Source organism: Bos indicus, chromosome 3 (genome assembly GCF_029378745.1).
Source record: "Bos indicus isolate NIAB-ARS_2022 breed Sahiwal x Tharparkar chromosome 3, NIAB-ARS_B.indTharparkar_mat_pri_1.0, whole genome shotgun sequence".
NCBI lineage: Eukaryota > Metazoa > Chordata > Mammalia > Artiodactyla > Bovidae > Bos > Bos indicus.
The window spans coordinates 102,972,963-103,259,654 of NC_091762.1; the positions used below are offsets into that span (position 1 = coordinate 102,972,963).

Consider the following 286,692-nt stretch of genomic DNA (forward strand, 5'->3'; position numbering starts at 1 on the left):
TTTCATGAAATGTTCCCTTGGTGTCTCTAATTTTCTTGAAGAGATCTCTAGTCTTTCCCATTCTATTATTTTCCTCTATTTCTTTGCACTGATTACTGAGGAAGGCGTTCTTATCTCTCCTTGCTATTCTTTGGAACTCTGCATTGAAATGGGTATACTTTTCCTTTTCTCCTTTGCTTTTTGCTTCTCTTCTTTTCACAGCTATTTGTAAGGCCTCCTCAGACAGCCATTTTGCTTTTTTGCATTTCTTTTTCTTGGGGATGGTCTTGATCCCTGTTTCCTGTACAATGTCCATAGTTCATCAGGCACTCTGTCTATCAGATCTAATCCTTTGAATCTATTTGTCACTTCCACTGTATAATCATAAGGGATTTGATTTACGTCATACCTGAATGGTCTAGTGGTTTTCCCTACTTTCTTCAATTTAAGTCTGAATTTGGCAATAAGGAGTTCACGATGCTTTTGAACTGTGGTGTTGGAGAAGACTCTTCAGAGTCCCTTGGACTGCAAGGAGACCCAACCAATCCATCCTAAAGAAGATCAGTCCTGAGTGTTCATTGGAAGGACTGATGTTGAAGCTGAAACTCCAATACTTTGGCCACCTGATGCGAAGAGCTGATTCATTGGAAAAGAGCCTGATGCTGGGAAAGACTGAAGGCAGGAGGAGAAGGGGATGACAGAGGATGAGATGGTTGGATGGCATCACCGACTCAATGGACATGAGTCTGGGTAAACTCTGGTAGTTGGTGATGGACAGGGAGGCCTGGCGCGCCGCAGTCCATGGGGTCACAAAGAGTTGGTCATTGCTGAGCTACTGAACTACTATTTTCACCCAATATTTGGCAAGAAATCCACAAATTTTACAAGACACATTCTTGATGGAATTGTGGGGAAACAGGTATGCTCACATATAATGCATGTTAGTCTAACTCCCATGAAGGGCAATTTGGGAATATTTTCAAATTCACAAATGCATTTATTCTTTGACTCACATTCTTGGGAATTTATCCTGTAGATATACCTGAACAGCATAAAATGTTTCATTGCAGCGCTGTATCTTATGGTAGAAGATTGGAAATCGCCCAAGTGTCAATCAACACAGGACTGGTTACATAAATTTTGATGTAACCACATAAGGGAATACTGTGCAGCCGTAAAAATGATTGGAGAAAATCTCTAAGTCTATATATTGATTTTAAAAAGCTCTTTGCTGCTGCTAAGTTGCTTCAGTCGTGTCTGACTCTGTGCGACCCCATAGATGGCAGCCAACCAGGCTCCCCTGTCCCTGGGATTCTCCAGGCAAGAACACTGGAGTGGGTTGCCATTTCCTTCAATGCATGAAAGTGAAAAGTGAAAGTGAAGTCACTCAGTCACGTCTGACTGTTTGCGACCCCATGGACTGCAGCCTACCAGGCCCCTCCATCCATGGGATTTTCCAGGCAAGAGTACTGGAGTGGGGTGCCATTGCTTTCTCTGAAAAAGCTCTTTAAGACACACTAATTAATAAGTGAAAGAACGATGATGCAGAACAGTACGTTGGCTTTTGCTTAAGAAAGGAGAAAATAAGAATATATATTGATAGCACTTGTATTTGTATAAGGAAAGTAAAAAGATACAACAGGAATTCGTGCAAGTATGTTATTACTTGGGGTGAGAAGAATAAGGTAGATAGGAATGGGGCAGTGAGAGTGAGAACTTTCACTGTATATCTTTTTTCTGTTCTCTGACTCATACTATCTTTTTGAGAATAAAATAAAATAAGTTTGAAATAATGGTAATTCAGCTCTTCATATTTATGTCCTTGGTTTAAAAAAGGCAAGTGAGGACTTCCCTGGTGGCCCAGTGGATAAGAATCCACCTGCCAATGCAGGGGACACAGGTTCAATCCCTGGTCCAGGAAGATTCCACAAGCCATGGAGCAACTAAGGCCGTGGGCCACAACTACTGATCCAGCCCTCTAGGGCCCATGTGCTGCAACTACAGGAGCCCATTTGCACAGAGCCTGTACTCCGCAACGAGAGAGGCTACTGCAGTGAGAAGCCTGTGCACTGCAATGAAGCGTAGGACCCCACTTGCCACAACTAGAGAAAGCCCTCACAAAGCAAGGCAGACCCAGTGCAGCCAAAAATAAAGAAATAATTTTTTTTTAAAGGCAAGGGACTTCCCAGTGGCTCAGAATCTGCCTTCCAATGCAGGGGACGCAGGTTTGTTCCCTGGTTGGGGAACTAAGATCCCAAGTGCCACTGGGAGGTGAGGCCATGCGTAGCAATGCTGAGCCTGAGCAACACCGAAACAAGAGCAACACCCCCCGCCTTCCGCCCGCCCCTGCACTGCAACAAAGCCCCAGCACAGTCAAAAAGAAAAAAAGGCAAAAAACATTCCACTACCCTTCAGAGAGGGCTTCCCAGGTTGCTCAGTGGTAAAGAATTCGCCTGCCAATACAGGAGATGCAAGAGACTTGGGTTCAATCCCTGAGTCAGGAAGATCCCTTGGAATAAGAAATGGCAACCCATCCCAGTACTCTTGACTGGAGAATTCCATGGACAGAGGAGCCAGGCGGACTACAGTCCATGGGGTCACCAAAAGTCAGACATGACTGAGCATACACACATCGGTGAGAGAACTCAGGAGCATGAATGGTTGTGGTATTAAGTACCGCTTTGGAGGGAGTACTCAGCTGCAAATCAGCCAAAACACTGTTTTCTTGATTATTCTTTTGTTTTATGAAAGTAAAATCCCATTGTCTGTGGTCACCCTACTGGGTCCGGGTTCACCTTTATCCAAGTGATCCTCACATTTAAGAGGAACAGAAAAACTAGACTGTCCAAGCTGCATCAGTCTTCCTTGAGAAGTGGCTCAGAGACTGAACTGAGTTATACCCCTTCCATGGTCTTCCATGATCTTAGCTTGCAGGTAAATATTTGTGGAAACACTTGACAGGCTCTTTTGAAAATGCCCATGGATTTGATTTAATGTTTTATGTAGACAAGTTCCACTGTCTTCTTGCAGAAATGGTGGCAGAGTTGAGACCCATCTGGGTGAAATTGTTATGTAAATTATGTGCACACACACACACAATTGCTTGAGAAATTTAGGGATGGATCAACAGAGAGGGAAGAAAATGAATCTCTTCAGTTTGCCTCTCAAAATTGATTCTTTGCCATCTAAGCTACCAGGGAAACCCTTGTCAAAATTGATACCAAGGTCATCTAAATAAGGGTGCTAAATTGGTACTTTTCTAAGTAACAGAGACAGACTTCTCCCAAGGAAACCTGTCAGACAAGGGGGGATAACCTGAGTGTCCATGCAATTATTTTTCAAAATAAACAGAGCGCTCCATCTTTGCTTCTTGGATTAAAGTCAAACCATTATATATAAACTGTGTCAAGTCAGTATGCAAGGCTGAATGCTGCTTTGTTTTCCTCATTGATTTGAAAGGAAACGGGTAGCTCCAATATGCGCTGCCGCCCCCCCTCCCCCCGCCACATTCCTATGTGCTCTTAAAGCGTGTCCTTGTGTCTTGGCTTCTAGACTATTTTGAAAAATATTTCAGATGTTTCTTTGTTGGGTGCAACCCCAAATGCTGGTGTCTATCTATTCCATAAACGCTTTAACTCTCTCTACTATTCATCACAATTGCTCTTTGAAGGAGCAAGCAAACTGGTGTCCAACCAACATTATGAAATTTCCTTTTTTTGAAATAACACATTAACCCAATTCCTAAGTCCTTGTCTTTGCTTGAAAATGACTTACCAGTAAATCATTCTTCATGTTGATCAGTAAAGAAAAAAAAAAGAAAGTAATTCTTGAAAGTTTTTTTTTTTAGGTAAATAATTGGTAACAATGGTAATTTCACTTAGCTTCTGCAGCAACTAAAGCCATACTGTTAATTCAAAACCAGTTTTTACTATTCTTCCAGGAAATAACTTTAGTGAGCGGAAGTTTGTCAGCAAATGCTTTGGGGACAGGCTGGGGCTAGGTTCCTGAAGTTAGCAAGTGAGGGAGCTGCCTGTTTGCACTCTGGGCTGAAAAGATGTTCCAGGTGTCTGTGACAAGCTGTGATGAGGTCTGTAGATTACTTGGAACCCATTGTGTTCTTTTCCTTGTTAGAAAAAAGAAAACTTCTGAAAAGAAGCCCTTATTTAAAGGAAGCCCCAGTTAATCCAACAAGGCTTGAATGAAGTCCCTTTTATACAAACTGCTTGACAAAGGCCATTTGGCCCTGAGGAGCCCTGGGAGAACAGAAGCTGGAATCAACACCGCATACAGGGTTCAGATAGTTCAAAGCTCAGGACCCTCTTAAAGCATATCTGACCTTGGTTAGAACAAAATTTATCTAGTACTGCAAGTAGAGGTCTTACGTAGAACAGCAACAAACCTCCATTAGAGTGACAAATGGTTATTGAACATTTACGAGTGCCAGGAAAATACACTGACACCTCCCCATTAGCTCCTTATCTCTTGAATCAGGTTTAATTATAATTACCCCATTTAACAGATGAAGAAACTGAGGCTTCCTAAGAGTGTCATGTGGTGGAGCTCAGCTCTGATCCCAGACAATTTGATCTAGAACCAGAGAGCTTAACTCTGGATCAGGTCTGCTAAATGGTCCCATCCAGATGGCAAGCAGGGTAAAAGTAAGTCTCTGCCAGCATTTACAGGGAGGTGGCTACCATCTGCATGCATCATCTCCAAAGTCTTTAAAATGATTTTAAAAAGTCAACCCTTGATGTATGGCAAAACCAATATAATATTGTAAAGTAACTAACCTCCAATTAAAATAAATAAATTTATATTAAAAAAATAAAAATAAAACAGAAAAAAAAAAGTCAACCCTTAAGCACTCAGAAGGGCCTCTTAGGTGGCGCTAGTGGTAAAGAACCTGAGTGCACCGCAGGAGACACAAGAGATGCAGGTTTGATCCTCAGTCAGGAAGATCCTCTGGAGGAAGGCATGGCAACCCACTCCAGTATTCTTGCCTGGAGAATCCCATGGACAGAGGAGCCTGGCAGGCTATAGTCCATAGGGTCGCAAAGTCGGACACAATTGAAATGACTTGGCACTCACACATGCATGTACTCAGAAAGCATTAGATGTTTTACTCCAGAAAAATAATTTGTCTTCTCTGTGCTGTGTCACAATTGAGTAGGGGCCCTTTAAAAGGCAAGCGTGACTGGTAGAGCTGGGCAGGCACGAATTTTCAGAGCATCTTGCCTTTAAGGTACACCAGGTCCTTACTTCATCTCCACTCTGAAATCCTAGAACCACTGGCTCGGGACACAAATGACTCATTGTCCTTGGCCTCAAACAACAGCAAGGCTACTTAGAATACAAAGCACATTTCATGGGAGAAAGCTGCCACCACCGGCCACAGTCACAATTTCCTGCGAGATCCACAGCCTGGCTGAAGCATGGGGATAGCTTCCCGGCTGTTCAATCTCACTTCGAATGTTATTTGAGAATAAGGAGTAGTGACGACACAGCCCATTCATTCACTATGTCACAGGGACATCCCCTGCTTTTTTAAATCCTTTTCCCCTGAAGACATGTTGGTGCTCAATCCTTGCCCCCACCCTGAGGAAGGGACGTTTATTCTGCTGTGAGTGCAACAGCAGGCAGGAGTGGGCTTCATGCCATTGTGGGAAGAGTTGCCTTTCCCCAGGCATGAGTGGTGTTGACTACCAGAGGATTTCCACTTGGGAATGACCCAACACTCCCAGGAGCTCAGATAGGACCAACTCTCCTCCTTTCCAGCCCCCAGGAGAAAGCGAGAATGTGGAAAAGATGACTATTCCTATTGCAAGGAGCCCACGGAGGTGGGGCTGGGAGGCACAGCCTGTGGGGCCACTCTGTCCAGCTGTCCTGTCACCTCTTGCCACTTGCCTGGGTGTAACATCCCTCAGGAGAGGGAATGGTTATCCTCTGGCAGGTCCGCTGAGTTTTATTCTTCCCAATCCAGTTACTAGAGAGAGCTGATGACAGGGGATCCCAGACTGCTGCTTCATTGTTCTGGACACCTGTGATGTCTAATTATAAATCCAGCCTGGCAAGGTGGAGCTGGTAGCTTGGGAAGAAGCTGTCCTGTGAACCTGGATGTTGGCTGTGGCAACCATCCGAGGCAACTACACTGGAGTTTCATGGTGGTGTGGTTGGGATAGAGGAGGTTTAGTAGGTTCTTGCTCAGGGCTTTGCGGAACACCATGGCCCCAGACAGGCTGGTCTGCCTTGAGGAAGTGGGGAAAGCCAAGAAGCTGTGCTCTCCGAGTGTTGCTGGGATGCACCACTTTGATCTTACTTCACTGATGACCAGGTCAGAGAGCTCAATCCCTGCTGGGACCACATCAGGGATGCTCTGAATGTTGGGGCATGTCCAGGAAGTCAGCCCTGGCTGAGCAGGAATAAGGAGGGGCCAGCCTCCAGGGAAGATGGGGGTTGAATGAGGGCGGAAGGGTGCAGGGTGGGGCCTCCACCTCCTCTGGGATGCTGGGTGTGACTGGGAGCAGGAAATGGGCAGTCACCCTCCAGAGGCTCACAAGGAAAAAGATGTCCTCTGCCTAGTCAAAGGCGGTACCTGTTTATAATAGAATAGAGGTTCCTGCACACTCTGTTAATTCCAGGCTTTCACCCCAAGAGAGCAAGTGAGCTCCCCAAATTCTGACCATTCAGTCATTTGACAAACTTTTATTGAGCAGCTCTTACCTGTCAGGCCTGTGAGCATATTTGTGACTGAGTGTGCACGTGCATTTTCTGGCTTTCATCAACCTCATCACCTTTTTATTTGTTAAAGAGACAGCTTTTAGTTTAAGGATTTTTATATTGAAGAATTCAAAAAGTGGTAGGTTTTTGGAACTTAGTGATTTGTATTTAAAAGGAACTATTGGTTGTTAATCGGCTATACCCCAATGCAAAATAAAAAGTTTAAAATTTGGGAAACAAATAAAAGGAACTGTTGACAAAGATTCACTGGAAAGAATCTGAACAAGTGGGAAAATACAGTTAGTACTACTGAAACCTACTAAAATAATTCCAGGATGTGTGGTTTATCTGACATAATGATACCTCTCAGAGCTGTCACTGGTCTGAAACTGACTGCTTCTTACTTTTCTAAACACAGTGGTGCCGATGGACAATGTTCTATCACTTCTGTTCTTTCCCGAATGTGTAAAAGTTAAAATACCAATTCAAAAATGAATAAATTCTTTTCTTTAAATGTTTCTTACAGATACAACTTCAATATTTTCATTCAATAGTGGTACAGTTTAAGAGATTTTTTTATTCATGAGTCAAACAACAATTTACCCAAAGGGAAATGATAGTTTACAGGCTCATAGTGCAAATAAAGAGTTCAGGAATGCAGTAACTAATATTTCTAAAATACAAAATAGATACAATCCTTAGAAGACACATGCAATAATAAACTCTACTAAGCAGCTGGTCACAGAACTAGAACATTTGATGATTTTACTGGTGATATCAATGGGACACTAGCTGTTTCCAAATTCAACTGGAACTCTCATCTTAGGCTTTGTATTTTGCTTTTCCAGTTTCACTAATGACACAAACATGATTCAAATCCCTGAAGTGTTCATTGTAGTCAAGGGCATATCCCACAACAAACTTGTCTGGAATTTCAAATCCAACAAAGTCCGGTCTATAGCTAACACTTCGAGGGGTCCTTTTCACAAGCAAGCTGGCAACCTTGACCATCTTTGGATTATGCCGCTTAACCAGGGAAAGCAAGGCTTGCATCGTTTTGCCAGTGTCAATGATATCTTCCACAATCAAGACATTCTTTCCAGTCAGAGTTGAGAGATCATCTCCACCAATCACTTTTATGTCGCCTGTTGACTGGTCATTATAGTAGCTCTTCAGTCGGATGAAATCTACAGTCATAGGAATGGACCTGTCACTATTTCTGTTCAGTACTTTGATGTAGTCCAGTAGGTCTGCAAAGAACTTATAGCCCCCCTTCAGCACACAGAGGGCCACGATGTGATGGCCTCCCATCACATGCATCACGTCTCGAGCGAGCCGTTCGGTTCTGTCCATAATCAGTCCATGAGGGATAAACACCTTTTCCAAATCCTCTGCATAATGATTAGGTATACAGAATAAATCCAGGTCATAACCTGGTTCATCATCACTAATCACGATGCTGGAGCTGCAGGTCGCCATAATGGAGCTGGCTGGAAATATGTTGGACCTAGAGGCAAAAGACCTAGGTTCAATCCTGCCTCTGCCATTTACTTATTGAACTATAGTACATAATCATTTGACCTCTGTTTCAGGAGTTAATATGCCGCAGGCAATAGTAAAACCACTATCAGTCTGTAGATCCTACCTCAGGACCACTCCATGGTTCATGTCCTAGGACTTCCCTGTATCAAGAACGGCACCCCCTGGGTAACCTCCACTTCTATATGCTGTCATCTGCCCACTACTTGTATTTTTTCACCTTACTACTCTAGCCAGTAATCACTGCTAAAATCCATCAATTCTGCCACTTTTTGAGTCCCTCCCACCTCCTCAACTCTGTCCACACTTCCCTTTTTACCTGGCCCCATCTCAGGCCTTGTCTACAGCTCAGTCCCCTTTATCAGACTTGCCTGGTGTGTCTCCCAACCCTGATTAAGTTGCAGGCTCCATCTTCTTTCCACCTGCACTTGGAGGGGCTAGAAAACAAAACACTCGGCCATCCTGACTGACCTCACTATAAACTCATGCTGCTCACTTCAAGGGGGTCCTGATGCTGCCTGGCAAGCCTGCCACATGCAGTTCTCTCTCCAAAGCCCCAGGATGATAAACTCACGTCTTCTCTCCTCAAACCTCAGCACCCCTTCCCCACTCTCAGCTGAGGACACTGCTTCTTATCTCTCTGGAAAAGCAGAAGCCATGGGAAGAAAACCCCCTGACTCCCATCACTCACCTGACACTCTGCCTTCCTTTGCTCCTGCCCAAGGCCAGCCCTTCACCTGCCACTCAACTCCCACACCCCTTGATTCTAGAAGGATGCCCCCCCTCCACTGTCTCTTCTCTCTTCCTTCTGCATCATCACTTTCCTCCCTCTCCTGGATTATTCTGACCAGTATATGCACATGGTCTAAAAGCTCCTAGCCATGAAAAAAGTCTTGAAAAAATCCTTCCACACCTGCTCCCATGTCTGCCCCATTTCTCTGCTCCTTTTATAGAAAATTCCTTGAAGGAGTTGTCCCTACCTCCTCTGCTCCCATGCCCAGGCATGGATCCAGTTGGGCATTTGTCTCTGATTTAGCAGTGAAACTGTGCTTGTCAAGGTCACCAGTGCCTCCACATGGCCAAGTTCAATGTCAATTTTCAGTTCACATTCATCTTAGCGGACCTATCCTCAGCATTTGATGTAGCTGGTCAAGCTCTTGCCTTTGAAACACTTTCTTCTCTGACCTCCAGGACACCTCTCTCCCATCATGCTGGTCACTCCCCAGTCCCTTTGCCTGCTTCTCCTCTGCTCCTTCACCTCTGCTCCCTGAGGGCTCCAGGGCTCAGCCCTCAGCCCTCTTTTCTCTCTGCATTTCTCTATGGGGTCTCATCTAGATGACCAGCTTTTTAAAAAAAGTCTGTCTTTTGCTGGTTCCCCAGTTTATATATCTAGCCTCTACCTTCTGCTGCCTTTAGGCTAGTTTATCTGCTGCCTACTTAGTATGTTACTTGGATGAATCATGGGTATCTCACAAGTCACATGTTGAAAACTGAGGTCCAGATTGCCCTCCCAAATCTGTCCCCTCCAGAGTCTCCCCACAGCTACATCCTTCTAATTGCTCAGGTCAACGGTTTGGAGCTATCCTTGCTCCCTTTCTTTTTCTCAACTCCCATATCCAATCAGCAAATTGTGTTGGCTTCACCCTCAAATTACATCCAGAATGGAGCACTTTTCTCCATTTCTACCTAACTACCCTAATGCCACATCCCTTCTCCTGGGTGATAGCCATGGCTCTCTAACTGGCCTACCTACCTCTTCCTTGGCATCCTCTCATCCATTCCTCACATAGAAGCTGAAGAAGGTCAGTCCCTGGGTGCCCAACTCTGATCACCAATGGCTCCCCATCTCACAGGAAGGACCTGGCACGGCATCGCCAGGTCTTCTCCCATCTCCCCTGACTTAATGGACTCCATTAGCCCGCCTCCATCTGTTTCTTGAACAAGCCAGTCCTGCTTTTGCTTTGTCCTGGCTGTTCCCTTTTTCTGGAATGTTCTTCACCCAGATATAGGCATGACTGCTGTCTCTCTCTTATACAGATCTCAGCTCAAATACCTCCCCTTCAGTCAACCTCCCTTTTCCGACCATCTCATATAAAATAGGAGCCCCTTCCACAGCTCCATGACTCGAAGCTATTTTACTTTCTTCATAGCACTAACCATTATCTGAAATGATCACATTCATGTCTTTACTTGTGTATTGTCTATCTTCACCACCAGAATGAAAGCTGTATGGCAGCAGGAACTCTCCGCAGTAGCTAGCACAGAGCTGACCATACGGCTGCCAGGGCTGCCACGGAAGGTTGGAAAGGTTGTTCCCTGCACCAAAGCTTCTGGCTGAGAGGCTGGTAGGTGCTAATATCCAGCCAGCTCTCTGCTCTCCGTGCTGTGGGGGCATTTAGCAGGTTGCCTTCTGCTATTTTACAATGCTTGCCTATGGGCTGGCTGTGGCTCTGTGGTGGGCATTTAGGAAATATTCATTGAATAAATGGCTGACTGATGGATGGGCAGACTTTTACTTGTTTTCTTCTGTGGGACTTCATGGAAATTACCTTCTTAAGGCCTCATTTTATTCATCTGTTAAGAGGGTAATTAACATAAATTTCATAGTACAGTTAGGAGGATTAAATAAAGCAGTTCATTAAAAAGCTGACACAAATATGATTACACTTGTAGGACATATCCAGGATAGGCAGATCCATAGAGACAAGAGAAGATTAGAGGTTGCTGGAAGCTAGGGATCAGGAAACGAAGTGTGATTATTTAACAAGCAGGGGGAATTCTCTTGGTGTGATGAAAAGGTTTTAGAACTACACTGCATGATGGTTGCCCAACATTCTGAATGTACTAAAAGCCACTGAATTGTGTGCTGAAATGGATGAATAGAGTGATATTTGTTGTAGATGTTATGTGAACTAAGTTACGCTATGTGAATACCTCAATGAAAACAACAACATCAAAACCATATGTACCATGTGCTGGCACAGTGTCCAGCATATGGTAGGTGTTCAATGAATATCTTTTGAATCCTGTGAAATTTCCCTGCTTCAAAATCAACCAAAACTTCTAAACCTTCCTTGGATCTTCACTGCCTCATCCAGGATAATATTCACTTTCCTCTCATTTGTTTATTTCAGGGGTGCGGATTGTTGTCATTCTAGATGTTAGGGATTTGAAGGGGAACAAGACAGACACAGACCCTATCCTCAGAGTTTATAGACTCATAGGGGACTCTGCCAAGTAAAGAGAAAATCACAATACTGTGTGGTCAGGGCCATGAGGGAGAAGGGCCAGGGTCTTCTAGGGGCACAGAGTGGGGAGGAGGGACCTAGGCTAGGGTACATTTAGATCAAGAGGACCTCACCTAGGACCTACATGATGGGAGGCCTGGGAGGAACAGTCAGCCAGGTGGGAGGTGGATATGTTGGGGGAGAGGATTAAGGTTGGAGGAAAGCAGGGGTCCCAGGAACAGCACATGCAAAGCCGGGGAGATGAGCACATGGTGAATTCTAGGAATGGAAAATCGTTTGGCATGACTGCAGCAGAGAACATGAGGTGTGGGTGGGAGACTGAGGAATGGGCCACTGGCAGCAGGAGTTCAGACTCCGTGCCAAGATCTTCAACGTCCTGCATGAACTGGTCATCCGCTTTCCACCCGCGTTTCTAATCGTGCCCCATTCACAAGCCCAGACCGCAGCCGTTGCTCCCTCTCTGCCCTGTGGGTCCCTGTGAACTGCTATGCCTGCATGACTTAGTTCATGGAACCCTTCCTCCCTTAGTTATTTCCTGAGAGCCTGCCCTGTGTCAGGTGCTGGGAACCTAGAGACTGTCAAACTTGTTTCCACCCTGGGAGAGCTCCCCAACTAGTCTAGCTGGGGAGAGAGCTGAGGAAGAAATGATTACAAAATAATGACGGAAATGCTCTGATAGGCGGAGCTCTGGGCATAGAGGAGGCGGGGCTTTCCGGGTGGAGGCGGGGCCTGTCAAGGTAGGGGCGGGGCTTGCTAGGGTAGACTGGGGACTCGGGGAAGGTGACTCCCTGAGGGTCTGAAAGGACAAGGAGGTACACTAAGCCTGGGGAGCCTAGCTTTGTGGGGGTCACAGAACCCTTGAGATCCAGATAGAGGCTTGTACTCTCTGTTCAGGTAAACACACAAACACAGAATAAACCCCCAGGCCACATCACATTCCCAAAAGGCCTCTAAACTCACACTGTCCATCGACTTCCACATCCGCACACACACACACACACCCACACACACACACACACACGCTTACATCCACTTTTGCAGGCAGTTTTGATTGTGCTTGGTCCCTCTGGATTTGCCTGGAGAATGCCCACCCCTCTCCCCTTTGGTTCTGGCTCACCGCCTTCACAGGCCTGCAGAGCACCCTCTTCAACTCTGGACTTTGTACCTGTCACCGGAAATTCACTTGTTTATCAGGCCGCCAGCTTGAGCAGCCGCCCGCTGAAGACTGTCCCCTCTCTGGATCCCAGCTGCACCAACCCCCCACCCGCTCAGCACTGGGGGTGGGGGTGAGACCTGTGCCTGAAGGTTCTCTGCAAAAGCTTGGGAAGATGTAGAATTAGTCGTCCCTGTTGGCGGCGCTGCCCTCCTCTCACCCGCGCCTCCGGCCCCGCCTGCCCTCAGCGTCTCCAGGTGAGTCATGGGACAGCTCGGGCCCGCCCACCTGGCCCGGTCCTGCTGTCTGTAACCGGAAGCTCCTCTGCGGACTGGGCACAGTTCCTACAGGTGGGGTGCAAATGGGAAGGCATTGGGGGGCCTGGGCGGGGAAGTCACAGATCCCTGAAGGTTCCTGGGAGCAGGAAAGGAGCTACAAATTGGGGTGGAGTGTGTGTTTGTCGTTGGAAGAAATTTAACCAGAAGGGGTGGGGTGATAGCCTGAGGGTGTGTGTGTGTGTGTGTGTGTGTGTGTGTGTGTGTGTGTGTGTGTGTGTGTCCCTGGGGATAGGGCAGGAAGGAAAGGAATAGGAGTAAAATCTTAGAAACATCAGGTTGAATTGAACTCATTTCAGTTTTTTTTTTTTAATTGCAGGCAAATTCCTTTACAATTTTGTGCTGGTTTCTGCCATAATCAACATGAATTAGCCATATTTGTGCATATGTTCCTTCCCTCTTGAACAACTCATTTCAACTGAACAAAACATGTTTTTTTGAGAACCCAAGACTTAGTATGGGGCCCAGATAGGCACGCAGTGGACTTTTGCTGCTGAATGGATGAGTGAAGGATTTACTTCTCCTTTCTAATGACTCCCCCACTCCACCCCCTATATCACTCATCTCACAAACATGCACTGAACCGCTGACTGCCAAGCTCTCTCTCTGCCTACAGCAGGGTGCACATTTGTCAGCCTAGTCCCTGCCTAGGGAGCTGCACATTTAGTAACTGGCGAATTCTGACTGGTGGCCGAGTGGGCAGGGCAGTGAAGGGGATGATGAGGGGGGTCTTGGGACAGCCTCACAGGCAGGTATGGTCAGATTTGGCCTTGAGGGATGAGGGACTCGAAAAACTGAGGAGGGAGTGCCTGAGAAACAAGAGTGCAAGGCAGGACGTGTGTGTGTGTGTGTGTGTGTGTGTGTGTGTGTAGCATGGGGAGGGAATTGAGGGCCGTGTGCTGAATTGCAAAGCCTTGAAGCATCTGCACAAAGCTGTAGGGGCCTAGGGAGCTTGTGCAGGACTTTTAAGCTGGAGGGTAATGGGGTCAGATTTGGTCCATAGGCCCATCACTGACATGGATGAGAGGTAAGGAGAGATCTCAGGAGGTTATTGCGAGTTGAGGAACCAGATGAAGGTGGCTCGAACTGGGGCAGAGGAGGGATGTCAGCATTCTAGGGCTACTGAGAGGAAGAACTCATGGGGCCTGGTGGCAGTGCGGTGGTGTTGAGGAGGGAAGGCGTCGTTAAGGTATGGATACTAAAGACGATGGCCGAGTGCTCCCTAAACCAGGTGCTTCTCTCCTAGGTGCTTTTCTGCCTGGACACTCCTCCCAGGGCCTCTTCTGATTCAGATACCTCCAGCCCCAGCTCCTGTTCCTCCAGGTACTTCTCTAACCCAGATGCTCTTCCCTTAGCTCCTCCCCTAGCTGCCCCCTGACCCCAGACATTCCTTTGGCCCAGATGCTCTCTCTACAGGTATCCTGAGCCTAGCTGATCTTGCTCCAGATAGTCCCTTACTTCAGATGCTCTTACTCCTCTAGACCCTTCCCAGCCCTAGGGTCTCAGCCAGGTAATTTCCTGATCCAGTTGATTTACATTCGGCTACTCCCCCAAAACAGCTCCCCGCCCCCTGAGGCAGAGGTGAATGAACAAGGAATGTGCCTGAAGGGCTGAGGGTAGAGGACACAGGGTAGGGACACAGTGCTCCTGACTCCAGAGCTGAGGGCCAGGGCTGTTCTGGCAGTATCTGGGGCCTCCGATCCTGGATGGGGACCAGCACCATCCTCCATCGTGGTCTCTGCTTTGCCCATTAGCTTCAAGGAATTGCTGTTGTCCATCCTCTGGAAGGTGAGACTGCTTCTGCCCCACTTCCCACCCTCAGCTTACGGAGCAGGGGAGCAGCCTGGGCTCTGGGCCCTGGCATCTGAGACCTGGGTTCAAGTCCTGGGTCTTTGGCTGAGTTAGTTCACCTTTCTGGGCTGTAATGTCCTCACCTGAAGAGTGGGGATAATGCTTATGCTCACATTATGGGTGAATCATAAGTTGTGCTCAGTAAATTACATCACTGAGTTATGTTTCCAGCTACTTCCTGGTGTTCCCTTATAAACAGCCCATGTCCATGGCTCAGCTTGTTTTGCTCCTGTGGATAGCTAGTTATGGCCAGTTGTCCAGTCTCCAGAGTTCACGCAGTGCCCTCCTGTGGCTGTGAGTGTGGCCCGGAACGAGTGTCTGTGGCTGTCCCTGACCCCCATCTGCGTGTGTATATTCCAGGACTCTGTCCCAGGGCTGCCTGGCATCCGGGGGTCTCCTTAGAACCAGGGCTCTTCTGGCAGAGGCTGAGGCTACCAGTGTCTTCTGGCCCCTCCATGAGTGAGGCGAACCAAAGTGAGTGACAGTGGGAGGGAGACTGAGGAGGGGGTTGGGTTCCCCTTGGATTGTGGGGAGGACCTTGCACTCATGTCTCTCAGTTTCCCCTGGGAGCCGATCCTGGGCCCCATCCATAACACTGTCCCTTTCTCTGCAGCCATCGTGGGGTCCTCCGAGGTCCCCACAACATCTACCGTATCCTCTGGACCAGGCAGCGGGATCCAGACATGGCTTGTGCTGGTAGGGGTCGTCCTGGGGGCTGTGGTCCTCTCTATCCTCATCGCGGTTGCTGCCAAATGCCATCTCTGCCGAAAACACCGTGCCAGCTACCAGCACCACCCACTGCCTGAAACAGGGAAGGGAGGTCGCCCCGAGGTGGTTGAAGATGAGGACGATGATGGCTTCATTGAGGACAATTACATTCAGCCTGGGTTTGGTGGGCTGGAGACAGGGGCAAGCAGGGACCACTTCTCCCTTTGAGTCTTCATCTTTGGACTGCCCCACCCCCCATCCCTATGCTTGACAGCTTAAGGAGAGCAGATATTTCATGGGAACCACAAGCCTCAGGGACTTGGTAGTTAGGGCTTAAGGGCTGACCAGGGGTGGAGCAATCCTCCCTTACTCGACTCTAGTCACCAAAGTGATTATGACCCTCTTTTACTCAATGACTCTCAATGACTCCCTCCTGTTCTCAGAATAAAGTTTATCAAGGGCCTGACTTTGAAATCATGCCTCTGTTGGCCTTTGGTTTCCCTTCTTGACTGTCCCTTCTTTACTTCCTGCTTAGCTAATTCTTTGTTATTCCTCCCTCTCCTACCGTGCTGTTTCTCCCTGGACCTTTGCTCACACTCCTCTTTTGCCTCGATGCCTTTCTCTTCTCCCAAGTCCTGTCTGACAGTGATGAAAATCACCAGCCAGGAGACTCCAGGTGGTCTGCCTACCTGCCAGCATTTCAGATGTGACCTGATGATAACATTTTAGCAGGGGAAATGCAATGTGCCAAATTTCTTACTGAGATTTTTTTCCTGTCAATAAAGTGGAAATCTAAATAGTTCTATTATGTTTTTCACAGATATTAATACGTCTGTTTTCATTTTAATTAAAACTAAAGTCTCTCATTTTTTATTTTCCTGAACTGAGGCTTGTGCATAAAAATGTCCCTTGTCACTGAATGCTATTACAGTGCTCAGACATCCCCTCCTTTGGACACCTGAGAGCTGCTGCCTCCTATAAGACCTGTGAGTTTCTCTAGTGGTCTCTTACCATGTTTGGTTTTCATCTTTGTTACAGTTTGCACGTACCCTTACTGGGCCAGACTGTGTATTCTCTGAGGCCACAGTCTGCACTTCGTTCTGTGTACTCAGAGTCTCGTACATAGCAGATGCTCAATAAATATTTATTGACTTCGTTGAATTATCATGGGCCTAGGGGTGAGTGGATGAGAGATGATGGAGTGGAGTTGACTGTGGAACCTTGATGGAGAGGAGAAAGACAGGGTCATGACTGCTAGTGGTGAGTCTGGGGAAAGGGAGACAGTTTCAAGATAGCAGAGGCTTGAGTTAAGCTTTTTGGTTGCAAGCAATGGAAAGGAGTTTGGGGGGTGAATTAAAGGGGGATAGCTAATTCAGAAGGGCAGGAAGCAGGTGGTCCCAGCTGCCTGAGGTCGAGCATGGGACCTCTAGTGCTCTGTCATTTATGGGCACTTATGAGGTTCCATGCCTGGGACTCCCAAACTCTTGATTCTGGGTTTCAAGTACCCAGTTGATAGAATCTGATTGGTCCAGCTTGGGTCAAGTATCTACTACTGGTCTGATTAGCTCCGGCCAGTGGGGGCAGGCTCCTGTAGTCCTCTTGTGATTTGAGAAGCCCACCCATTTGCTCCAGTTCAGCCCCAGCCAAGCAGGGGGAAGTTGGGAACCAGGCAGCTGCCAAGATGTATCCACCACATGCAGTGTTAGCCTTTGAGGAAAGAGCCAGGGGAGAAAGGTGAGTGCTGACTAATGTGAGGGCTGACTAATGTGTGACTAATGTGCCTAATGAGAAAAGGCCAGAGGTCAAGGATGGCTGGGTTGAGGGTGCCCATGCCAGGGATGAAGCTGAAGAGGGGATGCTGTGCAGGGATGGACGGAAGGGGAGAGACCAAGATGTGACTAAAGTGTGGCACAGGGAACAGAGATCCCAGGGGTGTGATAGAACGGGGGTGAGGTGGGGGGAATGGGGAGATGGTTGACAGGACTTTTGGCCACTGGACATGCGGAGTAGGGAGTCAGGCCCTGGTTTCTGACTGACTGGCTGGGCACTTGAGGAAGAGCAGGTTTTCGGGGAGCAAGGATTCAATGCTGGACATGGGGTTTCCAGCGGGTAGATGCCTGGGGCAGCTGCATTCACAGAGTGAAGTCCGGTTGGTCTGTAGATGTGGCCTTGGGAGTCCTTGACAATAGGGTCTCTGAGGCCCTCCGGAGTGAATCAGCTCACCAGGGCCGGGGTGGCATAGAGGAGGCACTGAGGACAGAGCAGGGAAACACTGACCTCTAAGGGTTTGTCTGTGGAGGAGGAGGAGACAGGAGAGACTGGGGACGAGCCAGGGAGGAGGGGAGCCAACCCTATTCATTGTTCCTCAGCCCCCAGACCCTCGAAGGCGGGGAAGGCCCTGTGTGGGAGGCAGCAACGCTGGCTGCCCCAGCCTGAGACCCCGGAGAGGATGCTGAGTAGCTGAGCGTGTCCTGGCCTCTGGGGGAGGAGCCGGTTGGTCTTTCCTCTGCCCCTCATACATCCCCAGGGCCCACCCAGAGGGGCTGCCCTGTCTTGCACTTCTGGGCCAGGAAGCATCTCAGCTTCTCAGGGCCTTGATTGAACCTCTGAGAAATGTGGGCAGAGGTGAGCACCCAACCCCAGATTAGAACTTTGGAGAAGGAAATGGCAACCCATTCCAGTATTGTTGCCTGGAGAACCCCATGGACAGAGGAACCTGGCTGCTATAGTCCATGGTGTCACAAAGAGTTGGACATGACTGAAGTGACCTAACACCCACATTTCTGAGCCCAGCACCGAGAAGGGTTGGTAGGGGAGGCTTCCCCTCAGAACCTGCTGTTCAGTTCAGTTCAGTTCAGTTCAGTCGCTCAGTCGTGTCCGACTCTTTGCGACCCCATGGACTGCAGCACAACAGGCTTCCCTGTTCATCACCAGCTCCCGGAGTTTACTCAAATTCATGTCCATGGAGTCGGTGATGCCATCCAACCATCTCATCCTCTGTTGTCCCCTTATCCTCCTGCCTTCAGTCTTTCCCAGCATCAGGGGCTTTTCCAGTGAGTCAGCTCTTCACCTCAGGTGGCCAAAGTATTGGAGTTTCAGCTTCAGCATCAGTCCTTCCAATGAATACTCAGGACTGATTTCCTTTAGGATGGTCTGGTTGGATCTCCTTGCAGTCCAAGGGACTCTCAAGAGTCTTCTCCAACACCACAGTTCAAAAGCATTAATTCTTTTGTTCTCAGCTTTCTTTATAGTCCAACTCTCACATCCATACATGACTACTGGAAAAACTAGAAACTATCGCACAATTGCACTCATCTCACACGCTAGTAAAGTAATGCTCAAAACTCTCCAAGCCAGGCTTCAACAGCACGTGAACCATGAACTTCCAGATGTTCAAGCTGGATTTAGAAAAGGCAGAGGAACCAGAGATCAAATTGCCAACATCTGTTGGATCATCGAAAAAGCAAGAGAGTTCCAGAACCTGCTGTGGGTGGTGGGAAATCTGGACCTAGAGAGCGGCCCTGCTGGATTTCCCAGAGAGATGGTTCCCAGCAGGCTCGCATGCCTGGCCCCAGGCACGAAGAGGAAACACCATTCGGGTCCACAGGTTCAAGGGCACGGGGATGCGGGAACTGCTGGGAGGCCGGGGACTCAGCCAGGCTTCTCTCTGGTCTGCCCTCCTGTGGCTTCAGACCACGATCCCAGCCCACCTCTGCCCCTCGCGTGCAACCTGTCCTCATCCCTCAGTAGCTGTCACTACCTTCTCTCCCCTGTGAGCGCCAACCCAGACTGCAAAGGATAGCCCAGTTTCTTGGCAGCCTCATCCTTCTGACCCCAGAGCAAGGCCACAACCCTTGTCCTTGTGTGGAGGCCAAAAACAGGGGTCACACAAGTCAGGGATGTGAAGTTGAAGAAGGCTGGCAGAACAACAAACTGAGTTGAGAGTACAGATGTGAAAGTGAAAGTGTGAGTCACTCAGTCGTGTCGGACTCTTTACCACCCCAGGTTTGTAGCCCGTCAGGCTTCTCTGTCCATGGAATTCTCCAGGCAAGAATACTGGAGTGGATTGCCATTCCCTTCTCCAGGGGATCTTCCTGACCCAGGGATTGAACCCCGGTCTCCTACATCGCAGGCAGATTCTTTGCCATCTGAGCCACCAGGAAGACCTGGATTCAAATCCCAGCTCTGCCATTTATCTGCTGTGTGACCTTGGGGAAGTTACTTACCCCCTCAGTGCTCCAATTTCTTCTCAGTAGAATAACGATCATAGTAGCACTTGCCTCACATGGTTTTAGAAGGCTTAAATGAGTGACATGTGTAAAATGGAATAGAGCAAGCATCTGCAAGTATTAGCCATATCTGTAGGGGCACCACCAGGGCAATCTCTCCCCACGACAGATCATCCTGAAGAAGGAGCTTGCCATGCCTCCTTCCTCCTCATTCTCTCTAGACTGGGATTTGAACATGTTTGTTTCCCAGGACTTAGGTCAGAAGATCTAGTTCAAAGCTGCAAAAGACTAGAATTAGATGTTCTGATGCTCTCTCTTGGTAAATGTTACATTGCACTTAAAAATACGTGGGTTGTTTTCAAATACCTTTTGCTATTGATTTCTAACATAATTCCACAGTGATAAAGAGAACTGACTCAGTACGATTTCAGTACCTTTAGGCCATGAAGTATTTGTGACTTGTGGTAAAGCGTCTGCCTGCAATGCGGGAGACCTGGGTTCGATCCCTGGGTCGGGAAGATCCCCTGGAGGAGGAAAAGGCAACCCACTCTGGTACTCTTGCCTGGAAAATTCCATGGACACAGAAGCCTGGTAAGCTACAGTCCATAGGGTCACAAAGAGTCAGACACAACTGAGCGACTTCACTTTTACTTTCACTTTACATTCCTGGATATATTCCAATGTCTCTTGGTTTATAGTCTATGGAAACTTGAATCTGTATCCTGCTGTTTTAATTGTGTTGAATTGGTTCACAGTGCTTTTCATGTCTACTATATCCTTCTTGGAGAAGGCAATGGCACCCCACTCCAGTACTCTTGCCTGGCAAATCCCATGGACAGAGGAGCCTGGTGGGCTGCAGTCCATGGGGTCACTAGGAGTCGAACACGACTGATCGGCTTCACTTTCACTTTTCACTTTCATGCATTGGAGAAGGAAATGGCAACCCACTCCAGTGTTCTTGCCTGGAGGATCCCAGGGACGGAGGAGCCTGGTGGGCTGCTGTCCATGGGGTCGCTGAAGTCAGACACGACTGAAGCGACTTAGCAGCAGCAGCAGCAGCATATCCTTCTACTTTTCTGTCCATTCATTCTATTAATTTTTGAGAGTTTGATATTGAAACTGCAACTAAACATCTTAATTTATACACTTAAAAATAATTCTAATATATAGTAGAACTATATGTAATTTTGTTCTGTATTTTCTGTTTCCTGTAAATGTGTTATCATACTGTCATAATTAAAGGAGAAGGCAATGGCAACCCACTCCAGTACTCTTGCCTGGAAAGTCCCATGGATGGAGGAGCCTGGTGGGCCGCTATCTATGGGGTTGCACAGAGTCGAACACGACTGAAGTGACTTGGCAGCAGCAGCATAATTAAAAGGAAAAAAAGGGGGTGAAAAGTTCTGATGCTGTAGGATATAATGATAGCAACAATAATAACACTGATGTGCTGGACAGGCAGCCCATTTGATAGACTGAGAAGTTGAGGCTCAAACAGGTTAACTACAACTTGCCTGCTTCACTCAGCAATAACACTATTATCTTACCTCTAAGTCATGATCAAACAGACCCAGAGAAAGAATCTCCTGGTAGTTGAATTCACCCCCATCCTTCCTTGGTTGGCACCCCTTGCCCGTGAATCAGGGCCAAGAAGTTCCAGGTTTGGGAGAGCAGGCTGGGAGGGTAGAAGTGGTGTGTCCCATCCCTGACTGGGGAGGGGACCAGAGCAGGCTGTTCTCTGCTGTGCCCAGGGCAGGTCCTGGGCAACAGTCCAGGAGGCAGACTGGTCAGTGTGCACACACTGAGGCCCGACTGGTCCCCTGGTCCCTTGAGGAAGCTCCTCAAGGGGAGCCTGAGGACTCCTGTGGGGTGTGACTGGATATGATGGAAGGACCACCTGAACTAGAACAGAGTTGGAGATTTCTGGAACATATTCTTCTAGGATCCAGGCATCCAGGAGACCCAGAAGGAACATGGGGCAAGTCTCTCTCTCTCTTCATCTTGCCTGCTGCCAGTGGGAGCTTTTAGGAGGTCCTGACCACTCTATGCTGTCTTTATCAGCTCCCCTTGTCCCTGACACTTGTTTAGATTACAGGACCTTTATGTTAACCTCTCTCTTGCCACTACCTGCCCCATCATGTCACCATTGTACACTCCAGGTGACACTCCAACCTGAGGCCTGCATCTTAACCTCTGCATGCTGTTGAAGAACCCTCTTTCCCACCCTTTCACTGCTACCTGCATCGCCCAATCCATGCTTCTGTTCCTGCCCATTCTCCAGCTTCCCATGGGCTCTCAAAGCCTCCGTTTTCTAGCCTCCTTTGGGCTTTCAAAGTCTCCACTCTCCAACATTCTCCAGGCTCTCAAAGCCTCTGGCAACCTTGCTGTTTCCTTGTTCATTTTCCCTAAAAGTTCTTTAAAATGGTCTCAATCTGCCTGCGATGCAGGAGACCTGGGTTTGATTCCTGGGTTGGGAAGATCCCCTGGAGAAGGAAATGGCAACCCACTCCAGTATTCTTGCCTGGAGAATCCCAAGGGCAGAGGAGCGTGGCAAAGTACAGTCCATGGGATCACAAGAGTTGGACATGACTTAGCGACTAAACCACCATCACCACTGCCTCACAGAAAGAATGGGTGTTGGCCAGTTTCCTGTTATAAAATTCACAAACTTACCTGTGTCCACATTCTTCCTTCTCTCCTATCAAAATAGCATCGTGAGCCCAATCACTCCACTGTGGGCTCCAGTCACTCCATTGTGGGCTCTGATCCACTCTCCCTACCTTCCTGCTCAGGGACTTAAAGACCTACTTCTTCTCTATCAATGTGGACCCATCACACCTGTCTGGTCCTAAAGAAGCTCCTCCAGGTAGATAGTCAAAGACCTGTGAGTCCTACCTTCTGAGCATCCATAGAACCTAACCTATAAGACTGTCCCAGCAGACACCTCCATGTCCAAGCCCCGTCATCTGGTTGCTGCTAAGTCACTTCAGTCGTGTCCGACTCTGTGCGACCCCATAGACAGCAGCCACCAGGCTCCCCGTCCCTGGGATTCTCCAGGCAAGAACACTGGAGTGGGTTGCCATTTCCTTCTCCAATGAATGAAAGTGAAAAGTGAAAGTGAAGTCGCTCAGTCGTGTCCGACTCCCAGCGACCCCATGGACTGCAGCCTACCAGGCTCCTCCGTCCATGCGATTTTCCAGGCAAGAGTACTGGAGTGGGGTGCCATTGCCTTCTCCACCGTCATCTGGAGATGGCATCAATCTACCACTGGCGTCTCCGCCTCCACCCAGCTGATACCATCCTTCCCATGTTATAGTCGGGTGTATGGAAGATGACTTCTGCTCCCTTTGGAACAAGTCCTCTGTGAGCAGAGGCAGAGGCTTTCCCTGCCTACATTTTTGCCTCTTCCAATGAATTCTAAATTACAATTTCAGCCAGGCCATTGTTTTCCTTACAGTCCATCACTGGGTTCCTCTTGACCTCAAGAAACTGTGCTACCTGCTAAGGAGACTCTGAAGCCCGGGAGGGGCCCAGGGCTCCACTCAGGTATGCCCTGGCCTCTTGTCCGCTAATGCTCCATGTTTCCATCACGCACAATCTCTGTGGTTCCTCAGAGGGCCAGTTCTCTCATCTCTGGGTACTTTTGCTCTTTCTTCTTTCTGGGATTCTCTTCCCAACCTCCCTATCTTGGCCAACTGCTTCCCATCCCTCAGGAGCTAGTTGAGATGGCACTTCTGGGGCTGTTTAGTAATTTTTTCTTACTCTTTTTCTCCTTAGACCAGTCTGGGCTTCAGAGGGCAGCCAGGTGAGTCCCCAGTCCCATTCTGGTCAGGGTACCACCCTAATTAAAACCTTCCCAGGTTTCTCAGTGTCCTGAGGACAAAAGCCAAATTCCTCAGCTTGGCTGACAAGACCATCTGATGGGCAGGAGTTAAGAAGGAGCAATTTCATGGGAGCAGGGTGAAGGTTTCCTGCCCCATGACTCTCATTTTATCATAATAAGGGAGGCCAAGTTGTCTGCAGAGAGCAGTGCTGGGGGCTGCGAGCGGAATGATGCTGGGGTGTGAAGGGAGTGGAGGGACCTTGAGGGCTGTGTGGGAGCAGGAGCTGGCCTGGGAAACAGGGTAACTTGTGAGCTGAGTTTAAGACCAGGCTGGGATTAGTGATGGGGAATCCCAGTGACACCAGGCTGCCTGGCTCTTCAGATTTCTCTAGTAGCCACTTGCTGTGAGTGTTCATCCACAGAGGGGATTTTTTCTGGGAGGGAGGGACCAAGGGTCAGGCAGCTAAGTTGTTGAGGAGTCTGTCAAGGAGTGAGTGAGAGGATGAGTCACAGAATCTTAACCAGATGGAATGAGAAGACAGAATGGACTGCTTTAAGAGAGGGAGAGAGCAGAGGTGGTCAGTGGATAACTAGTGGTGATGGAGACCAAGATGGGGTTTAGTGAGATGCTTTGAGCACACGAGCTGGAAGTGGGAGGTTGTGGGGCTGCTTTAGTGAATAAGGAAGGATCAGCATTTTCACCGCGCCTGGGCCTCCGCCCAGCTGTTACTGTCCTTCCTGTGTTATAGTTGGGTGTATAGATGATGACTTACACTGCCCTTTGAAATAGGTCCTCTGTGGGCAGGAACCATGCTCCTCGTGTAGCGTCCTTCCCAGGAGAGTCTGACACGGCCTGACCTACGGTAACTGCTCATCCAGACATTTTCATACATAACTCTTCCCCCTCCCAATTTTCTGTGTTTCTGTTTTCCTTTAGTTTCTTGAAAGAAATTTTGTGAAAGTATCTAATCTCGTCTCAGCTGGAAAAAACCCAGGATGTAACCCCCGTTTTACAGGATGGGGAGGCATTCGGTGGGTCATACATAACTCTTCCCCCTCCCAATTTTCTGTGTTTCTGTTTTCCTTTAGTTTCTTGAAAGAAATTTTGTGAAAGTATCTAATCTCGTCTCAGCTGAAAAAAACCCAGGATGTAACCCCCGTTTTACAGGATGGGGAGGCATTCGGTGGGTCTCTGATGGGCCAGGAATTGGGTGAGAGTGAGAGCTCCCTCTTGTGAGCCCTGGAAGAATGAGTTACTGGGGCAGATGGTGTGGGGCCTCAGGAGGGAAAGATTCAGGGCCAACAGCAGACAGTGGTATAACCTCCCACCCTTCCCAGTTCTAGGAGGGTCTCAATGAGCTGAATCTTTAGTCCACACATCCATACCCTACTACATGCTGGGCCAGTGTGGGGGGCTAGGAACACATGGATGAGCAGGACACAGACCCTGCCAGAAGGAGATCACTGTCTGGTTAAGGGAATAGATTCACAGAAAGAACTGCAGGCTGGTGTCTACAATGGAGGGTTTGGCCATAGCAAAGGGGTAATTTGCTAGTGTAGGGGGAGAGGGTCAGGAAAGACTCCCCAAGAACGTGGCTTCTTAGGGCCCAGGAAAAGTGCCACGGCAGGGGAAGGGAGCCATGAAGCCTGGGAGAAGGGAGAGAACATGTTGGACTCACGCTGATGCTGCACCATGGCTGGCTCATGGGTACGTTGAGGAGAGGGAGGCCAGTCCTGTCGGGGAGTCTGCACGTTAGCCTGCAAAAGCGGGGGGCACCTTGGCACCTGAGGTCTTTAACCTGGATGCTGGGTGAAGGGTGAGACCAGAAGCTAGTTCAAGGTAGAGAGGAGAGGGGCTCACATTTGAATATGTGGAGTCTGAGATGCCCATGGAATTCCTGGTGCTCCTCAACTTGCCTATTCTCTGCTCACGTTGCTCCCTGCCATGGCTGGCAACACCCTTCCCCTCATCCATCAGCTCAGCGTTTTCTCCAGGAAACTGCCTTGATCTTGGCAGCTGAAAGTGATTTTCCTGTCAGAGCCTCAGTAGTTCCACATTTAACACCTCTTAGGCAGCACGTCTGCCCGGCTTCCCCGCCGCTCCTGGTTTCCTCAGTGGGGTATCCCACGGTCTTCACCTTGTGAAGCAGGAAGTGATGAAACAATAGCTCACGCAACGAGTGTCCCTGCACCCGCAGAGGGAGAGCCCTTTCAGGGCTGACCTTAAGCAGGAAGAGACTCTTATGCCCCAGCGGGCATCCAACACTCCTCCCATGCCTGGGAACCCAGAGGCAGGCCAGCCGGTGCTGCGATTACACAGACCAGGATGTTCTGGTTTCAGAGGTGGGGTTGGGAGCTGCAGCCTCTGGAGAAACCAGCCAATAAAACCTAAATACTCAGGCTTCATGTGGAACCAGCACCTAAGCAGATGAGGACTCATCAGCCTCCCCACCCACGCTGCCTTCTCCCTGGGACCAGACGCCCACCACCTTCCTGAGGGTGAGCAGCCCCTCACCCATCCCCTCTCCAGCTTCCTAGTACTTATGAGGAGAAGCCACAGGCCCGGCTGAGGACACCTTCAAGGTACCTCTGTCAGCCTGAGAGAGGCACAAAGTGTCCCTTTTGGGAGGGATGGCTGTGCGGGAAGGGGCAGGGCCAGGGGAAGGGATGGTCTCTAAGGGAGATGCTTAAAGACAATACTAGTGACAGCGGCCAACACTTTTATTGCACACCTGCCACGGGCCCGGCCCTTCCACACATCATGTCATTGGATCCTAACAATCGATGACCATGACTGTTTCTCTTCAGAGACTGGGACTCAGAGAGGTTAAGCCACTTGCCCAAGGCCCTCGGCTGGTGAGTGGTGGAGGGGGCACTGCCCCCCCGGCCTGTCATGCCAGAGCCCGTGTTCTGTCCACTTTGCCGCCACAGTCTCCTCGATGAAGAGGGCTCACTTTGCAGTCTCTGGGGATGGGCAGCGTCCTCTCCTGGGCAAACAGGTGATGGGTGTTACAGGCAGAGCTGGCTCTCAGAGGTGTTAGGAACAGGGGTCAAGAATCTTCAGAGATCCCAGACCCTACTCTGCCGAGAGGCTCGGGACACCAACAGGCAGACCGTGACAGCTCCATGAGCTCCAAGGAGAAGCAGCCCTCTCCTTGGGATGTGACCTGTGGGCGCATGCTGGCTCCTCGTCACAGGTTAGCCACACAGTCCTGAGGGCTGGGCAGTCCTGGGGATACATGTGCTGTCACTATCCCCTTGGTACGTGTATGCACACACGCTTGCACACACACTCACTCACGCTCGGGCACGGTTCTGTGGAGGCTGAGGGCAGGTCGGGGGAAGGAGGGCCCGGGCTCGGTCAGATGAGGCTGGCGATGCTGGACGTGGTCTCGTGACGCTGACCGGCCGACAGCTGTCCTGAGATGCTGAAGACGCTGCCGTTGCCGCTGCGGTCACTGCGGGTGGTGGGGGCGGCCATGCGGGCTGGGGGGCAGTGTCCACTCACAGCCACCTGATAGAGCAGCAGGCCCAGCAGCAAGAGCGCCCCAGAGGCAGCCAGGGTGATGCCCACGGACAGCATGGCAGCCAGCGGCCGGGCTGGGGCGGGGGCGGCAGCCAGCCCGGCCAGCGTCAGGCCGGTGACCAGCAGCACCAGGCCGCTGAGCAGCACCACCAGGGCGTCCGCACCTCCTCCGCTGCGCAGCAGGGCCACGTGGTGAGGCTGGCGGATGCAGTTCATGTCCTGCACGGCCGAGCTCATCAGCTGCTTAACCAGGACCAGTAGGGCCAGCAGGCAGAGCGCCGTGCCCACTGCCAGGCGCCACTCCCCCGAGCGGCTGCTGGTGGAGGACAGCAGGGCCACGCCGCCCGCCCCACAGCCGGCCACGAGGCCCACGGCCACGGCGAAGCAGAGCGCCGAGCGCCGCGGCTGCTGGGACCACCACAGCTCCACCTGCTCCGCCAGCACATCAGGGGGCAGCCCCCGGCCCCGCGGGGCTTGAGCCTCTCCTTCAGACATGGCTGATCTGGCACGAGTGAGGGCGGAGGGCAGCGTCAGGGGGCAGAGGTGCAGGTCATGGCCTGGAGCCCCCACCACCTGCGTGGCAGCTAGAGGCCCAGAGTCTCATTCCTCGCACAGTCCAGGATCTGGTCACCATCACCTGCCAGGGAAGAATCACACTTGCTATCTCCCCAGCCCACCTTCCCCTCATGGTCTCTCCTGGGAGGCTTGGGGATGCTCCCGTGTCCCCTGGGAATCCTCCCGTGCGTGTCCCCTGCAATCCTCCCGGGCACCCAAGTCCCTCCCTAGCACTTTCCTTTGGGAATGCCTCTCCAGAGACCCTAGGAGAGCTCCTCCACCCAAAACACCCCCAGCCCTCTAGGGAACCCCCTGTCCAACCCCTGACCTCTCTGGCTCTCGCTGTCTCAGTTGCCTGTCCCATTCCGGCTGGCCGATGGAGCTGGTGTCACGGTGGATGATGGGACTGGATGAAGACTCTCAGATAAAGCCTCATTCAGGATCTGACTCACATGGCCTCAGCTGTCACCGCTGGCTCCTGGGGGGAGGGTTATGGGGAGGGAGGGGGCTTATGATTTAACCCTTCTGGAACCAGCAGCCCGACCCTGCATCTTCTCTCTTGGGGCTGCGGCTCCTTCTCTGTGAGTGAGGATCTGACCCCGTAATACCCTCCTTCCCCTTGAGGTCCCATCCAATCTCATAGCCACAGCTACTGGCTCCCAAATCCCACTCTCTGCCAAACCCAGATCTCCCTCCCAAGCTCCAGACCTGTAAGATGGTAGTCACTTTGACGTCCCATAGGCACCTTTGACACAACAGGTCCCAACCCAAGCTTGTCATCTCACCCGAACCTGCTCCTCCCTTGTGCTCCTCCCGTGGGCACGTCCTGGGGATGCCACCTCTGAACATTTTTCCATCTCAGCCCTGCCCTCATCCCCCTGCTCCTGCACTTCAGCTTCTGTCCTCCCACAACTCCATCACTGCTCTTCCTGCCTCCCCCATGCTTCTCCTCTCACCGCCCCCCATGCCACAATTTCTCTAACATGGTACAAAGGGAAGGAGGGCTCTGGACTGGTCCCCCAACTGCATCCCTCCACCGTGGGTATGTGGGCGAGGGATCCTGCAGTGGTTCCTCATTGAACACGTCCTCCAGAGGCCAGTCAGAGTGACTCCCACAGGGCAAAGTACAGCATTCCAGGCCCTGCCACAGGAGCCCCAGTTTACAGCATGGGTGCTGCTGTGATGAGTGCTGGGCTGCGAGTTAGTCAGAGAGGGAGGTCTGACCCCCTCTGCAGGAGGTCAGAAAAGCCCCCATGAGTTCACCTCTTGGACCTCAGGCTCCTAATCTGAAAAGTGAGGCCAATAACCTTTATCTGGGGGGAGGGGGCATTAAAAATCAGGTCGGAATTTCAGTGGGAATTCTAGGGCCTGCAAAGATGCCCAGAGTGTGCTTTCTGAATAAAAGAACCCAGAATTCTTTCATCCAATTCAGGACGAAGACTACTGCTTTATATGGAGGACGCAGGCCCTAGGTCATTCTGGGAACGTGACTTCATGACTGTATGTGCGTTACACCCCTGATGAGGTATCTGTTGTCCCAATCCCTCAGCAGGGGCTGCCTGGCACATGAGGTAGGAGGGGGAGCTGCAGGTGTCCCCAAGGGAGGTGGGGGAGGGGCCGAGGAGGGGGCCCTGGAATCAGTCCCAGCTTCCCCAGGACTGTGACTTCACTGGTCTGAAAGTGCTGCACAGGTGTGCTGGGACCGCAGACGCGAGGTTGGGGGTTCTCAAGGGAAGAGCCAGTGGGAGAAGGTGGGCTGGCAGGGGTAGGGGATCATGGGGCACTCACAAGAAGCCTGGAGTGGTTGGATCCGATCCCGAGCAGTCAGGGCAGGCAGGTGGGGCATTCCAGCTCCGTTTCCGGGGAGGCGCTTCACCTGCCTAACCTGCGCCTAGGTGAGCTGAGGTGGGGGAGGGGGAGGAGGATCAACAGGTGTTTCCAAGGCAGAGCCTGAGCCAATTGGCTGACGTGGCACTGCTCCTTCTGCTGGGCTGAGGCATTCCAGGGAAGGGAGGGGCTTCTGTTTGCTGCTGTTAGGGCTCAAACACAATTCCTAGACCTGGACAGCAGGAGGAATGTTGTCCATCTGCCCCAGAGCTTGGGCCTGAGCCCATCCCCCAGCTCCAACCTCTGTTTAGCTTTAACTCCAGCCTGTAACCCAGCCCCAAAACCCAGCTGCAGTTTTAAACCCTACCTAGAACTCCTGGATCTAACTGAGGCCCCTACCTCACATCTCAGCCCCAACTCAATCTCAAATCCCAATCCTAACCCCAGCCTCATTTCCAAATCCAATTCCAGTCCCAGCCCCAGATTCCAACCCCAAATCTGGCTTGAAACCTCAGTCCCAAATTCTGGAATTAGGTCTTGGACTGCAACCTCATCCTTGGCCCCAAACTTGACCCGTTTCTGAATGTAGCCCCCAAATTCTAACTCCAAACTCAAATCCTGCCTCTGCCCCAAATTCCAAAACCAGCTGTCCCACAAACCCAGCCCCACCACTTCCTTGTCACTTTCCCCTAGGCAGGAGCCCTCCCAAGACCCTTGCCCACTTTCCTTCTAAGCCTCAAGGGCCTGACCAAGGTAGCTTTGCCCCACGTCTTGGTCCCGCTGAGGAGGCAGGGTTTGAGTGGACAGGGAGAAGTGGGTAATGGCTCTTCAGGTAGAAATCAAGGGTTCCCTTGCTTAAAACACTTGCAGAATAAACACTTGGGGATAAATGCCTTTCTCCTTCACAGGCTCACAAAACCCATCAGCACCGGCCAGTCATTTTCCTCTGGCCCCTGCCTTGCAGCCAGAATGCCTTTCTTTCAGTTATGCATGCTCTGCATTGCTCTGCCCTTTTGCTTGGTTTTTGAACTCAGAGTTCCTTCTCCCTGGGATATTTACAACACCCTCGACTTCAGTCTGACCAACTAGAATTCTTCAGCTGAGATGTCACCTCCTCCAGGAAGCTCTCCTTGACCTCCAGGCTGTTTCAGGTGCCTCCCTGGGGTGCCCATGGTTCTGGGGCTTCCCCTGCCACTGCTCTCACTATATGTACTAAGAGTGCCCTTATTTACTAGCCTGTCACCACTCACTAGAAAAGACCCTGATGCTGGGAAAGACGGAAGGCAGGAGGAGAAGGGGATGACAGAGGGAGAGATGGTTGGATGGCATCACTGACGCAATGGACATGAGTTTGAGCAAGCCCTGAGAAATGGTGAAGGACAGGGAAGCCTGGCATGCTGTAGTTCATGGGGTCACAAGGAGTCAGACACGACTGAGTGACTGAACAACAGCAATACCCCTCAATACACGTTCCCAGTGCATACAGGTTTAGTGCCTGTTTTGCTAACCGTGGTGACCTCAGCAGCCAGCACTGTGCCTGGCACCTGGGAAGTAATCAGTAAACACTTGCTGAATGAATGAATGTGCGAACTGCCGGATGTGGAGTTTTTACGCAGGGAGCTTGTAAGATGAAGCTGGAAAGACAAGTTTGGCTCAGGGGCACAAAGCCTTGAATGCCCTGGCGAGGCATTTGGACTTACTCGAGGTACTCACAGAGGGTTCTGAAGTATAACAAGAACTTTGGCAGGGCTCTGCTTCTGATGGGCGAATCTGGCACCACACACCACATAATGGGTGAGGGGGGCTGGTTGGAAGTGGCTTTAGACTGGATTGAACCCCCTGTAATACCTCCCGCTCTCTCTTCCTTCTGGTGTGTATGAAACACACAAGAAAGACAAAATCAACATTTTCTTTCCATCATCAGCTCACAAAGTCATTATGCTGGACCCGTCCATTGCTTTGTCTGTAGAGATCATTGGGGCCTGGTCATAACTATACAGCAGCATCGTCCAGTAGAAATATAACACAAGCCACATACGTAATTTAAAATTATCTAGTAACCACGTGAAAAAATTAAAAAGAAACAGGTGAAATGAACACATTAAAATTTTTATTGAAGCCCCAGATATTTTCATTTTACTACACAAGTGATTGAGCTATTTTAATCTTTTGTCTGTGTATTTTATACTTATAGTGCACCTCAGCTCAGACTAGCCATCTGTCTAAAGCTTTCCAGGTATGGCTTGCAGATATTTTACTGGATGACTTCCCTTCAAGGAAAAAGGGGAAGGGGCAGGCTGGACCTTGGGACAAATATGTGGTTTTACTACTTCGCAAAACATTACAGAGTTTCCTGCCCTGGGGCGGGCATGCAGCAAGGGCCTGGCAGGACTCAGTGGCTGTGTATTCCTCTAGTTCCTCTGACATTCCTTTTCTTCCTGGTTCCAGGGAGGGGCCAGTTCCAGCCAGACCCATGGTCTAGCTGTCCTGAATAGAGCTAGACAGGGTAAGTCATGAGATTCGCCCCCTGCCCAACACCCTCCCCCCTGCCCCTGCCCCACTTCCTCTGGGGATTTGAAGGGAATTTTTCTGGGCGGAGGGAGCAAAGCCTAAAAGCTTCTTCAGTTTAAACATTGGTCAAGTGACACTCTGTTCTCATTATGGGTCTATCGAATAACTTGGAGTTAAGGTGGATAGGCAGGCTCCTCGCAGGGCTGTTGAACTCTGTCCCCAAAGCAGAGGCCGCTGGGACAGCTCAGATGGGTGGTAACTGAAGGCAGGGGAAGGAGGTGACAGTGGGCAGAGAGTGCAGGTGTAGATCCTAACTGATCCCTTAGCCAGTGGGAGGACCCAGGAGAAGGCAGAGGCCCTGCAGCCCAGCCTCCCTGCTTGGGCCAAGCTCCCACCTCAGACTATTCTTCACCAGTAAGCTGCAGTGATACTGTTATGGTTCGAGCAGATAATGTCACTGGTGTGCCTCCAATGTCACCCCTCCAATGGCCTATCTTACCCAGAGAAATAGCCAGAGTGATGACTTCCCTTCAAGGAAAAAGGGGAGAGGCAGGCTGGACCTTGGGACCATCTCTAACACCTTCTCTGACTTCACCATCTCTAACACCTTCTCTGACTTCATCCCCTGCTGTCTCTCTTCTGCCTGTGCTTGCTCAGAGCCTTTGCACTGACTGTTCCCTCTGCCTGGAACACTTTCCTCCTTTGGGCTCCCTCCCTCACCTTTCTTCAGGAAGGTGCTCAAATGCTCCTTCTCAGGGAGCTTTCCCCCCATACTATCCTGTCTAACAGCAGAGCCTTCCCACCTGGGGACTGTTGTACTGAGGGAAGTAAGACAGAGAAGGAGAAATATTGTATGACACCCCTTAAATGGGGAATCTAAAAAGTGATACAAATAACTTATTTACAAAACAGATACAGACTCACAGACTTAGAGGAGGAACTTATGGTTGCCAGGGGAAAAAGATGGAGGGAAGGGATAGTGAGGGAGTTATGCACCTTATGAACAGTTATATTTAAAGTGGATGATCAACAAGGACCTACTATATAGCACAGGGACCTCTGTTCAATGTCAGGTGGCAGCCAGGATGGGAGGGGAGTTTGGGGGAGAATGGACACATGTACATGTTTGGTTGAGTCCCTTTGCTGTCCACTTGAAATGATCACAATATTGTTAATTGGCTATATTCCAATACAAAATTAAAAAGTAAAAAAAAAAAGAAATCACAGCCTTTCACATACTTCCTATCTCCCTGCCCTTAGTTCTCTGATTTCCTTTATTCTCTCATGTTTCTCCTTAGCTTTTTGCTGTCTAATATGCCATATATTCTTCTTATCTGTCTGGAATATTGTCTGTCTACCCCACTAGAAGATAAGTTTCATGAAGAGAGAGATTTGTGTAGAGAGATCCTAGCCCCTAGAACAGGCCTGGCAAATATAGGTGTTTAGAAAACACATGGACAGTAGAGAAAATTCTGGTTTCAAAATTAGATTGACCTTGAAGGTCCCAGTCCCAGCTCTAGTTGTGCAACCTTAGAAAAATGGCTTAACCTCCGTGTGTCCCAATCTCTTCATTTACAAGACTGCAAAAAGCGGACAATAGTACTTAGTCTAAACAGCTGCGGGTGAGAATGAAGAATATAATTCATCCAGCAAACATTTACTGTTTCCCTTCTCTGGATCAGGGATTGTGTAGGTGCTGGAGCCAGCAGTGAGCAAAAGCAGTCCTGTCCCTGTTACCCTGAAAGGCGGTGGGAGGACGAGGGGCTCAAAGCACAGGTCCAACAGTAGGTCTTTGATGGCTCCATCCCCTCTGCCCTTACTCCAGATGCCATGACTGACAGTTGCCCCAGATAGACATTTTTTGGAGTATGTACCCTGCTCACAACAACCAACTTCACTCTGGGAATGAACCCCGGTAACCAGGATTCCATTCTGTGACCCAGCACTATGGGTACAGTTGATTGGATAGAAGTGAACTCCAGACTCAAGCTGTGTGTGTGTGCGCTAAGTCGCTTCAGTTGGGTCCAATTCTTTGCGACCCTATGGACATTTGCAACCCCATGGACTGTATCCTGCCAGGCTCCTCTGTCCATGGGATTCTCCAGGCAAGAATACTGGAGTGGGTTGCCAGTCCTCCTCCAGGGGATCTTCCCGGCCCAGGGATCAAACACTAGTCTCTTGCGTCTCCTGCACTGGCAGGTGGGCTCTTTACCACTAGTGCCACCTGGGAAGCCAAACAGTCTCCTTTGGCAATTTGAAGTCAGAGTAGAGACTCCATGTCAGCTTTATGGCGTGTACTCACAGGATGCTAAGGGTTCCCTTCTCCCAGCTGAACTGGCAATACGAGGCTGGTCTGCAGAGAGCCGAGAATAAGAGAGGGGGTGATTTTAGCTATGTCCCAGGTCTTAGTTCAAGTCCTTCTCGAGACCTGGTTGTATTTCAGCCCTGAGATTCCATGACACACCCCCAGGGCTAGACAATGAACTCTCCTTTTTGCTTAAACTGGCTAGAGTTGGTTTCTGTTTTTTGTGAACAAAGAAGTGCACCCATAAGTTCTCTGTTCAGAACTATAATCTCATGGTCCCAATTTTACTACGTTTAATACATTAGGGCATACATTTTAATACATTAGCAATACTAGTCTACACATGCTGCCCCACCAAATCCCACCATGTGACGTATACTAGATGAGCAATAAATACAGATTCTTTTACGTGACTGGTCATCATAGGTGATCAAGAATGCTAGCCCTTCCTGCTGCCTGGCACACAGCACATTTCCTTCCTTGAGAATCTGCTCCCCAGTTTTGCTCAGCTGTGGGGAGTTTGATGGCATCTCAAACATGCCCTGAGCATAAGCAGGCCCCAGAACCTCCAAGGCCTAAGGAAGCTCACCCCAACAGAGCTCAGGGAGAATGAGCCCTAGAACCCTTGGGGTTCATTCATGTTCAACCCTGAAATGCCTCCTCTCTCATCTCTCACTCCAGATCCTGAACAGTGAATGTTGGGGGTCCAAGCTGAACATGCAGATATTCCCAGGCTCCCCAGTCCCCCTTCCACACTTGCTGGGACCTGCTGGTTGGTAATGGCTTGTTACACTTTGTAAGAAGCAATGGAGAGTCTGTGCCTCCTCTCTTTGGATCTGAGTGGGTCTTTGGCCACTTTGACCACTTTGATCAACAACATGGAAGAAGTTATAATAATGCCAGTTTCCAAGCCCAGGACTAAAAAGAAATAAAATGTACATTTCTTAGGTGTTGAAACCAGCTTCCATTATGAGAAGGTCCACACATTTCAGCGTAGAGGTCCTTGAGTTTCCCAAATGAGCTTGGGGCTGACAGACAACATTGTAAGTCCTCTACATGCCAACGTCAAGTTGCAAACTTTCAAAGATGCAAACGTGCATTTGGTTTCAGCAAGGAACCAGAACCTGTGCCATCAACGTCACCCGTGAGTGAAAGTGCGGTTTGCCCTCTGTCTCCCATTGCTGACCATCCTTCAGCTTTACTATCGCCCACCGCCTCTCCCTCCTCCAGTCAGTAACTCTTCTTGCCTATTGACTCAATGCCAGCCTCTGTATGCCAGCTGTTATACTGTACTACTGTACTTTTCAAGGTATTGTAGATTCAGTTCAGTTCAGTCGCTCAGTCATGTCTGACTCTTCGCAACCCCATGGACCGCAGCACGCCAGGCCTCCCTGTCCATCACCCTCCCAGAGTTTACCCAAACTCATGTCCACTGAGTCAGTGATGCCATCCAACCATCTCATCCTCTGTCATCCCCTTCTCCTCCCACCTCCAATCTTTCCTAGCATCGGGGTCTTTTCAAGTAAGTCAGCTCTTCGCATCAGGTGGCCAAAGTATTGGAGTTTCAGCTTCAACATCAGTTCTTCCAATGAACACTCAGGACTGATGTCTTTTAGGATGGACTGATTGGATCTCCTTGCAGTCCAAGGGACTCTCAAGAGTCTTCTCCAACACCACAGTTCAAGAGCATCAATTCTTTGGCACTCAGCTTTCTTCACAGTCCAACTCTCACATCCATACATGACTACTAGAAAAGCCATAGCCTTGACTAGATAGGCCTTTGTTGGCAAAGTAATGTCTCTGCTTTTCAATATGCTATCTAGGTAGGTCATAGCTTTTCTTCCAAGGACCAAACGTCTTTTAATTTCATGGCTGCAGTCACCATCTCCAGTGATTTTCGAGCTCCCCAAAATGAAGTCAGCCACTGTTTCCCCATCTATTTGCCATGAAGTGATGGGACCAGATGCCATGATCTTCGTTTTCTGAATGTTGAGCTTTAAGCCAACTTTTTCACTCTCCTCTTTCACTTTCATCAAGAGGGTCTTTCTTCTTCATTTTCTGCCATAAGGGTGGTGTCATCTGCATATCTGAGGTTATTGATATTTCTCCCAGCAATCTTGATTCTAGCTTGTGCTTCATTTAGCCTAGTGTTTCTCATGATGTACTCTGCATAGAAGTTAAATAAGCAGGGTGACAATATACAGCCTTGACGTACTCCTTTCCCGATTTGGAACCAGTCTGTTGTTCCATGTCCAGTTCTAACTGTTGCTTCCTGACCTGCATACAGATTTCTCAAGAGGCAAGTCAGGTGGTCTGGTATTCTCATCTCTTTCAGAATTTTCCACAGTTTATTGTGATCCACACAGTCAAAGGCTTTGGCATAGTCAATAAAGCAGAAATAGATGTTTTTCTGGAACTCTCTTGCTTTTTCCATGATCCAGCTGATGTTGGCAGTTTGATCTCTGGTTCCTCTGCCTTTTCTAAAACCAGCTTGAACATCTGAAATTTCACAGTCCATGTATTGTTGAAGCCTGGCTTGGAGAATTTTGAGCATTACTTTGCTAGCATGTGAGATGACTGCAATTGTGGGGTAGTTTGTGCATTCTTTGGCATTGTCTTTCTTAGGGATTGGAATGAAAACTGACCTTTTCCAGTCCTGTGGCCACTGGTGAGTTTTCCACATTTGTTGGCATATTGAGTGCAGCACTTTCACAGCATCATCTTTCAGGATTTGAAATAGTTCAACTGGAATTCCATCACCTCCACTATTGTAGATTAAAAATGTTTATTTTTAATTTTTTCTGTATTATTTGTGTGAAAACTATTATAAACCTATTAAAGTACAGTACTGGATAGTTGATTGTGTTAGTTGGATACCTAGGCTAACTTTGTAGGACTTACAAACAAATCGGACTTATGAACCTGCTCTCAGAATTGAACTTGTCTATATGAAGGGGACTTACTGTACAAACAGTTGCCAGCCATGTCAGTGAGCCATATTCCAGCCTCAGTCACCTTTCCTAGGTGATACCACTTAGAGCAGAGATAAGATATCAAGAGAAGTCCTTCTTGAACTTCTGACCCATAAAGTGATAAACAAAATAAAGCTGTTGCTTTAAGCTGCAAAGTTTTGGTGTAGCTTTAGATATAACAATAAATAACCAAAACAATTGATGATCCACAATTTTCTAAATAAGGTGAGGGGATTTCATTCTCGCAAAGGAAGGGACTGTTGAAAACAGGAAAAAAAAATCAGACTAGAAAACTATTCTAGGCTTAAAACCAGTCACACTACTCTCAAACACCTGCAAATATTTTCATAGCATAGTACTTGCTGTGAAATATTGATATTTATTAATAATTGATAAGCAATAATGACTATAAATATCTAATATAATGCAACTTTTATGATTTTGGGAGTAATAATTTTAGAATATTTAATTCTACATTATAAGAGACAAATACAAGTAATTTAAATCTCATTCTTGTAAATCGGTTAAAAATTTTAACATGGCAAGTAGTAAACGGAAGCAATAACCTATGACTATTTGCATCGCTGAGATGAATTTTAATAGAAGAGCAAAATAATAAATATTATCTTTGAGGGAAAGTGGGAGGTTAAATTCAGCAAATCCTCATATTTTCCTACAGAAAAACCTTTTAGAAAACAGGTTTTTAATCACCAAAAATAAATGTATTCCTTGAGTGGGCAATATGTAGGAGGTCAGCTATTCCTTAATCACACTGGTTTTTTTAATTTTGAGAATAACAACAGGGATTCTGAGAAGCCCATCCTTTCCCTTTGTTCTGAAGCAACATTTGGTTTCTGTGATGACTCCATCCCTAATGGCAATCTTCCTCTCTCTGACTCTGCAAGAGCGACCCTCAGGTTTTTCCATTTTTCTCAAATGTGTTTTTCTAGCAACTCCATGTTACTGAAATATTTTATGCCTCTAGGGTTGCATTTCCATTAATTGCCATGTTTGTGTGTCTTCTCCCAAGACCAGGTTCAGTGAATATAGAAGTGCCTATGAATGCTGCAGTGTATCTCTTGCCCCATCCCCGCGCTGCCTGAGACTCTAATAAAGCCTAATGTTAATTTGTAAAACAAGCAAATGAAGCAGTAGGGAGAGGTAGACACCGATGTATGAGCTCCTACAGGGCAGTGTCTTCAGTGTTGGGAGAAGAGGATGGCAGAGGTGTCTCAGCTGAGCAGCTCACCCTGTCTGGCCACCACTGATGCTAAGACTCCAGATGAAGGGGAAGAGAGCCAAAGGATGTCTGGGATCCAGAAAGAGGGTAGCCCCCAAAGGCACAGCTGTCACACCAGCATTGAGTGGATCCCCAGTAGACTGTAACCAGAAGAACAAAAGCAGAGTCCATATGCTAATGCCTAGGCGCTTGGGTGACCAGCAGAGGTGACTGCCAGGCCCATTCCATCAGTGAGAGCTCAACTGGCTCAAGGGAGCCTGTGAAGGAGAAGGTGGCACCAGTGGGGTGGGAACCTCCCCATGGAGTCAGCTTAGGCAAAGTGAAGGGAAGTCTCAGCAGCAGCAGCAGCCACTCAGCAATGCCACCTAACCAATGCCACCCAACAGTCTCGTATAGAAACATGGAAGACAGAACAGAGAGACGTTGGAAACAACGTCTGCCAACAGACGAAAGGATAAAGAAGATGTAGTATGTGTATATACACAATAGAATACTACTTAATCATAAAAAAGAATGAAATAATGCAGTTTGCAGCCACATGGATGGAGCTAGAGGTTATCATACTAAGTGAAGTATTTCAGGAAGAGAAAGAAGTATGTGATATCATTTATAGGTGGAATATAAAATATGACACAGATGAACTTATTTACAAAATAGAAGTAGACTCACAGGCATAGAAAACAAACTTATGGTTTCCAAAGGGGAAAGAGGCTGGGGGAGGAATAAATTAGGAGTTTGAGACTGGTTGATATGAACTGTTATATATAAAACAGATAAACAATGAGGTCCTACTGTATAGCACTGGAAATTATATTTAATATCCCGTAATAAACTATAATGGAAAAGAATAAGAAGAATATGTATATATATGGCTTCCCAGGTGGTACTAGTGGTAAAGAACATAACTGCCAATGCAGGAGACTTAAGAGACGTGGGTTTGATCCCTGGGTCGGGAATATCCCCTGAAGGAGGGCATGGCAACCCACTCCAGTATTCTTGCCTGGAGAATCCTGTGGACAGAGGAGCCTGGCGGGCTATGGTCCATGGGGTCGCAAAGAGTCGGACACGACTCAAGTGGCTTGGCAGGCACACACACATGTATAACTAAATCATTATGTTATACAGTGGAAACCAGCGCAACACTTTAAATCCACTATACATCGATCAGAGAACAACATGGAGACATAAACAAGATTGTCCTTTTGGTCCCAAATTTGCCAGCAGGAAGCTGTGCTCACCCCTGTGCAGCTGAGAAAGTGCCCTGCTGACTTGGTGGCCGAGGTGCCAGGCTCTGCGTGTGGGTGGGGCTCTCCCTCGGCCTGGGATTTCCCCACCTCTTCCTTCCCCAGTGGACCACAGCCAGCCACGGGCTTAGGTGAGTTTAGCGTCAGAGTCGTCTGCTCCTTTGACTTCCGCGTTAGACGCTATGGGCCTCAAACTCTGTAACCTCCACCGCTTGGCCCAGTGTTCTGTTTGGGCACCTCTTCAGTCCCAGGTTAAGAGCATGGGATGTGGATGCCTCTGGACAAACCAGGCTGTAATCCTGACCCCGTGCCAGCTACTTCATCAGTAACATAAGACCCATCTTGTAGGTGAAATGTGACATCTTCATCCTAAGCCATTTTTAAGGTGAAAAAATTGTCACCTGAACGTTGGGACACTCTAGCCAGTGACTTTCCTTCTGGCCCTCAGAAGAGCCCCAGTTACCCCTGCAGGGTCCTTCTCCCTCCTGCTTTGCCTGGATAACTCCCTTTAGTCCTCAAGTCAAAAGAACTCTCTTCTCTGAATGTCCATGGTCACCATCTTGGTCCCAGCAGCTGTCCTCTCGGTTGGTCATGGAGCCCACCTAATGGTCCCTGCCACCACAGTTGGGTCCCTTAGCCAAAGCTCTGCTCTGGAGTGAACTTTGAAAACAGACAGCCCCTGCCCCATGAAATGGAGAGCCTGGGGAGGCAGCATCACACTGAAGGGATATGTCATAGGGAGGGCTAGGGGGCCTTCCCTAGCGGCTCAGATGATCAAGAGTCTGTCTGCAATGCAAGAGACTGGGGTTGGATCCCTGGGTCAGGAGGATCCCCTGGAGGAGGGCATGGCAATGCACTGCAGTATTCTTGCCTGAAGAATCCCATGGACAGAGGAGCCTGGTGAGCTACAGTCCACGGGGTCACAAAGAGGGCACATTGGAAGAGGACACAACTGAGCAACTAACACTTTTCTCACTTTCACTAGGAGGGAAGACAATGGAGTGGGGGAGGAAGGGATCAGGGAAGGTCTTTCTCAGGTGGTGACATTTCAGCTATGACCTGATAGATGAGGAGAGGCTCACTGAGCGAGGGGTGGAGGTGGCAAGATATCAGGCAGAGCAAACAGTATGTGGAAAGACCCAGAGGCAAGAAAGAATTTGGCAGGGACTGAAAGGAGGCCTATTTGGCAAAGCTTGGGAAGCAGTGGGGAGTGACTCTCAGTGGCTCAGCGGTGGCCTCTGGATGGTCCCCGACCTGTAAGGTGCCTTCATGATCCCCACCATCTGGCCCTACTGACCTCCCCAACCTCATTCCGAGTCAGTTTCTTTGGAAGAGGGTAAAGCTAGTTTGGGATGGAGAAGTCTGAGTTCCCAGAAGAGCCCATCTACTCGGCATGATAATGTTCTGGGCCTGGTCTCCCTGTGGGCAGGGGACATTGCTGGGTGAACCCTGGTCTGGAGGGAATAAGCTGGCCCCTGCAAAACGGTGTGGGCTAGGGGTGGGGGTGGGGAGTCGCTCAGGAGAGAGAGAGATCCATGCAGACTTTGCTTTGGGGCCTCTGCTCTGCATCTCCTTTTGTTGTTCTCAACCTTCGGGAGAGCCTCGGCAAGCTTCACAGTCTGTCTCAGCTCTTACTTAGGAAACTAACTCAAGAGCAGTGCCCAGAGTTGGGGTAAAGCAGATTGGGAAAGATGGGAAGATGCCTTGGAGATGCCAGATTTAAGACAACCAGTGGGGCAGCAGAGACTGGGGGCTTAATATTTTTTATTTGGGTATTAGAAGGGTGTCTTCTCCAGGTGGGAGAAGACATATGGGTTCTTAGTGCACAAAAACCCACCTTTCCTGGTGCGTGCGGCTGGACCAGCCAGTGTAGGGTTGTGGGGAAAAGGCATCCCCCAGAAATGGAGGAGCGGGGCAGGGCCCTGCAGACTGAGGATGACAAGTGCAGAGAGGCATGGGGGGTAAGAGAAGGAAGGGCAGAGCTCTGCGTATGGTCCTACCACCGGGGTCTGCAGGTGATGGAAGACGTCGGGGAACGCTACCAACGGCGCCGTGCTCCTAATGCTACTCTTTCACACAGATGTGAAAATCCTCAGAAAACCTCGCTAAGTTTCATAAGTGAGAAGAAAACATAGGAAGGTTTGTCTGACCCTGATGCATCTGGCAGAGGAAAAAGCAGGTCAGAAGTAACAGATAGCCCTGCCCTTGAGGCGTGGTGCGGGGAGGGGCATGGGATCTCTGCAGGGGTGGGCAGCCAGGTGCCTGGACAGGGGTTGGCAGCGGCAGCTTTGGGTGAGCAGAAGCCCCCTGGGCCTCAGGGTCCCTCTTTCCCTTCCCCCCTCCCCGGCTCCGTGGCTAAGCGGAGAGTTGGACGTGCTTGTGGGCCAACACCTTTATTCTGCCTGTGTCCCAGATTCCCCAGGGCCTGGGGGAGAGGCTCGTGTGGTCTGGGTTGCAGCCCAGAGTCAGTCCAGGACAGGCACATGGAACACCTTCTGGAGAGGCTGGAGACGTCTCACCAGAGGGTGTCACTTGGTCTGGGCCTTTAAATCTTCTCCACTGAGGGACGGCAGCTGCATCCCGGCCAAGGGGTGGAAGCCGGGGACCTGCTCTTGCTCTTGGATCTGGTCTCTCAGGCGCTGGATCTCCAGGCGCTGCATCTCAATGATTCTCCCAGTTTCTTCCTGCACATTCAACCTCATGGTGGGAGGGACACTGGGCAAGTCCTCGCTGGACACTGCAGGGGACAGGGCAGGGTTAAGGTTGGGAGGTCTGTCCCCAGACTGCTGTAAAGGTTTTCAGACACAGCTTATCCTTCCTTCCCCCACCAGCCCCGACCCCCACCCCTGTACATGTTCATGGAGCACCTATTATGGGGTAGACACACCATCCCAGACACTAGGAATAAAGAGAGGAGCCATTTCACCCTCTAGCAGTGGAGAAGTGAAGAGACATGCTTTGGAGTGATACGGCAAATGCGGAGCCTGACCTCAGCCCGGCCCCTCTTCTGATCCCCCCAGTCTGCCTGCTCTGAGGTCCCTCCATGTGCGCTGCTCATCCCCCACACCCCCACAGAGAGAGGGTGCTGCTCTCCTTGTTGACGCAGCTTGGCCTCGAAGCTGCCCGTCCTCATGTAAACCTGCTCCTGGAGATGCCTCCTGCTGTGGTCACCCACGCATGTTCCCTGAGGACATCCCCGGAGACCCTCAGCCCTCCTCCTGCCTCTGTGCTGCCATCCTCCTGAGCAATGCCGGTGTCCATGGCTCATCCTACTGCCGGGCCTCACAAGGTCCAACTCTCACCATTAACGTGCTTGGCCTGCCCGCCAGCTCTGTGCCTTCCCTTCCCTCGCCACGTCCAGGGTGTTTCAGTCCAGTGCTCCATTCACCTCTTCTTTGGCTGAATTTAGAGCTCATCTTCTTGGACAGCTCCATGTTTTACCCACCAAATGGGATCCTCTTAGATTCACTCCCTTTTCTGTCCAGTTAGACCCACGGTGAGTTTCTTCTGTCATCATGACAGCAACTTTGGTATTCTAGATGCCTTGTTGCTCTGCTCCCAGGTACCCTGCCTAGCACAAACCCAAGATAACCCGACCATCCAGGGTCTCCACTTTCACATCTGGCCTGCTGCACACTACCAGTAAAAGTAACATGTGAGATTCGAATTCTTGGTTTCCAAAAGACGGACTTTATGTACATCAGCAAACTCTCATATCCTACAGTGGCACTCAGGAACTTCAATCCCTACTCCAACTCCTTTCTCCCACTTAGAAAGAAAATTGTGATAAAGTCTATATGACATCACATTTACTCTCTTAACCATTCCTAAATGTACTGTTTAGTAGTGTTAAGTACATCCACACTGTTGTGCAACAAGTCTCTAAAACTCTTCTCATCTTGAAAAACTCAAACCTCATACCCATTATATAGCTCCGCGACTTCCTTGCTTGCAGCCTCAGCAGCTACCATGCTGCTTCCTGTCTTTCTGAATCTGACGACCCTAGGTACCTCCGATCAGTGGAATCATGTGGTACTTGTTCTTTAGGGTCTGGCTTAGCATAATGTCCTCAGCTTCATCTATATTACATGTCAGAATTTCCTTCCTTCTTAAGGCTGAATAATATTTCATTGCATTCTATACCACATTTTGGGAGAAGGCAATGGCACCCCACTCCAGTACTCTTGCCTGGAAAATCCCATAGACGGAGGAGCCTCGTAGGCTGTAGTCCATGGGGTCACTAAGAGTTGGACACAACTGAGCGACTTCACTTTCACTTTTCACTTTCATGCATTGGAGAAGGAAATGGCAACCCACTCCAGTGTTCTTGCCTGGAGAATCCCAGGGACGGGGGAGCCTGGTGGGCTGCCGTCTATGGGGTCACACAGAGTCGGACACGACTGAAGCGACTTAGCAGCAGCAGCAGCAGCAGTATACCACATTTTAGGGCTTCCCCAATGGATTAGCAGTAAAGAATCTGCCTGCAGTGTAGGAGCCATAGGAGACTCGGGTTCGATTCCTGGGTTGGGAAGATCCCCTGGAGGAGGGCATGGCAACCCACTCCAGTATTCTTGCCTGGAGAATCCCATGGACAGAGGAGCCTGGTGGGCTACAGTCAAAAGGGTTGCACTGAGTCGGACACGACTGAAGCGACTTAGCATGCACGCACCATATTTATTTATCCATTCCATCTATGATGGAAATTTGGGCCGCTTCCACCTTTTGGCAGTGAATAACACCACTGTGAACTTGAGTTTACAAATATCTCTTTGAGACCCTGCTTTCACTTCTTTTGGGTATAAACCCAGAAGTGCAATTTCTGGTTCAGATGGTAGTTCTATTTTTAATTTTCTGAGGAAAACACCTTACTGTTTCCTATGGTGGCTGTACTACTTTACGTTCAGATCAACAGTACACCAGTGTTTCGGGTTCTCTAGACCCTTGTTAGCACTTAGTCTTTTCCAGATTTTTTTGTTTGTTTGTTTGGTTCTTTCTTTTTGGTTTGGTTTGGTTGACAGTAGCCATCCAAGTGAATGTGAGGCAGTATCTCACTGTGGCTTTGATTTCATTTCCCTGATTGTTAATGATACGGAGCATTTTTCATGTGCTTGTTGGCCATCTGTGTATCTTCTTTGGGGAAAAAAGTGTCTGTTTAAGTCCTTTGCCCATTTTTCAGTCAGGTGTTTTTTTTTTTTTTTGAGTTGTAGGAGTTCTTTATATATCCTGGACATTGACCCCTTATTAGACTTATGATTTGTAATGTTTTCTCTCATGCCATAGGTTGCCTATTCACTCTGTTGATTGTGTCCTTTGATGCCCAGAAGTTTTAAATTTTGACAGTCTCGTTTATTATATTTTTCTCTTTTGTTGCCTGTGCTTTTGGCATCATATCCAAGAAATTATTGTCAAATCCACCCTCTCCTCTGCCCTTAACGAATGGCTTTGCCACCTTCTTAACTGAGAAATGATGTCTCCAGCTCCCGTACCACAGTCAAGCTTCTCCCTCTCAGTGGGAGAGGGGTCTCCTTCCTATCCACTGCCGACCCCTTCCCTGGAGGAAAAACTAGAAATGAACAGATGATGATGGCCAAGGAAGACAGAGATTGCTAACCAAAGAGGAAGTGGTTGGCAATGGCCAGTGGGCAGCCTCGCCTTGGACCTCTAATTGGTCTGATGGGGCCAGCATTCGGCATTCATCCTTTCCAGGTGAAGTCTGGCTGCTTCTCTTTCTGCCTCTGCTCCTTCTGTCTTCTCTTTGCTGCAGTTCTTAGGTTCTTGATCTTTCTAGGCTCTCTATTTCTTCTAGAGTCTTGACCTTTTATCCTCCCTGTGTTACTCAGCGTTCCTGGTAACCATTTCCTCAGTCAAGCCCTGGAGCCCTGGGGAGAGTAGCAACCCTGCGAAGGTACCGCACACAAAGGCCTATCAGCCTATCCACCTTCTTGGGCCTGCACCGCTTGCCTTTGCCTAGTTTAAAACTATTAATAAATGAACTGGTTAATTTTAAACAACTTGGGAATGTGTATTTGGGGCTAACTTGTTTTGCTGGCCTCATGTTCAAAATCAGAAGCCAGCCTTCTTCATTTCAAGGCAGACAATTGGTAATACCTGTCTTCAACTAGGAGAGATGAAATCTCCCTTGAGTAAAGCTCTATGAAACAAGTGACATGATGTTTGATTTGCTCCAGAAAAACCTACTGTGGAAAAGGCAGGAAATAAGTGGGTTGGGGCTGGAGAGACCAAGGAAGCAAGAGTGACAGGAGCTGACCCTTGTTTGAGTTGGGGAATGGATTTGTGGAAATCCATTAGACTTTTCTCTCAATGTCTGTCTATGTCTGACAGTTTCTACTGTATTGGGTTCGCCAAAATTTTGTTAAGAGTTTTCTGAAGCGCTTATGGAAAAACCCCCAAAAAACTTTTTGGCCAACCCAGCAGCAATAAGAAGAACCTGGCTGTATCATACAGCATCCTGAGGAGGTCTCAAGTGGTTATTTGCTAGACTGCTCGGGCATATTTGAAATATTTTTTAAAAGAGAAGTTTTGCAATTATTAACAGACGCATCTATGCATCACTTCTAACTGAAGATGGGTTCACCTCCAAGAAGTCAGGTTCTCAGCCATGTTGACACATGTGGTACGCTCATGTCAGTTCTTTACAGTTGATACTGTTCTTCCGGTACTACTCACAGAGTTGACCCTCTCAACTTCTCTCCAACTCGAACAAAAATGGCATGTGAGACAAGTCTATATATATGATCATATATATGGGCTTCCCTGGTGGCTCAATGGTAGAGAATCTGCCTGCAATGCAGGAGCTGTGGGAGACGTAGGTTCGATCCCTGGGTAGGGAAGATTCCCCAGAGGAGGGCATGGCAATCCACTCCAGTATTTTTGCCTGGAGAATCCCATGGACAGAGGAGCCTGGCAGGCTATACAGTCCATAGGCTCACAAAGAGTCAGTCATGACTGAAGTGACTTAGCATGCACACACAATTTTATATCTATTATAAGGCTTATGTATTATATATAAGGCTTATGTATTATATAAAATACATAAGGCTCCATGTATTAAGTTTCTCATAGAATTTTGTACCAGAGAAAGGTTTGCTTCTCCAGAAAAAATGTCCTTTCTCCATACAAGAGGTATATAAACTATTATATTTTTCCCCTTTTTGTCTTGGCTATCAGAAATTCAGAGGAACTTTATAACTGCAATAACTAACTTGTTTAACATTTCTAGGGTCATTCTTCCTGCTCTACCTTTAAATAGTTTCTGGTCCTTCTTTTTGCCTTTATTTTCTTTGTACAGGTCCACAATCCCTTACCCACAATTGTAAAATGCTAAAAACTTTAAAAATGGAAAGCATTAAAGATTCATGAACTTGAATGTGAATATTCATATGTTTCTCTACAGAAAGACTAATATGTTTGATTTCAGGGCACTGCCCCAGACTCCTCTAGGGATGTTATATAATGTATAGTATACTCACGTATAGTATATATAGTACGTTCTTCCTAAGATCTCAAAGATCCTGAATTCTGAAACCTTATCTAACCCCAAGGATTTTGGGTTTGTGAGTGTTTGAATGCAGTAGGGTCCTCACAAAGCCTTTGGGGAGCAGGCACGTGGCAGAGGTGCCCAGAAGGCCGTGGGGTGGGTGTGGCCTGATGCAGGAGGAAGCTTGGGAGAGGCAGCTTTGGAAGCCAAGAGGAGACCTGTTTGTGGCTGCCTCTGTCCCCTGGATCCCAGTGCCTGTCTTTCTTGGCCACTGATGATATTACCTGTCTCTGAAACCTCTGGTCGAATTTTCTTGGTCAGTTTCAGAGCTGCTTCAAGGTCATAGACTTGGGAGCGGGTGAACTTCAGCTCTCTGCGGAGCTCATTAATCTCCTTGATCAGGGAGACATTTTCCTATTGAAAAGGAGGAGGAGAGAGTGAGTATAGATGGATAAGTGATCAGTGGGCACAGGAGCTCCCCTGGCCTGGGGCTGAGGGTGTAGGGGAAGGTCAGGGTTGGTCCTGGCTCTAGATTACATCTCTGGTTCCTCTGGTGGCATGAGTCTTTATTCTGGCTCGTGGATTGGTCTCTTGAGTTTATCAGTTGACTCACCTTCAGGTGGACTCTGGCAGTGTAAGATACAGACAGTATGCACCATTCCCATCCATCCAGGCTCTTCCCATCAGTAGAGACAACAATGCTTTTCATGGGTTCGATGCACTGAAGTTTCATAATAACCCAATGCGTAGATTCTGTTATGACCACAGAATGCCGAGAAAACCAAGGCACAGGGAGGTGCTATAATTTACCCAAACTATATAGATAATATGTGGCAGAGCCAGGATTCTGACCCAGTTTGGCCCCAGAGCTCAGAGCTCTTCAGTGCTGTACTACACTTTGCTTTTTTCCATTCATTACTTGAAGACCTTAGGGTCTGGTGAGGGGTCTGGGCACACTTTAGTGAGATGGCCACCTTACTGGGATGGAGGAGCGGGACGCAGCAAAGGCACTTAGCCCTGCCTGAGTGACCAGGATGGATTCCTAGGATCTGAACTGAACTGACGCAGCAAACACTGGCCAAATCTACCTAGGATGGACCAGTTCTGGAAATGCTCTGTGCTTCAGCTGGGGAGTCCATCTTCAGAGTGGCGAGTGGGGAGTCCGAGCCCAGAGGACAGGGTGATCCTGAGCCAGTGGGATAAGCCTTCTCTGTTAGGAGGATGTGAACGGCAGACACCCTGGCAGGCCCTCCCTCCAGCGCCTCTTCATCTAAGCAGGTCAGATCTGCCTTCAGAGTTATAGTATATCACTTAATTTCACTATTCCTCATTTAAAAAAAAAATGTTCTTTCTCTTGGATGAAATGCCCAATTATTGCCACTTCTTTGTTCTCTCAGGCTCAGCTTTGTGCCTATTTTTTGATAAAGTCAGCAGGTTTTCTCCTCATTTTTAACCCCTTTAAACAGCCCAAACCTTGGAGATGCACAGCCCACATTTTCTTTCAGATGCTCTGTTTCTTCCCTGCTGACTTTATATCATGACATAATGAATTAAATATGTATTCATTGGATTCTAAGACCTTGGACTCTGCCTGACCCATAAGGGGTTCTTAATAAATATTTGTGGAAGGGATAAGCAAATGAATAACTAATGCAAGATGCCAAGTTGAATAAGATGAATGTTCCTAATGAGGAAATTACAAATCAAGGGGTAAAGTCAGGGGAGACCAGGTAGAAAGGAGTCTTCAGAGAGCCCCAGGGAACCCCTGGGGACACCAGCCTGCTCAGGGGCTCTCTCCACACCTCCTCTTAGTTGAGGTCACTTAGTTTCACGTCCTCTGCCTCATTCAATAAAGTAATAGTTATCAGAATAAAGATCAGAGACTAAAAGTGCCATTTCCACAGTTCTCTTCAGAAACATTTTAAGGTACTTCTTCCCAGGCAATCTCTATTCATTATGTCACTCAATCCTGATGACTTTGTGTTTGAACTGAATTTCGTGTTCATTCATCACCAGCTCTCAGCATGTCTCCTCTGCCACTGTGGTGGCCCCACATGGAGCCCCTGCCAATTCCTCCACCCCGACAACCTTGTGGCCATGACTGGGACCTCTGGCTGCAACCTTTTGATATACGCATTTCTGACCCCACTGCCATCCCTGGACAGCTCTATGGCCTCCTAGACGGGTCTCCAGAACATGGCTCAGTCCTCACTAGAGCATCACTGAGGCCCAGGACTCAGCGCAACCTGATTCCTCTGCTCTGTTCATCCATTCACAAAAATGGGAAGCCTATTAGGTGCTTATTATGCCAGACGCGGGGGTCCAGTGTGGACCAATGTAGAGAAGTGAGGGGGGGGGTCACCAGTGTAAGGAAGCCTCCTTGTGGAGGCAGGGGATAGGGAAGAGTATTTCAGGCCCAGAGCTAAGAGGGAGCAAGCACTGAGCCACCCAATTCTTTACCAGCTGAGCCACGAGGGAAGCCCAAGAATACTGGAGTGGGTAGCACATGCCTTCTCCAGCAGATCCTCCCGACCCAGGAATTGAACTTGGGTCTCCTGCATTGAAGGTGGATTCTTTGCCAACTGAGTTATCAGAGAAGCCCTTGATGATGATAACAACAAGATAATAACTTCAGGGCTGACTAGATTCCTGCACCATATCAGATACTTTGCATACATGACATCATTTGATCTATCTAACCACCTTAAGAGAAAGTTGTAATGAGATTCAGTTTCAGAAGAGGAATCCAAGGCTGTGCATGGAGGGCAGAGCTGGGATTCAGATTTGGTTGTGTCTGCCCACAGGCGCCTCCCAGGCTCTGCTGCTCTCACCACTGATGTACATCACCTCCAGCCACACCTCACACAGGATGATGGCCAAGGAAGCTCACAAAAGTACAAGTGGGGCTGTCTTAGTATAAAAGTACCAGAGGGCTTTCTGGTGTGGCCCATGTTCTGAGGAGTCCAGAGGTCACACTGAGGTCAACTGTATATACCTTGAGTAGTTTTGTGAAATTACAATGTGAATGCAACAGATTTCCTGAGCCTTCTGTTCCAGATCCCTCCTTGGTCAGGATGGTCTATAAAAACTCCTATAATCCTTCAGAGCTTCCACCCTCCCCCACCTCCCACAGCTCCTCTGGCAGGGAAAATCTAACCCTGATCCCCTGAGCACCAGGATTTGGGCTATGTGAAAGAGACACACTCAGGGATGCCAAGGTCTGTTTAGATAGAAAGCCTTCTGAATGAAGAAGCTATGCCAAGCTGTCCAGGACTGCCTTTGGTTGAGGACAACGCCAGAAAGCTCCAGATGGGAATGACATTGAACTCCAGACTCCCAGGAAGAAGGGCATGGAGAGGAAATACCTAGAGCACCCCCTACTGGCCTACCTTGGGTTGACATCTTTAAGAATACAGCAGCGTCTGGTTAGCGTGCAAAAAGTAGGCAACAGATTTATTCCAGAAACTTGGGAGCCCCGCATCCAGTGGTGTCCTTCCTGAGCCCACAAACTGGTGGGGTCACCACTTGCCTAAATGCACAAGTGAACCATTTCTTTGTTTCTCTTTCAGCCTTCCTCTCACATCCAACCTGACATTTCTACGCATCATCTCTACTCTGAAATGTCTTCTGACATCACAACCTTCCCTCCCAAGGCCTGGCATCTCTCTTTAACATGAGAGTCATCTTCTTAAGGGTTTTCCTGCCACCTGCCTTTCCCTACCGGTATTTCCCTTCTGCCCATAGAGGTAACATTTCCAGAACAGATAACACCCCTACCTACTTAATAAAACTTGGGTGGCACCAGCTTATAAGATAAACTGCGTGCTTCTTGGTGTGACACAAAAAGCCCCTTCAACGCGACCCTAAGCTACCTACCATTCCAGCAGGCCCCCATGCTCTAGTATAAAGTTAGGTCAGAGGATTCCAGGGTCCCCAAACACCCCAAAGGTCTCACTCTTCTCTGACTGTTCTCAGGTTGTATCCTTGGCCTGCAAGGTTCTTCCTCCATTGCTCCCTGACTTCCTCTACTCACCATTCAAGGCCTAGCTCAAATGCCACACCCCCTAGCTGAAGCCCGCTTCTCCAGTGCGCTGGCCAGACTACATGCCTGGTGTGGAGCAGTGATTGCTTGTGTCGGGCTCCACTCCCCTAGGTGAGCCCCATGAGAGTAGGCAAGTCTTCACATTCATCTGGGAATCCTCCATGGTCAGCTTGTAGCTTGGCATGTGAGAAGCTCGCAAAACATGTGCCCTGAATGAATAAAGTATGTTTCCTAGATATTTGTTTTCTATTGCAAATCCTATTTTCATATCTGCAAGCATGCATGAGAATAAGTGACAAGTGCTCCTGTCTGAACATACAGATGAAACAGCGACTTCATTCTCCGTGTCTTCTAACAAGTTTCTCTCAGATGCCATATCTGCCCCAGCCTTCCTCGGCCCTTTGAGACTTCAGTGTCAGGGCCTTGGTTCCTGTAGATGCAGTTCCTTACAAACATGTATCAAGGCAGCGGGTGCCCCAGGCCACCAGCTGGGAGATCTGGAATTGGCTGCACCATCCTATCTCCATGCCCCCAGCTCACGGGTACCCCCAGTCCATGCTGTGATGGACTCCTAGGCTCTCCTACTGGATTTTGCCTTGGTTTTTGAGTAAGTCTTTTGCTCAGGAGAAGGGAAGGAAAACTGCCTTTTTAGAACCCCTGTTCTGTACAGGGCCAGTGCCTGATGCTTTACGTTAGTTAGCTCATTCAATCCTCGCAGTCACTGGCTGAGGTTGGCATCTTCTCCTCTTTGTACAGATAGAAAGGTGGTTCCTGGAGAATTTGAAGTCATCTCCCCTCCCCCGAACCTGCCAGCAAGAGTGGCTAGCAGGAGGATAAACGGGCTCTGAACTCAGGCAAGGCTATGCTTCGCCGCCCCAACACCTTGCCTGGCCCTTAAGATCAAAGAAGGAAACAATTTTTATCATCTAGAATAGAGGTTTTCAAAGTTTCTTTTATGTCCTCCAAACAAAATCCTACACAGAGCCCACTGAAATAAGCAAGGCGTCTTCCTGGTTGAGGGGATGGTGGGGCCCCAGAGCCTTGTATCCTGACCCCTCTCTTGCCCCCTGTGGTTGTCTGCAGCACTTCTATGCATCTGCAGGGCTCTGCAGCACACAGGTTTACGATGCCGCTGCAGCAAACACTCTCCAAGGAGCTCCTTGTTGACGGCTTCTTCTGCCTGCTGTCAGAGTCCCCTGCTTGGGTCAACTCTGCTTCTGCTCCCCTGACTCTCACCCTGGCTCAGCAGGAGTGGGCAGGCAGTCCCTGGGGGATGGGGGAGCCAAAGGGGGACCTTCTGCCAGCCCTGAGCAGCCTCCTGCTGATACTCTTACTCTTATCTATCCTGTAGTCTCCGCCCTCTTTCCTTTTCCTTCTTCTCCTGGGATTGATACTTGCTTTGGGGGCCTGGTTGGCACAGAGAGAGGAACACAGCCCCTGGAGGACCCCTTAGGCCTGTGCTCTGGTGGTAAATCACAGATGAGAGTTCAGCAGTGTCTCTAGCTGACAACCTCTCCTGTAGTCACCTGGTCCCCCTGCCCTGCATGCTGCATTGCAGCATCCACGGGGCCTCTCCACGCTAGGGAATACTCAAGACCCCTAGCAATGGCTCCTACCCCTGGCAATGGCTCAATACCCCTAGTGTATCAGCTGCTGTGAAGAGTCCCAGCTGTTGGATCCGCTTCCATCTCTGGGCCTCTGGCTGCTTTCAGGACTCAGGAGCTGGGCCATGAGCAGGGGCATGGTGGCATGAGGCCCACCATGCCTGGGTCTGGCCTAGATGGCACCGTGCTCTTCCCAGCTGTGTTCGGAACTGATTTGTTATAGTCCAACTGCAGTTCATTTCCATTCTGGTATTTAAATTATAGCATTAAGGAAATACAAATGTTAAAAGATATGTGCCTTATAAATGTAATTCTGATGTTTTCTCTTACTATTAATTCACATTAACTGCCTCAGATGATACTGATACCCAGATAGAAATTGGCAGCAGAATCCTGCCTGGCAGTCCTGATAGTGTACTTGAGTGGAAGCGGTAGTAATGGGGTTAGGCTCTCTGAATAGCCAGAGGAAGGGTCCTGGGAGGCCTCATTAAATCAGGGGGAGGACAACCCTTAGGGTTGGTGTAGTTGGCTCCGGACCCAAGAGAAGAGTTGGGACCTGAGGCATCAGAAAAGCCAGAGGAGATGGGAGGCGACAGGCATGCTCCCGGGAGAGGACAAAAGACTTGGCCATGCTCCCGGGAGAGGACTTGGCCAGCAGGGATCATATGATACAGGTAGCAGACTAAAAACAGCAAGGCAAAGTAAGGTGAAACAAGAGTTGGAAACAGAAAAGAGGAGATGGAAGGGAGTGACTTGGAGAGCTAAAGTCATGTGGATGCAGGTCCAGAGGAAACGGGGTCAAGGAGAGGCCTGAGGCAGGGTGCAGGAGTGCTCTGCATGAAGATGAGGGGGTTGAAAAAGGAAACAGGTGCCTGGTGAAGAGAGATGGGGCAGAAACGAATGGGCCTTGGAAGTGCAGGAGTAGGCATGAAAATGCTGAGAAAACCTCCTTGGGCGGGGTTCTGGGCCATGGTCACCGCCAGGATGAGCTCCGGGAGGTTCGAGGAGATGAGTCAAAAAAGGAACTTTGGAGAAAGCTAGTGGCTCCCTCGGATGCTGGGGGAGCCCTGAGGACAGTGGTCTCGGAGGGGCCCTTGGCAGACTTTCTCATCTCTGATGGCTTGGTCTCCAAGGGCGCGTGTGGGTACCTGCATGATGCGGACATAATCTGTGCGGTGCAGCTCACTCTCCTTGACCACCTTCTTCTTGAGAGTGGCCAGGTTCCTCTCCAGGTGTTCCCGCTGACGGGCGTACTCCTGCTGCAGGTCTGAGTTCAGCCCTGCGATCTCCACCTGACAGGGCAGAAGGGGTTAGCCACGAGGGAGGGGAGAGCCCAGAGGACAGGGGAGGGCAGGGGTGGGAGGCAGAGCTCACCATATCTGCCCGCTGCACGTACTTCTCAAAGAGAGCGCGGACCTTCTCCTTCAGCTGCCGCGGTTCCTGGATGTAGGCCACGCAGTTGTGGAGGTCCGTCTTGAACCGTTTGACCAGCGCCTCCAAGTCCCACTCCTGCGAGCAGAGGCATTTACTTCTGGCCCTGCAGGGACTCTCCAGGGACAGGGGCTGCAGCCTCGTGGCTGCTTAAAGGGACAAGAAACAGCTCATCTGGGACTCATCACTGACTGCCAGGGGCCACATGGGGCCCAGAGATCAGGAGGGGCACACGAGCCCGCGGGGAGGCACTGAACTCCCATGCCCCTGGCCTGAATAGTTTCGCATCTTTAAGAGGCTGCACACATGGATTTCTTTATTGGCTCTGGATTTCTTCCAGGACCACAGGCCTTAAAAGACTAAAGGAGGTACCACTGGTCACCTACTCCTTTCAGAGCCAGGATGGCGAGCACTGATTCCCTCATGCGGATCCCAGGCCAGGGCTTCCCTGCCCCCTAGTTAGCTCATCCAGTGCTTCTCCTTCCTAAGGGTTGCTATGAATGAGTGGGTAGGGAAGAGAATGACAAAATTGGGCAGAATGGTTCATCTGTAAATTTGGGCTCTTCCACCATACTGTCTCAGGTACCCATCTTCCCCTACCCATGACCTAGAGAGCCTCTTTTCTCTCTTTGCTCCTACAGCCCATTTAATCATGCTCCATAATTTTCTACCTTGCACAGTTAATTATTATGCACACATCATAAATCACCTGTTAACCTCTTCAGTTTGGAAAGGGCAGGATCTGTGTCAGTTCACGGTGATAGCTCTGCAGCTTCTAGTATTATCAAGTCCAGAGTCAAGGCTTGATGTGGGAGATGGAAAAGTTCCATCTGATTCTACCAACACTATGAGGTGCTCTATGCCGGGGGTGAAAGTGAAGTGAAAGTGAAGTCGCTCAGTTAGGTCCGACTCTTTGCGACCCTATGGACTGTAGCCTACCAGGTTCCACCGTCCATGGGATTTTCCAGGCAAGAATACTGGAGTGGGTTGCCATTTCCTTCTCCAGGAGATCTTCCCAACCCAGGGATTGAACCCAGGTCTCCCTCATTGTAAGCAGACGCTTTACCGTCTGAACCACCAGGGGGTAGGGGTGCAGCCAAGTCCTGGCCTAGGACCAGAAGACTGGGTTTCCAGCACTGGCCTCTATGTGCTAAATAGCTATGAGTTCTGGGTGAAGTTTCTAATCTCATAATCTCTCTGACCTTGCTTTCCTTGTTTATTACAGAGAGACCAGAATAGGTGATCTCTGAGGTCCCTTGAACTCACACTGTTTTGGTAGTCAAGCCTTTAAAAACCTACTACAGAGGACCTCTCTGAGCATGCTCCTTCCCAGGATGCACAAGCCAGTGTTGTAAGCATCCTTATAACCCTGCCTTCCACCTCCTTGATTGCTCTACCCAAAGCTATTTTATAGTCTCAGATGGATTCAGTCACGTAAATTTACATGAGCCTCAAATAGGCCAGGGTTGTGAGCAAGTAAAGAATGCAAGTTAAAATGGGAATGTATCTTAGCGATGGGCTGGCTCTGTCTCTTGGAAGCCAGCTGCCCATTGCAGACAGGTGCCAGCTCTTGCATCCAAGAGCTGCCAGACTCTGAAAATCCTCATACCTTCTGTCTCTCTCTGCGCATCTCCTGATCAGTGGCTCTTAATTTCTGCCACAGTTCTGTGATGTTCAGCTCTAGTTGTGTGTTCTGTTTATGGAAACGCTCCAGTTCAGCTTCCATCTATAGAAAGCAGTGGGGAAAGAGTCAAGAATAAGAAAGTAAGCCACAGAAGACATACAGATGGCCAATGAGCATGGTAAAAGATGTTCAACACCACTAATTGTTCAGTTCAATTCAGTTCAGTTCAGTCGCTCAGTCGTGTCCAACTCTTTGCGACCCCATGAATTGCAGCACGCCAGGCCTCCCTGTCCACCACCAACTCCCGGAGTTCACCCAAACTCTTGTCCATCGAGTCAGTGATGCCATCCAGCCATCTCATCCTCTGTCGTCCCCTTCTCCTCCTGCCCCCAATCCCTCCCAGCATCAGAGTCTTTTCCAATGAGCCAACTCTTCGCATGAAGTGGCCAAAGTATTGGAGTTTCAGCTTTAGCATCATTCCTTCCAAAGAACACCCAGGACTGATCACTAATTGTTAGGGAAATGCAAATCAAAACCACAATGAGATATCACCTCATGCCTGTTAGAATGCTTATTATCAAAAAGGCAAGAAACTATAAGGATTAACAAAGATGTGGAGAAAAGGAACTTCTTGCGCAGTATTCATTGGAATGTAAATTGGTACAGCCGCTATGCAACACGGTATGGAGATCCCTCAAAAAATTAAGAATAGAAGTATTAAAAGAGGGCCCAGCTATCCTACTTCTGGGTACTCATCCAAAAAATACCAAAACAGTAATTAGAAAAGATATGCATCCCTATGTTTACTGTAGCATTATTTATAATAGCCAAGATATGGAAGCAATTTAAGTGTTCATCAACAGATGAATGGATAAAGAAGATATATATATTATATATATATATATATACACACATATACACACACACACACACACATATATACACAGACACACACACAATGGAATACTATTCAGCCATAAAAAGAATGAAAATTTGCCATTTGCAATAACATGGATTGACCTTTAGGGTATTATGCTAAGTGAAACAAGTCTGACAGAGGAAGACAAATACTGTATGATTTCACTCGTCTTTGGAATATAAAAGACATGGACGCAACTTAAATGTCTATTGACAGATGAATGGATAAGGAAGATGTGGTGCATATGTAAAATGGAATATTAGCCATAAAAAAGAATGAAGTAATGTCATTTGTAGCAACATGGATGGACACAGAGATTATCATGTTACGTGAAGCAAGTCAAACACAAATACCGTATGATATTGCTTATATGTGGGATCTAAAAAGAATGATACAAATGAACTTACTTATAAAACAGAAATAGACTCACAGACATAAAAAACTTACGGTTACCAGAGGGGATATTAAGGGTTGGGGGGGGGGATAAATTAGGAGTTTGGGCTTAACACATAAACACCACTATGTATAAAATAGGTAAACAAGTATGTATTGTGTAGCACGAGCAATTATACTCAGTATCTTATACTGTGCTGTGCTCAGTCGTGTCCAATTCTTTATGATGCTATGGACTGTAGCCCACCAGGCTTCACTGTCCATGGGATTTTCCAGGCAAGAATACTGGAGTGGGTAGCCTATCCCTTCTCCAGAGGATCTTCCCAACCCAGGGACTGAACCCAGGTCTTCCACATGGCAGGCAGATTCTTTACCATCTGAGCCACCAGGGAAGCCCAAGAATACTGGAGTGGGTAGCCTATCCCTTCTCCAGAGGATTTTCCTGACCCAGGAATTGAACCAGGGTTTCCTGCATTGCAGGTAGATTCTTTACCAGCTGAGCTACCAGGGAAACCCATGCATGTGTGTGTGTGTACACACACACACACACACACACAATCACAATCACTGAATGACTTAAAGTATACACTTGAAACTAATAGAACATTGTAAATGAACTATTCTTCAACTGAAAAAAAGCAAAAAACAAAGTAAATGGACAAACCAAGCACAGGATACAGAAAGCAGAGGAGTGGTTACCAGAGGGGGAAGGACAGGGGAGGGCAACATGAATAAAGGGGAGCAGCTGTGTGCTGATGGGTGGAAACCAAGTCTACATGCTGTAGTGCACGCAGAGGTAGAGATACAGTGTGGTAACATGAAACTTACATGACGTTACAAACCAACGGTGCCTCCACGAAGAAAGTAAGGGAATGAAAACTATATTTGAGAACTGAAGTCTTTCAGTGGGAGTACTTCCCCCACTACCAGGGCACCTCCCTTCTAGGTCCCTCTTTGGAACGAACCTTTCCTTTTATTCCTGGCCATCCTCGAAGCCCCCGACCCCCTTGGCTGATACGGTAGCCCAGATCATGTGTTTCTATAGCCAGGCTATGAATTTTTTTTTTTTTTTTTTTTAGATTCGAGTTTTATTTACAAGTAAATGAAGACTGTCCCCTGTAGCCGCTCATTTGGGGTGAAAAGAGCAATGTAAAGAAGTAGCTGTTGGCTCCACAGTGATGAGTGAGAAGAGTCCATGCCACTATTTCTTTAAATGATGATTTTGTAATTAAAATGAAAAAAAAACAAAAACAAAAACAGAACACATGATTTCTTCATGTTGCATCTGTGAAAGAATTAAAAATAAAAATGACTTTTCAAAACTCTATAGAGTTTCTCATCACATGTGTGAGGTGACCAGGCTGTCACTTCGTTTAGTGACAGCCCTGCTCCCCAAGAGCGACAGTCTCTGCGCAGAAGACTTAATACTCCTCGAGAGTTTCTGCCCGAGGGATGGACAGGCCTCGATCCTTCAGGGCCTGGACTTTCAGCTTCTCGGCTTCCAGCTTGGTCTGCTGTTCCACCCTCTGTTCTTCTAAGATTTCTTCAATAGACACTTGCTGGAGAGGTGTGTCACTCTCCTTTTCTAAGTCTATTTCTCCTAGCAGGACCACATTTTCTCCTCTGACCACAAAAATCCCTCGAGGAATATCACCGTATTTTTTGCCCACATGAATACGCTCCACAGTCTGATGTAGCACTAAGTGAGCAAATTGATCAATGCTTCTCAAAAAGCCTGTAAGTGTCCTTCCATCTCGAAGCAGGACCAAGTGCTTTTTCACTGTCGATGTCCTCGATGAGGCTGGCAGTGCCAGGCATATAGTTCATTTTGAGTCGAGATGGAGCTGCAGTGTATAGCGGCGGTGGGCCAGCGCGTCCCACACCTCCTTCCTCCCACCGCGGTCGCCGCCTCTGCGGGACCGGGACAGGAACCCGGACCCGGACCAACGCCGCCCCCTCGGCTTTCAGCAGCCGGGGCCTCTGGGCTATGAATTTTTTTCCCCTTAGTTTCTCTGTTCCTTCAACCTTCTTTTCTTGAGTTCCTTATAAATTGATGACTCCTGACTACTGGAACCTGGAGCCTGAGGCAAGGTTCTGCAGACAAGCCCCTTCCTTGTCTACTCTGTGAAGTCGCGTGAGTGAATCTTGACTCTTTGCGGCCACAAGTCAGCAGGGCCGACTGTAAGGCAGAAAGTTTTGACGGGACCAGCAGGCAGGCATCCCCAGTCTAAAGCATCAAACAGGAAAGAGGAGGCTGAGAAGGCACCTTTCCCTCATCCTTCTGTTGAAAAGTTCTTGAAAAGTACAACTCAAGAGTGTCTTATTTTCAAAAGAAAAAGAAGCTATCCGCATGCTTCTGAAAGACTATTCACTGTTGCGTTGCTATTAACCAAAGACCTGTGAGTGACGATCAGACCTTCTAATTAGGAGGAGACCAGCTGTAGGTGAGCGCTTCACGGATTTAATTCCTGCCAAAAGCAATGGAGTGCAGTCTGATTGACAGGCCAAATCTGATGGACACCAGCATTCCTGTCAGAGAAGGAAATGGCAACCCACTCCAGTATTCTTGCCTGGAGAATCCTGTGGACAGAGGAGCCTGGAGGGCTGCTGTCCATAGCGTCGCACAGAGTCGGACACGACTGAAGTTACTTAGCAGCAGCAGCAGCATTCCTGTTATTAGAGAGGTTTGCTGACTATTATTTTTGGAGGGGGGAGGTTGGGGTTTTTTCATGACTGAATGGAGTAGCCCCTTTCCTCTAACCCAGGCCCTTTGGTCAGATTTCAAGGCTCCCCAGTCATGTTCTAGAGTACCAGCAAGCCCTAAGGAACCACATCCTGGACAGGGAGGGGCAACGTTTAGAAGAATGTCAGCCTAATTACTGGAAGCATTTTGTATGGACAGAGGAGCCCTTTGACCCAATGCCTGGCATAAAGGTGGTACTCGGTAAATATTCATGTGAATGAATGAATGCATCGCAGATGTAGAAGGGCAAAGGGGAGCGAAAGAGGGGGAAGGGAGGGGGGCCTGAAACAACCTGCCTCTGGAAGAAGAATGATAAGATAAACATTCAATGTTTGCAGAGCTCTGTGGAGCTGCCTCATGGAGGACACAGAGCAAGTGTGGTTATTTGCACAGCTAACCAAAGAATGTATCTGTTAGAAAGGACTGGCTGGCTGTCAAGGGCATAGGGGATACGGACCTGATTGAGAGGCAGTTTCTGTCTTCAAGAAGCCCTGGGTCTAGGGGGATTAGTGGGAAGTCAATGAGAAGTTCAGGTGGAGCAGGATAAACATCGTCTGCAGTCAGGATAGAAAGAGCCCTGTGTGTGCACAGTGGAGAGTGGGGGTGGCCCCCAGGGAAGGGATGCTCAGTCGGGCTTTCTAGGAGGAATAGGGTTTAGAGGGCAAGTTGGGAAGGAGAATGTCAGGCAAGGAGAACAGCCGTGCACAGAAAGGACCTAAAGCATGGGAGTCTGGTCCATCTCTGCAGGCTGCGAGTGGTTCAGACACCCTTGGACCTTGGAGGGGTGCATGTGAGGAAAGGGGAGAGGGGGCTGGACAGGTCAGCTGAGCTGGGTCATCCAGGGCTCTAGGGCTCAGGCTCGAATGGCGAGAAGCTCAGACTCTATCCTGGCCGGAAGTTTAAACTGGTCAGAAGCATGGCCTCTATCCTGAGAGTTCAGGGAGCTGCTGACAGGTCTCACCCAAGGTGTGGCATGGCCTGATGTGTACCTTAGAAGGTTTGATGGCGAGAGCTAGACTGGAACCAGGCAGCCAGTCAGGAGGCTGCCACTGTGGCCCAGGTGGGAGGCTGCTGCCCCAGACCAAGGAGATGGCCGCTGCGGGAGTGAAAGGGGACGCTTCCCTGGTGGGCCAGTGGTTAAGAGTCTGCCCTGCCATGCAAGGGACACGAGTTCAATCCCTAGTCAAGGAACTAAGATCCCACATGCCTCAGGGCAACTAAGCCCATATGCCCCGACTACTGAGCCTACACCCTGCACCTGAGACCCGACATAGCTAAATAAATAATACTTTTTAAAAAGAGAGAGAGAAAGGGGCTTCTCCAAGGTCTATCTGAGTGCCTGTAGCTGGCTGTGCCTCTTTCTCTACAATCTTAAAGTCAGCAATGGCAGATTAGGTTAGAAAGGAAGTGATATGAGCAAAGCCTCAAACCACGCTGAGAAAAAAAATACAGCGCATGGAAAAATTGTGAAATATGTTAAATTTGAGTCACTGGCTGGACAGCCAGAAGACTAGCTGGTATAGCGGAGCAAGCATCCTGTTCCTGGTGGGGAAATTCCATCTCCTTGTCATGTGTTACTCATCCAGTTCAGAGATTCTCAATGGGGTGGGGCGCTGGGGAGAGGCAGCTTGCCTCCTCAGGGGACATGTGGCAAAACATCTAGAGACATTTTTGGTGTCACATCTTGGGGGGGGTGGCGTGCGGGCTGCTACTGGTATCTAGCTGCTAAATATCCTACAAGGCACAGGATAGCCCCCTTCCCCCCCAACAAAGACTTATCCACCCCAGAGTGTAATTAGTGCCGAGGAGAAAAAACCCTGCACTAGATGAAGAAACAAATATATGAAGGAAAATAAGGTTCTGGAAACTCCTGCCCTAGGAAGGAGATAGTCATGACTCATCAAAGAGAAGCTGGAAAAGCATTTGGGGTGGAGGAGGGGTAGTATTCTCCTTCCATGCACAGGTCTCAGCTCTACAAAGGCACCAAGGACTTGCAGCTTCCTTCTTGCAGGGAAAGGAACTTCCAGGCAGGGCTGCAGCAGGTGGGCCAGAGGTATCTGACCCCTGGATGGAAGCCCCTGGGTCATGGGGCCCTGGGGAAGGAACTGGGCCCAGATATCAGCCGTGGCAGAGACTGGCACCTGTGGTGGGGCTGAAGGGGTCCTGTTTGACTCATTCCCAAAGTAAGGGGGGCATATTCCCTGCTGAGGATCAAAGTCACGGTTGGTCCAGGTACTGAAGGGAAAGTGAATAATCTTTCAGGTGTGTGGCAGTGCAAGACAACTGACCCAACCTGAAATGCACTTAACAAATGTCAGATGAAGTGGGGGGAGAAGGGAGGCAGTGATGGTCTGGGGCCTGCGGCACATCGACCTTCCAGGCAGGTGGGGCCCCTGCTCTGTCTTATCTGCTCAGGCTGCCATTCTTGGGGCCTGAGGTCATTCAAGAATGGCAGGAGGGCACTAGGAAGCCGCTCTGTGGCCAGCTGGGAACACTCTTCCTTATCCCGGAGGCCAGGGAGAAAGTCACCGTCACAAGGACAAGTCCTCTCTGGATGCACCAGCCCTGGACCTGTCACACCATCTGGCCTCTTTTCTGGGCCTCCTGGAGAAGAGGCTTTGCTTTGCTCCACCACAGCTATTGTGGAGCCAGTCCTAATGGGGCTGTCGGTACATCCTATACCTTTTACGTTTAGCTTTGCTCAGCACAGTTAGAGAAGACGGAGGGGGAGCAGGAGGCTGTTTTGGATAGGATGGTCAGGGAAGGCCTCCTTGAGGAGGTGACACAGGAGCCGAGATGTGAACAACTCAAAGCGGCCAGTTAGGTGATGGTCATCCTGAGAGCCTTCCGGGCAGGGGGAACAGATCTGCAAAGGTTCTGGATGGGGAAAGCGTGGCTCGTCCATGGAACCGCCAGAAAGCCTGCAGGCTGGAGCTGGAGAAGGAGCCTGGAGATACAGCTGGAGGGGCAGGTAGAGAGGGGATCACGTGGGGCCTCAGGGGCCTCGGCAGAGTCTGAATTTTATTCTAGGTGGGATGGGATACCACTGGGAGTTTGCTGTGGTGTCGTTGCAGGGACCAGACTGGAGGCTGGGGTCAAGTCCGGAAGAGAGGAGGGAGGTGTGGACTGGAGTGGTGGGTGGCAGCAGAGGGCAAGGAGGGTTGGATCTGAAATATCATTTGGAGATCAATCAGACAGGCATCAGTGATTTGGATATGGGGGTTAACAAGGGAAGACCTTAGAAAGTGCCCAGAGTTCTACCTTAAGCACCTTGGTGTGGGTCTTGGTGCCACTGACTGAGAAATGGGGGAACTGGACTAGGGGGATGTTGCTGCTGCTGCTGCTGCTGCTGCTAAGTCGCTTCAGTCGTGTCCGACTCTGTGCGACCCCATAGACGGCAGCCCACCAGGCTCCCCCGCCCCTGGGATTCTCCAGGCAAGAACACTGGAGTGGGTTGCCATTTCCTTCTCCAGTGCATGAAAGTGGGAAATCAAAGTGAAGTCGTTCATTTGTGTCCGACTCTTCGCGACCCCATGGACTGCAGCCCACCAGGCTCCTCCATCCATGGGATTTTCCAGGCAAAAGTACTGGAGTGGGGTGCCATCACCTTCTCCTAGGGGGATGTTAGGAGTTCAGTTTCAGATCAGCCATGGACCCCAGGCAGCTGTTCTCTGCCCAGCATGGGCAGGCTTCCGGGTAAACACTGCCATAAGGAAAGGCAGAGGGGCTGAAGGGGAACACTTGTACCGCACTGGACTCTCAGAAGCCCTCTCTTTTCTCTGCCTTCATCCTGTTTGTTTCCCAGAACACACACTTCATTTTGCCATTCTCTTGCTCAAGAGCCTCTGAGGATTTCCTGCTCCTTATCAGATGAAGTCCAAACACCGCCGCCTCCCGTAGGGCCCCCACCAACATGTTTAGTCCAAGAAAAAAATGTTGAATCCAGAGGGATGTACTTTCTGGTGGACAAGCTGGTTGCTGAGTTGACATCGCCCCCTGGTGGCTGAAGCCTAAAAGGCTGCGGTTTCCCTTTGAGGGCTCAGAACATGGGCACAGAAGGGAGTCGGGGGAGGAGCAGGGTTAAATCCCACCCAAGGGCCCAGGGAAGCCAAATCTCAAAGCATTTTGCTTCTGCACCACTGGACCCCTCCTCAGGCCTTCCCTTTGACTTCCTGTGCGGAGTGGAGGCTGGTGTGGACCTTGGGAGCAGAGAGAGGCTGTGAGGAGAGCTTGCTTTCACCTTCGCAACACCAACCCCAGCCAGGAATGGTCGGGACAAAGGCCAGGGTGTCCAGATGGCCTCTCACCTCTTGAATCTGTTCCTTCATCACCTTGATCTCATTCTCTCGAGGTTCTATTTGCTTCTTCAGCTCCTTTATCTTGTAGTCGAGCACAAACTTGAATTTCTCTAGTTCCTGATTTTTCTTTTTCAGATCATAGATTCGCTTCTCCTGTGGGTGAGAGCAGGGAAGCGTGAAACAGCTATCCGGAGGCCCTGGTATGGAATCCCTTTAGGCACAGAACACAAATCCTGTGACCTCCTGAGGGGACACAAACAGGGGCTCCCCCACCAGGGGCACCACTGACTCCCCAGCTTCTGTGCCAGACTTCAGTCATTTACTCACTCATCCGGACAGGTTGTGGTCGATTGCGTGGAAGAAAGCTCACCTGGACAGCACCTCTCATCCTAAGCGTTCTTTTACAATATGACCTTATGCTTCTCCATCAGGAGGCAGGGTCTAATCCCTTCCCTTTGCATCTGGCTGGATTTATGGTCTCCTTGTAACCCAAAGAACGCAGCTCAAGTGATGCCGAGTGGCTTCCCAGGCTATCTCGGAAAAGACCGAGCGGCTTCCACCTGGTTCTCTTGGAACACGTGCTCTGGGGGAGGACACCTGTTATGTCAAAAGTCCCACCACTCTGAGACCTGTAGGCTGGACAGCTGCTCTGTCAACAGTCCCAGCTAAGCCCAGCATTCCAGTCATGCTGGCCAAGGGGCTGGATAGGGGGCTAAAGAAGCCACACTGGCTGTTGGTCTTCAAGCCCACCGCTGCTGGAGTCACCCAACTGAGGGCCCACTAGGACCCAGACATCAAGGACAAGGACAAGCCATCCCATTGTACCCTGTGCGGATTCTAGACCTACACAACCTGCAAGCATAATAAAACGGTTGTTTTTCACCACTAAGTCTTGGGGCGATGTGTTGCAAGGCAATGACAACTGGAGTGTAGATCTATCTGTTATTGCTAAACAGAGATCTTTTGCCAAGGTTACAAATTCCAAATAGAAATATGCACAGTCCCTACCCTTAAGAGAAAACATACTAGCTGGGAGAGCAGATGTGCCAACAAGTGTAAAGCTACACTGTGACAGGTGTCATAGAAGAGGTTGGCACACAGAAGGCATGGTGTGTACTGAGGGTGCTGGGAAGAACTCACATGAGTTAGGGTGGTGGTAGATGGAGGCAGTGAGAAATAGGGCTGGAGGGGAAGCGGGGAGGAAGGCAAGGGTCTAAATAGTTGAGAATTTATCCAGGAGGCCAGGAGCTGGTTAGCTATAGCCCTCAGGTCAAATCTGACCTTCTGCCTATTTTCATAAAGTTTTATTGGAACATAGCCAAGCCCATTCATTGATGTCTTGTCTATGACTGATTTTATGCTACTGGAGCGGAACTGAGCAACTGTGGCAGAGAGACCACACTGCCAGCAAAGACAAAAATACTTACTACCTTGCCCTTCACAGAAAAAAAGGTTGCTGACCCTTGCCACATGCAGTTGAGAGTTGTGAAAGAATTTAAAGTGGGAGACTGAAATGATTACAGAGTGTGGAGGCAGGGAGCCTGGATGGGAAGTGGGATGGAAGGCTGTTAGACCCGTTAGGCTGGTGCAATTTTCTAGAGGTCTTAACCTCTTTCTTGTCAAACCCCCCTTTAAGTAGTGGGGGGGGGGGACAAAAAATCAGTAGATTGGGGTTAATATATATACACCACTCTATGTAAAAATAGCTAACTAGTAAGGACCTACTTATGGCACAGGGAATTTTACTCAATACTCTGTAATGACCTATATGTGAAAAGGATCTAAAAAAGAGTGGATACATGCATATGGATAACTGATTCACTTTGCTGCACACATGAAACTAACACAACATTGTAAATCAACTATACACCAATAAAAATTAATTAAAAAAACACTTTAAGAATCTGCAGAGAGCTTTGGCTCCTACCTAAAAAAATGCCCAGATATAAATGCAAATGCTCACCTGCAGAAATGACATGCAGGCACGGTCTCATTTTGTCTTTGTCAGACCTCCTGAGCGCCCCATTCACAGGTGAGAAAACAAGGCTTGGATCAGTTGCCGGAGGCTGCCATGTGGCCAGCGGAAGAGGCTGCCCGGGAACCTAGCTCACTAGGCGGAAACCCAGGTCCTCAACCACCCGGGAGTTGCATCCAGCTAAGGCAACAAGGGCAGAGGGGACGAGAGGAGGGCGAGGAGCCTGGATTTGCTCAGGAGGAGGACATGCGATGTCGGATACGGAGGTGGTGTACCTCACAACAGGTGATGTGTCTCTTACTGTTGTGTGAGAAAGCTATCCAGAAAAGTGATTTCACTTTCTGCGGTCCCCAGTGGTTACAGGGCTCACCGCAGGGGAGTTCCTCTCTGATCGGGGGACCACACGGGCGATGCGCTGGGCGAGCTGCCCCCAGTCCATGAGATGGTCACCCTGGGATGCCTGGCACAGAGGCGAGCTGGGGCCTGGCAGTCAGCACTCAGGTTCTTACCACAAGTCTGTCACCTATAAACTGTTACGACCCTGGGTGAGACACTTCACCCTGGGAACCAGCTTCCTGAGCTATATAACTGGGTTGCTCACGGTCCCTGGCGTTTTGAGGGGAATTGAATGGGATGAATTGACAGCACTTAGCCCCGTGCCACCCACACAGTAGGCACTTCACTGACAGCTCATCCCCCATTGAGGTCAAAAGGCAGGGAGTCTGCCTAGAGCTTTGTCCTCATGGCCTGTGTCCAGCTGGGCTGGAGTTGAGGAGGGACAGAGGATGTGCCTTTACCTTATCTTGAATCGTCTCGTCTCTCTCCTGGATCTCCCGCTTGAGGCCCATGATGTCCTTCTCCAGGGACTTGATGACCCCTTGCAGCTTCACCTGCTCCCCCTTCAGGAGCTCAATGTCATTGGTTCGCTCTTCAATCTCCTTCTGCAGGCTGCTGAACTAGGGGAACAAACAGCAACAGCAGAGAACCCCAGAGCCTGTGAACGCACCTCCATTCCTCCCCACTGCCTGAGGATTTTAGGAGCACCTCATCGGAATTTGGGACTATCAGGAATTTCCCAGGCCAAATGGGCGATGTGGGCTTCTGGGCAAGAAGATCCAGTCCCATCCCTTATGTGAGGAAGGACCAGCTGCCGTGAGAGCCTCCAGAGACCAGTTCCCCTGGCGGATCCAGAGTTTTCCATGACTGCACAGACTTCGAAAGGTTGGGCTCCATGCTCCATCAAGGTCACAGATGAGTGACCTAAGTGATGAGCCATCTTAGTCATGTCCAAGAAGGGAAGGCATGACTGCCCCTGGATTGGGTAGTAGTGTGATTTCTAATAGGAAAGAATGTGAACTGGCTTTGCATTTGGCTTCTTTCGAACTGTGGTGCTGGACAAGACTTTTGAGAGTCCCTTGGACTGTGAGGAGATCAAAGAAGTCAATCCTAAAGAAAGTCAACCCTGAATATTCATTGGAAGGATTGATGCTGAAGCTGAAGCTCCAATACTTTGGCCACCTGATGCAAAGAACTGACTCACTGGAAAAGACCCTGATGCTGGGAAAGACTGAGGGCAGAAGAAAGGGATGACAGAGGATGAGATGGTTGGATGGCATCACCAACTCAATGGACATGAGTTTGAGCAAACTCTGGGAGATAGTGAAGGACAGGGAAGCCTGGCATGCTGCAGTCCCTGGGGTCGAAAAGAGTCAGACATGATTGAGCAACTGAACGACAACAAAGGCTAAATGTTTGGGGGGGAATTGACTACAAACATTTGTAAACTAAGTACTCTCTACTCCCAATCCTTCTCCCACCCCCAGTGTGCGACCAGGAACACCCCTGACTCCCTACACTGAGAGCCTGAGGACACCTCCAGGAGCAGACTTTATCTATCTCACGTCCAAAGACCTCATTTCCACTTTAAGGTTTAACTCTGAAAACTCTAAATCCCACTTGCCAATAAAGGAAAGCCCAAAGGGTTCACCAGGGCCATGGTGAACCTCCCTGTCTCCTGTAAACAGGAGAGAGGAGGACGAGCCCCAGTGGTTACCCCATCAGAGGGTGTGGTAAGGATCTGTCTGCCTGTCTGTGCAGGGGGAACCTTCACACTGGCTGGCGTTGCTTTCCAAACCCACTTGCTGGAGATGAAGACATTCAGGTGGGAATTCTGCCAGTCGCCCCACTCCCCACCGGCCCCTACCCTGGGCAGAGCCACTGTTCGCTGACTCCACGTCCGTCCACCCACCCCATGCTTTCTCTGCAGTGCGGTCCAGGCCTGCCCCCCACGCCTCTCAGAGACCAGCCCGGTACCTTCTTCCTCATGATGCCTGTTTCTCCTTTGAGTCTCAGGTTTGATTCCTTTTCATCCCGAAGCTTCTTCTCATATTTAGTCTTGATGTCTTGGATCTCACGGTCTTCATCTTCTTCAATCTGCTTCTTGGTCTCTTCAAACTCCCGTAGCTGCTGCCTGACATCCTCCTGTGCCTGGCATGGAAAGAAGAGAAGAGTGTGAGCCTGGGGAGGTGGGGACAGATGGCACTTTGGAGCTCAGAGAGCCCAGGGCAAGGTGAGCATCGAAGGCCATCACGGGGATGAAAGACTGAGTGTTAGCACAGAAATGGAAAACAAGGCCATGGGTCCCTTGGCCCTTCCACTTTCTTCCTGTCCTGTCTGTCCCTCTCTCCCTACCAGATCAGGCCTCATGCTCCACTGCTTTGATCACTGTCCCATCAGAACACTGGCCATTCCACCTCTGGCTTTCTTCACACTGACACCAGCAACCCCCTCTATCTTCCTTTCACTAAACTTGTGATACTTACAACTTTATATTTATTTCTAGAATTACTTGATTGTCTCTCCCATTAGATGTTAAGTTCCCTGAGGGTAAAAACCTAGCCTATCATGCCCACCATGAGTTCCCAGTGTACAATGCACACTGGCCCACAGCAGGTACTCAAATACTGAATGAATGAGTGGCTCTTTAATTTCTCCCCCTTCCCTAATCCCATCAGTACCACCCTTTCCACCTCTTGAATCCAGCCACTTCTCTATGCCTCTGCCTCTGCCCAGGCCATTATCTCTTGCCTGGACTGTTCTCAGCCTCCTAGCTGGCCTCCTGCCTCTGGTCATGCTTCCCTCCAGTCTGATCTCATCCTCTAGTCTAGGGGAGCTTTCGAAACCACACACCTGGTCATGCCGCCCCTAACTTGAGAGCCTTCTCTGCCTCACCCTTGTCCTCAGGGTAGAGCCTGGACTCTTGAACCCGGTCCACAGACCCTCAGGAGGCAGGCCTGGCTCACCTCTCCAGCCTCAGCCATCACTCCCGCCCTGAGCTCTTGCCAGGGTGAACTAACTGCAGTTCCCCCAATGGGCCTGGTCCTCAGCTACAGGTGGTACTCACTGTACCTCTGGTTCTAGCCTCTTCCCGTGGCTTTCTCTGACATTTCCTCCAGCTCTTGGTTGAGGTATCATTTCCTGTGTGAAGCCTGTATATCCCCCATCACATAATAAATGCCTGTTTGACATGGAGGCTCCATGATGGCAGGGCCACATCTCTCTACCGCAGTGAATACCCAGCACAGTATATGGTATAGAGTTGGTGCTGAATGAGTAAAAGCCTAGAGCTCAGATGCTGGGAGAACAAGCTCTGCCTGGTGGAGCATGGGGTAGGACCCCTCCTTGCTCACTGCTGCCTGGGGGTGGACACTGTAGATCTCAGCAGAATCAGTGGCTTTCTTCCGATTCTGACCCTGGCATTCTCCCAGGTTGCATATACCATCCCTTGACCGAGTGTTTTGGAGATTGAGAGAGGCAGGTGTTTTAAAACTGAGCTCAATGACTTCCTGACAAAGGCTTCTCTTTGCCAGACTCTTGCTGGATGGAAGTCTGGCCAGTGGACTCCGTCTGTAACCTAGAGGGGCCCACAAGGCCCTGCTCTTGATCTAAGAGATGTTGCTAAAAAGTAGAAGAATCCCAGTCAGCTTAGTAAGATGACATTTGGGAGGCATCTCTCTAGCAAAGTTCTGAGTTGAAATCCTGCTGACTCAAAAGAAAAAAAGTCTTGTCATCACTATGAGAGGTCTGGGGAGGAAGGCTGGCCTTTCACTACTCTGGGAGGATCCATTCACCCCAAAAGCAGAGCCCGGCAGACTGAGATGTTGTTGTATAAGCCACAAGGACAAAAGGGGTCTGGGGGCCTTGAGAACACAGAGGGATGCTTAGCCCTGTAAAAGGGGGAGGACGGTGAGTGGTTGGGGAAAAATTGTCAAGGAGTTGGCTCTTGTCCTGAGTCCCTGAGGGTGCACACCAGCAGCCAAGTGAAGAAGCATCGTCCTGAGCAGGGGCTCAGAGGTTGGTATAGAAGAATTCCAGAGGCTCCACATCACTGGATGTGGGAAGCTGGATGGGGCAACCGGAAATGGGGCTGGGCAGGTAGGCAGGGCAGCTGTCGAACTGGAATCAGGTGGGCTTGGGTCGGGGTGGAATTCTCTTGGCTCTCTGCTCTCTGAGCTCAGCCTCTGCCGAGTAGACGGCCTCCACCCTCTACTTCCCACTGAGTCCACCCCCACCACCTGGGCAGTGTCCCAGTTCACCAAGGACTTCTGGATGCCGACTCAGCAGCTTCCCTGCCATCATCAGGGTGGTTACAGAGGACCCTAGGATGTCTCCTGGTGCTGTGACCCTTATCTTCCTGCATCTACTCTCAGGCCCACCCCCCTGGAATGGTGCCACCTCTGAGTCTTAAAATACAGGCCCTGTTCCCTGAGCACAGGTGACTTTTCTGTTGGATCCCAGGTATGCCACCCTGGCTCTCAACCTCACCACGTTCCCTGGCCCAGTCTTGATTCATCCACTGTCTTTTGGTTCCTTACTGACTTTCTCTGGCCTGGACCCAGTGGCTGGTTCCCAGCCGACCATTATTTTCACCAGTTGGTAAAGCCCTGGCTCTGGGTCAGGGCTGCCCTGTGCCTTCCTTGCTCACACATTTTCTTGCAGAGCCCTGCTGTGGAAAAGCACACAGCCTGGTGGGTCACTGCCGCCAGAATTAGCCTCAGGCAGCTAGGCCTTCAGCTACAGACCTGCCCATCCTCTTCTTGGTCATTCCCTTCAAAAATCACTCCATATGGGACTTCCCTGGTGGTCCAGTGGTTAAGAATGGGCCTTCCAAAGTGGGATCGATCCCTGGTTGGTGAACTAAGATCCCATATGCTATGAGGCAACTAAGACCAGGCACCATAATGAAGATCCAGAGCAGCCAAAAAAACACAAAAAACAAAAACTAAGATCACTCCACACCTTCATGACTCTCCTGCCCCGTCACTCTCAGAACACCATCTGCCAGAATTTTGTGCCAAAAAGGAGACCATCTGGCCTCTCTCAATTTTCTCTTCATCTCAGGAAATGAGATATTGCGGCAACCCCATCTGCTGGAACATTCTATGACTTTGCTCTGCCTGGATGCTCTCTCTTAACCTCCTGCATTTCCCTGTCTCCTGGTTAATTCCAGCTTCCATGCCTCCAGGATCTCTGTAGCTCCTACCAGTCTTTCCCGACCTTGCAGGCCAGTGGCAGGGGATGTGGGGGGCGGGTGGTGGGTTAGCAGGTGGAGGGGGCAGGTGCTCTGCGTCTGTGTCCCCCACTGTCCCGTCTACATTTTGATGAACATTAGTCTGTGTGACCGCCTGTCTCACCCAACCGAGAACCTGGCCCCACATTCACTTTGCTTGACCACCCAGCACTTATGCTGGTAAACCTGTAAGGCAGGTCTGCTTGTTCAGTCCGTGAAGGAATGATTTCATCTTGTGAGACATGAGAAGCTACGAAGGGTTTCAGGCAACCACCTTCCCCATGGCTCAGGTACCTTGTTCGTCTCCAGGTTCTACAGGCTTCTGCTAGAAAGCTCTCCCCAGAGAAGATACAGTTAGAAGAGAACAGTGGGGATGAACTTAGTCAAGCCAAGGAACTTCGGTCTGAAAAGCTGAGCACCTCCCCCCTCAGGGAGGCCCCTAGCTGCCAGGGACACAAACACAGAAACAGCACAAAACAAGGCCACGAAACACACTCAGGAAGGAAGGTGGGGAAGGAAAAGGAGGCCAAGCGGGGCTCCCCACAGCTCTCAGCGCTGTTCCCAGGCCAGGGGTGCAGGATGGCACTGTCAACAGGAGGCACAGCTCGGCTTCCTGTGAGTACCTCTTCCAGGAGGGTGGTTTTCTCCTGCAGTTTGGCCTCGTAAAACTCAGTCAGCTCCTCCAGGGCCTGGCTCTTGGTCTCATCGTTATCCCGAAGCTGCTTCTCGTACTCCTCTTGCATCCTCTGGGACTTGAGCTGCAACTCCTGGTACTTCTCATATTCCAGAAGCAACTTTTGGTTGTTGCAACATTCTGGAGAGAAGCAAGAAAGGTTACTTCAGGAGAGACAGTAGCACCAGCCCCGGGGACACTCAGGAGCCTTGGCTGCTTTTCCGTTCCCTTTCAGCACCAGCTAGAGCCTCTGCTTCGACAGGCCAGATTCAAATGCACACCCATCTTCCTTACAGGACCCCACGCTACCGTCTTATAAGGCAACCTGATTCCCTCCCTTCGATGTTAGGCAGAAAGGTTTCCAGGAAAGTGCAGAGGGATGTTTGGAGGTTCAGGGCCAAGAAGAATGTCCTGAGTATGCAAAACAGGCGCCAGTACCCCCATCTTATGGAAGAGTAAAGTAAGGCTGGGGGAGGTTTGGTGACTCCCTAGCGCACCCAGCAAGTCAGGGTGAGTCTGGAACCCAATGCAGTCTGTTAGGTTCCAGACCCACACTTTTTTGTATCTCCTACTGGCATGCAGTAGGTATTTAACCTGTGTTTAAAGAATGAGTAAATACACAGGAATAAAAACCACAGTGAGCTCCAGGGGATAAAGGCAGGCTGTTTATAGACGGGGTTGAATCCAGAGGGCTGTCGGACTTTGCCCCCAACCAACGGCCCTCTGCCCAGGGCCCTGCACGGGTGGCCTCACCTAGGTCCTGCAGTTCCCGGCTCTGTTTGTCCAGGAGGTCGTCCATGCGTTCGCGATGGAGTACATCCTGCTTTTCTTTTTCCGTTTTTAAAACCTAAGACACAGAGTCAAATATTCGCATTTCTACACGTCTGCTGAAAGCATCACTGTGAGAGCACCCATTGTATAAGTAATAGCCTCCTTCACTCACAAACATTTCCCAAGCCCTTACTTTGCACTCTTACTTTGTTCTATGAACAACATTCAAGCTATCATTTTTATTTGTATGATAGTCTGCTCTGAGAGTTCTACATTATCTCTATACAGATCCCTTCTGTGAAATGGATCTTGTCAATCATGAGTTCAGTTTCGGACAGGCACCAAATGGATTTTTGGGTGGAAAAGGTAAGGATTGATTTGAATCCTCTGTTGTTAGCACGTTGCTCTCAAAGGAAATCCTTGGATATGTTAATGTGTCAGCTTCCGAGAAAGTGTTTTCTTTAATGAAGCAGCAAAGCTCTTTGCAGACAGGGGAGGGACCTAACTTTGTACTCTGTGTACAGAGGGCACCGATGTTTGTTGATTAAATGAATGAAATACTAAAATTAACTGCCAGGGTGTTTTTAGACCCATAGAGATAACATAAAAGAACCGAATATCACTTGAGCAAAAAATTGGCAGCATTGAAAGAAGGGCCAGGCAGGTTTGTACGGAATAGAGGAATCATTCCAGGAGAATCTTGGACCGATGTTAATGACAGAGAGGTCATTTAGACTAATTTTACTTAACTTACTGACAATCTGGAGATCAATATTCTGTACGCTTTCTCTTTACATACTTTATTTTTCTTGTTACTTTTCATTTTGCTATTAAGTAAGTTTCTCTTGATCAGAAAGGTAATATATTCTCCTCGTGGAGAATCTGGAAATTATAGAAAAGCCTAAAGAACTAAATTCAAACTATCCACAATTTCAACTTCCAGAGATGGTCATATCATTATCTATTTTCTTAAAAATTGTTCTAGGTGTGTCTGTTTTACCTCATTAGTAGCATTCACCATAAAGAGTTTTTTATATTCTGCTTTTTTCTCTTTTTTCACTTAGCACTTTGCTGTAAGCATTTATGGTGTTATCAACATGATCATATGTCTTATTGTTTGAGCGAGTGCTGGTTGTTTTGAGTGAATAGGAAATTTCTTATTTGCGGCTGTTGATTCAACAGACCTGGTTTTTTGTTTTCAAGGACTCCATTTCCTGGAGGAACTTGTCTGTTAGCTCCTTAATCTTCTCAGAATAGTTCATATCCTTTAGTCGAAGCTGATACTCATTCTCCATTTTTAATTCTTCCACACGAGTCTTCAGCTCCAACATAACCTGAGCCTTTGAAAGGAGGACACAGAATCAAGAACATTCACAGTGCGGCTGAATCGGACTATTTAAACCCCGTGGCCTTGAGCTGTCTGGGGCCTGCAGCTCTGCTCAGAGCATGCGTCATCTTTCCACATAAGACACAGATCAGACACTTGGAGACACATGAGCTTCTTCCTCTATCTCCAAAACACCTATTCAGTGTGGCGCTCCACTGAGCGACAGGCATTATGCTGATAACTCACATCTCTCCCGCAGATACGCCTAAATGTCACCTGCTCAGTCAGGTCTACATGGACCTGATTTTCCTTCCCCTTGCTATTCCCATTCCCAGCACTGTGACTCCCCACCTCTTACCCTGCTCTATTTTTCATTATCCCCTTAGATCTTGGCACTTTTAAATGTTATGTATTATTTTGTTTATTGCCTTTTGGCTTCATCCCCGCCCCAGAATTCAATCTCCAAGAAGGCTGAGATCTTTGTTGGTCTTGTACACTGATGTATTTCAGGTACCTAGAATGGTGCTGAACACACAGTAGGCACTCGAAAAGTATTTGTTGAATCAGGATTCCTGCCTCCATGGAACTTACAGCCTACTGAATCAGCCAGGTAGACACATCATTACCAATTGTGAGAAGTGCCTAAAGACAGGCAGTGTGCACCCAGGCTGGGTCAGAGAAGGACTGAGGGCAGATGCATTGGTTGAGGGGCCCTGCATGGTCCTGCTGCGGGATGGTAAGAGCCTGGCCAGAGGTCGGGGAGCAGAGCAGAGTGGAAAGATGTCGGAGAGGTTTTAGGGAATGGTACCTGATGTGGTGAAGATGAGTGAGAGGACTATGGGTGAAGCTCACCTCCCCTGACCAGACCTTCCCTGAGGGTTGCCCTGGCCTGGCTTGCTTCCCTGCATGATCCTGGGAGCCCAGCACAGGACCAGCAACAGAGTCAGCACCAAATAAACACTTATCAGATGAACACGTGGCCCTGGCGGTCTGCCGGGGACGAGTGGGATATGTTTATTGGCCGGAACCCCCGGTTCTGACACGCTGCACTGGAAGCATTTGCTCATCCTCCTGCCTCTGTCCTACTCCACGTGGCTGCTGCAGAGAAGTCTCTCCAGATGCAAGTCTACCAAGTCACTGCCTAACTCAGATCATCAATGGGGCCTTAGGAACCGTCTCCAAAGTCTGAAACCTGCTATAGAAGCCCCCTCAGCACCTCTCTCTGCTTCACCTCCAAACTTTCTCTCCAGCACCCCCTCCACTCCAGCCCCACTAGCTAGGGGCATCCTCCTCAGAGCACCTTCCCTCACCCATCTGCACACACTCATGTTCTGGAGGCTCTGTTCAAGGCTCACTTCCTCAGACACCAGTCTGCCTGGGTCAGGGTCCCTTCCCTGGGCTCCCACAGCACCGTTTCCTTCATAACACTCACTACACATTTGATTCCCTTTAAGATTTTACCTAGGGAATCCCCTGGCTGTCTAGTGACTAGGACTCCATGCTTTCACTGCCAAGGGTGTGGGTGCAATTGCTGGCTGGAGAACTAAGTTCCTGCAAGCCATGTGGCAGGGCCAAATAAATAAATAAAATTTTAACCACACCTTCTCCTGTGATATAGACTCCAGGACTGTCTATGTCCTTCATTTCTGTAATCCCAGATCTAGCACAGTGTCGGCACGTGGCAGATCCCTCTGCAAGTACTAGTTGGATGCATGAATAAATGAATGACTAAGTGGCTGGGTGAATCACAGAGTTACATACAATGTCATAAAGAGTATAAAGACAAAGAAAGAGTTGGGAATTCTGGGCAATGTGACTTTTAAGGCCGGGTGAAGGAAGGGCCAGGAAGGTTGCTGGGGAGGAACAGTCAGTGGCTTACAGGCAATGATAAGAGTGTGGGCGCATGGAGCCCGAGAAACAAGGGAATTTCAAGAAGCGAGGGGAACACACACTGGTCACTTCCGGTTGGCAGCAGCGCTGTCAGGCCTAGCTGGGGGCGGGGTCAGGAGGCAGCCCAGACACCTCAGGCTTCGGTGCAGCCTGGTGTATTCTGCTCGGGGAAGAAGAGAGAAGAGGGAGGAGGAGGAGACACAGGTGCCTGCCTGCAGGAGGTTAGACCCCAACTGTCACAGGTTCTCCCTCAGCCTTTCCTCCCACTTCCCTTTCCTGCAGGAAGTTCCAGGGAGCTCGCGGAGTGATCTCCGGGAATCCCCTGGGGACTATCATCCTACTATGGGGCCCTTCTGGCATTGCGGTCCCGCTGCTTTCACTTGTCGCTGTTCCTTGCGTGACCGTGAGTTTCCTGATCACAGGGCCCCGCCTGTCTTTCCACACATGCAGCCCCAGTGACCAGCAAACAGCAGGTACTCAGCGAATGCACAGTAAACTCTGCATGAACGGCAGTGAGTGCATAGCTGTGCACGCTCTGTACGCCCTGAGAGAATACCGCCCACTGGGCTTCTTCCTCGGGGAGCACAGGGCTCAGAGCTCTCCAAACACATGTGATTGGACTCTTGGCTGCCTCAACAGGAGGAAAGGTGCTCTGAGGTCATGATGATGGAGTGGGCTGTGGACGAAGTCTGGATTGGTGCTCTGGGCCTTCTCCTAACTAATACTCTATGTGTAGTAGCACTATGGACATGCCACTGGACCTCTCCAAAAGTACTTCCTGAAACATGGGGGAAAACAATAGTATCTTCTCCAGTTGTGAGATTCAAATGAGAAAATACTTATAAAGTAATTAGCACAGTGTTTGATTTGTGGCAAACCTAAAAAAAAGGTTTGCTGTTGTTTAGTCGTGAAGTCGTGTCCACCTCTTTTGCAATGCCATGGACTGTAGCCCACAAGGCTCCTCTGTCCATTGAATTTCTCCAAGGCAAAAATATTGGAGTGGGTGCCATTTCCTCCTCCAGGGGATCTTCCCAACCCACGGACCAAACCTGTATCTCCTGTATTGGTAATTAGCACAGTGTTTGGTTTGTGGCAAACCTAAATAAAAGGTTTGTTGTTGTTTAGTCACTCAGTTGTATCCAACTCTTTTGTGACCCCAAGGACTGTAGCTACCAGGCTCCTCTGTTCATGGGATTCTCCCAGCAAGAATACTGGAGTAGGTTGCCATTTCCTCCTCCAGGGGATCTTCCTGATCCAGGGATCGAACTTATGATTCCTGCATTGGTAGGCCACTTCTTTACCACTGAGCCACCAGGGAAGTCCACCCCCCCCCCCCCAAAAAAAAAAAAACGGTTGGTTACTGGATATTATTACTTTTATTGTTTTATTATTGAAAGCAGTGAATTTCAGGACTGTTTTATAAATATCTTTAAAAAAAAAAAAAAAAAAAAGGTTCCAGATACCAGCTGTTATTTAAGTTTCACAGATACAACTGGAATACTCAGTGTGTCACATTAATTTTGTAAGTATTTACTGACTGTCTCCCGCATGCCTGGCATGTGCTGGAAACTGCTGGTCATTAATTATGTCACAATAATTATGCGAATTATTTCACAGTCCCTGCTTTTAAGGAGAAGGCAATGGCACCCCACTCCAGTACTCTTGCCTGGAAACTCCCATGGATGGAGGAGCCTGGTGGGCTACAGTCCATGGGGTCTCAAAGAGTTGGACACAACTGAGTGACTTCACTTTCACTTTTCACTTTCATGCACTGGAGAAGGAAATGGCAACCCACTCCAATGTTCTTGCCTGGAGAATCCCAAGGACGGGGGAGCCTGGTGGGCTGCCGTCTATGAGGTTGCACAGAGTTGGACACGACTGAAGCGACTTAGCAGCAGCCGCACCTGCTTGCAAAGAGTAGGAGAGGAGAACTAGGTCACAGGCTGAGAGCACAGCTCAGTGTAAGTCAGAATGACTACATGGCAGAAGCGCAGGCAGGTGGGAAGGACACAGGATGCAGTGGAGGTGGGGGGTGGTCTGCACTGGGCACAGGTGAAACCAGGCTGGGGAGGGGCTTTATGCCGGTCCCAGGACACTGGACGTGGCCTGACAGGCAATTTCCCTGTTGCTCTTCATCAGGTCCAATTCTTACCTTCTCTTCCATGTCTGTCTTGGTAACGAGCACCTCTTCAGCAAAGCCCACCTCCCTCTCTCGCTTGATTCCCCGACCATCCTTATCAAAGACCTTCCAGGTGAACAGGCAGCCATCCTCGGCAACGCTCAGCAGGAACTGGTCGTCAAAGGTGAGTGACATCTAAGGAGACCGAGCATGGTGAGGAGGCTTTCATTTTCAGGCCGTGCAGACCAGGACTGAGTCAGTGGTTGTGCAAGATCCCCACCCCACGCAAGCCCGGGCACAGCCTCCCTGGGAGGAAAATTTGATCTTAGAAAACAGTGAGACAGAAACCCTCATGGGCTTCTGGGAATGAATGAAAAGACAAGGCTATATATATGTTCTCTGTGGATTTGGAATATTTAGAGTCAATTATTAGGTACACAAAAGTATCAACAGTTAAAAAAAAAAACAAACCAATAATCCAGTTACGAAGTGGGCAAAAGATACAGAGACATCTCATTGGAGAAGTAATACAGATGGCAAATAAGCACATGAAAAGATATTCAACATTATTAGTCATTCAGTTCAGTTCAGTTCAGTTCAGTAGCTCAGTCATATCCAACTCTTTGTGACCCCATGAACTGCCGCACGCCAGGCCTCCCTGTCCATCACCAACTCCCGGAGTTCACTCAGACTCACGTCCATCGAGTCAGTGATGCCATCCAGCCATCTCATCCTCTGTCGTCCCCTTCTCCTCCTGCCCCCAATCCCTCCCAGCATCAGAGTCTTTTCCAATGAGTCAACTCTTCGCACGAGGTGGCCAAAGTATTGGAGTTTCAGCCTTAGCATCATTCCTTCCAAAGAACACCCGGGACTGATCTCCTTTAGAATGGACTGGTTGGATCTCCTTGCAGTCCAAGGGATGCTCAAGAGTCTTCTCCAGCACCACAGTTCAAAAGCATCAATTCTTTGGCGCTCAGCTTTCTTCACAGTCCAACTCTCACATCCATACATGACTACTGGAAAAACCATAGCCTTGACTAGATGGACCTTTGTTGGCAAAGTAATGTCTCTGTTTTTTAATATACTGTCTAGGTTGGTCGTAACTTTCCTTCAAGGAAATGCAAATGAAGACTATGATGAGATGTCACTATATACCTATTAGAACAGCTAAAATAAAAAAAATAGTGATAATACTAAATGCTGGCAATGATGCAGAGAAACTGGATCTTTTGTGTATTGCTGAAAGGAATAGAAAAGAACCTGGCAGTTTCTTGAAAAACTAAATAAATATACTTGCAGTATATGATTCAGCAACAGTATTCCTGGGCATTTACCCCAGAGAAATGAACTTATGTTAACATAAAAGCCAGTATGGAATTGTTCATAGCAGTTTTATTTGTAGCAGCCCAAAACCTATGGGGAAAAATCAAATATCTTACAAGGGGTAGACAGTTAAACAAATCACGGCACACCCTTACCGTGGAATTCTACTCAGAGAAAACAGAATAAAGTATTGATATATGAAATAACTGACATGGAGATCAAAGGTATTACACTGAGTGAAAAAAAGCTCCTCTCAAATGGTCATATACTGTATGACTGTGTGTTAGTCACTTAGTCGTGTCTGACTCTTTGTGACCCCATGGACTGTAGCCCGCCACGCTCCTCTGTCCATGGAATTCTCCAGGCAAGAATACTGGAGTGGGTCGCCATTTCCTTCTCCAGGTACTGTATGATTATTTTCCACTTCTATAACTTTGACATTTTGATAATTTCATATTCATACTGTTAGGATTATTTACATAAAATGATCAAGATGTCAAAGTTATAGAAAAGGAAGATAAATTAGCGGTTGCCGAGGACTAGGCATGGTGGTGGGACTGTGATGGGGGCAGGAGGGAGCTCTTTGTGGTGCTGGACTGGTTCTGCGCCTTGCGTGCAGTGGTGGCCACACACATCTGCGCATGAGAAACAGTGACGTAGGGCCCCCCTCGTGTGCCACTGTCAGTGTTCTGGTTTGACGCTGTGCATCAGATGTAACTACTGGGGGAAGCTGAGTGAGGAGCACCAGGACCTTGCTGCTATCTTTTAGATTTCTTGTGAATCTATAGTTACTTCAAAGTAAAAAATGAAAACTGAAGTATCAACTATGGAAACTCTCTTCTCACAATCACCAAAATGTGTCAAGAACTTTAAAAATGGCCATTCTCTTTCCCTCAGGATTCACTCTCTGTCTAGACATTTAGTCTTAGGAAATAATCAGAGATGCTCATAGCAATCTACAGACTAGGATATTCATGAGCTCATGGGATAATTTAAATGCCCAGTTGTAAGAGATAAGTTAAATAAGTTATGATCCATCATTATCATAGGATATTTGAATAGCTGCTAAAATCATGCTTTTGAGGAATATTTAATTGTACAAAAAATGCCTACAATAGCACAAATTAAAAAAACCAACAAAAGAGTACATATAGTATGATCTTAATTTATATAAAGCATATGCACAAAAATGTAGAAGAAAATGCATCAGCATATTAATGATGCATAGTCAAGGCTATGGTTTTTCCAGTGGTCATGTATGGATTTGAGAGTTGGACTGTGAAGAAAGCTGAGCGCCGAAGAATTGATGCTTTTGAACTGTGGTGTTGGAGAAGACTGTTGAGAGTCCCTTGGACTGCAAGGAGATTCACCAGTCCATTCTGAAGGAGATCAGCCCGGGGATTTCTTTGGAAGGAATGATGCTAAAGCTGAAACTCCAGTACTTTGGCCACCTCATGCGAAGAGTTGACTCATTGGAAAAGACCCTGATGCTGGGAGGGATTGGGGGCAGGAGGAGAAGGGGACGACAGAGGATGAGATGGCTGGATGGCATCACCGACTCGATGGACGTAAGTTTGAGTGAACTCCGGGAGTTGGTGATGGACAGGGAGGCCTGGTGTGCTGCGATTCATGGGGTCGCAAAGAGTCGGACACAACTGAGCGACTGAACTTAACTGAACTGAACTGATTAGGATTTTTATTCCTAAAATAAACATGTCCTGCTTTTATAATCAGAAAAGTAAACATACACAAAATTTAGTGGTTCTAAAGCAAAGCGGGGAGATATGTGATAGTAATTTACTTTGGACCCAAGACTCAGGTTCAGTACAGGAATGTTCTGGTTTATAATGAAAAAATCCTTTCCTAATAAGGATGTGTCTGCAGGCAAGCCAATTTAAAGTTTGGGACTTAATGAGAAACCTCAGGGGCTGGTATTGTTCAGTTGGAGTTGAGAGAGGGAGGAGGGAGAGAGAACACATTTCCCAGAGGCTGTTCTTCAGGATCCCATTGTAAACAGGGACACTGCTTTTTTAGAAGGGGGGATGGAAGGACAGTTTACAAAAGTGTGCTCAGGTTATTGCCCCTGGGGAGGGATGGGGGCTCATCTCCCAGGCTGTCTCCTTTTAGTCCAGAACAACCCTGTGGAGAAGGACAGCTGTGAGCCATTAGCAGCTGGGACAGGAGGGTGCTGGCCTGTAGAGAACAGCTGAGCAGGGCCCTTCAGCATCTCTCAAATGGCCCATGTTATTATGCAAAATAATATGATGAACAACCTTGTACATACATCTTCAGGAGCACCTCTGACCACTTCCTAGGACAAATTCCTGGGAGTAGTTCAAACAAAGAGCATTAAGAGCCAGCGAGTGTTTACTGAATGCTTGGCTGGATTAATAAATAAGGGGAGAGACAAGGTGCTGGGAGGGGGAAGGGATGAACCAGGTATGCCACAGGCAGGACCAGGTGGATCGCTCAAGACCTGAATCTGGGACTGAACCCCAGGGAAAGTCCCCCTCACCTTGGTGACAGGACCTGCGTGGGCCTGGTACTCATTGAATTCTTTCTGCAGAGGGAGCGGGTACTTCATCGCACGGATGGTCCCCACCGAGGTGCCCACAAACATCATGCGCCCGGAGTGGGAGATGACGACGGCCGTGTAGGTGACGTCAAATGCTGACATCTCTCGAATTACCTGAAACACAGCCAGCTCTGTTCAGGGCGAGGGGCTGAAGCGCGTCCCCAGTGTCCCCAGGTCACTCTCCTTGCTTTTAATAGCAACATTAGGGCAACTTCTGGATTTTAAAATGTGTGTTTTCCATCCCTTTTAGCATCTGGCTTAGTGTCTAGCACATAAAAGGGCACAAACTAAATATTTCTTGGCGGCTTGACTGGTGAGCAAACAGTTCTAGGAGTTAGGAGTAACACTAGGGAAAGTTTCCTAAGATACCCAGAAGCGCTCTCCCGCTTTTACAGGTTGTGACTCATTTAACCCTCACAAAACCCCTTAAGGTAGTTATTGCCATCCTTATTTTAAAGATGATGAAACACAGGCACAGAGACACAGGGAGGCTAGGTCAGTTACCTCAACTCACCCACTGCACTCAGGCTCCCGAGAGTATGCTCTCAACTGCTACTCTTATCGTGTATCTCAAACTAATAATGGGATGTGGATCATAAATCTATCCAGCAAATAGTTATTAATGTCCATTATAGGAACAAAACTACACTCTCAGGGAATTACTTCATTCCTTCACTCTTTAATTCACTCATCCACCCACCCATCCACCTAGCCACCAATTATTACTGGGTGTTTTCTGTGGGCCATGTGTTGTGCCACCTAGTAGGGATACCATGAGATGTGAACCATGGCCCTCCCCTTAAGAAGCTTTGTTCTGGTGCAGCACCGTGGAAACCACCACGCTGGGGGCTACCTGGGGGTATACTGGAGAGATACCCTCCTCTTGGTTGGACTCGTGGAGGAGGACACTGCTCCTTTTCCAGGAAGTGTCCTTGCCAAGCTCTTCTTTCCTCCCTTAACTATCTGGGAGCCAAGGTGCATAATTTTAAAATTTCAGAGTTTGGGGATTTCCAAACAATTATGGAGGCAAGCTTAGGTGATAGCAATAACTACGGTTCTGTTTTTAGCCCACGGAAGTACATGCAAATCACGGGTTAGAGCGCCATTTAGAGATGCTGCTGACCTCCTTCCCTCCAGGGTGAGAGACAAGTTACAGTCAGCAAGCAAAGGAGGAATAGAAAAGAGCCCCACAACTTAAGCGAGTCAGGTGGGCACTGGGCAGGAAATTCCAGAAGTAACAACTACTGAGCTGATCCTCTAGGGATGAGGAGGCAGGTGTTCTCCCAAGAAGAAGGGCCCTGTTCTCAGAGAAGCCCTTTCTGCTGTAAACACAGGAAGCTGTCTTCTGCAGATCGAGGCAGCAGCCCAGAGGAGGGACAGGGGCAGACTCACTGAGGAATCTGCAATCTCCTTGAGAGTCTGGTCTGACCCAACAGCAAAGATGATTTTGCCGTCAGGGGAGATGGTGACGCAGTTGTAGCTGCAGGACTTGAGCACGCACTCGGTCTCTCTCTTTCCTGTGGACAGACTCCATTCGTACACAGCACCGTCTGTGCCACAGGAAATCAGCTTGCTGTCATCGGTATTCCACGCAACTGAACGAATCTACGGGGGATGAAGATGCGCCCAGTTGGGAGTGCGCATGTACACTCACACTCACACACACACACACACACACACACACCTTTTAAGGAGAGGAGGAGAACCCCTTATGTGATTCACTATGCTGAGGCAGAGTGTCCTTTCCTGGAACATACCCTTCAGTAAACACAAATCATAGCTTTGTAGGAAAGTTAGCATTCTATTTCCTCACACGTTTGCAAAATACTGAAGATTAAATATTCTCATTTCTGTCTCGCTTTATGAATGTAAAGACTGAATCATAATAATTCCTATAATGCTGCAATCGATCACTGCTATGTTTTACAAAAGTTTTTTATTTTGAAATAATTATACATATATATATATATATATATATATATATATATTCAAAGGGAGTTGCAAAAATTACATAGAGAGAGTACTTCCAAATGGCAGAGTAAGAACTTCAGCTGGCCTATCCCTTACATAATAGGTAACTTAAAAATCATAAAAACAGTTATTTAGGGACTTCCCTGGTAGTCCTGAGAATCCACGCTTTCACTGCAGGGGGTGCAGGTTTGATCGTTGGTTGGGGAACTAAGATCCTGCACGCCTCGTGGTGTGGCCAAAAAGTTTATAAAAACAGTTATTTAAAGTCTCTGGCAATTGTCTTAAGGGCATAGAGAAAATGCAGAAACATTCACTCAAGAAAATCTACTCAATCTCAGGAGGAACAGAGACTGGGGGAGATAAGCACTGATCTGCTGCTTTACCCTCCTCATCCTCAAACACTTTATTCCAGTGTACTCTGGGCAGCTGTAGCCAAAAGGTGGGGCTCCCTCTCTCCCCCAGAGCTTAGTCATTGGCTATGGTTTCATCCTGGGAAACCTGCTGGCATTTCTTATCCCCACCCAGAAGCTCTATTCCAGGCAAGTGTGGCCAAGAGGGCCTCATCTCCCTTCCCCTAGCCGGTTCCCACCTGCTGGGGAAGCTCTACTCCAAGTGCAGAAGCCTGAGAATACTGGTACCCCAGTTGCCCCTGCCCCAGTTAACTCAGTGGGTGGGGGTTCTACACCATGAGGGGAGAGCTGAAGAGACGAGGGATCCCACCCCCTTTCCACGCACAGAGTAGGGAGGTCACTCTTGGGAAAGAAAGTCGATACCCCTCACCCTCCACTCGGTGCAGTGGAGCAGAACTTCTTCCCAGGGGGATGTTGGTCATAAGACAATGAGCTCCACAGCTCTGCTGGAGGAGACTGACTTATTTGGAACAGAGCATGGAGAATTTCATCCTATGGACATCATCTAAATTGGTGGAGATCTAGGTGGAGGGCAGTTAAGAGAAGGCTGGAAACTCCCTGACAGAAGCAAAATGGCAGAGCAGTAACAGAATTAGAACAGGAAGAAGAAGGGAAGGGGACAGTTGAGAGAGCCCTTCCGGGATGAGAGGCAACTGTGGGGATCGGGAAGGCTGATGTGTGTGCTGTGCTGCACACACTCAGGAGAAATCAGAGCAGGATGTGGGGACACTTGAAAGCATCTCCTGTGCTGTACAAAACCCCACTGACACAGGGTGGAAGCTTCACAGGCACGAAGGGTTTAAACACAACATCTGACCAACACCAACTGAATAATAAGCTTCTGACCCAGGGGCATTTCCCAGGAAGTCAGGCTTAGAAATAACATCATGCTTATGCCTGGCAGCCTGGAAGGTGGGATGCATGGCTGAGGCTGCACCCTCTCAGGTATAGTCAGAAAGGGAACCTCAAAACTACTAGTTTCTGGCTAAACATGGAGCAAAAGCATAAACTCCATGAACTGTGACAGGAAAATCACAGTTTTCTGTTTTCTAAACAAAAATCCAACAGTGAAGGGTGAAAATATAACTGGGGAAGGGGGCTTAAGCATAATCTATGACTAATTAAGTGGCTTAGGTCAACCCAGGGACAAGCCCTAGGTAACCAGGCTAAAAGATCAAGAAAGAAAAACATCCGAGCAGCGACATCTGAGGCTGCCCACTGCAGGAGAAAAAAAGACTTCTCAGAATTAGGTTACCAAGTCACTGAACAAAACTGCCAAATAAAAACAACATTCTAACTTTTTCCCTTTTCCATATTTGTAACTCCGTTCTCCAGTAGAGCGACTGGCTCCCATAATCTCCAATACATTAATATCTCCGACACATTTTCTCAATCTCATCCTACGTAGCCAACCTCCTGACCAACTGGACACCTTTTTGGGTGTTCCCATGACTCCAGTTCTGCCAGCCACATCCTTAGCCATGTCTTAGCCCGAGCTCTACCTTTTAAATGACATTTTTTGATCGTTTGTCACTATTATGTAAAAAGGGACTTAAATATAATAATTTCCAACAATATTCCCAGATTCACGAATTTTAATAGTTTATCTGCAAATTCTCTAAATTTTCTACAAACTCAGTTATGCTGTCCGTGGCAATAGCTTTATTTCTTCCTTTCCAACCCTCATGCCTCTTATTTTGCTATGGTCTGAATGTTTCTGTCTCTCATCAGCCCCACCTCAATTCATGTTGAAATCCTGACATCCCAAGGTGATGGTATTAGGAAGTGGTGCCTTTGGGAAGTGATTAGGTCCTGAGTTCTCCCCTCATGAATGGGATGAGTGCTCTTAGGAAAGGCCCCTGAGTGCTAGCTCGCCCCTTCCACCATGGGAGGCTACAGGAAGTCTGAAACCAGGAAGAGGGCCCTCTTCTAATCGTGCTGGCACTTTGATCTTGGACTCCCCACCCTCTGAACTGTGAGGAAAAATTTCTGCTCTTCATAAGCCATCCAGTCTGGGCTATTTTGTTATGGCAGCCCCATGGACCAATGTTGGGCTTCCCTGGTGTCTCAGATGGTAAAGAATCTGCCGGTAATGTGGGAGACCTGGGTTCGATCCCTGGGTTGGGAAGATCCTTTGGAGGAGGGCATGGCAACCCACTCCAGTATTCTTGCCTGGAGAATTCCCATGGGCAGATGAGCCTGGCAGGCTACAGTCAATGAGGTCGCAAAGAGCTGGACATGACTGAGGAGCCAACTAAGCATGGACTAATGTATATTTCCATTTCGTACCTTATTGCACTGGATAGAACTCAGTACAAGGCTAACAGAAGGCATCATGTTTTGCTCTCTTTCACAATTTCATAATCAAGTGTGCTGATTGTTGTAGGTTTTTAAAATAAATGTCTTATATAAGATTTTTTTATAATGTACATTCCCCATTATTTTAAGTGCTTTTTAAATCTGTTATGTTATTGATACACTATCAATGTTATTGATTATTATATTTGGATTTATAGAGATAAGCATATGCTTTTTAGTCCTTACTATATTAATGTTGTATACACTAATGATTTCAAAATCTAAAACAATGTTGTATCTATGGGGTCGTACAGAGTCGGACACGACTGAAGTGACTTAGCAGTAGCAGCAGCAGAATGAATCAACATGGTCATGTTGTATTATCCTTTTAACATATTGCTGGATTGGTTTGATGACAATTTATTTAGGACATCTTTATGTTCACACACAAGACTGGCTTGCCATTTTCCTTTCTTGTGATGTCTTTGATAGGTTTTGGTATCACAACTATGCTGGCCTCCTAGAACAATGTTGGAAGTATTTACTTTTTAAAAAAAATTCTCTAGAAGAGTTTCCCCCCCGCCCCAAGATTAGTGTCATGCTTTCCTTAAAATTCGATCTACTTCTCCAGTGATAGTTTTCCTTGTCAGGTTTTAAATTACAGATTCAATTTTTCTAGGAATTTGTCAGTTCATGTATGGGAATACCAGACTACCTGATCTGCCTCTTGAGAAATTTGTGTGCTGGTCAGGAAGCAACAGTTAGAACTGGACATGGAACAACAGACTGGTTACAAATAGGAAAAGGAGTTCGTCAAGGCTGTATATTGTCACCCTGTTTATTTAACTTCTATGCAGAGTACATCATGAGAAACGCTGGACTGGAAGAAACACAAGCTGGAATCAAGATTGCTGGGAGAAATATCAGTAACCTCAGATATGCAGATGACACCACCTTATGGCAGAAAGTGAAGAGGAACTAAAAAGCCTCTTGATTAAAGTGAAAGTGGAGAGTGAGAAAGTTGGCTTAAAGCTCAACATTCAGAAAACGAAGATCATGGCATCCAGTCCCATTGCTTCATGGGAAATAGATGGAGAAACAGTGGAAACAGTGTCAGACTTTATTTTTCTGGGCTCCAAAATCACTACAGATGGTGACTGCAGCCATGAAATGAAAAGACGCTTACTCCTTGGAAGGAAAGTTATGACCAACCTAGATAGCATATTCAAAAGCAGAGACATTACTCTGCCAACAAAGGTTCGTCTAGTCAAGGCTATGGTTTTTCCTGTGGTCATGTATGGATGTGAGAGTTGGACTGTGAAGAAGGCTGAGCGCCAAAGAATTGATGCTTTTGAACTGTGGTGTTGGAGAAGACTCTTTGAGAGTCCCTTGGACTGCAAGGAGATCCAATCAGTCCATTCTGAAGATCGGCCCTGGGATTTCTTTGGAAGGAATGATGCTAAAGCTGAAACTCCAGAACTTTGGCCACCTCATGTGACGAGCTGACTCATTGGAAAAGCCTCTGATGCTGGGAGGGATTAGGGGCAGGAGGAGAAGGGGACGACAGAGGATGAGATGGCTGGATGGCATCACTGACTCGATGGACGTGAGTCTGAGTGAACTCCGGAAGTTGGCGATGGACAGGGAGGCCTAGCATGCTTCGATTCATGGGGTCGAAAAGAGTCGGACACAACTGAGCGACTGATCTGATCTGATATTTATTCAAATTTATTTACATAAAGTTGTTCATAATACTCTCTTATAATCTTTTAAAATGTCTATCAGACCTGTAGTAATAACCCCTTTTTGTTACTCATGTTGGTTACTTGTATCTTCTCTCTCTCTTTTTTCCCTTAAACAATTGTGCTAAAGGTTTGTCCATTTTGGGCTTTCAAAAAACAAAGTTTGGGTTTGATGATCTTCTATCGTGTAAATGTTCTCTGTTCCATCCTGCTCTTATCCTTATGATGTCTTTCAATTTGTTTTCTTCGAATTAATTTGCTGTTCTACTTCTTATCTTTTTCAATGGATGGTTGTATCACTGATTTTCATCTTTATCATTTTTCCAATACATGTTTAATGTTAAAAATTTCCCTATATGCATGGTTTTGGCTGCATGCTCCATCTATATTTTTTGTTTGTTTTTGTATTTTCTTTTAATAGCACACCTGTAAACCTAACATATATCCCTGATTAGAGACAAGTGTTATAGATTCTGGTAAAGTGATGGAACAAACGGCTGCTCCCCGGGTTGGTGAGGTGGGGCTTCCTATGGGGATGTGCACGGGTCTAGAAAGAGCATCACATTCACCTGGTATGCTTTCCTCTAAATTTCTGCAACACACTGCTGGAGTGGAGGACGCTCATTAGCTCTCAATACACTTGTTCTTAATAGCACTTACACTTATGACCTGTTAGTTGCTGAAGTCAATGGTCACTGACTTCTTTATCTGTCTGGAAACTAGTTCCCTGGCGGCTTTGATACAATTCCTTGATTCCAGGTTCTCTCTGCACCTTCATTTGCAGTCTCTCTCTTCTTACCAGTCCCTTACATGTTGCTCACCTGTCTCCTGACCATGATCTCAGATTCTGCACGAGTGCTTAGTGATCTAATCTACGCCTCTGACTTCCACTAACTACCACCTAATTCCCTGAATTGAAATTTTTAGCCCAGACTTCTTTCTGACGTCTACTCTCACATACCACACTCCTGGACACAGCAAACATAACAAGTCCAAAATAGAGCATAATAGGTTTCTTCTCTTTGTCCCTACTATGAAAGCCATGGTTTAGTTCCTAGTTCCTCGCTCACCCTCACTTTCTAGCTGACCTCTTTCATTCCAGCTTCCCTTCCCTCTAAACCATTTTCAGTACTGTCTGGAAAATTCTCTTTCTGATCCCATTACTTGTTTTCTTAAATCCTTTCAGTTATTTCTCATCCCCTACAGACTAATGTCCAATTCCTTGGCACGGCACACACACACTCCATGATGCAACAAACTTCTCCAGCTCCTCTTTGTATCACTTCTCAGATGTGCTCAGTGTTCCAGCCTATAAACCACAGACCACCGTCCTGTTCCATACTCCCATCCCCTTACCTGTAACATGTCCTGCTGCCTAGAATGCCTTTCTTTTCCCACTGCTTTTTCTATCTAAATTCATCTGCTGACTTCTTACCCTTTCAGTCTTTGGTGTCTCCCTTTTCTTCATGCTCCATATCCACTTTACCTTCAGGTGCTACTGGTTTAATTTCCTAAATATCTTTTGAATGCATACATTTCTTCCTATTGGTACCAGCCCCATCCTGCTCCAAAATACTATCATTACGTAGACAACAATCTCCTTACCACTTCTACCCTCATCCCTTTCAATACAGTCTTTACTCTGAAGCCAAAGTAATCTTGTAAAATGCAAATATGGTCATATCATTTCTTGGTCTGAGAGTCTTCAGTGATTTCAAGGAAAAAGGAGGATAAAGTATATGCTGTGCTTAGTCGCTCAGTGGTGTCTGACTCTTTGTGATCCCACTGATTGTAACCCTCCAGGCTCCTCAGTCCATGGGGATTCTCCAGGCAAGAATACTGGAATGGGTTGCCATGCCCTCCTCCAGGGGATCTTCCCAATCCAGGGATCCTGCATTACAGGTGGATTCTTTACTGACTTAGCCACTGGGGAAGCCCAAGAATACTGGAGGTAGGTAGCCTATCTCTTCTCCAGGGGATCTTCCCGACCCAGGAATGGAACCAGGGTCTCCTGCATTGCAGGTGGATTCTTTACCAGCTGAGCTACCAGGGCCTATAAGGTTCCATGAACAAGATTTCAAGAACTCAGGCCCTGCTAACCTCACCAATCTTAGCTTACGCCAAGTTTCATTCTTGATACCTATGTTTCAGTACCACAGATAGTTCCTCCTCTACCCCTAGCCATCTCCATCTCAGGGTCTTTGGATCCCTGTCGGCAATTACTTGACCTATTAGGTCTGTCTGGTTAATTCTGACTCACTCCTTAGGACCATGCCTTTGTGAACATCCCAATCTCCATCATGTCAACTCCTCATCACTTCCTCTTCTAACAACCCATATTTTTCTTTCATTGAGTTTTCTGCAGTTAGTACTTAAATCTGTATGTGCATTTGTTTTATTGTCTTTTCCCTCAACTAGACAGGGACCTCCGAGAAGAAAAGAATCACCTCTCTTTGGTTCTCTTTTATCCCATTGGCCAGCAGGATGTTTGACTCTGTGCCCTTGTTTCCCTGGACACTGCTCACTCACTCACCTTCCCTGTGTGTCCTTTAAGGTTTGAGATATTCTCTAGGCTTGTGGTGGAAAAAATGTGAATCACGTTCCCATTGACTGCAGCAAACAGGTGACCTCCATTGCTAAAGGAACACTGCAAAGAAATATAGGGAGAGCCCAATAGTGAAAGAAAGAGCGGTTTACCTGGAGGTTGTAGTTGAGAGCTTCTTTTCCCAAAGAGTTCATGCTGATACCACGTGCAGGACTGGGAATTGGGGGAAGGTGTAAATAGGACTCAGAATTGGCCTATTTGATGTCACTATTCCTATAGCTCATACTGGCCAAGATGCTGACACTACCATGCGCATGAATCATGAAGCTGTTTGGATCAGAGAATAGAATATTCATTTTGCCTGTAGAAGTTTCAGAGTGGGACAGTGATCTTTAAAACTCTGTCTTGTTTCTGTAAGTCATCTTCGGGATGGGGATGGGGGAAATCAGATAGGCTGCTACTGTCTTTTTGGAGAAGGCAATGGCACCCCACTCCAGTACTCTTGCCTGGAAAATTCCATGGACGGAGGAGCCTGGAAGGCTACAGTCCATGGGGTCGCTGAGGGTCAGACACGACTGAGCTACTTCACTTCCATGCATTGGAGAAGGAAATGGCAACCCACTCCAGTGTTCTTGCCTGGAGAATCCCAGGGATGGGGGAGCCTGGTGAGCTGCCGTCTATGGGGTCACACAGAGTCGGACATGACTGAAGCGACTTAGCAGCAGCAGCAGCTACTGTCTTTCACTGTTGCTCATTTTCCCTGATCCCTCCCAATTGCCAACCCTGTCCTCCCAACTGTGACTCTGAATATGTGATAACTTTCTTTTCAATGCTTAAAAAAAATTACTCCACAGTCACAGAGAGGACAGATTGCAGGTGGGATCTCACACGGTTTGGTTCAAAGGTGAGCGAAAAAGAAAAGGGACAGGACCAATACACTCAGTAACTTTGGTGGAAAAATTGGATTTTTTTAAGCCACTAAAATTCTCTAAGACATTCTCTGGTCTACCTCTTCAGCTGTGTTAGTTCATGATATTTCAACTCTGACTTTCCAAGATACTTACCTCCAGAAGCTCTTACCTCTTTGCACCCTCTGACGGAGTATTCCTTGAAAGAACGTATATCATCAATAAGTAGGTTCATAATGCGTAGTTTGTCAGCAAACCCTACTACAATGTAGTGTCCAGATGGGTGAAGGCTGATTGTATAAGCTTCTTCTTGGTATTCCTTAAATAGTTCCAAAGAACTGTGAAAAAGATACATTACTGAATAAAAGTCTAGCCCACTAAGTCCCTTGAGCATTCCATTGTATCTGGTATGTATTTTTATAACGGCATTTGAGATACTTTATTACTTGTAATTACTGGTACCTCTTTTTCTAGATTTTTGTTATTTGAGGATAGTGTTCAGCAATGAGTATGGCATGTGAAGGGACTGATCAAGGGGTGTTTAGGGATGTGGAAGATACAGCTCCATTCAGATCTCCAACTCAGAAGTATTGCACAGTTTTTTCCCTAGCAGCCCCAGCAGCTATATGTAAAAGCAAAGAAGTTATGTTCTGGGGCCAATTGAAGCTGGAGATTCTCAGGGATTCTGTGCCCGGAGGATAAAATCGCTGGAAGTTGAGGGTTGTTGGGGAAGTGATCAGGATTGAAAGGAGGAAACAGTGATCTGGACAGCTCCATGAGACAAAGAACTGATCCAGTGGTGGGGCAGTGGTGGTGAGGGGACAGGAAAGGCCGAAGGACACAGGAGGGTATGGAAGGAGGTGAGATATTGGTTCCTTTCTGTCCCCAGGGCCAAGCATATGTATGGCACATGGTAAACACTTAATAAAGTACAAAGTGATTTTCTAGCTCATGCAAGAGTGAAAAGAGAAAAAGGAAGTCTGACGGACTTGATTTTTTTATAAACGGTTTCCAGCTGAAAGCTTCTAAGTAATTAAAATTGAAAACTCTCTAAAATAATTTGCATGGAAAAATTTAACAACCAGAATCTTGCATACCGCAGTAGCAAAGCCTTTCATTTCTTACTTTGATTCGTAATTCCAGATGCGGACGGACCGATCCACAGAGCAGGTGGCAATGAGGGGTTTGCGGATGCAAGTATCTAGACCAGTGATAGACGCCGAGTGTAACGGGTACATCAGATACTCAAAGTGGGCAGGCTCCCCCTAGAGAAGTCACACAGAATCAGACTGATCAGAGGAAGCAAAAGACTGGCCAGGCACGCCAGCTCTCATTACTGCTTATGGATGTTAATTAGCCCAGATGCACAGAAATCAGGCTGTGGGCAAGTTGTTTTAACATAATGCATATTTTCCCATGCTATTATTATTTTAAAACATTTTAATGGCAATAAAATATTTTATTCTATAAATATACCAGGATTTACTTTATCCATTCTTCTACTGTGGGAACATTTAGGTGGTCTCCAATTTTTTTCTTTTTCTTTTTTTTCCAATTTTTTTCTATCAAGGCGTTAACATGGACTAAATATTCTTGCAAGTATATCTGTGTACCTCTTTGATTACTTCTTTAGATATTGTAGAGTAAGTGCCTGACAGTAAGTTTTTGAATCTCAAGGCATCTATCTCAAAGGACCTCCAGCTTGAATAAATATATTGCAGTTGTATGACGCAGTTACCAGCAAAACAATCAGCTAAAGAATTGTTGCTCCCACCCTTGAAGATCCCTTTCGTAGAAAGTCCCGGATACTTAAATAACTGACTTCTTGAATGATCCCACTCTTCCTGTACCCTAATTCCCACACTCATGGCTAAATGAGCATTAAACAAATAGTGAACTCTCGAAACCCTGACACCCCATCCTCAAACACTGATAAAGGCAGAGCCCCCAGTCCACCTCTCTCTTTACGCACGGCCTTACTGCATATGGCCCTTGGGCAGCTATGTGCCCTCCAGGACCTGTGAGTAAGAAATCTTGTTCCTCAAAGTTCCCTCATGGATTTTGCTCAAGTGCATCCTTCAATTGTAATAAGAACCAAAAGGGCCTATCTGGCCCCAGCACTGGCCCTGGTCGGGGAAAGTGTGTGTGGGGCTTGCTGGGAGAGACGCAGCCGTGGGTAAGTGCCTCCAGCATTCCTAGCTGATGGCTTCACTACCAATAGTTTGGGCCCCACACAACAGATACATTTCTAGAAATAGAATACAGGGCAAAATGATCTGAATGGTGTTAAGGATCTTAATGAGTACTCCCAAATTTCTCTGCAGAGAGACTGTATGACTCTGTCAGCTGCAGCTAGGAGAACTGGGTGAATGATTTAAGTTAAAATGTATCCTATTGCACTGGTCTGCATGTTATGTGTAGATTTCAGGTGTTTGTCATCAGAAGCATTATACCTGGGACTTCTGCATGAGAAGTGATGATTGGGAAACTCAATGAGGTGTATATACTTTGCTCACAAGCCAAGACAAAGGCTGAACTGTCAACTCCCTCAAATTCAGACCCTTCCCCACTTAGAAACTACCTGCATATTCTACCCGCCTCTGCTATATCAGAAAGAGGTGCTGGGCTGTCAGAAAGAGGGGGTGAAAAGTGAAAGTGAAAGTCACTCAGTTGTGTCCAACTCTGCGATCCCCATGGACTGTAGCCTGACAGGCTCCTCTGTCCATGGGATTTCCCAGGCAAGAATACTGGAGTGGGTAGCCATTTCCTTCTCCAGAGGAATCTTCTCGACCCAGGGATGGAACCGAGGTCTCCCGCATAGCAGGCAGATTCTTTACCGTCTGAGCCAACAGGGAGTAGGCACAGATTATTCCCATTCTCCGCTTGCTTCCCATACTTTCTCTAATATCTTCAACGACCCTGTCTCTACTAGCACATTCCTGGTAGCTTTCTTCCCCCTTGAAGGCTGAGCAAGAACTAACAAGAACTAATGTTGGGGAGAGGAGGGTACGAGTGTCCCAGGCAGAGGCAGGAGCGCTGATGCCTTTTGGCAGAAGGAACATGCAGACTCCCAGTGATCAAAGGGCCCATTCTATCGGATGGAGTGATGGGACGGAGCTGCAGAGAGCAGCCCGGGCCAGACATCACCCAGCCCCGTGCTCCTAGCTCAGTTCTTCTCAGAGCACCAGAGGGTCACCGAGGGGTTGAGGCTGTGACAATGGTGGAGGTGGTGGAACATGTGAATTTTGTGACAACCACATCTGGGTTTTGAAAAGATCACTCTGGCAGTCGAACCGAGTATAATTCGGGGGCCTAAGGGCAGAGTGTACATGTGGAGACAGGCAGGGGACTTACACATCCTGGAAGTGAGAGTGAAAACACCCCACTCTACGGAAGATCCTGCTCTCTGGTCTGGTTCTCTCCTTTCCAGGCAACCTTCCCTCTGAGAGGCACGCCTAACAGCAGGGAGAGAAGCTCTATGCAGTGAACTCACCCCTCTCCATGGAGAAAGAGGACAGACTGGAGATCCAGCCATCAAATAAGTCCTTTCTGAGTCCTTGTGAATGAGGTCCCCCCACGTGAAATGATAAAAATGTCTTAGTCTGGGGTATATGACAGAATGATTTACATATTAGCCTACAAGCTTTTAAATACACTCAAATCTCCCTTGTGTTGAAACAAAAGCAACTCTCTCTTTTCCACCTTATCTCTTCACCTCATTCTGTGAGGTCAGTATTACCCCAATACCAAATGCATCACAAGAAAACTACAGACCAACCGCTGTTATGAATGTAAATTTAAAATCAGATAAGAATAAGTGCTGACAAAAATACGGAGAGATTCGAACACTCGTACACAGCTGATGGGAATATAAAACAGTTCAGCACTTTGGGAAAGCTATCTGGCTGTTCCTTAAGTGGTTAAATATGGAGTTCCTACTTGACTCAGAAATTCCACTCCTAGATACATACCCAAGAAGAATAAAAACATATTTCCACACAAAAACTTGTACATAGATGTTTATAGCAGCAGTATTTATAATATTCAAAAGGTGGAAGCAACCCAAATGTTCATTAACTGATAATTAGACCAACAAAAATGGTATATCCATGCAATGGACTATTATTTGGTTATAAAAAGGAATAGAGTACTGATACAAGCTCGAACATGAATGAAACTTGAAAACATTGTGCTAAGTGAGGGAAGCCAGTCACAAGAGTCTACATATTGCTATGAAACATTCAGAAAAGGCAAATCTATAGAGACACAGACATTAGTGACTGGCTAGAGCTGGGGGGTGGAAAAGGCAATGGCACCCCACTCCAGTACTCTTGCCTGGAGAATCCCATGGATGGAGGAACCTGGTAGGCTGCAGTCTTTGGGGTTGCTAAAAGTCGGACACAACTGAGAGACTTCACTTTCACTTTTCACTTTCATGCATTGGAGGAGGAAATGGCAACCCACTCCAGTGTTCTTGCCTGGAGAATCCCAGGGATGGGGGAGCCTGGTGGGCTGCCGTCTATGGGGTCACACAGACTCGGACACAACTGAAGCGACTTAGCAGCAGCAGCAGCAGAGCTGGGGGGAGGCAGATGGGATGATGGGAGCATAATAGCAGGTTTTTTTTTTTTGAGTGAAGAAATGCTCTAAAATTGATGGTGGTAATGGCTGCATAACTCTATGAATATACTAAAAACCATTGAATTGTACACCTTAAGTAGGTGAATTGTATAGTGTATGAATAACTCAATAGTGTTATTATTTTAAAAACCATCATTGCTGAGAAAGATATATTAAAACCTCCTGTGATTGTAGGTGGTTTATTTTCCTTGTTGTTCTGCCAAAGTTTGCAGGCTATATTTTGAGTCCATGCTATTATATGCATACAAATTTAAAACTGTAATGTCTGCTTGATAAAATGAACCTTTTCTAAGTACAAAGTGCTTTTTTTTTATCCTTTTTGCTGCAATATCTACAGTGTATTCATACTGGCTTTATTATTTAAAAACAAAAGCAATGATAAATCTTTACACATAAACATCTTTGTGCACAGGAGCAGGTACTGCAGTACATTAAATACCTGAAGTACACTTGCTTGCTGAGGAAAAGATAGGTACAATTTAAATCTGAGAGAGACCTTCAAGGTGTTCTTCAAAGAGGCTCAGTTCAGTCATTCAGTCGTGTCTGATTCTGCGACCCCATGGACTGTAGCACGCCAGGCTTCCCTGTCCATCACCAACTTCTGGAGCTTGCTCAAACTCATGTCCATTGAGTCGGTGATGCCATCCAAAGAAGCTACAACAATCAGATTCTGGTGTCCCCCACCCCGGCCCCCTGCAGGTGTTGGAGTGCTCCTACAAGGACACCTTGAAATCAGAGTTTCTTTTGCTTTATTATGAAGGGGTGCATGGGCCTATTCTCAGGAATTGGATTAAAATTTGCCCAGTGGTGACCCGTCCCCAGGCTGGCAGGAAGCGCTGCTGGCGAGACTCACCTTGCTGATCTCCGTCAGGGACATGGTGATGCTGTAGAGCTGGTTCTTGCTGGTGCTGGCGATCAGCGTCTCCTCGGAGGGGCTGAAGCACATGCAGAGCACGTCCTGTTTGTCCGACTGACTTGGGTCATTGCTCTGTGGATCCACAGGAATCTGCCCGAGACACAGGACAGCGGTCAGCAGGCCTCTGCATTGTCAGGTGTCCTTGGGCTTTAAGATGCTCTTGGATACTTGCAGCTTCCAGACTCCTGATCAGCCTGCGTCCTGGATCTCCTCAGATGCAGAGAAGGGAGGGCTTGAGGTGTCTCAGTTTCTGTGGGTTTCCTACGCACCTTTAAGTGACTAGCGGCTGAATAATAAGCAGCGGCACAGGTGAAACTGATCCATCTGTACATCTGCTTGAGATCCCCCCTCAGAACAAGCGTTAGTCTAGCCCCACGCTCGCCCAGCGGGTGGGAGCTCAGTGCAGGCGCCTATCTGCACCAGGTACACAGCGCTTCAGGGCAGCGGAGGGGAAGGTTGAGGTCTTTCTATCACGTGGGGTGGGTGACAGGGCAGAGAGAAGAGAAGGGGTCCCGCAGCTCCTGCAGCAGTCTCAGGGGCCTGGAGTTCCCAGTGGACGGTATTAAATGAGGTTTCCTCCTCCCTGTTTTTCCTCTCCTTCCACGAACAACCAAACTTACTGAAATCTGGTCTGCATATACCACCTTTGCATCCTCACTACCCACTCAGTTCTTAATTCCTTATAACGTGGCTTCCACTGCCTCATTTACTGAAACTGTCCTCCTGAACATCAGAACTTCCCTTATCACCAAAGCCCGACGCCCTGCTCAGCCTCATCTTCTGGGCTTTCCTAGAGCCTTCAGCCATGACCTGGGCACCTTCCTCCTCTGAACATCCTGGAATCTTGTGCTGCCCTCCCACTGCGTGGAGTTGTCTTCCTCGGCACCTTCTAGCCCGTCCTCATGAAGTCTACTCCCTCTGCTCTCTCTGGGCAGCGAGGGCTCTGGGAAGCCTTCCCTGACTGCCCTGGGCTGAGTGGGCCCTGACAGTCCCTCAATGTGCCCACAGTACCCAGGACTTCCCTCTGTTGTCCCAGGTGTCACACTGCATAAAGGGGAACAGGAGCCTGCGGACTGGGGACCTTGTCTGTGTCCCCTGGTGCTTGGAGCAGGGCCTGGCACATGGCAGGTGCTCAGTGACTGCGTGGTGTGGCCTCACACCCTCCCCCAGGCAGTGAGGTCCGTGGGGGAAGTGCCACATCCGATGTGCCCACCGCAGGTCCCACCCTGGAGCCTGGCCCCTGACAGGTGACCGACAGACATTGGTTGACTGAATGAGTGAACGACCTCGCCTTCTCAGTGTCCTGCTGGGCTGTCATCCTGTCTCAGTCTTGAAATTGGGAAACACTAAGTAGTCATGTATGGATGTGAGAGTTGGACCATAAAGAAAGCTGAGCGCTGAAGAATTGATGCTTTTGAACTGTGGTGTTGGAGAAGACTCTTCAGAGTCCTTTGGACTGTAAGGAGATCCAACCAGTCAATCCTAAAGGAAATCAGTCCTGACTATTCATTGGAAGGACTGATACTGAAACTGAAGCTCCAATCCTTTGGCCACCTGATGTGAAGAGCTGACTCATTGGAAAAGACCCTGATGCTGGGAAAGATTGAAGGTGGGAGGAAAAGGGGACAACAGAGGATGAGATGGTTGGATGCCATCACCAACGTGATAGAACATGAGTTTGAGTAAACTCCAGGAGTTGGTGATGGACAGGGAAGCCTGGCATGCTGCAATCCATGGGGTAGCAAAGAGTTGGACACAACTGAGCAACTGAACTGAACTGAACTGAACCGCATCCAGTGATCACACAGATGTTTAATCTTTTCGATAACCACCAGGGTGAGCTGTTTCCTTAATGAAGAGACACAGGTTTGTTACATTCAGCAACTCATGTGAAGTCACTCAGCCAGGAAACCTTAAGAGTCAAGTCTCATTTAATGTGTGTTTACCACTCCATATCCAATGACTTCAAATTGCCCACACTGTGTATTAATATCACAGGCAGATCACTTTTCTGAAGCATAGTGCTTCTCCACTGAAAACAGGATGCCTTGCCCGTTTACATACTCACTCTTCAGGCTGGCGTTTGCCATCTTTTCACCAGCCTTAGTCTTCTCGTTCCCTTCAAGTGACTTAAGGCCCCTCCACTGGGGAACAGATATCTCCCCAAAACACCACTGCTCCCTGTCAGCGGTACCTTTGCTTAATTTCCTCCCTTCACCTGGACTTCCTGATCTGTTTCTTCCTGTCTAATGTTATCCATCCTCTATAACCCTTCTTCAGTGATGACCTTCAAACACTTTGAAACCTTCCTGGTTATTCCCCAACCAGGTGAAATCTCTCTCCACTAAAGTCTGTATCATTTCTTCCCCAAATATTTACTGAATGCCTGCTGCATACCAGGTGAAAGTGAAAGTGAAGTTGCTCAGTTGTGTCTGACTCTTTGCAACCCCATGGACTGTAGCCTACCAGACTTCTCTGTCCATAGGATTTTCCAAGCAAGAGTACTGGAGTGGGTTGCCTTTTCCTTCTCCAGGGGATCTTCCTGACCCAAGGATCGAACCCAGGTCTCCCGAATTGCAGGCAGACGCTTTAACCTCTGAGCCACCAGGGAAGCCCAGGTAGTTTTCTTTCCTTTTTTTAAAAAAAGATGTTTATTTACCTATTTGGCTGTGCCGGGTCTTAGTTGTGGCCCACGAGATCTTGGCTGTAGCATGCAAACTCTTAGCTGTGGCAAGTGGGATCTAGTTCCCTGACAAAGGATCTAGAAGCCAGGTCCCCTGTATTGGAAGTGCTGCTGCTGCTGCTGTGTCGCTTCAGTCGGGGGCCAACTCTGTGTGACCCTATAGACGGCAGCCCACCAGGCTCCCCTGTCCCTGGGATTCTCCAGGCAAGAACAATGGAGTGGGTTGCCATTTCCTTCTTCAATGCATGAAAGTGAAGTCGCTCAGTTGTGTCTAACTCTTAGTGACCCCATGGACTGCAGCCCACCAGGCTCCTCCGTCCATGGGATTCTCCAGGCAAGAGTACTGGAGTGGGGTGCCACTGCCTTCTCCATTGGAAGTGCAGAGGCTAGCAACTGGGCCACCTGAGAAGTCCCATATCAGGTGGTGTTCTTGATGTTAAAATATCCATATACATTATGGGAACACTGAACTTGAAGAGAAAACAATTTGCCCAAGTTCTCCCCCAGGATTCAGATCCTGAGCTCCCTATTTCTATACCACAACTCTGTCCAATCCATCCTAAAACTGCCCTCAGGACAAATGGCTCGAGTCCCTTTGTGCTCTGCGCTCAGCCCCCTTCCCTGGTCGAACATTGCGTCAGTGCTCTGCTCCTGGAGGATAGTTGCCAGTTGGACCCCAGCATTGCTGCTTCCTCCCCTCCTTACCCGGATCTCCCTGCTCTCACGGTAAAACTCCTTGTCTTCCATCTTCTCAAACAGCAGAACTCTCCCTGGCCCAGCAGAACAGGCAAATCCCTTTGAATAGGCTGCGATGGCAAACACCTGGGGCAGCGACAGCTGGCTGTGGCTGCTGGTCATCATGACCTGCTCGTAGGAAGGGACTGGGGAAGTGACTGCTGGAAATTCGATCAGGCTGGAAAAGAAAATAGCACATACAGATAACAGAGATGATTCCAAGGAGATGAACTGTGCCAGGGATGAGAAAGAAGGACTGTCCTTGGGCGTGGGAGTGTGGCTCAGATGGTAAAGAACCTGCCTGCAATTCGGGAGACCCAGGTTCCATCCCTGGGTCAGGAAGATCCCCTGGAGAAGGGCATGGCAACCCACTCCTGTATTCTTGCCCGAGAATCCCATGGACAGAGGAGCCTGGCAGGCTATAGTCAATGGTGTCACAAAGAGTTGGACACAACCAAAGTGACTTAGCATGCATGCACATGGGAGAAACCACTCAGTGTGAGCCCCTTCCCATGGCCTAAATGTGCCCCTTTGGCTGGGAGTGCTACTGGGGCTCCATGGGAGATGGAAGGTTATACACTTATATGGAAATCTGTAATCCTCTGTGGTCACTGTTTTTATTATCATACTCATTTTGTTGTTTAGAAAAAAGTGGCTCAGAGGGGTTGTTTCCAAGATCACACAATTAGTAAGGGGAAGAGCTGAGATTTAAATCCAGGTTTCTGCTTCCTTCCCTCTCTTCCATCCCTTTCCCTTTCTTTCCTTCCTTCCTTCTCTTCTTCTTCCCCTTCCCCCTCCCTTCCTTTCTTTCTCTTTCATTCATTTATGCATATTTGCATTCACTCATTCATTTATACAACATTTACCAGAGTTATGTTAACGACTCTGTGAAACAATGATAAATAAGTTGACCCAGTTCCTAAGCTGATGGTCTAGGGGGCGTGTGATAAGGACTATCAGGGACTGCTGAGTAGGATGGCAGTGGCCAGTTATCAACTAACAAGAAAACCTAAGGACAGATATAGAAGAACACCTGTCTGAGATGAGCAGAGCCTGGGGGCTCCCAGCTGAGACCCGAAGGACAAAGAGGGATGTGGCAGTGTCCAGAGGAGTGGGGTCAGTGTAGGGGCAGACTGAGCCCAGAAGTAGGAGAGTGCATGAGGGATATGCGGTAGACAGAGGCAAGAGCTGCTGCTGCAGATATAGAGAAGTGTCAGAGTAGCAAGGACATGTGGGCCAAGTTCGAGAGTCTGAGCTTTATCCTTGGAGTCCTGGACTCACTCAAAGATGGTGAACACAGCAAACTGGAGGGAAATGGCCTTATTAGGAAGTTCTCAACATAATCATGACAAAAAGGAAATGCCATTGGCATGGGGGTGGTACAAAGGGGTGAATCCAAGGACATTGAAGAAGAGGAATCTACAGGGTGCTGTTTTGATTGCAGGCTCGGGTATTGGGATCAGACATCTGGCTTTGAATCCTGGCCCGTTACTTAACAGTGCTGTGATCCTGGGTGAGGCATTTAACCTCTTAGAGTCTACGATATGGGTGTGATAATAATATGTACTATGTAGGGTGGGTAAGGCTCAAACGAGGTTATACACAGAGTGTTTAAGGCAGTGTCTAGACCACACAATGGTACTGTCCAATATGAGTGAGATGACTATGATTGGCTGCAATAGAGGTAAAATCGGCAGCTTCACCCTGAGCCCCTTCTCCGGTCCATACACTTCTGTCACCCTGACTGACATTTCCTTGTATTTCCTTATTAGTCTGCTGCTTCCTATCGAATTATAAGGTCCTGAGGATGGTGTCCCCAGCATTTAGCAAGATGCCTTGCACACTGCAAAGGCTTGGTGGACATTTATTTAATTGATTTAGTAAACTGGGAAGCCATATTTTCGAAAATAGGTAGTTTTGAAGACTAAGTCATACCAGTCTGTGAAACTGTTAGTTGTTCAATTGTGTCTGACTTTTTGTGACCCTCATGGACTCTAGCCCACCAGGATCCTCTGTCCATGGAATTCTCCAAGCAAGGATACTGGAGTGGGTAGTCATTCCCTTCTCCAGGGGATCTTCCTGGAAATTGAACCTGGGTCTCCTGCATTGCAGATGGATTCTTTACTGTCTGAGCCACCAGGGAAACACTTATAAAATGAGGTTAGGTATAAAAATAAAAATAGTTGTACCTAGGTTATGGTTATAAACATCAAATTTGACCCTGCATATGGATGAACACTAGAAAAGATAAAGGAATGATTTTTAAAGAGTGCTGTTTTCGGGGTGTTGCTATTGGTAAGATGAGTGTGTTTGTCTAAGAACTCCAGCCCAGATGGCATTGTTACCTCTCTGATTCCTGGATCACCCCCAGGTTCTTTGTCTCGCTGGTGGGCTCCTTGACCACGATACTTGTCTCCCAGCGTTGATCTCCAGATTCAAAGAGGAAGAGTCTGCCTGTATCAGTGCCAGCAATAATCTTGTCATCGGACACCCAGGTGTGGGCGAGATAGTTTTGGGGTTCTCCCCTCTGAAAATTAGTTTGCTTCAGGGTTCCCTCAGCAAAACGGAGCAGCTTAAACATCCCATTTCCAGTGATACAAATCTGAGTGTTATCCTGGGGATTGAAGCTCACCTGTAAAATATGAAAGAATGAAAGAAAAAGAGACATAAAACTAAACTTGATGGAATTATTTCCCATTTAACTAATTATTAGTTAGTCCAAGTAGTTCACAGGATCCTTTAAACATCACTAAATCATATAATTTTAAGACATATTTGATAAGAGGACAGATCTATGTCCATTATATTTGTAGGGTCCATGAGTCAAATTAGGAAACCTTCAAAAGTCATCTGATGAAGACCAAAAAGCAGGATGAGCAGGTCTTGACAATCACCAAACTCTGTGTTAGCAAAACAGAATGAAAGCTCAGCTAAAAACAGACAAACGAGGGTCAGGCAGGTTTATGTGGCCTGTCCAGGGAGAAGGAGCCACATGTCAGGGACTAGCCTCCGTTACCTTTACCCTCATCCCCATTTGCAGTCACAGTCAATCTGGCACCCACACTGGATGGTGGGCACCTGGAGGGGCTGCGGCTTTATCTCTGTATCCCCAGGGGCAGGTTCAGAGCAGGCATCCGGTGAACGCTTCCTGAATCTGTTTGAGACAAGGTGCTCCCTGCTCCGAATAGGATGCTGTAGCATGCCTTACTATGACCTGGATGAAATAATCCTCAGGCTCTACTTGTCTTGGCTCTGATTCTGTAATCACCAAGCAACCTGTTGATTAACAATTTCACTTCTCAAGGGAGGAAACACACTGGATAGATGATGTGTGTTCTGGTTGTGACATGCTGGTTCACACACCAGCCTCTTGTGAGAATAACAGAGTCTGTGCCCAAGATGCTGATTAGCCAGTATCTCTGAACCTGAACAGAATTGTGCGTGGACCTGTAAAACTGAGCATTAGATCTCAGACCAGGTTGACTGCTCCAAGCAAAGTCTCCTTGGGACCCGACCAGCCTCCTGACACGGCCTCTGCATTTTACCCTCAAAGCACAATAGAAACTTCTGCTCCTCACATAACGGCAATTTCATGGATAGCTTCCTAAACATTTACGACCTCACACCACTTTCCTGAAGTCTTCCCACTGCCCAGAAACGCTTCCCAGTAGAGGCCAGGTCTGGGGAGAGAGCAAATTGATCAAACTGCCTCTGAACCTGACTTGTGACCAGCAAGCAGTTCTGGGCCAAAATAAAGAACATAAGCCCTGGGGTCAGGGAGTCCTGGTTCTGCTAAATTGTTGGAGCCTCAGTTCCTTCATCTTTAAAACAGAGACAATAATTATGTATACTTTATATAGTGTTGTGTGGCAAATTTCCAAATGCATTTTAAGAAATCAGCACTATTCCTGGCATATAGAAAGTATTCAATGAGGGACAGCTTGTACTATTTTTTAATAATTTGCATAATATTTGTTATTCCGGCAGTACCTGGAAGACAGCATTGTTCTGAGTGTCGATTCTAACAATGGCCATGACTTTCTGTTTTTCCCACAGCCAATAGACAAGGTTTGATTCTGGAGGTGAAGTCTGAGTCAAGAGGTATTTGGAGTCTGGAGAAAAAGCCATGCAAATAAACTTCTGAACTGGGAAGTCAAAATTATTAAGGATTTTGCGCTTCCGGCAGGGGATGGCTGACAGTTCATAAATGGTGATGACAGGTTTATCTTGCACAGTCTCCGAGACAGCGAGGTAGCGCCGGTTGGGACTGATGGCCAAGGCCAACATGCCCTGACTCTTGTCTGAGCCTGCAAACAGAGGAGAGGGGCTGATGAGGGGTGACCATGCATTCACCAAGATTCAGCACAAACCAGGCACCGTGGTGGGTGCTGCCAAGGCAACAGGAGAAAAGTGCAGAAACAGATAACCGCTGATCCTTGTATCCTTCAGTACAACTGTGCCTTGGCTATTTTGAAAATAACTAGGATGGGCCCCTCACTGAGGTCGTGGTGGGAGAAGTCAGGGAAGGATTCCTAAATGAGGACAAAGTGAGAACAGGATGGGGGTGGGGCAGGTCAGGAAGGGCAAAGGTGTGGACGTGAGAAAGGGTGTAGATGGTGGGGGAACTACACACAGTAGGCAATGGCTGAGCATCCTCTGTGAGCCAGGGATGACCTAGATGGGTCTGGAAGGTGCAGCAGGGTCAGATAACAGGCCATTATGCCCTAAACAGCCAGCACTCCATACTCTTCCTCCACTTTTCGCTCAGTCGTGTCCGACTCTTTGCGACCCTATGGACTGTAGCCTCCCAGGCTTCTCTGTCCATGGGATTTTCCAGGCAAGAATACTGGAGTGGGTTGCCATGAGTTTGGGTAAACTGCAGGAGTTGGTGATGGACAGGGAGGCCTGGTGTGCTGCGGTTCATGGGGTCGCAAAGAGTCAGATACGACTGAGCGACTGAACTGAACTGAAACTCATTTATGTATTTCTTTATCCCCTGTATTTATTTATTTGTGTATTATTGGGTTTCTGAGATATTTATACTAGGACTAGCTTATTTTTGTAATCATATCTTCATCATGTGTTTGAATACCTTGCAAAGTAGAGTCTCAAGGAAAGAGGGAGAAAAAAGGAAATGATAAATTCCATTCTGGATATATTGTGTGTGAGATACGTACTGTGGAACTTTCAAGTAAAGAGGTCTTAGCAGGCAGCTTGATATGATGAAAGCTAGAGGAGATGTTTGGACTGAAATACAGATTGGAGGTAAAAGTCATGGTGGGGCGTTGAAAGTGTGAGTGTAGACAAGACTGCCAGGAGAAGGCAAAGGACAACAGGTGACTCCCCTCCTCTGTGCTTCTGTACCAGGGCTGTGCCTGGCCTAGCAGGTGTCCTGCTCGTTTACACAGTCCCAGTGCTCATTTGAATACACACCTGTCCCCATTACAATGCTCAGAGCTCCTGGAGGCCAGGGGCCCTGGCTTTCTGGCTTATTCATTCTTTTAATCACTAGTGCCTGACTCCCAGTGGGTGCTTAACATGTGCTGACTGATCGCAGTTTGTAAATACTTTCCTGTTGTTTTAACCTAGTTGATGACTGACTTCTCCTTGAAATATGTTCACCTCCTATATGGATTTCCTCTTTTTGGCTACTCCTCCAAAGACTCTTTTCCAGGTTCTTCCTCATTTCCTGGCACTAAATGTAGGAAGGCCCCGTAGCCCAATCTTTATCCTTCTTTTCTTTCACAAACACATTTACTCCCTGGGTGATCTAATCCATTCAAAGGATTTTTTTTTTTTTAATTATTTTTTGGCCATGCTGCAAGCATGTAGGATCTTAAGTTCCCTGACCGGGGGTTGAACCCATGTCCCCAGCATTGAACGTGCAGAATTAACCACTAGACCACCAGGGAAGTCCTCATACTAAGGACTTTGTATTTCACCTCTATGCTGCTGCTGCTAAGTCACTTCAGTCGTGTCCGACTCTGTGTGACCCCATAGATGGCAACCCACCAGGCTCCCCCGTCCCTCGGATTAAGAACACTGGAGTGGATTGCCATTTCCTTCTCCAATGCATGAAAGTGAAAAGTGAAAGTGAATTCGCTCAGTCGTGTCCGATTCTTCGTGACCCCATGGACTGCAGCCTACCAGGCTCCTCCATCCATGGGATTTTCCAGGCAAGAGTACTGGAGTGGGGTGCCATTGCCTTCTCCCACCTCTATGCTAACAACCTTCAAATTTTTGTCACCAGCCAGGGCCTCTTTCTCTTGAATCCACAATCGACATCAATTGAAATTGAAAAAGTGCTAGTTGCTGAGTCGAGTCTGACTCTTTGCTACCCCGTGGACTGTAGCCTGCCAGGCTCCTCTGTCCATGGAACTCTCCAGGCAAGAATTGGCATCAAAGTGCTCACTTAAGATCCTATTTGCATCTCTAGCAGGCATCTCAGTCTTCCCATGTCAAACACTAACATTCCACACAAAACCTGCTCCTTCTGCAGTCTTTCCTGTCTCTATTAGCAGCAACTCCATCCTTTCAGTTGCTCAGGCCAGAACCCTTGCTTCTTCCTTTTCTCTCCCAACTACATCAGGTCGATGAGGAAACCTGTCACCCTCACCTTCAAAATAGAGCCAGGCTTTGATCTCTTTTCACCATCCCTGTTACCTGCTACCTGCTCCATGCCACTATGTTCTCCCAGCTGGATTACAGCAATAGTCCTTCAGCTGGTCTCCTATTTCTTCTCTTGTCCCTCCTTAAATCTATTCTCTGAACAGTAGCCAGAAAGAACCTTTTGAAATATAAGTCAGATCATGTCACTCTGCTCAGAATCCTCCATCCCAGCTTCTCATTTTCCTCAGAGTAGGAGCCCTTGATCTCAAAGCCCATGTAATGTTGCTCTGCTTACTTCTCTGCTTCACCTTTCGCTCCTGCTCCTCTATTCACTCTGCTCCAGGCATACTGGATTCCTCACTATTCCCCTAACACACTCAGCACCCTCCTAACCCAGAGCCTAAAAGACGAAAGGTAAATGTGGAGCGCATCAAAGAGATAATATAGGAGAATATATTAATAAGCTTGAGTAAGGTTGATAAATTTGACTTCATTAAAACCAAGAATTTCTGTCCATCAAGATACCATAAGGAGGAAGAAAACACAAGCCCCAAACCGGGAGAAATTATTTGTAGTATGTATACGTCTGACAGAGGATTAGCATACAGAAAATATAAGAAAGAAAGAAAGTGAAGTCGCTCAGTCGTGTCCGACTCTTTGCGACCCCATGGACTGTAGCCTACCAGGCTTCTCTGTCCATGGGATTTTCCAGGTAAGAATACTGGAGCGGGTTGCCATTTCCTTCTCCAGGGGATTGTCCCAACTCAGGGATCGAACCTGGGTCTCCCACATTGCAGGCAGACGCTTTACCATCTGAGCCACCAGGGAAGCTGGCTTCCCTGGCTGACAGAAAATATAGTGTGACCATAAATCAGTAAGAAAATTACCCCCCAAAACATAGAAAATGGATAAAAGATTTAAACAAGACATTTCACAGAAAATTAAACAGGAGTAGCCCCTTAATCATGTGAAAAGATATTCATCCTCATTGTGAAGTGAAGTCGCTCAGTTGTATCCGACTCTTTGTGACCCCATGGACAGTAGCCTGCACCAGGCTCCTCCGTCCACGGGATTTTCTGGGCAAGAGTACTGGAGTGTGTTGCCATTTCTTTCTCTAGGGAATCTTTCCGACCCAGGGATCGAACCCAGGTCTCCCACATTGTAGACAGACGCTTTACCATCTGAGCCACCAGGGAAGTCATCCTCATTAGTAGTAGGTAAATGCACAAAACATTAGAAGTAGAACAATAGCAAGGGGTGGTGAGGTTGTTGGGTAACAGCAGTGTGAACTAGTACTGCCACACTACTGTTTTGGTGTGTGCCCTGGAGAATCTCTGCACAAGTAGATGAGAACACTTGAATGCAAGAATGCTTATAGCAGCATGGTTTGAAATAGCAAAAAAAAAAAAAAAAAAGAAAGTGAAAGTCACTCGGTTGTGTTCAACTCTTTGCAACCCCATGGACTGTAGCCTGCCAGGCTCCTCTGTCCATGGAATTCTCCAGGCCAGAACACTGGATTGGGTAGTTGTTCCCTTCTCCACGGGATCTTCCCAACCCAGGGGTCAAACCCAAGTCGAACCCAATGTGATCGAACCCTCATTGCAGGCGGATCCTTTACCATTTGAGCCAACAGAGAAGCAAAAAAAAAATGTTGGTTCTCAAATATCCATCAACACTAGAATGGATAAATATATTTGAGACATTAGAGTCATATGAGGGAATACTGCATAGTAATAAAAAGAACTCAGTTAACATGTACAAAATGCATGAATCTCAGAGTATGTTGTTAAACAAGAGAAGCACGTCACAGAATATATACACTACCATTACATTTATACGAAGTTGGAAAGCAGCACAAACAAAAACAATATCTTACATAAGGCCACACAGATAAATATGTGGTAAAACTATACAGAGAAATAAGGGAATAATTACAAATTCCAGGATGGAGTGAGAGTGGGCACATGTGAGATGAATGAAGTCAGGGAGAAACACTGGAACTGGTAATGTACTATTTGCTCTCCTTTTGGCAGACTTTCAAAGCTTCATTTTACTATAGTTCTTTAAATACTACACATATGTAGTATACAGTCTTTTGTATGCATGTCACAATAAAACAAGTTGAGCGTAGAAAACAGTGGGAAAGAGTGGCTAAGGTGTGAAAATCATGTATATCATTAGCAGGACCAATGTGAACAAAACCAAATGTTACAGTATACAAATGGTTATTTCTGACCTGGGGTAAAATCTCTAGTGTCTTCATCATAAATGGATTCAAAAGGTCTGTACTGAAAGTGGTGTACTCTAGAAAACTGTTAGAGAAGTCAAAAAGCAGCCCTGGTGATGACAAAGAGAGTGATACTGAAGATGCATGAAACTCTTCAAAAGAATTTTTTTCCATTAGATCACAGTGAAAATAAGTACCTTTGAATTAACAGGATTTACATGTGACTTTATGTATGATTCATTAATCTATACATTAAAATAAGGCAAGTAGACATGTATTTCTTCTACATTTATAAAACTATACGTATATTCAAGTTGTCCAAAAAAGTTTTCTTTCAATCGTCGTATTGGGATTATGGTGTTATATTTGGTTCACATGGTTACCTAGGTGTCAGACTGGAAACAGTTTTACCTGGAATGAATTTTTGCCATTTCTGATCCACATTGTACTTCACACAGTGATTTCCTGAAGGAAACATAATGATCTGTTCATCGAAGAAGAAGACATTGTTGGACACGTGGGATCGAAGACCAAAAACATGCAGCGACTGAGCTACCACAGTGGACATGGTCCCGGTAGTTCCGCTAAAGATGCAACGCAGCTGGTGAGCACCGAGAAGCGCGAAACCCCGCCCACTCTGCCGCACCCGCCCCGCGACACGCCCGTGGCTCCGCCTCCGAACTGCTCCTTAGCCCCCTCTCCTTAGCAATCTCCTCCGGTGCCCCAGACCCAGCTCCTGCGTCTGCTCGTTCCTTTCGCCCTTGCGGCTTCCTGCTCCTCTGGACGACCCCCAGGGATCTCTCCCACCTGTAAGCTTCTGCTCTCTGGATCACCAGACCACGCGTGTGTCCAGGGTACTACCCCTACGAATCCGAAGCAACCCGGCACTCACCGACGCCGGAGCGGTTCCTATAGCAACGGCAAACCGGAAGTATGTCAGCACCCGGAAGCGGAAGTCCTTTGCTCAGAGAGCTGAGCAGCAGCTGTTTGCTTCAGTGCGGTTCGAGTCCACGTGGGTCCGCTGCAGGAGGGCAGGGGGCTGCAAACCGGCAGCGGCGAGGGGCGCCCTTTTCCAGGCGCTGGGGGTCTCGGGCTACTCCGCTTCCTCCGGTAGGTGTGGACTCGCGCGCGGTGAGATGGACACCCCCCCGCTCTCAGGTTCGGACTCCGATTCTGATGACTCTCTTGTCACAGACAGAGAGGTAGGTATCATCCGAGCTCGCGGGGCTGCGCGAGGGAGAGGGTTCCTCACTCTCCTGTTCTTACCGCGGAACGTGCCCTGTAGTTGCAGGAGGCGTTTTCCCGAGGGCTTCTGAAGCCAGGCCTCAACGTGGTGCTAGAGGGGCCGAAGAAGGCCGTGAACGACGTGGTGAGTTCGGGCGCCCGGTCGGAGGATGCTAGACTTGGGATGCGCGCGAGGCACTGTTGTGCTCCAGAGACTGCATTCTAGTTCTAGGAAAGACACAACCCGAGCATTGCCAAGAGTGTCAACTACCTGTCGGGGTTTTGGAGGCTGGCTCTTCGTTTGTTGGTCTGTTACCTTTTTGTGAGCTTGGTGTCTGAATTTCCTAGAATGGCCTGAAGCAGTGTTTGGCTGAATTCAAGCGGGATCTGGAATGGGTTGAAAGGCTTGATGTGACCCTGGGTCCGGTACCAGAAATCAGTGGACCTCAGTCAACATCTCAGAACCAGGATCCGAAAGCTGTTGATCCAGAAGATGACTTTAAGCGTGAGATGAGCTTGTATGTATGTTTTTAAGTGTGGGAAAAGTTGTAGGTCCCTGTGCTAGAGAGTGGGGAGAGGGTGGAAGCCGTGAGCCTGCGTTCCTCCGAGGTGTCCTGAGCCTGGGAGTAGGGAGGAAAGCTTCTTTGGACTAAAGAGTAGGAGATGCTCCGTGGTTGAGAGAAAGGCCCCGTGGTCCAGCAGTCACAATTTAAAGTCCAGTTTATTTTCAAATATTAAGTTTTAAATTTTTTTGTGCAGTTGATTATGAGAACAAAAAGTTGCTTATGTGGGATCCTTATATGGACTTTTTTTAGTGACTAAGTAAGAATGTGTAATTCACATTTGTAAGCTAGTGAGCACTTCTAAAGTGGTCATTCTATTAAACTACTAATTCATTTTAAGCAATACTCCCCACCCCTTTTAAAAGCGTGTACATCTAAATTTCTCCTGAGTTAATGAGGTTTTATTACCATTTTGTTTGTGTGTGTGTTCTTGCTGGTGGAGGTCAGGTGTTGCGGGCTCTTCCGACCTTGGATACCTTATGAGAGGCAATCAGAAGGATGTAATAAGACCTCTCTGCCTTAGCTTATTTCACACTTTGTCCTACTTCCGCAGCTACCGTCAAGCCCAGGCAGCAGTGCTTGCAGTATTGCCCCGCCTCCATCAGCTCAAAGTGCCTACCAAGCGGCCTACGGATTATTTTGCAGAGATGGCCAAGTCTGATCAGCAGATGCAGAAGGTAAGAAATGGAAAAGGTTTTCTATGGAAGACTGAAGCTTTGGACTTAAGTCTATACAGCTGGCTTGTCTCCCTTAATGTTCAAACAAACAAAGGCATAAGCACATTAAAAGGGAGCCAGTTGTCAGAGGAAAATTATTATCTCAGTTATCTATGTCAGATTCATGCTAATCAACACCAGGTGGACAAATGTAAGGTTGACTTTTTCCTAATATAAACAGTTAAGGGAGGAAGATAATGTAAGAAGTGTGGTCCCTAAGGTAAAGATGATCTTTATGCATCTTCTAGCCGGCATGGTCATGGCATGGTGTGTGGAAGAGAGAACAGTTCTTTACTGCCATTGCCTGGGCAGCATTATAACTTGTAGACAGTTACCTTTCTCTGAGCCTCAGTTTTTCTCTGCTGTAAAATGAAGGATTAATATATGGCTCAGATTTGGCATAATTTACAGTTAGGTAAGTTAAGGCTAGTCAAGGCTATGATTTTTCCAGTGGTCATGTATGGATGTGAGAGTTGGACTACAAAGAAAACAGAGCACTGAAGAATTGATGCTTTTGAACTGTGGTGTTGGAGAAGACTCTTGAGAGTCCCTCGGACTGCAGGAAGATCCAACCAGTCCATCCTAAAGGAAATCAGTCCTGAATATTCATTGGAAGGACTGATGCTGAAGCTGAAACTCCAATCCTTTGGCCACCTGATGTGAAGAGCTGACTCATTGGAAAAGACCCTTATGCTGGGAAAGATTGAAGGCGGGAGGAGAAGGGGATGACAGAGGATGAGATGGTTGGATGGCATCACCGACTCAATGGACATGAATTTGAGTAAACTCCAGGAGTTGGTGATGGACAGGGAGGCCTGGCGTGCTGCAGTCCATGGGGTCACAAAGAGTTGGACACGACTGAGTGATTGAACTGAACTGAACTGAACAGTTAGGTAGAATTTGGTCCTTATTCAACTTTGGGAGGCAGAGAATTACTAATGTCTAATGCAAGATATACCTAAATAGTTCCCTTGGGTCTCAAGCTGGATTTTCTCGTCTCAGTGGTACTCAAGGAAGCTAATCTAGAGATGAACCCAGACCCATTTCTGCACATTCAAATTCATAACTGTTCATTCTTTAACGGAAATGTATATGTTTAATGCCAACGGCTAGGTACCTGATATCTGTTTGAGTTTTTATAGTGCAGATGGTATACTGGAGAAGGAGGCTAAAGCTGCATACTGGTTTCACCACAGTCTGCAGATGGTATGGATGGAGAGAAGTTAGTCTTTTCTCCTGATTCAGTGGCAAGCAAGCTGTTTTGTTTATCAGAGCAAATAGCACACTGGGAATAAGGTCACCCTGATGTTGTGGTTCCAAGGCTGAGACTTTTGGTGTCTTGGATAAAGGTGTTAGCCTTTGGGCCTTATTATCCTTGTGTGTGAAACACAGGGCTTGGAGTAGATGATTCACAAGGTTCCTCTGAGCTCCAGAGTATGTCCGCTCCCTGCTGCAGTGCACCCTAAGCAGCTTCCATGCCATTTTCAATTAACGTAAGCTGACAACATTTTGTGTTTTAGATTCGACAGAAACTGCAGGCTAAACAGGCCGCCATGGAGAAGTCGGAAAAGGCTAAGCAGCTGCGAGCACTTAGAAAATATGGAAAGAAGGTGGGAAGGACAACAGACAGGGATGGGGCCAAGGGTGTTTGTCCATAGATTGCCTGGTCTGGGTTGGTTCTGTGCCTGGTGTGTGTTCCATTGTGTGTTTACTATCTCATAGCAGTGTGGGTTGCTAGTGTCCACAAACACAGTCCCTTCTGGACACCTCTGTGTCACCAGAAGTAGTATGGTCACTACAAGCGAGTCAGGCACTTCTCTGGGCTGTACTTTACACACCTGTACAGTGAAGCGCTGGGTCCAGATCAGTGGTTTCCAAACCCGACCTCCCAGCACAGTCTGATGGGGGGTAATTTTGTTTGACCAGGGAACATTTGGCAATGTCTGGAGGCATTTTTGGTTGTCACACCTTGGTGGGGAGTGTGCAGTTGGCAGCTTGTGGGTGGAGAGCAGGGAGGCTTCTAAACATCCTGCAGTGCGTAGGACAGGCCATGCTCCCCCCTGACAAAGGATGATCCTGTCCAAACTGTCATAGTGCTGGGATGCAGAAACCCTGCCTTAGAGTTAAAGCATCTCTTGTTATCCTTAAAGGTTGTTTTGGTTTGTTTTTTGGGGAGATTGTTTTCTCTGTTGGTATTTTCATGCCTAGCAACAGTGGTTTAGGTATTTAATCTGCCCAGATATAATCAGGGAGAGAATTGGATGTTGACATAAACATGATTTGTGCAGTTTTGTAGCAGGTTGTGTCTTAGGTAAGAATGCAGACTGCTTGGGTGTGAATCTCAGGTCCATGCTTGCTGTGTGACATCGGCAAATTATAGCGTCTCTCTGTGCTTCGTTTTGGGGTCATAAGAATTTCTGCTTCACTGGGTTGTTGGGATGAGAAATTGAGAATATACTTAGGGCCTTAACGTGGTTGTGGCACACAGTCAGTGTTCAAGGATGGTCACAGCCTGGTCACTGAGAGACACTTAGACATTTGGAGTGCTGGTTTGGAGTAGGTGTAACAGTCCTGTGTCCACATCCAGGTGCAAACAGAGGTTCTTCAGAAGCGGCAGAAGGAGAAGTCACACATGATGAGTGCCATTAAGAAATATCAGAAAGGTGAGTGTGTTCTCTCATAAGGCTGCAGGGAGCAGGGGCACCTGCTGCTTCCATCAAACACATCTGAAGGCTTGATTGATTTGGAACTGTTGGACCTCACATTTGGGAATGGCACGGGGAGCAAGATGTGCCTCTTAATGCCAATTCCATAAGTAACATCCTTCTTTTGAAGTTGAATCTTTTTTTTAAAGCACTGTGGTGCTGATCAAAGTGCTTCACTCCCAGGTTTCTCTGATAAACTGGACTTCCTCGAGGGAGATCAGAAGCCTGCTGCACGGAGCACAAAAGAAGGAGCCAAAGGCCAGCAAATGAGGAAGGGGTGAGTGCTGCATTCGTTTTGGTGGTGGTGCATGCAGGGCCGCAGTTCCTGGTGTGGCCTCGGTGCATGGAGTGCGGCTGTGCTGCGGCCAGAACTGTGGGCCACGTGATGGGCCTGTTCAACCACATCGGTCTTTGAAGGTTCAAGTGAGGTGATTTCAGTGAATACGCAGTAGAAGTTGATTCCTCGCGTGTGAGGGTTGTGTGCAGACCTAGGGTTCTGGTTTGGTTTCTGTCTCATTAGGAGGGTAGTTTTGAGCAAGTTACTTCACCTTCCTAAATGTTAATTTCCTCGTCTGTGAAAATGAAAAAAAAATTGTAAGTACCTTTTATATTAGAAAGATTAAAAGGGATAATGTTGGATATTATTATTGGTTCTTTTTGTTCATCTTTATGCATTCCTGGACACCCATCCTGAGGAGAATGATCATATCTGTATAATATAGTCCATGCTGTGATAGAGGCATTGAGGGAGAAGTCTGGAAGCCCATGTTAGAAATATGTGACATGATCCAGGGGTCAGAGTCTGGGGATGGCTTCCTGGAGAAGCGTTCACCAGAGCTTAGTCTGAAAGATGAGTAGGAATTAACCAGGAGAACAGGAGAGACATGGATTTGGGGAAGATGGAAGAACATGAATGAGCAGAAGTGTAGAGATGAGAACAGCAGGTTTGTGTGTGAGGAACAGCCAGCATTTGGTGTCATGGGGGTTACCATGAGGCAAGGAGTGGTGAGGTGTAGCTGGGAGGACGTGGGCTGATTGCAGGGCAGTGTTGTGAGGAGCCTGGGCTATTTCCAGTAGTCAGTAGGGAGGTGCTCATGGGCTTTACTCAAAGTGGTGAGCAGGTCATGTTCATGTTTTCAATATTACAGTGGTACTTGTGTAAGTGAGGGAGACAGGGGAATTGATCAGGGGACCGTTAAAGTCCAGAGAACAAGGATAATGACCTGAAAGTGGTAATAGGGGTAAAGAAGAGAAAATTGGTTGAAGAAATACTCAAGAGGTCAAATTAGCAGGACTCAGTAATTGAGCTGGGTGCAGAAAATGAAAGAAGGAATTATAATCCACTCTAGGTTCATAGCGTGGACAGCTGAGTATATGGTAGGACCACCAACCTCAAGTTAGGCTGTAGATACAGGAGGTGAAACCAGTCTAGGAGGGAGGTGACTATGACTTCGGATATGGTGAACTGAGATTCCTGTGGGATGATCAGTTTTAACATGTATTACACTCAAACATTAACTGCGTTTAATATCCTTGAGAGGACTAGGAAGAACTGAGGGTGATTTAATAAGATTTAGTTTAAAAATGGGGCTTCCCAGGTGGCTCAAATGGTAAAGAGTCTGCCTGAAATGCAGAAGACCTGGGTTTGATCCCTGAGTGCAGAAGATCCCTTGGAGAAGGGAATGGCAACCCACTCCAGTATTCTTGCCTGGAAAATTCCATGGACAGAGGAGCCTGGTGGGCTACAGTCCATGGGCTCTGAAGATAAATGATGAGCCACATTGATAGATCTTTTCCTGATTCTCACTTTGTTTTCCTGCTTTGGTGGTTAAGGCTGTAGGTAGATGATCTTGTCTGGGGAGTTTATAGAGTAGAAATATTGGGTCAAGGATGAGATTTTGGGTACAGTAGTATCTACAGGCTTCGTTTACAGAGAGGAAACAGGGTATGGTTGGATCGTAACATTCGTCAGGATTTGCAGTGTTGAAGGTAACCTGTAAGACTGCTTTTTTCCAGGCCTAATGCCAAGCGACGCTATAAAAACCAGAAGTTTGGTTATGGTGGGAAGAAGAAAGGCTCCAAGTGGAACACTCGTGAGAGCTATGATGATGTATCCAGCTTCCGGGCCAAGACAGCTCATGGCAGGGGCCTCAAGAGGCCTGGAAAGAAAGGATCGAATGTGAGTATGGAGTGAGGGGGCTGGAGCAGCCTCCACTGCCACCCCTCCCTTCTCCCTCCCTTTCTTTCCTTGTGTCCGGATCCTGGGGCAGAAGGCCAACTGCTGTGTGAACACATGTCATATTTCCTTTTCTGCAGAAAAGACCTGGAAAACGGACAAGAGAGAAAATGAAGAGCAGAAGACACTAAACAAGCCACATCTTTGTATACAAACACCAGGAAAAAGAGATGGAGACTTGGGATTTCACAAGGCAGTTGGATCCCTTCTGTTAGCTTCTTTTTGTAAAAATTCTTTCAATAAACTAAAGAAAAAATTTCAGAGAAATATATATTCTTGGTTAAAAACTCAGGACTAAAAGATTTAGAAGTTACTTTTACATATTAAATAATATTGCCATTTATTGATAATAAATAAACGAGCCCTGTGGAGGTTAAAAGCATGGACTCGAGGGCCAGACTGCCAGGTTTGACACCTGGCTCTGCTGTGTGCTTGCTGTTTGACCCTGGGCACGTTGATTTTTCTGTGCTCTGTCATCTCTATATAGACATGATAATAGAATCTACCAAAGACGGTTCCTGTCAGCAGTGAGTTAATATGTGCAAAACGCTTAGCACACTCCTGCCGTATAATGAAGCGTACATGCCTTGGTGGGATGATTTTGCTGGGTGAGGTGGTTCTCCATAATGTGTGCTGAGCCGTGTGGTGTGTGTGTATTTGAAGTTCTCCCGTGCCGGCTTGGAGCTGCGTGCAGGTTGAACATTGTGAGCAGGCCATGTTTCGTGTTGGGATTTTCTCTGTCTTGAGAGGTAGGAAGGGAAGACAGCTTCCCCCACCACACCACACCCACCCCCGCCCCCATTCCAGTTTAGAAATTTTGAGTCTACAAATATCTGAGAACTCTAGATGCTTAAGCAGAAAAAACAACTCACTTTTGCATGGTTTTCTTATAGCATCATTGGTACCTAAAAGATCTCTCTGGTTTCCTATGATACTGTTTCTAGAACAAAAAGAATGAATTTAGTTTGTGTGAACTAATTTCAATGAACAAAAGTCTAAGCACATGGGTCATATTCTCAGAAGACCACAATGTTTTACCCCAGCCTATTTTGACAATTTGTACAATAGTAGTGAATAGGGTAACAAATAGTAATTCCAGTTAGGAGCCTTAGCTTAAGAAACTTTGAATTATGAGTGGAACATAGGAGAGTTTTAAGATTGATAGAGTTTACCCTAGTAGGGACAAAAGTAACTTACTGACTTGAATACTTCTGTAGGGTTTGGATGATGTACCTTCTTTCCTTTTTTTTTCTTTTTATAGCAAACAGAATCACTTAATTTCAGAGATATACTTTATAGAGCTTATTTATATCACTTTATCATCCCACTCTTAAAGTATAATTGGGCTACATTCAGTATTAGCTCTCACATTGCTTTAAAATGTAATTCCGTGCATTGAAGGATGGGTAGGATGCTAGTAGTTGCCATGACCAAGTCCAGGCTGTTCTTGCTTTGTACCGATATGTGTGGACTTCAGCTGTCAAGGTGCCTGGACAACACTGTTCACCTTTCAGTTACCAAAGTATTGTTAACCGAGTAACTGTGGAAAGTAGAGATTTTGCTGCTGGCTCTTCAGTCCATAAAACCACTGCCTAAAAGATACATAATGGTTACTGACCCCAAATTGCTTCTTTCAAAGTCTGTGGGTGATTGGTCACTGCACGTGTTACTTAGTTCACGCGCAGGTGGCAAAGAGTGCAGTTGTGTTGCCTCCTCATCTTCAGCAATAAGCCCACATGGCATTTTATGAAAGTAAATAACTGAAAGAGGGAATTGACCAAAGAAATGGAAAGTGATAAAATTGGAAGTAAAGTTGAATAGGATGCAAATGGAGTTACGGGAGGAATATGTTGCCAGGGAATGGAGGCATGGCTGCTGTTCTAGGACTAAAAAGAGATGCAGCTAGAGAGCTAGTGAACGTGAACTGAAACAGAATGAGGAAAATGGTGGAGAGGATGGTGTCCCAGAGGAAGTCACCCTGGCAGAAAACTTCACAGTAAAGGGACTCTTGGAGGTATTTTGTGACATTGAAAGTACAAATGATACAATGTTGAAAGCGAATCTGATAGGCATAGCGTAGGATAATTAGTTTAGAAATCCCACTAGATATTAAAAATAGGTAATTTTAAAGGAGTTTGGGAGATTTGTAAGTTAATGACCACTGAAGAAAATCCAGGGATCTAGCAACAATCTGTCCTTTATTGTGCCTATCTTTGCATGAAATGCAATAAAGGACAGAACTGGTGTGGACCTAACAGAAGCAGAAGATGCTAAGAAGAGGTGGGAAAAATACACAGAAGAACTGTACAGAAAAGATCTTCATGACCCAGATAACCATGATGGTGTGATCACTCACCTAGAGTCAGACATCCTGGAATGCCTTAGTCAAGTGGGCCTTATGAAGCATCACTAAGAACAAAGCTAGTGGAGGTGATGGAATTCCAGTTGAGCTATTTCAAACCCTAAAAGATAATGCTGTTAAAGTGCCGCACTCAATATGCCAGCAAATTTGGAAAACTCAGCAGTGGCCACAGAACTGGAAAATGTCAGTTTTCATTGCAATCCCAAAGAAGGGCAATGCCAAAGAATGTTCAAACTTGTGCTTATTTCAGATGCTAGCAAGAAAATGCTCAAAATTCTCCAAGCCAGGCTTCAATAGTACGTGAACCGTGAACTTCCAGATGTTCAAGCTGGATTTAGAAAAGGCAGAGGAACCAGAGATCAAATTGCCAGCATCTGTTGGAGTATCGAAAAAGCAAGAGAATTCCATAAAAACGTCTACTTCTGCTTTATTGATTATGCCAAAGCCTTTGAATGTGTAGATCACAACAAACTGTGAAAAATTTTTCAAAAGATGGGAATACCAGACCACCTTACCTGCCTCCTGAGAAATCTGTATGCAGGTCAAGAAGCAACAGTTAGAACCAGACATAGAACGAAAGACTGGTTCCAAATAGGGAAAGGAGTACATTAAGGCTGTATATTGTCACCCTGCTTATTTAACTTCTATGCACAGTACATCATGTGAAATGCTGGGCTGGATGAAGCACAAGCTGGAATCAAGATTGCTGGGAGAAATATCAATAACCTCAGATATGCAGATGATACCACCCTTATGGCAGAAAGTGAAGAGGAACTAAAAGCCTCTTAACGAAAGTGAAAGAGGAAAGTGAAAAAGTTGGCTTAAAACTCAACATACAGAAAACTAAGATCATGGCATCTAGTCCCATCACTTCATGGCAACTAGAAGGGGAAACAATGGAAACAGTGACAGACTATTTTCTCGGGCTCCAGAATCACTGCAGATGGTGACTGCAGCCATGAAATTGAAAGATGCTTGCTTCTAGGAAGAAAAGCTATGACCAACCTAGATAGCATATTAAAAAGCAGAAATATTACTTTGCCGACAAAGGCCCGTCTAGTCAAGGCTATGGTTTTTCCAGTAGTCATGTATGGATGTGAGAGTTGGACTACAGAGAAAGCTGAGCATTGAAGAATTGATTCTTTTGAACTGTGATGTTAAAGAAGACTCTTGAGAGTCCCTTGGACTTCAAGGAGATCAAACCAGTCAATCCTAAAGGAAATCAGTCCTGAATATTCATTGGAAGGGCTGATGCTGAAGCTGAAACTCCAGTCTTTTGGCCACCTGATGCAAAGAACTGACTCATTTGAAAAGACCCTGATGTTGGGAAAGATTGAAGGCTGGAGAAGTAGGTGACAGAGGATGAGATGGTTGGATGGCATCAGCAACTTGATGGACATGAGTTTGAGCAAGCTCTGGGAATTGGTGATGAACAGGAAAGCCTGGCATGCTGCAGTCCATGAGGTCACAAAGAATCGGACATGACTGAGTGACTGAAAGGAACTGAGCAACAATCTACACTACCTTGAAGGAAGACCAGGTGCATCCAAGTGCCAGGCACACTCAAGCCACAAGTCCTGATAGTTAAATCTCTGCCCCTTTCCCCCACCAGTGCCTTAATGTGTACCTACCTGGAGGCTCCCTAAACCTTATGGCCAACCTAGATAGCATATTAAAAAGCAGAGACGTTACTTTGCCAACAGAGGTCTGTCTAGTCAAGGCTATGGTTTTTCCAGTGGTCATGTATGGATGTGAGAGTTGGGCTGTGAAGAAAGCTGAGCACTGAAGAATTGATACTTTTGAACTGTGGTGTTGGAGAAGACTCTTGAGAGTCCCTTGGACTGCAAGGAGATCCAACCAGTCCATTCTAAAGGAGATCAGTCCTGGGTTTTCATTGGAAGGACTGATGCCGAAGCTGAAACTCCAATACTTTGGCCACCTCATGCGAAGAGTTGACTCATTGGAAAAGACCCTGATGCTGGGAGGCATTGGGGGCAGGAGGAGAAGGGTATGACAGAGGATGAGATGGCTGGATGGCACCACCAACTCGATAGACATGAGTTTGAGTAAACTCCGGGAGTTGGTGATGGACAGGGAGGCCTGGCGTGCTGCGATTCATGGGGTCACAAAGAGTCGGACACGACTATGTGACTGAATTGAACTGAACCTGGAAGCTCCCTGAACCCTGCAGTCTAGGGGCTTTATGGAGATTTCACCATGTGGGCATTATTGATGAAATCATGGGCCATCAGTAATTAGTTCAATCTTGAGCTCCTCCTCCCTCCCCAGATTTTGGGTGGTGGGGCTGGAAGTTTTAAGTTTCTAACCAAGGTTTGGTGTTCCTGGGGAGCAGCCCCCATCCTGAAACTATTAAGAAGCTGCCAAGACTCACTTCATTAGAACAAAAGACCCTTCTACCACCTCTATCACTTAAATTTCAAAGGATTTAGGAGTTCTGTGTTAGGAACCATGACAAAGACCAAATCTCTTTCTATGATATCACAAGTCACCCCCTGGTCATTGACCATGGATTCCTTACAGCAGATGCACTGTAACAGTCATGAGATACTGGCACACTTCTAGATCCCCATGTAGTCACTAATAATTTATCTGGGCCATCCTTGGATGAAAATGTCCATCAGGGTGGGGCCACTCAGGACTGCAGCTTCCATTCAGTCTTGGCAATTTCAAAAACAGGAGTGACCTCAGCAGTATATGGCTTCACTCTTCAAGGTATAAGTCAGGAACAGCCAGATGGAAGATACACAGAGAGCAAGGTATCGGGCAGGTGTGGGGGAAGTGATGAGGTGTGGTGCACAGAATGTCCGTGCACTCCTTGGGTGAGTGACTCTCCCAGCACTTCTGTGTGTTCAGCTGCCTGGATGGTCCCTAGTTCTTTCTTCCCAGAACCTTCAAATGGTACCATGTGGGGGTCTTTGGGGGGCAGTTCTTTAGAGCTGGCTCATTTTCCCAAAAAGAAGCCCTCTAGCTTCAAACCCAGGGTAAAAATGCAGCCTGGTGGGCGAGGGGTTCATCCCTCCTTTCACAGATGTTCATTGATTGTTTTCAGGCTCACACCTACTCCTAGCCCACGTCTTAGTGTCTCCAAGCCCTGGCCTTTGCCCATTCCCGCAAGAGTAAACCTCCAGTGTGGGAGCTGTTAAGCATCTGGCGCTGGGGTGTGCGACGGGACTCCCAGCAGACTCCCTCCCTCCTTCAGTTCCCTGCCTCACACCCATTCTGTCCAGAATCCTGACCCCTCTCCAGAGACCTGGGGGGACCGGGCTCTGTGCTCAGAGGTGTCCCACCCAGCTCACATTTTGTGGTTTCCTCCACCCTCTTCCACCAGCTTTCCATCTTCTAAGCACTGGCTTCAGTTTTCTTGGTTGCTAATGTTTCTCATTTATCTTTTAAAAAATCAATTTATTGTCTTTTAGCGGGGTCTAGAAGGCAGAGGAGATATTGTATACATTTAGTTTGCCATCTTTAACTGGAATTCTCTCTCTGGTTTATAAGATTAAGGATGTGGACTGGTGCACTTGGGCAGAAGGGAGAAACGTGAGACTCTGGACACAGAAATAGTCAGATCAAGGCTTAAAAGTGTCTTTATTTACCCAGGCAGCACACGCTTTGGGCATTAATGACAAGGATTGCCAGGGCTGAGAGATTACTACTTGTGGCGATCGTCTTCTCCCAAGCTCCACATTTTAGCCTTGTACAGAGTGATGTCTTTGTAGACCCTGAAGTGGTTCAGCCTGCGGTCGTCACGTTGCGGGTTGACCTAGAGAGGAGCAGGCAGATGTCAGAAAGAAGCCTGTGGGGAAGGGGGAAGACCTTGTCTTGTAGGGACCTGGACTTGACTCAGGTCCCAGTCTCCTGATGTGTGGCCCCTGGTGCTTTTTCTTGCTAAACCCTGTTTGTGAAATGAAGATGACATAATCAGAATTAAAAGACAAGTGCGACAGGAAGTTCTTCAAGTCTATTCAAAATCCTGTGATCCTGTGTTTCTTTCTTAGGAACAGAAGCCCTATATCATTTAGGGAGATCATACTTTGCCAACAAAGGTCTGTCTAATCAAGGCTATGGTTTTTCCAGTGGTCATGTATGGATGTAAGAGTTGGACTATAAAGAAAGCTGAGCACCAAAGAATTGATGCTTTTGAACTGTGGTGTTGGAGAAGACTCTTGAGAGTCCCTTGGACTGCAAGGAGATCCAACCAGTCCATCCTAAAGGAAATCAGTCCTGGGTGTTCATTGGAAGGACTGATGTTGAAGCTGAAACTCCAGTACTTTGGCCACCTTATGTGAAGAGCTGACTCATTTGAAAAGACCCTGATGCTGGGAAAGGTTGAGGGCAGGAGGAGAAGGGGATGACAGAGGATGAGATGGTTGGATGGCATCACCAACTTGATGGACATGAATTTAAGTGAACTCCGGGAGTTGGTGATGGACAGGGAGGCCTGGCGTGCTGCGATTCATGGGGTCGCAAAGATTCGGACACGACTGAGTGACTGAACTGAACTGAACCGATGCTAAAGACTGCATTTCCCAGGCTCCTTGCACTTAGTGGTGCTTTTCCAATCAATGACACAAATATGTTACTAGCATTCACATTTTCCAGAGAAGGGGACAGAACTTGGAGATGTAGGTGACATGCCCAAGACCACTCTACTAACAGCTGGGAGAGCAAACTCAGGCCATCTGTCCTCAGCAAGCTTTGTTTAATCCACACTTGGCGGTATTCACTTTGTACCAGGCACTGTGTTCTAAGCACTGTCTTATCTAATCCTTGGAACAATTTTATGAGAGACATACTGGATTATCTCCATTGTACTAGGAGGAATCTTAGTCACAAAAGAGCTTAGTCACTTCCCAGGGTCACACAGCTAGTACATGGTAGCCAGAAAAGTCCAGGCATCTGGCTCCAAACTCTGTTTCCTTAACCACCGCTGGATTACCCCTGATCTTCCAAGTAAAGGAGACCCACTTACCAAAGGCTCAGAATCCCATCCAATCTCTTGACCTTCAGTCTGTGTCTCTGGGTATTTCTTTCTTGGTCCCTGGGCAGCGTGGTGGATAAGATTTAGAAACCTGGCTGGGAGATGAGGCAGGGGTTACAAAGGAGTCAGGTTTGGGGACCAACGAGAGATGCTGTGCCCTTGACTCTGGCACATCCTCCTGGCAGGCAGAGCACCAGCCTCAGAGGCTTGCCTAGACAAGACACAGGCATCTGGTTCTTCCACGCATCTCTCAACAAACATCTGTTGAGAACAAACTCTGTGCCAGGCACTGTTTGGGCCCTGGAGGCAGAGCAGAGTGAGATAGACATGGTTCCTGGTCTCCTGGTAATGTAGACTGGGTGAGGGGGTCAGGGGATGCAATATACAAGTATAAAAATAAACCCGACATGTACTCACTGCTGTATTTAAAGTGGGTAACCAACAAGGACCTACTGTATAGCACAGGGAACTCTGCTCAATGTCAGGTGACAGCCTGGGTGGGAGGGGAGTTTGGGGGATAATGGATACATGTATATGTGTGGCTGAGTTGCTCTGCTGTGCACCTGAAATACCACATTATTAATTGGTTATACTCCAATATAAAATGGAAAGTTAGAAATAAAAAGAAAAACAAACCGCGTAGAGGCAGGCAGTGATGGACACTGTGAAGACGGGAGTAGGCTGGGGGCAGGGGGAGGCAGGGCTGGCTACTTAGGATGACAAGGGGAGGCCTCTCTGGATGGCTTGCCGGTGCCAGCCCTGAGAGAGGCAGAGGAGGAGCACATCACAGGCAGAAAGAACAAAGGCCGTGGGGCATGAGCAAGTTTGGGCAATGAAGCTGCAGAAGAGACAGTGAGGAGCTGGACTATAAGAAGTGAGGTCAGATCCTTCTGGATTGAAATCAGCATGGCTGTCAACACCAGGTATATTTCTAACTCTACACCTTAAGGACTTAAGTAGATTTCATTTTCTACCTTATCCAGTCTCTGTTTGAGGGAGGTAGTCTGACAAGGGGAGGAAGCTGGCTTTAGTCAGACATTCATGGCCCTTCTACTACTAGCTTGACAGGTGGTTTAACTTCTCTGGGCCTCACTTTGCTCATCTGTAAAATGGGAGGAAGATATCTACCTCAGCAAGATGTTCGAGAATGGAATTAAAAAATAAAGGACTGGGCACTGGGCCGATCTAATCCTGAATACAAGGCGGCTTGTAATGAAGTCCTTACCACCTGCTTTTTTCCTTATTGCTACAAGTCCCCAGCTGGTATACTTTGCTCTAGCCAGGCTGGTGTCTCCACTACAGATGGAAATCTCACTTCCTTGTTCTCTATCAGTCTATTTCCTTGTCTGTCTCCACGATGCTATGAAATCCTCACTCCTTCTGCCCACCCCCATTTCCCAACCCTTCCTCCATCAAACTCCACCCTAAGAAGGTAGAGGGGAAGGAGAAAAGCTTGTCAGCAGAGTTAGGCTTCCTATCAAGTATCTTCTTCCCCTATTCTTAAATGTGGCCCCACTTACCTGTATTATCACAGCCATGCCAAATACTCCCAGTTCTTGGCCATGCTGGTGTCTCATTTCTGTGCTTTCTCGTGTAACCAGAATGTCCTTCCACATTCTTCTGCACCTAACATACTCCACCTCACCTTCTCCAGGAGTACTTTCCAGAACTTTACTGTCTGAGGTGGGCACCTATTCCCACGCTGCTGCCATCCCAATCTAGCTCTCTGTTTACCTGGGTATTTACATGTCTGTCTCTTTGCCTATGGTATGACGTTCCCAGCCCCATTCTAGTGACTATCACCGGGTAATAATGAAAATAATATTAATAACATGTCCCGATCACTATGTACTAGATACTTTTTTTTTAACGTAATACTATTTAACTTCAAAAACATTTCAGCATTCTAAACATACAAAAAAACAAACAAAAAACAGAACGTTGCAGATTGTGTTTAGTATAGAAGGTTCTTGAACTTTCACTGGTGCTGTGGCTTTTGGCTTTGCTGACAAGAGTTCTACGGTTTTTTTTTTTTTTTTTAAAACAGTTTAAAACTACCGCACTTCAACTAAAAAGGATCCAAAACACTTCTCATGCCAGCTGACCCCCGCCCCCTTTTCCACAGCTAAGAATGGCAGCAGGATGCTATGTCACTATATACAAAAACAAGCCAACCTGAAGCTAAACGGATGCCCACTGCGGTGTTCACAGGTCCAGCCCCACAGTGCACGCCCTGAGCCTGCCCCTCCAGAAGGCATCACCCCCACAGCCTCCACACCAAGCAAGGAGCTTGACGTCAAGAGTGTGCCTTGGTTGCTTCTTTTTACAAACTATAGATATGTACAGTTGAGAACTCGGGATTTCTAGCCAATGACCATAGAATTAACACACCACCTTACAGATTAAAAAAAAAAAAAGTGCGAGAAACATCTTTAAGCCTTGTCACACCAACAGCAAAGTGCACAGAGTGAGGAGAACATGAGAGCCTTTTCGTTTTAAAAATGTTTGGAAATATGTACAACTTTGATACAGTTTCCAGGTGCTCCAGATACCCACGGCCACTTCCTGTAAACTGCTGGCAATTACTAGAGCCCTTGGAGAGACTACGATACGATCATGATCCAATCGGGTAGTTAAACCTAACAAGGGCAACAGACACGTCTTGGATGAGAGGTGTGTCAATCACAGCGCTCCCTGCTCTAAGGTATTCACAAGGAGACAGATCAACAGCTTTTAAAATTTATCCTCCTCCTCCCCTTCTTCCTTCTCCTCCTCTTTGTCTTCCTTTTCCACTTTTTTCCAGGCAACTTTATCAGGACCTTTGGCGCCATCAACTTCCATTTAGACCTAGTCTGCGACATCCTTCTCATACTTCTCCTCCAGTTTTGCTGCCTGGTTGATGTATGGCTGCTTCTCCCTGACACTTAAGTTATTCCACATCTCGCCTAGGTTCCTTGCCACGTCTCTAATAGAGATGCCAGGGTTTATAGACTTGATCTTGGGGCAGAATTCAGAGCAGAATAGGAAAAATCCAGATGGTGGTCTCTTGGAGGCATTAGGGTCCCTCTTCTTCTTGCCTCCCTTAGCTGGTCCGTAATCCTTCATTTATCGATCATAGCACATTTTATCCACCTCTGCCATTTCATTGAATTTAGACTTCTCTTACCTCTCGGAGCATTTCTTGGAAAACACAGCAAATTTGACAGGGACCTCAAAACAGGGACAGGGTTTTTCTTATGTTCCTCTCTGCACGTCTGCACAAAGAAGACATAAGCAGTCATCTTGCCCTTTGATTTCTTGGGATCACCTTTAGCCATCTTGACTGTATTGTTTGCTAGTCTGGGCAGCGTGGGGCCCTAGATACTGTTTTAAACACTTGCAATATATTGTTTAATTCTCACAACATCTCTAAGAAATAGGTTCAGAAATGTTAAAAAAAAAAAAAAAAAGTGCCCAAAGTCACACAGTTAATGAATGGCAGAACCAGGATTTGAACTCAGTTAGTAGAACTCCAGAACCTGTGCTTGTTATCAGCTAAGTATTGGATGGATGAACAAATGTAATGTCAGGGCCATGAGGAGCATGTTTTTTGGCTTGACAGTTAATAAACTGGCAGTTTTGAAAATGCTGGTTTCTCGTGAGTTTTGTCAGTATGAGTTCAGCTTTCAGATGATCAAACAGAGGACTGAGGCCTGCCCTAAGGAACCACTACCCTGAGAGTCTCCCAGCCAGCTGCCTCGGTCTCTGTCTCAACATCATTCTCAAATCCTGGACTTACCATCTGCAGGTTCTTCCAGGTTATCATGCCAAGACATGGGCTTTCTGGCGATTGTGTGAACTGGAGAAAAACAGCATCATAGGTTTAAGTTAAAAAAGTTTCTCCCTGGCCTTTCTAAGACACTCCCTATGCTGGGTACCCATTTAGCATTTTTTGAGTGTCTGTCCAATGTCAGATATTACGCTGGGCACTAGGGCATAGGATCTTCAAGGACCTCACAATCTGAGAGGCACTGTCCTGATGATGGCCACCAGCTATGTGTGGAGACTTGAATTTGAGTAATTTAAATTTAATACAATTAAGAATCAGTCCCACAGCTGCATTTCAAGTGATCAACAGCCACATATGGCTACTGGCTGCCATTCAGATCAGCACAGACAGAGAACATTTCCATTATCTCGGAATGGTCTCTTGGACAGACTGATCTATGGAGCTGCAGATGTATCAGGCAGCCAGAGATAGTGATATATACCCAGGAGGCCATGTGGTACCAGGTGGAGGATGCACAGACATCTATTCAGCTCATAATTACTGATGCAGTGGAGGTAGGGCTGTGAACAAGACAGAGAAGGTCCCTGTTCTCCCTGAGCTTTCACTCTACTTGTGGTGATGCTCAATAAACAGATGTATAATATCAGGCAAATATAAGTAAGATGCGCAACCACATAGAGCACATTATATGGATAAACCCATGTTGATGGTGGGGCACAGTGTGGGCGATGTGTCTCTAAAGACAGACGGAGAAGCAGAGTCCTGAATAAACTTGCTGTGTGAGATACATGGGGAAGATCCAAGAGTGAGCTTGGTGAGTTAGAGAAATATCAAGAAGCAGAGTAATTCTGGTGGAGGGAGCTAGGTGGAATGGAGTAGTAAGTGAGCAGAGGCCAGAAGGAACCAGTGGTCTCCATGTGTTTTATCCCTATCTCCTACCAGTAAAAAAAACCAAAAACTTCCACATGTGTATATTGATATAGTCTCTATGCACTATTGTCCTATATTAACAAAGCATCATTTCTTTCTTTATACATAAGTATAATGATAAGTAAAAATTCTAATATTTCCTCACTTAATCCCAATGGATCATATTAATCATGTGCCTGACGATTGTGAGCTGAGAGACCAAGCACCTTTCCTAGGAAGCCTGGACACTGCTGGAAGGGATTATGAAAATTGTTGAAATGGGCCAAGCTTAAACAGAATTGGATGTTAAGTGGTTTTCTTGAAATTAGTAGTTGGAGGATCCAGAGGAAAACCAGGTTATCATAAGCAAAATGAAGATATACATTTTCTGTACTCTCATCCCCCACCCCCAACCCCCAAAGGTAAGTATGTGAGGAGGTGGTTATGCTTAAATAAATGACTGTCCTAATTATTTCACTGTATAAATGTATATTTAAATGTCACATGGTATGCATTGGAGGAGGAAATGGCAACCCACCCCAGTATTCTTGCCTGGAGAATCCCAGGGATGGGGGAGCCTGGTGGGCTGCCTTCTACGGGGTTGCACAGAGTCTGACACGACTGAAGCGACTTAACAGCAGCAGCAGCAGCATACCTTAACTATATGCAAATCTTATTTTAAAATAATGACAATCCATTTCTTCTACACAGCTGGGCTGCAGTGGACTACAGCTAATCAGGTCCAGGACTGGGAGGTCTTTTCCCATTGGAAAAGACCCTGATGCTAGGAAAGATTGAAGGCAGGAGGAGAAGGGGATGACAGAGGATAAGATGGTTGGATGGCATCCCTGACTCCACGGACATGAGTTTGAGCAAGCTCCAGGAGTTGGTGAAGGACAAGGAAGCCTGGTGTCGCAAAGAGTCGGACATGACTGAATGACAAACGACAAGGGCTGGAGGAGAATTCAGAAAGAAGAGAAAGTGAAGAGATGGGGGAATAGCATGGTGATTTAGGAATTCCACGCATTCAGATATGGTGGGACAGAAAAGAGCCTGTGCATGCTGCAGAATAGACACTAAAATGTTTATTAAAGGAACAGGGTGCGGGTAAAGGGGAGTTGGGATAAAGCTGAGTGAGCAGCAGAACCACATCCACAGGGGCCTTACGTTCTGATCAGGGTAAACCTCAGCTCAGAAGCTGTGGGGCCTCTGAGACAGCTCTCACCAGCCATGGTATAGGGGAGGGTTGGAGGGTTGGGCCTGGAGGGAGAAAGAGAGTTAGGAAAGCATCAGATCAATGCAGGCAGGAGTGAGGAGGGCCCTGCTGAGGCTTCAGAGGCCAGATGGAGAGAGGGCGGAGCTAAGTGAGGATTCGCAGTCTTGCGCGATGGCGTCTCCCATTGAGGCAGGAACGTGGGAACCCTCCTGTGAGAGAAACGCTAAGGAAAGGAACAGTACGGTGCCTACTGAGCTGTGTGGAGTGAGAGAGAGAGAGACTGCGGATGACTCCCGGCTTCTAACTAGGGAGAGAAGAGTGGCTGTGGTGCCTTGTGCTTAAAACAAGATCTTCTGGAGCAGCCACAGGTGGGAGAGGGGTGCGGGATGAACCAGGGAAAGGGAGCTGGGAGGTGGTTGTGGACGTGGGTCTGGGTCTCCATTTGAGACTCAGTGGCCTTTAGAGGGAGCTGATGTTACAGGACCAGATGAAACTGGCCCAGGAATGTGCAAAGGGAGAAGAGTTGGGGTGGGGCCACTTAATTAGGGGGCATTTAATTAATTGGGCCTTGGGTCTGTGCCCCTTAAATTTTCTGAAGGTCCTCAGACAATATAAGAAGATGGAAAGAAATCCTTTAACTTATCAACAACAAACCAAAACACACGCAAAACACAAAACCCTGCAAAATATTTCAAAAGCAAATTTATAAAGAACCTTTCAAATTCGTTACAATAAAATATTTAATCAGGATGTGGATGCATTTTAATACATCTGTTTGATGTGATGGGGAATGAGACCCCCTCCCCAACCCCAAAGTCATAGTTCTGAAATGTTGAGAATAGGGGCGAGGTCAGAGGAGGTGTCTCTTACTGGGCTCCACCCTGCACCCCCTGCCCCGCACACCTGCCGGCTCCTTCCCTCTTTTCCTCCCTCCGTCCGGTAGCGCCCCTCACCCTTGCGGAGTGGATTCACGTGATACTGCGTGTAGAGTTTCTGGGTTCGTAGCTCTTTGAGGTACAGTTCCCGCAGGATCTGGTTCTGGTGGACCTCATCTGCGATCGCTTTCTCCTTCTGGTGTCCAGCCATGGCCTTGGCTCTGCTGTGTCCGGTCAGTACAGCGCCGCCTCACCTCGCCAGACGCTCACCAGGTGCCAGGCCAAAGGCTGTTTCCAGGCAACAGAGTCCCAAGCCGGCTCCAGGCAACCGGTCCTAGCTCACCCGCCTCCCTTAGACCTCGCTCCTGCTCGCCCATCCCCCAGCCCCAAATCTTAGAACGCCCTCTTTAGGCGCTCAACCCACCTCCCCCAGCTTCTCAGGACATATCTAGCCTGGTTACAGAACCGCTGCCCGACACTTGCAGAAAACAGACTCGCCATGAAGTGACCAGTCAATCCTAGAGGAAATCAGTCCTGAGTATTCATTGGAAGGACTGATTCTGAAGCTGAAACTCCAATCCTTTGGCCACCTGATGCCAGGAACTGACTCACTGGAAAAAACCCTGATGCTGGGAAAGATTGAAGGCAGGAGGAGAAGGGGATGACAGAGGATGAGATGGTTGGATGACATCACCGACTCAACAGACTTGAGTTTGAGGAAGCTTTGGGAGTTGATGATGGACAAGGAAGCCTGGCTGCTGCAGTCCATGGGGTTGCAAACAGCTGGACACAATGAGCGACTGAACTGAATGATAAAGTGACAGACCCAAGATGTAATGGGCTTAGGATTCAGCCTCACCTTGACTAGTCATTTCCTGAAAAATATTTTGGAAGGAGTAAGAAACCTCTCTACATTAAAGCACATGTCCAAAATTGAGACCCTCTATGTTTATCTCTGCATATAAGTTAAATAAGCAGGGTGACAATATACAGCCTTGACGTACTCCTTTTCCTATTTGGAACCAGTCTGTTGTTCCATGTCCAGTTCTAACTGTTGCTTCCTGACCTGCATATAGGTTTCTCAAGAGGCAGGTCAGGTGGTCTGCTATTCCCATCTCTTTCAGAATTTTCCACAGTTTACTGTGATCCACACAGTCAAAGGCTTTGGCATAGTCAATAAAGCAGAAATATGTTTTTCTGGAACTCTCTTGCTTTTTCTATGATCCTGTGGATGTTGGCAATTTGATCTCTGGTTCCTCTGCCTTTTCTAAAACCAGCTTGAACATCAGGAAGTTCACGGTTCATGTATTGCTGAAGCCTGGCTTGGAGAATTTTGAGCACTACTTTACTAGCATGTGAGATGAGTGCAATTGTGCAGTAGTTTGAGCATTCTTTGGCATTGCCTTTCTTTGAGATTGGAATGAAAACTGACCTTTTCCAGTCCTGTGGCCACTGCTGAGTTTTCCAAATTTGCTGGCATATTGAGTGCAGTGCATGATGCTTTCACAGCATCATCTTTCAGGATTTGAAATAGCTCAATTGGAATTCCATCACCTCCACTAGCTTTATTCATAGTGATGCTTTCTAAGGCCCAACTGACTTCACATTCCAGGATGTCTGGCTCTAGGTGAGTGATCACACCATCGTGATTATCTGGGTCGTGAAGATCTTTTTTGTACAGTTCTTCTGTGTATTCTTGCCACCTCTTCTTAACATCTTCTGCTTCTGTTAGGTCCTTACCATTTCTGTCCTTTATCGAGCCCATCTTTGCATGAAATGTTCCCTTGGTATCTCTGATTTTCTTGAAGAGATCTCTAGTCTTTCCCATTCTGTTGTTTTCCTCTATTTCTTTGCACTGATCCCTGAGGAAGGCTTTCTTATCTCCCCTTGCTATTCTTTGGAACTCTGCATTCAAATGGGAATATCTTTCGTTTTCTCCTTTGCTTTTCACTTCTCTTCTTTTCACAGCTATTTGTAAGGCCTCCTCAGACAGCCATTTTGCTTTTTTGCGTGTCTTTTCCATCAAGACAGGGTCTTGATCCCTGTCTCCTGTACAATGTCACGAACCTCCGTCCATAGTTCATCAGGCACTCTGTCTATCAGATCTAGTTCCTTAAATCTATTTCTCACTTGCACTGTATAATCATAAGGGATTTGATTTAGGTCATACCTGAATGGTCTAGTGATTTTCCCTACTTTCTTCAATTTAAGTCTGAATTTGGCAATAAGGAGTTCATGATCTGAGCCACAGTCAGCTCCTGGTCGGACACGACTGAGCGACTGAACTAAACTGAACTGATGTTTATCTAAGAAACATGGAGAGGTTTCCCATGCATAAAGACATTCCTCCCCATATCACCCATATGATAAATAATATAGACAGGATAACCCTTTCTTAACCCTAAAAGTAACTTAGGAACTTTACAGTTTATTTATTTAAATGTTTAAAGTTGTGGTAAAATACACATAGAATTTGCCATCTGAACCACTTTTAAGTATTGTAGTTCACCACTGTGAAGTATAGTCACACTGTGTGAAACTCATCTCCAGACAGTTTTTATATCCATTAAACAACTCCCCATTGCCTCCTCCCTTTAGCCCTTGGTGGCCACCATTTTACTTTTTCTATGAATTTTACTCCTTTAGATACCTTATTTAATACAGTTTATATTAAAAAAAAAAAGACTAAAAGTAGCCCTAGCATAAAGAAAGGAGCCACCCTTGGTTTTAGGAAGCACCTAAATGCTGACTCCAGAGCTTGTGGTCTTCCCCCCAAGTACATTCCATCTATCCACTCATCCACCTCTCCATCCAGAACGGTGTGTTCCCGGTAAATTTAGGTTTGGAGACACAGTGCTGAACATGACAGATGGGTGGACATGTCTGCAGTTTCCTAAGCCCAGCAAGCAACATCATGATCCTTGCTGTAGCTCCTGCTGCTCCATCTCCTTGGCCTGGAAGGCTCTTTTCCCTGTTGTCTGTCTGGGGAACAATCGCCTAATATTTATAATGAGCTCACATGTAATCTTCTTTCAAAAACCTTTCCAAACTGTATAGCCCCTAGTCCAATTTTTCTTCGTGCCATGCTCAACTTCAACTCTGTAGTTCTAGAATACTAAACTTATTTTATAGATCTAAGTTACTTGAGAACAAGAAATGTGTCTGGCCATCTCTGAATTACCAGTACCTGGCACAGTATGTACAGATGCAGGCTTTTGGTAAATGTTTGCTGGCTGACTGGATGTCCAACCAGATGGCACTGTGATTTTCTTTGCTTACACCATTATATAAACCTTTACATCATGCTGAAATGCAAACAGATTTCATTGTACCTGGCTGAGTTGGAGAAGAACCTCTGTTACTTGTCACTGTGATTCATGCCTGGGTCCCTTTTTCTATCAAGAGTCTAACAACTTCCTGAGTTCTTCAGTTCAGGTGAGTTCAGTCGCTCAGTCGTGTCTGACTCTTTGTGACCCCATGGACTGCAGCACGCCAGGCTTCCCTGTTCATCACCAACTCCCAGAGCTTGCTCAAACTCATGTCCTTCGAGTCGGTGATGCCATCTAACCACCTCATCCTCAGTCATCCCCTTCTCCTCCTGCCTTCAATCTTTCCCAGCATCAGGGTCTTTTCCAATGAGTCAGCTCTTCACATCAGGTGGCCAAAGGATTGGAGTTTCAGCTTCAGCATCAGCCCTTCCAATGAATATTCAGGATTGATTTCCTGAATATTGACTGGTATTTAGTATTGACTGGTTTGATCTCCTTGCAGTCCAAGGGACTCTCAAGAGTCTTCTCCAACACCACAGTTCAAAAGCATCAATTCTTTGGCGCTCAGCTTTCTTTACAGTCCAACTCTCACATCCATATGTGACTACTGGAAAAACCAGAGCTTTGACTAGATGGACCTTTGTTGGCAAAGTAATGTCTCTGTTTTTTAATATGCTGTCTAGGTTGGTCATAGCTTTTCTTCCAAGGAGCAAGCATCTTTTAATTTCATGGCTGCAGTCACCATATGCAGGGATTTTGGAGCTCAGAAAAATAGTCTGTCACTGTTTCCATTGTTTCCTCATCTATTTACTATGAAGTGATAGGACCGGATGCCATAATCTTAGTTTTCTGAATGTTGAGTTTTAAGCCAGCTTTTTCATTCTCTTTCACTTTCATCAAGAAACTCTTTAGTTCCTCTCTTCACTTTCTGCCATAAGGGTGGTATCATCTGTGTATCTGATGTATATTTCTCCCAGCAATCTTGATTCTAGCTTGTGCTTCATCCAACCTGGCATTTAGCATGATGTACTCTGAATATAAGTTAAATAAGCAGGGTGACAATATACACCCTTGACATACTCCTTTTCCAATTTGGAACCAGTCTGTTTTTGTTAGGATTTTTATTGGTGTCTGAAGAGTATTGATAAAATTACAATGAAGGCAAAACACAGATAATAGTAAGATAACCAGAGTCTGCTCATGGCTTAAAACATCATCATAGAAAAGGACTTCTGCAAAGAACTGAACTTACTTTCAAGCTGAATATTGTTTGGCCATCATCTTGAATTCACTAGATCCACCAGGTTAAGCCTTCTGGGAATCCACAATCCTGGCAATTCTGAACTGTATAAGGTCTGTCCCGGTAGTAGAGAAATAATCTCTCCAGGATAAGATCTGTGAGTCAGCAGGTCTGGTTGAGATTGGCTGGAGTGTTGGTGAGGACCAGAGTCCAAAGGACTAAAAGAAGGGGCAGTAGGGGCAGTAGGGGCACAGATAAAGGAGTAACAGGAAAGGGGAGCAAGACGAACAGGGTGGTAAGCAGTTGATATGAAAGAGACAGGGAAAGAGTTGGGCGTGGATGTCATTAAGGTGGGGTGGCAGGAAGGGGTGACGCTAGTCAGAGGAGGGAGATGGGTAGGCCTGAAGTGTGAAGGGGGTGGATGGGGCTGCGGAGTAGGCTGAGGGCTAAAAGACTGAGGAGACAGGGAGGAAGGAGCTTTGAGTAATGAGAGCAAGAAGGAACAGAAAGAGGAGGTGGAAGCTGAGCGTGAGGTGGGGAAACTGGAGGTAGAAAAAATGACAAATTTCTTGTCATTGTTTCAATGGCATATTTCTAGTTATTCATCTTGTGAAAATAAACTGGCAGAAGCTCACACCTGCTCCAGAACCTATCTGATACACTACCACTGGCACCACCCCATGTTGGAATGCCCATTATGAAGCGTACATACTCCTCCCTTTGGAGCCAATAAGAAGAGTCCACCAACCAGAGCAATGGTCTCAGTTTCTAGGTTGAAGAGTGGTTATGGGAAATGGCAAAGAGGATAAATGGAGTTATAATATTAGCCCCTATTTCTTGGGATAACATACAGTTTTGCCCTCAGTAGGCAGAGATTGATCCAAGGGCTAGGATAGACTTGGGAGTTGGGAGAATGGATCTAAAGCAGAAATGGTCAAAGTCGGGGAGACGTCAATGCCCCCATGTATTTAACTTACTACATTTTACAAAGCCTTCTCACATCATTTATATCACTCCGTGAAGATGAGGTAATCAGAGTAGGTGACAAAGCAGGTGTAAACTAGAATATGAGTCAAACGTCACGAGGTAGGGGGCATGCAGGAGGGAGCACGGAATGACACAGAATACTGATAGTCAGCATGACCCCTTCCCATGTTTCAGGACAGAATCTTGTAGGGGTGCTTTCAAGCAGAACTTTACAATATAGCTTGTCTCTTGGTCCTTGTGGTTCCTTGGTGTTTTGCCTGACCCTCATGTGGAATCAGAGACACAGGGGCAAAGCTGACAGGATGACTGCCCAGTCCTGAGTGCCTAATGACTAGGTTTGGACTTTCCTGTTCACTGCCCAAGGCACCTAAATCAGGTGATTTAGGAGGCTGCTGCAACTCCCATTTTCATCTGTCCGATTTAGCAGTTCTCTCTGCTTAGCAGTCCTGGTTTCTTTGATCACCGTCCAGATCATAATTCCATTTGGTCACCTATTCTCTTTTATAACACTGTATTCTGAGTGTTCTCTCTGACCCAATACCCTTGCCTCCCATGTTTCACACAACTTTTCATTGTCCTCTCTGGAAATCTAGCTACAGGACTGGGAAACTTCCCTATTTCCTCGACTGTTTCTTCATTGTTCGCATCTGCCAGCTTTAACTGTCACCTGGATCTCCCTTGAGGACATTGTTTCCCTTGTATATCTCTTAGGTAGAGATGGCTCATTCTCTCAGACTCTTAAGATGCTTCAGGGTGGGAATGAGGTGTATTCTCCTTGTTCCTTTTGACTCCTTCTAAGCCATTATTCCTCTCTTCCAATTAGAACATCCCTTGCTCTTTAGAAACTGGTGCTACCCAGCAGCATTTCCCTGGTACTTTCACCTTCAGATCTCCTGGATACTCTTTTTCTATGAAAATTTTGTACTTGTTGTAAAGTCAGTTTTGAGTCCATCGTCCTTAAGGACTCTAGTGTCTATGTAGATGACCCCACTCAAAGCTCTGGCCTCTCTTTCCTTTGATTTATTTATCATTAAAGTTCATAACCAACACTCTACTTTCAGCCACCCGTGGTCATACCTGATCTTTTCCATTACTCAAGAATTATCTGGGGACTCTCCTGGTGGTCCATTGGTTAAGAATCCACCGTCCAATGCAGGAGACATGAGTTTGATTCCTGGTCAAGGAACTGAGATCCCACATGCTGCAGGACAACTAAGCCTGTGCGCTGCAACTACTGAGGAGGTGGGCCTCCAAATACAGAGGCCGCGTGCTCTGGAGCCTGGCTGCCACCACAAGAGAGAAGCCTGCACACCTCCTCAACAAAGGTCCCCATGTTGCAACTAAGACCAAACACAGCCAAAAATAAATAAATATTTTTTTAAAAAGTAAACAATTATCCCACTTTTGAAATCACTTGTTCGGACATTGTATTCTCTGACACTGCTTCCTGCTCTTACATTGTAATCATTCCATTTTTCCCACTTCCCTGGGGCCAGTGATTCACTGACTCTTACTTTGTTTTAATCTGTGAACTCTGATTTCCCTGATTTTATTTCTCTCCTTACCCACTTCAGAATCTATGATTCAAAATGTCAATGACTTTCTTACCCTAGTTCTAAACTCTCCTGCCAGAATATCTTTTTATTGCATTTTCTTGAGTGGGGTACCCCTACCTGAGTGATTCCAACTATTTGACTTGCTTGTGTTGCTGAATGCTACTGGAAAAAATTTTTATACAACCTGGAATATTGGTACTAAATTAATAGTCTGACTTCAACTGTATGCTAAACAATATCCACAAAAACCAATACCCATGAGAATGTTCGTGTTGAGAATGTTTACTTATTAGAGTAAACAAATGGAAAACAGAACATATAAGTATAAATAAGGATTTAAATAAATTATACCACAGTCACACCATGGGGTATGAAAAGGAAATATCCAGAGGCAAAAAATAAAGAGATGTAAAGACTTTAGGTGTTAGTATGGCAGTCTAAAATAGAATGAGTGGTGGAATAGTGAATTTTGAGAAGTACTAGGGCCTTGGTAACACCTATCTGGGTGGAACTAAAAAATCTATTTACATCACAGGGAAATGATAAGGTGTCTGACTGGCATCTTAGTGTTAAAAAGTTTCTCTTGAGATATTAAAATCCCATGTCTACCTCTTGCACTGGTTTTGAGTCCAGAATTTAAACTACATTATGTAGAAACCTATAGCCAATAATTACATTAGTGGCAGGTCAACATTACCTCCAAGGTATTAGGAAGCTGCAAAGCTTTTCACTCTGTAGGAACACTACAGGCTGCTGTAGTGTGGTCTGTAACTCAGGCCGCAAGTTCTCCCAATAGGAAAATTCCTCTGAAGATGAGTTCACAATCCAAAATTACAAGACACATGAGTAAGCAATTCATGTGAGCGGTAGTCAGCAGATACAACAAGGAAAATATTTATACATACTTCACAAGAAACTTGTAATTAAAGTCATAAAATAAGGACTTGAAATTCTAAAAAATGAATAAGATACTAAAGAGCAGATGACAGAAAAAAAATCAAGAATGAATGATACAGCCATTGATACAAAAGACTCAATGGATAGGGTGAACTTTAGACGGCATGCCACTCTCTAATGCCAGAATGAAAGCTATGGTCATTGAAACAATAATAAGAAAATCTCAGTGAATAGGATAAATTTGACATTGACATTAGATGTCACTGAAGAGCAAAAGAGAGGATAAATGTGAGGGAATGTGTACATTCTGCCTGTTTGTATAATGCTTTGAAACTTGACTTGGTACTTTGGTCTCTGCCCTTGTGAATATTATACTCTGAGGGAGAGGCAGACGGAATAAAAGAGTTATGCAAATAAATATAAACCCCAATTGTCAGAAGTACTAAACTGGAAAGATGCATGGTGCTACAAGGGCATTAATAGGTACATTTAGTCTAGCTGGGTCTGGGAAGGTTTCCTTGTGGAAGTGAAGTGTGAGATCCTAAATTAGGAGTTAACCGGGTCAGGAAGATCCCCTGGAGGGAGTCATGGAAACCCACTCCAGTATTCTTGCCTGGAGAATCCAGTGGACAGAGGAGCCTGGTGGGCTACAGTCTATGGAGTCACAAAGAATTGGACACGACTGAAGTGATTTAGTATGTAGAGGAAATTAATGGGAGGAGGGAATAATATAACAAGTTCCAACAGTCAGAAGGAACATGGCATGTACAAGGAACAGAAAGGTCGGTTAGGCAGAAAGCAAAGGAGACACATGTGCAGAATTAACCGAGTCAAATCATGGGCTTTGGAGGCCACCTTAGAGCTTTGTTCTTTATTTTAAAAACACTGGAAAGTTAATAAAGTATTTAAAACTGAGGATGGTGTTCTAAAACACATTTTTAATGGATCATTCTAGCTTCAGTGTGGAGAACAGATTATCAGGTGAATATATGAAGGTATAGACTTCTTTTTTAAAAAATACTTATTTATTTGACTGCACCAGGTCTCAGTTTTGGCGCTCAGGCTCTTTAGTTGCAGCACGTGGGATTTTTAGTTGTGGCGTATGGTGAATGATAGTGCAATAAAGAAAGGATGATATTTTGGGGTGATGGTGAAAATGATAATGATAATACTAATGAGGTGATGAAGTTAGATGATGATGTAACATGTGATGAAAATAGCAGGGCAGTGGTGGTGGTGAAAGTTAAGGTACCTTGGGTGTGTGAGTAACTAAGGTACACACTTGGGAAAAAGTTAGGTAAAAGTTTCAAAAAGTTTCTTGAGGTGCCTCTGAGGGACACGGAATCATTCCTGCTTTTTCTGCTTAGCTGCAGCTGTTGGCCCAGAGGTTTAATAAGCTGAAGTTCTTAATGATGCTTCTCCCGTATTCTTAAGCACTGAATTTAACAAGCCTCCCAGGGCTTGTTACCTCAGAGCAACTCAGCTGTGGATTAATTGGGCCGCAGCCAGGAAGTTGCACTCCTGGGGCAGAAGGACCCAGGAGTGGCTCCCAGTAACTGGGGAATAGACTTAAAGACATAGCAGGAGGGGAGAAAGAGGAAGAGTGATCAATGCATTATTTTTAGCTTAATTGGGATTAGAAAAGCATAGTTTTCTATAATTGACAGTTCTTGCATCCTCCTGGGAAGTATCAAGCTAATGCAGGGCTTCTGGGGAATTCTCAGTAGCTCAAAGTCTGGGGTCTTTGATTTTCCTTGGGAAGCCACATCACTAACCTAAGGCAGCCCCCTAAATTCAGGTAGCATATCCTTGCTGAGAAGCTTTCACCACCTTGAGATAACCTTGCCACGCTATTCAGTTACTGAAGACCAGAGCTATCAGAAGCCTGAAAGGTGGCAGTGATAGCCTGGTTACATGAGAAACCATTGCAGTGTTTTTTAATAGCTGCTATTTTAATTTCTTTTATTTTGTCTCTAATTATACAAGTTAACATTAATACACTCATTGTAAACATTCAAACAATACAGATAAGTAAAAGTCTCCTTTGATCTTTACTTCAATATTAGTCTCCACATCAGAGGTTAAGTCTGCTTCCAGATTTTAAGAAAATTTGCTTTAGCATTGTGTATGTATATATATATATATATATATATATATATGAACATATAGAAATATAATTTTGTTTTTTTTTAAAGGTGAGGAACATACTGATATCATAACATAATAATGATACAAATGACATACTGTTTTTACTGCTGGGTCAAAAGATGCATGGGTGCTGTCACTTCAGTCATGTCCAACTCTTTGCAACGCTATGGACTGTGTAGTCCATCAGGCTCCTCTTGTCCATGGGATTCACCAGGCAAGAATACTGGAGTGGGTTGCCATACCCTCATCCAGGGGATCTTCCTGACCCAGGGATCAAACTTACATCTCTTACATGCATTGTCTCCTGCATTGGCAGGCAGATTCTTTACCACTAGCGCCACCTGGGAAGCCCAGATCAAAGGATATGCATATTTAAAATTTTTTCAGCTTTACTGAAGTATAATCAACTTGTAAATTTTTAAGATATTTAAAGAATATACCATGATAGTTGGATAAATGTATACATTATGAACGGATTCCTCCATCTACCAACTCATGTATTTGTCTATTTTGTATGTGTGTGTGACAACATTTAAGTTGTACTCTCTTAGCAAATTTCAATTATATAATACTGTGCTAGCAACTATAGTCATCATTAAAAAAACAGTCATGATTTCTATTAGATCTTCAGACTTTATTCATCTTACAGCTGAAAGTTTGTATTTACCAAACTCTCCCTATTTTCCCCTTTCCACAGCTCCTGCAACAGGTTTTCTACTCTCATTTCTGTGAGTTTAATATTTTAAAAATGAAATATATATGATACTATCCAGGATTTGTCTTATTTCACTTAACATGATGCCCCAAGGTCCATCTGTATTATTGCAAATGGCAAGATTGCCTTCTCTCTCATGGAGGAATAATACATGTCCCTATGTATCTATCTACCTATCTATATCACACCATCTTTGCCATTTAGGTTGTTTCTATATCTTGGCTATTGAGAATAATGCTTCAGTGAGTATGGAAGTGCAGATATCTTTTTGACATCGTCTTTTTATTTCCTCTGGATATATACCCAGAAGTATGATTGCTGGATCATACAGTAGCTCTTTCTAAAAAAATTTTGAGAACTCTCTGTACAGTCTTCCATAGTGGCTATACCAGCTTACATTCCTGCCAACAGTGCACCAGGGATCCCTTTTATCCACATCCTTGTCAACACTTGTTGTCACATGTCTGTTTGATGATAATCACTCTAACAGGTATGAGGTGATACGTCATTATAGCTTTGATTCGCATTTTCCTGATGATTAGTAATGCTGAATCAATATACAAGTAACTATTGGGCATTTGTATGTTTTCTTTGGAAGAATGTCTATTCATTTCCTCCACCCATTTTAAAATCAGATTCATTTTTACCCCTTTTTTGCTATTGAGCTGTATGATTTCTTTATGTATTTTGAAAATACTTCCTTATCAGATGAAGTGAAAGTGTTCGTCGCTCAGTCGTATCTGATTCTTTGCGACCCGCATGACTGTAACCCGACAGTAACCTGCCAGGATCCTCTGTCCATGACATTTTCCAGGCAAGAATACTGGAGTGGGTTGCTGTTTCCTTCTCCAGGGAATCTTCCCAGAGAGAGAACCCAGGCAGATTCTTTACTGCCTGAGCCACAGGCCTGCAATTCCTTATCAGATATGTGATTTGCAAATATTTTCTCCCATTATGAAGGTTACCTTTACATTTTGCTGATGGTTTCCTTTGCAGTGGAGATTTTTAGTTTGACATAGTCCCACTTTTTAATTTTTTTGCTTGTGCTTTAGGTCATATCCAAAAAAATCCTTGCCAAGACCCATGTCAAGGAGCTTTTTTTTTTTTTCCTTCTAGGATTTCTATGGTTTCAGGTCTTACATTTAAGTCTTTAATCCATTTTGAGTTCATTTTTGTGAGTGGTATAAGATAGGAGTCTAATTTTACTCTTATATGTGAATATCCAATTTTCCTAGCATCTTTTATTGAAGAGATTGTTTTTGAGGATTGCCATTGAGTGTTTTTGGCTCCTTTGTCAAGTATTAGATAACTGTATGTGCATGGGTTTATTTCTGGGCTCTCAATGCCTTTCCATTGGTCTTTGTGTCTGCTTTTAAGCCAGTAACATGCTGTTTCAATTACCATAATTCTTTTTTTTTTTAATATATAGCTTAAAATCCCTGGAGGAGGGCATGGCAACCACTTCAACATTCTTGCCTGGTGAATCCCAAGGACAGAGGAACCTGGCGGGCTGCAGTCCATAGGGTCACAGAGTCGTACATGACTGAAATGACTTAGCATATGCACATAGCTTAAAATCAGGAAGTGTGATAATCCATTCTTTGTCTTCAGGATTACTTTGGGTATTTGGGATGTTTTGTGATTCCATACAATTTTAAGATTGTTTTCTACTTCTGTAAAAATGCCATTGGAATCTTTATAGAGATTGCATTAAATCTATAGATAGCTTTTGGTAGTATTGAGATTTTAACAATATTAATTTTTCCAGTCCATGAATACAGGACATTTTGCATTTATTTGTGTCTTTTTCAACTTCTGTCATCAATGTCTTGTAGTTTTCAGAGTTCACCTCTTTGATTAGATTTATTCCTAAGTATTTTTTGTTTTTACTTTGATGCTATTGTAAACAGAATCATTTCTTTTTCAGAATATTAGTTGTTAGTGTAAAGAAATGCTACTCTTTTTTTTATTGTCTATTAATTTTGTATTCTGCACTTAACCTAATTCCCTGATTAGATCGAACAGCTTTTTGATGGAATCTTTAGGATTTCTCTATATAAAATTATGTCATCCACAAACAGATGCAGTTTTACTTCTTTCTTTCTGATTCCGATGTCTTTTATTTCTTTTTCTCGCCTGATTGCTCTGGCTAGGAATTCCAGTACTATGTTTAAAAGGAGTGGTAAGAGAGGGCACCCTTGTCTTGTTTACCAATTACTTAAAACTTTTTTTTTGGCCAACTTCATGAGTGAATTGACATCTTGTTTAATTTGAATGTCACTAATTACTAATGAGATGGACATTTAAAAATTATTGACTATGTTATTTTTATTTTTTATAAATTACTTATTATAATTGGTACACTTTTTAAAATTAGTTTTGTTTTTAAATGTATATATTCTGAGAATATATTCTTTATGCATTGTGTATATTGTATATACTCTTACATGTTATGCATATATATCTCTTTTCTGTATTAAATATGTTATAAGTATGTATGTTAGTCGCTCAGTCATGTCCAGCTCTTTGCAACCCCATGAACTGTAGCCTGACAGGCTCTTCTGTCCATAGAATTCTCCAGGTAAGAATACTAGAGTGGGTTGCCAATTCCCTTCTCCAGGGGATCTTCCTGACCCAGGGATTGAACCCAGATCTCCTGCATTGCAGGCAGATTCTTTACTGTCTGAACCACCAGGGAAACCCATGTTATAATTATTTTATCCCATTTTATTCATTTTTTCTTTTGAGGTTTTTGGTATTTTTTTTTGTTGTCAAATCAATCAGTCTTTTTCCTTATGGCTGTGTATGAGATCTTACTTAGGAATAATCTACATCTTAAAACTATAAAAAATATTTTACAATTTTCTTATATACTTTTAGTTCTTTAATTTATCAAGAATTATTTCTTTGTTGTGGGATGGGAACGAGATCTAATATTTTCTCCAGGTTGAGAGCTAATTGTACAAAATAATGTTTATTGAATAGTATATTCTTTACCCAAGTGATCTGAAACTCCATCATTACTATATTCTAATGATCCAAGGAATTATGACTTTAATTTGAACTCTACTCTTATTGATCAATTAGTATGTTTTCCTGTCTTTCCTAGCAGGACAAGTTTTCTTTTGTCATTTTCTCTTTTTGCTATTTTTACATATTTTATGTTCCACAGGAACTTGAGAATCAGCTGATTTCCATAAATACATTTTTGGGACTTAGTCTGGGTTTTGAGTTAATAAATTGCAGAAGTGACATATTTACAATATTGAAGTTTCCCATTCATATATATTCTGCATTTATTTATTAGTAAAACTATATAGCTTTCTTATATATATCTTAAATAAATTTCTTAAATTTAAATTCTTAATATCTTAAATAAATTTTTTAAAAACTATAATTTTATAGCAATTATAAATATTATTTTCCTTTACATTGGTAATAATTGGAAGGTATTTTATCTTTGTTTTCTTTGTTTGTCTTATATGTAATCTTATTTCTTGAATCTGAAAACATAGGACATGCATTAGTATATTTTAAAATTTGGAATCATTTTGCTTTCAATAGGTAAACCCTACTTGGTTATGATACATTATTGTTTTAATATACCGCTACATTTCAGTTAATATTTGTTTATTTATATCTATTTGTAAGGGAAAGATTGGCCTTTAACTTTCACATTTTGTACGATCCTTCTTTCTTTGCCTACTACAGTAACAGTCTTGTAATCTAGGAGGCAGCCATCTTTTCCTACACTCAGAGACAGTTTGTGTTAACATGGGAAGAATCTGTTCTGTAAAAGGATTAGTAGCATTCATTTACAAAACATCTGCACCCCAAAACTTTTTAGAAAGTATATATACTTGATTAACATACTAACTTGCTTTCTTGGTCTATTCTGAGATCTTATTTCTTCTTGAGAGATTTGATCAGTTAAATTGTTCTAAAAAACTACTCATTGAATCTATATTTTAAAATTTATCGGTTTGAAATTTTATGCAATACTTAATTCTACTGAATTAGTTCTAACAGATTTTTGGGTGAAGTCTTTAGTTTTATAGATACAGATATAGATTATACCTGCACTATATACATATAATCTGCAAACAGATACAATTTTTACTTTTTCTTTCCTGATTTTCTTGTCCTTTATTTCCTTATTTCTTTTTCTTGCCTAATTGTTCAGGCTACAACTTCTAGTACTCCGTTGAATAGGAGTTGTGAAAGTAGGCACACTTGTCCTGATCTTAGAGGAGAAATCTCTCAGCTTCTTACCATTGAGTATATTAGCTGTGGGCTTATCCTGTATGGCCTTTGTTATATTGAGGTATATTCTATCTAAACCTACTTTATTGAGAATTTTTATCATGGAAGATGTTGAATTTTGTCAAAAGCTTTTTATACATCTATTGAAATGATCATATGATTTTTTACCCTTCATTCTGTTAATGTGATATATCACACTTATTAATTTGTGTATATTGAACTATTCTTGCATCCTGGAATAAATCTCACTTGGTTATGGTATACGATCCTTACAATATGCTGTTAAATTTGATTTGCTAGTATTTTTGCATCTATGTTCAACATCTGTAATCTTTTCTTGTGGCATCCTTATCCGGTTTTGGCAAGGTATTGCAGACCTCATAAAATAAGTTTAGAAGTGTTTCCTACTCTTCTGTTTTTGTTTTTTAAAGAGATTGTGAAGGGTTGGTGTTAATCCTTCTTTGATATTTGGTATTATTCACCCAAGAGGCCATCTGGTCCTGGGATTTTCTGTGTTTGGAAATGTCTGATATTGATTCAACACACTCTTCTTATTGGTCTGTTTGAATTTCCTATTTCTTCATGATTAATTCTTGGCAGGTTATATGTTGTTAGGAATTTATCCATTTCTTTTAGGTTATCTAGTTTCTTGGTGTATAATTGCTTATAGTAGTTTCTTATAATCCTTTGTATATTTGTTCTACTAGTTGAAATGTCTTCTCATTCATTATCATTTTGTCTTCTCTCTTTTTTCTTAGTTAATTTAGCTACAGTTTGGTCATTTCTGTCTATCTTTAAAAACAGCCATTAGTTCTGTTAATCTTTCCTATTGTTTTTCTGATATGTGTTTCATTTATTTCTGCTCTAATCTTTTTTATTTCCCTCCTTCTGTTTCACTTTGGGCTTACTTTGTTCCTTAGAGTATAAATTTAAGTTGTTTATTTCAGGTTGTTTTCTTTATGTAGGCATTTGTTACTGCTATAAACTTTCTTTTTAGAACTGTGTTCTCTGTAGCCCGTAAGTTTTGGTATGTTGTGTTTCCATTTCACTTGTTTCAACATATTTAAAAATTTTTTCCATTTGATTTCTTCTTCAGTCCATTGGTTGTTCAGAAATATGTTGTTTAGTTTTCACATATTTGTGAATTTTCCAGATTTTCGCTTGTTATAAATCTCTAGTTTCATATCACTGTGATTGGAAAGGTATTTGGTATCATTTCAATCTTATTAATTTTGTTAAGACTTACTTTGTGACCTAATATATGATCTATCCTAGAAAATGGTTCATGTGTGCTTGAGAAGAATGCATATTCTGTTGCTGTTGAATTGAGTGTTCTCTTAATATCTGTTAGGTTCATTTGGCAAAAAGTGTTAAAATGTAGTTCTAGTCAAATATCTCCTTACTAATTAGAGTCTGGATGTTCTAGCCATTGTTGAAAATGAGGTATTGGAGTCTCTTATTATTATTATATTGCTATCTATTTCTGACTTTGGATCTCTCAATATTTCCTTTATATATTTAGATGCTCTGATGTTGAGTGAATATATATTTATAATTGTTATATCTTTTTTCTTTTTTTAAATTGAAGGATAGCTGATTTACAATGTTGTATTAGTTTCAGTCATACAGCAAAGTGATTCAGATGTATCATGTGGTAACTCTAGTTTTAGTTTTTTAAGGAACACCCATATTACTCTCCATGGTCACTGCACCAATTTACATTCCCACCAATAGTGTACCAAGGTTCTTTTTTCTCCACACCCTCTCCAATGTTTATTATTTGTAGGCTTTTTGATGATGGACATTCTGAGCAGTGTGAGGAGATACCTCCTTGTAGTTTTGATTTGCATTTCTCTAATAATTAGTGATATTGAGCATTTTTACATGTGCTTGTTGGTGATCTGTATGTCTTCTTTGGAGAAATGTCTGTTTAGATCTTCCCCCATTTTTTGATTTGGTTGTTTGTTTGTTTTTTTATATTGAGCTGTATGAGCTCTTCATATATTTTGGAAATTAACACCTTGTCAGTCACAGTGTATGCAAATATTTTCTTCCATTCTGTAGATTATCTTTTTGTTTTATTTATGGTATCCTTTACTGTGCAAACGCTCTTAAGTTTAATTGGGTCCCATTTGTTTATTTTTGCTTTTATTTCTATTATTTTAGGAAATAGATCCAAAAAGATATTGCTATGGTTTATGTAAAAAAGTGTTATATGTTTTCCTCTAGGAGTCTTATAGTATCCAGTCTTACATTTAGGTCTTTAATCCATTTGGAGCTTATTTTTGTATATAGTGTTAAAGAATGTTGCAATTTCATTTTTTTACAAGTAGCTGTCCAGTTTTTCCAGCACCACTTATTGAAGAGACTGTCTTTTCTCCATTGTATATTCTTGCCTCCTTTGTCATAGATTAATTCACCAGAAGTGTGTGGGTTTATTTCTGGGCCTTCTATCCTGTTCCATTGATCTATATTTCTATTTGTTTGTCAGTTCCATACTCTTGTGTTTACTGTAGCTTTGCAGTATAGTCTGAAGTTAAGGATCCTAATTCCTTCAGCTCTGTTTTCCTTTATCAGGAGTGCTTTGGCTATTCAGGGTCTTTTGTGTTTCTGTAAAAATTGTAAATTTTTTTTTCTAGCTCTGTAAAAAATACCATTGGTAATTTGATAGTAATTGCATCGAATCTGTAGGCTGACTTGAGTAGTATAGTCATTTTGACAATATTGATTCTTCTAATCCAATAATATGGTATAGCTTTCCATCTGTTTGTGTCATCTTTGATTTTTTCAACAGTCTTATGGTTTTCAGAGTACAGGTTTTTTGTCACCTGGATAGGTTTATTCCTAGGCATTTTGTTCTTTTTGATGTGACGGTAAATGGGATTGTTTCCTTAATTTCCCTTTCTGATCTTTTGTTGTTAGTGTATGGAAATGCAAGAGATTTCTATGTATTAATTTTGTATCCTGCAAGTTTAGTGAATTCATTGGAGTTCTACTAGTTTTCTGATAGTATCTTGTGTGTGCATGTTTTAGAACCATTTTAATATAATTATACATATCTGCCAAATCCAGGAAGCAAGATTTATACATATATAACTTTTCCAGTTAACATCTGCAAGTCAAAAATTCATCAAGATCAGAGAACTGTCCAATGTTTATTTACTGCTGTGCTTGCCAACAGTAAATTACGGATGAATTAGTGTCTTGTGTTTCTTTTCTCTCACTCTCCATGCCCAGAGAAAGTTTGTTGTGAAGTTTCAGTGCAGCTCACCTCCAGACAAAGGTAATCTTTTTAGATAAGAACTCAATTACTCTGAATTTACTTATAATTATAGCCTATTTAATCACAGAAGAACCCCTGCAGAATTGGAGTTCAAGGTTGCATACAATAACAGGAGATCACAGTTTTGAAGTCTAGTACAGATTAAAAACCACAGATATACCATTTATATAAGATGATTGTCTCTTAAATTACATGTTGACTCCTTATGAACTTTGTGTTTTACATAAAGTCATGCATCTAGAACAATCAGTTGCACAATTCCAGCCCTAGAAAGTTTTTCAGTACCAATTACAATTTGGTCATGAAATGGGAGTGAGTTTAAGACACTGTCCCTTCCTAAGATTCAACCAAGTGTTGGCTAAAACATTGGAACACCTCTGCTAAAGAAAACTATGTCCTTCCCTCCTTTCCCTCACAATTTAGTTTTACTTGTTTATTTTTGGTGATATTTTGTTGCTCTCTGGTAATGTCTTTAGGATAAGAGATGGGAATACCAGACCACCTGATCTGCCTCTTGAGAAATTTGTGTGCAGGTCAGGAAGCAACAGTTAGAACTGGACATGGAACAACAGACTGGTTCCAAATAGAAAAAGGAGTACGTCAGGCTGTATATTGTCACCCTGTTTATTTAACTTCTATGCAGAGTACATCATGAGAAAGGCTGGACTGGAAGAAACACAAGCTGGAATCAAGATTGCCGGGAGAAATATCAATAACCTCAGATATGCAGATGACACCACCCTTATGGCAGAAAGTGAAGAGGAACTAAAAAGCCTCTTGATGAAAGTGAAAGTGGAGAGTGAAAAAGTTGGCTTAAAGCTCAACATTCAGAAAATGAAGATCATGGCATCTGGTCCTATCACTTCATGGGAAATAGATGGGGAAACAGTGGAAACAGTGTCAGACTTTATTTTTCTGGGCTCCAAAATCACTGCAGATGGTGACTGCAGCCATGAAATGAAAAGACGCTTACTCCTTAGAAGGAAAGTTATGACCAACCTAGATAGCGTATTCAAAAGCAGAGACATTGCTTTGCCAACAAAGGTTCGTCTAGTCAAGGCTATGGTTTTTCCTGTGGTCATGTATGGATGTGAGAGTTGGACTGTGAAGAAGGCTGAGCACCAAAGAATTGATGGTTTTGAACTGTGATATTGGAGAAGACTCTTGAGAGTCCCTTGGACTGCAAGGAGATCCAACCAGTCCATTCTGAAGGAGATCAGCCCTGGGATTTCTTTGGAAGGAATGATGCTAAAGCTGAAACTCCAGAACTTTGGCCACCTCATGCGAAGAGTTGACTCACTGGAAAAGACTCTTATGCTGGGAGGGATTGGGGGCAGGAGGAGAAGGGGACGACAGAGGATGAGATGGCTGGATGGCATCACTGACTCGATGGACATGAGTCTCAGTGAACTCCAGAAGTTGGTGATGGACAGGGAGGCCTGGCGTGCTGCGATTCATGGGGTCGCAAAGAATCAGACACGACTGAGTGACTGATCTGATCTGATCTGATCTGATGTAGAAGATTATGTCATCTGCAAACAGTGACAGTTTTACTTCTTTTCCAGTTTGAATGCCAGCTTTTCACTGTTAGCCATGATGTTAGCTGTAGCTTTGTCATATATGACCTTTATTATGTTGAGGTATATTCCCTCTATACCTGCTTTCTGGGGAGTTTTATCATAAGTGGGTATTGACTTTTGTCAAAAATTTTTTCTGCATCTATTGAGAAGATTCTTCAATTTGCTAATGTGGTGTATCACACAGATTTATTTGCAGATATTAAAATATCCCTGCATCCATGGGGTGACTCTCACTTGATCATGGTGTATGATCCTTTTAATGTGCTTTTGGATTTTATTTGCTAGCATTTTGTTGAGGATTTTCACATCTATGTTTGTCAGTGATATTAGCCTGTAATTTTCTCTTTTTTGTGTGTGTGATAGATATCTTTGTCTGTTTTTGGTATCAGGGGATTGTGGTCTCATAGAATGAGTTCAGAAGTGTTCTTTCCTCTGCAGTTTTTAGCAATGATTTCAGAAAGTTATGCATTAAGTCTTCTGTAAATGTTTGGATTCCCTGAAAGTTATAATTGATAACTTATAGCCATCTAGTCTACTGAAACTTAATTCTAAGAGTACACAAAAACTTTGCTCTTGTTTGTCTTCATTCCCTCCTGTATATTTGTTTTCCTATTGTCATACAGATTGCATCTTTATATGTTGTGCACCCATTAACACAGATTTATAATTATTATTTTATGCAGTTGTCTTCTAAATTACATGAGAAGTAATTACTAACAAAAATACATATAGTCTCTTTTATATTTACTTCTATAATTATCTCTACCAGTACTCTTTATTATTTCATGATGATTTGATTTACTAATAGCTTCTTATTTCAGCCTTAAAGTCTCCCTTAATATTTCATATAGTGCTTGCTAGCGACAGATTCTTTCAGTTCTTATTTGTTTGTGAATGACTCAATTTATTTTTCATTTTTGGATGATAGTTTTACTGGACACAGTGGGACTCCTGGGCACAAAGATTTTCTGTCTCCCCCATTTTTTTGGTTACTGGAAATAGCCTTTGTTCAGCCTCTATGACATTTCCTGAGTTCCAACTTGGAACTTCCAACTTGGAAATTTCCAAGGTGGAACTTTCCTGAATTCCAATGGGCAGATCAAGCAGTTGCTATTTAGGAAAGGGAAGGGATGCAAGACCAGGAAGAAACAGTCAAGAGAAACAATAGAGCAGCCTTGGTGCAAAGTCCTGTTTCTCCATCAAGGGACACACACAAAAGTATCTTTAAGTTGTTTTGCAGATACTGAAACACCCTCCAGGAGGGAGAAGTTACTAATCAACAGTGGTATGCTGCCCACAAGCTTGTCGACCACAGACCAGGTGGAACCTGAATGTTGCTGATGCTTGACTCCTACTTACCTCAGAAGAATGTCCGTGAGCCAATCGCTTCCTCTTTGGACCATGACTATAAAACCTCTCACAATCCTCTCTAAGTTGAGATAAATGTACTTTCAAGTCAGGAGCCCACTATATCCCCCTTTGCCTGGCAAAATAATAAAGCTAGCCTTTTATACTTCATCCAAAGTTCTGTTTTCCAGATATGATTCGGTACTGGTGTACAAAAAAACTGAGCTTTGGCATCATAAAAAAACAGAAAAAGGAAGACTTTTAGGGAGTGGTAAGGACTCAGACTGGAGGGGTCAGGGAGCTGGCTAATCAGTCTTGAGTACTAGATGTTGGAGTTTGAAGTTGATGTTCACACCTTGGGGCACAGAGAGCTCATTAGTAAGGCACTGGGTTTTCCTCATAGGAATTAAGGCCCCCAGGAGGAGCGCTTCAAAGGAAATATCCTCAGACTCCTGACCCATCCCTCACACAGAGCCCAACAGCAGGTAAAGAATGGCGGGGGTGCAACAGCGGGGCCCAACGTTTGGGGCATCCCGTCTTCTGCCTGCCCTAGTTTTCTCTACTGTTCACAAATCTTCACACCTGCATGTCCTTTCATGTCTGTGCGTCTTGCTCTATCCTTTGCTTCTCTGTACATCTCTTCTTCCCTCTCTGACTTGCTTTTTTGTTTTCTTCTCTCTGTCCAACTGCCCTTTCACTCTCTGTCTTTATCTGAGTTGCACAACTCCTTCAAGGCTTCCTGCTGCCAATAGCAACAAAGAGGAGGAGGAGGAAGTGTTGTTGGGGAGACTGAAGCCATTAGGATTTTTAGGATATGGGAAAGAAGGAAGGGAGCTGCAAGGAGATCTCAGGGGACTCAGGGATTTGGGGACCACCTTGAAATTGGATGTTTCTCTAAGGATCTCTCATTGAGGAGTGGGGAGCAAGACAGGCACCTACCACAAGATACCTGCAGTCCACTGATGCTCTCTGTCATACTCAGCAGGGATTGGGGACTGAGTGGGCTTTTGGAACCTGTTTATCTATCCTCTATCCCCACTCCCCTTGTTTCTTCTCCTCTAAGTACCCAGTGGTCTTTCCTGCACGTATTCTGCACCATACTTAAAGAGACTTGAAGAGAACGGAGGTCACAGTGAGTGAAAAATTGCTTCTAGCAAATGCTGTAGGAATAGGGGGTGAAAGTCACAAGTGGGAATTTACTGCAGTGCTCCAGGAAGTAGGCATTAGGAACAAAGTTGTAGAACAAAGAGAACAGAGAAGATGGGAAAGTTCTTAACTCTTCCACGTGGAATGAACAGCAAGAGTCTTCCTGTCCCACATTTCTCTAAGTCTGGGTTGATCCCAGAGCATCCCAGACATTCAGTCAGCTAGGTTTAGCCTGAACTGCTCAACCCACAATAGGGAGCTCATTGCTTTTCAGGACAATTCTTCGTCTATGGACGATTCTGAGAGCCAGAACATTTTCTCTAGTCAAATTGAAACTTGTTATCCTGGTAAAATTCACACATAATTCTAAAACTGGGGCTATGCAGAGCAATCTTATTAACCTTTCCTAACACATCCTTTTGGATACTTCTGTAGACAGCATCCTCCCTTGCTTAAATTTTTGCAGAGAAAATATTATCACTTGCTTAGATTTATTTTTTCACCATTACCATATATCTTCCTACATGCAGCAACTTGTCCACACACCCCACTAGGGCGGGGGTCATGGGAGTAAATTCTACATACCCACATGTTTTTGCTCCACAGGAGAGGATAGATGTCAATCATGTCTTATCTTACCAACACAACATTTGGGATGGAGTGCAAAACTAGCATCCTTGATTTAATAACTTAATAAATATTATTTAAGTTCCTACCATGTGCCAGGCATAATGATTGCCACAGGAGTCATAGTAGTGAGTAGTCTTTGCTTTAACAGTCTATTTGGAGGCAACATACAACAATTAGATAAATAATAGATACATTTTTTTAGAGAAGTGAGATACAATGAAGAAAAGTGAAGCAGGCTAAAGAGACAGTGAAGGATAGTTGTACTTTACATAGGATGGTGAAGAAAGAGCTCTCTGGTGAAGTGACAATTGGACAGAAAAGCAAAGGAGGTGAAAGAGCTTACCCTGAAAATATCTGGTAAAAGAGCATGTAAGTACTGGATATCGTGGCAAAAGAAATCTGAGTTGACTGGAGATTATGATTTCATATCAAATTCACTCTGTCATTAGGGATGTCTTTGACAAGTTAGTCCAACTACTTAGCTCATGTTATAAATGAAGGAAAAGATTTTAAAATTCACACTGAGACCAGATGGCTGATCTTGATCTAAACCATTGCAAAGAACTGAACCTCATACTAGATCATCCAGTTCACAAATGATGACATTGGAACAAGTGGATCCTCACCGGAAATAACTTTATATGTAAAGATTAAGAACAGCATTGCAAGCAGACATCCCTAAGTTTAAATCCTAGGTAGCCACAAGCTGTGTGATCTTAGTTAAGTTACTTAACTTCTCTGAACCTTAATTTTCATGTCTGTAAAACTGGAATAATGCTGTGTGTCTCAGTATTATTGTAGGAATTATATAAGGTAAAATAGAGCACCTGATATGTATTCAACACATGACAGGTTCAATAAATGATAACAGCTATTATAAAAAAAAAAGAATTTAGGTGAAAGCCAAGTTGGCAGAATAGAAGTTACAATGTTGTTTTGGTGAACTGAGCAAAGGAGACAGTAATAGGAGATGAGATGCAAGAGCTAGATCATATAGTGAAAATTAGGAGTCCAGTTTTGGATATGAGTTTCAGGTGCCCATTAAACATTCAAGGCAGAGTTCAGGTAGTCAGTCAGCTGGATATGTGGAGTTCAGGGAAGGGTCTGGGCAAAGTGATAAAAATATGAAGATGTATTTAAGACACAGACTCGTTGGTTTCAGACCGTTTTTCTTGTTGGGTGAGATGGGTTTGTATCCTGATTCTGTGACTAATTCTGATAGATCTTACCTTGGGTATGAGGTATGTTAAAAAGGAAAAAATCCTTGATATTATCCAGCAGAACTGACACAGACATGCTTCAGAATTTCTGCTACCTTTCAAATATTCTGTGTCCACAAATTTTTTTTAAATATAAATTTATTTATTTTAATTGGAGGCTAATTACTTTACAGTATTATATTGGTTTTGCCATACATCAACATGAATCCACTACGGGTGTACACATGTTCCCCAACCTGAACTCCCCTCCCTCCTCCCTCCCCGTACCATCCCTCTGGGTTGTCCCAGTGCACCAGCCCCAAGCATCCTGTATCATGTATCAAACATGGACTGGCGATTTGTTTCATATATGATATTATACATGTTTCAATGCCATTCTCCCAAATCATTCCACCCTCTCCCTCTCCCACAGAGTCCAAAAGACTGTTCTATACATCTGTGTCTCTTTTGCTGTCTCACATACAGGGTTATCATTACCATCTTTCTAAATTCCATATATATGCATTAATATACTGTATTGGTGTTTTTCTTTCTGGCTTACTTCACTCTGTATAATAGGCTCCAGTTTCATCCACCTCATTAGAACTGATTCAAATGCATTCTTTTTAATGGCTGAGTAATACTCCATTGTGTATATGTACCACAGCTTTCTTATCCATTCATCTGCTGATGGACATCTAGGTTGCTTCCATGTCCTGGCTATTATAAACAGTGCTGTGATGAACACTGGGGTACACGTGTCTCTTTCAATTCTGGTTTCCTCAGTGTGTATGCCCAGTAGTGGGATTGCTGGGTCATAAGGCAGTTCTATTTCCAATTTTTTAAGGAATCTCCACACTGTTCTCCATAGTGGCTGTACTAGTTTGCATTCCCACCAACAGTGTAAGAGGGTTCCCTTTTCGCCACACCCTCTCCAGCATTTACTGCTTGTAGACTTTTGGATAGCAGCCATTCTGACTGGTGTGAAATGGTACCTCATTGTGGTTTTGATTTGCATTTCTCTGATAATGAGTGATGTTAAGCATCTTTTCACGTGTTTGTTAGCCATCTGCATGTCTTCTTTGGAGAAATGTCTGTTTAGTTCTTTGGCCCATTTTTTGATTGGGTCATTTATTTTTCTGGAATTGAGTTGCAGGAGTTGCTTGTATATTTTTGAGATTAGTTGTTTGTCAGTTGCTTCATTTGGTATTATTTTCTCCCATTCTGAAGGCTGTCTTTTCACCTTGCTTATAGTTTCCTTTGTTGTGCAGAAGCTTTTAATTTTAATTGGGTCCCATTTGTTTATTTTTGCTTTTATTTCCAATATTCTGGGAGGTGGATCATAGAGGATCCTGCTGTGATTTATGTCAGAGAGTGTTTTGCCTATGTTCTCCTCTAGCAGTTTTATAGTTTCTGGTCTTACATTTAGATCTTTAATCCATTTTGAGTTTATTTTTGTGTATGGTGTTAGAAAGTGTTCTAGTTTAATTCTTCCATAAGTGGTTGACTAGTTTTCCCAGCACCACTTGTTAAAGAGATTGTCTTTTCTCCATTGTATATTCTTGCCTCCTTTGTCATATACAATGGAGATTGTCTTTTCTCCATTGTATATTCTTTGCCTCCTTTAACACTCCTAAGGTATCCATAGGTGTGTGGATTTATCTCTGGGCTTTCTATTTTGTTCCATTGATCTATATTTCTGTCTTTGTGCCAGTACCATACTGTCTTGATGACTGTGGCTTTGTAGTAGAGCCTGAAGTCAGGCAGGTTGATTCCTCCAGTTCTATTCTTCTTTCTCAAGATTGCTTTGGCTATTCGAGGTTTTTTGTATTTCCATACAAATTGTGAAATTATTTGTTCTAGCTCCGTGAAAAATACTATTGGTAGCTTGTTAGGGATTGCATGGAATCTATAGATTGCTTTGGGTAATATACTCATTTTCACTATATTGATTCTTCCGATCCATGAACATGGTATATTTCTCCATCTATTAGTGTCCTCTTTGATTTCTTCCACCAGTGTTTTATAGTTTTCTATATATAGGTCTTTAGTTTCTTTAGGTAGATATATTCCTAAGTATTTTATTCTTTTTGTTGCAATGGTGAATGGAATTGTTTCCTTAATTTCTCTATTTTCTCATTATTAGTGTATAGGAATGCAAGGGATTTTTGTGTGTTGATTTTATATCCTGCAACTTTACTATATTCATTGATTAGCTCTAGTAATTTTCTGGTGGAGTCTTTAGGGTTTTCTGTGTAGAGGATCATGTCATCTGAAAACAGTGAGTTTTACTTCTTCTTTTCCAATTTGGATTCCTTTTATTTCTTTTTCTGCTCTGATTCCTGTGGCCAAAACTTCCAAAACTATGTTGAATAGTAGTGGTGAAAGTGGGCACCCTTGTCTTGTTCCTGACTTAGGGGAAATGCTTTCAATTTTTTACCATTGAGGATAATGTTTGCTGTCGGTTTGTCATATATAGCTTTTATTGTGTTGGGGTATGTTCCTTCTGTTTCTGCTTTCTGGAGAGTTTTTTTTTTTTTTTATCATAAATGGATGTTGAATTTTATCAAAGGCTTTCTCTGCATCTATTGAGATAATCATATGGCTTTTATTTTTCAATTTGTTAATGTGGTATATTACATTGATTTGCAGATATTGAAGAATCCTTACATCCCTGGGATAAAGCCCACTTGGTCATGGTGTATGATCTTTTTAATGTGTTGTTGGATTCTGATTGCTAGAATTTTGTTAAAGATTTTTGCATCTATGTTCATCAGTGATATTGGCCTGTAGTTTTCTTTTTTTGTGGGATCTTTGTCAGGTATTGGTATTAGGGTGATGGTGGCCTCATAGAATGAGTTTGAAGTTTACCTTCTTCTGCAATTTTCTGGAAGAGTTTGAGTAGGATAGGTGTTAGCTCCTCTCTAAATTTTTGGTAAAATTCAGCTGTGAAGCCGTCTGGACCTGGGCTTTTGTTTGCTGGAAGATTTCTGATTACAGTTTCAATTTCTATGCTTGTGATGGGTCTGTTAAGATTTTCTATTTCTTTCTGGTTCAGTTTTGGAATGTTGTACTTTTCTAAGAATTTGTCCATTTCTTCCACGTTGTTCATTTTATTGGCATATAATTGCTGATAGTCATCTCTTGTGATCCTTTGTATTTTTGTGTTGTCTGTTGTGATTTCTCCATTTTCATTTCTAATTTAATTGATTTTATTTTTCTCCCTTTGTTTCTTGATGCGTCTGGCTAGTGGTTTGTCAATTTTATTTATCCTTTCAAAGAACCAGCTTTTGGCTTTGTTGATTTTTGCTATGGTCTCTTTTGTTTCTTTTGCATTTATTTCTGCCCTAATTTTTAAGATTTCTTTCCTTCTACTAACCCTGGGGTTCTTCATTTCTTCCTTTTCTAGTTGCTTTAGGTGTAGAGTTAGGTTATTTATTTGACTTTTTTCTTGTTTCTTGAGGTATGCTTGTATTGCTATGAGCTTTCCCCTTAGTACTGCTTTTACAGTGTCCCACAGGTTTTGGGTTGTTGTGTTTTCATTTTCATTCATTTATATGCATATTTTGATTTCTTTTTTGATTTCTTCTGTGATTTGTTAGTTATTCAGCAGCGTGTTGTTCAGCCTCCATATGTTGTAATTTTAAATAGTTTTTATCCTGTAATTGAGATCTAATCTTACTGCATTGTGGTCAGAAAAGATGCTTGGAATGATTTCTATTTTTTTTTTAATTTACCAAGGCTAGATTTATGGCCCAGGATGTGATCTATCCTGGAGAAGGTTCCGTGTGGGCTTGAGAAAAAGGTGAAATTCATTGTTTTGGGGTGAAATGTCCTTTAGATATCCTAACTGGTCTATTGTCTCATTTAAAGTTTGTGTTTCCTTGTTAATTTTCTGTTTATTTGATCTATCCATAGGTGTGAGTGGGGTATTAAAGTCTCCTACCATTATTGTGTTATTGTTAATTTCTCCTTTCATACTTGTTAGCATTTGTCTTACATATTGTGGTGCTCCTATGTTGGGTGCATATATATTTATAATTGTTATATCTTCTTCTTGGATTGATCCTTTGGTCATTATATAGTGTCCTTCTTTGTCTCTTTTCACAGCCTTTGTTTTAAAGTCTATTTTATCTGATATAAATATTGCTACTCCTGCTTTCTTTTGGTCTCTATTTGCATGGAATATCTTTTTCCAGCCCTTCACTTTCAGTCTGTATGTGTCCCCTGTTTTGAGGTGGGTCTCTTGTAGACAACATATATAGGAGTCTTGTTTTTGTATCCATTCAGCCAGTCTTTGTCTTTTGGTTGGGGCATTCAACCCATTTACATTTAAGGTAATTATTGATAAGTATGATCCCATTGCCATTCCCTTTATTGTTTTGGGTTAGAGTTTATACACCCTTTCTGTGTTTCCTGTCTAGAGAAGATCCTTTAGCATTTGTTGGAGAGCTGGTTTGGTAGTGCTGAATTCTCTCAGCTCTTGCTTGTCTGTAAAGCTTTTGATTTCTCCTTCTTATCTGAATGAGATCCTTGCTGGGTACAGTAATCTGGGCTGTAGGTTATTTTCTTTCATCGCTTTAAGTATGTCCTGCCATTCCCTCCTGGCCTGAAGAGTTTCTATTGAAAGATCAGCTGTTATCCTTATGGGAATCCCCTTGTGTGTTATTTGCTGTTCTCCCCTTGCTGCTTTTAATATTTGTTCTTTGAGTTTGATCTTTGTTAATTTGATTAATATGTGTCTTGGGGTGTTTCGCCTTGGGTTTATCCTGTTTGGGGCTCTCTGGGTTTCTTGGACTTGAGTGATTATTTCCTTCCCCATTTTAGGGAAATTTTCAACTATTATCTCCTCAAGTATTTCTCATGGTCTTTCTTTTTGTCCTCTTCTTCTGGGACTCCTATGATTCAAATGTTGGGGCATTTAACATTGTCCTGGAGGTCTCTCAGATTGTCCTCATTTCTTTTAATTCGTTTTTCTCTTTTCCTCTCTGATTCATTTATTTCTACCATTTTATCTTCTACTTCACTAATCCTATCTTCTTCCTCCTTTATTCTACTATTTGTTCCCTCCAGAGTGTTTTTGACCTCATTTATTGCATTATTCATTATACACTGACTCTTTTTTATTTCTTCTAGGTCCTTGTTAAACCTTTCTTGCATCTTCTCAATCTTTGTCTCCAGGCTATTTATCTGTGATTCCATTTTGATTTCAAGATTTTGGATCATTTTCACTGTCATTCGGAATTCTTTATCAGGTAGATTCCCTATCTCTTCCTCTTTTGTTTGGTTTGGTGGGCATTTATCCTGTTCCTTTACCTGCTGGATATTCCTCTGTCTCTTCATCCTGTTTGTATTGCTGTGTTTGGGGTGGCCTTTCTGTATTCTGGCAGTTTGTGGAGTTCTCTTTATTGTGGAGTTTCCTCGCTGTGAGTGGGGTTGTACGGGTGGCTTGTCAAGGTTTCCTGGTTAGGGAAGCTTGTGTCGGTGTTCTGGTGGGTGGAGCTGGATTTCTTCTCTCTGGCATGCAATGATGTGTCCAGTGGTGAGTTATGAGATGTCAGTGGGTTTGGAGTGACTTTGGGCAGCCTGTATATTGAAGCTCAGGGCTGTGTTCCTATGTTGCTGGAGAATTTGGGTGGTATGTCTTGCTCTGGAACTTGTTGGGCCTTGGGTGGTGCTTGGTTTCAGTGTAGGTATGGAGGCGTTTGATGAACTCCTGTCGATTAATGTTCCTTGAAGTCAGGAGTTCTCTGGTGTTCTCAGGATTTGGACTTAAGCCTCCTGCTTCTGGTTTTCAGTCTTATTTTTACAGTAGCCTCAAGACTTCTCCATCTGTACAGCACCATTGACAAAACATCTAGGTTAAAGATGAAAAGTTTCTCCACAATGAGGGACACCCAGAGAGGTTCACAGAGTTACATGGAGAAGAGAAGAGGGAGGAGGGAATTAGAGGTGACCCGAATGAGATGAGGTGGAATCAAAAGAGGAGAGAGCAAGCTAGCCAATAATCACTTCCTTATGTGTGCTCCACAGTCTGGACCGCTCAGAGATGTTCACGGAGTTATACAGAGAGGAGAAGAGGGAGGAAGGAGACAGAGGTAGCCAGGAGGATAAGAGGGGAATCAAAAGGAGAGAGACAGATCCAGCCCGTAATCTGTTCCCTAAGTGTTCTCCACCGTCTGGAACCCACAAAGAGATTCACAGAGTTGGGTAGAGAAGAGAAGGGGGAGGGAGGAGATAGAGGTGACCTGGTAGAGAAAAAGGAGCGGGAGAGAGTAGTCAAGTCAGTAATCTCACTCCCAAGAAAAAATGGGTACTGAAGATTGGGTTCTTAAAGGTACAAAATTGATAACAAATACCAAAAAGCAAAGATTAAAAATCCAGAGTAGAGGTTGGATTTTCAGAAATACAATATTAAAGAAAAGAAAAAAAAGGAAAAAAAAACAAAGTCACAAAAATTATAAAAAAAAAAATATATATATGAAGTTTCCTTTAAAAAATAGGGTCTCTTTTTTTTTGCAAAGTAATAGTAGGTTATAAAAATGAAAATTAAAGGAGTAATAGAGGATTTAAAATTAAAAAAAAATAATAAAAAGAATGATAGTAAAATTAGTAAAAATACATCTAGGACTTTCTCTGGTGTTTTTGTGGGCAGTTTGGGGTCAGTTCATTTTCGGATAGTTCCTTGGTCCGGCTTATATTTCTCCAGATCTATAGGCCCCTTCCTATGTAGTTGGTACTGACTACAGTGTTTTAATCTATTGCACCTGTCACTTCCAAGGCTGTTCCCTCTGTTTTAGCTTCTTCTGTTTGCTGGTCTCTTTAGCGTCTGATTTTGGCCCTGACACAAGGGGGCGATGGGACACTTTTTTAGGCTCACTTGTTCAGTCATGCTGTGGGGAGGAAGGGACCCTCCTTTTGAAGACAATCAGCTGCTTTTCTGGGTGCCTGATGTCCTCTGCCGGCATTCAGAAGTTGTTTTGTGGAATTTACTCAGCGTTTAAATGTTCTTTTGACGAATTTGTGGGGGAGAAAGTGGTCTCCCTGTCCTATTCCTCTGCCATCTTAGGACCGCCCCCCCACCACATAAATTCTTAACTCCATCCCGCCAATCACAACAGAAAGGGGATCACTCCCTCAAATTGAGCCCAATCCTTCCTTTTGTAGCTTGGACACCACATTTTCCTGTTTCATTAAACACTTGGTCCATGATTTAGTTTGTCATAGCCCTGTAATTTTAGATTTCTCTATTAACTAGCCATTTCCTTTACCATATGAACAAGCCAAAATCCTTACAATGTAAAATACTGTATTTCACCATCTAGTTCATGACTTACACCTCCTTTCCACCTGGTTCAAAAATCTTAGAAATCCCGCCTACACTTGGCTTCTTTTAACCTACTTCATGTATTAATAGACGTCTGTTGCAACTATTCTCCCAAAGCCTCTTTGTTGCTAAAAGTGATAGATGACTTTTAAGATTCTTGTCTTACTTGATATCCTCACACATTTGACCACAAAGACCACCTTCTCCTTACAGACCTTGTCTCATCTTGGGTTTCTGTGTTGTATCATCCCTCTTTGGTCACTTAGTACTGCCTTCTCTGGATTCTCCTCTAAGCCTGTCCTTAAATACTGGAGCTTTTCAGGGTTCTGGTGTTAGTGTTCTTCTAGGCACTGTCTTTGAGTGGTCTCATCCCTTCTGATGGCTTCAGTTCCTCCAGAAGTGCTGATGACATGCAGATTCCTATCTCCAGAGTATTTTCTTTAGCTTTTGATCCCTCAGTCCAACAGATACTAGGAGTCCCACAAGCTCCTTGAATCCAAGGCTAGACTTATCATGTTTCCTCCTCAGCTCCTTTCCCAAACTTACCTCTCCCATTTCCTTCTCTTTTCTTCTTTTAATCTTCGTGCCTCCTCTGCCTCTCCCTATCTCTCTCCTATGTGACCCACCTGTGACTCACTGGAAAACATGACTTTGACTCTCCATAGGGCACAGTTTATTTCCAAATAACAGTTCTTTTCTTGATACTACAGACTTAAGTCAGATACCTAACAACTGTGTTTCTAAAGTTCTAGTGTATTCAAGTGTTTCTGCTGAAGCCCATTTTTGGGGAAGCTTCAAAGGAAGGGCAGACATCTCCATTTGATATGAAACAGAGCAAATGCTGTATCCACAGATATCTAATTCTTTGCTTGGCCACTGTAAAATATTTTATAAGTTGCATGAACTACACATGTTCATGAAGTAAAACAAATAGGTTTATATGCTCCTTTTGCAAGTTCTACATTTTGAAGAGCAGAGTTTGTTATTTGGGATCTCAAGATAAATTAGGATTAAATAATACAATATTGACATGCTGTTTCATATCAAGTGGAAATTCTTTCAAAAATTTGGCTTTGCAATCGTCCTGGCATGCACTTACTTTGCTACTGGTATGTATCTGGCACTCCTGATTCGAATACCAGCAGAATTTCAATCTGGAGATTCCACTTTATGGATCATGACTCTGTTATTTCTCTATACCAGGAGAAGGATGCAGGACTTCCTTTTGGGAAACCACAGCTCTCTTACTGAGTTTATTCTTTTAGGATTCTCTGGCAACACTAAGATAAATGTTATTCTGTTCAGCGTTTTCCTTTTCCTCTACCTCGTCACCCTTCTGGGAAATGGGCTCATTATCACCTTGATATGCAAGGATTCCCGCCTCCACACACCCATGTATTTTTTCCTCAGTGTCCTATCCATTCTGGATATGGGGTATATCACCACCACAGTGCCCCAGATGCTGGTACATCTGGTTTCCAAGAAAAAGACCATTTCTTACGTTGGATGTGTGGCCCAGATGTACATCTTTCTGATGCTAGGTATCACTGAGTCTTGGCTTTTTGCAATCATGGCTTATGACAGGTATGTAGCCATTTGCCATTCCCTGAGGTATAATGTCATCATGAGCCCTTTGCTGTGTGGGTTAATGGTGGCCTTCTGTGGATTCTGGGGTACTAGTTGTGCCCTGATATACACCGTCTCTGCTATGATTCTTCCCTATTGTGGACCCAATGAGATAAATCACTTCTTCTGTGAAGTACCTGCAGTCTTGAAGTTAGCCTGTGCAGACACATCTCTAAATGACCAGGTGGACTTCATCTTGGGCTTCATCCTTCTTTTGGTCCCACTATCCCTCATCATCATTGTCTACATCAATATATTTGCTGCCATCTTGAGAATCCGCTCATCCCAAGGGCGACTCAAGGCCTTTTCCACCTGTGCCTCCCATATCACTGTGGTCACCATGTTCTCAATTCCATGTATGGTTATGTACATGAGACCTGGATCGAAGGCCTCCCCAGAAGAGGACAAGAAGCTGGCCCTGTTCTACAACGTCATCTCAGCCTTCCTCAACCCCATCATCTACAGCCTCCGAAACAAAGATGTGAAGAGGGCTTTCCTCAAAGTGACAGGGTGGGGCAATGCACCCAAATAAAGTCACAGCAGCTGGGGCACCAGCAACAAACTCAGGACACAGCCTACATGACCTCTCCATCCAAATCCTTTTGAACGTCCCTGGGCACACCTGATATATCAGTTGGCTAGATTCAGTAGGACTGCATATCAGAACACCTGAAGGGCTAAAGCAGTGGGTGTCCCTCAAGCACAAAGACACCAGACAGCGTCTCCATGTAAGCAAGTCCCATGTTTGATTCATCTCTGTATCACCAGTTTATAAGATCTAGCAAAGAACTGGAATCAATTTTTATTTTTAATAAGATGCTATTTTATTAAAATAATAAAAATATTATTATTTTTATTTTTATTACTAAATGAACACAAAACTGGGTGCTTGAGCTCTGGACTCATGAAATAAGTTCAAATTGATGGGGACAAGATGACTTCCAGATTCCCAGATCAGTGACCCAACTATAGCTTAATCAGGGACAAGTTCTGAAGTAAGACTAATTAAAGAGAAATAGATTGTTGTCCTATAAAATAGAGTTCAGGGATGTAATAAAGGTCAGTTTTCATTTAGTACTATCAAGAGAGAATGAATTTAGGGCACAGTAAACCTCATGTCACTAAGGAAAGGAACTCTGTTTTAGTGAGGGGATATTTGTAGAGGGGAATAGAATCTCCTAGTAATTGGGTGCAAATCTCCTCACACCCAGACACTTTTTAATGTATTTTCAACTTTATTGAAGTACACTGACATATAATGAGCTGTAGATATTAAAAGTAAATATTCTGGTGAGTTCTGAAGCATGAATACAGCTGTGAAACCATTGCCATAATCAAAATCACCATAACCACCATCCCCCCAAGTTTTCTTGTGATCTTTGCGATTCCTCTGTATTAGTTATTTATCTATTGCTGTGTAACAAATCACCTCCCCCCAATTTTGTGTCTTAAAAAACCAAACATTTATTTTATTTTTTAACACTCTCTGTGGGTCAAGAATTTGAATGAAAGTTTGCTGAGTCCTCTGGATTAGGGGCTCTCAGGAGACTGCAATAAAGGTATCAGCTGGAAGAGTAGATCTTCTAAAGTTCAACTGGTGAAGAATCTATTTCTAAGCACACATGACTGTTTGCAGAGTTAAGTCCTGCCAGGCTATTGGTTTGAGGGTCTCATTTTCTTTTTGACTGTTGTTCAGTTCATTCATCACTTCCTTTCATGTGGACCTCTCCCTACAGCAGCTCTCCATGTGGCAGTTGGCTTTATCTGAGCAAACAAGAAAGAGAGCAAGAGAGAGACTGTGAAAAATTTGGAAGCCAGGGTCTTTTGCAGCCTAATCTTGAATGTGACTTCCAATCACTTTTGGGATATTCATGAATAGCAAACTAATGGGCTTAGCCCAGACTCAAGGGGAGGGGATTACCTTAGACACGAATACCAGAATACAGGTATTCAGAACTTGGTTCATGCAAACTTCTCCCCTGTGACTCAGACTCTTGCTGCTACTCAAGGAGGGGTCAATGTTTGAATGTCACCAGGATCATCTAGGAGTTGTTAAGAAGTACAGAATCTTGGCACCCTACACACCTTTGGGATCAGAATTTCACTTGAAAAGATATTTCAGGTGATTCTTATGCACATTTGAGTTTGATAACAATGATTTAGCCAACACTGCAAGGACAGTATCACACAACCTGTGTCAGTAGACCTGTAGTGTAACTACAGCTTTTTTGTTGTTGTTGTTGTTAAAAAATGTTTGTGAAAATTTAAGCTCAGAAGTGAATAAAGCTTTTTAAAAACTAAGAGGAGAAACCTAAACTTCCTTGACACAGGTTTGGCTCCAGGGTTTCAGGTAAGACTGATCTTACATTCTCTTGTCTCTGAGATTTTATTTGTCATTTATATTGAGTCAGTTATCTGACACTGTAATTATCTTGAGAAAAACCTGAATTTGGCTTCTGTCCACCTTGGTTGTAACTCTCACTTTATTTTGTTGAGAAGAATAAAAAAGAGCAGCATATGGTTATCTGGAATTGGCAGAAAGAAAGGGGCTAGAGTATTGACATTTTATTATCTTATCTCAAAGAAAGGCACTTTTTTTTTGTCCTATTTCCCTGCCAGCTACCATCCATATCTTCATTTTCCTCGGGAAAAAATTTTTTAGAAAGAGTTGTCTATACTCTAATTCCTGTCCTACAATCTTCTCTGAAACACACTGGTTAGGTTTGACTCTTATTCACACCATTAACACTTCCTTCACCACTACCTCAGTTCAGTTCAGTTTGGTTGCTCAGTTGTATCTGACTATTTGTGAATCCATGGACTGCAACACACCAGGCCTCCCTGTCTATCACCAACTCCCGGAGTTCACTCAAACTCACGTCCACTGAGTTGGTGATGCCATCCAGCCATCTCATCCTCTGTCATCCCCTTCTCCTCCTGCCCCCAATCCCTCCCAGCATAAGAGTCTTTTCCAATGAGTCAATTCTTCGCATCAGGTGGCCAAAATATTGGAGTTTCAGCTTTAGCATCATTCCTTCCAAAGAAATCCCAGGGCTGATCTCCTTTAGAATGGACTGGTTGGATCTCCTTGCAGTCCAAGGGACTCTCAAGAGTCTTCTCCAACACCACAGTTCAAAACCATCAATTCTTTGGCCCTCAGCTTTCTTCACAGTCCAACTCTCACATTCATACATGACCACTGGAAAAACCATAGCCTTGACTAGATGGACCTTTGTTGGCAAAGTAATGTCTCTGCTTTTCAATATGCTATCCAGGTTGGTCATAACTTGCCTTCCAAGGAGTAAGCGTCTTTTAATTTCGTGGTTGCAATCACCATCTACAGTGATTTTGGAGCCCCAAAAAATAAAGTCTGACACTGTTTCCACTGTTTCCCCATCTATTTCTCATGAAGTGATGGGACCAGATGCCATGATCTTAGTTTTCTGAATGTTGAACTTTAAGCCAACTTTTTAACTCTCCTCTTTCACTTTCATCAAGAGGCTCTTTAGTTCCTCTTCCCTTTCTGCCATAAAGTTAAGTCGCTCAGTCATGTCTGACTGTTTGCCACCCCATGGATGGTAACCTACAAGGCTCCGCTGTCCATGGGATTTTCCAGGCAAGAATACTGGAGTGGGCTGCCATTTCCTTCTCCAGGGCATCTTCCCAATCCAGGGATCGAACCCAGGTCTCCTACATTGCAGACAGACACTTTAACGTCTGAGCCACTAGGGAAACCCTCTGCCATAAGGGTGGGGTCATCTGCATATTTGAGGTTATTGATATTTCTCCTGGCAATTTTGATTCCAGCTTGTGCTTCAACCAGCCCAGCATTTCTCAAGATGTACTCTGCATATAAGTTAAATAAGCAGGGTGACAATATACAGCCTTGACGTACTCCTTTTCCTATTTGGAACCAGTCTGTTGTTCCGTGTCCAGTTCTAACTGTCGTGTCCTGACCTGCATACAGATTTGTCAAGAGGCAGGTCAGGTGGTCTGGTATTCCCATCTCTTTCAGAATTTTCCACAGTTTATTGTGATCCACACAGTCAAAGGTTTTGGTGTATTCAATAAAGCAGAAATAGATGTTTTTCTGGAGCTCTCTTGCTTTTTTGATGATCCTGTGGATGTTGGCAATTTGATCTCTGGTTCCTCTGCCTTTTCTAAAACCAGCTTGAACATTTGGAAGCTCATGGTTCACATGTTGCTAAAGCCTGGCTTGGAGAATTTTGAGCATTACTTTGCTAGCATGTGAGATGAGTGCAATTGTGCATAGTTTGAACATTCTTTGGCATTGCCTTTCATTGTGATTGGAATGAAAACTGACCTTTTCCAGTCCTGTGGCCACTGCTGAATTTTCCAAATTTGCTGGCATATTGAGTGCAGCATTTTCACAACATCGTCTTTTAGGATTTGAAATAGCTCAACTGGAATTCCATCAACTCCACTAGCTTTGTTTGTAGTATTGCTTCCTAAGGTCCACTAGACTTCACATTCCAGGATGTCTGGCTCTAGGTGAGTGATCATACCATCGTGACTATCTGGGTCATGAAGATCTTTTTTGTATAGTTCTTCTGTGTATTCTTGCCATGTCTTCTTAATATCTTCTGCTTCTGTTAGGTCCATACCATTTCTGTCCTTTATTGAGCCCATCTTTGCATGAAATGTTCCCTTGGTATCTCTAATTTTCTTATAGGGGACTGGAATGCAAAATTAGGAAGTCAAGAAACACCTGGAGTAACAGGCAAATTTGGCCTTAGAGTACAGAATGAAGCAGGGCAAAGGCTAATAGAGTTTTGCCAAGAAAATGCACTGGTCATAGCAAACACCCTCTTCCAACAACACAAGAGAAGACTCTACACATGGACATCACATGATGGTCAACACTGAAATCAGATTGATTATATTCTTTGAAGCCAAAGATGGAGAAGCTCTATACAGTCAGCAAAAACAAGACCAGGGCTGATTGTGGTGGAGATCATGAACTCCTTATTGCCAAATTCAGACTTAAATTGAAGAAAGTGGGGAAACCACTAGACCATTCCGGTATGACTTCTAACTCAATGAAACTAAGCCATGCCTTGTGGGGCCACCTGCCGGGGTCCAGCCCCGGCTGATCCAGGGTATTTGAAGCAGGGACAGCATCGGCGAGGATCAGGATACAATAACTTCAATTAGATATTAATTAAAGATGTAAATAGTAATAGAATGAGGATAGCTCAGTAGGAAAATTCAGTGGAGAAAAGAGGCTGAGTAGCTTGGTTTACGCGGGAGACCAATAAAACTTCAAGACAAGAAGCTTGCACCACTTACATAGGCCGCAGGCATCCTTCTGTTCTCCCGAAGGAGAGGAGACACTGAGGCCTCCCCGGTCGGATCTCAGGAGCCCAGGCATAATTAGTAAGCATGGCAGGCTCTGCGCTCCAGATGGAGACTCAGCCAGAGTGAGAGAGAGAGCGACATGGGGAGACCAGTATTTTGAGAAACTGATCCCAATTCTTTATTTTCCATGGTCTACTTTTATACACTGAGATGTTATGCAAAAGTCACGTGGGGTCAGCAGTCCTGACTTTTATCAAAGTCAGGTGCTTCATACAAATGTATACAGAGGTCTTAGGGGTGTTACATCATCTTCTGGCCAGGGGGCCTGCTGACAATTTATGACCTTCTCCTTGTGACAGCGGTCAGTCAACCAGGACACTTATTTCTCCAGGGGTGATTATTCTTAAAACAGACACTACCCAAATAAAGTTACATTCCTATAGGGTGTGGGTATAGTGGGTTTTAGTTAAGGAAAGAATTTACTTAGCCTAAGGTCTAACGTGATTAATATCAAAGGTTAATACTTATTTCTTCTATATATTCGTTAATGTGTGTAAGGGCAGGGGATATGGAGACTTAGCAACAAGCATTGGCTCAACAAATGAAAAACCCTTCACCAATACAATTTCTAATCAGCCCACTATACTTATAGTTTTCTAACTTTTCTAAGGAACCTGTTTTTAGAAGGTTTAAAGCATCTCATGCCTCTCACAGTTGGGAGGCTGTGAGCAATCACATGTGGCCGGACAAGCCTGTCAGGCAGGCTAGAAAACCTTCAGAGGAGTTTGTAGGTTAAAACACTCTTGTCACGCCCAGGAATTATTATTAACTGGAGCTCTAAGTTAACTCCTTCTCCGAAAGAGGTGGTGGGGGACAGCTCCCATAAAGTCAGAGGTGTAGGGGAGAGCACAAAGTAGTAAAGTAGGCAGGCTCTGGTTATGGGGGTAGATGCTTGAGAATTTCCAGGGGGACTCCTGAGGCTCGATCCCGCCTTTGCGTATGTCGAGCCTCCTTCCTCATGACCTTTGCCATGGGCGGAGTGCCTCACACCGGCCCCCAATATCTCTCCCTTTTTAATTTCTTAAAACAGCCAGATGTAGTTCAGTTGCGAGCTTCCGAATGCTCTGGCGAAGAATCCTGACAATACAAGGAAGAATGATTATGAGAAGTAGGATTAGAGTACCAATGATAGCATAACTAGGGATATTAGACAGAATATTTTTTCCAGAAATAAAGTTAGAGAAGGTGTGAGAAAAGTCATTAGCTGCTCCAGCGGCGGTAAAATCCAGTCGAGAGTGTTCCAAGGTCTGTATTTTATTATGAAGTTTCCCTAAGTCCAGGCCAATATCAGAACTATTCCAAACACCTGAGATATGATTTTTAATCTTTTCCCATTAATAATCTGTCTTGTTTACCTTCAAAGATGTCACGCATATCCACCTGTAATCAGCGTGGCATGTCAAAGCCATCTTCACCTTTAAAGCCTGTAACTCAGTTCCAATATGCATAATTGCCTCTTCCAAGGCATCTACCCTCATCTCCAATTTTGTATCTATAGCTTCCTGCGTTGTTAGAGTTAGAGAAACATTTTTAGACATGGTATCAACATATTGGGCAGTATGCACTTGTTGTCAATGATACTGCTGCCACAGTAACAGAAGTAATTGCGGTTATTAAAGCTGATATTCCTAAAATAAGTAAACCCACAAACCTTCGTGATTGCATTAAATCCTGCAGTTGTTGTAACACAGTGAGACCATAGCTATCATATAGGCACCATAAGATAGGATGGGCGTTGTAACACCACAAAGGAGCAAACATTACATTGAGGGTTTAAACAAGATGAAAGCATACATTGTTTACAAGTTACTATATTAGGTCCACCTGAATAATTCATACGTACATTGAGTTTCTTGGAGTCATTAGTAAAAAGAAAAACATAAGGCGAGGGTAGACAAGCTAAAACAGAATAAGTAGAATTATTTTCTGGTTGGAGTTCACGCTGCAGCAGCCCTGTCAGTCTCGCCGGGATCTCGATATTTATCTTGTCTTCCCTGCCAGCGGGCGCCGCCCCCGCTCCCTCGCTGAATCGGCCTCAGAGAGGCCTCGGGCTCAGCTGCGGCCAAGCGTGCGCAGACAGATGCTGGCAGGGCTACCAGCTGCGAGCGCTGTGTGCTGGGCCCTGGCAGCCAGGCTGGTCCGGCCCGCAGTTCCTGACGCGTGGCGGCGGCAGCAGGAGCAGAGGAGTGCCCTTCCTCTTTTGTGAGGGAAGCAATGGGGGAACCGGATGTTGGGGGACGGCAACATGGTGAATCAGCCTGTCCGGGATCTAAATTGGAGAATCTGCGTCCTGTGGAAAAATACAAGCACATCCTCGACCGCTAGTTAATAATGGGTCAGGACCCTTCCATTGTCCGGAGAGGAGGTCCTTCCATTTAACTAATGGTTTTGCATTCAATTGCCCCAGGTACCAATGGCGAAGCATTGCAGTAGTTACGGGTAAATCGGCATTTAAAATATTTATTACAAAAAGAGCATGTTGCAAGATTTGATGGGGAGAACTATACTTAAACTCCCCTTCTTTTACTTTTTGAATTTGGATTTTTAATGTTTTATGTGCTCTTTCCACAATGGCTTGTCCCTGTGGATTATAAGGGATGCCTGTATTATGTTTAATTTGAAACTTTATACAAAATTCCTGAAAAGACTTAGAAGTGTAAGCAGGAGCATTGTCAGTTTTCAGAGCTTTTGGCAGGCCCAAATATGAAAAACAAGTAAAGAGATATTGTATCACATCTTTAACTGCCTCTCCGGTACAAGCAGTTGCAATAATAATGTGAAAAAAGGTATCTACAGTTACATGAACAAAAGACAGTTTTCCAAATGAAGAGACATTAATTACATCCGTCTGCCAGAGTACGTTAGGTGTGAGACCATGAGGATTAACTCCCATAGGTAAACTATTATGAACAGTGGGACAGTGTAAGCAAGAACGCACAATGTCTAGAGCAGTCTCTCTGGGAATTTGGAATTGATATCTTAAGGCAGTAGCATATTGATGATGAAGTGAGTGAGAGGCTCTGGCCTCCTCAATCACAGTAGCCACTGTATTTTTGGTTAACAAGTCAGCCAAATCATTAAAGGCATTTAAAGGGCCGGGCAATCCGGAATGAACCCAAATGTGTCCAGTGAAAAATATTTTATTTCTTTTCCAAATTCGTTGCTGTAATTTACTTAACAAATGAAATATGGTAGTTTTATTTTCAGGCAAAACCGCAGTTTCAATGTGTGGAAACAACCTGACAGTAGACTGAGAATCAGAATAAAGGTTAAATTCCTCATCTGCAAACATAGCAAAAGCCTCTATGACTGCTGTTATTTCAGCTCTTTGAGCTGAAGTTTCCTGTGTTTCTAAAACCTTTTGGTGATTTTTAGTAACTATGGAGGCTTTACCATTTGCTGACCCGTCAGTAAAGGCTATCTGAGCATTTGGAATAGGAGATTGTTTACATCTGACAGGAAAAATAACTGGACGTCTGGATATAAAATTCAGCAAAACATGCGAAGGTAAATGATGCAGAATTTGACCACAATAATTTCCTACGGCAATCTGCCAATCTTCAAACATTAGAAGAGCATCAAGTTGTTCTTTATTATATGGAATAACAATTTCTGATGGCTCTTTACCAAATAATTTAATGCTCTGCTTTTTTCCTTTAATATCAAAGTAGCTATCAATCCTGGATAAGAAGCCACTACTTTTTTAGTTTGAGCGGGAAGATGGACCCACTCTAGGGGGCCGTTTTGCCATAAAACCAATTTTTTGTCTGGCTACCCCAATTACACCTATGGGGGTTTTATGGTAAAGGAATTGTCAAGCAGTTGTCAATTTAATTTTTTAATTTTTTAAAATTTACATTTTAACAACATAAATTTAGCGATATGTTAATTTACGTCTAATGTTTAGTTTAGGCCTCTGTATAAATTTAAATAATAAATGTATAACCTCCTTATCTCATCTTGGTATACAGATATACATAAATGCAAAATATATTTATATATGTATTTACATATGGCAACAAGTATAAATTTATTGACATATAATATATATAAATCAATATACTTAAATTAATCTTTATAATTAATATATTAATTAATATATATTACAGCAATACAACACGTATACTGCTAATACCAACCAACACAAACCAATGTACTGTAATAATACATGTCACACATATATAATATAATTATACAGTATATAGAACATATATCATCACAGCACATCAATCCATACCAATTAATATCAGCCACACACACATTATATTACTACAATATACATTTAATTATACAGTATATGTATAATATGCATATATAGTATACATATTAATTATATACAAATTAATTAAGTATAGATCTATAAATAGAATTAGGTATACCTTTATTATATTTTATTTATACCCATATCTAATTAGGCAAACTGCAATTAGGCAAATATATTTATATTATGTATTTATAATAATATATATAGTATTGTTAATTGTACTGCCTGTTGATAACTAAGAAATTGAGAAAACCTTTCTCTGAGTATCTCCTATTTGAGACAGCATGTCCCTCCCCCATAGGGTAAAGGGGAGTGTAGGAACTACATAGGGTTGGAAAGTTCCACAGGTATCCTCAAACTGCCAATCTAACATTTTTGAACTTTTAACTACTGTGGGGGCTTGAGGGCAAATGAAACAAAATTTAACCCCTGAAATCTATCAGGGCAACTTGCCAATCATCACTATTTTGTAAAAGACTTGCAGTTGATCCTTATTGAATGGAATTACTATATTTGCTACTTCTTTTCTAAAAAGTTCCACACTTCTTTTTTCCTCCTTTTATAATTAATTGTGCCACCAAGCTGGGATAAGATAAAACTATTTTTCTTGGGGTCACTGGTAGATGGAACCAATGGGCCTTTTTGTCACAAGCACCCTGTAGGTGTATGTTTTGTGGCAAGAATAATTTAATCTCATCTTTTGGTAATATTAATCCTAATTAACTGATCATTTAAAGTCTCATCTACTGTAACAAGAGCGGACTCTGTCTCATTTAGTCAACTTTCTCTTAGAACTGGAATTAGGATCGCTTTTTAAGCAATCAAACAAAGGCTTTAAATCTGCAGTAGTCGGTTTTAAATATGGGCGTATCCAATTAATGTCCACTAATAATTTTTGGAAATCATTTAAAGTTAGTAAACAATCTCTCTGCAGCTTTAAAGGGGCATTATCAGTTTTCAAAACTTTTGGGATACCTAAATATGAGAAGCAAGTAAAGAGGTGTTGCACAACATCTTTATAAGCTTCTCCAGTTATCGTTTTGTAACCTAAATCTGGTCTATAGCTTTTTAGATGGCAAGCAACCATCTAATCTTTGCTTGAATACCTCCAGCAATGGGGAACTCACTACTCTTCAAGGTTTTAAACTTTCCCTCACCTTTTTCTCTACAGCATTTCCACCTCGCATACCACTTTCTCTAATCTCACCAACTCATTTGGGCCAGGAACTGGGCCAGTCTTTCCCAGCATGTTAAGAGACGTCTGTTCTTGTGTCTAATAGCCCTGACATTTTATTTTCTTGAATTAAAAAAAATTTTTAAAGACTTAGAAGCTGTAATTTCCTGCACCCAAAAGGCTAGATCACTAGATCTAAACACTCTGTGGCTCTTGGCTTGAGAAGTCAAGTTTTTTCTTGTCTGATAGTAAGTAAAAGCAAAAGCTGTGTTACTCTTTGACCTTTATTAATTTGCACAGTTTTAGTAGGCCGTGAGATCAAAACTTTAATTTCTCAATATAATCAGAATCTACTACACCATGCACCACCAAATTTTTTTTTTCTTTTTTTCCTTTTTTTTTTTTTTAAAGAAAGCGAGCTACGCCCTAGCACAAGTCCTACAATGCCCTCAGGTAGGGGGCCAGCCACTCCCGTTGGAATTGGAGTAACCGGCTAGTCAGGGGTTAATATTGTTGCTAAATCCCCTTACAGTTCTGCTTTTCTATTAGCCTGGGTGAGACCCCCCCTGAAGGGGTTTTTTCCAAGGAGCACCCTCTGCATATTGTGCATGCAGTCTGTTTTAAAAGCTCCACTGTTTAAAAAAACTTTTTATCTTTCTCAGGCTTAGGCAACACTTTGAGAGGCTTTGGGGGCAAAGTGGGGAACTCTTGGGCCCTAGAAGGCACAAACGGAGGTGGCGGTGATCGCCTTAAATCAGAAAGTGGTGGATAGGTTTTTTTAAAGGTTTGCGCAGAGAGGGAGGGAGCTCGCCAGGGCGCCTGGCCACAGTGTCCTGTAAGTCCTCTCCTCTCTCCTCTGCTGATTTTTTCTTCCTTCTTCGCTTTAAATCTTTCTCAAGTTTTCTTTCACTCACTCTATCTTTTTTCCTTCCTCTTCTCTTCTCTTTTACTTTCTATCATTTCCTTCCTGTTTCCCTCTTTCATTCTCCCTTCTTCCTTACTCTCTCTCTCTCCCTCTCTTCCTGCCTTTCTCACTTTTCTCTCCCCCTTCCTTTCTCGCTACCTTCTCTTTCCTTCGTTTCTTTCCTTTTACCCTCTTTCTCTCTAACTTTTTCTTCCCTCCTCCCTCTCTTTCTCTCTGTATCTCTTTTTTTAACTTCCTTTTTTCCTTTTTCTATCTTGCTGCGTTCCCTGATTCCTTCCTCCTCTGTTCCTCTCTCCTTTTCACTCTTTAGTTCTTTCTCTATCTTTAGATCTTTCTCTATTTTCTTTCCTTTTTTTTTCACTTTTTTTTCTTTTTATTTTTCTCTCTCTCTCTCTTTTTTTTTTTTGTTTGGGTGAGGCCCCCACCGAGGGGGTTTTCTGCAAGGAGCAGGCTCTGTATATTGTGTATTTTTTAAAAGCTCCTTTGTTTAAAAAGAAAACTTTTTTTTTTTTTTTTTTTAATCTTTTTCAGCCTTAGGCAATGCTCTGGGAGGCTTTGGATGTAAACTGGGGAATTATTAGGCCTGGGAGGTGTAAGCGGAGGTGGGGTAGTCACCTTAAATCAGAAATTGTTGGATAAATTTTTAAAGGTTTGTGTACAGGGAGAGGGGGCTCTCCAGGGTGCCCGGCCGCAGCGTCCTATAAGCCCTCTCACTCCTTGGGAGGTAGAGCACAGTCTCCCTCCTTTTCTTCGTCAAGGGCTGAAAAAATGATCTGCGCAGAAGGTGGAGACCCACTACCATCCACTGCTATAGCCTCTCCCATAGGTTATCCTACAGCCTCATGATGGGGTTCTAGAACATTTTTAATCATATTTATAGGATAAGTTTTTTTTTTTTTTTTACCTTCACCCAAGTATCTAAATTAACAGTACCCTCTTCAACAGTTTCAAGATTACTTGTATAAAGAGTTGGCATTCTTAGTTTCAGTGTTACCCATGTCAGAAAGTTAAGTATAGTACAAGATTTTGCTTTTAGCTATCAAAAGATCAGGCCTTTTTTGTCAGCCTTTTTACAAACCGTTTTTTCTCTCTAACTCTTTAACACTTTTAACACTTCCCACTCCTCTCACCCTGTCTATTGTATAGGGGGGTCTGCAGCACCCTAAGTGGGGTCCTATCCGTCCCGAAAACTCAACACTGGGGGAATAGGGTTGGGGACTTACCTTCGAAATGCCTGTCTCGGGCGCCACCTGCCGGGGTCCAGCCCTGGCTGATCCAGGGTATTCGAAGGGGGGACGGCGTCGGCGAAGATCAGGATACAATAACTTCAATTAGATATTAATTAAAGATGTAAAGAGTAATAGAATGAGGATAGCTCAGTAGGAAAATTCAGTGGAGGAAAGAGGCTGAGTAGCTTGGTTTACGTGGGAGACCAATAAAACTTCAAGACAAGAAGCTTGACCACTTACATAGGCCGCAGGCGTCCTTCCGTTCTCCCGAAGGAGAGGAGACACTGAGGCCTCCCGGGTCGGATCTTAGAAGCCCAGGCATAATTAGTAAGCATGGTGGGCTCTGCGCTCCAGATGGAGACTCAGCCAGAGTGAGAGAGAGAGCGACATGGGGAGACCAGCATTTTGAGAAACTGATCCCAATTCTTTATTTTCCATGGTCTACTTTTATACACTGAGATGTTACGCAAAAGTCACGCGGGGTCAGCAGTCCTGACTTTTATCAAAGTCAGGTGCTTCATACAAATGTATACAGAGGTCTTAGGGGTGTTACATCATCTTCTGGCCAGGGGGCTTGCTGACAATTTATGACCTTCTCCTTGTGACAGCGGTCAGTCAACCAGGACACTTATTTCTCCAGGGGTGATTATTCTTAAAACAGACACTACCCAAATAAAGTTACATTCCTATAGGGTGTGGGTATAGTGGGTTTTAGTTAAGGAAAGAATTTACTTAGCCTAAGGTCTAACGTGATTAATATCAAAGGTTAATACTTATTTCTTCTATATATTCGTTAATGTGTGTAAGGGCAGGGGATATGGAGACTTAGCAACAAGCATTGGCTCAACAAATGAAAAACCCTTCACCAATACAATTTCTAATCAGCCCACTATACTTATAGTTTTCTAACTTTTCTAAGGAACCTGTTTTTAGAAGGTTTAAAGCATCTCGTGCCTCTCACAGTTGGGAGGCTGTGAGCAATCACATGTGGCCGGACAAGCCTGTCAGGCAGGCTAGAAAACCTTCAGAGGAGTTTGTAGGTTAAAACACTCTTGTCATGCCCAGAAATTATTATTAACTGGAGCTCTAAGTTAACTCCTTCTCCGAAAGAGGTGGTGGGGGACAGCCCCCATAAAGTCAGAGGTGTAGGGGAGAGCACAAAGTAGTAAAGTAGGCAGGCTCTGGTTATGGGGGTAGATGCTTGAGAATTTCCAGGGGGACTCCTGAGGCTCGATCCCGCCTTTGCGTATGTCGAGCCTCCTTCCTCATGACCTTTGCCATGGGCGGAGTGCCTTACGCTGGCCCCCAACAGCCACCCAAGATGGACAGGTCATGGTGGAGAGGTCTGACAGAATGTGGTCCGCTGGAGAAGGGAATGGCAAGCTACTTCAGTACTCTTGCCTTGAGAACCCCATGAACAGTATGAAAAGGCAAAATGATAGGATACTGAAAGAAGAACTCCCAGGTTGGTAGGTGCCCAATATGCTACAGGAGATCAGTGGAGAAATAACTCCAGAAAGAATGAAGGATGGAGCCAAAGCAAAAATAATACCCAGTTGTGGATGTGACTTGTGATAGAAGCAAGGTCCGATGCTGTAAAGAGCAATATTGCATAGGAACCTGGAATGTTAGGTCCACGAATCAAGGCAAACTGGAAGTGGTCAAACAGGAGATGGCAAGAGTGAACGTCGACATTCTAGGAATCAGCAAACTAAAATGGACTGGAATGGGTGAATTTCACTCAGATGACTATTATATCTATTATTGTGGGCAGGAATCCCTTAGAAGAAATGGAGTAGCCATCCTGGTCAACAAAAGAGTCTGAAATGCAGTATTTGGATGCAATCTCAAAAATGACAGAATGATCTCTGTTTGTTTCCAAGGCAAACCATTCAATACCATGGTAATCCAAACCTATGCCCCAACCAGTAACACTGAAGAAGCTGAAGTTGAATGGTTCTATGAAGACCTACAAGACCTTTTAGAACTAACATCCAAAAAAGATGTCCTTTTCATTATAGGGGACTGGAATGCAAAAGTAGGAAGTCAAGAAACACCTGGAGTAACAGGCAAATTTGGCCTTGGAATATGGAATGAAGCAGGGCAAGGCTGATAGAGTTTTGCCAAGAGAATGCACTGGCCATAGCAAACACCCTCTTCCAACAACACAAGAGAAGACTCTACACATGGACATCACCAGATGGTCAACACTGAAATCAGGTTGATTATATTCTTTGAAGCCAAAGATGGAGAAGTTCTATACAGTCAGCAAAAACAAAACTGGGAGCTGACTGTGGCTCAGATCATGAACTCCTTATTGCCAAATTCAGACTTAAATTGAAGAAAGTAGGGGAAACCACTAGACCATTCAGGTATGACCTAAATCAAATCCCTTATGATTATACATTGCAAGCAAGAAATAGATTTAAGGGACTAGATCTGATAGACAGAGTGTCTGATGAACTATGGATGGAGGTTTGTGACATTGTACAGTAGACAGGGATCAAGACCATCCCCATGGAAAAGAAATGCAAACAAGCAAAATGGCTGTCTGAGGAGGCCTTACAAATAGCTGTGAAAAGAAGAGAAGCGAAAAGCAAACGAGAAAAGGAAAGATATAAGCATCTGAATGCAGAATTCCAAAGAATAGCAAGGAGAGATAAGAAAGCCTTCCTCAGGGATCAATGCAAAGAAATAGAGGAAAGCAACAGAATGGGAAAGACTAGAGACCTCTTCAAGAAAATTAGAGATACCAAGGGAACATTTCATGCAACGATGAGCTCGATAAAGGGCAGAAGTGGTATGGACCTAACAGAGCAGAAGATATTAAGAAGACATGGCAAGAATACACAGAAGAACTGTACAAAAAAGATCTTCACAACCCAGATAGTCATGATGGTGTGATCACTCACTTAGAGCCAGACATACTGGAATGTGAAGTCTAGTGGACCTTAGGAAGCATCACTATGAACAAAGCTAGTGGAGGTGATGGAATTCCAGATGAACTATCTCAAATCCTAAAAGATGATGCTGTGAAAGTGCTGCACTCAGTACACCAGCAAATGTGGAAAACTCAGCAGTGGCCACAGGACGGGAAAAGGTCAGTTTTCATTCCAATCGCAATGAAAGGCAATGCCAAAAAATGTTCAAACTATGCACAATTGCACGTATCTCACATGCTAGTAAAGTAATGTTCAAAGTCCTCCAAGCCAGGCTTCAGCAATATGTGAACCATGAACTTCCAGATGTTCAAGCTGGTTTTAGCAAAGGCAGAGGAACCAGAGATCAAATTGCCAACATCCACAGGATCATCGAAAAAGCAAGAGAGTTTGAGAAAAACATCTATTTCTGCTTTCTTGACTATGCCAAAGCCCTTGACTATGTGATTCACAGTAAACTGTGGAAAATTCTGAAAGAGATGGAAATACCAGACCACCTGACCTGCCTCTTGAGAAACCTATATGCAGGTCAGGAAGCAACAGTTAGAACTGGACATAGAACAACAGACTGGTTCCAAATAGGAAAAGGAGTACGTCAAGGCTGTATATTGTCACTCTGCTTATTTAACTTATATGCAGAGTACATCTTGAGAAATGCTGGGCTGGTTGAACCACAAGCTGGAATCAAGATTGCCAGGAGAAATATCAATAACCTCAAATATGCAGATGACCCCACCCTTATGGCAGAGAGGGAAGAGGAACTAAGGAGCCTCTTCATGAAAGTGAAAGAGAAGAGTGAAAAAGTTGGCTTAAAGCTCAACATTCAGAAAACTAAGTTCATGGCATCCAGTCCCATCACTTCATGGCAAATAGATGGGGAAATAGTGGAAACAGTGCCAGACTTTATTTTGGGGGGCTCCAAAATCACTGCAGATGGTGACTGCAGCCATGAAATTAAAAGACGCTTACTCCTTGGAAGGAAAGTTATGACCAACCTAGATAGCATATTGAAAAGCAGAGACATTACTTTGCCAACAAAGGTCCGTCTAATGAAGGCTATTGTTTTTCCAGTAGTCATGTATGGATGTGAGAATTCGAGTATAAAGAAAGCTGAGCACCGAAGAATTGATAGTTTTGAACTGTGGTGTTGGAGAAGACCTTTGAGAGTCCCTTGGACAGCAAGGAGATCAAACCAGTCCATCCTAAAGGAGATCAGTCCTTTAGGATGGGTGTTCATTGGTAGGACTGACGTTGAAGCTGAAACTCCAATACTTTGGCCACCTGATGCGAAGAGCTGACTCATTTGAAAAGACCCTGATGCTGGGAGGGATTGAGGGCAGGCGGAGAAGGGGATGACAGAGGATGAGATGGTTGGATGACATCACTGACTCAGTGGACATGAGTTTAGGTAGACTCCAGGTTTGGTGATGGACAGGGAGGCCTGGAATGTTGCAGTCCATGCATTTGCAAAGAGTTGGATATGACTGAGAGACTAAACTGAACTGAACTGAAGATTTGAGAAAGTCCTAACTGCCATACATTCAGGGCTTAGACTACTTACTATTGCTTGATTTTACAAAATATGAATATTACTTTTAGGTAAATCTGTGCTCCCACTAGCAATGTATGAAATCCATGTTTCGTTGTATACTGGCAAACTCTGATATGTTGTCTTAAAAACTCTGCCAGTTTCTGAACATGAACAAGTGTTATCTCACTGATGTTTTATTTGCATTTCTTTGGTGCCTACTGTGGTGTGATTTCCCCATATGTTTATTAATTATATGATTTTTTAAAAAGAACTGTTATCTGCTTTCCTGATTGTTTATATTTTCTTTCCAGTTTGTCAAAGCTCCTTCTGTGTTAATGATTTTATTCATATGTCTATATGTATGTTGCAGTTATGTGCCCTGTGTTGTTATTTGTCTTTAATTTTGTTTCATTATTTATAAAACACTCTAGCACCTGGATGGTAGAATTGTATAATACATTGGGGATGTTTTGAACCTGCACCCTTGGCATGGCCCATGTCCTCTCATGGAGGGGACAGACATTCATGTTATATTTTTTGGTCAGCCTGGATGATTATTTTGCAAGGAATTTCGTAGGCAATGAATATCAGTAAGAGGCTTGGAAAGATGAACCCAAGGGGGCAACATGTTGGCTTATGGGACAAGTTTCCAGAAACTCGTGGGAATTGCTTTGATGAGTGCTGAAGTTCCTTGGCACCTAGCAGTCAGTAAATATAGGTGATGCTCAGTACATAACCCTGCAGATCTATGAAACATGGGAAAAAAGGATTCATATCTGTAAAGATTCTATGAGAAATAAACATTGTTTCAGGGAAAGTCCCTTCAAGCAAGAGAGAACAGAGCAAAAACTCCCCACTGAATATTTAACCTCTCTCTCTTAATTCTCTAATTTTTGCATCCAGGGGTTGTACTCACCTCCCCCCCCACCACACACAATTTCTCTCATCCTTAAGTGGACAAAGTCCCTTCTCCTTGAGACTACCCAAGAGAGGCTATAGTTTTCAAAAATGGACACTATTATTAGTAGAAACAAGGAGAAAAGGGAAATCAAGAGTATAAAACTACAAAAGAACAGAAAAAAATGGTGGTAAAAGAATTTTTGACTTTCTCAGACAACTTCAATTGACCCTAGATGATCTAACTGACACAGCTTGTGAATGGGTTATGTAGGTTCATTTCCTCCTCTTCAAGTCCCTTCTGCACCTTAGAATCTCCACTTAACCATTTCTGAGTTTCTCCTTCTTCCTCTCTCCCCACTTCACCACCCATTTTCCCCTTTCTCTCTAGAGATCCATTCGCTTCACAGACCAGGAAGATCATGGCCATATAAGAGTTGGTAATTCATCCCTGAGTAAAAAATTTTAGAAATTAAAACTAACATTTGCTAAAAAATTACTGTATGACAATTCTGTACCTTTAGTGTACTATCACATTTAATTATTACAACTTCCTTGTGAGGAAGAGGTCTAAACCTTAGAATTAAGTTAAATGAGCTGCAAGAATTCATGTGCCTAGTGAGTGGTAAAGCCAAGTCTCTCATCCTGGTCTGCCTGGCACTAGAGTTCAGGCTCTTGACCACTGTGTTAGATCTGGATCCTCTTTGTCTCAAACCATACCACCATACATAATGCTGATGACCAAGCACCCTATTCTCTCCCACAGGCCCAGGGTGGACAGTTAGCTATATGAAGACCATCACTTCAGGTCTCGTGAAAGTGTGTTTGAGGAGTTGATGAGTGTGTGTTCTGCATTGTAAGACTTTCCAGATCTTCATCTTTAGAGTGTCACTCTGGGGCCCTGCCCCTTCCCATCAGTTTGAGGAAAGCATTTTTCACATCCTTATTCCTCAGACTGTAGATGACAGGGTTGAGGAAGGCTGTGGCAATGTTGTAGAAAAGGGCCATTTTCTTGCCACTGTTTGACAAGGAGTCAGAGCCAGGGCTCATGTACATGATGATGCATGGAATAGCAAACATGGTGACCACAGTGATGTGGGAGGCACAGGTGGAGAAAGCCTTTATCTGCCCCTGGGCTGAGTGGATCTTCATGATGGTGGCAAAGATGTTGACATAGACAAGGACAATCAGGGAGAGTGGGACCACAATGACATTGAAGCCGGTGATGAAGTCCACCAAGTCATTGAGGGATGTGTCTTCACAGGCCAGCTTCAGGACCGCAGGGACCTCACAGAAGTAGTGGTCAATTTCATTAGGACCACAGTAGGAAAGGCGCATAGCAAAGAAGGTATCAGTCAGGCCACCCAGCACACCATAGGCTGCACAGATGCCCACCATGAGAAGGCACACCCAGCGGCTCATGATGACCTTATACCAGAGAGGGTGGCAGATGGCCACGGACCTGTCCACTGACATGATGGAGAAAAGCCAGGACTCAGTGATCCCAAAGAGGAGGAAGATGTACATCTGGGCCACACATCTAGCAAAAGAGATGGCTCTCTTCTTGCTGAGAATATGCACGAGCATCTGGAGCACAGTCGTGGTGGTGTAGCACATGTCCAGCATGGAAAGGACACTGATGAAGAAGTACATGAGCGTGTGGAGGCGTGTGTCCTGGTGGATGAGGGTGATGAGGAGGCTGTTGCTCACAAGGATCAGCAGGTAAAAGACTAGAAAGAAGGTGAAGAGCAGAGGATTGGTCCTGGGGTTCGAGGCAAAGCCCATTAGGATGAATTCTGTCACAGTGGACTGGTTGAGTTCCTGCATTGTGCTCTGCCTGTTTAAAGAGTTTGAAGTATATGTAATTTATTGGGTTTCAGTGCCAGGGAATTTTCACACTTATTTCATTTATGTCTCCTAACAGGAAGTTTAAATTAGCAGTTGGGGGTACTACTGGATATGTCCCCATAATAACTTGAATGATTTTGGGGGTTGGTTTGGGATTAAGTTGAGGGTCATTGTTATGAAACGGAGAAGACTAAGTCAGGGACGTGCTGTATTCGATGTTCCATTCTGTTAACTCCCTTCCTGAGACAAAATTACTTTTCTTTCTGTTATTCATCCCATTTTCTGTTTTTCTTGGGACAACAGAGGTTTCTAAGCCTTGGTTTAAGGATCAGGATTAGGACTATTATACTCATTATTTGGGTGAAGGTTTTTATCACTGTTAGGATTAGCATTAAGTTTAGAATTGGGGATTAAAGTGAATTCTGCATGAAGTTTTGACTTCATGCTTAACATTTACCTTTCTCTAGTGAACAAAACTTTACTGGTATTCATTAATGATGTCATTGATTCATCATGTTTTCGCCCAAAACTTACCATTTGTTATAAATCAGAGAGGTAAGGAAGAGTTAAAAATAATATGGGCGGAAAAGTGATTTCACACAGTCTACCAAGATAAATTCTAAATATGTCAAAGAGTTTAACACAAAAAATATGATTATAAAGCAACCTAGGAGAAAATACACATGGGTGAATATTTATTTTATGATGGGACAGAGAAAGGCTGTTGGCATCACCAGAATGTTCTAAGTCCTTCAACCTCATGGTGTTGACCCTTTTTCCTCTAATAAGCAAACAAAGCAACATTTGAGTTGCTCTATATTTCCTCAGTATTGTTGAGGGATTCTTATGCATTTCTATTCATTTTGTTCTAAAATCTGTGCTGCTGTTCAAACCTTGACCCCCCCTAATTGACCTTCTTGTGTCAGTACTGACCTCCTCAGTGGTTCACCCCTATTCTCTTTCTCCTTTACGCCCCAAAGTTCACCAACACAAGGATGCTATTTGTAAGACTCAACCTGAAGGTGTAGGTTAAAGGATGATGACATACACTGAAGCACAGAACAGAAAATGATTTTACAAATGAACACAGTATTGTAAAGTCCGTAAGTCATCTGTGCAGCAGATTTTCCTCTCTATCCTCCAGCCAGCTCTTTCTAACATCCTTCCTGGAACTTCTTCTCATCTCTTTTTTGTCTCCCTGCTCTATGTTTCTCCTTACTCCTATTACCAGGGCAACCAGCCACAAACCCCCAATTCCTCTAACTCAGTGCTTTTAGACTTTCCTGTGCTTCAGAATCACCTGAAGGGCTTGTCAGATGCTGCTATGCCTCATACCAAGTTGTGGTTTGGAAAATCTTGCGTGGAGCCTGAGAATTCTCATTTCTAATAAGTTGCTAGGTAATGCAGATTCTGGGGGTCACACTTTGAGAACTGATCTACTTAGTTGTAAAGGGAAATTTGGTTCTTTCACAATTTGCCTGTCTCTACATCATGCTCAAGCTGCTATGTTCCCCATGACCCAAACCAATATTTTCTTTCTTTCACGTAAGCATAAAAATAAAGGAAGAAAATTAAAGAAAAAGATGAATACTCCTGGATACATAAAAAGGAAATTTTTCTCTAAGTTAAAAAAAAATGAATAATATCTGTTGCATATGTGGAATACAAGTGATTAATATCATTAGAATATAAAGATCATTTCATCATAAAGAAAAAAAATAACCAAGAATATGAATAATCCATTTACAAAAGAGGAGATTAATGAACTATGAAAATTTAAACTTAATAGTAGTCAAAGACTGAAAATTAAAACATCAATGAAATAGTTTTAACCTAACATTGACAAAAAATTATTTTAAAATGATAATATCTGGCATCAACCAGCTTACAGAAAAAGAAAAATTCTTATATATTGATACGAGAATTCATATGGGAGTAAATTACTCTACTCTTTCTGTAGGAAAATTTGACAGTATGTAATTTCACCTGTCATAGCTCCTTGGAAGAAAAGCTATATATGACAAACCTAGACAACATGTTAAAAAGCAGAGACATCACTTTGACAACAAAGGTCCATATGGTCACAGCTATGGTTCTTCCAGTAGTCATGTTCTGATGTGAGAGTTGGATCATAAAGATGACTGAGTGCCAAAGGATTTATGCTTTTGAACTGTGGTGTTGGAGAAGACTCTTGAGAGTCCCTTGGACTGCAAAGAGATCAAACCAGTCAACCGTAAAGGAAATCAAATGTGAATATTCATTGAAAGGACTGATGCTGAAACTGAAGCTCCAATACTTTGGCCACCTGATGTGAAGAACTGACTCAGTGGAAAAGACCCTGATGCTGGGAAAGATTGAAGGCAGGAGGAGAAAGGGATGACAGAGGATGAGATGGTTTGGATGGCATTACCGACTTGATGGACATGAGTTTGAGCAAGCTCTGGGAGTTGGTAATGGACAGGAAAATCTGGCATGCTGCAGTCCATGGGGTCGCAAAGAGTTGCACACAACTGAGTGACTGAACTAAATGGAACTCACCTTTAAGAATTTTGCATAGGGAAAAATGAGAGATGTGGGGAGAGACTTTCTTCAAGAAGGTTTATTAGAGTATTATTTCTAATGGGTAAAACTGGACAAAACATAAATGTCCTATAACAGGTAGTTGGTTAAATCAATTATGGTCTATTAATATGATTAAATACCTTGTAGCCTTTAAAAATGGGCTTCCTGGGTGGTTCAGTGGTAAAGCACCTGCCTGCCAAGCAGGAGACACAGGAGATGTGGTTTTGATCCCTGGGTTGGGAAGATTCCCTGGAAGAGTAAATGGGAACCCACTAAAGTATTCTTGCCTGAAAGATTCCACAGACAGAGGAGCCTGTTGGGCTACAGTCCATGGGGTTGCAAGAGTCAGACACAACTGAGCAACTGAGCACCCACACACCAACCTTTAAAATAATGTTTTGTAGATTATGTCACATTGTAGAGAAATGCTCCAACAGATTGTTAAGTTAAAAAGTAGAATATGAAACTATATATATCCCAATCCTAATAGTACAAAGATTATACGCACAGACTAAGAATTGGAAATAATTATACAAAAACATTAACAGTGGTGATTTCTGGTGATTAAATTTACAGGTGATATTTTAAAAAATTCTTTGTTGGTGGTGGTGTTGAGTTGCTCAGTCATGTCTGACTGTTTGCAACTCCATGGACTGCAGCATGCCAGGCTTCCCTGCCCTCCATCATCTCTTGGAGCCTGTTCAAACTCATGTCCATTGAGTCAGTGATGCCAAATCAACCAACCATCTCATCCTCTATTGTCCCCTTCTCCTCCTGCCTTCAGTCTTTCCAAGGATCAGGGAATTCTTTGAACTTTCCAATTTTTATACAATAAACATAAATAACTTTTATAATAAGGAATAAAGTTTGAGTGATACTTCAAAGATAGAATATATAGGGATTTGGCTTCTCCATTCAGACTAGTTAGATAAAAGGGTGGATATGAGAGCGGAAGATCAGAGATGGAGAAAGACATGTTGGACCTAGATAAAACTGGAAGAGGATGGAAGGGAGAGCTTCTCCTTTTTTCTGAGCTCATCCCCTCCACTGAGCTGCACTTGGAAATCAGCTTATATAGATTAATACACATACATTTACTGCTTAAGGTGAAAGTCTTTTGTATAGGAGATAATCCTGAGAGATGGAAACCCTTGAACAAAGTTCCTGGTGATGAGAGGCTGCCTAGTTTTTACCTCCAGCTTGTACCTGCAGGGTTGGGGTAGAGGAGATGTGGGTGACAGAACTCTGCCTCCTGGGACTCCTTGCCCTACGAAGAGTTTGTGTCTTTGTCCTAAGTGGAGCCTGGGGACTGATTCCTGCCATTACTTCGCTTGGCTGGTTTGCTCTGTGTCTTAAGGGTCATTTACTTGACCTCTCTGAACCTCGGGTTCTGACCCTGCCACAACCAGATTTGACAAAGAAACATTACCAATGAGTAGTCAGAAATGAATTCAGTTCAGTTCAGTTCAGTTGCTCAGTCATGTCCGACTCTTTGCGACCCCATGAATCGCAGCACGCCAGGCCTCCCTGTCCATCACCAACTCCTGGAGTTCACTCAAACTCACTGTCCACCGAGTCAGTGATGCCATCCAGCCATCTCATCCTCTGTCATCCCCTTTTTCTCCTGCCCCCAATCCCTCCCAGCATCAGAGTCTTTTCCAATGAGTCAATTCTTCACATGAGGTGGCCAAAGTACTGGAGTTTCAGCTTTAGCATCATTCCTTCCAAAGAACACCCAGGGCTGATCTCCTTCAGAATGGACTGGTTGGATCTCCTTGCAGTCCAAGGGATTCTCAAGAGTCTTCTCCAACACCACAGTTCAAAAGCATCAATTCTTCAGCACTCAGCTTTCTTCACAGTCCAACTCTCACATCCATACATTACTACTGGAAAAACCATAGCCTTGACTAGACGGACCTTTGTTGGCAAAGTAATGTCTCTGCTTTTGAATATGCTATCTAGGTTGGTCATAACTTTTCTTCCAAGGAGTAAGCGTCTTTTAATTTCATGGCTGCAGTCACCATCTGCAGTGATTTTGGAGCCCCCAAAAATAAAGTCTGTGTGATTGCAAATTCCTGGTAGGGGTGAGCCGCTAGTTGCCAAATTGGTTATAGCTGGGGCTACCAGCCTTGTTCCTTGTTAGGATGTAGAAATTAGAAAAAAATTGTTTTCTTTTCGCATTGGACCCTTATATTTATCTTCTACTCACATACCTACTCTCCTGCAGCACAGGTTAAGAGACAGAAGACTCAAAGTAGTCTTGAATTTTCACTTTTGACATTGAGAGCCATGATTCTGAGCAGGTAATTGTTTCTTATCTGTAAAAGAGGAGGTTTATTGCAATAATACATGATTCTGTCAAGATCTGAAGATATGTTTTCTCCTCCCTTCTCCTGTCGTCAGCTCTTCCCACTTTCCCTGATACCCTCCTGCAGCATCAGCACCAACCTGCAGGGGCTAAGAATGACTCAGAAATAGATAAAACTAGAGAGCAACAAAAGCAGAAAGAATGATGGGAAAAGATACAGAAGTTCAGAAGGCAAGAAGAAACACAAATACAAGAGGCAAGAAGGCAGAGAGAGGCACTGAGAACCAGAATCTGGGGCTGGGGACACAAACAGGAAGAGAGGAAAATGGATGGTGGGCATGTAATTGACATCAACAGGAGGAGAAGAGGAGACTCAGAAGGAGGAAGAAGATGGGACAATGTTTTTTCTCTTTGTGTAAGGAGTGGACAAAAGACTAGAGGAAAGAGGCAGAGAGATATGAGACCCAAAGAGTCAGGGGACAGAACAAGATGAAGACACAAAAGGAGAAAGAGGCAGAGAGGCAAGGGAAAGACAGAAAGGGATGTCGGAGAGGCCGGGAAGGTGGAGTGTGAGCCAGGTCTGAGAGAAAGAGGCACCAGAGGTCAGAGCAGGTTGTGACTGGAACAGCAAAGAGCCTCCAGAGACCAGACAGGGGGAAAGAGAAACAGGCAATCCACAGGGCAGGTGGAGAGAGGAAGGGACAAAGCCAGTCTCCCAGGGAGAGAGAGGATCTGGAAGAGAGGGCAAGGGCAAAAAGAGAGGGGCAACTGCAGAGAAGGGAGAGCAGGACAGAGGGGTGGAGGCAGAGAGAGTGGGAAGGTGAGGGAGATTCACAGACAGTGGAAGAAGGATGGCAGAGAACCGGGCTTCCAGGCTAGACCCAGAAACACTTGTGAGTCAAGGGGGCAGCTGCAGACTAAAGAGAAGAGGTAAAAAGCAGGGTGGCTGGAGATGACTCTACTGCAGGCAAATCCAGTAGAACAGTGAGCAGTAAACATATGTCAAGTTGGAAAGAAAGGCAGAGAGTGAACTGAAGACCCAGTCAAACAGAACGCTAAAGCTACATACTCAGGAAAAAAAGTCAGGGGATAGGGGATAAAGACTTTGGATGCAGAGAAACACAGAGACAGCGAACAGAAATAGAAGCAGAAGGAGAAAGATGGAGATGGATAGAGAGTAAGAAAGAAAAGGAAAAGCAGAGACAGAGAGATAATAACAGACGCAGAGACAGAGAGATAATAACAGACCCAGAGACAGAGAAAGGGATGGATGGATACACAAAGAAAGGGATGGATGGACACACTCACATAGATGTAGAGAGAGAGAGACCAAAGTGAGCGGGAACTGCAGACCAGGCTGGGCTCCACCCCAGAGCTCCCAGCATGGCTTGGGAGCAGTTCAGGCTGACTTGCTCTACAGAATGGTTGGGGCACTGTTGTCACGATCTTGTAACTCTGCTGGGAAGGGGGTTGTGGGCAGAGCTCCCTCAGATTCAGGGGCCACTCATGAGTGGCATGTGGCCCCAGGGCTCTAGCCAGGAGCCACAGCTTCTGCAGTCCTTTCCTGTGGTCAGGGAGGAAGAACCAGAATCCCATTCAGGAGCATCACTCCTGCTCAGGCCAGGCCTTTCTGGAAGCTCAGGTAGGGTAGCCAGAATGTAAGGCTCAGCTGGGACAGGAGTGTTGCCGAGGGGAAGGCATGTCCTGGGACTCAGGATGTGCTCAGAGGACAGGTCTTTTCTCAGCTGCTCCTCCTTCCCCAGGAAAAGAAAAATGAGCTCTCCCGGGAGGTGTAGCATGAAGGCCATGAAGTGGTCCTCTCTCTCTGCCAGGTGGCATTCCCAGGGCTCTTTCATCCATTAGAAACTGTAGGCAAAGTGTCTAGGGTCCTGGAAATTTAATCTACAGACATATTAGAGACATGAATGATATTTGAGTCAAAATAAGGATCCCGCAAAATAAAATTAGTAAATAGCTAAATAACTAGTAAATAGAACTTTTTATCAGTTAGTCAATGGCAATTCATTCAACTCTTAGATAGTCATATATTAGAAGTGATATTTTCATTATATTTGATGTAGGACATGGTACATTTATGGTGCCCATGAAGCTACCCATTGGCCTCTTCAGTCTCAGACCTATAAGGGTGTATTCTGTCATTTCAAGTCAGTTGATGGGAAGCTTTTCTCAAGCAGAAGAGAAGGGGCCAGGTGCCTTTGTGGCCCCTCACTTGGCAAGGACTGTAGCATCAAGGACCTGTGATGGGAAACAGGAAGAACTTGCCTCCTGCAATTTTGAGAGAGTGAGGTAACAAGGAAGTCTTTGGAGCCCCCTTTTTGATATCTCTGGCCAAGGGGTAGTGAGCTCAGTCCTGCCTGAAGGCAAAAGAAACTTCAGGCTCCATCCTTCCTGAGCATGAGAAGGTCTCCTGCCCACACAGAGCCCAGGGGGATTGGAGTTACATTTGTTTCTTGGGCCAATATTTCCCCACAGGAGCCAGACTGGGGTTTGGGCTGAAAGCTGGGAGACCCAGGGGAGAGACTGATGACAGCAGAGCCCATTTGCAAAGCCTGGCTTCTGGGAAAAGCAGTCTCCTTAGGAGGGGGCACCAGGCACATTCCAGCCCTCACTGTGTCCTACACTCCCCAGATGAAGTCCCTTCTTTCTCCTCCTTACTGGTCACTCGAACAATTCCTACTGGGTGACAGTTTCTCTTCTGCTCCCTAGATCCTGATCCTGACCCCAGTGTGGAGTCCACTGCGGCACTGACTAGGTCCTGGAGGCCTCTTCCTCCACTGGAGGGGAGTTCAGGGTTTGGTGTTTTCCACGTCCAGCTAAATCTGACTTCAGCTCCCTCTGAGACCCTCAGGTCTCAAAGGAAGGTCTTTGCTTGCCTCCCATTCTATCGTCATATCTCTGGAAGGCTGTATCCTTCCTCACATTCCCCTGGCCCAGCCTGGAACACTCTTCCCCAGGCTGCCCACTCCAAGCAACCAAGGTTTCCAGGTGTGTGACCTACCTCACTTCTCAAATGGCAGGGCATGGATTCAACAACAGGCTCTGGGGGCGGTAAGCATTCCCATGGCTGCTACAGCCAGCTTTCTAACCTGCAGTTCTGACTTTCCTCCCCCTGGCCACAGCCCACATTGGTTCCATGTGTAGTTCCTTCGTCCAGCTGCCAAAGACCTTCCCGCCCTGAATCTTGTCCACCTCCGCAGCCTTCTGTCTTGCAGATCAAGGAAATCTTTGACATATGTTTATTTGATAAAAACCATAAGGAAAAGACTCATAAGTTCATTAAGAATTCTATTCATTATAAGTCATTATGCTATTCTATTCATCAAAAAAGTGAAAAGAATGCTTTTCAGCAGTGAAAAAAATCAATGAGGAAAAATGTCAAAACATAATGAATGAGTGAATAAATCAAGTAACAGAAGTAACATACTGTGTAAATGAATTTTAAAAATCATGGAAACAATAAATTGCTTAAGAATTGTGTTACATTTTTCAAAATATTAATAAAAGCAATTAAAAACATTTAGACCTTAAAGTGTTAACTATTGTTGTCTCCAAGTCTAAGATAATAGCTATGTGTTTGCATCTATTATATAATTTTAAGAATTAACTTATATGACTTTTGCAATAAAGAAAACAAGTAAAAAACTGAGAGAAGATATTTTCTTTTTAAAATATTTATTTGTTTGGCTGTGCCAGGTTTTAGTTGTGGCATATGAATCCTTAATTGTGGCATGTGGGATCTAGCGCCCCAACCAGGGATTGAACCCAGGCTCCATGGATTGAGAGCATGGAGTCTCAGCCATTGAACCACCAGGGTAGTTCCCAAGAAGATATATTCAGAGCATGAGAATAATAGCGAACATATGATAAGCTACAAATTAAGAAAAGGTGAACATATCTCATATTCATTGAACAGTTAGTATTTGTTTTTTATTACAATAAGTGCTTTCATGTATTATCTCATTTAACCCTTCTAATACCCCTCTGGGAGAAGGCAATGGCAACCCACTCCAGTACTCTTGCCTGGAAAATCCCATGGACGGAGGCTAATAAGCTCCATGGGGTTGCTAAGAGTCGACACGACTGAGCGACTTCACTTTCACTTTTCACTTTCACGCACTGGAGAAGGCAATGGCAACCCACTCCAGTGTTCTTGCCTGGAGAATCCCAGGGACAGGGGAGCCTGATGGGTTGCCGTCTATGGGGTTGCACAGAGACAGACACGACTGAAGCAACTTAGCAGCAGCAGCAGCAGCAACACCCCTCTGAAGTCTATGGTGTGTTATTTCCATTAACAGATGAGGCAACTGAGACTCACAGAAGTTAGTAACTTGACCATCATCACTGAGTTAGTAAAGGGTTAGCTGAGGTTAGAATACAGAAATCTGATTCCAGGGTTGACTTCACTACTCATACTACCAATGATCTTATGAAAAGATGTTAAATTCACTAGCAATCAGGGACTTACAAATGAAGCAAAAACAATGTCACCATTTTCCATCTATGAGATAGATAGCAACTTTAGAATGATTGAGACAGATGATATTATCAAGTGTTGATGAGAATGAATGGTGTACATTAGTATAACTACTCAGAATAATAATTTAGGAGTATGTAGTAAATTTGAAAGTTTTAAAATCCACCACATTCACTGGAAAAAATACTTACCTATGGAGAAATGTCCAAAGACATTTGTCACAGAATTGTTTAAATAGTAAAAAGTTGGAAATGAACAAAAGTTCAATAATAAAGAATTAGTAAATGAAATGTGGCAAATTAAAATGCTTGTTAAAGAGAATGAGTTAGGGACTACCCTGGTGGGTGAGAACCTGCCTAAAGCAGGGGAAATGAGTTTAATCCCTGGTCTAGGAAGAATCTGCATGCCAGGGAGCAACTAAGCCCATGTGCCACAACTACTGAGCCTGTGCTCTAGAGACTTCAATATGCAACAACTTAGCCCACTCAAACTCCATGTCCATTGACTTGGTGATGCCATCCAACCATCTCATCCTCTGTCATCCCCTTCTCCTCCTGCCTTCAATCTTTCCCAGCATCAGGGTCTTTTCCAATGAGTCAGTTCTTTGCATCAGGTGGCCAAAGTATTAGAGCTTCAGCATCAGTCCTTCCAAAGAATATTCAGGACTAATTTCCTTTAGGATTGACTGGTTTGATCTCCTTGCAATTTAAGGGACTCTCAAGAGTCTTCTCCAACACCAAAGTTCAAAAGCATCAATTCTTTGGCTCTCAGCATTCTTTATGGTCCAACTCTTACATCCATACATGACTACTGGAAAAACCATAGCTTTGACTAGATGGACCTTTGTTGGCAAAGTAATGTCTCTGCTTATTAATAAAATCTTAAATGCATACAAAAAATTCTATGGATATAATAATATGTAAGCAACAGTTTTAAAACACCATGAATAGACCACAATTTAATGATAGTGGTTGACTCAGAGTCCATTATTTCTAAAATGTCCTAACTGGTAAATGTGGGACCTGATTTCCAAAATCCTCTTCTTATTTGTTTTGGGGTTTGGCCTGCAGAAGTGAAGTAGCCGTTCTTATTGTTGGATTGAAAGTCTTCATGATCAGGTATAGTGATGGCTAGACACTGAGGCTCATTTAGTCTTAGTTTGTCCTTATTTGTAAGCTTATTTTATTGAAAGCTGACCCTGGAACTAATAGTAAAGCCTGGACTACACCTAAATCCTTGGCTGTGGACTCTCAGAGGCAACAGGTTTCCAGAGACCTCTTTAAGAGTTCCCCTGTCATGGTTCAGTGCTAAGGAATATGTCTGCCAAGCAGGAGATATGGGTTTGATTCCTGGGTTGAGAAGATCCCCTGGAGAAGAAAATGACAATCCACTCTAGTATTCTTGCCTGATAAATCTGATGGACTGAGGAGTCTGGTGGGCTAGTCCGTGGAGTTGCAAAGAGTTGAACAGGACTTAGCTACTGAGCACACAGGAACAGCATTAGGGATGGATAACGTTTTGGTATACATGTGTGTGTGTGTGTGTGTGTGTGTGTGTGTGTGTGTGTGTGTGTGTATAATACAATGGAATATTATTCAGCCATAAAAATAAACAAATTGAAGTCAGTTCTAATGAGGTGGATGAACCTGGAGCCTGTTATACAGAGTGAAGTAAGTCAGAAGAGAAAAACAAATATCTTATATTAAAGCATTTATATAGGTTCTAGAAAAATGGTGCTGATGAACCTATTTTCATGGCAGGAATAGAGATGCAAACATGGAGAAGAGACTTGTGTACACACGGGGTAAGAAGAGAGTGGGACTAGTTGAGAAAGCAGCACTGAAGCGTATACGTTCCTTTGTATATAAAATATATAGCTATTGGGAAGTTGCTGTATAGCATGGGAAGTTCAACTTGGTGCTCTGCGACAACCTAGAGGGGTGGGATGGGGCAAGGGGTGGGAGGAAGGTTTGAGACGGAGGGGACATGTGTATACTTATTGCTGATTCATGTTGTTGTATGGCAGAAGCCAACAAACATTGTAAAGCAATTATCTTCCAATTAAAAAACATTAAAGAGAGAGAGAGTTCCCCTGTCAATGAAACTGAGTCAGCTGAAGTGATGTGGATGAACTTAGAGCCTGTCATACAGAGTGAAATAATTCAGAAAGAGAAAAACAAATATCACATATTAATGCAAATATATGGAATCTAGAAAACTGGTACTGATGAACCGATTTTTGTGGCAGAAATAGAGGTGCAGGCATAGAGAATGAACTTATGGACATCGGTGGGGAAGGAGAGTGGAGGAAGAATTGAAAGAGCAGCGTTGACATATACACACTGCTATGTGTAAAATAGCTAGCTGGCAGGAAGCTGTACAGCACAGGGAGCTCAGCTCTGTGCTGTGATGACCTAGAGGGGCAGAATGGGATGGTGGGAAGGCGGCTTAAGAAGGAGGGGGTATATGTATGCATATAGCTGATTCGCTGTGTTGTCCAGAGAAACTAATACAACATTGTGAAGCAATTATATTCCAATTAAAAAAGATCGTTCCCCTGTTATAGTGTGTTAATGGATTGGATCTGGGGCTTCTCACACCTTCCTGTAAGCTCTGACTTGTCTGCCTTTACCAGTAGATCATGATAAAGTACTAGTGACTTTATTCTGATCCTCCAGTGCCCCCTCCTCAGTCTTGCCACAGTTGTGTAAGGTCTCATCCCTAAAATAAATTCTTAATCCATAGCACATGCAGTGTCTATGTTTCTTGAATGAACTCCAATTGCTACACATAACAAGTTTGTGCAGAGCTAGCCTGCCAGGCATGACCTTATAGCAGGCACCTCCTCTGCCTGGTGGAAAACTTGAACCAGCTCGATTTAACCAAAATGGTAGTAGCTCTGAACTTGCAAAGCTTCTTGAACTGTGAAATAGAGGAACTATATTGGGGACTGGCCCTGCAGGTCACTAGAGGTTGGCCAGGAGATACCACTTACTCAGGGCTCAGTACAATTCAGTCACTCAGTCGTGTCTGACTCTTTGCAACCCAATGGACTGCAGCACGTCAGGCTTCCCTGTCCATCACCAACTCCCGGAGCTCACTCAAACTCATGTCCATTGCGTTGGTGATGCCATCCAACAATCTCATCCTCTGTCATCCCCTTCTTCTCCTGCCTTCAATCTTTCCCAGCATCAGGGTCTTTACCAATGAGTCAGTTCTTTGCATAAGGTGGATAAAGTATTGGAGTTTCAGCTTGAGCATCCGTCCTTCCAATGAATATTCAGGACTGATTTCCTTTAGGATTGACTGGTTTGATCTCCTTGCAGTCCAAGGGACTCTCAAGAGTCTTCTCCAACACCACAGCTCAAAAGCATCAATTCTTCGGTGCTCAGCTTTCTTCATAATTTCTCCAACTCTCACATCCTTACATGACTACTGTAAAAACCATAGCTTTGACTAGATGGACGTTTGTCAGCAAAGTAATGTCTTTGCTTTTTAATATACCGTCTAGGTTGGTCATAGCTTTTCTTCCAAGGAGCAAGCATCTTTTAATTTCATGGGTGCAGTCACCATCTGCAGTGATTCTGGAGCCCAAGAAAATAAAGTCTCACTGTTTCCATTGTTTCCTCATCTATTTGCCATGAAGTGATGGGCCCAGATGCCTTGATGTTAGTTTTTTGAATGTTGAGTTTTAAGCCAGATTTTTCACTCTCCTCTTTCACTTTCATCAAGAGGCTCTTTAGTTCTTTGCTTTCTGCCATAAGGGTAGTGTCATCTGTGTATCTGAAGTTATCAACATTTCTCCAGGCAATCTTGATTCCAGCTTTGCTTCCTCCAGCCTGGCATTTCTCATGATGTATTCTGCATAGAAGTTATATAAGCAGGGTGACAATATACAGCCTTGACATACTCCTTTCCCAATTTGGAACCAGTTCATTGTTCCACGTCCAGTTCTAACTGTTGTCTCTTGACCTGCATACAGATTTCTCAGGGGGCAGGTAAGGTGGTGTGGTATTCCCATCTCTTTCAGAACTTTCCACAGTTTGTTGTGATCCACACAGTCAAAGGCTTTGGCATAGTCGATAAGGTAGAAATAGATGTTTTTCTGGAAGTCTTGCTTTTTTGATGATCCAACAGATGTTGGAAATTTGATCTCTGGTTCCTCTTCCTTTTCTAAAACCAGCTTGAGCATCTGGAAGTTCATGGTTCATGTACTGTTGAAGATTGGCTTTGAGAATTTTGAGCATTACTTTGCTAGCCTGTGAGATGAGTGCAATTGTGGTGTAGTTTGAGCATTCTTTGGCATTGCCCTTCTTTGGGATTGGAATGAAAATTGACCTTTTCCAGTCCTGTGGCCACTGCTGAGCTTTCCAAATTTGCTGGCATATTGAGTGCAGCACTTTAACAGCATCGTCTTTTAGGATTTGAAATAGCTCGACTGGAATTCCATCACCTCCAATAGCTTTGTTCATAGTGATGAACAAAGGCTTAGGGCTTCCTAAGGCCCACTTGACTTCACATTCCAGGATGTCTGGCTCTAGGTGAGTAATCACACCATCGTGGTTTTCTGAGTCATGAAGATCTTTTTTGCATAGTTCTTCTGAGTACTTGGCACTTTAATGTGGGGACAGCATCCATTGTGTTCATCAGAAGCAGACCTAGCACTTCTGTGATCAACACTCCCATCACCTTCTAGCAGCCAGAAGAACATAAGGTATCCCATTAGAGACACAGAGGAATCTGTAACTGCAACCAGTTCTGACAGGTATCCCTCTGGGAACAGATGAGGACTCCCTGTAAGAGGAAAGTAATGGAGTAAGGGGTGATGTGCCTGGTGCTTCTGCTCTGCAGGTCTCTAGTAATCATGACCCCCAGAGCTGGAGACAATGTCAGAGGTCATCCAGGTAGGTTTCCTGGGCTGCGTCAGCCTCACCTCCGCTGCCCTCTTGACCAGGTTCAGAGTGAATAACCACTTCTACATCCTTATTTGTAGCCTGCTGCTGAGCTGAGTATATCCGGGATTGAGTTGAAATTTTCTTTGCTGGTTTTCCTGCTTTCAGCGTTGACTTTCTGTTTGACCACATGTTCTAATGGAGCTAAAACCTAGAGTATGAACACGGCTGACTGCATAGAATTAAATGTCTTCTGCAATGCTCTGGCCATAGACTGGGCATTGTGAAGGTCTTTGCTACTATACAACCAGCACCTAGACTGATTACTATCAATTGGTCGTGTGAAATATGAATGTGCTTTTTAGGTCAATCTGTACTCCGACTGGCAATGTATGAAAATCCATGTTTTATTGTGTTCTCAATTTATTATTGAGGCCACCTCTCCTCTATTGTGTAAACTCTGCCAGATTCTAAAGGTGAAAAAGTGGTATCTCACTGATATTTTAAATTGCATTTCTTTGGTGCCTATTATGGTATGATTTCCCCATATGTTTATTAACTTTTTGGACTTCTTTTTTATAAAGTGTCATATCTGTTGCCAGTTTTCCTAAGTGTGTATATTTTTCTTACCAATTTGTAAGAGCTTCTTTTGTGTTAATGATTTTATTCATGTGTCTATAAGTATGTTGCAGTTATATGCTTTGTGTTGCTATTTGCCTTTAATTTTGCTTCATTATTTATGCAATGCTCTGGCTCCTGGATGGTGAGTTCGGGTAATAGCTTTGGGGAATTGTGAACCTGCACCTTTGACAGGGAGCCTGACCTGTTACAGAGGGAACAGACATTCATGTTATATTTTTTGGTAAGCCCAGCTGATTTTTTTTGTAAGGAGTTTCATAGACAGTGTACATCAGCAAGAGGCTGGGAAAAACCCAAAGGGGCTCCATGCTATCTTGTGGGACATGCCTCTAGAACATCAGGGGAATTGCTTTGTTGGGCTCTGAAGTTCCCGTGGCAGCCAGCAGTCAGTAAAGATGGGTGATGCCCTGTACCATGACCCTGCAGATTGATGAAACATGGGAAAAACAATTCATATTTGTAAAGATTCTATGAGAAATAAACATTGTTTTGGGGAAAGTCCCTTCAAGCAAGAGAGAACAGAGCAAAAAAACTCCGCTGAATTTTTAACCTCTTTCTGAACTCCCTAAATTTTGCATCTGGAGGTCACATTGTATTCATCCTCTAATTTTTCTCATCCTTAAGTGCGCAGAATCTCTTCTCCTTGAGATTATCTAGAGAGGCTATTGTTTTTAAAAATGGATGTCATTAGAAAAAAAAGGAGAAATGAAGAGAGAAAAATATGAGAACAGTAAAAAATGGTCATAGAGGAAAATTTTGCCCCTTTCTAAGATACTAATAACTTCAACTGATCCCAGATGCTCTAACTGGCGCAGCCTATAGATGGGTACACATAGGCTCATTTCATCCTTCTCAAGTTCTTTTCCAACCATAAAAATTTCCGCTTTACAGTTTCTGAGTTCCTCCTTCTTCCACTCTCCGACTCCATCACGCTTTTTTTTTTCACTGTCTCTCTAGGGATTCAGTCACCCACTAAGATCAGGAAGATCATGGCCATTTAAGGGTTGATAATTCATCCACGAGTAAAAGATATTGAAATTGAAACTAACATTTCCTAAAAAATTACTGTATGTCAGGCTCTGTACAAAGAACATTTTGTGTATTATCTCATTTAATCATTACAACTTCCCTCTAAGGGAGAGATACAAACCTTAGAGGAGTTAAGTGAGCTGTAAGAATTCACATGCCAAAAAATTAATAAATAAAAACACATGATTAATTATGTTAATAGAAAAAATTCACATATCTCATAATTGATAAAGCCAAATGTGCCATCCTGATCTGCCTGGTGCTAGAGTCCTGGCTCTTGACCACTGTGTTAGATCTTCTGGATCGTCTTTGTCTCAAACCACAGCACCATAGACAATGCTGATTGCCAAACACACTGTTCTCTCTCACTGAGGAGTTGAATGGTTAGCTTTATGGAGACCATCTCTTCCAGGTCTTATGGAAGAGTCTTTAGGGAGTTGGTGAGTGTACGCCCTCATGTAAGATTTCCCAGATCTTAATCTTTAAAGTGTCACTCTGGGGCCCTGCCCCTTCCCATCAGTTTGAGGAAAGCATTTTTCACATCCTTATTCCTCAGACTGTAGATGACAGGGTTGAGGAAGGCTGTGGCAATGTTGTAGAAAAGGGCCATTTTCTTGCCACTGTTTGACAAGGAGTCAGAGCCAGGGCTCATGTACGTGATGATGCACGGAATAGCGAACATGGTGACCACAGTAATGTGGGAGGTACAGGTGGAGAAGGCCTTGATCCGTCCTTGGGCTGAGCAGATCTTCATGATGGTGGCAAAGATGTTGACATAGACAAGGACAATCAAGGAGAGTGGGACCACAATGACATTGAAGCCGGTGATGAAGTCCACCAAATCATTGAGGGATGTGTCTGCACAAGCCAGCTTCAGGACTGCAGGAACCTCGCAGAAGTAGTGGTCAATTTCATTAGGACCACAGTAGGAAAGGCGCATAGCAAAGAAGGTATAGGATAGACCACCCACTACACCATAGGCTGCACAGATGCCCACCATGAGAAGGCACACCCAGGGGCTCATGATGACCTTATACCGGAGATGGTGGCAGATGGCCACGTACCTGTCCACTGACATGATGGTGAAAAGCCAGTACTCAGTGATTCCACAGAAAAGGAAGATGTACATCTGGGCCACACATCTAGCAAAAGAGATGGCTCTCTTCTTGCTGAGAATATGCACGAGCATCTGGGGCACAGTCGTGGTGGTGTAACACATGTCCAGCATGGAGAGGACACTGATGAAGAAGTACATGGGCGTGTGGAGGCGTGTGTCCTGGTGGATGAGGGTGATGAGGAGGCTGTTGCTCACAAGGATCAGCAGGTAAAAGACTAGAAAGAAGGTGAAGAGCAGAGGATTGGTCCTGGGGTTCGAGGCAAAGCCCAACAGGATGAATTCTGTCACAGCTGAATGGTTAAGCTCCTGCATTGTGCTCTGCCTGTTTAAAGATTTTGAGGGATATGTAATTTATTGGGTTTTGGTACCAAGGAACTTTCACGCTCATTTTTCATTCATGTTTCTTAACAGGAAGTTTGGGCTAGCAGATGTGCACTACTGGAGAGGTCCCTGTAGTAGTTTGAGTGGTGTCAGCATTTGGTTCTGGATTAAGTTACAGTCATGGTGATGAAAGAGTGAAGGCCAAGTCAAGGAAATGCTGTGTGCTGTGTTCAATTCTGTCTCTTCTTTTCCAGAGACAGCTTTGCTTTTCTCAGACTTATTTGTTCCATTTTATGATTTCTCCTGGGACAGCAGAGGTTTCTAAACCTTGGTTTAAAGATCAGGATTAGAACTATTACACTCATAAAATGGGTTAAGCTTTTCATCACTGTTAGGGTTATCATTAATGTTAGACTTTTTCTGGTGAACGAAACTTTACTGCTGTTCATTAATTATGTCATTGATTCAACATAGTTTTTGCCAAATGCTTATTATTTGTTGTAAATCAGGGGGGCAAGGAAGAGTTATAAATGATATGGGTAGGAAAATGATTTCATGCAATCTACCAAGATAAATTCTAAGTATGTTAAAGAGTGAAATGCAAGAAATAATATAGTAAGACAATCTTGGAAAAATATATGGGTGAATATTTATTTTATGGTGGAAGAGATGCCTTTAAGCATCAACTGATTGTTCCAATCCCTTCAGCCTCTTGTTGTTGACCCTTATCCTCTAATAACCAAACAAAGCAACACAGCTCCTCATCAGACCTGCTGTCTATTTACTCAGTAGTTTTGAGGGCTCCTTGTGATTCCCAGGTCATTTTGCTCTAAAATCCTTGGTCTCATTGAATCCTTGACCTACCTTGCTGCCTTGCTTGTGTGGGTACTGAACTTTTCAGTGGTTCATCCCTATGGTCTTTCTTCACCATGTCCCCAAACCTCACTAACACAAGGATGATATATGTAAGACTTGTCCTAAAGGTATGGGTAAAAAGAAAGATTTATAATGCAGTACAGAACAGAAAACTCTTTTTTTAATGAACATTTAATGCTGTATAGTTCCTAAGTTATCTGTGCAACACTTCTTCCTATATAGCTCTCAGCCAGCTGGCAGGTGACTGGAGACTAGTCTACTTCTTGGAACCTCCTCCCATCTCCCCTTGTCTCCCTGTTCTAGGACTCTCCTTACTCCTGTTACCTGGGCCATGAGCCATGAATCCAATGCTTCCAAGTCAGTGCTTTCAAACTTGACTGTGCTTCAGAATTACCTGGAAGGCATGTCAGATGCTGCTGCTGTGTGTCATAAGGAGATTTGAATTGGAAGATGGGGTTGGAAAGTGAGAATTTGCATTTCTAATAAGTTCCCAGGTTCTTCACATGCTGGGGGTCACAGGTTGAAAACTGATCTACTTCATGGTAAAGAGAAAGTTGGTCCTTTCTGAATTTCCCTGTTTCCACATTATGCTCAATGGCATTATGCTCATTGCACATCCTCTATCTAAATGCCACTATTCAGTGTTTTCATTCTTTCGTTTAAGCATAAGAATAAAGGAAGAAAAGTAAAAAAGAAAAAATAAATATTTTTGGCAATATAAATATAAAAAATAATTTTTTCTTTAAGTTAAAAAAAGAATAATAGTTGTATATGTGGGATACAAGAAAGAGCAAGGAAATTTCATATAAACATCTACTTCTGGTTCATTGACAACACTAAAGCCTTTGACTCTGTGGATCACAACAAACTGTGGAAAATTCTTAAAGAGATGGGAATACAAGACCACCTTACCTGCTTCCTGATAAACCTGTATGCAGGTCAAGAAGTAACAGAACCAGACATGGAATAATGGGCTACTTTCAAATTGTGAAAGGAGTACATCAAGGCTGTATATTGTCAGTCTGCTTATTTAACTTCTCTGCAGAGAACTTTCATGCTAAATCCTGGGCTGGATGAATCACAAGCTGGAATCAAGATTGCCAGGAGAATTATCAACAACCTCAGACATGCAGATGACACCACTCTAATGCAGAAAGTGAAGAGGAACTAAATAGCCTCTTTATGAGGGTGAAAGAGGAGAATGAAAAAGCTGGCTTAAAACTCAACATTCAAAAAACTAAGATCATGGCATTGATCCCATCATTTCATGGCAAATAGATGGGGAAAGAGTTGAAGCAGTGACAGATTTTGTTTTCCTGGGCTCCAAAATCAATGCAAATGGTGACTGCAGCCACAAAATTGAAAGACATTTGCTCCTTGGAAGAAAAGTTATGACAAACCTAGATACCATATTAAAAAGTAGAAACATCACTTTGCCAGCAAAAGTCTGTATAGGCAAAGCTATGGTTTTTCCAGTAGTCATTTATGGATGTAAGATTTGGACCATAAACAAGGCTGAGTGCCACAGACTTGAAGCTTTTGAATTTTGGTGCTGCAGAAGACTTTTGAGAGTCTCTTGGACAGCAGGTAGATCAAACCAGTCAATCCTAAGGGAAAACAACCCTGAATATTCATTGGAAGGACTGATGCTGAAGCTGAAGCTCCGATACTTTGCCCACCTGATGCGAAGAGCCAACTCATTGGAAAAGGCCCTAACGCTGAGAAAGATTGAGGGCAAGAGGAGAAGGAGATGACTGAGGATGAGATGGTTGGGTGGCATCACTGACTCAATGGACATGAATTTGAGTAAACTCCAGGAGACAGGGAAGGACAGGGAAGCCTGTCATGCTGCCATTTACAGAGTTGCAAAGAGTTGGACATGACTTAGTGACTGAACATTAACAACAATGTGGCCTACAAGTTATTAAAATGATTAGAATATAAAGATCATTTCTTCATAAAGAAAAGACTAATAACCAAAATTGAGACATGCATAATCAATTCACGAAAGAAGAGATTCATAAATAATGAACCCACAAAAGTTTAAAGACTGCCTGTTAAAACATCAGTGAAAGAGCCTTGAACCTATACATTGGCAAAAAATTCTTTTAAAATGATAATGCCTGACATCCAGTTTACAGTAAAGGAGACATTCTTGTATGTTGATATGAAAATTCATATGGGAAATAAATGACTGCAATCTTTCTGCAAGAAAATTTGACAGTATGTAACTTCACCATTAAGAATTTTTCCTAGGGAAAAATGAGACATGTGGGGAGAGAGTTGCATTGGAAGGCACAGTCTTAACCACTGGGCCACTAGGGAAGCCCCCAGTGATACTGTGAAGATGGAATATATAGGGATTTAACTTCTCCGTTCAGACTAGCTAGGTAAAAGGGTGGATATGAGTGAAAGATCAGAGATGGAGGAAGACGTGCTGGACCTAGACAAGACTGGAAAAGGACAGAAGGAAGAGCTTCTCCTTTTGTCTGAGCTCATCTCCTCCACTGAGTTACACTTGGGAATCAGCTTATATAGCTCAATGCAAGTACATTTACTGCTTAAGATAAAAGTGTTTTGAATAGGAAATAGGTCCTAAGAGAGAGATAATTGAACAGGTCCCGGTTGGTGAGAAACTGCCCAGTTTTTACCTCCAGCTTGTCCTTTCAGGGTGAGGGTAGAGGAGATGTGGGTGACAGGACTCTGCCCCCCAAGGACACCTTGGCCTTTGATGAGTTTGTGTCTTTGCCCTAAGTAGAGCCTGGGGACTGGGTTCTAACTTTACTTTCTTGGCTGACGTATTATGTGTCTTAAGGGCCAGTTGCTCGACCTCTCTGAACCTTAGGTTCTGACCCTGCCACTCCAGGTGTGATAATGACCTGTGACCAATGAAAAAACAGAAATGAATCATGTGATTGCCAAGTCCTGGTAGGGATAAACCTCCAGATTCCATTGGCTGGATCTGGGGCTAGAGATGCCAGCCTTGGCTTCTTGTTAGGATATAATAGAAATCACAGAAAATTTGTTTTTGTTTTAATTTTGGACCCGTATACTTATCTTTTATTCAAATACCGACTCCCTTGCAGCACAAGCCAGGAGACAAAAGACTCAAAGTAGTTTTGAATTTTCACTTTTGCTGTTTACTGCTGTCACTCTGAGCAAGTAATTGTTTCTCATCTGTGAAATAAAACAAGAGGTTCATTGCAATAATACATGGTTCTGTCAAGTTCTGAAGATATGTTTTTCCTCCTTTCCCCTTTCTCCAGCTCTCCCTGCCCATCCCCTCCTCCAGCATCATCACAGGCCTGCAGGGACTAAAAATGACCCAGGCCATGCTCAGTGTGTGCATGCTCTGTCACTCAGTCATGTCCAATAAACAGACAAAACCAGAAAGAAACAAAAGCACAGAGAATGATGGGGAAAGATAGAGAGGCCCCAAAGGGAGGGAGAGACACAAACACAATTGGGAAGAAGGCGGAGAGAGGCACAGAGAACCAGAATCTGCAAGTGGGCTACAGACAGGGAGAGAGGAAAATTAATGCTGGGAGTATAATTGACATCAGTGGGAGGAGAAGGAGGGGGCTCAGCAGGAGGAAAAAGGTGGGAGATTGTTTCTTCTTCTCTTTGTGAAAGAAGAAGTAAAAAGACTAGAGGAAAGGGGCAAAAGACATGGAGACCCTGTTGGAGAGTCAGGGGGATAAAACATGGTGAAGATGCAGATGAATAAAGATACAGGGAGACAAGGGAGAACACAGGAGGGAATATTAGAAAAGCTGGGAAGGTGGTGTGTGAGCCAGGCCTGCGAGAAAAAGGCACCAGAGGGCAGAGGAGGGCAACTGGAGCAACAGAGAGCCTGCAGAGGCCAGACAGGGGAAAAGAGAGACAGGGCAATCTACAGGGCAGGTGGAGAGAGGCAGGGGCAAGTCTCCCAGGGAGAGAGAAGGAGATGGAGGGGAGGGCAAGAGCAAGAAGATGGGGTGACTGCAGGCAAGGGAGGGCTGAACAGAAGGGTGGAAGCAGAGGGAGCCGGAAGGTGAGGGAGATACACAGACAGTGGAGGATGAGGGCAGAGAACTGGGTTCCAGGGGGAGACCCAGAGAAACCCTGCAGGGACGATCCCTGTGAGTCAAAGAGGCAGGTACAGAGCGAGGAGAAGAGGAGAGAAGCAGGGAGGCTGGAGATGACTGAGCTACAGGCAAATCCAGTGGCACAGCAAGCAGTAAACTGATGTCAAGAGGCCAGAAAAAAAAAAAAAAAAAGGCCCAGAGTGAGCTGAAGATCCAGTCAGGCAGAACACCAGAGCTACACACTCAGAAAGAGGATCAGAGAGATGAATGAAATGTTTGGAGGCAGAGAAGCCCGGAGACAGCAAACAGAAAAAGAGACAGAAGGAGGCACGTGGAGAGGGATGGAAAGTAAGAAAGAGAAGGAGAGGCAGAAAGAGAGAGAGAGAGAGAGAGAGAGAGAGAGAGAGAGAGAGAGAGAGAGAGAGATAATAATAGACCCAGAGACAGAGGAAGGAATAGATAGACATAAAGAGAAAAAGAGGCAGACTCAGCCAAGGAGATACTCACATAGATGTGGGGAGAGAAAGCAAGGTGAGCAGGAACAATGGACCAGGTCCTACCTGGAGCTTCCTGCAAGTCTGGGGGTGGGGGGCAGTTGCAGCCTGGCTTGCTCCCCAGAATGTCTGTGGGCACTGCTGTCCTGAGATTATAAACCGTACAGGGAAGGGAGCGGTGGGCAAAGCTCCCTCAGTCTCAGGGGACCACTCCTGGGTGACATGTGGCCCCAGGACTCTAGCCAGGAGCTAAGTTCCTTCAGTCCTTTCCGCCTGGGGAGGAAGCCCCAGGCTCCCACTCAGTAGCATCACCCCTGCTCAGACTAGGCCCTTCAGCAGGCCCAGGGAGGGCAGGGGGAATGTAAGGCTCACCTGGGACAGGACTGTGGACGCTGGAAAGGAGGCATGCTTGGGAACTCAGGAAGGACCCTGAGGGCTGGATCTTTTCTCAGCTGCTCCTCCTTTCACAGGAAAAAAAATGAGGCCCCCCTGGGAGGTGTAGGGTGATGAAGGCTGTGAAATTGTCCTCTCCTTCTGCCAGGGTGCATCCCAAGGGCTGTTTTATCTATTAAAAACCGTAGGAAAATTTTCTAGGGCCCTAAAGCTTTAGTCTACAGACATATTAGAGTCACAAAAGATATTATCGACTCAAAGATAGGGACCCCACAGAATCAAAAGTGGTTCCCTGTTAAATACAACATTTTATTAGTTAGTCAGTGGCAACTCATTAAACCTACATATAATCATATCAGAAGTGATATATTATTTATATTTGATGTGGGACATGGTACATTTTTTTGTATCTAGTAAATAACAGTGCCCATGAAGGGTTGAAACTACCCAGTGCCTCTTGGGTTTCAGGCCCGTGAGGGTGTGTTCTGTCATTTCAAGTATTTGGTGAGAAGCTCTTCTTAGAGAGGAGAGAAGGGACCAGGCTCCCAGTGTGACCCCTCACTTCACAAGGTCTGTAGCACTGAGGACTTCAGACAGGTAACAGGAAGAACTTGCCTCCTGCAATTGTGAGTGAGGCAGTGGTAAAACCTTTTGGAGCGTTCTTTGTGATGTCTCGGACCAAGGGGTAGGGAGGAGTTCAGTCCTGCCTAGAGGGCAAAAGAAAATTCAGGCTCCATCCTTCCCAAGCATGAGAAAGTCCCCTGCCCACACACACCCCAGGGGAACTGGAGTTACATTTGTTTCTAAGCCAGGTATTTCCTCACAGGAGCCAGACTGGGACTTGAGGTGAAAGCTGGGAGCCAACAGGGGAGAGCTGATGAGAGTGGAGCCCAAGAGCTTAGCTTCTGGGACAGCAGGCTGCTTAGGCTGGGCCACTTGGCTCATTCTAGCCCCAACTGCACTCTGTACTCCCCAGATGAAGTCTCTTCCCTCTCCTCCTTACTGGTCATGCCTGTGACCACACAGAGTGCCGAGCGTTTCCTCCTGGGTGATGGTCTCTATCCTGCTCCCCACTTTCCTGATCCTGACCCCAGAACGGAGTCCATTGCAGCACTGACCAGGCCATCCCCTCTTCCACTCAAGGGGAGCTCAGGGTTTCATGGCATCCAAGTCCAGGTAATTCTGACTTCAGCTCCCTCTGAGACCCTCAGGGCTGAAGGCCTTTACCTGCTCCAAAGGGAAGCGCCAGCCCAGGGGACTCCTCACACCTCTGGAGGGCTGTTTCTTTTCTCACATTCCACTGGACCAGCCTGAAAAGCCCTCGCCTAAGCTGTCTACCTCAAGGAATGAGGGTTTCCAGTTCTGTGACATTCACATGGTGGCTGTAGCCATCTTTCTAATCTGCAGCTCTGATTTTGTTCCCCCTGTCCCAGAGGCCTCATTGGTTTCCACGTGTGGAATTTAGTCTCAACTCCTTAGTTCCGATGCCAAAATCCTTCTAGCTCTGAATCTTGTCCATCACTCCAGTTTTCCTTCCTGCAGCTCAATGAAGCCTCTGACAAATGTTCATCTAAGAAAAATAATAAGGAAAAGACTCATGAGTTCATTAAGAATTCGATTCGTTCAAAGTCATTATTCTATTCATCAAAAAAAAAAAAAAATGAAAGGAATACTTCTCAGGAGTGAAAATAATGAACATGGAAAAAATATTAAAACCTATATTGAGTGAAAAAAAATCAAGCTACAAAAGAATATATATATTGTGTAACTCAATTTTAAAAATTATAGAAACAAATAATAAATTATCTAAGAATTGTGTTATGTTTCTTCAAAAATATTAATGAAAACAATTAATAACATTAGACCTTGAAATGTTAACTATAGTTCTTCTTGCTTCTTCTGTCTGCTCTCTGGTGAATGAGGCTAAAAGTCTTGTAGAAGGTTGTTGATTATAGAAGAACTATGATCTGGCAACTGCCTAATGAAAACCACTTCACAGAAAGTAAATCAAAATGAAAATGACAGAGGGTTAGGTCCCAGATTTAGGAACAAGCTAAAATCCCAGAAAACCAACTAAATGAAGTAGAGATAGGCAATCTTTCAGAAAAAGAATTCAGAATAATTATAGTGAAGATATCCAGGACCTAGGAAAAGCAATGGAGAAGATGCAAGAAATGTTTACCAAAGACCCAGGAGAACTAAAGAACAAACAAACAGAGATGAATAATACACTAGAAGGAATCAGTAGTAGAATAACTGAGGTGGAAGAACAGATAAATGACTGGAAGACAGAATGGTGGAAATCACTGCTGAAAAACAGAAAGAAGACTGAAAAAAAGTGAAGGCAGCCTAAGAGAACTCTGGGACAACATTAAATGCACCAACATTCATATTATAGGCATGAAGGAGAAGAGAGAAAAGACCTGAGAAAATATTTGAAGAGATTATAGCTGAAAACTTCCCTAACATGAGAAAGGAAATATTCAGCCAAGGCCAGGAAGCACAGAGAGTCCCAGGCAGGATAAACCCAAGGAGGAACACACTGAACAGATAATAATCAAACTGACCAAAATTAAAGATAAAAGATTAAAAGCAACAAGGGAAAAACAACAAATAACATACAAGGAAACACCCAAAAGGCTATAAGCTGATTTCTCAGTCGAAACTCTACAGGCCAGAAGGGGATGGCACAATATATTTAAAGTGATGAAAGAGAAGACTCTGTAACCAAGAATACTCTACCCAGCAAGACTCTTGTTCAGATTTGATGGAAAAATCAAAAGCTTTACAGACAAGCAAAAGTTAAGAGAATTTAGTACCACCAAACCAGCATTATAGCAAATGCTAAAGGAACTTCCCTAGGCAGGAAACACAAGAGAAGAAAAAGATCTACAAAAAATAAAAGTCACTAACTTGTGTCCGACTCTTTGAGACCCCATGGACTGCAACATGCCAGGCTTCCCTGTCCTTCACTATCTCCCAGAGTTTGTTCAAATTCGTGTCTATAGGATCATACATATTGATAATTATCTTAAATGTAAATGGATTAAATGCACCAACCAAAAGACATAGACTGGCTGGGTGGATGAAAATATGTGTATGTATGCATTTCCACTTACCACATCACTCTACTTAATCCCTAAATTGTATGTAATTATTTTATACTGTTAGGTTAATCATGTTTCCATTATGGCTTGCAATTGTAATTATCTTTTTTTTTTTTTTTTTTGGTCTGGCTATTGATTGTGAAAACTGATAAACCGCTTTTACTATTGTGATTAGATTTGTGTTTTAGATGCTCAGTTGTGTACAACTCATTGTGACCCTTTGGGCTATAGTCCACCAGTCCCCTCAGTCCATGGAATTCTCCAGGCAAGAATACTGGAGTGCGTAGCCATTCCCTTTTCCAGGGGATCTTCTCAACCCCAGGATCGAATCAAGGCCTCCCACTTTGTGGGCAGATTCTTTACCTTCTTAGCCACCAGGAAAAGCCCGTGTAACTATTATTCATTTTAATACAATTGTATCACAATTGGTCAACAGAAGATAATAGAATTCTATATCACTAAAACTACCATTTAATAGAAAAACCTGTAATCACTTTTTAAAATCCAGATGCACATTAGAATTATCTTGGAGTTTTTTGAAAAATACAAATGCCCAGGTATTGTTTTCTTTCTCCAAAGCTCCAGATGTGATTCTAATGAGCAGCCATGTTTGAAAACTACTGAACTATATATCTTTCACTTTTATCTAGTTTGTTTCACTTTTTTCCATTTCATATTCAGTACTCCCATTTCATTTAGTTTATGTTTCCTAATTTCTCTCTTATTTTTTGTTGTTCTTTCTCAAACTTTTACCAAGTATAGTAGAAAAGCTATTATATACATATATTACTAAATAGTACATTTAATATTAATATTAAATTCAATAATAATTAATATTAAATATTAATTAAACATATACATTCAATATATATTTTAGAAAACTTACGAATTTTTGCCTGGCTAAAAGTTTTATGACTTTTTGGTTTCATTTGTTTGACTAAGATGAATAGAATGCTAGATTTCTAATTTATATTCACTCAATACTTTGATGTAGCTCCATTTATTCTGGCATCTAGTATTACTGCTAATGGCAAAGGGCATGGCAACCCATTCCAGTATTCTTACCTGGAGAATCCCATGGACAGAGGAGCCTGGCTGGCTGCAGTCCGTAAGGCTGTAAAGAGTCGGACACAACTGAGTGACTGAGCATGCATGCATTACTGCTAAAAGTCTAGAAAGCTTTTTATCTTAGTGATTTTTTAAAAAAACAAATTTGAATGAGGTTTGACACTTCTGATCCCATTCTGAAAATATAAAGAAATGCTATGTTGTAAAAATAAAAAACAGTCAATGCTAACTATAGGGTTTTAATCTGTTGTACCTGTCACTTCCAGAGCGTCTCCCTCTTCTTTGTTTATTTTGGCTTCCTCCGTTTGCAAGTCTCTTCAGTGTCTAATTTCCACCCTGACATAAGGAGGTGAAGGTGGTCACTTATTTAGGCTCACTTGTTCAGTTGTGCTGTGGGGAGGGAGGAACACTACAAACAAATATCACTAGTGTGGGGGCACTACTTGCAGTGTATGGACCACTCACTAGTGTGGGGGGACTACTTGCAGTGTATGGACCACACTGGGTTTGCCCCAGCTTATGGTGCCTGTGCTTTCCCCCTCTACACTGCTCAGGCTCCATGTTGCTCTGAAGGGAAACTGTCCAAAGCGGGCCCTGGGTTGCGTGCTCTTCTCAGGTCTAAGCTGCTCAGGTTCAGGTTCTGGGGTACTCCACAAAGACACAGACTCGGTTGGGCTTGAATTTTGTGCCCTTCCCAGGTCCGAGGAGCTCAGGCGACCAGATGTTTGCTGAGCACACTATTCCAGGTGTACAGTGCGTCTTTTCACCTCCCCAGTCCCAGCTGCTTGATTTCCTGGGTGCGCTGCAAAAGCGCCATCTCAGGTGTGCTGTGTGTCTCCTCTGTGGGGCTGATCTCAAATGGATGAATTCTTAGAAAAGTATAACCTTTCAAAATTGAACCAGGAAGAAATAGAAAATCTTAACAGACCCATCACAAGCACGGAAATCGAAACTGTAATAAAAAAATCTTCAAACAAACAAAAGCCCAGGACCAGATGCCTTCACAGCTGAATTCTACCAAAAATTTAGAGAAGAGCTAACACCTATCCTACTCAAACTTCCAGAAAATTGCAGAGGAAGGTAAACTTCCAAACTCATTCTATGAGGCCACCATCACCCTAATACCAAAACCAGACAAAGATGCCACAAAAAAAGAAAACTACAGGCCAATATCACTGATGAACATAGATACAAAAATCCTTAATAAAATTCTAGCAAACAGAATCCAACAACATATTAAAAAAATTATACATCATGACCAAGTGGGCTTTGTCCCAGGGATGCAAGGATTCTTCAATATTCACAAATCAGTGTGCTACACCACATTAACAAATTGAAAGATAAAAACCATATGATTATCTCAATAGATGCAGAGAAACCCTTTGACAAAATTCAACATCCATTTATGATAAAAACCCTCCAGAAAGCAGGCATAGAAAGAACATATCTCAATATAATAAAAGCCATATGATAAGCCCACAGCAAACATTATCCTCAATGGTGAAAATTTTAAAGCATTTCTCCTAAAGTCAGGAACAAGAAAAGGGTGCCCATTCTCACCACTACTATTCAACATAGTTTTGGCCACAGCAATCAGAGAAGAAAAAGAGATAAAAGGAATCCAGATTGGAAAAGAAGAAGTAAAACTCTCACTGTTTGCAGATGACATGATCCTCTACACAGAAAACCCTAAAGACACCACCAGAAAATTACTAGAGCTAATCAATGAATATAGTAAAGTTGCAGGATATAAAATTAACACACAGAAATCCCTTGCATTTCTATACACTAATAATGAGAAAACAGAAAGAGAAATTAAGGAAACAATTCCATTCACCATTGCAACGAAAAGAATAAAATACTTAGGAATAAATCTACCTAAAGAAACAAAAGACCTATATATATAAAACTATAAAACACTGATGAAAGAAATCAAAGATGACACAAATAGATGGAGAAATATACCATGTTCATGGATTGGAAGAATCAATATAGTGAAAGTGAGTATACTACCCAAAGCAATCTATAGATTCCATGCAATCCTTATCAAGCTACCAACGGTATTTTTCACAGAGCTAGAACAAATAATTTCACAATTTGTATGGAAATACGAAAAACCTCGAATAGCCAAAGCAATCTTGAGAAAGAAGAATAGAACTGGAGGAATCAACCTGTCTGACTTCAGGCTATACTACAAAGCTACAGTCATTAAGACAGTATGTCACTGGCAAAAGATAGAAATATAGACCAATGGAACAAAATAGAAAGCCCAGAGATAAATCCACACACCTATGGACACGTTATCTTTGACAGAGGAGGCAAGAATATACAATGGAGAAAAGACAATATCTTTAAGAAGTGGTGCTGGGAAAACTGGTCAACCACTTGTAAAAGAATGAAACTAGAACGCTTTGTAACACCATACACAAAAAATAAACTCAAAATGGATTAAGGATCTAAACATAAGACAAGAAACTATAAAAGTCCTAGAGGAGGTCGTCTCCAGGAGCCCTTAGAGACAGAGTCCCTGGCAGCGGCAGTGGCGGCAGGGGCAGTGCACCGGCAGATTCATTCCATCACCTAAAAACTGGTGAAAACCATTAACTGAAGATGTCGAGCAAGACAGCCAGTACCAACAACATCGCCCAGGCACGGAGGACTGTGCAGCAGTTGAGAATGGAAGCCTCCATCGAGAGAATAAACGTTTCAAAGGCATCAGCAGACCTCATGTCCTACTGTGAGGAACACACCAGGAATGACCCTCTGCTGATGGGGATACCAACTTCAGAAAACCCTTCAAGGATAAGAAGACCTGCACCATCTTATAGAGAAGTAGTGAAGTGGATCCTCCCCTCTTCTCAACAAAGCAAATGATGAGCAGCTCTTTGAAAAGATTTACCTTCAGCTTATTTGGTAACCACTGCTAATAACTAAAATGCTCTTAACTTGGATTATGGACTCTGAAGTCTTTACCTTCCAAGTTTTTCTTTTTCTAAATAAAAAAATAAAACTCCTAGAGGAAAACATAGGCAAAACACTCTCTGACATAAATCACAGCAGGATCCTCTATGACCCACCTTCCAGAGTAAAGGAAATAAAAGCAAAAATAAACAAATGAGACCTAATTAAACTTAAAAGCTTTTGCACAACGAAGGTAACTATAAGCCAGGTGAAAAGACAACCTTCAAAATGGGAGAAAATAATAGCAAATGAAGCAGCTGACAAAGAATTAATCTCAAAAATATACAAGCAGCTCCTGCAGCTCAATTCCAGAAAAATAAATGACCCAATCAAAAAATGTGCCAAAGAACTAAACTGACATTTCTCCAAACATACAGATGGCTAACAAACACTTGAAAAGATGTTCAACATTACTCATTATCAGAGAAATGCAAATCAAAACCACAATGAGGTACCATCTCATGCCGGTCTTAATGGCGGCTATCAAAAAGTTTGCAAACAATAAATGCCAGAGAGGGTGTGGAGAAAAGGGAATCCTCTTACAATGTTGGTGGGAATACAAAGTAGTACAGCCACTATGGAGAACAGTGTGGAGATTCCTTAAAAAACTGGAAATAGAACTGCCATATGACCCAGCAATCCCACTACTGGACATACACACCGAGGAAACCAGAATTGAAAGAGACACGTGTACCACAATGTTCATCACAGCACATCACACATCCCCTTCTCCTCCTGCCCTGAATCTTTCCCAGCATCAGGGTCTTTTCAAATGAGTCAGCTCTTCACATTAGGTGGCCAAAGTATTGGAGTTTCAGCTTCAACATCAGTCCTTCCAATGAACAGCCAGGACTGATCTCCTTTACGATGGACTGGTTGGATCTCCTTGCAGTCCAAGGGACTCTCAAGAGTCTTCTCCAACACCACAGTTCAAAAGCATCAATTCTTCGGCGCTCAGCTTTCTTTATAGTCCAACTCTCACATCCATACATGACCACTGAAAAAACCATAGCCTTAACTAGAGGGACCTTTGTTGGCAAAGTAATGTCTCTGCTTTTGAATATGCTATCTAGGTTGGTCATAACTTTCCTTCCAAGGAGTAAGCGTCTTTTAATTTCATGGCTGCAGTCACCATCTGCAGTGATTTTGGAGCCCCCAAAAATAAAGTCTGACACTGTTTCCACTGTTTCCCCATCTATCTGCCATGAAGTGATGGGACTGGATGCCATGATCTTAGTTTTCTGAATGTTGAGCTTTAGGCCAACTTTTTCACTCTCCTCTTTCACTTTCATCAAGAGGCTCTTTAGCTCCTCTTCCCTTTCTGCCATAAGGGTGGTGTCATCTGCATATCTGATGTTATTGATATTTCTCCCAGAAATCTTGATTCCAGCTTGTGCTTCCTCCAGTGCAGCGTTTCTCATGATGTAGCATATAAATTAAATAAGCAGGGTGACAATATACAGCCTTGACATACTCCTTTTCATATTTGGAACCAGTCTGTTGTTCCATGTCCAGTTCTAACTGTTGCTTCCTGACCTGCATACAGGTTTCTCAAGAGGCAGGTCAGGTGGTCTGGTATTCCCATCTCTTTCAGAATTTTCTGCAGTTTACTGTGATCCACACAGTCAAAGGCTTTGGCATAGTCAGTAAAGCAGATTTAGATGTTTTTCTGGAACTCTCTTGCTTTTTCCATGATCCAGCGGATGTTGGCAATTTGTTCTCTGGTTCCTCTGCCTTTTCTAAAACCAGCTAGAACATCTGGAAGTTCACAGTTCACGTATTGCTGAAGCCTGGCTTAGAGAATTTTAAGCATTACTTTAGTAGCATGTGAGATGAGTGCAATTGTGCGGTAGTTTGAGCATTCTTTGCATTCCCTTTCTTTGGGATTGGAATGAAAACTAACCTTTTCCTGTCCTGTGGCCACTGCTGAGTTTTCCATATTTGCTGGCATATTGAGTGCAACACTTTCACAGCGTCATCTTTCAGGATTTGAAATAGCTCAACTGGAATTCCATCACCTCCACTAACTTTGTTCATAGTGATGCTTCCTAAGGCCCACTTGACTTCACATTCCAGGATGTCTGGCTCTAGGTGAGTGATCACACCATCGTGATTATCTGGGTCATGAAGATCTTTTTTGTACAGTTCTTCTGTGTATTCTTGCCACCTCTTTCTTAATATCTTCTGCTTCTGTTAGGTCCCTACCATTTCTGTCCTTTATTGAGCCCATCTTTGCATGAAATGTTCCCTTGGTATCTCTAATTATCTTGAAGTGATCTCTAATCTTTTTCATTCTATTGTTTTCCTCTATTTCTTTGCACTGATAACTGAGGAAGGCTTTCTTATCTCTCCTTGCTATTCTTTGGAACTCTGCATTCAAATATTACTCAGCTATTAAAAATAATGAATTTGAATTAGTTCTAATGAAGTGGATGAAACTGGAGCCTATTATACAGAGTGAAGTAAGTTAGAAAGAAAAGCAACAATACAGTATATTAAGGCATATATATGGAATTTAGAAAGATGGTATCGATGACCCTATATGCAGGACAGCACAAAAGACACAGATGTAAAGAACAGACTTTTGGACTCTGTGGGAGAAGGTGAGGGTGGAATGATTTGAGAGAATAGCACTGAAACATGTTTATTACCGTATGTGAAACAGAATCGCCAGTCCAGGTTCGATGCATGAGACTGGGTGCTCAGGGCTGGTACACTGGGATGACCCAGAGGGATGGGATGGGGAGGGAGGTGGGAAAGGGGTTCAGGATGGGGAACACATGTAAACACATGGCTGATTCATGTCAATGGATGGGAAAAACCACTACAATATTGTAAAGTAATTAGCCTCCAATTAAAATAAATAAAGTTAAAAAAAAAACAGGAAATTAACATGTGATACAGTATTGTTAACTAAAATACAGACTTTATTCACATTGCATGAAATTTTATGCTAGTGTCCATTGTTTGATTTCATATCTTTTTCAAGATTTCACATTGTATTTAGTTGCATTGAGTAGCTTCAGCTGCATGCATCAAATTCTGATAAATTCTCTTTTCATTTTGATTTTCTTACAAATATCTCTAATTTTTCTTATTATGGTTTCTTAGATATACATAACTTTAAATGCAGACATTTAAATTTCAAATACATGTTTTTAAAGTATCTTTAATATTAATTTCTCATTTTGATATTAATTTCTTATTTAAATGCTTTCTTCTTTGCAATCACCCTTTATGTTTTTTCAAACTTTTAACTTTATGGAGGCTTTCAATGGCTAAGTCAAAGATCTCTCTTGGTAAGTGTTACATTGCACTTGAAATTATGTGGGTTATTTTCAAATATTTTTTGATATTGATTTCTAACATAGTTCCATAGTGATAAGAGAACAGATTCTGTATAACCTCAATACCTGTAGACCATGAAATGCTTGTACCTTGTTTTATGTCCCTGGATATGTTCCAGGGTCTCCTAGTTTAGTCTAAGGGAACTTGAATAGAATTTGTATTCTGCTGTTGTGTGAAAATTGTTTAAATCTTAATCATGTTCAATTGGCTCATAGTGATATTCAGGTCTGCTATATCCTTCTACTTCTTTGTGTATTCATTCTATTAACTTTCGACAGCTTGTTATTTATTCCAAGTAAAAATTTTAATTTATCTACTTAAAAATGATTGTAATATATAGTGGAAATATATGTAACTTTGTTCTGTATTTTCCAAGTCTCCTATAAGTGTGTTATCATACTTTCATAATTTAAAAAATACAAAAGAAGCAGAAAATAAATAAATGTTAATTGTAGTTATCTCCAAATCTAAGGTAACAGTTTTTTGTTTGTATTTATAAATGCAAAGTTTTCAGAATATATATATACTACTTTTGCAATAATGAAAACAAGTAATAGACTCGGACAAGATGTCTTTTTTTTTTTTTTTTTTCTATTTTTATACATTTGGCTGTGCCAGGTCTTAGGCATGTGAACTCTTAATTGTGATCTGTGGAATCTAGTTCCTCCACCAGGAATGGGACCCAGGCTGCCTGCACTAGAGTACAGAGGTCCAGCCACTGAGCCTCCATGAAAGTACCCGAGGAGATATTTTCAGTGCATGTAATAGAGCAAGAACAATAGCCAGAATATTTAATAAACCATAAATAAGAAAAGGTTAACATATCTTGTATTCATTGAACACTTACTATTTTTTATTATGCTAAATGCTGTACATGTATTATCTCATTTAATCCTCCTAACACCCCTCTGGGAGAAGGCAATGGCACCCCACTCCAGTACTCTTGCCTGGAAAATCCCATGGATGGAGGAGCCTGGTGGGCTGCAGTCCATGGGGTGGCTAAGAGTTGAACACGGCTGAGCGACTTCACTTTCACTTTTCACTTTCATGCATTGGAGAAGGAAATGGCAACCCACTCCAGTGTTCTTGCCTGGAGAATCCCAGGGATGGGGGAGCCTGGTGGGCTGCTGTCTATGGGGTTGCACAGAGTCGGACACGACTGAAGCGACTTAGCAGCAGCAGTAGCAGCAGCAACACCCCTCTGAGATCTATAATATATTCTTCCCATTAACAGATGAGGAAACTGAAACTCACAGAAGTTAGGTAACTTGCCCATCATCACTGAGTTAGTAAAGGGTTAGCTGAGGTTAGAATACAGAAGTCTGACTCCAGGGCTGACTTCACTGCACAATACTAGCAACAGTCTTATGTAAAGATGTTAAATTCATTAGCAATCAGGGGATTATAAGTGAAACAAAAAATGTCACCACTTTCCATCTATGAGATAGACTCTTTTAGAATGGTTTAGATAAATAACATTATTAAGGGTTGATGAGAATGAAAGTTGTAGATTGGTATCAGTACTTAGAAGGATAGTTTAGGGGTATCTAGTAAATTGGAAAGTTCTAAAAACTGCTACATTCACTGCTATACATACGTCTTGGTAAAAATTTTTACATATGGAGAAATGTCCAAAGAAATTTACCACGATATTATTTAAATAGCAAAAAATTAGAAGTAAACAAATGTCCATTGATAAAGAATTAGATAAATGAGATGTGGTAAAATGCTTAAAATTCTTCTTAAGAGAATTATTTAGACCTTTAAGTATCCAGTGGGGGATGTCAGAACCATGATGTTGAGTTAAATTTTTTCATAGTGGCACTGATATCTTGATACCATTATAAAATGTTAAGTTTATACAAAAACAATTTTGTCTATTGGTTATGGATGTGATTACATGTAAGCAAAAGCTTTGAAACACAAGAGAATAGACGTCAATCTAATAAAAGTGGTTGATTCAGAGAAGCTGGAAATTGTCAAAGAGCACTTCAATTTTATCTGTAATTATTTAACCCTTTTCTAAAGTATAAAAAAGACTCTGACTAAATATGGCAAAATACTAACATATTTATTTTGAGTGTGAGAAAACAGGGTCTTCGCTATACTCTTTTCTATAATTTCTTTCTGCATATTTCTGACTGTCTGATATCTCATTATATACATAAACATAAAAAGAGAGATACATAGGAAACTTCCTTGCTGGTCCTGGTTAAGAATCCATGCTTCCAATGCAGGGGACCCAGGGTCTATCTCTGATCAGGGAAGTAATATCCCACACGCCATGGGGCAGCTAAGACCCAGGCATCAACTACAGAACCCGCGTGCCACAACTAGAGAAGTGCATGTGCCACAGCGAAGACTCAGCCAAAGACACACAATGAAGAAGAGCCAAAAAAAAAAAAAAGATGCAGGTATATATACACATGTATTTTCTTTTATGAAATGTATATTTATAAGTGATATTTAAAGTATAAAATCAGCTAAGAGTCAGTTTCACAAGTTGAAGAGAATATTACTGGCCATATTGTTCTACAGATATGTCTAAAATAACTCTAACTTAGATTTTATACCACTAAGTGCAAAAAGCAATGCTAATATTACTTCTGAGTGCCTGTCAGAGAGTAACGCAAGACTGTTCCTACATAATATGTCCACTCTTTTTGTCATCTTCACCCCCAATCCTTTACACCATTGAAAAGCACATATGCATGATAAACACTTGGCCATGATATATTGAACTGACATAATTTTCCAGAGTTGAGGAGAGAACCAAGGAAAAACAATAAAGCAATAACCTTGGACTGTAAGGACATACTTATCGTAAATCAAATCCTTTGTCTTAAATCCTCGACTGAGTCTGTAGGCAGTAGTAGCTGAAAATTTTCCAACCAGTGGGGAGAACTTCAGGGTGACCTCACCCTTTTTGGGAAGTTCAAAGACCCAGAAATGCTGGCCAGAACCTGATGTACTTTCATGATACCACATGAGCCTCATCAAGTCGGCCCATGATTCTGGACAACTCTGAAACATCCTGGGTCATTGAGCTGTCCCTCTGTGGCCAAGCACTTTCAGAAAGGCCCTCTTTACATCTTTGTTCCGGAGACTGTAGATGATGGGGTTGAGGAAGGCAGAGACAACATTGTAGAAAAGGGCCAGCTTCTTGTCTCTTTCTGGGTCATACCAGGACCCAGGCCTCATGTACATGATCATGGCTGTCCCATAGAACATGGTGACCACAGTGATGTGGGAAGCACACGTGGAGAAGGACTTGAGTCTCCCCTGGGGTGAGCGGATGCTTAAGATGGAGACAAAGATACGAACATAAGAGACCAGGATGAAGGAAAGTGGTATCAAAAGCAAGATGAAACCCAAGATGAAGTCCAACCAGTCATTGAGGGATGTGTCTGCACAAGCCAACTTCAGGACAGCAGGGACCTCACAGAAGAAGTGGTTTATCTTGTGGGGGCCACAATAAGGCAGACGCATGGTGAAGACAGTATAGATCAGGGCCCCAGCTATGCTAATAAGCCAACAGACTGTGACCATCTTGATACAAATAGGATAACTCATCAGTAGAGTGTAGTGAAGGGGGAAGCAGATGGCCATATACCTGTCATAGGCCATAATGGCATAGAGGACACACTCAGCAATGCCCAGGATCAAGAAGATGAACATCTGGGCTGCACAAGCTCCCCAGGAAATGGTCCTCCTTGGATATACCAGATTAATCAACATCTGGGGCACAGTGGTGGTGACATAGCTCATGTCTACCAGGGAGAGGATGCTGAGAAAGAAGTACATAGGTATGTGGAGGTGTGTATCCAAGTAGATCAGGGTGATGATGAGTCCATTGCCTAGAATGGTGATAAAGTAGAGGATAAGGAAGAACGTGAACAGAGCCATTCTGACCTGAGACTCACTGGAGAAGCCAAGGAGGATGAACTCAGATACGGAACTGTGGTTCTCCTTGCCAAGGCTCTGCATGGTGGTCTGCCTATCAAGGAGACAAAGACCAATCTATTCTTTCCTCAGCCTTGGGGGAAGGAGGACACAGCTGACTGAACCAGAGCCACACACAGCCCCTTGCACAATAGCTTGAGATTCAGTCAAATCTTTGTTGAGTTGGGTGAAAAGGTGTAGTAAACTAGGGTAGCTCCTGAACTGGGAGAGCCATCAGAAGATCTGGATTTATGCTTGTAACAGAATATAAGATGCTCACAGGTCCTTCCCTGGAACCCACCTTCATCTATAGAAGGCAAGGCATTAGATAGCTATGTCTGAAGCAGGGGAACCCAGCCAGCCTCTGATCACTGCTAAATGCTTCCAAGCGTGTATACTTGTCTTGGTCTGGAGAACAATTTTCTGCTGAAAATTTTAAATGATGACATTGAAAGTCTGTGTCACTGGGCCGTCGGTGCTTGAGGTACAGTCAATCCAGAGCTGCTGTGCTGGCGACCCGAAGTCACAGGGGAGCTGGAGTTGTAGAGAACAGTGGAGGTCTTATAGAGATGAGAGCCGACATGCTGGGAAGGAGAGAGCAGAGACCTCACAGCCCCGAGAAATGGAAAGAGTGATTTTGATTCCTAACTTGTCCTGAGGTCTGTGATTGAATGTCTGTGGGATTTTCTGTCAAATCCTTATAATTACCACCCTATGATAACATTTAAAATTCAGCTCTTCCTTCAGACAGAAGGCCGTCAATTACCCATCTGTGTGAATTTGGGCGAGTCCCTTCACCTCCAATGGCCTCAGTATCTTCATCTGTTAGAAATGAAACATCCATGGCACAGAGTAATAGAAAGAGGCATATGACATACCCTATGTCAATAAATTTTGCAAAATACCAACACTAGACAAGTAAAAGGGTTGGTATAAGTGGGAGGACTCTAGAAATCAGAAGAGTGGGGCTGGTCCTAACTCTGCACTTAATTCGCTGTGTGATTTTGGGTAACTCTGGTGGTCTTGATGACTCCAAGGGACTCTTCTGGGTCTGCTATTCTCTGGTCCAAGGAACACCTGGCTGGAGACCTGTGATAGCATCAGTGTCATGAGAACCAAGGGGAGGGCTGGGCTGAGCAGTCAGCTGAACAGGGTTGTGTTAGCAGGAGATTCCTTCCAGGAGTTGGAGACACGAGACCAGGGCATAGATTCAGGTGTCAACACACCTTCGTTTCATATCCTCTTTACCCACTCGTAAGTCACTTAGCCTCTCAGGGTCCCTTGTGCTTTATCTGTAATACCTCGTCCAGAATGGAGTTTGTGTGAAATGCATCTGGTCTATGGAAAGTGCTCAATAAATGGTAACAATTTACATAAGGTAGTCTTAGTGGAAGTAGGAATGAAGGGAGAATTGAGGAGCCATCGTGATATTTTCAAGCATCTAAGTTCCAGAGGACAATACTGAAAACAAGACTATGAGGCCTGATTGCTGCAGAATTCTGGTGAAGGGTGAGGGATGAAGAAGTTGTCTGAGGCTATGAGCAAAAGAAGACAGTGTGATATTTTTGTGCTGAGCTTTAGGGAACCCCAGTAACTGGACAAAAATAAATGGAAGAAGAAGGAAAATGATTCAGGTCAGGAATGTTTATGAAGAGAAGAGAACTAGGAAAGCTCAGCGTCTTGGACTTTGAGAGGGGTCACATTCAAGAGACAAGGATTTGTCAGCTGTGCAAACAGCTGAAGCCAGAATGATGAGGGATAAGAATGGGGAGAGGCTCACTTCCTCCATCTCATTAGTCCACATCCAGATCTGGGCTTTCTCAGGAGCCCCTAACTAGCCTGCTTTCCTGGTCCACCCACCAGCAGATACTGCTTCATCTTTCATGCCCATTCTCATGCCTCCTTAGACTATACTAAGACATTTCTCTTCTGGTTCTGACCAATTTTCAAGTCTATAGCATTTTCTGTGACTCAATGAGAGTTCTGAGCCATGATGAGCATGACCACCAAAACATCCTCATCTGAGCATCTTGGGGGCCCCTCTTCTCTGACCCACAGATCCTCCAAGCTGCCTGGCTTTCTCAGCACCTGCCACATATGCCATGCAAATCTTGCCATTCTTTACTTGAACTGTTTATCTGTTGGGATGTCTCCCATGATCCCTTCTTCCTCCTCACATCCCACCAGCTCTCAAAGCCCAGTTTGGGGTTCCCTCCTCCTCACCTGACCAGTCAGCCTTGTGGGGTTTGTGTATTGTCTTCCCAGGCAGGTTACAGGCAGAGGCTGTGTCCATTAGATCTATCTCTCCACCATATTTAAGTGAGATCAACCGATTTCTTCTGGAGCCCTGTTCCAGGACTAATTTTCTCTGCTTTAAGACCAGACTCTGCTCTGCCTTCCTCCAAGCTAATGAGTGGTGGTCCCAGGCTTTATGCTAGATTCTCTGGGTGCACAGCTTGCCAGGCTCTTAGCCACTGCTCTCTCTGCTGCCTCCCTCAAAGGCACACATGAAGGAACAATTACCTCAGCCTTTGAACTATGAGAGCTCCGTTTCTAATATCTGCCCTCCTTTCCTCCTGCCAACCCTTCACTTGTCCTTCTCAGCCTCTGCTCTTCTAGTAGACAAGAAAAAAGAAGAGGGACTTCCCTGGTGGTCCCATGGCTAAGACTCCTCACACCTAATGGAGGGGGCCCAAGTTTGGTCCCTGGTTGGGGAACTAGATCCCACATGCTGCAGCTAAGTCCTGGTGCAGTCAAAGAAATAAAAACATATTTTTTTTAGAAAAAGAAGAAAGAGGATCCCTTGTCAGGGGTCCACCAGAGTGCCCCAGGACCCATTTAGGGAATGGGGGTAGGTGATGCTCCTGAGGGCCACTGCTTGAGTTTGAAAATGGCCATGGAGTTGCAGTAGAGATTCTACTCCTGTTTATGAGGGCAGGAGCCCCCTCCCCTCCCCCAGGGAGTGGGGCAGAGAAGACTAGGGTGATCCCTTGTCCATTCTTGGGGGTGCCCTAAGAAGGTAACTCACCTAGCTCATCCCTCAGTCCTACTTACAAGTGAACAGCGCACCATTCTTCACCCCCTTCAGCCCTGCAGCAGCCTTCACCTGCTGTCTCTTGGTCTCAGTGGTGCAGTGGAAAGCGGTCTCCCTTTCTCCTTTGCACGGTAGCCCTACTGGGGAGATCTGTGCCTTTATTAAGTGTGTCAAATGTATAGCATCCCTGGAGGGAGGGCATTCTAGCAGGCAGACCCAGGGGCTTCCTTCATATCAGCATGGGGTTGGAGAGTAGATTTCCTGTCCCTGAAAGCCCTGAAGATCTCCTGCCCATGCTGGTACATGCAGCACAGAGCCACTGGGCTGGGTGAAAGGCACAGGCAGGAAGCTTAATGCCCCCAAGGCATTTTGGGCTCAACTTCTGGAGTTAGTGAGCCGGGCATCCTTCCAAAATCTCCATGTAGGGACTGAAATTCCTTCCCACTGAGACTTTGAGGAGGGAGGAGTCTTACGGTTGAGTGGCTATATCCCTGTGTGACACAGTGACAGTACCAAACAGTGTGCTTTGTTTCCTTCCGAAGCAATTTTGTTTGCCTTTTAAATCCATATTCATCTTATCCAAGGCCACCTATGGAACAGAGATAAAACTGAGGCTTGAATATAGACAATATAAATGCCGCTAATACAGAGGAACTAGAAAGCCTCTTGATGAAAGTGAAAGAGGAGAGTGAAAAAGTTGGCTTAAAGCTCAACATTCAGAAAACGAAGATCATGGCATCTGGTCCCATCACTTCATGGGAAATAGATGGGGAAACAGTGGAAACAGTGTCAGACTTTATTTTTCTGGGCTCCAAAATCACTGCAGATGGTGACTGCAGCCATGAAATTAAAAGACGCTTACTCCTTGGAATAAAAGTTATGACCAACCTAGATAGCATATTCAAAAGCAGAGACATTACTTTGCCAACAAAGGTCTGTCTAGTCAAGGCTATGGTTTTTCCAGTGGTCATGTATGGATGTGAGAGTTGGACTGTGAAGAAAGCTGAGTGCTGTCTTGATGCTTTTGAACTGTGGTGTTGGAGAAGACTCTTGAGAGTCCCTTGGACTGCAAGGATATCCAACCAGTTCATTCTGAAGGAGATGAGCCCTAGGATTTCTTTGGAAGGAATGATGCTAAAGCTGAAACTCCAGTACTTTGGCCACCTCATGCTAAGAGTTGACTCATTGGAAAAAACTCTGATGCTGGGAGGGATTGTGGGCAGGAGGAGAAGGGGATGACAGAGGATGAGATGGCTGGATGGCATCACTGACTCGATGGACATGAGTCTGAGTGAACTCTGGGAGTTGGTGATGGACAGGAAGGCCTGGCGTGCTGCGATTCATGGGGTCACAAAGAGTCGGACATGACTGAGCGACTGAACTGAACTGAATATTTATTAGTGACCTCATAACTTTCATTTTGGAGAAGGCAATGGCAACCCACTCCAGTACTTTTGCCTGGAAAATCCCATGGGCAGAGGAGCCTGGAAGGCTGCAGTCCATGGGGTGGCGAAGAGTCGGACATGACCTAGTGACTTTACTTTCACTTTTCACTTTCATGTATTGGAGAAGGAAATGGCAACCCACTCCAGTGTTCTTGCCTAGAGAATCCCAGGGACGGGGGAGCCTGGTGGGCTGCTGTCTATGGGGTTGCACAGAGTCGGACACGACTGAAGCGACTTAGCAGCAGCAGCAGCAACTTTGATTTATTGAAACTTAACCATTATCCAAGGCCACACTCCTCACTGCAGTATAAATGCTATCAAACCTGACATAGTGACAACCACGTACTATTGAACACTTAACTTTTATAAGATGCTACACTGGGCACTACATATAATATAATTAATCCTCACAAGAAAGTAGGTAAGCTATGATAGGTCAGGAGGCACAGAGAGTTTAAGAGAATTAAGGGGCTTATTCACACCACATAGCAAATAAATTTTGTAGTTGGAATTTGAACCTGGATCTGCTAGACTCCATGTCATTCCACTGTAGACTGTCTATGGCCAAAGTGTAGTATTGATTTATAGGGTATGTAGTCAGACTGTGGAGTGTCTGCAAGGCTGAGTGTAGGACTCAGGTGGTCAGAAGCCAAGATAGGTGCACAGACTTCCTCAGACCCACTGGAAGGACAACTTCCTTAACAAAGTTCTGGGAGAAAAAGACAGCAGATTGGCTTGGCTTCATTAACTGTTGCAGGACAGCAGGCTCACTGGAAAGGAGCCTACCTCGTGGGTGGGAGGCAATGATCCACTGTTAGAGATGGTACAGTCCTTCAAAGTAGAATTTAAATTCTGAAGGGTGTGGTGATGAAGGGGAAAGGGCACTGGAAGACTTAAGGCCAATGGGCAATACTTTTGCCTTGGTAGAGGCCAGTGATGAATCCAAGTCAAGTGACACTTAGTAGTAAAAGGGTATCTGTCTGTAGGAGGATGGCCTGAGCCACTGCATGGGAACTGAGCACAGAACTGGATGAGTCCTGCTATGGGAGGGGTCCTGGAAAGAGTGTGTCATGTCAAAGGACTGGTTCCCAAGGCAAAGACCAAAAAATGCCCTGTTAGTATCCATGTGACTGGAACATAAAGTTGGACAAGCCAGCAGCTGAGCTGCCTGGATGTTATCTCAGAGTAAAGGGCAAGAAAGCCTAGGTCCCCAGAGAAATAGCACATTCATCCAGGTAACATGAATTTTAGGGCTAACAAGTATCAGACATAGATCAGTTCAGTTCAGTCGCTCAGTTGTGTCCAACTCTTTGCGACCCCATGGACTGTAGCATGCCAGTCTTCCCGGTCCACCGCCAACTCCCAGAGCTTGCTCAAACTCATCAGCCATAGTGCTTGGTCCCAACTGTGGGAAGACAGTAGGCTAGCCAAGGGTGGAATTGGATAGGTTGATCTCATACCTTAGTTTTCATGAGACAGTTACAGTTTATGCCTATTATAGGTCAATTAATTCCTAAAAGTAGTTTAAACCCTCCCTTTCACTCTCAAAATTTGTCTGAGTTTTCACATTGTATGATTTCCTAGATTAGGAGGCCATGAATCTGGTAGATACCTGATATGGGGCAGCCCTATCCAGGGAACATGCTGCTGCTACTAAGTCGCTTCAGTCGTGTCCAACTCTGCATGACCCTATAGACAGCAGCCCACCAGGCTCACCCGTCCCTGGGATCTCCAGGCAAGAACACTGGAGTGGGTTGCCATTTCCTTCTCCAATGCATGGAAGTGAAAAGTGAAAGTGAAGTCGCTCAGTCATGTCTGACTCTTCGCAACCCCATGGACTGCAGCCTACAAGGCCCCTCCGTCCATGGAATTTGCCAGGCAAGAGTATTGGAGTGGGGTGCCATTGCCTTCTCTGAGGGAACATGCAGTAGATGTTATGTAATATAGTCATCAATTTTTAACAGAATTTTAAATTTAATTTTAATAATCTAAAATTTTATATGGAATCACAAAAGACCCTGAATTGCCAAAGGAATATTGAGAAAAAAGAATAAAACTGGAGACATCACATTTTCTGGCTTCCAACTATACCTGAAAAAGATATAAACACTAATTCAAAAAAGATACATTCACCCCATTGTTCACAGGGACATTACTTACAATATCCAAGATATAGTCATCAATCTTGATATATTTTCCCTCTTGACAATTTGTTCCCTACATCATTCCCTTTTCTAGACTTAAGTTCTGAAACCCCAGAAGGCAAAGAGCAGTCTTTCTTGTGCAACACAGAAAACAAAAGACCAGACAGATTGAATGGTTGAATGCTAACTCCACTACTTCCTAGCCATATGACCTTCTCACTTTCCCTTCCGAGTCTTGACAGAAATCAGTGCTGTGAGAGTTGAGAAGGTGCCCGTAAGATGCTCAGCACAGGTTATGGTATGAGCACAGAAGCGGGTCAGTCAGTGGAATGTCTTATACTGTCAGCAAAATGTGAGCAGTATAAGGGTTAGTGTAGTTCTCTGGTGGCACACCCAGACACCCTGGAGCAAGGGCTTGAATTCACAGTGGAGGACTCCCGCCCAGGCCACACATTTCTCAAGCTAGTGGGAGGGGACAGTGCCTGTGTGGTGGTAATTTCCTTCCTCCCTTAAAGATGGTCGGCCTCTTTATCTGGCATTCTTGGGATCTCAAGCAGATAGTCAATGTTCAAAGAAAGAACTGCACCTTCTTAAATAGATAAGCAGGTGAGGAAGTTTGTCTAATGTGCCAGGCAGTGCTATGCCAACTGTTTAGTGTTGTCTCACTGAATCCTGATCTGGGTTCGAATCCCCATTTGGTCTCTACTAGAAACTCAGGCAAGTTCCTAACCTTTCTAAGTCTCAGTTCACCTCGTGGTTCAGACAGTAAAGAATCTGCCTGCAATGCAGGAGACCAGGGTTAGGACCCTGGGTCAGGAAGATCTCAGCATTCTTGCCTGGAGAATTCCATGGACAGAGGAGACTGTCCATGGGGTTGCAGAGAGTTGGACACAACTGAGTGGCTAACAAACACACACTCACACTCACACACACATGCCTCAGCTGGATAAATATATAAATATTTGTATATTTATGACTTGGATAATATGAACTTCACATGATCGATCTGAGGATTAAGAGAGAGGAAGTTTTTAAGCATCTGACACCATGAAGCTAACATGTGCTTAGGAAATGGGAGAGAGCCTCCTGATCAACATCATCACCATTCCTCCAAGGACATACAGCTGGGAAGTGGTCCAGATGGAGCTGGAACAATGACCTGCACCCCTCTGAAGCCTGTTTTCACCCCAGTACCCTTCTCTGCCTCTTAGTTTAGTTTCTTTTCACCTAATAGTTGGCCATGGTGCATTGACCTTTCTAAAACATATGTGCAATTCAAGTTACTAAAATTTTGTTGGAAAAATGGTATTGATGAATCTATCTGCAGGGAAGGAATGGATGATGTAGAGAACAGACTCATGCACATAGTGGAGGAAGGAGAGAGTCAGGTGAATGGAGAAAGTAGCACTGACTTATTTACACTACCATGTGTAAAATAGATAGCTGGTGAGAAGTCACTGTGAAACTGGGAGCCCAGCATGGCACTCTGTGATGATCTAGATGGATGGGATAAAGGAAGGGGATGAAGCCAGGTTCCTCTGTCCCTGGGGATTCTCCAGGGAAGAATACTGGAATGGTTTGCCATGCCCTCCTCCAGGGGATCTTCCCAACCCAGGGATTGAACCCAGGTCTCCCACATTGCAAGCAGATTCCTTATCATCTGAGCCACCAGACAAGCTCGAGAAGAAGGGGAGGGAGGCTCAACAGAGAGGGAATATATGTATACATATAGCTGATTTACATTGGTACACAGCAAAAACCAACACAACATTGTAAAGCCATTTTCCCCCAATTAAAAAATAAATCTAGAAAAAAAGAATTTTTGCATCTATTTTCATGAAAGATATGGGTCTGTCATTTACTTTTCTTGTACTATCTTTGTTCCCATATCAGAGAGATGCTGGCCTCATAGAATGCATTGTAAATAATTCCTTCATCCTTAAATTTTCTAGAAGGGTTAGTGCAGACTTGGAAGTATTATAACTAAGCAGGATGCTACTGGACCTTCCTGGGACAGACCCTCCCACCCCTCCACATCCTCCATCTGCCTCTTGTTTGTAGCAAAAGTTTAGCTTCCTAGGCCTTCCTTGAGTTTCAAAGAATAAATTTAACCAGAGAAGTGAGAAGATGCAGAAGCAAAGGAGAAAAGTCAAGCAAGACCAACTAGTAATAGTTTAGCCTACACAAGGTTAAGGACTTTTAGTTCCTTCTTAAGGACTATAGCTCATAGTCTGAGCCATGTCCTTGGAACTGTTTTGCAGATACTGAAACCCCCACCAGGTGGAAGAAGTTAACTGTGTGCTGCCCACAAGCAAGAAGGTCTCAGCTGGTTTGGAACCAGAAGGCTGATGATGTTGACTCCCATTACCTCACCTTCAGCTAATCTGAAGAATGTCCACGAGGTAATCATGCACTCTACAAACCCTCCCACTCACCCTGTCTTTAAAAACCCTTCCCTGAAAACTACCAGGGAGTCCAGATCTTTTAAGCACTGGCTGCCTGGACCCCTTGCTTGGCCCCTGCAATAAACACTGAACTTTCCTTCACCACAACCCAGTGTCGGTAGATTTTTTTACTGCACAGGCACGCAGTCCCAAGTTTGGTTCAGTAACAGTATTTCTTCTTTAAAGGACTGGTAGGATTCACAAGTAAATCCATCTAGGTCTAGAGTTTTCTCTGTGAAAAGGTTTTAACTCCACATGCAATTCAAAAAACTAGATCTATGACTATTCAGGTTACCTATTTCTTTACAGATGAGCTTTGGCAGTTATCATCTTTAATGAATTTATTCATTTTATTGAAATTATCTAATTTGGGGATAAAGTTGTTTATGATATTCCCTTATTAATCTTTAAGCATTCCCTCATCCTCTGGTGTTTCCTCATACGCATGCACTGATCAGCCCTCATCTAAAGACAGGAGAGAGGCCTTCAGCAGACTCCTGGGTTCACTCTCTGTGCAGCTTTCCTCTCCATTGCTCTGCTCTGAATTCTAACCACCTTGACCTCTGTCTTCGTCAGCTCAAGCTGCTGTAATAGAATCCCACAGACTGAGTGGTTTAAATAACTAGCATTTATTTCTCACAGTTCTGGTGGCTGAATGCCTGAGATCAGGGTAGAATGCTTGTCACATAATGTTCATTTTTTTCATAGGCAGAACACTTTATTCATTAGGATTTCCCCCAAACACTAGGAAACTCAGCTAACAGTAGTTTAGATATACAAGAATTCATTTCTTCACATAACAAGTCCTGAGGTAAACAGTGTCATGTATTCGTTCACAGATGGATAACATTAGTGAGAGGATCCCTGTGGTTCTCTGAGCCTTTTCCTCATGGTAGCAAGTCAGGTACCCATTTCCAGATATGCCATCTCATTTGTGGTGAAAGAAAGGAAGTTTGAGGGAAGGGGTTTGTATCACAGTCACTCTGTTCCTTTTTTTAGAGAAATAAATATTTCACTAACCTTCTTCAGCTGAGTTCCTCTCGAGTCTTGCTGGAAAGGTCCAGGTTATGTGACTGCTCTCACTGAAAGGAATTCTGGGAAAGGAAAAATGGAGCTGCCATCTAGGCTTGGACTGTCCATGATTTGTTCACTGCACTTAACAAGGGTTGTCAGCAAGAGGATGGTTCTCTCAGCAAAGAAGGGGGAAGTGGATAGTCATTCAATAAGTGTCTGCCATGATTGAAGTGTATGTAAAGCATGATATCATTGAGGTGAGAAAAAAAATCCATTATCATTTAAGGATAGGAAACAGAGAGAAACTTCCACAAACTAAAATTTTCTTTGTCCTGCGGAAGGAACTAGAGGGTAATTATTATCTTCTTCCTGCCTTCCTATGTCTATGAACACTCCTGGATGAATACGATCACTGTTGTAACTCAGAAACAAGGGAAGACTCTCTCAGGGGTTATCCTGAGTGTGAAGGAATCCACGGGGGAAGGATATCCAGACTGAGAATCAGGATTCTCTATTCCTTACTCAGCTTCCACCACCTTGCAGCTCAGGAAGAGGCCGCAGAAACAACTCAGGACCCTGGAAAATCTGGAGTCTAACTTGGGGGGAGGGGTGTTAGAAAAGCTGCGGGAGGGGCCGCAGGTGAGAGACTTGGGTGGTCCTTCCTTGTCATCCCCACGGCCCACCTCAAGCAGAGTATGTTGGAGGCCCTTTTGGTCCCACTCACTTTCATCCTGGCCTCGTAGGTTCACATCTTTGACTCCAGCTTAAGAATCTGTTCATCCCAGGGGAGACTCCCGTATTTCTCCACGTCTACTTCTCATATCATTGTGGTTACCATGTTCTATGGGCCAGCCATGATCATGTACACGAGGCCTGGGTCCTGGTATGACCTAGAGAGGGTCAAGAAGAGACTCTTTACTACAATGTTGTCTCTGTCTTCCTGAACCCCATCATCTACAGTCTCTGGAAAAATAATGTAAAGAGGGCCTTTCTGAAAGTGCTTGGCCACGAAGGGACAGCTCAATAACCCAGGACGTTTCAGAGTTGTCCAGAATCATGGGCAGACTTGATGGGCCTCATACATCAGTTCTGACCAACTTGAACCTTTCTATGTCTATGAGATACTTAGAAAGGGCAAGGCCACTCATACACTGACATTCTCCCCATTTTCAGCTGCTACCACCCAACCAATTAGTTGAGTATTGACAGCAAAGGTTTTCTTTCACAAGGACTATGTCCTTACGGTTCAAGGCCATTACTTTATTGTTTTCCCTGGGTTTTCTCCTATGCAAGTTTATATCAATTCAATACAATCACAGTCAAATGTTTAACATGCATACTTACTTTCTACAGTATAAAGTGTTGGGGGATGAAGATGACACAAAGACTAGACAGATTATGCAGGAACAGTCTTTCATTACTGTCTAACAAGCACTTACAGTAATATTAGCATTGTTTGTTGCACTTAGTGCTATAAAATGCAAGTTAGAATTATTTTAGACATATCTCTGGGGAAATATGACTAATAACTTGGTCTGAACTCAGCTTGTGAAACTGTCTCTTACCTGGTTTTACATTTTATTTATTTTTTAAAGATTTTTTAATGTGGACATTTTCTAAAGTCTTTATTGAATTTGTTTCAATATTGCTTCTGTTATGTTTTGGTTTTTTGACCACAAGTTATGTAGATCTTAGCTCCCAAACCAGGTATTGGATCCATAGCCCCTGCATTAGAAGGCAAAGTCTTAAACATTGGATCCACAGGGAAGTCCCTGGTTTTACATTCTAAATCTCACTTCTTCTTTGTTTTTTTTTTTGTTTGTTTTTTTGTTTTTTCAGAAAAAAAGTATATTTCATAAAGAAAAATACAATTGTATATGACTATCTATCTGTATGAATCTCTCTGTTTATTTATATGTATGTAACCAGAGAGTCCGGAGAAGACAATGGCACCCCACTCCAGTACTCTTGCCTGGAAAATCGGATGGATGGAGGAGCCTGGTAGGCTTCAGTCCATGGGGTTGCTAAGAGTCGGACATGACTGAGCGACTTCACTTTCACTTTTCACTTTCATGCATTGGAGAAGGAAATGGCAACCCACTCCAGTATTCTTGCCTGGAGAATCCAAGGGATGGGGGAGCCTGGTGGGCTGCAGTCTATGGGGTCATATAGAGTCGGACACGACTGAAGCGACTTAGCAGCAGCAGCAGCAACCAGAGAGTCAGATAGAGTCAGAAATATGCAGAAAGAAATTATGGAAAAAAATAAAGCAAAGATGCCATTTTCTCACATCCAAAATAAAGACATCAATATTTTGCCATATTTAGTCTGAGTCTTTCTTTTCCTTCTATAAAAACGATACTCAGTTCAGATCAGTTCAGTTGCTCAGTCGTGTTCGACTCTTTGCAACCCCATGAATCACAGCACGCCAGGCCTCCCTGTCTATCACCAACTCCCAGAGTTCACCCAAACTCATGTGCATTGAATCAGTGATGCCATTCAGCCATCTCATCCTCTGTCATCCCCTTCTCCTCATGCCCCCAATCCCTCCCAGTATCAAGGTCTTTTCAAATCAGTCAGCTCTTCACATCAGGTGGCCAAAATATTGGAGTTTCAGCCTCAGCATCAGTCCTTCCAATGAACACCCAGGACTGGTCTCCTTTAGGATGGACTGGTTGGATCTCCTTGCAGTCCAAGGGACTCTCAAGAGTCTTCTCCAACACCACAGTTCAAAAGCATCAATTCTTCGGCACTCGGCTTTCTTTATAGTCCAACTCTTACATCCAAACATGACCACAGGAAAAACCATAGCCTTGACTAGATGAACCCTTTGTTGGCAAAGTAATATCTCTGCTTTTGAATATGCTATCTAGGTTGGTCATAACTTTCCTTCCAAGGAGTAAGCATCTTTTAATTTCATGGCTGCAGTCACTATCTGCAGTGATTTTGGAGCCCCCCCCAAAATAAAGTCTGACACTGTTTCCACTGTTTCCCCATCTATTTCCCATGAAGTGATAGGACCAGATGCCATGATCTTAGTTTTCTGAATGTTGAGCTTTAGGCCAACTTTTTCACTCTCCTGTTTCACTTTCATCAAGAGGCTTTTTAGTTCCTCTTCACTTTCTGCCATAAGGGTGTTGTCATCTGCATATCTGAGGTTATTGATATTTCTCCTGGCAATCTTGATTCCAGCTTGTGCTTCTTCCAGCCCAGCGTTTCTCATGATGTACTCTGCATAGAAGTTAAATAAGCAGGGTGACAATATACAGCCTTGACGTACTCCTTTTCCTATTTGGAACCAGTCTGTTATTCCATGTCCAGTTCTAAATAGTTGCAAATAAAGTTGATGTGCTCTTGAACTCAGCTCCTCTGAATCAACTGCTATCATTAAATTGAAGTCTACTTAGTGTGTTTTAAAGCTTTAGCGTACATATAAATTTATCCATAATCAATACATACAATTGTTTTTGTATGAACTTGAAATTTTATAATGGTATCAAGATATCAGTTCTGTTCTGAAAAATTTAACTCAACATGATGTTTCTGATATCTCCCATCAGATACTTAACAGGTCTCACTCATTTTGTAAAAAGCATTTTGATGTATCACATTTCATTTTATCTAATTATTATGCAACAGTTATGCATTTAAAATTTTTCACTACTTAAACAATCTGTGACAAATATATTTAGACATTTCTCCATGTGAAAGTGTTAGTTACTCAGTCGTATCCGACTCTGGGACACCGTGGACTGCAGCATGCCGGGCTTCTGTGTCCATTGAGTTCTCCACACAAGAATACTAGAGTGGATAGCCATTTCCTTCTCCAGGGGATCTTCCTGATGCAGAGATTGAACCCAGGTCTCTTGCATTGCAGGAATATTCTTTACCATCCGAGCCACTTCATTATTTAAACAATTCTGTGACAAATGTATTTAGACATTTCTTCATAGGTAAGTATTTTTTCCTAGGATTTATGCATAGCAGTGAACTTGACAGAGTTTACAATCCAAGAATTTTCAAACTTATTAGATGCTCCTAAACTATTCTTCTAGGTATTTATGCCAATCTACACCTTTCCTTCTCATCAACACTTGTTCTGACCTAACAGAAGCAGAAGATATTAAGAAAAGGTGGCAACAATACACAGAAAAACTATACAAAAAGATCTTAACGACTCAGATAACCACAATGGTGTGATCTCTAACCTAGAGCCAGACAACCTGGAGTCCAAATTCAAGTGGGCCTTAGGAAGCATCACTACACATAAGCTAGTGGAGGTGATGGAATTCCAGTTGAGCTATTTCAAATCCTAAAAGATGATGCTGTGAAAGTGCTGCACTCAATATGACAGCAAATTTGGAAAGCTCAACAGTGGCCACATGACTGGAAAATGTCAGTTTTCATTTCAATCCCCAAAAAGGGCAATGCCAAAGAATGCTCAAACTACCACACAACTGCACTTACCTCACATGCTGGCAAAGTAATGCTCAAAATTCTGCAAGCGAGGCTTCAGCAGTACGTGAATTGAGAACTTCACACTGGATTTAGAAAAGGCAGAGGAACCAGAGATCAAATTGCCAACATCTGCTGGATCATAGAAAATGCAAGAGAGTTCCAGAAGAATATTTACTTCTACTTTATTGACTATGCCAAAGTCTTTGTGTGGATCACAACAAACTGTGGAAAATTCTTCAAGAAATAGGAATACCACACTACCTTACTTGCCTCCTGAGAAATCTGTATGCAGGTCAAGAAGCAGCAGTTAGAACTGGACATGGAACAATGGACTGGTTCCAAATTGGGAAAAGAGTACACCAAGGCTGTATATTGTCACCCTGCTTATTTAACTTCTATTCAGAGTACATCATGAGAAATGCTGGGCTGGAAGAAGCACAAGCTGGAATCAAGATTGCCAGGAGAAATATCAATAACCTCAGATATGCAGATGACGCCACCCTTATGGCAGAAAGGGAAGAGGAACTGAAGAGACTCTTGATGAAAATCAAAGAGGGGAGTGGAAAAGCTTGGTTAAAACTCAACATTCAAACATGGCATTTGGTCCCATCACTTCATGGCAAATAGATGGGGAAACAATGAAAACAGTTTCAGACTTTATTTTCTTGGGCTCCAAAATCACTGCAGATGGTGACTGCAGACATGAAATTAAAAGACACTTACTCCTTGGAAGGAAAGTTATGACAAAGCTAGATAGCATGTTTAAAAGCAGAGACATTACTTTACCAACAAAGATCCATCTAGTCAAAGCTACGGTTTTTCCAGTGGTCATGTATGGATGTGAGAGTTGGACTGTAAAGAAAGCTGAGCACCAAAATATTGATGCTTTTGAACTGTGGTGTTGGAGAAGACTCTTGAGAATCCCTTGGACAGCAAGGAGATCCAACCAGTCAATCCTAAATGAAATCAACACTGAATATTGACTGGAAGGACTGATGCTGAAGCTGAAGCTCCAGTACTTTAGCCATCTGTTGTGAAGAACTGACTCATTTGAAAAGACCCTGATGCTGGGAAAGATTGAAGGCAGCAGGAGAAGGGGACGACAGAGGATGAGATGGTTAGATCCATCACTGACTCGATGGACATGAGTTTGAGCAAGTTCTAGGAGTAGGTGAGGGATAGAGAAGCCTGATGTGCTGCAGTCCATGGGGTCAGATAGAGTCAGACATGACTGAGCGACTGAACTGAACTGAACACTTGATAATGTCATTTATATTGACCATTCTAAAATTGATATCTACCACATAGATGGAAAGTGGAGGGCATAGTTTTCTGTTTCATTTATAATTCCCAGATTGCTGGTGAATATAACATCTTTTCATAAGATTGTTCATAGTATTGAGTAATGAAGTCAACCCTGGTGTCAGACTTCTGTATTCTAACCTCAGCTAACCCTTTACTAACTCAGTGATAGTGGGTAAGTTACCTAACTTCTGTGAGTCTCAGTTGCCTCATCTGTTAATGGGAATAATATGCCATAGACCTCAGAGGGGTGTTAGAAGGACTAAATGAGATAACACAAGTAAAGAATTTATTGTAATAAAGAAACAATACTAAGTAATCTCAATGAATATGAGATATTATTTATCTTTTCTTAATTTGTAGTTTATTACATATCTTGGGATATTATTCTTTGTCTATTACATACATTGAAAATATTTTCTCTCAGTTACTTGTTTGCTGTTCTGTGCTGGGCTTTGTCACTCAGTTGTATCTGTCTCTTTTTGACCCCATGGACTGCTGCGTACCAGGCCTCCCTGTCCATCACAATATCCTGGAGTTTGTCCAAGTTCATATCCATTGAACTGGTGATGCCATCCAACCATCTCATCCTCTGTCACCCTCTTCTCCTTCTGCCTTCAGTCTTTCCCAGCAACAGGGTCTTTCCCAGCAACAGGGTCTTTCCCAGCAACAGGGTCTTTTCCAATGGGTTGGCAGTTTGAATCAGGTGGCCAACGTATTGGAGCTTCAGTATCAGTCCTTCCAATGAGTATTCAGAGTTGATTTCCTTTAGGTTACTACTCTAGTATTCTTGCCATGAGAACCCTATGAACTGTATAAAAAGGCAAAATACAGTATATATTTGTTCTCATAATTGTACATGCAAACAAATACTCATTACCTTAGACTAGGAGATAACCACAGTTAATCTTTCAGAGTCTAAAATCTTTAAAATTACTTTTATAAATATTTTTTAAAAATAACAACACAATTCCTTAAAAATTTATTATTTGTTTCCATGATTTATAAAACTGAATTTCACAGTATTTATTCTTTGGTACAGAGAAGGCAATGGCACCCCACTCCAGTACTCTTGCCTGGAGAATCCCAGGGATGGGGGAGCCTGGTGGGCTGCCATCTATGGGGTCACACAGAGTTGGACATGACTGAAGTGACTTAGCAGTAGCAGTAGCATTCTTTGGTAACTTGATTTATTCACTCAATATGGGTTTTAACATTTTTGCATGTTGATTTGTTTTCACTGCTTGAAAAGTATTCTTTTCACTTTCCTGATGAATAGAATAATGACTTTTGAGTGAATAGAATTCTTAAAGTGAGTGAAGTCGCTCAGTCGTGTCCGACTCTGCGACCCCATGGACTGTAGCCTACCATGGGATTCTCCAGGCAAGAGTACTGGAGTGGGTTGCCATTTCCTTCCCCAGGGGAGTCTTCCCAACCCAGGGATCGAACCCGGGTCTCCCACATTCCAGGCAGACGCTTTAACCGCTGAGCCACCAGGGAAGCCCTATAGAATTCTTAATGACTTTGTAAATCTTTTTTATGTTTTTTTTTAATAGAAACATATGTCAAAGGTTTCATTGAGCTGTAGGACAGAAGCCTGGGCAGATGGACACAATTCAGGGCAAAAAAGATTTTGGCAGCTGGACAAAGGAGTTGAGATGAAACTTCACACTTGGGAACCAGTGAGGACTCTGGAGCTGGGCGAAAAAAGTCAGAGCTGCATATTAGAAAGATAGCTACAAAGAAGACATACAGATGGCTAACAAACACATGAAAAGATGCTCAACATCACTCATTATCAGAGAAATGCAAATCAAAAGCACAATGAGGTACCCTTTCATGCCAGTCAGAATGGCTGCTATCCAAAAGTCTACAAGCAATAAATGCTGGAGAGGGTGTGGAGAAAAGGGAACCCTCTTACACTGTTGGTGGGAATGCAAACTAGTATAGCCACTATGGAGAACAGTGTGGAGATTCCTTAAAAAACTGGAAATAGAACTGCCTTATGACCCAGCAATCCCACTACTGGGCATACACACTGAGGAAACCAGAATTGAAAGAGACACGTGTACCCCAGTGTTCATCACAGCACTGTTTATAATAGCCAGGACATGGAAGCAACCTAGATGTCCATCAGCAGACGAATGGATCAGAAAGCTGTAGTACATATACACAATGGAGTATTACTCAGTCATTAAAAAGAATACATTTGAATCAGTTCTAATGAGGTGGATGAAACTGGAGCCTATTATACAGAGTGAAGTAAGCCAGAAAGAAAAACACCAGTATAGTATACTAACACATATGTATGGAATTTAGAAAGATGGTAATGATAACCCTGTATGTGAGACAGCAAAAGAGACACAGATGTATAGAACAGTCTTTTGGACTCTGTGGGAGGGAGAGGGTGGGAAGATTTGGGAGAATGGCATTGAAACATGTATAATATCATATTTGAAACGAATCACCAGTCCAGGTTCGATGCAGGATACAGGATGCTTGGGGCTGGTGCACTGGGATGACCCAGAGGGATGGTACGGGGAGGGAGGTGGGAGTGTACCTCAGGAAGGGGAACATGTGTACACCCGTGGCAGATTCATGCTGATGTATGGCAAAACCAATACAATATTGTAAAGTAATTAGCCTCCAATTAAAATAAATAAATTTATATTAAAAAAAAGAAGATAGCTACAGCAGCTGTCGGAATGCTTATAGCCCCCAGAGCCTGGTTGTTGAATTTAGGTCCTGCCACTTGAGAAAGAAGGTGGGTCACAGACCTGGAGACCTTGTCACTTGAGGTGGGTAACCTGGAAGAGGACATTCCAGGTTGGGCCAGGGGAATGCCAGAAAAGAAACAGCCCTCCACAGGTGTGAGGAGGCCCCTGGGATAGGGGATTCCCTATGGCCCATGCAAAGACCTTCTGCCCTGAGGACCTCAGAGGGAGCTGAGGCCAGAAATCCCTGATGTGGACACCACCAAACCCTGAGCTCCCCTCCAGTGGAGGAAGGGGCCTCCACGGCCGGTCAGTGCTGCAGTGGACTCCACACTGGAGTCAGGATCAGGACAGTGGGGAGCAGGAGTGAGACTGTCACCCAGGAGGAAGAGATTGAGTAGCCAGTAAGCAGGAGAGTGCAGGGTGCAGTCGGCTGGAGTGAGCCTGGTGCCCCTGCCTAAACAGCCTTCTGTCCCAGAAGCCAGGCTGTTGGATTTCACTCTCATCAGCTTTCCCGTGTGTGGCTCCCAGCTTTCAATCCAAGCCCCAGTCTGGCTCCTGTGGGGAAATGCCTGGCCAAGTAACAAATGTAACCCCAGTCCACCTGGGCTGTGTGTGGGCAGGGGACCTTCTCATGCTCAGGAAGCATAGAGCCTAAAGTTTCTTTTGCCCTCCGGCAGGACTGAACTCCCTAACCCTTCGCCAGAGACATCATAAAGGAGGTCCAAAGGCTTCCCTGTTGCCTCACTCTCTCAAAATTGCAGGTGACAGGAACTTCCTATTTCCTGTCTTAAGTCCTTGGTGCTACAGTCATTGCAAAGTGAAGGAAAATACAAGGAGCCTGTCCCCTTCTCTCCTGCCTGAGTAAAGCTTCTCACCAAGTTACTTGAAATGATAGAACACACCCTCAGAGGCCGCTGGGTAGTTTCAGAACTCCAAGGGCACCATTGTTTACTAGATACTTATTAAAATGTACCACATGTGTGCATGATAAGTCGCTTCTGTCCTGTCTGACTCTTTGCTACCCTATGGACAGTAGCCCGCTAGGCTCCTCTATCCATGGGATTCTCCAGGCAAGAATTCTAGAGTGGGTTGCCATGCCCTCCTCCACAGGATCTTCCTGCCCCAGGAAATGAACCTGCATCTCCTGTGGTTCCTGCACTGCAGGCAGATTCTTTACCACTGAGCCACCAGGGAAGCCCAAAATGTACCACGTCCCACTTGAAATATCTGAAAGAAGATTTAAGAGTCTAATGAGTTGCCAGGGACTAGCTGATTAAATGTTGTATTTAATAGTCATTTGACTCATCACTAATTTTATTCTGTGGAATCTCTATTTTTGAACCAATAATATCTTTCTTGTCTCGAATACGTTTATAGACACTGAAAGCTCAAGGACCCTAGACATTTTGTCTGTAGTTTCTCATGGATAAAATGGCCCTGGGAATAACACCAGGCAGAGGGAGGGGACCATTTCATGGCCTTCATCACCCCACACCTCCCAGGGCCTCATTTATTTTCTCCTGGGGAAGGAGGAGCAGCTGAGAAAAGATCTGCCCTCAGGGCCCTGCCAGGACATGCCCCCACCCCCACCCACCCCCAGCACTACACTCCTGTCCCAGCTGAGCCTTACATTCCCCCTGCCCACCCTGTGCTTCCAGAAGAGCCTTGTCTGAGCAAGGGTGATGCTCCTGAGTGGGAACTTGGGTGCTTCCTCCCTGGCAGGAAGGGGCTGCAGGAACTGTAGCTCCTGGCTAGAGCCCTGGGGCCATATGTCACTCAGGAGTGGTCTCCTGAGTCTGAGGGAGCTCTGCCCACAGCCCCCTTCCCAGCAGAGTTATGAGCTCAGGATAGCAGTTATAAGCCCTGAACCATTCTGGGGAGCAAGCCATGCTGCTGGCTACCCCACATGCCCAGCCTTGCCTGGAGATCTGGGTAGGACCTGGTCCACAGTTCCCGGTCATCTCGGTCTCTCTCCCCACGTCTGTGTGAGTGTGTCCGTGGCTGTCTCTGCCTCTTTCTTTCTGTGTGTCCATCCAATAATTTCTCTGTCTCTGGGTCCGATATTATCTTGGTGTCCTGCCTTTCCTTCTCTTTCTTACTTCCCATCCCTCTTCATCTGGCTCCTTCAGCCTCTGCTTCTGCTGGCTCTGTCTGGGTTTCTCTGCCTCCAAAGATTTTGTCCATCTCTCTGGTCCTCTGACTCTGGCTCTGGTGTTCTGTCAGACGGGGTCTTCTGCTCACTCTGTGACTTTCTTTCCCTCTTGATGTCTGTTTACTGCTCACTGTGCCTCTGGACTTGCCTGCAGTGTCGCCTCCTTCAGACATCCTGCTTCTCTCCTCTTCTCCTCACTGTACCTGTTCCTTTGACTCACAAGGATCATCCCTGCGGGGTCTCTCTAGCTTTCCCCCTGGAGCCCAGTTCTCTGCCCTCATTCTCCACTGTCTGGGAATCTCCCTCACCTTGCTGCTCCCTCTGTCTCCACCCCTCTGTCCGGCTCTCCCTTGTCTGCAGTCACCCCATCTTCTTGCTCTTGCCCTCTCTTCCAGCTCCTTCTCTCTCCCCAAGAGACTGGTCTTGCCCCTGCCTCTCTCCACCTGCCCTGTGGATTGCCTGTCTCCCTTTTTCCGCTGTCTGGTCTCTGCAGGCTCTTTGCTGTTCCAGTCACAACCTGCTCAGCCCTCTGGTACCCTGTTCTCATAGTCCTGGCTCACATGCCATTCCAAGAATCTCTGACATTCCTTCTTGTCTTTTCCTTTGTCTCCCTGACTTTTTCCTTTTGTGTTGTTCTGTCCTCTGACTTGCCCATTGGGTCTCGGGTCTCTCTTTTTCCTCTAATCTTTAGTCTTCTTCTTACACAAAGAGAATAAACATTCTCCCATCGTCTTCCTCCTTCTGAGCTCCCGCCTTCTCCTCCTGTTGATGTCAATTACATGCCCACCATCCGTTTTCCTCTCTTCCTGTCTGTGCACCACCCCCAGATTCTGATTCTCTGTGCCTCTCTCTGCCTTCTTGCCGTTTGTGTTTGTGTCTCTCCCTCCCTTCAGGGTCCTCTCTATCTTTTCCCATCATTCTCTCTGCTTTTGTTGCTTTCTAGTTTTATCTGTTTCTCTGGCTTATTTTTAGCTATGCAGGTCTCTGCTGATGCTGGGGGAAGGGAAAGGGAAAGAGCTGGAGAAGGTGAAGGAAGGAGAAAGCATACCTTCAGAACTTGACAGAATCATGTATTATTGCAATAAAGCTTTTTTTTTTTTAATTTTACAGATAACAAACAATTACTTGCTCAGTCGTGGCAGTAAATGGGAAAAGTGAAAATTCAAAGCCACTTTGAGTTTTCATCTCTTAGCCTGCACTGCAGGAGACTAGGTATGTATTGTTGCTTAGTCACTAAGTTGTGTCCGATTCTTTTGTGACTCCATGGACTGTAGCCCACCAGGCTATTCTGTCCATAGGATTTCCTTGACAAAATTACTGGAGTGGGTTGCCGTCTTCTTCTCCAGAGGATCTTCCTGACCCGGGGATCAAACCCATGACTCCTGTACTCCTGTATTGGCAGGCGGATTCTTTACCCCTGAGCCACCAGGGAATCCTATAGGTATGTGAATAGGAGATAAATATAAGGATCCAAAGTTACAAAGAAAACCAATTTTCTCTAATTTCCATTACATCTAACTATGGCCTGAGGCTGGCACACCCACCCCCAGCTCCAGCCAATTTGAGGACTGGGCGCTCATTTTTACCAGGACTTGTCAGTCACACAATCCCTTTCTGTTTCTTCATTGGCAACAGAAAATGAAAGTGAAGTTGCTCAGTCATGTCCGACTCCTTGCGACCCTATGGACTGAAGCCTACCAGGCTCCTCCGTCCATGAGATTTTCCAGGCAAGAGTACTGGAAGAGCCATTTCCTTCTCCAGGGGATCTTCCTGACCCAGGGATCAAACCCAGGTCCCCTGCTTTATAGGCAGATGCTTTTACCATCTGAGCCACCAGGGAAGCCATTGGCAACAAGTCATCATCAAATCTGGCTGTGACAGGGTCAGAACCTGAAGTTCAGAAAGGCCAAGCAAACAGCCCTTAAGACACACAGCAAATCAGCCAAGGAAAGTAAAGGTAGAAACCATTCCCCAGGCTCCATTCAGGAAAAAGACACAAACTCATCAAGAGAAAAAGGAGTCCTGGGGAGCAGAGTCCTGTCATTCACATCTCCTCCTACCCTCAACCTGCAGGCACAAGCTGGGGATGATGACTGGGCAGCTTCTCATCACCAGAGACCTTGTTCAAGGATCTCTATCACTCAGGACCTATCTCCTAGTCAAAACACTTTAACCTTGACCAGAGAATGTACTTGCATGAAACAGTTGATTCCTAAGTGTAGGTCAGTGGAGGGGATGAGCCCAGACAACAGAGAAGCTCTTCCTTCCATTCTCCTTTAAACCTTGCTAGGTCCAGCATGCCTTTCTCCATCTCTAATCTTCCTCTCTCATATTCACCCTTTTATGTAACTAGTCTGAATTGAAAAGCCAAATTCCTGTATATTCCATCCTCAAAGTATCACTCAGGGACTTCTCTGGCAATCCAGTGGTTAAGACTTTGCCTCCCAATGCAAGGAATTCTGGTTCCACTCCTGGTCTGGGACCTAAGATCCCACGTGCCTCACAGCCATAAAACCAGGACATAAATAACAGAAAGAAAATTATGAGAAATTCAATAAAAACTTTAAAAATGGTCCACAGCAAAAAAAAAAAAAAGTTCACTTGAACTTTATTCCTTATTATAAAAATTGCTTGTGTTTCTTGTAATAAGTTTGGAAAGTTCAAAGAACTTTAAGAACTAAATATCACCTATGAATCTAATCACCAGAAATGACCACTGTTAACCTATTTCATATATTTCTTTTAAATTTTAGTCCAATTTTATAAATCATTATAATATTTGAACTGGGTCATATATAGTTTCCTATTCTGCTTTTTAACTTAACAATCTGTTGAAGCATTTCCCCATAATGTGAAATAGCCTGCAAAGTACTATTTTAAATGTTATAAGGTATTCAATTATATCAGTAGACCATAATTTATGTAATCAGTCCCCTGTTATAGGATATTTAAGTTGTGTGCAGTTTTCCCCATTAGAAATAATACTGCAATAAACCTCCTTGATGAAAATCTCTCCCCACATCTCTCATTTTTCCATAGGCAAAATGAGCCTTCTAAATTAAAACTCTGTGTGAGGCACAATAGCATCTGACAAACCATCCAGGTGACTCAGATACACAGTGAAGTTTGAAGCACTGAGTTAGAGGCACTGGGTTTGTGGCTGGTTGCCCAGGTAATGAAAGTAAGGAGAGTCCTAGAATAGGGAGACCAGGATAGGTGGGAGGAGGTTCTAGGAAGAACAGTCTCCAGTCACTTGCCAGCTGGCTGGGAACTAGAGATGCAAAACTGTTGCACAGATAACTTAGGGACTTTACAACATTAAATGTTCATTTTAAAAATAGTTTTCTGTTCTGCACTACCTCATAAGTCATCTTCCTCTTACCCATACCTTCAGGGCAAGTCTTACAAAGAGCATTCTCGTGTTGGTGAGGTTTGGGGGCATGAAGAAGAAAGAGCATAGGGATGACAAGAAAGGCAGTGAAGGGAATCAAAAATTCACTGAGAACAAGGATTTTAGAGCAAAATGACCAGGAATGCCCAAGAAATCTTCAACAATACTGGGGAAATATAGAGCAGCTAAGATGAGGAGTTCTGTTGCTTTGTTTGGTTATTAGAGAGAAAAGAGTCAATATCATGAAGCTGAAGAGCCTTGAACAGTCAGGTGAGGCTTCAAGGCCTTTCTCTGTCCCATCATAAAATAAATATTCACCCATGTATATATTCTCTTAGGTTGTTATAGTTTCATTATTTGCCTTGAACTCTTTAAAGTATTTAGAATTCATTATAGTCGACCGTGTGAAAACTTTCCCACTCATACTGTTTTTGACTCTTCCTTGTTCCTCTGATTTATAACAAACAGTGAACATTTGGCAAAAACATATTGAATCAATGACATAATTAATGAACACCAGTAAATTCCATTCACCAGAAAAAGTAAATCTTAAATTCTATCGCTAAACTTTACAATAGCCTTGACTTTAATCACCATTTACAACCTTAATGCCAATCCTAACAGTAATAAAAACAACAACCCAAATAATGAGTGTAATAGTCTTAACTCTGATCCCTGAAGTGAGTCTTAGCAAGCTCTCTTGTCTCAAGAGAAACAGAAATTGACGTGAACAACAGAGGAAAAAGCATGACTGTCTCAGGAAAGGGAGTAACAGAATGGAACATAGACTACGGCACTTCCCTGACTTGGTCTTCACCATTTCATCATGATGACCCTCAACTTAATCCTGAACCAAATCCCATGAACAGTAGTGCCCCCATCTGCTAATCCAAACTTCCTGTTAGGAAACATAAATCAAACTAGGATGAGAATCCCTTGGCACCAAAACCCAATAAATTACATATCCCCCACTCTTTAAACAGGCAGCGCACAATGCAGGAACTCAACCAGTCCACTGTGGCAGAATTCATCCTAATGGGCTTTGCCTCGAACCCCAGGACCAATCCTCTGCTCTTCACCTTCTTTCTAGTCTTTTACCTGCTGATCCTTGTGAGCAACAGCCTCCTCATCACCCTCATCCACCAGGACACACGCCTCCACACGCCCATGTACTTCTTCATCAGTGTCCTCTCCATGCTGGACATGTGCTACACCACCACGACTGTGCCCCAGATGCTCGTGCATATTCTCAGCAAGAAGAGAGCCATCTCTTTTGCTAGATGTGTGGCCCAGATGTACCTCTTCCTCCTCTTTGGGACCACCGAGTACTGTCTTTTCTCCATCATGTCCGTGGACAGGTACGTGGCCATCTGCCACCCTCTCCGGTATAAGGTCATCATGAGCCCCTGGGTGTGCCTTCTCATGGTGGGCATCTGTGCAGCCTATGGTGTGGTGGGTGGTCTGTGCTTTACCTTCTTTGCTATGCGCCTTTTCTACTGTGGTCCTAATGAAATTGACCACTACTTCTGTGAGGTCCCTGCGGTCCTGAAGCTGGCCTGTGCAGACATATCCCTCAATGACTTGGTGAACATCATCACCGGCTTCAATGTCATTGTGGTCCCACTCTCCTTGATTGTCATTGTCTATATCAACATCTTTTTCACCATCATGAAGATCTGCTCAGCCCAAGGACGGATCAAGGCCTTCTCCACCTGTGCCTCCCACATCACCGTGGTTTCCATGTTCGCTATTCCATGCAGTATCACGTACCTGAGCCCTGGCTCTGACTCTTTATCAAACAATGGCAAGAAAATGGCCCTTTTCTACAATATTGCCACAGCCTTCCTCAACCCTGTCATCTACAGCCTGAGGAACAAGGATGTGAAAAATGCTTTCCTCAAACTGGTGGGAAGGGGCAGGGCCCCAGAGTAATGCTTTAAAGATAAAGATATGGGGAGACATACAATTCAGGACTTGCACTCGCACCAAAGACTCTTCCATAAGTCCTGAAGTAATGGTCTCCATAAAGCTAATGCTTCACTCTGGCTCAGTGGGAAAGAACAGGGTGCTTGGCAATCAGCATTATCTGTGGTGGTGTGGTTTGAGACACAGATGATCGGGAAGATCCAACACAGCGTTCAAGAGCCTGGGCTCTAGTGCCAGGCAGACCAGGATGAGAGACTTGGCTTTGCCAATCACTAGGCATGTGAATTCTTACAGCTCTTTCAGCTACTTTAAGGTTTGTATCTCTTCTTCATAGGGAAGTTGTAATAATTAAATGAGATAATACCGATACAACAAAGGTACTTAGTACAGAGCTTGCAAATGTTAGTTTTAATTTTCAAGAGTTTTGACTCAGGGTTGAATTATCAATCCTTAAACAGCAGTGATATTCTGGTCTTTGGAAGTGACTGGATCCCCAGAGAGAATGGGAATCAAAAGGGTGTTGTAGGCAGAGAGTTGAAGAAGGATAAACTCAGAAACGTCAACTGGAGATTCTTAACGTGCAGAAGAAACTTGAGGAGGAGGAAATGAACCTATATAACCCATCTAAAAACTCAGTCAGTTAGAGCCTCTGGGGGTCAATTGAAGTTCTCTCAGAAGGGGAAAAATTATCTTTTATGACCATGTTTTTTGGTTCTCTAGATTTCCTTGTTTCTAATAACATGCATTTTTGAAAACTATAGCCTGTCTTGGGTAATCCCAAGAGAAAGGGACTCTAAGGATGAGGGAAACTAGAGTTAGGAGGGTGAATATAATGTGACCCCCAGATGCAAAATGTTGGGAGCTCTGAGAGAGGTTACAATTTCAGTGGGGAATTTTTTGTTTTGTTCCTTCTTGTTTGAAATGACTTCCCTGGAACTGTTTATTTCTCAGAGAATCTTCACAAACATGAGTTGTTTTTCCCACACTTCACCAACCTACAAAGATCATGTTACTGGGCATCACCCATATTCACTGCCTGCTGGCTGCCACAGAAACTTTAGCATACAACAAAGCTCCCATGAGGTTCTAGAGGCATGTCCCATAAACTAACCTGTAGCCCCTTTGAATTCTTCTTTCTGAGCCCTGTGTTGATGTACACTGCCTGTGAAATCCTTCGGGAAAAAATAATTAACTACTCTGGCCAAAAAATATGACACGAGTGTCTGTTTGCTTCTGGAGAGGCCATGGCCCATGCCGAGAGTGCAGGTTCACAATATCCCCACAGGTATTACCAACCCCACCACCCAGAAGTCAGAGCATTGCATAAATAATGAAGTAAAATTAAAGGCAAACAACAACACAGGACATATAAATGCAACATATTTACAGACGTGAATAAAAGCATTAACACATAAAGGACTCTTGGGAAGTGGTAAGAAAAAATACAAACACTCAGAAAAACTAGCAACAGGTGTGAACAGTTCATGAAAACAAAATCCAAATAATCAATAGAGACATGGGAAAATCAAGCACAGTAGGGATCTAAGAAATGAAAATTAAAATATCAATGAGATACTATGTTTTCACCTTTTGAAACTGGCAGAGTGCTTAAACAGACTCAGAGGTGGCTGAAAGTGAAAGTAAAGTGAAAATTGCTCAGCTGTATCCAACTCTTTGCAACCCCATGGACTATACAGTCCATGGAATTCTCCAGGCCAAAATGCAGAAGTGGATAGAATACAATAAGACATGGATTTTCATACACTACCCATGGGAGTACATATTGACCTAGAAAGCATATTCATATTTTGCACAACCAAGTAATAGTAATTAGTCTAAATTCTAAGTGTATGGCAGCCAGGACTTTCCTAAAACCCAGTCTGTGGCCAGAGCTTTGTAGAAAATAAAAGGTTTATTTATATGCAGTCAGCCACATTAATAGTTTAGGTTTTAGCCCAATTTGAATGTGTGGTAGAACAGAAAGTAAGTTAACTGAAAGCAGAAAAACCAGCAAAGCAGATTTCTTCTCAATCCCAGATGTACTCATGCTCAGCAACAAGTTACCAAATGGAGTATTGGAAGCAGTCATTCACTCTGAGCCTGGTGTAGAAGGCTGCAGAAGTGAGGCCCACAGGTATGAGGTGACCTACCTAGATGACCTCTGACACTGTATCCAGCTCTGAGGATCATGATTACTCAGTTCAGTTCAGTTCATTTCAGTTGCTCAGTTGTGTCTGACTTTGTGACCCCATGGACTGCAGCACGCCAGGCTTCCCTGTCCTTCACCCACTCCTGGAGCTTGCTCAGACTCATATCCATCAAGTCAGTGATGCCTCCAACCATCTCATCCTCTGTCGTCCCCTTCTCCTCCTGCCTTCAATCTTTCCCAGCATCAGGGTCTTTTCCAATGAGTCAGTTCTTCGCATCAGGTGGCCAAAGCATTGGAGTTTACCAGATTACTAGATTTATAATTACTAGATTACTAGTAACCAGATTTTACCAGATTACTAGATTTGCAAAACAGGAGTGCCAGTCACATCACCCCTTCCTCCATTGTTTTCCTCTTACAGGGAGTCCTCAAACATTCCCAGAGCAGTATCTGTCAGAATTGATTGCAGTTTGATGAGGGAATTCCCTGGTGGTCAAAAATCTGTCCTTCCACTATAGGGGTCATGGGTTCAATTCCTAGTTGGAGAACTAAGATCGCACAGACCATGCCATGTGGCCAAAAAAAAAAAAAAAAAAAAAATTGGTTGTAGTTATAGATTCTCCTGTGTCTTAATGGATTTTATGGCTGCTAGCAGTTGATGGGACTGGTGCTCACAGAAGCGCTAGGCTCTGCTTCTGTTGAACACAAAGGATGCTCTTTCCATATTAAAGTGCCACTGGCATTGAGTAAGTAGTATCTCATGGGCAGGCTCCAATAACTTGCAGGGCTCAGCCCCCAGTTAGCTCCTCTACTTCACAGTTCAAGGAGATTTACCAGATTAGAGGTACTACCATTTTGGTTAAATTCACTTGGTTTGTGGTTTCCGACAGGCAGAAGAGGTGGCTGCTACAAGGCCATGTCAGGCAGGCTAGTCCCACGCAAGTTTCCTATATGTAGCACTCAGGTTCACTCAAGAAAGATAACTTCTGGACATGCTATGGATAAAGAGCTTATGTTAGGAATTAGACCTTACACAACTGTGCCAAGAACTGGGGAAGTGTCATTGGAGATGAACCAGAAGGGTCATTGGAGGATCAGAGTAAAATCATTACTCATTCATCTTGAACCGCTGGTCATGTTAGACAAGTCAGAGCTTGTAAGAAGATCTGAGAAGCTCCAGATCCAGTCACTTAATAGATCATAACAGAGGTCTTAAAGAGGTTTCCGGAAACCTATTGCCTTTGAGTGTCCATAGCCAAGCATTCACTTGTGGTCCAGGGGTTACTGTTGGTCCCAGGGCCAGCTTTTGGTAAAATAAGCTTACCAAGGAAAACAAGGACAAACTAAGACCCAATGATCCTCAGCGTCTAGCCATCACTTTATCTGATCATGAAGACTTTCACGCCAACATTAAGAACTGCTACTTCACTTCTTCAGGCCAAATCCCAAAACATACAAAGAAGAGGATTCTGGAAAACAGGACCCACCTTTACCAGTTAAGGATTATTTTAGGAATAATGTATGTATTTTAGGAACTGAAACTTACACAATTGTGGGAGGAAGTGTGACCCAAGTTGACAATACCACAATCCAGCTGCCTTTATGGCAAAACGTCTTTATTCTATATTTTTAATTTCTCTTTTATTCAGGGATTATTGGAAGTAGTTTTCAAATTTCAAATACGGGGAGGGACTTTTGTTTCTGGACATGATTAACATGTATTAGAACTACCTTCCATTATTTAAAAAAAAACTAACTATAAAGCAGAAGAAAATTTATGAAGCGATGCTTTTCAGGCATTGGACAACAGACAGTATGTATCAGTTTACCAGGGTTGCCATAACAGAATACTATAGAATGAGTGGTTTAAACAAGACAAATTTATTTTCTCACAGCTCTGGAGGCTGGTACAAAAGTAATTGCAGTTTTGGACTGTGATTTTTAAATCACTGTAACTAAGCTCAAAATAGGGTTGATTAACCTTATTAATCAAAATATGAACAATGACAATCAACACATTTTTGCCAATGAGAAATAAGTTTGCTTATTCCTATAGCATAAAAATCCATGCCTTGGGATTCAGCGAACTCTTGGAAAGCATTTTCTGTCTCCTGCTGGTTGTGGAAATGGTTTCTCTGCAAAAAGTTATCGAGATGCTTGAAGAAGTGGTAGTCATTTGGCAAGAAGTCAGGTGAATATGGCAGATGAGGCAAAACTTCATAGCCCAATTTGTTCAACTTTTGAAGCACTGGTTGTGCAATGTGCTGCTGGGCGTTGTCGTGGATAAGAATTGGGCCCTTTCTGTTAACCAATGCCAGCTGCTGCTGGTTTAGTTTTCAGTGCACCTCATTGATTTGCTGAGCTTGCTTCTCAGATATAGTGGTTTTGCTGAGATTCAGAAAGCTGTAGTGAGTCAGACCAATAGCAGACCACCAAACAGTGACCATGACCTTTTTTTGGTACAAGTTTGGCTTTGAAAAGTGCTTTGGAGCTTCTTCTCAGCCCAGCCTCTGAGTTGGTTGTCACTGTTTATCATATAAAATCTGCTTTTCATTACACATCACAATCCAATGGAGAAATGGTTGTCGTTGCATAGAATAGAGAAGATGACACTTCAAAACAATGGTATTTTTGATTTGTGGTCCCCTCATGAGACACCCACTTATCGAGCTTCTTCACCTTTCCAATTTGCTCCAAAGGCCAACCAACCATAGAATGGTTGATGCTGAGTTCTTCGGCAACTTCTCAGGTAGTTGTAAGAGGATCGGCTTTGATGATTCTCTTAGCTGGTCATTGTCAACTTCTGATGTTTGGCTACCATGCTCCTCATCGTCAAGGCTCTCGTCCCCTTTGCAAAACTTCTTGAACCACCTCTGCACTGCAGGTTCTTTAGCAGTTCCTGAGCCAAATGCAGTGTAAATAGAACAAGTCCCTGTGTAGGGACTGAAATTCCTTCCCACTGAAACTTAGTGGAGGGAGGAGTCTTACAGCTGAGTGGCTACATCACTGTGTGGTACAGTGACAATACTAATACAGTGTGCTTTGTTTCCATCCAAAGCACTTTCATTTGCATTTTATGTGCTTATTCATCTTATCCAGGCCACTTATGGAGCAGAGATAAAACTTAGGCTGGATATAGATAATATAAATGCTGCTAACACTTATTAGTGCCCTCATAACTAGCCAGGCTTCAGCAATATGTGAACCGTGAACTTCCAGATGTTCAATCTGGTTTTGGAAAAGGCAGAGGAACCAGAGATCAAATTGCCAACATCCGCTGGATCATCAAAAAAGCAAGAGAGCTCCAGAAAAACATCTATTTCTGCTTTATTGACTGTGCCAAAGCCTTTGACTGTGTGGATCACAATAAACTGTGGAAAATCCCAGACCACCTGACCTGCCTCTTGAGAAATCTGTATGCAGGTCAGGAAGCAACAGTTAGAACTGGACATGGAACAACAGACTGGTTCCAAATAGGAAAAGGAGTACGTCAAGGCTGTATATTGTCACCCTGCTTATTTAACTTCTATGCAGAGTACATCATGAGAAACGCTGGGCTGGAAGAAGCACAAGCTGGAATCAAGATTGCCGGGAGAAATAACAATAACCTTAGATATGCAGATGACACCACCCTTATGGCAGAAAGTGAAGAGGAACTAAAAAGTCTCTTGATGAAAGTGAAAGAGGAGAACGAAAAAGTTGGCCTAAAGCTCAACATTCAGAAAATGAAGATCATGGCATCTGGTCCCATCATTTCATGGGAAATAGATGGGAAAACAGTCGAAACAGTGTCAGACTTTATTTTTCTGGGCTCCAAAATCACTGCAGATGGTGACTGCAGCCATGAAATGAAAAGACCCTTACTCCTTGGAAGGAAAGTTATGACCAACCTAGATAGCATATTCAAAAGCAGAGACATTACTTTGCCCACAAAGGTCCGTCTAGTCAAGGCTATGGTTTTTCCTGTGGTCATGTATGGATGTAGGAGTTGGACTGTGAAGAAGGCTGAGTGCCGAAGAATTGATGCTTTTGAACTGTGGTGTTGGAGAAGACTCTTGAGAGTCCCTTGGACTGCAAGGAGATCCAACCAGTCCATTCTGAAGGAGATCAGTCCTGGGATTTCTTTGGAAGGAATGATGCTAAAGCTGAAACTCCATTACTTTGGCCACCTCATGCAAAGAGTTGACTCATTGGAAAAGACTCTGATGCTGGGAGGGATTGGGGGCAGGAGAAGAAGGGGACGACAGAGGATGAGATGGCTGGATGGCATCACTAACTCGATGGACATGAGTCTGGGTGAACTCCAGGAGTTGTTGATGGATAGGGAGGCCTGGCATGCTGTGCAAAGAGTCAGACACGACTGAACTGAACTGAACTGAACTATCCAGGGGCTTCCCTAGTGGCTCAGTGGTAAAGGACCCACCTGCCAATGCAGGAGATATGGACTTGATCCCTGGGTCGAGAAGATCCCCTGGAGAAGGAAATGGCAACCCACTTCAGTATATTTGCCTGGGGAATCCCATGAAGAGAGGAGCCTGGTGGACTACAGTCCATGTGGTTACAAAGGGTCAGGCACGCGTTACCAACTAAACAACAACAGCACTATTTTCAAAGACCATGTACCTAATTGTGGTCTAAATGCTACTAAATCTATTACTATAGCAACCACCACATATTATTGAACACTTACTCTTTTTAAATTTTTTAATTGGAGGAAAATTGCTTTGTAATGTTGTACTGGTTTTTGCCGTACAACAATGTGAATTAGCCATAATTATGCATATTGAACCTCCTTCCCCTCCCTGTGTCCCACCCCTTGGTCATCACAAATTGCCAGGCTGGGCTCCTTGTGCTCTAGATAGATAACTGATGAGCAGCTTCTCACCAGTTACCTACTTTACACATGATAGTTTCAATATATTGATGCTACTTTCTCCATTTGCCCCACTCTTTCCTTCCCCCACTGTGTCCACAACTCCATTCTCTACATCTGTGTCTCCATTCCTTACCTGCATATAGGTTCAACAATACCATTTTTCCATGTGCCATATATATGTGTTAATATACAGTATTTATTTTTATACTTCTGACTTATTTCACTCTGTATAACAGGCTCTAGTTTCATCTACCTCACTAGAACTGACTCAAATTCATTCTTTTTTATGGCCGAGTAATATTCCATTGTATATATGTACCACAGCTTCTTTACCCACTCATTTGTAAATGGGCATCTTGGTTGCTTCCATGTCCTGGCTATTGTACAGTGCTGCAATTAGCACTGGGGTACATGTATCTTTTAGAATTGTGGCCTTCTCAGGGTATATGCCCAGTAGTGGGATTGCTGAGTCATATGATAGATTTATTCCTAGTATTTTAAGGAATCTCCATACTGTTTTCTATAATGGCTGTATCAGTTTATATTCCCAACAGCAGTGTAGGAGGGTTCCCTTTCTCCACATCCTATCCAGCATTTATTGTTTGTAGATTTTTTGATGGTGGCCATTCTGACTGGTGTGAGGTGATACCCCATTGTAGTTTTGATTTGCCTTTCTCTAATTATTAGGGATGTTGAGCAGCTTTTTATGTGAACACTTACTCTTATCAGATGCTACACTGGGTGCTATGCATAATGTAATTAATCCTCAGGACAAGGTAGGTAAGTCACTTGATTTGTCAGCAGACACAGAGAGTTTAAGAGAATTAAATGACTTATTCATACCACATAGCAAATAAATTGTGTAGTAGGAATTTGAACTTGGATCTTCCAGATTCCAAGTCATTCTACTGTAGCATCTCTGTTGCAATGCTGATTTACAGGGTATGTATAGTCAGATGATAGTGTGTCTGCAAGGCTGGGTGTAGGAACCAGGTGGTCAGAGGCCAGGACAGAGGCACAGTCTTCCTTGGACCCACTGGAAGGATGCTCCCCAGCAAAGTACCCTCTTGGGTCCTACTGGAACTCTAGGAGAGAAAAGCATCAGACTAGGTTGGCTTCGTTAATTGCTGCAGTTATCTATTTTACCCATGATGCCACTCTTTCTTGTGCAACACAGAAAGCAAAAGACCAGACAGCCAGACAGACTGGTGACTGAATGCAGCCTCACTGGAAAGGAGCCTGTTTCGTGGGTGGGAGGCAATGACCAACTGTGAGAGATGATCTAGCCTTTCAAGGTGGAATTCAAATTCTGAAGGGTGTGGTGATGAAGGTGAAACTCAGGGCAAGGTGAAGTACACTTGGGCACCTGGGGACTTAAGGCCAACGCAGAATACTTTTACTTTGGTAGAGGCCAGTGATGAATCCAGGTGGAGTGACACTCAGTGGTAAAAGGGTATCTGTCTGTAGGAGGATGGCCTGAGCCACTGCATGGGAACTGAGCACAGAACTGGATGAGTCCTGCTATGGAAGGGGTTCTAGAAAGGGCATGTCATCTTAAAACAGGTCCCCAAGGCAAAGACCAAAAAAGTCCTGTTAGTATCCATATAACTGGAACACGAAGTTGGACAAAGCAGCAGCTGAGCATGCCTGGATGTTATCTCAGAGTAATGGGCCGGAATGCTTAGGTACCCAGAGAAATAGCACATTTATCCAGGTAAGACGGATTTTAGGGCTAAAAAGTATCAACTATGGTGCTTGTTCCCAACTATGGGGAGAGAGTAGGCTAGCCAAGGATGGGATTGGATAGGGTGATTGCATACCCTAGTTTTCATGGGACAGTTACGGTTTATGCCTGTTATAGATCAATTAATTTCTGTAATTAGTTAAAACTCTGCCTTTCACTCTCGAAGTGTGTCTGAATTTGGACATTGTATTGTTTCAAAGATTAGAAGGCCATGGACCTGGTAGATACCTGATATGGGGCAGCCCTGCCCATGGAACATGCCGTAGATACTGTGTAATATACTCATAAATTAAAAAAAAAATTTAATTGAAATGAAGAATCAAAAATTTTACATAGAATCACAAAAGTCTCTGAATTGCCAAAGGAATATTGAGAAAAAGACCAAAACTGGGGATACTATACTCTCTGCCCAGACTATATATGAAGAAGATAAAAGTACTAATTTTGAAAGATACACGAAACCAATTTTTTATAGTAGTATTATTTATAATATTCAAGATACAGTTGTAGATCTTGATATATTTTGTCTCTTGACAATTTGTTTCCTTCTCTGGATATGGTTCTGAAGCCCCAGGAAATACAATGCCTCTCTCTCTTTTGCAAGACAGAAAACAAAAGACTAGACAACCGGACAGACTGGTGGCTGAATGCCAACTCCACTACTTCCTAGCCATATGGCCTTGTACAAATCACTTTCCCTCTCTGAGCTTCATTTTCATCCTGTTTAGAATGGAAAGCAGTGCTATGAGTGTTGAGAAGGTACCTGTAAGACACTTAGCACAGCTTATGGTACACAGAGGGGCTCAGTCAGTGGTAAGTCTTCTGACAGCAAAAAGTGAGCAATATTAAGGGCCAGCCCTGATCTCTGGTGTGACACCCAGACATCTTGTGGTAGGGACAGGAGCCTGGAAGCCTGCGTCCACAGTAGAGGACCCCTGCCCAGGCCACACACTTCTCTAGCTGGTGGGAGGAGACACTGCCTGTGTGGTGGCAATGTCCTTCCTCCCTTAAAGAGAGTGGGCCTCATGAATGTGACATTCTTGGGATTTCAAGCAGAGATTTACTGTTCAAGAGGGGACTGCACCTCCTTAAACAGATAAACAAACAAGGAAGTTTGTCTAATGTGACAGGCAGTGCTGTGTCAACTGTTTAGTGTTGTTGCCTCACTGAATCCTGATCTAGGTTCAAATCCCCATTTGGTCTCTATTAGAAAATCAGGCAGCAACTTGGCTGCTTCTGAGGTGCTGCTTGAGTAAGTTCCAATAAGGGCCACCATCACCCCATTAAGGCTCAGCTCCTGGACTGGGTCGTCTTTGCAGCTCAAGATCTAGTCCTCTTCCCAGTCCTGGCCACCCCAGATCCATTGCTGCTTGTGGCATGGACTGAGTGGGGCCGGGTTTCCCTTGGCTCCAATGGGGCATTGTGAGGCTGTCTTGGGAAACCCAGCAGACAATTACTTAAGCAGACTTCTCTCTGTCCTGTCTCAGGGGCAAGCCTGCGGGCAAGCACTCCTCATGAGCAAAGTCCAGGTTTCCCCAGTCTTTCTGCCTGACCCAGCAAATCCCCAACCAGCCAAGAGAGCTTGTCTTCTCCATGTAGAACCCCAGGACTGGGACATCCAGTCTGTGTCTTGACCTGCTCACTCCCCAGGGTGGGTATCTGCAATCTCCCTTTTCCCAGGTCTCCTCTCAGGGGCACAGGGCCTGACCCGATCACTTTTCTTCTATTTTCACCCAGTTACATGTATATGTTTCTTAAAGACCTGGTCGTACAGGAGTCCCTCTGCTGGTTTCCAGTTCGTTTTCAGAAAGAATTATTCCATATATAGATGTATTTTTGATGTGTTCATGGGGATATGTGAACCCCATACCCTCTTACTTCGCCATCTTGATATCCTCCCATTGAAGACTATTCTTTCTTCATGTTTATTTATTTCCATTTTCTGTTGTGATCCCCCATCTATCCACTCATTATATCCGTATTTTCCTTCAACAATTCTTTAGTGTGTTTATTAGACAAGCTGTTTTAAAGTTTTTCTGTTAATTTCAATGTCCACATCATTTCTGTGAATGTTTCTGTTGACTGTTTTTTCTCTGATTCTGAGTTACTTCCTCCTGCTTCTTTATATGTCTAGTAAAATTTGATTTTTTTTTAGGGAATTATTTCAACTTACAGGATGCTACAGAGTTGATAGTCTGCATTATGTTGTTTCCCTTCAAAAAATGTTGAAGGTTGTCTGACAGAGCGCTAACTTATTGTCATATCAGTTTGATCCTGTTGAGGCTTTGCTTTTGGCTCTCACAGTAAGTCAGGAGCAACTCTTCCTTTAAGGACTGAATAGCTCTACTCCTAAGATAGAGTTATTTTGGGACCCTGGAGTATATAGTGAGTTAGCTCCACTTTGGATGACAACTTCAGTGTCTCCCTGCATGGTACAAGCACCTGAATTTTCATTCACTTCACAGACCCAAGTAGTTGTTTCTTCCATGTCTCATTTCACCCTGTGTGTATGCTTGTCAGTGATTTGCTAATGGCTGAAGGAGGCCTCTATGTAAATTTCTGGAGTCCTTTTTCTGTAAAGTTTCTTCTTCTCTCAAACCTGTGTTTCACAAATTCTTCACTGTCTCAACAGCTCACAGTTCTGATCTTTGTTTCACCCAGTATAGGGATTACTGCTCTCTGCTTGGTTTCCACTTACTTGTGGCCACTTGCTTGTGGTACCCTTGGCCAAAAATCTCTTCCTGCATATCTCCTTTTTTTCAAGAATTACTGTCTTACTCTGTGTTTTGGACTGAATTGTGTCTGCTCCCTACTGTTCCAATTTCATATGTTGAAGTCCTAGCCATTCCATATCTCAGAATGTAACCATGTTTGGATATAGGCCCTTTTAAGAAATGATTAAATTAAATTGAGGACTTGACTGTGGACTCTCAAAGGCAACAGGTTCCCAAGGAGCTTTTTAAGCACTCCCCTGTTACGGCCTGTTAAATGACTGGATCTGGGGCTTCTCAGATCTTCCTGTAAGCTCTGACTTCTCTACCTTTGCCCAGTGATTCATGATGAATGAATAGTGATTTTACTCAGATCCTCCAATGCCCCTTCCAGGTCTTTACTTCCCCAGTTCTTGGGACAGTTGTTTAAGGTCCCTTAAAAAAAATAGTTTTTTTTTTTACCCATAGCATGTGAAGTGGCTATCTTTTTTAAGGGAACACTGACTGCTATGTATAGCAAGCCTATGCAGGGCTAGCCTGCTTGGCATGGCTTTGTAGCAGCCACTCTTCTGTTTGGTGCAAACCTTGGACCACCTGAATTTAACCAAAAGGTAGTATTTCTGATCTTGCAAAGCTTCTTGAACTCTGAACTAGAGGAGCTAATTGGGAGCTGGTCCTTGCAGGTCACTGGAGCCTGACTATCAGATACCACTTACTCAATACCAGTGACACTTTAATGTGGGGACAGCATCCGTTGTGTTCATCAGAAGCAGAACCTGGCACTTTCTGTGATCACCACTCCCATCACCTGCTAGTGGCCAGGAGATAATTATGCATCCCATTAGAGACACAGAGGAATCTATAACTGCAACCAGTTTTGATAGGTACCACTCCAGGAACAGGTGAGGACTGTCTATAACAGGAAAGTAATGGAGGAAGGGGTGATATGCCTGGTGCTCCTGCTCTGCAAATCTCTAGTAATTATGACCCTCAGAGCTGGAGACAGTGTTAGATGTCATCCAGGTAGGTCTCCTGGGCTCTGTGGGCCTCATCTCTGCAGCCTTCTTGACCAGGTTCAAAGTGAATGACTGTTTCCACAACTCCATTTGACAGCCTTCTGGTGAGCATGAGTATATCTGGGATTGAGTTGAAATCTAATTTGCTGATTTTTCAGCAGTCGGTTGACTTTAAGTTTGACCACACATTCAAACTGAGTTGAACTTAGAATATAAACATGGCTGACTGCATAGAAATAAACTTTTATTTTTCTTCCCTGCAATGCTCTGGCCACAGACTGGGCCTTGGTAAAGTCCTGGCTGCCATACAATCAGGGACTCAGCTAATTACTATCACATGGTTGTGTGAAATATGCATGTGCTTTTTAGGTCAAACTGTACTCCCACTGTGTTATGTTAGTTGCTCAGTTGTGTCTGACTCTTTGTGACTGCATGGACTGTAGTCCACCAGGCTCCTCTGTCCATGGTATTTTCCAGGCAAGAATAGTGGAGTGGGTTGCCATTTCCTTCTCCAGGGGATCTTCCCCAAGCAGGGATTGAACTTGTGTCTCATGCATTGGCAGGCAGATTCTATACCACTGTGCCACCTGGGAAGCCCTATTTAAGTGAAGTGGAAGTCGCTCAGTCACGTCTGACTCTTTGTGACCCCATGGACTATACAGTCCATGGAGTTCTCCAGGCCAGAATACTGCAGTGGGTAGCCTTTCCCTTCTCCAGGGGATCGTCCCAACTCAGGTTCGAACCCAGGTCTCCTGCACTGCAGGCAGATTCTTTACCAGCTGAGCTATCAGGGAAGCTCATACTCCACTTAGCAATGTATAAAAATCAGTGTTTTATTGTTTTCTGGCCATCTCTGGTTATTGTTTAAATATTCTTCCAGTTTGTAAAGGTAAAAAATGATATCTCATTGGTATTTTAATTTGCATTTCTTTGGTGCCTACAGTGGTGTGATTTTCCCATGTTTATTGTTACTTGGATATCTTTTAAATAATGTGTTCATATCTGTTTCCAATTTTCCTGAGCGTTTGTATTTTTTTTTTTTTACCAATTTGTTAGAGCCCCTCTGTATTAATGTTTTTATTCACATGTCTGTAAATATTTTGCAGCTATATGCCCTGTCTTTTTATTTTCCCATAATTTTGCTTTATTGTTTATGCAACACTCTGGCTCCTGGATAGCAGGGTTAAGTAATATCTTCAGGGACATTGTGAACTTCCACCCTTGGCATGGAACCTGGCCTCTCATGGAGGGGACAGACATTCATATTATATTTTTTGGCCAGCCTAGCTGATTTTTTTCTGAAAAGAGCTTCGTAGGCAGTGTATATCAGCAAGAAGCTAGGAAAACAGAACCCAAAGGGTCTGCATGTTAGTTTATGGGACATGTTTCTATAACCTCATGGGAATTGCTTTGTTGGATGGTGAAGCTCCTGTGACAGCAAGTAGTCAGTAAATATGGGTAATGCCCAGACTGGTGAAGCCTGGGGGGAAAAGCAATCAAGTTTGTAAACATTCTATGAAAAATAAACATATTTTCAGAGAAAATCCCTTAAAAAAATTGGGGAATAGAGCAAAAAGTTTCCCCACTTAATTTTTAACTAAAGTCCCTTTTTTTTCATTGTCACATTATAGTCATTCCTCTCCTCTCTAATTTCCTACATCCTCAAGTGGACAGAATCCCTTTTCCTTGAGATTACCTAAGAGAAGCTATAGTTTTCAAAAATGGACATTATTAGAAACAAGAAGGAAAGGGAAATCAAGAGGTATAAAACTACAAAAGAACAGAAAAAAATGGTCATAAAAGAATTTTCAACTTTCTAAGATAACTTCAATTGACCCCAGATGCTCTAACTGGCACAGTTTGTAGATGGGTTATATAGGTTAATTTCCTTTTTTTCAAGTCCCTCTGCACCTTAAGAATCTCCACTTTACAGTTTCTGAGTTTCTTCTTCCGTTCTTCCCCTCCACCAGCTTTTCCCCACCCACCCGCCAACTTTCTCTTTAGGGATCCAGCAACTTCCACAGATCAGGAAGATCATTGCCATTTAAGGATTGATAATTCATTCCTAGTAAAAGTAACATTTGCTAAAAGAAATTATCTATGCCGTGCTCTGTACATTTTCTGTATTATCTCATTTAATCATTGCAATTTCTCTCTGAGGAGAGATACAAACTTTGGGCAGTTAAATGTGTTGCAAGAATTCACATGCCTAGTAACTGGTAAATCCAAGTCTCTCGTCTTGGTCTCTCTGGCACTAGAGTCCAGGCTCTTAACAACTGTGTTAGATCTTCCTAATCATATTTGCCTCAAACTACAATGCCATAGAAAATTCTGATGATCAAGCACCTTGTTCTCGCTCACTGGGCCAGGGTGAAGAGTTAGCTTTATGAAGACCATCTCTTCAGGACTGGTAGAAGAGTTCGGGGTGAGTGTGCATCCTGCATTGTATGGCTCCCCACATCTTCATCTTTAGAGAGTCACTCTGGGGCCCTGCCCCTGCCCACCAATTTGAGGAAGGCCCTGTTCACATCTTTGTTCCTTAGGCTATAAATGACAGGGTTGAGGAAGGCTGTGGCAACGTTGTAGAAAAGGGCCATTTTCTTGCCATTGTTTGACAAGGAGTCAGAGCCAGGGCTCATGTACATGATGATGCATGGAATAGCAAACATGGTGACCACAGTAATGTGGGAGGTACAGGTGGAGAAGGCCTTGATCCGTCCTTGGGCTGAGCGGATCTTCATGATGGTGGCAAAGATGTTGACATAGACAAGGACAATCAGGGAGAGTGGGACCACAATGACACTGAAGCCGGTGATGATGTTCACCAAGTCATTGAGGGATATGTCTGCACAGGCCAGCTTCAGGACTGCAGGGACCTCACAGAAGTAGTGGTCAGTTTCATTAGGGCCACAGTAGGGAAGGCACATAGCAAAGAAGGTATAGGACAGACCATCCAGCACACCATAGGCTGCACAGATGCCCACCATGAGAAGGCACACCCAGGGGCTCATGATGACCTTATACCGGAGAGGGTGGCAGATGGCCACGTACCTGTCCACGGACATGATGGAGAAAAGACAATACTCAATGATCCCAAAGAGGAGGAAGATGTACATCTGGGCCACACATCTAGCAAAAGAGATGGCTCTCTTCTTGCTGAGAATATGCACGAGCATCTGGGGCACAGTCGTGGTGGTGTAGCACATGTCCAGCATGGAGAGGACACTGATGAAGAAGTACATGGGCGTGTGGAGGCGTGTGTCCTGGTGGATGAGGGTGATGAGGAGGCTGTTGCTCACAAGGATCAGCAGGTAAAAGACTAGAAAGAAGGTGAAGAGCAGAGGATTGGTCCTGGGGTTCGAGGCAAAGCCCATTAGGATGAATTCTGTCACAGTGGACTGGTTGAGTTCCTGCATTGTGCTCTGCCTGTTTAAAGAGTTCGGGAAATATATGATATTTGGGGTTTTGGTGCCAACGAATTTCACTCATTTTTCATTTATGTTTCTTAACAGGAATTTTGGATTATTAGATGGGGGCACTACTGAATACATCCCCATAGTAGTTTTGTTAGGGGAAGCACACTGACTAAAACCGCCCACCCTGGCCAGGCACCATAGTAACCATTTACATGAGTTGTTTTATGCAGGAGATCCTCGTAAGGAACATGGAACTAATAAGCCACCACCAACCGGAAGAGTTCAGGAAACGTCAAAAGGAGACACCACACATCCGACCACCTCCCAGAATCCTTCTGTCTGGCATCCATCTTGGTTGAACAAGGCATGCACCACCAGGAAGGATTCTGAGCCAGAATGATTGGCTAAAGACATCCCGGAAACTAATCCCATCATCATAAAACCTGAGACTTCCAGCCATGTGGCAGAGCTGTTCTCCTGGGTTCCCTTACCCTACTGCTCTCCACTCAGGTGCCCTTTCCCAATAAAATCTCTTGCTTTGTCAGCACATGTGTCTCCTTGGACAATTCATTTCCAAGTGTTAGGCAAGAGCCCAGTTTCAGGCCCTGGAAGGGGTCCCGTTCCTGCAACAGTTTGAGTGGTGTCGGGGTTTTGTTCAGATGTAAGCTGAGGGGCATAGTGATGAAATGGAGAAGACTGAGTCTGGGAAGTGCTGTGTGCTGTGTTCCTTCCTGTCTCTTGCTTTCCCAAGATAGCTTTGCTTTTCTCTCTATTATTCATCCCATTTTCCATTTTCTCTTGTGACAACAGAGGCTGTTTAGCCTTGATTAAAGATCAGAGTTAAGACTATTACACTTATTATTTATGTTGAGGTTTTCATCACTGCTAGGATTACCATTGAGGTTAGAATTGGGAATTCAAATCAATGCTATGTAGATTAAAGTTTATAGTTAATATTCAAGATTTAACTTTTCCTGGTGAAAGAAACTTTACTGGTGTTCAGTAACTATGTCATTGATTCAACATGTTTTTACCAAATGCCTACTATTTGTTATAAATCAGAGGGGCAAAGGAGAGTTATAAATCATATGGGTGGAAAAGTGATTTCACACAGTTAAATATGTTAAAGAGTTAAATGCAAAAAACAAAAGTATAAGGTAACCTAAGAGAGAATATATGAGTGAATATTTATTTTATGATGTGACAGAGAAAGGCCTTCAAGCATCACTTGAAGGTTCCAAGTCCTTCAGCCTCTTAGTGTTGACCCCTTTCCCTCTAATAAGCAAACAAAGCTGCACAGCCCTCATCTGACCTGTTCCATATTTCCCTAATGTTGTGAAGGATTCTTGTGTATCCCTGGTCATTTTGCTTCCTAATCCTCACTCTCATTGACTCCTCAACTCCCCTTATTGCCTTCCTCATGGAGTACTGACCTTCAGTGGTTCATCCTTATTCTCTTTCTCCATTATGCCCCTAAACCTCACCAACACAAGGGTGTTATTTGCAAGACTTGTCCTGGATGTATGGATAAAAGGAAGATGACTTACAATGCAGCACAGAAGAGAAAACTATTTTTAAAATGAACATTTAATGTTGCAAAGTCCCTAAGTTATCTGTGCAGAGGTTTTTCCTCTCTAGCCCCCAGCCACCTGCATATGATTGGAGACTGGTATCCTTCCTGGAACCTCCTCCAATCTTCCCTTGTCTTCCAGTTCTAGGACTCTCCTTACTCCCGTTACCGGGGCAAGCAGCCATAAATCCAATTCCTTTAACTCAATGCTTTCAGACTTACCTGTGATTCAGAATCACCTGGAGAGCTTGTCAGATGCTCCTGCACTTCATATGGAGTTTTGATTTGGAAAGTCTTGGGTGGAGGTTGAGAATTTGCATTTCTACAAGTTCCCAGGTAATGCAGATGCTGGGTCCACACTTTGAGAACCAATCTACTTAATTGTGAAGAGTAATTTGGTTCTATCTCAATTTCCCTGTCTCTACACTATACTCAAGCTGCTCACATTCGTCCTGCTTAAATGCCAATACTTTCTTGCTTTCTTGTGAGCATAGAAATAAAGTAAGAAAAGTAAGAAAAATATGAATATTTTTGGCTATATAATAACTTATGTATAATAACTTATGTAAGTTAAAAAATGAATAATAAGTTGTTGCATATGTGTAATACAAGTGATTAATATCATTAGAATATAAAGGTCTCTTCTTTGTAAGGAAAAAACTCATAACCAAGAATGAGACATTAATAATCAATGCACAAGAGATTAATGAAAAAATGAATCCACCAAAGTTTAAACTTCCTAATAATTAAAGACTGCAAATTAAAACATCAATGAAATAGTTTTAACCTGACATAGGCACAAAATTCTTTTAAAATGATGATGCCTGGCATTGACCAGTTTGCAGTAAATGAGAAATTCTTATATATTGATTTGGAAATTCATATGAGAAGCAAATTACTCTGTTCTTCTGCAGGAAAATGTGATAGCATTTAATTTCACCTTTAAGAATATTGCATGTGGAAAAATGAGAGATGTGGGGAGAGATTTTCATCAAGGATGTTTAATTGCAGAATTACTTTTAATGGGGAAAACTGGATAGAACCTAAATGTCCTATAACAGGGGACTGGTTGAAATAATTTATGGTCTATTGATATGATTGAATACCTGATAACCTTTAAAATAATATTTTGGAGACTATTTTGCATTGTGGAGAAATGCTCCAACAGATTGTTAAAAAGCAGACTGAATCTTAACAGTATACAAATTTATATGCACAGCATAAAAATTAGAAAGAAATATACCAAAACCTTACAGGGGTCATTTCTGGTGATTAGATTTACAGGTGATATTTATTACTTAAAGTTCTATGAACTTTCCAAATTTCATACAATAAACATAAATAATTTTTATAATAAGGAATAAAATTCAAGTGGTACTTCGAATTTGGAATATATAAGGATTTGGCTTCTTCATTCAGACTAGTTAGATGAAAGTGTGGATGTGAGAGAGGGAGATGAGAGATGGAGAAAGACATGCTGGGCCTAGACAAGACTGGAGGACACTGAAAGGGAGTGTATCCTGTTGTCTGAGCTCAACCCCTCCACCGAGCTACACTTGGGAATCAGCTTATACAGTTTAATACAAGTACATTTGCTGCTTAAGGTAAAAGTGTTTCGGATAGGAGGTAGGTCCTGAGTGGTGGAGATCCTTGAATGAGGTCCCTCGTGATGAGAGGCTGCCCAGTTTTTACCTCCAGCTTGTACCTTCAGGGTGAGGGCAAAGGGGATGTGGGTGACAGGTCTCTGCTCCCCAGGACTCCTTGCCCTAAGATGAATTCATGTGTTTGTCCTAACTTTTTTCTTCTGCACTTTGTGCTGTGCTTGCTAAGTTGTTTCAATCATGTCTGAATCTGTGTGACCCTATGGAGTGTAGTCCACCAGGCTCCTCTGTCCATGGGATTCTCCAGGCAAGAAAACTGGAGTGGGTTGCCATGCCCTCCTCCAGGGGATCTTCCTGACCCAGGGATCAAACCCATGTCTCTTATGTCTCCTGCATTGGCAAGTGGGTCTTTACCATTAGCACCACATGAGTAAGTGAAAGTCATTCAGTTTTGTCCAACACTTTGTGACCCCATGGACTGTATAGCCCACCAAGATCCTCTATCCATGAAACTCTCCCAGCAAGATTACTGGAGTGGGTAGCTGTTCCCGTCTCCAGGGGATCTTCCCAACCCAGGGATCAAACCCAGGTCTCCCATATGGCAGGAGGATTCTTTACCATCTGAGCTACCAGAGAAGCCCCATATATTTATCTTCTACTACATACCTACCCTTCTGAAGCACAGGTGGAGAAACAAAAGGCTCAATGTAGTTTTGAATTTTCACTTTTGCCATTTACTGCCATGATTCTGAGTAGGTAACTATTTCTTAACTGTAAAAAAAAAAAAGAGAGAGAGAGAGAGAGGTTTATTACAATAATATATGATTCTTTCAAGTTCTGAAAATATGTTTACTCCTCTCTTCCTTTTCCTTAGCTCTTCCCCCACCACACACACCCTCCCCCAGCATCAGCACAAACCTTCAGGGGCTAAGATTGACCTAGAGAAACAAATAAAAATTAGAAAGCAACAGAAACAGAGAAAATGATGGGAAAAGATAGAGAGTTCCAGAAGGGAGGAAGAGACACAAACATATGTGGCAAGAAGACAGAGAGAAGAATAAACCAAAATTTGAGGGATGGGGGATACACAAGGAGAGAAGAAAACGGGTGCTGGGAGTGTGATTAACATCAACAGAAGGAGAAGGAGATGGCTCAGGGTTCCAGTGGCAGATAGAGAAGCACTGCAAGGGCAGATCCTTGTGAGTCAAAGGACGATGCTGCAGGCAAATCCAGACCATAGCAAGCAGTAAACAGACATCAAGAGGGAAAGAAAGTCACAGAGTGAGCTGAAGACCCAGTTAGACAGAACACCAGAGCTACACAATCAGAAAGTGGATCAGAGAGATGGATGAAATCTTTGGAGGCAGAGAAGCCCAGAGACAGCAAACAGAAAAAGAGGCAGGAGGAGACACATGGAGAGGGATGGAGATAACAAAGAGAAGGAGAGGCAGAGACAGAGAGATAATAACAGACCCAGAGACAGAGAAAGGAAAGGATGGACACACAGCGAGAAAGAGGCAGAGACAACCATGGACACTCTCACATAGACATGGGGAGAGACACCAAGATGCACAGGAACTGTGAACCAGGTCCTACCCAGAGCTCCTGGCACGACTGGGCATGGGGGGTCAGCCGCAGCCTGGCTTGCTCCCCAGAATGGTTGTGGGCACTGCTGTCCTGAGATTATAACTCTACAGGGAAGGGAGCTGTGGGCAGAGCTCTCTCAGACTCAGGAGATCACTCCTGAGTAACATGTGGCCCCAGGGCTCTAACCAGGAGCTAAGTTCCTGCAGCCCCTTTCTGCTGGGGAGGGAGCACTAGGTTCTTGCTCAGCAACATCCCATAGGAGTTCAGTTCTGCCTGGTGGGAAAGAAACTTCAGGCTCCATTCCTCCTGAGCATGAGAAGGTCCCCTGCCCACACACAGCCCAGGGGCACTAGAGTTACATTTGGTTCTTGGCCCAGTGTTTCCCCACAGGAGCCAGACTAGGGTTTGGGATGAAAGCTGGGAGACCCAGGGGAGAGGCTGATGAGAGTGGAGCCCATCTGCGGAGGCTGGCTTCTGGGAAAGGCAGTCTCCTTAGGTGGGGGCACCAGGCACATTCGAGCCCTCACTCCCCAGATGAAGTCCCTTCTTTCTCCTCCTTACTAGCCTTCTTCTTGGGTGATGGTTGCTCTCCTGCTCCCCACTATTCTGATCCTGACCCCATTGTGGAGTCCACCTCAGCATCGATCAGGTCCTGGAGGCCTCTTCCTCCACTGGAGGGGATCTCAGGATTTGGTGAATATAACTTCAGCTCCTCTGAGAACCTCAGGGCTGAACGTCTGTACCTGCCCCCTACCCCAGGGGTCTCCTCACAACTGTGGAGGGCTGTTCCTCTCCCACATTCCCCTGGCCCAGCCTGGAACTCATCTCCTAGTCTGCCCACCCCAAGCAACCAGGATTTCCAGGTCTGTGATTCATTTGCCTTCTCAAGTGGCAGGGCCTGGACTCAAAGAGCAGACTGTGTGGTCAGTAAGCATTCCCATGGCTGCCACAGCTGGATTTCTATCCGGCAACTCTGCCTTTGTTCCCCTTCCTTCAGAGTCCTCACAAGTTTCCATCTGGGGAATTTAGTCTCAGCTCCTTAGTCCAGCAGCCAAAACCCTTCCTGCTCTGAATCTTGTCTACCTCCCAGCCTCTCCTCTTGCAATTCAATGAAATTGTTGACATATATTCATCTAAGAAAAAACATAAGGATAGATTCATAAGTTTATTAAGAATTCTATTCATATAAAGTCATTATTCATTTCTATCCATCAAAAAGTGAAAAAAAATTTTCAACAGTGAAACCAAATGAAAACAGAAAAATGTTAAAACCTATACTGAGTGAATAAATCACGTGACAGAAGAATAAATACTGTGTAATTCAATGTTAAAAATCATGGAAACAAAAAATAAATTGTTTAAGAATTGTGTTACGTTTCTTAAAAATATTCATAAAGACAATTTTAAAAAATTTAGACCTTGAATTTTTAACTGTAGTTATCTGCAAGTCTAAAGTAATGGGTATTTGTTTGCATCTGTTATAAAATTTTAAGAATAAACATATATGACTTTTGCAACAAAGAAAAAAAATAATAAACTGAGAAGATATTTCAGTGCATGTAACAGACAAAGAACATTATCCAATATATAATAAATTACAAATTAAGAAAAGGTAAACAGTATCTTACATTCACTGAATACTTATTATTTGTTTTTTATTATGATAAATGCTTTACACGCGAGAAGGTAACAGGCAGGAAGGCTAGGGGTCTCCAAAAGCAGGATATAGGCTGCAAGTGTTAGACATTTTTTATCTCTCTCTTAAGCAGCAGGAGGAAACAAACAGGTGTCAGATTTTAATCATCACTATGAACAAACCTAGTGGAGGTGATGGAATTCTAGTTGAGCTATTTCAAATCTTGAAAGATGATGCTGTGAAAGTGCTGCACTCAACATGCCAGCAAATTTGGAAAACTCAGCAGTGGCCACAGGACTGGAAAAGGTCAGTTTTCATTCCAATCCCAAAGAAAGGCAATGCCAAAGAATGCTCAAACGACCGCACAATTGCACTCATCTCACATGTTAGTAAAGTAATGCTCAAAATTCTCCAAGACAGGCTTCAGCAATACATGAACTGTGAACTTCCTGATGTTCAAGCTGGTTTTAGAAAAGGCAGAGGAACCAGAGATCAAATTGCCAACATCTGCTGGATCATCGAAAAAGCAAGAGAGTTCCAGAAAAACATCTATTTCTGCTTTAGTGACTATGCCAAAGCCTTTGACTGTGTGGATCACAATAAACTGTGGAAAATTCTGAAAGAGATGGGAACACCAGACCACCTGACCTGCCTCTTGAGAAACCTATATGCAGGTCAGGAAGCAACAGTTAGAACTGGACATGGAACAACAGACTGGTTCCAAATAGGAAAAGGAGTACGTCAAGGCTGTATATTGTCACCCTGCTTATTTAACTTATATGCAGAGTACATCATGAGAAACGCTGGACTGGAAGAAACACAAGTTGGAATCAAGATTGCCGGGAGAAATATCAATAACCTCAGATATGCAGATGACCCCACCCTTATGACAGAAACTGAAGAGGAACTAAAAAGCCTCTTGATGAAAGTGAAAGAGGAGAGTGAAAAAGTTGGCTTAAAGCTCAACATTCAGAAAACGAAGGTCATGGCATCTGGTCCCATCACTTCATGGCAAATAGATGGGGAAGCAATGGAAACAGTGTCAGACTTTATTTTTGGGGGCTCCAAAATCACTGCAGATGATGACTGCAGCCATGAAATTAAAAGACGCTTACTCTTTGGAAGCAAAGTTATGGCCAATCTAGACAGCATATTAAAATCAGAGATATTACTTTGCCAACAAAGGTCCATCTAGGCTATGGTTTTTCCAGTGCTCATGTATGAATGTGAGAGTTGGACTGTGAAGAAGGCTGAGCGCCGAAGAATTGATGCTTTTGAACTGTGGGTGTTGGAGAAGACTCTTGAGAGTCCCTTGGACTGCAAGGAGATCCAACCAGTCCATTCTGAAGGAGATCAGTCCTGGGTATTCTTTGGAAGGACTGATGCTAAAGCTGAAACTCCAATACTTTGGCCACCTCATGCGAAGAGTTGACTCATTGGAAAAGACACTGATGCTGGGAGGGATTGGGGGCAGGAGGAGAAGGGGAGGACAGAGGATGAAATGGCTGGATGGCATCACCGACTCGATGGACATAAGTTTGAGTGAACTCTGGGAGTTGGTGATGGACAGGGAGGCCTGGCATGCTGTGATTCATGGGGTGGCAAAGAGTTGGACACGACTGAGCGAGTGAACTGAAACAAATTTAAAATATTTCTTTTATTTTTTTTTTCTTTTTAAATTTTATTTTATTTTTAAACTTTACAATATTGAATTAGTTTTGCCAAATATCGAAATGAATCCACCACAGGTATACCTGTGTTCCCCATCCTGAACCCTCCTCCCTCCTCCCTCCCCATACCCTCCCTCTGGGTCATCCCAGTGCACCAGCCCCAAGCATCCAGTACTGTGCATCGAACCTGGACTGGTGACTCGTTTCATACATGATATTATACATGTTTCACTGCTATTCTCCCAAATCTCCCCACCCTCTCCCTCTCCCACAGAGTCCATAAGACTGATCTATATATCAGTGTCTCTTTTGCTGTCTCGTACACAGGGTTATTGTTACCATCTTTCTAAATTCCATATATATGCATTAGTATACTGTATTGGTGTTTTTCTTTCTGGCTTACTTCACTCTGTGTAATAGGTTCCAGTTTCATCCATCTCATTAGAACTGATTCAAATGTATTCTTTTTAATGGCTGAGTAATACTCCATTGTGTATGTGTACCACAGCTTTCTTATCCATTCATCTGCTGATGGGCATCTAGGTTGCTTCCATGTCCTGGCTATTATAAACAGTGCTGCGATGAACATTGGGGTACACGTGTCTCTTTCCCTTCTGGTTTCCTCAGTGTGTATGCCCAGTAGTGGGATTGCTGGGTCATAAGGCAGTTCTATTTCCAGTTTTTTAAGGAATCTCCACACTGTTCTCCATAGTGGCTATACTAGTTTGCATTCCCACCAACAGTGTAAGAGAGTTCCCTTTTCTCCACACCCTCTCCAGCATTTATTGCTTGTAAACTTATGGATCGCAGCCATTCTGACTGGTGTGAAATGGTACCTCATGGTGGTTTTGATTTGCATTTCTCTGATAATGAGTGATGTTGAGCATCTTTTCATGTGTTTGTTAGCCATTTGTATGTCTTCTTTGAAGAAATGTCTATTTAGTTCTTTGGCCCATTTTTTGATTGGGTCATTTATTTTTCTGGAGTTGAGCTGTAGGAGTTGCTTGTATATTTTTGAGATTAGTTGTTTGTCCATTGCTTCATTTATTATTATTTTCTCCCATTCTGAAGGCTGCCTTTTCACCTTGCTAATAGTTTCCTTTGTTGTGCAGAAGCTTTTAAGTTTAATTAGGTCCCATTTGTTTATTTCTTTTAAAATTCTGTGTTGCCATGATGATACCTTGTTCCACCTGAACTTAACTTTTCTCAAACCTTGAGCTAACCAATGTGTTTTTCTTTTTCTTTTTTAATTTATTTACTTTAATTGGAGGCTAATTACTTTTCAATATTGTAGTGGTTTTTGCCATACATTGACATGAATCCACCACGGGTGTACACGTGTTCCCCATCCTGAATCCCCCTCCCACCTCCTTCCCTGTACCATCCCTCTGGGTAATCCCAGTGCACCAGCCCCAAGCATCCTGTATCCTGCATCGAACCTGGACTGGCAATTCATTTCTTATATGATATTATACATGTTTTAATGCCATTCTCCCAAATCATCCCACCCTCTCCCTCTCCCACAGAGTCCAAAAGACTGTTCTATACATTTGTGTCTCTTTTGCTGTCTCACATACAGGGTTATCATTACCATCTTTCTAAATTCCATATATATGCATTAGTATACTGTATTGGTGTTTTTCCTTCTGGCTTACTTCACTCTGTATAATAGGCTCCAGTTTCATCCACCTTATTAGAACTGATTCAAATGTGCAATGTGTTCTTTTTAATGGCTGAGTAATATTCCATTGTGTATATGTACCACAGCTTTCTTATCCATTCATCTGCTGATAGACATCTAGGTTGCTTCCATGTCCTGGCTATTATAAACAGTGCTGCGATGAACACTGGGGTACACGTGTCTCTTTCAGTTCTGGTTTCCTTGATTTGTATGCCAGCAGTGGGATTGCTGGGTCATATGGCAGTTCTATTTCCAGTATTTTAAGGAATCTCCATACTGTTCTCCATAGTGGCTGTACTAGTTTGCATTCCCACCAACAGTGTAAGAGGGTTCCCTTTTCTCCACACCCTCTCTGACATTTATTGTTTGTAGACTTTTAGATAGCAGCCATTCTGACTGGCATGAAATGGTACCTCATTGTGGTTTTGATTTGCATTTCTCTGATAATGAGTGATGTTGAGCATCTTTTCATGTGTTAGCCATCTGTATGTCTTCTTTGGAGAAATGTCTGTTTAGTTTTTTGGCCCATTTTTTGATTGGGTCATTTATTTCTCTGAAATTGAGCTGCAGGAGTTGCTTGTATATTCTTGAGATTAATTCTTTGTCAGTTGCTTCACTTACTATTATTTTCTCCCATTCTGAAGGCTGTCTTTTCACCTTGCTTAGAGTTTCCTTCATTGTGGAAAAGCTTTTAAGTTTAATTGGGTCCCATTTGTTTATTTTTGCTTTTATTTCCAATATTCTGGGAGGTGGATCATAGAGGATCCTGCTGTGGTTTATGTCGGAGAGTGTTTTGCCTATGTTCTCCTCTAGGAGTTTAATAGTTTCTGGTCTTACATTTAGATCTTTAATCCATTTTGAGTTTATTTTTGTGTATGGTGTTAGAAAATGTTCTAGTTTCATTCTTTTACAAGTGGTTGACCAGTTTTCCCAGCACCACTTGTTAAAGAGACTGTCTTTTCTCCATTGTATATTTTTGCCTCCTTTGTCAAAGATAAGTTGTCCATTGGTGTGTGGATTTATCTCTGGGCTTTCTATTTGTTCCATTGATCTATATTTCTGTCTTTGTGCCAGTACCATACTGTAGCTTTCTAGTACAGCCTGAAGTCAAGCAGGTTGATTCCTCCAGTTCCATTCTTCTTTCTCAAGATTGCTCTGGCTATTCGAGGTTTTTGTATTTCCATACAAATTGTGAAATTATTTGTTCTAGTTCTGTGAAAAATACCATTGGTAGTTTGATAGGGATTGCATTGAATCTATAGGTTGCTTTGGGTGGTATGCTCATTTTCACTATGTTGATTCTTCCAATCCATGAACATGGTATATTTCTCCATCTATTTGTGTCATCTTTGATTTCCTTCATCAGTGTTTTATAGTTTTCTATATATAGGTCTTTTGTTTCTTTAGGTAGATTTATTCCTAAGTATTTTATTCTTTTCATCACAATGGTGAATGGAATTGTTTACTTAATTCCTCATTCTGTTTTCTCATTGTTAGTGTATAGGAATGCAAGGGATTTATGTGTGTTGATTTTATATAACGCAACTTCACAATATTCATTGATTAGCTCTAGTAATTTTCTGGTGGTGTCTTTAGGGTTTTCTGTGTAGAGGATCATGTCATCTGCAAAAAGTGAGAGTTTTACTTCTTCTTTTCCATTCTGGATTCTTTTTATTTCTTTTTCTTCTCTGATTGCTGTGGCCAAAACTTCCAAAACTATGTTGAATAGTAGTGGTGAGAATGGGTGCCCTTGTATTGTTCCTGACTTTAGGAGAAATGCTTTTATTTTTTCACCATTGAGGATAATGTTTGCTGTGGGTTTGTCATATATAGCTTTTATTATTTTGAGGTATATTCCTTTTATTCCTGCTTTCTGGAGGGTTTTTATCATAAATGGATGTTGAAATTTGTCAAAGGCTTTCTCTGCATCTATTGAGATAATCATATGGTTTTTATCTTTCAATTTGTTAATGTGGTATATTTGTGATTGATTTGTGAATATTGAAGAATCCTTGTATCCCTGGGATAAAGCCCATTTGGTCATGATGTATGATCTTTTAAATATGCTGTTGGATTCTGTTTGCTAGAATTTTGTTAAGGATTTTTGCATCTATGTTCATCAGTGATATTGGCCTGTAGTTTTCTTTTTTTGTGGCATCTTTGTCTGGTTTTGATATTAGGGTGATGGTGGCCTCATAGAATGAGTTTGGAAGTTTACCTTCCTCTGCAATTTTCTGGAAGAGTTTGAGTCGGATAGGTGTTAGCTATTCTCTAAATTTTTGGAACCAATACAATATTGTAAAGTAAAAATAATAATAATAATAATTTTTAAAAAATAAATTTGTGGTAGAATTCAGCTGTGAAGCTCTCTGGTCCTGAGCTTTGGTTTGCTGGAAGATTTCTGATTACAGTTTCAATTTCCATGCTTGTGTTGGGTCTGTTAAGATTTTCTATTTCTTCCTGGTTCACTTTGGGAAAGTTGTACTTTTCTAAGAATTTGTTGATTTCATCCAAGTTGTCCATTTTATTGGCATATAGTTGCTGATAGTAGTTTTTAATGATCCTTTGTATTTCTGTTGTCTGTCGTGATTTCTCCATTTTCATTTCTAATTTTTTTGATTTGATTCTTCTCCCCTTGTTTCTTGATGAGTTAAGCTAATGGTTTGTCAATTTTATTAATCTTCTCAAAGAACCAGCTTTTAGCTTTGTTGATTTTTGCTATGGTCTCTTTTGTTTCTTTTACATTTATTTCTCAGTGCATTTTTCTTATGAAAATGTTTTTCTTCAGTTCAGTTCAGTCTCTCAGTTGTGTCCAGCTCTTTGCAACCCCATGGACTGCAGCATGCCAAGCTTCCCTGTCCTTCAGCAACTCCCAGAGCTTACTCAAACTCACGTCCATCGAGTAGGTGATGTCATCCAACCATCTCATCCTCTGTTGTCCCCTTCTTCCCCCACCTTCAATCTTTCCCAGCATCATGGTCCTTTCCAATGAATAAGTTCTTCACATCAGGTGAAGATCATGTCATCTGGTCCCATCACTTTGTGGCAAATAGATGGGGGAAACAATGGAGACAGTGAGAGGCTTTATTTTCTTGGGCTCCAAAATCATTGCAGATGGTGACTGCAGCCAAATTATTAGAGTTTCAGCTTCAGTATCAGTCCTTCCAATGAATATTCAAGATTGATTTCCTTTAGGATTGATCCAAGGTTGGATCTCCTTGCAGTTCAAGGGACTCTCAAGAGTCTTCTCCAACACCACAATTCAAAAGCACCAATTCTTCAGCACTCAGCTTTCTTTATAGTCCAACTCTCACATCTGTACATGACTACTGGAAAAACCATAGCTTTGACTAGACAGTCCTTTGTTGGCAAAGTCATGTCTCTGCTTTTTAATATGCTGTCTAGGTTAGTCATAGCTTTTCTTCCAATGAGCAAGCGTCTTTTAATTTCATGGCTGCAGTCACCATCTGCAGTGATTTTGGAGCCCCCAAAAATAAATTCTCTCACTGTCTCCATTGTTTCCCCATCTATTTGCCATGAAGTGATGGGACTGGATGCCGTGATCTTGATTTTCTGAATGTTGAGTTTTAAGCTAGCTTTTTTACTCTCCTCTTTCACTTTCATCAAGAGGCTTTTTAGTTCTTCTTTGCTTTCTGCCATAAGGGTGGGGTCATCTGAGTATCTGAGGTTATTGATATTTCTCCTGGCAATCTTGATTCTAGTTTGTGCTTCATCCAGTCCAACGTTTCTCATGATGTACTCAGCATAGAAGTTAAATAAGCAGAGTGACAATATACAGCCTTGACGTACTCCTTTTCCTATTTGGAACCAGTGTGTTGTTCCATGTCCAGTTCTAACTGTTGCTTCCTGACCTGCATACACATTTCTCAGGAGGCAGGTCAGGTGGTCTGGTATTCCCATCTCTTTAAGAATTTTCTACAGTTTGTTCTAATCCACACAGTCAAAGGCTTTGGCATAGTCAATAAAGTAGAAGTAGGTGTTTTTCTGGAGCTCTCTTGCTTTTTTGATGATCCAGTGGATGTTGGCAATTTGATCTCTGGTTCCTCTGCCTTTTCTAAATCCAGCTTGAACATCTGGAAGTTCATGGTTCACATACTGCTGAAGCCTGGCTTGGAGAATTTTGAGCTTTACTTTGCTAGCATGTGATATGAATGCAATTGTACAGTAGTTTGAACAATCTTTGGTATTGCCTTGATTTTCTTAAGCTATGTTAATAAACTATGTATTTACCCTAGACTCTGTCTTCAAGTCAGTTCCGCCTAAGATTCAAAGCTGACTTGACAAACCAGTATGTTTTACTCCTGCAAATGTTCTCTTAAGCTATGTTAATGAGACTATGTATTTGCTTGAAAAACTGCCTTTCTTCAAGATTCACATCAATAGTTTTATGGCCCCAGACAACTCACCTTGTGCCAATGTTATCTCAAAATGCATGTTGTGGGTGAGGGGCTTGGTGCCAGTCTCTGAGTTTTGAGACATTTCCTCTCTCTAATTAGCAGCCTGCTAGTAGCTATATAACATCAGCTAAAGACTAGCAGGGGGGCACTCTTTCTGCCCCCTTTTGGTGTCTATGTCAGAAGCTTTCTCTTTTATTCTTTAATAAAACTTCACTACACAAAAGCTCTGGGATCAAGCCTCGTCACTAGCCCCAGATCCAATTCCTCTCCATTGGAGACCAAGAATCCTGGTGTCTTTCACAGCTCAGCAACAACCTTTCACACATATTATCTCATTTAATCTTTCTAACAACCCTCTGTGATCTATAGTATATTCTTCCTGTTAACAGATGAGGAAACTTAGAGAAGTTAGGTAACTTGCCTATCATCGAGTTGGTAACATATAAAGCTGAGGACAAAATACAGCAGTCTGACTCCAGGGCTGAATTCACTATGCAATAATACCAACAAGCTTATGAAAAGGTGTTAAATCCACCAACAATGAGAGAACTCTGAATAAAACAGGAAATCATGTCACCACTGTCGATCTGTGAGATAGAAACTTTAGAATGGTGGAGATAGATAATATCATCAAGTGTTGAAAATGAAAGTTTTAGACTTGTATAACTACTTAGAAGAATAATTTAGGAATGTCTAGTAAATTTGAAAGTTCTAAACTCTGCCATATTCAGGTTACACATAAAAGTCCTGGGAAAAATACTTACATAGGAAAAAATGTCTAAAACATTTGTGGCAGAATTGTTTAGATAATGAAAAACTGAAAATAAACAAATATTCAATAATAATTAGATAAATGAAATGCAGTACATACATTAAATGCTTGTTAAAGAGAAAGGGTTAGGCCTATATGTGTTCAGTAGGTAGATGTCAGAAACATGATGTTGAGTTAAATATTTTCAGAGTGGTACTGATTTCTTGATATCATTATAAAATTTTCAGTTCAGTTCAGTTCAGTCACTCAGTCATGTCCGACTCTGCAACCCCATGAATTGCAGCACGCCAGGCCTCCCTGTTCATCACCAACTCCCGGAGTCTACTCAAATTCATGTCCATTGAGTCGGTGATGCCATCCAGCCGTCTCATCCTCTGTTGTCCCCTTCTCCTCCTGCCCCCAATCCCTCCCAGCATCAGAGTCTTCTCCAATGAGTCAACTCTTCACATGAGGTGGCCCAAGTATTGGAGTTTCAGCTTTAGCATCAGTCCTTCCAATGAACACCCAGGACTGATCTCCTTTAGGATGGACTGGTTGGATCTCCTTGCAGTCCAAGGGACTCTCAAGAGTCTTCTCCAACACCGCAGTTCAAAGCATCAATTCTTTTGTGCTCAGCTTTCTTCATGTCCAATTCTCATATCCATACATGACCACTGGAAAAACCATAGCCTTGACTAGACGGACCTTTGTGGGCAAAGTAATGTCTCTGCTTTTGAATATGCTATCTAGGTTGGTCATAACTTTCCTTCCAAGGAGTAAGTGTCTTTTAATTTCATGGCTGCAGTCACCATCTGCAGTGATTTTGGAGCCCCCAAAAATAAAGTCTGACACTGTTTCCACTGTTTCCCCATCTATTTCCCATGAAGTGATGGGACCGGATGCCATAACTTCGTTTTCTGAATGTTAAGCTTTAAGCCAACCTTTTCACTCTCCTCTTTCACTTTCAACAAGAGGCTTTTGAGTTCCTCTTCACTTTCTGCCATAAAGGTGGTGTCATCTGCATATCTGAGGTTATTGATATTTCTCCCGACAATCTTGATTCCAGCTTGTGTTTCTTCCAGCCCAACGTTTCTCATGATGTACTCTACATATAAGTTAAATAAGCAGGGTGACAATATATAGCCTTGACGTACTCCTTTTCCTATTTGGAGCCAGTCTGTTGTTCCATGTCCAGTTCTAACTGTTGCTTCCTGACCTGCATATAGGTTTCTCAAGAGGCAGGTCAGGTGGTCTGGTATTCCCATCTCTTTCAGAATTTTCCACAGTTTATTGTGATCCACACAGTCAAAGGCTTTGGCATAGTCAATAAAGCAGAAATAGATGTTTTTCTGGAACTCTCTTGCTTTTTCGATGATCCAGCAGATGTTGGCAATTTGATCTCTGGTTCCTCTGCCTTTTCTAAAACCAGCTTGATCATCAGGAAGTTCATGGTTCACGTATTGCTGAAGCCTGGCTTGGAGAATTTTGAGGATTACTTTACTAGCATGTGAGATGAGTGCAATGGTGCGGTAGTTTGAGCATTCTTTGGCATTGCCTTTCTTTGGGATTGCAACGAAAACTGACCTTTTCCAGTCCTGTGGCCACTGCTGAGTTTTCCAAATTTGCTGGCATATTGAGTGCAGCACTTTCACGGCATCATCTCTCAGGATTTGAAATAGCTCAACTGGAATTCCATCACCTCCACTAGCTTTGTTCTTAGTGATGCTTTCTAAGGTCCACTTGACTTCACATTCCAGGATATCTGGCTCTAGGTCAGTGATCACATCATTGTAATTATCTGGGTTGTGAAGATCTTTTTTGTACAGTTCTTCTGTGTATTCTTGCCACCTCTTCTTAATATCTTCTGCTTCTGTTAGGTCCATACCATTTCTGTTCTTTATTGAGCCCATCTTTTCATGAAATGTTCTCTTGGTATCTCTAATTTTCTTGAAGAGATCTCTAGTCTTTCCCATTCTGTTGTTTTCCTCTATTTCTTTACATTGATCGTTGGGGAAGGCTTTCTTATCTTTTCTTGCTCTTCTTTGGAACTCTGCATTCAGACACACTAAATAGACATTGATATAATGATACTGGTAGATTCAGAGGAGCTGGGAATAATCAAAGAGCACTTCAAAGACCAAATTAATATGGCAAAACAGTAAACATGTTTTGCTATACTCTTTTCTATAAATTCTTTCTGCATATTTCTAACACTGACTCTCTCATTATATAAATATACATAGAGAGAGAGATGCAGATAGATAGATAAACATACATGTATTTTTCTTTCATGAAATAGACATTTTTATTTTCTGAGAGTAAAAGTGATATTTAAAATGTAAAACCAGGTAGGAGTCAGTTTTACAACCTGAGTCAGACCAAATTGTTAGCCACACTGTTCTACAGATGTGTTAAAAATAATTCTAGCTTACATTTTATAGCACCAAGTGCAAAAAGCCATGCCAATATTACTTGTGAACCCTTGTCAGACAGTAACGCAAGACTGTTCCTACATAATCTGTCTACTTTTTATGTCATCTTCACCCCCAACCCTTTAGACTGCAGAAAAGCATGTATGCATGTTGAATGTTTGACTATGATTATATTGAACTGATAAATAATTTTCCAGAGAGGTGAGGTGAGAACCTAGGAAAACTGCCGGGGTCCAGCCCCAGCTGATCCAGGGTATTTGAAGGAGAGATGGTGTCGGCGACCTATTCAAATATTCATAAAAGATATAAAGAGTAATAGAATGAGGATAGCTCAGTAGGAAAATTCAGGGGAGAAAAGAGGCTGAGTAGCTTGGTTTACGCGGAAAATCAATATAACCTGTGACACCAGGTTAGCTCTGACCACGGAGGCCACAGGCGCCCTCTCGAATAGCGGAAGGTGCCCCACCTTAGACACCTTCTTGAGTGCGTCTTAGAAGCCCAGGCAAATAAATGGTCGCAGAGGACCTCCGGGTTCCAGATGGAGACTCAGCTGAAAATTGAGGAGAAGAATGACATGGGGAGACCAAGCTTTGGTGAGCAAGGCCCGTAGCTTTATTTTCAACAGAGGCTTTTATACCCTAAGTTACACATAGAGGATAATAGGGGATGCAAAGTCAGCAGTCTTTGATCTTTATCAAAAACCAGGGTTTCTTTCCTGCAAATTTATCGTATACAAATGGTTTAGGTGATTTACATCATCTTCTGGCCAGAAGGCCTATTAACATTTTATGACTCTTGAAAAAGGTTTGTCAACCGTAAGACTTATTTTCTCTAAAAGTAATTATTTTAAGGTTTGGAGCCATCTTCCGAAAGTGTTAGATAAAATTGCATTCCTATAGGGCAGAGGTGTAATGGGTTTACAACAAAGGAAAGAATTTATTACCTTAAGGGTCTAAAGTTGCTTACACCAAGGCCACTACTTATTTTTTCTACATACCAACTATATTAATTAATACACATTCAAGGATACAATACAGGGGAGGTGGAAACTTGGCAGCAAGCATTGGCTCATCAATGAAATCTTTTACTAGTTTTATTTTGACAGTTTCTAACTCTCTGAGAGGCTCTAAGCTATTTGAATATCTTAAGCTTCCCGTGCCTCTCGAGGCTGGGAGACTGTAAACAATCGTATGCATAGCTGAAGGAGTCCGGGTAAACTTGTCAGGCAAATTAGAGAGCCATCTGAGGGGTTTGGATTTAAACACTCCTAATTGCCCAGGAACTTTATTAATTGGAGCTGTAAGTTAACTCTTTGACAGAGAGAGCGAGATGGTGGTGGGGGACAGCCCCCAGTAAAGTCAGAGGTGAGAGCACAAAGCAATAAAGTAGGCAGACTCTGGTTTTGGGGGGTAGATGCTCGAGAATATCCAGGGGGACTCCTGAGGCTCGATCCCGCCTTTGCGTATGCCGAGCCTCCTTCCTCATGACCTTTGTCACGAGTGGAATGCCTCTCACCGGCTCCCAGCAGAAAACCAATAAATCAATGGCCTTGGACCATAAGGACATCCTTGTTATCATAGAAATTCTTTGCCTTCAATACTCAACCAGGTCCATTAACGGTAGCAGTTGAAAAGTTTTAAACCTATGGGGACGACTGCAATATAAGAGTGGCCTCACCTTTTCTGGGTGTCTCATAGATACAGAAAGGTTCAGATTGGGCAGAAATTATGTGCTTTAATGATACCACATGAGCCCCATCAGGTCTGTCCATGATTCTGGACAACTCTGAAACATCCTGGGTCATTGAGCTGTGCCTCTCTGGCCAAGCACTTTCAGAAAGGTCCTCTTTACATCTTTGTTCCAGAGACTGTAGATGCTGGGGGTGAGGAAGGCAGAGATGACATTATAGAAAAGGGCCAGCTTCTTGTCTCTCTCTGGGTCATACCAGGACCTAGGCCTCATGTACATGATCATGACTGGCCCATAGAACATGGTGACCACAGTGATGTGGGAAGCACATGTGGCAAAGGATTTGACTCTCCCCTGGGATGTACAGGTGCTTAAAGTATAGGCAAAGATGCAAACATAGGATGCCAGGATGAAGGAGAGTGGGATCAAAGGCAGGATGAAACCCAAAATAAAGTCCAACTGGTCATTGAGGGATGTGTCTGCACAAGTCAACCTCAGGTCTTTAAGCACTAGCTCCCTGGACGCCCTGCTTGGCCCCTGCAATAAACTCTGCACTTTGCTTTATCACAGCCCAGTGTCAGGAGATTGGCGTTACTGCTCAGGTGAGCAGACCCAAGTTCGGTATGGCAATAGAATTTCTTTCTTAAAGCTCTGGTAGAATTCACAAGTAAAGCCATCTAGGTCTAGAGTTTTCTCTGTGAAAAAATTTTACTCAACATTCCATTTAAAAAATAGATATATGGCTATTTGGGTTTCTTATGTATTTTCCAATGAGTTTTGATAGTTAATATTTTTCAATGAATTTGTTCATTTTTTTAAGATAAATATTTTTTGGAATTAAGTTCTTCATACTATTCTCTTATTAATCTTAGCTTCCCTCATCCTCTGGTGTTTCCTCATATGCATGCACTGATCAGCCCTCATCTGAAGACTGGAGAGGGGCCTTATGTGGATTCCTGGGCTTGCTCTCTGTGAGGCTTTCCTCTCTAGTCCTCTGCTCTGAATTCTAGCCACCTTGACCTCTGTCTTAGTCAATTCAAGCTACTATAATAAAATACCACAGACTTGGTGGTTTAAATAACAAGCATTTATTTCTTGCAGTTCTGGAAGCTGCAGGTTGGAGATCAAGGTAAAATGTTTATCACATATTAAGTTTTTAAAAGGTAGAATACTTGATTCATTAGGATTTGCCTGCACAACCCAGAAAACCCATCTAACAGTTGTTCAGATATACAAGAATTCATTTTTTCACTAAAGAAAAAACCTTAAATGGTAAATGCATCATGTATTAGCTCATAGATGGATGATGCTGATGAGAGGACCCCTGTGATTCTCTGAACTCTTTCCTCAGGATCTCAAGACAGGTGTCCATTTCCACTTATGACATCTCATTCATGGTGATAGAAAGGAGGTTTGAGGGAAGAGGTTTGTATCATAGTCACTTATTCCCTTTTTGTAGGAAAATAAATATTTCACTAACATTCCTCAGCTGAATTCCTCTGGAGTCTTGCTAGAAAGGACCAGGTTACATCGCTGCCCTCACTGAGAGGAATTCTGGGAAAGGGGGAAATGGAACCACAATGTCTGGGCTTGGTCCAGGATGTATTCACTGCACCTAACAAGGGTTGTCAGCGAGAGGGTGATTCTCTCAGCAAAGAAGGAGATGGATAGTCATTCAACTAGCGTCTGCCATGATAAAATGTATGTAAAGCGTGATGTCACTGAGGTGAGAAAAAAATCCACTTTCATTTAAGGATAGGAAAAAATTTGAGAAATATCCACAAGTCATAACTAAAACTTTCTTTGTCATGTGGAAGGAACTAGAAGGTAATTATGTTCTCTTTTCTACCTTCCTGGGTCTGTGAACTTTCCTCGATGAACACGATCACTGTTGTAACTCAGAAACAAGGGAAGACTCTCTCAGGAGTTATCCTGGGTGTGAAGGAATCCATGGGGGAAGGACCTTCAGACTGAGAATCAGAATTTTCGATTTCCCATTCAGCCTCCACCACCTTGCAGCTCAGGTAGAGTCTGGAGAAACAACTCAGGACCCTGGAAATTCTGCAGTCCAACTTAGGGGGAGGGGTGTTAGTAAAGCCTAGGGAAGGGCTGCAGGTGAGAGACTTGGGTGGTCCTGACTTGTCATCCCCACCGCCCACATCAAGCAGAGAGTGCTTGAGGCCGTTTACAATCAAGCAGACCTAGATTGGGATCTCAGCCATTTGACCTTGGAGATGGCATTGCATGGCTCTGAACTTTGGTGTCCTCATCTTGAAAGTGGAAATAATATGCTTCCTGTACAGAGTAGTTGGAGGACTAAATGGAATGATGCCTCTGAAGTGCTGGGCACACAGAAGGTGTACAGTAAATGTTGGTTCCTTTCCCGTCCTCCTTGTCTAGCCCCAGGAGTACATGTATCCGACGGAAGCCCCCAAAGAGCTTGCTGCCTTCAAAAGTTGCTGCTCTTGAGTTTAGAGTGAGAGTCAGCCACTTTCCACTGTACGTGTGACTCTGTCCTTCCCACCCTAGAGGCTGTGAGGCTCCCCGCCTCTGGTCTGACTTGTGATGGATCATGACAGTGGGTTCAGTGCTGGTTAGGAGCAGAGCCTGGTGGTCTGACAAGAATCCCAGCTCCTCACAGCCTACTTAGTGCTCCAAGTTTCCTTTTCTGTACCTGTAAAATGAGGGTAATAATACTGCATGAATTTAGGATACATCAAATGTCTGGCCCATAATCACTGCTTGACACAAAGAAACCCAATGAGAAGTATTGTTATGCTACAGGGAACACAGCTCCATTTCAAAGAGAGGAAGCTAAATGACTTGGCCAGGTCACAGTGACCGGATCGCTCTGATGACAAATCCCTGTGCATCTGATGTTTCCCCAGAGGTTGTTCCTGGGAGC

General features: G+C 44.2%; 12 protein-coding genes, 1 non-coding gene and 2 pseudogenes across 24 annotated transcripts; 5 read left to right on the top strand and 10 right to left on the bottom strand.

The window, feature by feature from the left end:
* Positions 1–7,253: 7,253 nt before the first annotated feature.
* Positions 7,254–12,894, bottom strand: LOC109556410 (hypoxanthine-guanine phosphoribosyltransferase). Of its 3 annotated transcripts, none has more exons than XM_019957674.2 (2): positions 12,777–12,894; positions 7,254–8,203 (listed from the first exon to the last, which is right to left on the bottom strand). In XM_019957674.2, exon 2 carries the CDS (start codon positions 8,173–8,175, stop codon positions 7,519–7,521), a length of 657 nt encoding a protein of 218 aa, XP_019813233.2. In that variant the 5' UTR covers positions 8,176–8,203; positions 12,777–12,894; the 3' UTR covers positions 7,254–7,518. The 3 variants fall into 3 exon arrangements, with proteins under 3 accessions (XP_019813233.2, XP_019813231.2, XP_019813232.2); XM_019957672.2 differs by having other exon boundaries at positions 12,649–12,785; XM_019957673.2 differs by lacking the exon at positions 12,777–12,894 and adding an exon at positions 12,601–12,718.
* Positions 12,762–16,329, top strand: C3H1orf210 (chromosome 3 C1orf210 homolog). Of its 4 annotated transcripts, none has more exons than XM_070786711.1 (5): positions 12,762–12,893; positions 14,218–14,294; positions 14,373–14,481; positions 15,183–15,296; positions 15,436–16,329. In XM_070786711.1, the coding sequence occupies exons 4-5, from the start codon at positions 15,278–15,280 to the stop codon at positions 15,756–15,758; spliced, it is 342 nt and encodes a 113-aa protein (XP_070642812.1). In that variant the 5' UTR covers positions 12,762–12,893; positions 14,218–14,294; positions 14,373–14,481; positions 15,183–15,277; the 3' UTR covers positions 15,759–16,329. The 4 variants fall into 4 exon arrangements, with proteins under 4 accessions (XP_070642812.1, XP_019813235.1, XP_019813236.1 ...); XM_019957677.2 differs by lacking the exon at positions 12,762–12,893 and adding an exon at positions 12,903–12,986; XM_019957676.2 differs by lacking the exon at positions 14,373–14,481.
* Positions 16,330–26,285: 9,956 nt separating this feature from the next.
* On the bottom strand, positions 26,286–29,590 carry TMEM125 (transmembrane protein 125). Its single transcript, XM_019957678.2, has 3 exons — positions 29,452–29,590; positions 27,992–28,141; positions 26,286–27,745 (listed from the first exon to the last, which is right to left on the bottom strand). Exon 3 carries the CDS (start codon positions 27,601–27,603, stop codon positions 26,944–26,946), a length of 660 nt encoding a protein of 219 aa, XP_019813237.2. The 5' UTR covers positions 27,604–27,745; positions 27,992–28,141; positions 29,452–29,590; the 3' UTR covers positions 26,286–26,943.
* Positions 29,591–42,139: 12,549 nt separating this feature from the next.
* Positions 42,140–111,166, bottom strand: CFAP57 (cilia and flagella associated protein 57). 4 transcript variants are annotated; one of them, XM_070786712.1, is made up of 23 exons: positions 111,114–111,166; positions 110,633–110,805; positions 105,376–105,692; positions 103,731–104,017; positions 101,356–101,563; positions 97,905–98,057; positions 93,536–93,675; positions 92,583–92,748; positions 91,491–91,604; positions 83,929–84,141; positions 82,477–82,650; positions 78,672–78,833; positions 74,487–74,642; positions 73,285–73,378; positions 72,482–72,672; positions 68,603–68,776; positions 67,087–67,245; positions 64,324–64,467; positions 55,947–56,063; positions 54,281–54,415; positions 54,055–54,198; positions 47,545–47,674; positions 42,140–42,499 (listed from the first exon to the last, which is right to left on the bottom strand). In XM_070786712.1, the coding sequence occupies exons 2-23, from the start codon at positions 110,787–110,789 to the stop codon at positions 42,291–42,293; spliced, it is 3,744 nt and encodes a 1,247-aa protein (XP_070642813.1). In that variant the 5' UTR covers positions 110,790–110,805; positions 111,114–111,166; the 3' UTR covers positions 42,140–42,290. The 4 variants fall into 4 exon arrangements, with proteins under 4 accessions (XP_070642813.1, XP_019813238.1, XP_019813239.1 ...); XM_019957679.2 differs by having other exon boundaries at positions 111,029–111,117; XM_019957680.2 differs by lacking the exon at positions 91,491–91,604 and having other exon boundaries at positions 111,029–111,117.
* On the bottom strand, positions 58,321–59,240 carry LOC109556416 (U6 snRNA-associated Sm-like protein LSm1 pseudogene; annotated as a pseudogene).
* EBNA1BP2 (EBNA1 binding protein 2) lies at positions 111,154–117,932 on the top strand. Its single transcript, XM_019957682.2, has 9 exons — positions 111,154–111,423; positions 111,507–111,590; positions 111,794–111,963; positions 112,562–112,685; positions 114,245–114,334; positions 115,312–115,387; positions 115,613–115,706; positions 117,446–117,608; positions 117,746–117,932. Exons 1-9 carry the CDS (start codon positions 111,358–111,360, stop codon positions 117,794–117,796), a joined length of 918 nt encoding a protein of 305 aa, XP_019813241.2. The 5' UTR covers positions 111,154–111,357; the 3' UTR covers positions 117,797–117,932.
* Positions 117,933–123,616: 5,684 nt separating this feature from the next.
* CFAP144 (cilia and flagella associated protein 144) lies at positions 123,617–132,083 on the bottom strand. 4 transcript variants are annotated; one of them, XM_070786713.1, is made up of 5 exons: positions 131,874–132,046; positions 128,805–128,864; positions 128,193–128,280; positions 125,018–125,121; positions 123,617–123,808 (listed from the first exon to the last, which is right to left on the bottom strand). In XM_070786713.1, the coding sequence occupies exons 2-5, from the start codon at positions 128,829–128,831 to the stop codon at positions 123,698–123,700; spliced, it is 330 nt and encodes a 109-aa protein (XP_070642814.1). In that variant the 5' UTR covers positions 128,832–128,864; positions 131,874–132,046; the 3' UTR covers positions 123,617–123,697. The 4 variants fall into 4 exon arrangements, with proteins under 4 accessions (XP_070642814.1, XP_019813244.1, XP_019813242.2 ...); XM_019957685.2 differs by lacking the exon at positions 128,193–128,280 and having other exon boundaries at positions 123,617–123,940; positions 131,874–132,083; XM_019957683.2 differs by lacking the exon at positions 128,193–128,280 and having other exon boundaries at positions 131,874–132,080.
* Positions 132,084–164,592: 32,509 nt separating this feature from the next.
* Positions 164,593–165,540, top strand: LOC109557097 (olfactory receptor 2A12-like). The gene has a single exon (XM_019958430.2). The coding sequence runs from the start codon at positions 164,593–164,595 to the stop codon at positions 165,538–165,540; it is 948 nt and encodes a 315-aa protein (XP_019813989.2).
* Positions 165,541–184,000: 18,460 nt separating this feature from the next.
* On the bottom strand, positions 184,001–185,191 carry LOC139180038 (olfactory receptor 2D2-like). The gene has a single exon (XM_070781293.1). The coding sequence runs from the start codon at positions 185,171–185,173 to the stop codon at positions 184,235–184,237; it is 939 nt and encodes a 312-aa protein (XP_070637394.1). The 5' UTR covers positions 185,174–185,191; the 3' UTR covers positions 184,001–184,234.
* A 15,345-nt stretch (positions 185,192–200,536) lies between these two features.
* On the bottom strand, positions 200,537–203,133 carry LOC109557099 (olfactory receptor 2G3-like). The gene has a single exon (XM_019958432.2). The coding sequence runs from the start codon at positions 202,546–202,548 to the stop codon at positions 201,610–201,612; it is 939 nt and encodes a 312-aa protein (XP_019813991.2). The 5' UTR covers positions 202,549–203,133; the 3' UTR covers positions 200,537–201,609.
* Positions 203,134–215,063: 11,930 nt separating this feature from the next.
* LOC139180068 (guanine nucleotide-binding protein G(I)/G(S)/G(O) subunit gamma-12 pseudogene) lies at positions 215,064–215,531 on the top strand (annotated as a pseudogene).
* A 6,285-nt stretch (positions 215,532–221,816) lies between these two features.
* On the bottom strand, positions 221,817–223,686 carry LOC139180083 (olfactory receptor 2A12-like). The gene has a single exon (XM_070781294.1). The coding sequence runs from the start codon at positions 222,856–222,858 to the stop codon at positions 221,911–221,913; it is 948 nt and encodes a 315-aa protein (XP_070637395.1). The 5' UTR covers positions 222,859–223,686; the 3' UTR covers positions 221,817–221,910.
* A 16,396-nt stretch (positions 223,687–240,082) lies between these two features.
* TRNAS-GGA (transfer RNA serine (anticodon GGA)) lies at positions 240,083–240,154 on the bottom strand. The gene has a single exon. It is a non-coding gene; the product is annotated as a tRNA-Ser (tRNA).
* A 7,748-nt stretch (positions 240,155–247,902) lies between these two features.
* On the top strand, positions 247,903–248,846 carry LOC109557098 (olfactory receptor 2D2-like). The gene has a single exon (XM_019958431.2). It carries the CDS (start codon positions 247,908–247,910, stop codon positions 248,844–248,846), a length of 939 nt encoding a protein of 312 aa, XP_019813990.2. The 5' UTR covers positions 247,903–247,907.
* A 6,947-nt stretch (positions 248,847–255,793) lies between these two features.
* LOC139182266 (olfactory receptor 2D2-like) lies at positions 255,794–268,587 on the bottom strand. The gene has a single exon (XM_070786716.1). The coding sequence runs from the start codon at positions 264,750–264,752 to the stop codon at positions 263,814–263,816; it is 939 nt and encodes a 312-aa protein (XP_070642817.1). The 5' UTR covers positions 264,753–268,587; the 3' UTR covers positions 255,794–263,813.
* Between the last annotated feature and the right edge of the window lie 18,105 nt (positions 268,588–286,692).

Coding starts and splice junctions, on each gene's coding strand:
- LOC109556410 (XM_019957674.2), bottom strand. CDS start 8,175: ATGGCGACCTGCAGCTCCAGCATCGTGATTAGTGATGATGAACCAGGT.
- TMEM125 (XM_019957678.2), bottom strand. CDS start 27,603: ATGTCTGAAGGAGAGGCTCAAGCCCCGCGGGGCCGGGGGCTGCCCCCT.
- CFAP57 (XM_070786712.1), bottom strand. CDS start 110,789: ATGTCCACTGTGGTAGCTCAGTCGCTGCATGTTTTTGGTCTTCGATCC. Junction 72,673..73,284: donor CCGGGAACTGCAGGACCTAG/GTGAGGCCACCC, acceptor GCTTCTCTCCAG/AATGTTGCAACAACCAAAAG. Junction 68,777..72,481: donor AAACCACCCTCCTGGAAGAG/GTACTCACAGGA, acceptor TTTCCATGCCAG/GCACAGGAGGATGTCAGGCA.
- EBNA1BP2 (XM_019957682.2), top strand. CDS start 111,358: ATGGACACCCCCCCGCTCTCAGGTTCGGACTCCGATTCTGATGACTCT. Junction 115,388..115,612: donor CATTAAGAAATATCAGAAAG/GTGAGTGTGTTC, acceptor CTTCACTCCCAG/GTTTCTCTGATAAACTGGAC. Junction 117,609..117,745: donor CTGGAAAGAAAGGATCGAAT/GTGAGTATGGAG, acceptor CCTTTTCTGCAG/AAAAGACCTGGAAAACGGAC.
- CFAP144 (XM_019957685.2), bottom strand. CDS start 132,006: ATGGCTGGACACCAGAAGGAGAAAGCGATCGCAGATGAGGTCCACCAG. Junction 125,122..128,804: donor CCTGGAAGAACCTGCAGATG/GTAAGTCCAGGA, acceptor CTCATCTCCCAG/CCAGGTTTCTAAATCTTATC. Junction 123,941..125,017: donor GATGGGATTCTGAGCCTTTG/GTAAGTGGGTCT, acceptor TTTCACAAACAG/GGTTTAGCAAGAAAAAGCAC.
- LOC109557097 (XM_019958430.2), top strand. CDS start 164,593: ATGCAGGACTTCCTTTTGGGAAACCACAGCTCTCTTACTGAGTTTATT.
- LOC139180038 (XM_070781293.1), bottom strand. CDS start 185,173: ATGCAGGAACTCAACCAGTCCACTGTGACAGAATTCATCCTAATGGGC.
- LOC109557099 (XM_019958432.2), bottom strand. CDS start 202,548: ATGCAGGAGCTTAACCATTCAGCTGTGACAGAATTCATCCTGTTGGGC.
- LOC139180083 (XM_070781294.1), bottom strand. CDS start 222,858: ATGCAGAGCCTTGGCAAGGAGAACCACAGTTCCGTATCTGAGTTCATC.
- LOC109557098 (XM_019958431.2), top strand. CDS start 247,908: ATGCAGGAACTCAACCAGTCCACTGTGGCAGAATTCATCCTAATGGGC.
- LOC139182266 (XM_070786716.1), bottom strand. CDS start 264,752: ATGCAGGAACTCAACCAGTCCACTGTGACAGAATTCATCCTAATGGGC.